Below are 288,358 nucleotides of genomic sequence, written 5' to 3'. Positions count from 1 at the left end.
CATCTCCTGGTCCAGCCACGGCTTGGTAGAAGCTCCCCGTTCGGCCCTGAAGCGGCGCCTTACAGGCCACCGGGGGGGGGATGTCTTGCCTCTGCCTCCGACCCCCCCCCCCCCCCCCCCCTCTCATCGCCTGGTCCGGCCATCATGAATATTAGCGCCGAGAAAAACGGCATGGGGTGCACTGGGAGGGAGAGGCGGCGCGAACGAGCCTCTCCCACCTCCGCAGGTGGAGGCCCCCAGCGGCACCCCCAACGCTCCACTCACCCGACGAGGGTTCGTCCACTCGTAAAATGGCGGTCGACCCTGCAGGAGCGGGCCCGGCGTGAAGAGATGGCCCGGTTGCTTGTTGATGAAGAAATGAGTCCCACAATCAAAAGTGTTCTCCTCGACTTTGAAGATTCTATAGGAGCCACGGGGGCCCCCGACCCCCGCAGACACCCCCGATGGGGAATGACTGCCATGATTACCCGCGGAACGATGAAAATGTAGCCGCAAGACGTCGGCGCTCCCATGCTTGCGCCAGCCTCCGTTTGAATGACTAAAATCCTGCAGACTACAGTTCGGATCAGTTCCGGTGAAAACCCAGTATGACCCGGTAGAAAAAATTGTTGCCTCCCTCCCCCTTTTTGACTGATGGTTCATACCGCCGATCCTTTCTGTTGCCCTTTAACGGAACTTTTGGACTGCCGAAAGAGCCTCTAGGCCAACCACGAGTTGGTGGAGATTTTGACTATGCCTAGATCTGCCTGGCTGCTCCCAAAATGGCGCTGGTACAAATGAAACTTTCAACTCCTTGTTGTACCCCGATTGCTCAGCCTTGGTGTCATGAAATATGTATGCAGTTTTTAAACACAATGAATTGATATGGGATGGGTACTGATTATGTGTTCGGACAATGAATTGAAGTGAGATGGGTACTGATTGAACATTCGGACAATGAATTGTTGTTAAGTTTTGGCGCATCATGATTATTGAAAGTTCGAATTTCAACACTTATGATACTCACTCACACTGAAGTTTCGATATGATTTTATTGCACCTGTCGCACTTTTTATTATGAAATCAACGACCACCGACTCCATTAGGTTTTCCACTAATAAGTATCCCCACATGTACAGTTCTGGCCGGCCCACGGGGTTGTAGGCCCGTATTTATGCACCGACATTTTTATTAAAGATTTTTGGAAAAAGCAAACGTAGTTGTCACGCGTAAATTGGTAAGTTTCGAATAAATGACCACTATTTCCGATATAACTAGATTACAGGTGAAATGGCTCAGCTCGACTAGTTAAGGGTTAAAAAGTATAGTACGCAGAAATATTGCAAATATGAATGGTCCAGGTTTTTGTTGTATGTGTTTTTCATTTTTGTACAGCCTAAAGCAACCGCTAAAGATCCTGGTATTTAGCCTATATTTTATATGCTACCTGTATCAGGAAAGTTGTTTTAAAATGCCCCTAAGTCGCCCCTAAGTCGCCCCGAAGGAGTGCCACCTGACCCCCCTGCACACGATCCGTAATACCACACTTGGGCGACCTATGCTATCCACAGGCTTCCGATAATCATCTCTCCCACACTAAATGGTCCACCTGGGCTTAAACGCCAAGTTGGCAGGGACTGCGTCCCGTGGAGATAGACCGAGTATGCAGTAAGTAAAAGCCTTTTCGGGTTTATGCGCGCTAATGTGTATTTAAAATGCTGCCCCCGCCCCCCTTCTTTTTCCCTCTTTCTGCAGGTCACATCGGAAGAAAATGGTGATCTAGCGGACGAAGAGATGGGAAAAAGGGGTGCGATTATGGTGCTTACACACGACGAGCGAACAATGGCTATTTCTCTCCCTGAACTTAGCGCTTGGGAGGACAGCCTGAAGCGGAAACTACAAAATATGACTTCGCTTGGCACCCCGAATAATTGAACCAAGAATGACGTGCACTAATGAATAAAATTCCTACATTTAACTAAATAGGGAAAGTTTAAGGAATATTCCGAGGTGAGGTTTATCCAAGTACCCTCCGCTTGGAGGACTAGGAATGTTGCCAGTGTTTAAAATCTACTACCTCCTTTTCGCACCCTCATAGACATGAAACTCAAAGCTGCCCCATTGTTCTCACAACTGACACCCACTGTTGCCTCAGCCTGGAAACACATTAGCCCGACCAGGTTAGTTCTTGACCAATTGCCAAAGGCGTAAGTGTGTGCAACCAAAGCCACCAGTGGAGGCAGCCGACGATAAAAGAGAAGAAAAAGGTAAAAAGAGCTTAGGATGCTAAGGATGCGCACCGTACAGGAAGAGATCATTTTGGCCAATAACTGTTCTATGTTTTGTCTTGGATTTTTGTATATAATACCAGTCACGGTTCTATGTTTTGTCTTGGATTTTTGTATATAATACATGTACTGTCTCCCCCGCCTGAGTTTGTGTGCACGTAATGTATGGGTCTACGTCGTCCCTCTGCCTGTGTTTCCGTATTACTTGACCCCTGCTGTTCTGTGTTGTGTGCGCACTAAATGGCCTATTATTGTACCTCTCTCTCTCTCTCTCTCTCTCTCTCTCTCTCTCTCTCTCTCTCTCTCTCTCTCTCTCTCTCTCTCTCTCTCTCTCTCTCTCTCTCTCTCTCTCTTCCCTTCCCTTCCCTTCCCTTCCCTTCCCTTCCCTTCCCTTCCCTTCCCTTCCCAACCCTTCCCTTCCCTTTCCCCCCCCCCCCCCCTCTGTTCCCTCCTCCCTTGTGTGGTAACGTTGTGCCCCACCGGCACACACCTAATTGGGTCTCTTCGAACACAAAGGTGTTCGGCAAAATTGACAGAAACTAAAACGATTGTAACATGCCATATTACTACCTCTCCTTTCTGCATAACGATAGAACCCGAGTTGGTAATGAAAGAAAGGACGGGTAAGACGACTGATGTCCCCTAATCTGGCCTTTTATAGGGGGACTATAACGTCAATGGTTGTCTGTTTTTCAGTTCGTTAGAAATGCAATCCCCAATGCCCAGATTGCCTCACCCCTCTGCACTTAAGTGCGGATGTCCAAAGCGTCCTCGCTTCCCCCGATTGACCCCAGCTCTCTGTCCAAAGCGTCCTCGCTTCTCCCGATTGACCCCAGCTCCCTGTCCAAAGCGTCCTCGCTTCTCCCGATTGACCCCAGCTCCATATCAGCTATCCCCGAAGCGTAATTGATGACCTTGATTAACCGTCGCTCCCCAAGAAAAGCATGTTTAACCTCTGCCCCCCTCTCATGATGATAACCCCCCTGCTTGCAAGAGTTTGCCGACCCCGAAGGGAAATGTAAGATTGTAAGTACTTGGGTTAAAAAGAAAAAGGGCGAGTCTCTACCTAAGGACTCGATTTCGAGTTTGATAGAATACACTGTCAATGGGAGTCCGATTTCTCTCCACGTACGTCACGAATGAACACCAAATAGGCTTACGAATTCAGTGGAAATGCCCTCCTACATACTCCATAAGTGATGACTTCTGACTGTGACTGATGAACATATCCCCCACCTACTTAGGATTGGGGACGGAATTGAGATGTATAAATGTCTTCTCCTGCCAGTTTTTCTAAAACTTGTTTTGTACCTATTCAAAGATACAATCACCGGAGGAGAGGAGCTGGACGTGACGCACAGCCTGGCCACAGATCATGAAGCACGTGTGACCGCAACCAAAGGTGGAGTCGCAGAGCAACGAGACGCGGGACGAGGCACCACTCTCAAACTCGGCAGGTGAAGGAATGAAGGGCTGCCTTGAAGCCCTCGATTTGCTGACCCACTCGTGCCTGAAGTCCCCGTCCCTTTTGAGCCCGACTGATGGGCCTGCCTGCTCGTCGTCCTTTGCTCCTTTGGTCCCTTGGTGTGTTCAAAGATCTGATCCCACTCCGCCCTCTCTTCCCTTGATTATTCAACAACATCACCCTTTTCGCATAACTTTTGACTCAGAAAAGAAGAGCAGCATTTAGATAGAATACGGAAGAAGAAAGACACGCAGGTGCCCAGCATGAGGCACCCCTAAGAAGATCAGTTAGGAGACAGGACTGTGATCTAACAGCAGAGGACTGATCGCACCCTGCAACGCGTAAGGATAATTCCGAGCTGGACCTATAGCTCCACCGCCGGTGCTCAACAGCGCCAACGAAAGAAGACTGACTACCAGAGCCTACCAGTGATGGCTCGCAGTTAAAAAGACACTGTGACGAAGACCCCCCCCCCTTCCTGAACTTTCTGCCCACCCCTTGACTAATTGCTTGTATCGAACCGAATTCCTCCCTCAGCCATTTTTTGTATTGCCTTCAAAAATGTTTCATCGGTCACTCATGTATTTAGTTTTCCAAAAGTCTCTTATAGCACTGACAAGACCCGAAGGTATCAGAGCACTTTTTACTGTATTTTGATGTCACCGGAGAGAAAGTCAGAACCTGATTCTATAATGTGTCTGAACCTTTTTCTTGATTGACCCCGACTAAGTATTATGCCGATCTCTAGACTTGTATGAATAACCCAACAAATGTAAAATCATATGTACCGCATTCCGCCAATCGTATCGACTGTATAGAAATGAACTAGCTTATGTAAAAAAGCGGCGACTGTTGAAAATGGCAATGTATATGCACATAAGCGGCGTTCATTTGTGTTCACTGTACCCCTTGTTGTAAGGAGAACGGATATCGCTAAACACTGACTGTGTTATCCCGCCAGCATAGACCCATGCACACACGTACACGACAGCCATTTTAGGCACCATAGCACCCCTCCCCGCGCGCTCTGCTCATGCATCGGCCATAAGACCCTCTCCCTCTGCGTGACCCTGCCCTAGAAGTAACCCTCCTGCTTGACCCACACCCCCCATTTCCTCCCAAGAACACCCTTCCCCTCAGCTGACGAGCCCCCCCCCCCCCCCCAACTGCACTTGGCCTTTCGACCCGGTCCCAAGTCCTAAGACCAAGCCTCGTGGATGTACACCCCCCCCTTTTCTGCCCAGCATAACAAAACCGTGATACACCAGCCGAAGTCCCCGATCTTATCGCCTGCCCAACCTTTGATCTGATCATCCCCTCCTGCCCTCGTGTCCTGTAGGAATGTCCGGCTGAGAGATCACAATCTCTTGTTACATTCAGGAGGGGAGAATGACATCTGAGCGACTGGTATGGGAATAGGCCTGAAGCTGGGATTCCAAGCATGCTTCTTCCTACTTCAAAGCGTCTTTATTGCAATAAGGAATGTTTTGTGCATCATAAACATGTGTATAAAAGACGAAGCCTCAGAGAAACTTGTTAGAGCACCTCCTGAAGACACTATGCGAGTGTCCGAAATGACAGGCTCTCCTCATGAGAAATAAAACTCTGTTCTTGTTTTCCTGCTTCCAGCGCCCGTCTCTTTATTTGGTAATTGTTCAAGATGGGAACTAAGAGGCGTCCTGCGCCAGCAGCCTGGGCATCAGGTGCGAGATGGGCTGACTTTTCCACAGGGGTTGTGGGACACAGTATTATAGTGTGATAGGCATAGCTACCAGGTATGCTCAGCCACCTTCTACTAGCTAGGAGGCTAGACGCGCTCTGACGCCCCCACATGGGAGTACCCCATCTGTGCTTGTTTGTTTTCTTTGGTTGCGTGGGTTGGGTAGGGTAGGGCAGGGCTGGAATGGCTTTGGCGAGTTGGGGACGCTGAAGTGGGTTGGGGGTAGCAACAGGGTTGACTGGCACTTGTTTTCTATGATGTCGATGTATTCACCATTTTCTTCATGTATGTGGACACATATTCCTGATTTCTCCATTTAGGGAATCTGTCATTACCGTGAGACTTAATGAGTGGTAATGTGAAGGTTCTCACATGGAATGTCCGTGGCCTTAACACTCCCAAAAAAATTTGATCTGTATTAGCCTACCTGGATAGGATGAACGTGCAGATATAATTTTCTGCAAGAGACGCATCTCATAAAACATTCTTGAGTGGCATTGGTGCATGGCCAGCTGAGTGGTGAGTGTGTGCTTCTGGTAAATGTGTATGGCCCAAATATTGATGACTCAGCCTTCTTTGTGGCTGTATGGCGCCGCATTTCGGGGTGTCCTACAGTGGAGATACTTTGGGGAGGCGACTTCAATTTGTGTTTGGATCTGGCAGTGGATCGTATGGGACAGGGACTCGCATGACAGAAGAATGCTTCAGAGGTCCTGCTGGGACTGTTGAAAACTGGAGGGATGCATGATGTATGGTGCTTGCTGCACCCTGGAGCGCGTGAGAGTACGTTTGTCTCCTATGTGCATGGGACGTGTATACACCTGGAACTGTGGCTTGCCACAGGGGTTGCTTGTACGTGGGTAGTCGGGAGTGACCATATGGCTCGCTCATTGTCTGATCACTCCCCGGTGCTGATGGAACTCCAGATACCTACATGTGAGAGACCTCCATTTGCATGGCGGTTACAACCCACTTCCTTGGCTGACTCTGATTTTAAGCACACTGTTGGGGATGCCATCCGGAATTATTTTCGTGAGAATGCAGGCCCGAAGGACAGCTCTCGCATCTTGTGGGAGGCGTTCAAAGTGACTATGAGGGGGGTATGCATGGGGCACAGGCTGGAGTGCTGCGTGATCTCCGACGCCGAATTCATAAGTTGGCAGCAGAGATCTCCACTCTTGAGCGGCATACAAGACACACCCATCTCTTGCTACGTTATCTGAGATACGAAAGCTACTGAAGGAACACAATGATACAGTGGATCTGATTGAGACGTTTAGCTGCAGATTCCTTAACTTAGAATAGTCCCCAGGCGTAAGACTGGTCCGGAAACTTTTGCGCAGCAGCACCTATGCGCGCCGGGGGACGGCACCGTACGACTCCGCCTTGACGTCGTCCATGGTCGTGACGTTAGCGGAGCCATATATGCCCCGCCCCAGCGAGCCAACATCAGTTTTCTTCTTTTCAGCGTCACAACGCAGATCCTGGAGACCAGCAGTTCCTGGCCTACCTACGGGCTTCTCGACACCGTTGGTGTCGTACCGGAACAGTGTGCAATGTCCGCCAGGTTCAAAGCCTGTGAGGCCTGTACGCGTCAGATGTCTGGCACTGATCCGCACCTTATTTTCATGTGGTGCCTTGGTGTGCACCACGATTCCAAGCAATGCGGCGACTGTCAACAGATGAACCCTAAGTCCCTTCGAGAACGCCGTATGAAGCTGTTGATCGCGCGGCTGTCTGGCGCCTCTTCTTGTCGCCGCTCTCCCTCTCCAGAGGGGGCTCGCTCCCAAGGCCGCTCCCGCGGCCGGCGCCCTAAAAAAGGTAAGCGGAGCCACAAGCATCAACTGAGGTCCACCTCTTGTAGGCGTGCCGCTGGCACCCACTACTCTCGTACGGGGTCAGCTACAAGCACCCGGAGGTCACCTCCTCCATACCCTCCTTTTCCAGGCGTTTGAGCGATGCGCGCCCAAATGGAAGCCTACTCCCGGGCTCTTCAGGCCTACTTTGAGTCCCCCTCTCTCCCTGGCGCGCCTTCGAGCCCCAGAGACGGAGGGTACTCAGGCCGGTCCCTCAGCAGCGGATCCTTCCCCGACCAGGGTTGTGTGCACCGACTCTGACTCTGAAGCCGAGGCGACGACGACGGGCCGTAGGCCAAACTGTCCTAGTCGCTCTAGCACACTCCGCCAGTCAACGCATAGCCCTGTGCGGCTTCCTGCACGGTCGGCGGAAGCGGCGTCGGCGACGCCGGGTTCGACGCCAGGCTCTCACTGCCAGTCAACGCATCGCCCTGTGCGGCTTCCTCTGCGGACGGTGGGGGCGGCGTCGATGACGCCGAGCTTTGAGCTAGGCTCCACGTCTGACCCAAAGACGGGCTCATCGTCCCAGCCCACACCCAGCTCTAAGCCTCAGCCCTCGTCTGAGGCAACACTTCATCCGACGCCGGTCGAGGTTGCATCCCTCTTGAAGGCCATCAACCTCCAGTTGACTCCGACACGGCGCCCACCGACGCCACTGTCGACACTTCCATCGCCGCCCATGTTCATCCATTCATCGACACCGGTGTCCATGCCTGGGGTTGACCTCCCTCCGGATTCCTCGTTTCTGTCTCCTCAGTGGGGTCGGGTGACACCGGTATCCACCACAGCCTTTTCGGATGCTGCTGATTCCCCTGGTCGGGAGCCACTGGTGCAGGTCCTTAGTGTGGCATGGCCTTCGGGTCGTTCCCCCAGCCCCACTCTTTATGGCAACTGGGAGAATTAGTCTCCGACCATCTCCTACAGACGGCCTCTTGTCCCCTCCTAGGTTGACTACTGAGGTAGGGGCTGCCTATGCTATCCTCGGCTTTCAGCCTCCTGTGGTACCCCTCATTCCTGATCCCTTAATGGATTTGCTTCATCTAGAGCCCATTACCGTGGAGCCCTTGCTACCACTTGGGGGTGCTTTATTGGAGGTACTGCATGGCGCATGGGCACGGCCCTCTTCCGGGGTCCCGGTTGATCGGGCCATTGCTGATAGGCACCGTCCTGCCCCGGGGGATTCACTTTGTCTATCCCTCCACTCTACTGCTCAGGGTCTGGTGATTCAGGCTGCCTTTGGGTTACAGGACTCCTCCACTTTGCCCCTGTTTCCTCCCACCCGGGAATCCAGGTGGCTAGATGCATGAGGAAGACAGCTTTTTGCTTCTTCTAGCGCGGTCATCCGCGAATTAAACACATGCGTGTTTGCACGGGTGTCCTCCACACTCTGGGACTCCTTGGCTAACCTTATTCCTTCCTTTCTGGAGGAATTGCGCTTAGAGCTTCTCCGTCTTGTTCTTCACGGCAAGGAGATGGCACATTTTTCAATCTGCTCCTCCCTGGATACCACAGACTCTGTGGGCTGTGCTCTTGCACGGTCGGTGGCTTTGTGCCGCCACTCCTGGACGCGTGACAGTCGATTCCCTGATAATATATTCGGGAAAGCCTCCAAGACGTGCCCTTTAACGGAATCTATATTTTTGGGCCCCATGCGGACTCGGTGATTTCCAGGCTTCTGTTAGGGCTGCCGTAATTCTGCTAGTGTCACTGGCTGACTTCTTCTTGGTTGTGGGTCTTTATTTACGACCCGGTTTTTATCAGAGACGGGTTGGTGTCTCTGTATTGTCTGTACAGCTGTATGGCTGGTTGGTTTTGTTTTCAGTCCTCTGACTGTCTGTTTTGCCAAGAGGACCCCCCCCTTCTTGCCAGGGGTTAACCCTTGCCCTATGTGGGGTATTGGCTGGTGGCAGATGTCTGCATTCGCCTTTGTTCGCTCCTGTGGAGTTTTCATTGTGGGTGTCCATCTGGGATTCAATACCCTCTTACTGCGTCCCATAGGGACGCATCGCTCTGTAGTCTGTGGTGCTGCCACTCCTGGTCGGGGTCTCCGCTGTGTAGTATCTACCTCGCATGCCCTGCTATCATGCTTTTTGTCACGTTCATTGACGCCAGCCCCTTCTGGGTTGTTCTTGTTGATGAGGAGTTGTCGTGGGCCTCTGTTATACAATTGTTATGGCCCTTTGGCTTATTCCCCAGCAGTTTTATCCACATCCCAGATGCTTCCACGCAGGGATTTCTGCGTCCTGCTGGCATTCTTAATGTGGCGGGTTCGTGGAGCCCGTTTTCCTGAACTCCACTCTGCCTGGCATCTGGGACCCGTGAGTAGGTTCTGAGTACTCCTTTGTTAGGCTTGTTTTTTCTTCTAAATTGGCCTGCGAGGGTACTACTCTCTCTCTTCCGGACTGGAGGCAAGCGCTGCTTATAGCCTGGACTAGTCCTACCTTCTGTATAATGCTGGTACTTTTGAGCGTACCCTAGCCCCTGGGCTTGCCTGGGTTGCGCCATCCTCTTGAGGTTGTTTCTGCGCCGTGGTCTTCCTAATGGCATGTGCGGGCTTTCCTGCCTTGGTCTTGGCCCTCTCCTCTTACATCACCAACTCTTCTTTGGCTTTGTCTTCTTGCTATTGTGTGCATATCAGCTGTTCCTGCTGTCTTGCTTCCTGGTGCTCCTCTGTTTTGGTACTACAGGCACCCCCTGGCCGCGTATGAGCTTCCTTCTGGTTGTGTATGGGCATCTTTTTAATGCTCTCACACGTCTGGCTGTCGAGGGTCTCGGCAATGCTTTTCCTCTATGGTACATGCAGGGGTGTTACGCATTCTCTCCGCCATACCACTTACCAGTCTTCTGGGCCCGTAGGTTCAGTTTTACTTTTTGCAACATGCTGAACGCCCTCCTTTTCACGCCAGTCTCTTTACGGGATGTGTTTTTGTTCCATATCGGCCCTTGCTGGGCAGGGGTCAACATCCTGCTGCCTTCTTATCTTTCAGGAGCAGCTTCAACAGTGTTTTATCCTGGTTTTTTTTTGGGTTTTTTTTTTTTTAATTTTTCAAAAACCTTTTTTGAGTTCCATTGTAGATTACACAGCGCCTTGCCTACAACCCGGAGGCCGGCAGCAGGATAATGGAAAAGTACCACGTAGTAGCGCAATCTCGGATACACAGCCTCTGCACCAACAACCCGGGGGTCTGGAGGCGTTTTTGTCAATGAGGAACTCCAAGTCAGACTACATTTGTGGCGAGTTTGTTCATCTAGATCTTCCCCATGTGAATGCCGTAGAAGAGTGTACGCTCCCATGTCTTCCACTATTGTGCTCATGTAAGGCCATCCCTTCAGTTATGTGTTCCCATTGTATGCACTCAACTATGTACACCCCCCCTCGCCCCCCCCATCTCCCCCCCCGCACCCTCCCCCCGGAACTGTCCCATGCTCTCCCTCTGCTGTACGTGATTGGGAAAATGTGTCGCCTGTTGTGGTGCCTTATGCTACCGTTACTGAAGTGTCTTCTCCGCACTCAACTCATCTTTTAAGTCACACTAGTTGTCGTTACCCGGAGTCATCAGGCTCTCTGACGTAGCTTCCGGCGTGGCCACCTCAGAGTCTTGAGCATATAGGTAGGTCGTATATAGCCCCCAGAAGTTCTTGGGGCGATTCTTGGGGGGGAGAAGTTCGCTATACACCTCAGATTGTGTGCTGCAGTACAGCATATCTCGGGACCATTGTTTTACCGTTGGCAGGGGGCCCCTCATCCAGCGCTTCGCTACCACTCTCCTGGCCGTCAATAAGCCCATGTCCACCAGTTTACGAGTTGCTGCTGGGTGGTCCTTAGAATAGCCAAGTAGCGCCAGAGCAGGGTCCGCTTCGAGCTCTACTCCCACTATATTGGTCATCTCCGCAAACACCTTGCGCCAGAACTTTTGTATGCCCGGGCAGTACCACGCTAGGTGCATAAAGTCTGCTAATGCCGCATGGCATCGTTCGCATTCCGGACTCTGTCTAAGGCCATATCTGTGCAGCCTCTCGGGTGTATAATATACTCGCTGCAGGTATTTGAAGTGCACCAACCGGTGCCTACCATTCAGTGATATCTTCCTTGTGCTCGCGCAGCAATAGGCCCACATACTGTCGTCTATGTGGATCTGCAGATCTCTCTGCCATGCCAGCCGAGCCTTCGTGTATTGTTGTTCGCTATGCTGCATACCCAGCCTATATAGCGTTGTGATTAGCTTTTGCGGAGCGACCGTTTTGATGACGTGTGTTAATTCCAGGATTTCAGGTGGCTTTGCCAGGTCCGGACCCAACAGTTCCAGAAACGCGCTGCGCACTCTGTGAAATTGGAAGCTATGAAGTAATGTTGGACCAGTATGTCCTCTCGCTACACTCTCCCAGGTCTTCACTCGTCCCTCGGCAAAAAGGTCCCCCATAACTCTTAGACCTAACTGGTTCAGGGCTCTCACCACAGCTACTTCAGCCAGTGGGGGTAACCAGACCGCCCACTCGAGCAGCATACTAGGGGAATATAATAGTACGCAGTTCTGTGAGCGTAGCAGCGATTGCCATGCATGGTTGGTGGTCATTAGCGAGTCAAGTTTCCCTACTTTGCGATCCATTGGATTGCATACCATGGCCGGTAATGGAGCAGGAGAAGCAAAGAGTCGCTCCAGGATGACATGCGGTATATCCGGGCTGCCATGTACCCAGGTGTGAAGATGTGTGGCCGGTGCCACCCTATAGTACCGTTCTAGATCCGGAGCACCTAATCCTCCCTGCTCGTAAGGTAATTTTAGAGTTTCCCATTTTACCCTGGGCTGCTTGCCCCCCCAGGCCAGCTTAATAAGGAGCTTCGTCAGCGTGCCAAAGAATGCCTTCGACAGCACAATGGGGAGATTCGCGAATAGGAACAAGAATCGGGGCAGAACCACCATCTTCATTATGGCAATGCGTCCCATTAGTGACAGCGGGAGTCTGCACCAGTTCTCTACATCGTCTACCAGCTTGCTATAAACCACCCCATAGTTTTCTCTAACCATCACGTCTGGGTCAGTGTGCAATTTAATTCCTAAATAGCGTACCGGTTCCGAGGTCCACTGAAGTGGGAACTCCATCTCGAAGCGTTCTGTGATCGGGGTCAGCGGAAAAACCACTGATTTTGCCCAGTTCACCCTAAGGCCAGACAGGGCACCGAAATGTACCACCTCCCTCAGGACCGAGGCCAGGTTGCTCTCTGGGTCTCTAACGTAGAGCAATGTGTCATCCGCGTACATAGAAATCCCTATCTTGTAGGTCGGGTAGCTAATAGCCCTATGCCTGTGATACTCCCGGATAGCGCACGCCAACGGCTCTGCCACTAACGCATACAGAAGTGGCGAGAGAGGGCAACCCTGCCTCGTACCCCTGCTTATAGCAATCGTCTTCGAAACCTTGTCACCCATACGTATGCGGGCATAAGGCTGATGATATAGCGCTGCCAGCATTGACAGGAATGGTTCACCCAGACTCAGTTTCCTTAACACTCGCAGCAAGAATGGGCATTCGACCGAATCAAAGGCTTTTTCCATATCTAGGAAAATCGCCACTGCCTTTGTGTCCTGCCGTTTGTGCTGCATTGCTCCCAGCACCGTGCGAAGGTTATAAGTCAGATTCCTCGCTGGTATAAATCCACCAGTTCTGGGGCCACCAGCGCTAGGCGTGTAGCCAGCACTTTCACATACAGTTTGGCGTCAACATTCAGCAAAGACAGTGGCCTGTAGGACCCACACTTATTAGGGGGCTTTCCAGGCTTTAGAATGGTGACCAGCAGTGCCTCTCGCATGGAGTGGGGCATAGCGCCTTCCTCGCAGATCTCATCAAAGAGCGAGGACAGGTGAGGTATGATCTTATCTTTAAACGCTTTGTAGAAGCCCACAGTTAGGCCATCTACGCCAGGGGCACTCTCCGATCTCATACTGTCTAATGCTTCTGATATCGCTTCCCTCTCTATGGGGGCTGCAAGGAAATCCCTCTGCCAGTTGGCCAGGAATGGCATTTTTATGTAACTTAAATATTCATCTATTTGGTCACCTACATTCGAGGATTTGGAGGCATAGAGATTCGCATAGAACTCTCTGAATTCTGCCACTATTTCATCTTCCTCAGTGAGGATTTCTCCCGAGTCTAACTCCAAGTCCGTAATTCTCTGCGTCTGTCTGCTGCCCTTCAGAATCCTGGCCAGTAGGGATCCAGGGCGTTCGCCTTCTCCATATGTGCGTGCAGTAGCGTATTTGCCCATATGACAGACTTCTCTATCCGCCTCCTCGTTGAATTCTGATATTAGAGTTTGAAGCTCGTCCGTGTGGGCATCCAACATATTACCTTGTTGTCCATTTTCAATGACTGAGATCAATTGTTCTAGGTATTTCAGTCTTTGTCTGATTGCCTTTAGGACGCTAGAGTGTTTGGCCATGACTATTCCTCGGATATATACTTTGAATGTTTCCCAGAGCGTCTGAAAGCTGTCGACCGATCCTATATTGATGGCAAAGAAAGTGTCTATCTCTTCCGCCAGTTCACCTCTGAATGCTTCGTCAAGAATTGAGTACGGAGGAAATCGCCACGTGAAGGGAGGGATTCCTTTAGTTGGAGTGTTAAGTGTCATCAATATCGGAGAGTGATTGGATAATGTGCGTGGCAAAGCACTGCATGACCTGACGTGTTGCAGTACCGAACGAGAAACCAACCAGTAGTCTATCCTTGTGTGTATGTCGTGGAAGGCCGAGTAGTGTGTGTATCCCCCTCTGTCTGCATGCAAGGTCCTCCAAACATCCACCATATCCAGCGCTGTCATCCCTGCAAGCACTCGCAAGGCCGCCGCTGCCGGCCGTCTGGGAGGCCCTGCCGATCTATCCAGGTCTGGGTTAAGCACCAGGTTAAAGTCGCCTCCCCAAATCATTTGGCCTCCATCAAACGCCCCGCCATTTCTAACCAGAGTATCATAGAAATCAGGAGAATCATAATTGGGGCCGTACACATTCACCACAATCAAGTCATGACCTTTCCCAACGCACCTAGAAATCACATACCTCCCCTCCGGATCGGTGCAGAGAAGTGAGTTGCAGCTTGGATCGGGGATTAACCCATGTCAGAACTCCCCTAGAGTGTGTTGTAAAGCCAGCCTGTGTAATGTTACCCATTAATCCCTTTACTTGGAGCATTTTACTCGTGGAGGGAAGGTGTGTTTCCTGAATAGGAGCCAAGTCCACCCTGTGACGTTGGAGGTAATTCAGAACCTTACGCAGTTTCCGATGGTCATTTAGGCCTCTGACGTTCCAAGTTAGTACTTTAAGTGACTCAGTCTCTCCCTGTGTTTCAATGCCCTGTACATCAGCCATCATCACGGGTCCACAATATATTGCAGTAGTTAAGCATCTCGTTCGACATTAGATAAATGTACAGTATCAGCCCAGAGAGGTGCCCCATCCTGCAGCTCCCTCCCGCCACCCCCCCAACACAGTATATTAACAAGGCGGCATGCGGCTCACTGAGAATATTTGCCGCAGCCGCCAGCAACCAAGGTGCAGTTGAGAGACAGTTCCCGTACCCTCCCAAAGAACATGCAATAAGTAAGCAAAATACCCCCCTCAACCTCCCAGACCCCACCCACAGCAGACCAACCCCAATTCGGCCTAGCATGCAAACCCCCCTCCCCCCCTTGCTCCCTCCCAAAACAGACTCTCAAATTTCCCCTCAGACTGCCGGAGCAGTCTAACTTGCTGAAAGCGCTAGGGCAGAGGTTGCCAAGGTAGCAAAGACGATTCCAAGAAAATGAAGCTTAAACTCCCCACCAGCCCTTCGCCTCAGCCTCTTAACATAATATCCATATGTGCCCAACAGACTATTATGCTGGCACATAAGTGTTTCAATATTAGCCAACCGTGTGAAGTCCAACATTATCAAGTACAAAAATTGTATTTTACAGCATGCAGTGCACATATTCTCCGTAATATAAATAAAAGGGCTACATGAGAAAAATATGATAAGATACATCTTTATCAAATGTGCAGCTCACAATGTAATGTCCCAGTCCTGCCATGTACACGTGCGCACACATACCCACTTACATCCTAGTCCGGTCATATACACGTGCACATGCATACCCACTTACATCGCAGTCCGGCCATATATGCATACATAAATATAGACACACTGATGCATGTGCACACCCATATAGGCCTGAACACGCACATGCAGACACCCTGGCACAAATGCACGAACAGGCACTGTACTCGTACAAAGCATATATCCCTACACTCAGATACATAGAGACACAAATACGTGCACGCACTCAAACACACATGCAACATATGCACACATATACACACAAACAACCACATATCACACCGGTATGATCACACATACAGTATATACACATGCACACACATGTATACACAGGGCATTAAAGCCTCCTTCAGAATGTATTTTGCCCATTACTTACATGTGGCTTCATGTTTTGCAAATCACAGTTGCTTGCTTTCTGTTTGCTGCCTTTATTTATTATAGGCTGTCCAGCATCTAGCATCTCTTTGTCCCACCCATGGCGCATAGCCTTTTTATAATGTGAAGCATAACTAACCAATTATAAGGTCCCAAAGGCGAGACCTATTGGCTATGCCAATGCTTTTTTTTTTTTTTTTTACTTTGGGTGGCTAAACGTTAAGTTAGTCTTGGGCTATACTGGTGTATTCTGGGAGTTGTAGTCTTTCTTCACTTCCACTGAACCAAATACTCCTCCTTTACAATGGGTTGTTTAAATAAATGTCAGGATTGTGAAATGGTGTCCCCAGTGACACAGATGCTATGTTGTAAAGTTATAGCGAGCAAAGATATTTACTATTGTCTGTGTGTGTGTGTGGCTTTGTGTGTGTGGCTTTGTGTGTGTGGCTCTCTGTGTGTGGCTGTGTGTGGCTGTGGCTGTGTGTGTGGCTGTGTGTGTGTGTGATGAGCTGGAAACCCACATCCCACAACCCACACCTGCAGTGTGAGAGACAGCAGTGTGTATGAGAGACAGCAGTGTGAGACAGCATTGTGTGTAAGAAAGACAGCAGTGTGAGAGAAACAGCAGAGAGAGACAGCAGTGTGAGAGAAACAGCAGTGTGAGACCTTTTATTTATGTTTTGGTTTTTGAAACATAAATAAAACGCATTGTTATTTGCAATGTCAATAGCTCAAACTCTCGTAAATACGCGACCTATTGCATTGCGAATGCAATAGGTCTTGCATTTGTGAGAGATTAAGCTATTGGCAATGCAAATGACAATGCCATTTATTTATCTGTTTTCAAAACCAACACATAAATGTGCACTTAAATTCTGCTTACTGTTCCCATATTTCAGAGTTTTTGGTGGTGGCATTGCGTTCTGACGCGGAAAAGTCTTATGATGAAAACTGATGTCGGCGAGCCGGGGCATATATGGCTCCGCTGACGTCACGTCCAGGGACGACGTCAGGGCGGAGTCGTATAACGCCACCCCCCGTGGTGCAAAGGTGCTGATGCACAAAATTTTCCGGACCAGTCTGACGCCTGGGGAGTATTCTAAGTTAAGGAATCTGCTGCTAGACTATGTCTCTACCAGATACATCGTTACCGAAGGTAAGTAACTTGTTCATCAAGAATTGGTACACAGGTCCAGGCAATGCACAGCACAGTATTATGGGGAGGGGGGTAGGCCTAGCCGCTCGCTGGCACCCAAATTGCCAGCTCCGCGGAGTCAAGAATACATTATAGAGACGTTAGATGACGACGGGGCGGCCCACTACACTACATCCAAGATTAGCGAGGCTATCCTTGAGTTCTATTCCTGACTGTACATGTGCAAATTTCGAGTCCCTGAGGCGGACTTACACATGATGACGTTACCCTCGGCTGGCTATCTTCGGGACATTGAGAATATCTTACACAGCCATTTGACATAGAGAATGTAAAACTTGCTATTATGTCCCTCCCTATATGCGAGGCCGCAGGGCTAGATGGGCTAACCAGCGATTTTTATAAAACTTACATTGATGACCTGGCCCGAGGCTTCTAGACGTTTATGCGGAGGCGTACATTGCTGGCCATCTCCCCCCATCATTGAAGGAGGTCCTTCTAGTTATGCTTTTAAAACCTGATAAGGTTGCAAAAAGCTGCGATTCTTACCGGCCTCTGTCAATTATTAATATCGATGCCAAGATCCTAGCGAAGATGATTGCTATCTGGCCTCAGCCGCTAGTTCCCCTATTGGTTCTTCCTGACCAGTCGGGGTTTGTGCCTGCTAGGTCTACCACTCACAATTTATGCACAGTTTTCACTACCTTGCTTTACTATCACCCTGACTTCCAAGTGGTGGCAGTGCTGCTGGATGCAGCAAAAGCATTTGATTTCCTTCAGTGGGACTAAATGTTCACTGTTTTAACCAGAATGGACCTTACACCGTTCTTTCTCCAAAGGATCAGGGTGCTGTATACTGAGCCCATTGCAGGAGTGCGCGTCAATGGCTGGGTGTCTTCGGCCTTCCCAATCGGCAGAGGTACACGGCAGGGCTGCCCCCTATCGCTGATGCTTTTTGCGCTGGCATTGGAACCCCTGGCTTGCAAATTGCGCCAGTTGCATGCGTCCGTTGCGTTTCAGGCAGCGACCTCTTGTTGTCTCGCTGTACGCAGACGACATGCTACTTTATGTGCATGAGCCAGAGACCTACTTGCCTGAATGACTCCATGAGTACGTAAAATTTGAGGGCTATTCTGGGTTAGGGATCAACTGGGCTAAGTCAACGGTGTTTCCGATGACCGCTGTCACGCGAGGTTGAGCTAGACTTTCCTCTGACTTGGACCCGGGATCCGGTGAAGCACCTAGAGATTTGGCTGCATCGGGACCCTGATCAGGTGATCTCCATGAACTATGGACGGGTCGTAACACAGATCACAGACAGGGCGGCACTTGCTGATCGTATTGTCGTTACGAAAATGTCTATATTACCCAAATTGTTATATTTGTTTGGGAATATCCCTATTCGTCTAAATATTGCTATGTTCAAGGCACTGCAATCGGCCCTCCTGTCCTTTGTTTTCTGGGGGGGGGGGGTAAGAAGCCCCGATGTAGTTGGAACATCCTGGTGCAGCCATTCGACCAGGGCTGGTTTGAGGTACCCAATATGCGCTTATATTATCTATGCGCGCAGGCACAGTTTTCCCACTATTGGTTTTTTTCCGCAACGGTTCTTCCCGCACGCGGCGATTGAGTCCGACACAGTGCTTCCGATGCCGCTAGTGTTCAGCACTCTCTGGAGGGAGTGGAGGCCGGAGCACTGTAATAAACCCGTTGCAGTGCACTGCCTGGGCCTGACTGACTCTTGCCATGAGAGCACAGCTCAATTACCTGTATGCCCCGAAGCTCCCTATTGCTGCACATCCAGACATTTCGGCAGCTCAGGAGCGCCCCGCTCTATGAGTGCTGGCGAATGTGAATGTTATGCGAATGGGGGACCTGTTTGAAAGTGGTCAGTTCTGCTCACTACAGAATGTACAGGCGGGTCGTGACTCCGGGTTGATGCTGGGATTTACTTACGTGAGAGTGCGGCAGGCGGTCAGGTCTGTTTATCCTAATTATCCCACTGAACCACAAACATTGAGAGCACTGCAGGCGGTGCTGGCTGGGACAGAACGCAAGGGCCTGATCAACAGGCTATATGATGCTTCACAGCGGGAGCAGGAACCGGGGGACCACCCTCCATATCTCAAATGGAACACTACGTTGGGGTTTGAGTTACCGCTAGCTAACTGGAAATTTTGCTGCAAGCTGACTGGGCGCCTTACGGCGAACTATAATTTGCGTTTCATGCATTTAAAATATTTGCACCAGTTATATTACACGCCAGTGTAGTTACGCAGATTCGGCCTGCGTTACACAGCTAATTGTGTATGGTGCGGGCAGGCTGACAATGATTTTTTACGCGTGGCAGTGTGATGGGATAGCTGTGTTCTGGGTCAAGGTTGCGAGTGTGCTCTCAGATGTAGTGCTGGAGAGTGTGCGGTGTGAGCCGGAGGTGTGCCTGCTGGGTGGTGTGAAATATCTCAAGCCCTACAATAGGCGATTGGTCGTTATCTTCCCTCCTGTGTCTGGCCAGGACTTATTGGACTTGGAACTACCTCTTATGGACTACCACTCATATGTGCTCACATGGCTTTTTATTGGCTCTGACAATTGTATGATACAAAACTGTTCAAGTGTGGGGGGGTTCAGTAGTTTTGTATTCTCTGTTATACACAAAACTGGGCTGGTATCGAGACATGCGAGGATTGTATCAATGCACACTTTTGCATACTTGTTGCAAGCTTGTCAGTAAACACATTTTAAAAAAAAAAGAAGCAACACTGTTAACTGGATTGTGCCAGGATTAATATTGTCTGCTGTCTGACGGTCATCTACTGGAATGCATCAAATCTGTACATATTCTATAATCTCTCGTCCAACACATTCAGCATAGCACTGCTCTCTATTCATCACCTAAACATCTCCAACATCAAGGGTACCAAGGCTTCTCAATACAAGCCCTAATACTTTGTTCTCTTAACTTGGTAATGCATTTTTTCCATTAAAGGAATACATAGAGGTGGGGGTTCCCCAAGGGTCTATTCTGAGCCCCACCCTTTTTAATATCTATATGGCCCCTCTGACGGAGGTAGCGGAGGCTTTTGGTGCCCAGATCATATCTTACACTGATGATACCCAGCTCCTGTTTACTTGCAGGAAGGGCGAGGCTTTTGATGGCGCCAGGATCAAAGGCTGCCTGAGCGCGGTCTTTGCGTGGTTTCAACGGCACAGCCTGAAATGCAACTCAGATAAGTCTGAGCTGCTTTTCTTTGGCTGTGCTCCTGATCCTTGCTGGAAATCGTGGTGGCCCCAGGACATGTTTCCTCCTGAGAAGGCGTCGTCCCAAGCTAAGAACCTTGGGGTGTTGTGCGACGACGGCCTTTCCTTCAGACCCCACATCATTGGGTTATCAGGAAAATGCTTCTGCATCTTGAAGATGCTTAGAAAATTTCGTCCGCTGCTTTCCCTGCGGTACAAAAAAGTTATTGTTCAGGCGTTAATCGGGTCGCGACTCGACTACGCCAATGCTCTATTTGCAGGACTGCCTAAATATCTGTTGGCCAGGCTGCAAATAGTGCAGAATTCAGCGGCAAGAGCTATTTTTGGCCTTCCACGGAGAGCAAGAGCCTCGGATCTGCTTAAAAGGTTGCATTGGCTGCCCATCTCCAAAAGAATCGTATTTAAGATTCTTACTTTGGCGTTTAAGGCCCTTCATGCAGTTGGCCCGAACTACGTCAGGAAACGCTTGGCTTTCTATGCGCCGCGGAGGATGTTGCGGTCCGCTGGGTTGGCTAAAGCCGATGTACCATCTATTAGATGTGCTCGGATGGGAGGACGGTCCTTCCGGTACTTGGCGGCATGCCGCTGGAATGAGCTCCCTATTACCCTTCGTAAAGCCAACAATCTCCTTTCTTTTAGAAGGGAGCTGAAGACTTGGCTTTTCTCTTCATAATTCTTGTGACTACTGTGAGCGGCCGTGTTGTGTTTTTCGGTTTCAGGTCTCTTTGCCAAAGCGCCGGGACACCCTTCGGGGTAGCCGTGCGCTATAGAAGAGATAGTACATAACATAACATAACATAACATAAAGAAACACTTTTTTAACTATACTAGCAATGGGCCATCCCAAACCTAAATGAATAAATACTTTACCCCCCCTCATTTCCATGCAGAATTTTATCTTCGTTTAGAGCCAATTTGAACACTGTTACCTGGGTGTTGTAAGAAGGAGAAATGTGTTGTTGGTTACAAACATTTGTGATTAACAGCGAGATCTTTCCAGGTCCACTAAGAATTAATCTGTTTGTTATATATACATTACTTTAGTTTTGAAGAATATGTTAAATCTTTATGAACAAGTTAGCACTTAGAGATACAAGGGAATATTGGGAAACAGCGTTTTGCTATTTAATGTTTCAAAACAAAGGAAAATAAGGAGAAATTTGTGCGGCATACTGTATGGAGCACTTTAAAGCACTTTGGTATGCAGCGTAATAAGATGTGTATTTTGTTAAATTAAAAAGACATTTGAACTGTTAACATATAGTTTAAACATAAGCAAAATGACAACATGTGTATCCTATGTCCTTAATATATATCCCCGGTGCAATGAGCCAGAAACAGGAAGGGGGAGAGTTTGTGACAAAACAAATAGGAAGCCTGATTAGTGCTGTAATGATGTGGATCTGTATTCACAATGAACAAACACTCATCTGTTTAATTGTTTAAAATTAAGGTAATACAATATTAAGTGCTGTGCTCTTTGTCCTTGATGTATACATAACTGTGTACATGCTCTTTATTTAGCTAATGTTTCCACAGACCTCATGACCTTCATCCCAGACAATACCATGAACTTGACTTTGTCTACGGCATAGGGAGCTTTTAGTCAGGCAATATGAACATATTTGTCCTTTTAATCCTCAAACAAATGTCTGCTGCCACATAAGGTGTTGGTTAAATCTCAACATTCAGGAAGGGATAGTTCCCTACACATTCCTTAAAGGCATATTTTTCTGTCTTAGTGTGCTGCAGTGTATAACACACAAGAGGAAGTAACGAGGAGAAATAAAAATATTTCTCCTTATTAGGCTCACCATTGTGGTGCAAAACAAGGTTTAGAAGACTTTGTAAATCTGTGTTTGCATCAAAGTATATACATGAATGAATGGGAACGCCCATGCTCCACCCATGTAAAGTCTACTGGACGCAACTTAATGCTATATACTGCAGTGTTGCTTTGTATTTACTAAATGGCACAAAGCCACGCAAGGTGATGTTGTGTGGTTTAGAAAATGACAACGTTTTTTGTGTTAGGGCTGCCCCACAAAAGTGACGTAACCCTAATGCTAAATCATTGTAAATCTGGGCCCATGTATGTAGAAATACATGTAGGCAGACCCGGACATACAACGAGAGACCAACAGACAGCCACAAGTATATAGACAGCCACAAACTGACTAAGAGACAGGGTAGGCAGCTAGAGGGGCAGAAGTCTGAATAACTATCATAAACTGATAGACAAAGAGACATGGTAGGCAGCTAGAGGTGCAGAACTCGGAATAACAATCATAAACTGATACACTGTCAGATGAGTTAAAAAAATGACAGACAGAGCAGTAGAATCAAAACCAGACATTCAGAAAGACAGACCGAGAGAATGACAGAAAGGTAAAAAGGCTGCTAAACAGAGAGATGGGCAGACAGACAAATAGAGACATGTCCAGTCAGAGAAACACCTTGAGAAAGAGACATACATATACAAATAAATACTTAAGATAATATATCTTAAAATACATTACGTTTAACAGTACTCAGTATGATACGCTTAGTATGCTTAGTAAGTTAGTTCCAGAAATCCTGTTCTGCGTCTAACTCTTGCCTATGCAAGGCTGTGAACTAATAATCATATGTGCACAATTCACTTCTACTGATAGGAATCCATGGCAGCAAGCACTGTGATAATCTATTCACACAGAGCATTTACCTCAAACATAGACAGACAATGAAGAAATAACAAATGCATGAAGAGTTATCAGAGAGGTTATCAAACAGTTCATGAAATCAAGACCTTGAAACATTCAAATATACATATTTGGATACTAGAACTAGTTTCTCTATTTGCAACCTTGCATCTTCACATATTCAAGCACAGTAGCCATGCCAACAATTAAAGCAGGCCGGTTCAGTTCCAGTCTAAACAACCAGAGGACCAGAGCCAGGCATGTAGCCCCCCTTGCATTTAATCTCAGCGCTTACCACATACTTAACATTACCCAAGATTGTTCTTGTAATAATGTAAACCACAAAAGTGGCTTCCCATATCAAGTTTGTTAGTTCACTACTAACTCCAGTAAGACAAGTTTATGAAATATTTATTGGGTTCCAAAAAGAGGGAACGAACTGACAGAACACATTTTGAAATAGTAACAGAGAAGGACAACATATATAACAAGCATTTACAATGCAATAGGCCCCACAATTGAGAGTTTTTGAGCTATTGTCATTGAAAATGGCAATGCCTTTTATAAAAAATGAAAAGGCATTGTCATTTACAATACCAAAACCTAAACCTATTGTATTGCAGAGAATAATTAAACCAAGAGGGGTGTCCCAGAGGCGGGCGCCGCGCTCAGTATAAAAGTAAAAAAGAAAAAGAAATTGAAACAGAGTGTGGTGTCCCTGAAGCGGGTGCTGTGCTCAGCAGTAAATAAAAAAAATAGGGCACAGTGTCCCTGAAGCGGGCACCGCGCTCAACATGCAAATTCAAAAAATGAAAAGCTGCCGCCATTGTCCCCATCAGTATCATAAAACAAAATAGTGTTCACCCACTAGATAAAGTTGACCGTGCAACAAGCCGAGTAAAAGGCCCAATCGCTATGGGCATTAACAAATGCAGACAAGGTGGTACTAACCAGTTCTTTTTATGAATCAGAAGCCACCATTTAAGAAGGACAATGACACAAAACCAATGACAAATATGGACGGAGAGTGGGTGGTGCTCCTACTGCATACCCTAATATAGCATGCTTTGCTGCCGCTAGGCTCGACCTAAAAACTGGTTTTGCTTTTAGTAACCATGTTACGGGACAATGGCCATTTGAAATATATGTCTCACTACATAATAAATTTCCTGTATGACTGTTTCAAATTAAACCTTTTTAATCCTCCAGTAAATTTCTTTGGCTTAAATTTTCATGCCCAATTTCAACTTGTTTCAGCAGTATTCTATTAGTTTGCTGATCTCATTCAAGTTTATGCTTCTATGAATTTTACGGTTATTCGCCTGGTTAATGCATTGCTCTATACTGTGACATCCTAATCATCAGAACTCGAACCATTGGATGTCGCCCACCTTCCCTCCAGTCAGGATAGGACTACAGGCTTGGCCATGATATCAGAGGACATGTGATCGACGGAGAACTCAGAAAGCATATCTAACTTCCCTGGTACTGAAATAAATTTACAGACATGCACTATACATTAAACTAAAAATTACAATATTTCCATGCTGTCAATAATGGCCACTAGACTTTAAGAAAGAGCAGATTTCTGAAGGATTGTGGCTATCCAGAAATTCTCTTCCAGGGGATCCTCATCAATAGTCATAAGCACTGAATATTCCCGCCCATGTGCGGAACCCCAGAAACAATATAAAAATATTTATGGAAAAACATATATATCTCGCTCGACATATATGTATGTACATATATTATTTTTTCTCATACCAATGTAGCCCTAAAACTGAGGCTAAACAATGTAATCACTCATACATGCACTGAAATTAGCAAGGCAATAAAAAACACATTAGGTCCAATAGCCCTTGAACTTTGTGTTTTAATGAGTAAAAACACTCATAAATCCTTGAAAATTGCTAATAAATAGACATTGTTAGCCACAGGCTGCATTGAAAAGCAATAACATAGAAAATGAAAGCATTTTCAACAAAAACTGGCACCGTGCCTTTAAGGCAGCCATGACTCCAGGCTTCCCATCATGCCTCAGGGGTGACAGTTAGGTCAGTTGTTCTTTCCGGCTCCTTCTGTCAGGACCCTGGTTTAACAGCTCCCACCTTTTTTTGACTCTCTGGCAAAAATTCTTGGTGATTTTCTTAAATTTTTGCTTTCATTTGACGGTTTTTGACCTTAGAGAGATAGGTACCTCCGCTGCCATCAACCGGGCGACGTGCAGCGTCGAGAGAGAGGTTTCCGTTTGAGCATAGCAGCTCGACGTCGAGACAGCTGCCGTCGAAACCTCATATCCAGTCTTTGACGTCGCAGCTTCCTCGGTCGATGCCCAGTCATCGGCGTTCGACGTCGAGGCAACCTCCGTCGGCGTCCGGTCATCGACGCTCGACGTCGAGACACCCTCCGTCGTCGCCCAGCCAGCGGCGTTCGACGTCGAGGCATCCTCCGTCGGCGTCCAGTCATCGACGCTCGATGTCGAGGCAACCTCCGTCGGCGTCCAATCATCGACGCTCAACGTCAAGGCATCCTCAGTCGGCGTCCATTCATCGACGCTCGACGTCGAAGCATCCATCGGAGTCCAGTCAAGGGCGCTCAGCTTCGAGACTCCCTCAGTCGTGGCCTCCGTTGTCCTCACCTCACCGGCGTTCGACGTCGAAGCATATGTCGTCGAGACAAGTCTCTCCAGCACGATCCCAGAGGACAGGGTCTTCGCAGAGAGTTTGTCAACTCTCGGCACAGTCTCAACCAGCAGTGTCGCAGCAGACCAAGATGTCGAGTTTGCCAACTCCGTCTCCAGGTCATGGGCCTCGGTCGCAGAGGTCTCCAAGATCGGCTTCAGCTGCGGAAGAAGAATCTGTCTTAGGGAGACTATCTAGATCAATGGAGCGCTCTCCAGTGAGCATGAGCCATCCTGCTAAACGGAAGAGAGCTTCAGAGGATCATGGTTCTCGGAGTCACACAAGGTCCCCTACGCCTCCTGTGAGCCTTTCTTCATCCTCGTCAGGCTCTTCTTCTCGCCGTCCTAGGTCTCCGGATGTGGTCATTTATTCATCCAGCAGTGAGAGATGAAGGCGTTCCCCTGCACGTTCGCTGCATGGGCAAAAGGATGTAACACCTCCTGCACGTTCACCAGCGAGGGACAACGCACAGAAGTCGCCTTCCATCAGGCTGTCTCCAAGATGGTATAGGCCTCTTCATCACTGGGCTCCAGACAAAGAAACAGCGGCCAGGATGCAAGAATACTGGCCGGTTTCTAGGCCCAGAGAACGATCACGCTCCCAAGTGCGGCCCAGAGAACGATCACGCTCCCGGGTGCGTTCCAGCAGACAAAGAACCAGATCTAGGAGCAGGAGAAGGGAACGAAGATCTCCAACTACATCTTCTTCTCCTTCCCGCTCTCATAGAGGTTACTCGCCTACTTTGACAGACACTCCTCCATCAAGAATATCCCCAATCTGACATCTTCACTTTTCAGGACATTCTGGGCAGAGGGGCTCTGAAGCTGGGAGTGCCCTTGACAGCTCCCCAGATCAAGACCTCAGTGATTTTTGAAACCCTGCATCACAAGTCTGCACCCAAGCTTCTGTTGCCTTTGGTACCTGGGATTATAGAGCCAGTGATGGAGGTATTCCTCACTCCAGCAACGATAAAGGCTGCGCCGGCGAGGATTCTCAAAAAGTACCGCTCGCCAGAGGAGGATCCTCTGTTCCTCACAGCTGATCCACCTCCAGACTCAGTCATCATCGCAGTGGTGAAAAAGTCCAGTGCGATAGCCTCCTCCTCCACAGTACCTCCGGATAAGGAGAGCAAATCGCAGGATTCGTGGGGAAGACGAGTCTGTAATACTTCAGCCTATTTCTAAAGGTGTCCAATGCGGAATCCCTTTTGGGGCGTTATGATAGATCCCTGTGGGATTCCCTGCAGTGTTTTGTGGAGAAACTCCCACAGGAAGACCGTAAAGACTTTGAGGAGATTCTCTTGGAAGGCAGCCAAGTCTCCAATCAAGTCATTAGCGCTGCAGCTACCCTCGCAGCGCATGGCTATGCTCATGGAATATGTGCAAGGAGATCCTCCTGGTTGCGTCTCACAGCTTTGAAACCAGAGACTCAAGCTCGGATCTTGAACTTGCCTTTTTCAGGAACATCATTGTTTGAGGCAAGTACTGATGAGGAAATGCAGCGCATGAGGCAGAGTTGGACACTATCAAAGCCGTAGGGCTTGAGAAAAAGGAGTTCAAAAAGAAATATCGCTCCTACAACAAGGGCTCTTCTAAACAGCGGGTTCAAACCCCTCACTGGCAGAAGGGTCAACACCAGCAGGGACAGCAGAAGTCTCAGTTCAGAGGCATGCGTAATTCCAGAGGAGGAGGGAATCAACGCCAGGGCAACAATTCCAACAAAGCCCAGTCCAAGCAATGAGTCCTTCCTTCCTCCAGCGCCGTGGACCACTCCAGTGGGGGGAAGCATTGCGCATCACATGGCAGAGTGGCAAGCCATTACGAAAGACCGTTGGGTGTTGACTACACTTCAGAATGGATACTGTCTTCGTTTCCATCGTTTGCCTCCATCAGTTCCTCCAATGCCAACATCAAATCATCAACTACACCTTTAAAAAAAAAGAAGTAGCTACACTCCTCGAAAAGTCAGCCATCAAGAGGGTGACAATGTCTCAAAGGGGGAAAGGAGTGTACTCACGATATTTTCTGGTCAGAAAAAAGGGCCAAAAGGCAGAATTCAGACCCATTCTTGACTTGAGAACACTCAACCTGCATGTCAAAAAAGAAAAGTTTCGCATGTTGGCGCTTCATCAAATATGTCCACATCTCAGGAGAGGAGATTGGATGTGTTCGCTGGACCTACAAGATGCCTATTTTCATATCCCGATACACCTCAATCACAGGAGATTCCTTCGGTTCCGGGTGGGAACCTCCCACTACCAGTTCAAAGTCCTTCCGTTTGGGTTGAAGTTGGCTCCCTGGGTGTTCACGAAGTGTGTTGCAGTAGTAGTAGCTGCACTACGTCGCAGGGGGTTCTTCGTGTACCCATACCTGGACGATTGGCTGTTGAAAGGTACTTCCCCAGACAGTGTAAGAAGTCAATTCCAGACCTTCATCGAGCTCTGTCAGCGGCTGGGACTACATGTCAACTTCAACAAGTCAGTCTCTCAGCCCACCCAGAAGATTAACTTCCTAGGAGCTCTGCTAGACTCCGAGGTAGGAAAAGTGTTTCCTTCGGAGGAGAGACAGTGTTCAGAAGTGTCAGCTGGTACTTCGCAACAAGGCTCAGAAAGTGCGGAAAATTGCCTCCCTGCTAGGGTCGATGGCATCATGCATTTTCCTGGTCCCGAATGCCAGAATATGCAGGTGGGAGTTCTGTTCCATCAACCTCCTCCTGCACAGACATTGATCACAGATGCTTCTCTGCAAGGCTGGGGAGCGCACATGGGTCAGCTCGTAGTGCAGGGTCTGTGGGCTTCCAAAGAAAGTACCTACCACATCAACATGTTGGAGTTGAGAGCAGTCCACCTAGCCCCCAAAGCGTTCCTTCCCTCGCTTCAAGAAGCTTCAGTATTAGTACAGACGGACAACACCACCACAATGTACTACTTGAACAAGCAGAAGGGAACACGCTCAAGGACTCTTTCATTGGAAAACACCAAATGCCGTGACTTCACCTCGGGTTTTTACCGGCCATGGAACGAAAGGGAATGCCCTTTTGATAGACTGGTCAGGGGAATTTGTGTACGCCTTTCCACCCCTTCCGCTGATCCCGAAGGTGGTGAGCAAGCTGACACACTCATGCACAACGATGATCCTCATTGCCCCCGACTGGCCGAGGCAATGCTTCACCTGTCAGTGACTTCTCACAAGAGGCTACCATGCAGGCCGGACCTGTTATCCAAGATGAACAGTAGGATTCATCATCCCAACCTTCCATCACTGAGCTTGGCAGCATGGCTCCTGAGGTCATACAATACGGCCATCTAGGACTGCTGCAGGACTGCATGTCCATCCTAAAAGAGGTGAGACGTCCTTCCACAAGACAGTCCTATGCATGCAAATGGAAGCGCTTCTATATGTGGTGTATGCAAAATGGTCATAATCCTATTAAGAGTCAGGAAGAAGCAGTTCTTCCCTATTTATTATATCTGGCTAAGGCTGGTTTAAAGTTTAATTCTATTAAGGTGCATTTAGCTGCTATAACAGCTTATAGGCGGTCACCTTCACAACCTTCTTTTTTCCAGTTACCAGCTGTAAAGGACTTCCTGCAAGGGTTGAAAAAAGTGTACCCTCCAGTGCGTCCTCCTTCTCCTCCCTGGGAGCTGATCCTGGTACTATCAAAGCTTATGGGTCCTCCTTTTGAACCCTTTCATGAAGCTAGTTTGCAGCACCTTTCCTGGAAAGCTGCCTTTTTGGTGGAAATTACGTCAGCTCGTAGGGTGAGCGAGATCCAAGCTCTCTGTTCCAAAGAACCCTATACTGTGTTTCATTTGAATAGAGTGGTACTAAGGACACATCCGTCTTTTCTTCCTTAAGTGGTGTCAGATTTCCATGTCAATCAGACCATTTCTCTGCCCACTTTCTTTCCCAATCCCTCTACTCCAGCTGAGAGGGCTTTGCATTCTTTGGACCTGAAAAGGGTTTTAAAATTCTATCTGGATAGGTCCAAGTCTATACGCCAGTCTGATCAACTATTTGTTAACTATGGATCGATCGGAACAGGTCATGCAGCCTCGAAACGTTCTATTTCGAGATGGATCGTTTCATGTATCAAGCTTGCTTACAGTTGGCGCAGAAGACTCTTGGGTTTTCTCCCAAGGCGCATTACACCAGGGGTAGAGCTGCGACTGCGGCTTTTCTCCATAATGTGCCCATGTCTGAGATCTGTAAGGCGGCGACCTGGAGGTCCGTCCATACATTTACCAGACATTACTGTCTTGATTCTGACACTAGAGCAGATACCCAGGTAGGCCAAGCCTCCTTGCGGAATCTGTTTAACAGCTGAGTTCTTGGCTGTTATGATTGGTTTTTGGTTGGGTCATGTACTTCTCATTTACCTGCAGGTGGTTGATGGCCTTTCTATTCTATTCAGTGCTTATGACTATTGATGAGGATCCCCTGAAAGAGAAGGATAAGTTACTTACCTGTAATCCTAGTTCTCTTCCAGGGGTATCCTCATCAAAGTCATAAGCAACCCACCCGCCTCCCCAGGTAAATGAGATTTGTGCATCTCTGACTTATGGTTGAGCCCTGACTTCAGGGTTATGCAAAGAACAACTGACCTAACTGTCACCCCTGAGGCATGATGGGAAGCCTGGGGTCATGGCTGCCTTAAAGGCACGGTGCCAGTTTTTGTTGAAAATGCTTTCATTTTCTATGTTATTACTTTTCAATACAGCCTGTGGCTAACAATGTCTATTTATTAGCAATTTTCAAGGATTTGAGTGTTTTTACTCATTAAAACACAAAGTTCAAGGGCTATTGGACCTAATGTGTTTTTTATTTCCTTGCTAATTTCAGTGCATGTATGAGTGATTACATTGTTTAGCCTCAGTTTTGGGGCTGCATTGGTATGAGAAAAAATAATATATGTACATACATATATGTCGAACGAGATATATATCTTTTTCCATATATATTTTTATATTGTTTCCGGGATCCCGCACATGGGCGGGAATATTCAGTGCTTATGACTTTGATGAGGATACCCCTGGAAGAGAACTAGGATTACAGGTAAGTAACTTATCCTTACTATCCCAGGCCATAAAATTCAACCTCTTCGTGATAACAATTATAAATATAGTCTCCGGTTGCTTCCTTCATCTCTGGTTCGTCAGCATGGCCTATATTATCATCAAGATTAGAGGTATCTAAAGTTAGGTTTGTTGCAGCTTTTGTCTTATTTGATTGAAAATATGTTTGATCTACATTTAACACTGACAGTGGTTCTGCATGAAATGCTTAACAAACAAAAGCTAGTGTTTTTCTCCTGTGTAATACAATTGAGCTTGTAAAAGCTCTGCACAAGGTACTATTGCACATAAACATTCAGCAGATATTTGCCAGCTCATTGTGTGGAAAACCTGGTCTCGAAGTGCCCAGAAAAACTTAACATTGGTAAAGAGAAAGCAGACTCTTTCTGGCGAAAAAACAACTATGCTCATCCCTAATCATTATACAGTAGAAAGCGATTGTTCCCATCTCATATTGTGTTTTCACTTAGCACCACACATTAAACCCGAATACTCACATAAACCCCATCTGGATGAAACCTGAATGCTTTGTACAAGGTAGACCTATGAAAAGCTAGAGGTGAAACATTGAAAAGTATTGTTGCAATCTTTATTTTTAAGGTAGGCTTAAAATTACACATTTAAGCAACATCTGCTAGGTAGCATTTAAAACAATCAGGAAGTCCACACAATTTTTTACCCTAAAAAAATCTAAAAAGAAAAATATTATTGAAATAAAACCAGCAGCGCTCCATCCTGCTTCCCCATAGTTGATGCAAAGGAACATGGGATTGAAATTGTCTTTTTATAATATAGTACAAATGTGAATGTTACTCAAACATGACACAGCTTTCGCTCCTGATTTTTAAAGGCCAGGACAATTTTGAATTACCCAAAGCTTTCAGTGTCATTCACCAGGGGACTGAATATCATATTGGATGAGTGTATTGGCTCTGCCTTTTCTCTGTCAACGCTATTGGATGTGCATAAATGCAATCCCTTCAGCCACCAGTCTATTGGACCTCATTTCCAAGTCTGATTTACATCACCTCCTATTTAACCTAGAGTATGCCATAAGATCATCATGTTTGTTGTTGCTTGAAGAACATATATTGCATCTTGCCGTATGTTTTTAATTAACTTATTATGTGATTAATACACTGCTGTTTAAGTGTCTGATTTGTAAGGCGGCTGAGCTCAACAAAAGCATCATATAAAGTGTTTTTCTCTTCCTTACAGGTCATGTCCAGACTCATTTATGGCATCCTCACAGCTGGGTGTGGCTAACAGCAACTCAGATTTTTGGTTTGTTGTTTGCATGTCAGAAACCAGAAGAGCTTGTTAGTAAATGGCAAGCCCAAAGTACTTCCAAAATCAAGATAAACCAGTCCGATTCTTCTGCAACTTCATTCTTAGCAGACAACCTAGACAAAAAGGTATGCATTGCATTGTTTGTGCATATTGTGTTTGTCCGTTCCTGGAATTCAGTCCTTATCCATTGCATATGTGCCTATTAGTATTGTGTCTTAAAATGTAGTCTGTTCCTTTAAATGCAGTCTCCTAGTTTATCACTTGAACATAGTGGGAAGTTAGGACCGATTATAACACGTGTTCTGTGTTCAACTGCTCCTTTGTTTCCTTAGGGACAGTTCAGTGATATGTAGATGCGCATTCAATGGCATACAACGGATTTGCTGATTGCAACCATCTAGTTTTTCCTGTCAAGTGTCCCACACATGCTACATTATTTGTGCTAGTGAAAGACATAAGTACTTTTGTATATTAGCTGTTTAGACTGTTCCCAAAATGAACTGGGAATACCATTGGCGTTGAGTGTGCTCAGCACTGCAATCAGTTGCACCGAATTCTATGCAACAGTGGATTTCAGCTCATTAGTAGAAACTTATTAAAAACTACTAAGTCTAATAATCATTTCGGATAAACAGCCGTAAGTGACTGTACCTCTCGTGTTTGTTTTTTTTTGGTTTTTTAAAAACACCTTGGACTTCAAGCTGCTGCCGCCAGGATAGCTTATAATGCCCTAGGGTGTGCTACTGCCCATGTCTTGACCACTGGCAAAGGTAGCAATCAGAATAGAAAGGATATTTGGTGTTTAAGTGTTTCCTTGTCTGTTGTGTAAAACGTTGTTAATAATCAGAGATGCATTTTTCTGTCATAAAGCCTGTACTGTGGATGTTTTCTTAACAACTGGAGCTACAGTTTTTAGCCCCCTCCTCCTTTTCCGAGCAGATTTCTACTTCTAAAGCAGATTCAGTGCATTGTTTGTCTCAAAGTAGTATCGTATCATGGAATGCTATTTCTGTTTAGGGTAATGTCCTTGTGTATGGTGCTTCCTCTGTATGTGTATATGCAACTCCAGTGGTCCTGTCTCTCATCAGAGAAAAAAAGCTGACTAAATCTTCAAATGAACTTAGATTTTCTCTCTGTTTACCTGATTTACAATGATGGTTGCCGCCATTAGGGTCAAGATCAACGATTATCCATTTTAGCGTAAAATCGTTGCATCCCATTGTTGTTGCATTCACTAGATGGTGCAGCTTTTCACTAGTATTCACATCTGACAAAGTGGCTGGAGCATGTTGTTTAACAGTCTGTAGTCTAGAGCACGTGCAATCAAAGTGATGTTCTAAGGCTTGCTGGAGAGAGGCTTACCATCTTCCCCAGCCTTACTAGTTCCGCTGTGATTTTTACGTAACTTTGACGCTGTTGAGAGAGAGAATATTCAATTTGCATGATAAACGCATGTGTTAGTAAAGTGTGGCTTAAATTGCTAAATAACGTGTACTTATTAATCATGTCATTTGTAGTAGGTGACTGCATTTATCTATTAAGACCAGTACCTGAGTTAACATATTGTATAACTTAAGTTAGCCTAATATTAATACTGTTCGAATGTCGACTTTTACACCTGAAAGGCTAAAAAGCCTGCACATTTCATAGTAGTTTGTTTTGCACGTTGTGTGTTTTTCCATTGCAGATGCTTTGTATTTTCAGATGGCTTTTTTTTTAATTAGTGAATAGTTGTTTGTTATGTATTAGGTGACTGCCAGTGAGTTTCCCATTAAAGAAGATGATGGTATGGGAGAGTGACTGAGAGTGGGAACAAGTTCAAATGTTGCAATATGTGTTTTGTTGGAAATATATTAGTGTGTGTTCCTTAGACTTGGGTTCTCACACGCTATGGAGAGTCTCTTGTGACTTTGAGCTGAGAAGACACTTTGCAGTCCACAGCTTGAGTGCAAAGGCTTTATGTCTAAGCATTCTTATTTTCTTGTTTAGAGACCTTTAGTTTGGTTTGCTGAAGCAGACACCTTTACTTACCTCACCTAAATGCCCTTTTTTCAAACCATACAAATTAATTTAGAAAAGGGATTTCCTTCATAGAACATTCTTTCTGGATAGGCTGTATTCTTTATGTAAATCATGTTAACGTTTTATTTTTCCTTATCCTAAAATGTGGAGTCTTGGACCATTTTAATATGCAACTTATGATGCATGAATGTCATTGCTTCAATCAAAATGTTGTTAATCCATTTTGACTGTATTTAACTTCTTGTCATTTCCAGTGTAGTCTACTGGTTTCACTATTTATGGAAATGTTTTTAAATGCTAGCTCCTCAGTTCCTCTTCACGTTGACTAACTAAGGTCCATACGACCAGTTGTGGGCTTTGTAAGACCATAGATTAAGATTTAGTAACCCCTGCTCAATCACTGTCATGTCACTCTGGACAAAAAAGAATGGCTTTTAAAAATATTGCTGCTTTACATGATTGATTGCAGCAGCAATGGTGTTTGACTTGGTTCATGTGTGATTTATATTATCTTTCAACCCCAAATTTTAGGTCGAAGCCTGCGTTGAAGCGCATGCGCTGCTGCAGGCGAGAGTTCTTGTAAACAAGAAGGGGCATGAAACCACGCCCCTTCTGCCATTGGCCGGCCTCGCGAAATGGAGGCCTGCCATTGGACAATGCCCCTGTTTTGATGATTTGTCTGCCTGTACTCCCTCCTTTTCAGGACTCCGTGACCTGACTTCTGGTGTCGCAAGCCGATTTCAAGAAACGTTGCTATGGCAACCACGAGCAGGTCACGGAGTCCTGGAGGGGAGGGATTCAGTAGCTGTTCCCGCCCTTTTTTTTTTTTTTGGTCTGTGCGGTTTTTCTCTCATTGTTGCCTCCTTCTCCTTTCTGGAAGGAGGCATTTGATGGACCCTCCTTGTTGAGTCCGTATTGTGGATGCCAATTTAGACTGGGTCGGTAGAGTTTTAGAGCAGTGATTATTTAAATGATTCTTCTGTTATATGCATGACCCGGTGGATCACATAACAGACCCAAAGCATGAGTAAGTGGCAGACAGATCATTGTATGATGATAAAATCTAAGCTTTTGTGTCATTTTATCCGTAATATGTATGACTAGATCTAACCTCGGCACTGTAAATCAAGCGTGTAAAGAGGACACATTTGGATTCTTTTTCCTGTATATCCACCCGCAGCGCGAATCCCTTCAATAATGCCTGCTCCACAGCAGTTCGGATGCATAATGCTAATGAAGGTTTGCCAGCCTCTCGTTTCCCCCAGAAGCAGCTTGTTCTACCAGTCGCCTTATCTCTGTACGAACACATTTCTGAAGCTGCATACGGGAAGCTTGTCCAATCACAAGAAGAGCTCAAAGATTGTCCAATGAGGAGTGCGGATAGGGTGAGGTCTGGTTGTGTAATTGTTGACTGTTTTTAGTCTGCGTGCTTGAATCGTGAAGTCGAACTGGCGCCTGTCATCAGCGAAGAAGGGAGGAAAGGACGGCGGCACAGCCTCCTTCAGCATCACACCAAGACCTGCCATGATCCCCCTGGGTCGGTTGGCGCTGGAACGGTTGCGGCCTCTCTGGTGAGTGACAGCTATGGAAGTTTGTACAAATAGAGCATATTTGACTCTCCGGGAACTCAACTGCCCTGTGTAGCCATGGATGCCGTTATGGGACAAGCATATACGTCCATTTTCGGTGAACTCTTCAGCCGGAGGTTTGTAGGACAAAAAGGGACACTATTATTCGTCCCCTTACCTGCATTGGTTGAGTATTATGTCAGGAGGACAGTTGAGAAGGGTAAAATATGCATATTGTTGGCTTAATCATTGACAGTCTCCTTCACAACTGCGGCATTTTGGGCGTGGTAGTTGATCTCGAAGTGATAGCTTTGTTACTGGATAACACTTTTTGTATTAGACCTGTATAATTGGTTTTGTGCCAGGAATTACAGTTTCCTTCATCTGATTTCGAATCATGATTGTACTTATTGCAGGTAGCAGCGATTTGCATGCTGGGACATGTGGTTTCACATTTCCTGGTATTAATAGGGCTTAATGGCACCCTTATGCTTAGCCCCATTAGCTGAAAAAAAACATGCAAGTCTTCTCCAGCGCTCCAACTGGAGCGGGTCTTCCCAGTGCTTGGCACTGGCTGTCATGAAAAACTGACATTGAAACGAGTCCTTCCAGAGTCTTCTGTTGGTGTCCTTGTCATAAAAACAAGCATTGGCATAGCCAATTGGTCTCTCTTTTTGGAGCCTGTAAGTATTTAGTTATGCAGCAGAAAAACCTTGGTGCAACAACACCAACTGTTGCATGGCTAAACACTTATAAGGTCCCAAATGCGAGACCTATTGGCTATGCCAATGCGTGTTACTTTTCAAATTACAACCACTGCACAAACTTCTGAAATAGGTTATTCTCCCTATGGTTCGCTTTCACGATCGTTAACCCTCTTGTCTCACATAAGACAAACCTCACGCTAGCCTCTCTATATCTTTATCATGATGCTGACGGTTGCGATGTGGGAGAATATGTGAGAATTATTTGTTTTCTGATGTTTTGACATTAAGGTTGTACATAGGATATGTGTCTATTATTACTATATTACGGTATTGGATGTTCTAACATGAAATCCTTATAGTGCATCTTATACAAACTTTTGTGTCTTCGATTATATGCTTACCATGTGACTGCGTAAAAATTTCAAAAACGAAAACCGTCCATGATTAACCTAATCACAATTTCAGCTACCACTTAATTTATAGCCTCATTGCAACTCCTTCGTCTGTTGGATTTCTTTCTTTTTATTTATTTGTTATTTTATTTACATTCACATTCGTAACTGTATTTCAACTTATGCCAATTTGTGATTTTCTTTATTTGCATCTATGTTCTTGTTTTTTCTTAAAAATTTAAATAAAAATGATTTGAAATAAAAAACTTACAATATAGTTAGTTCCGTCAAAGTGGTATTTTAGGGCCATTTTTATTACCTTATTAGAAAGTGTACTTTATCTTACTTAGATGTGAAGAAGAAAAAATACTTCTGTCAGTAAAAAGTAAGGAGAAATCATAAACTAAAGATTGCACCCTTTATTCTCCTCCGTAACTGCACATGTAGGGTGTTGTTACTAACATGTCTTCTTGGAAATCAAATAGATCTTTAAAAAATGGCAATCAGCAACGTGGAGCCTTCCCTGCTACATTCGGGTTGGTTCTAACACTTTGTTTTATTTTTACAGATGAAAGAACTTGCAATGGTGTTCTGCCATCAACTGCAGTCTAAATATCTCGATCAGACACTTGGAGAGCAGGTGAGAGTGCTGTCTACTCGATGTGTACTGGATAACACCACTTCTAAATAGAATATGATTTAATGTTAAGCTCCGAAAAAACAAACATTGTATGAGGCATAAATCTCATCAAGCCAGTCAAACTTTCTTTAAAAAACAAAAATGCAATATGCAATATACTTATTTTTCCTTTATTGAAAGTGCACATGGGCGTGATACCTTAACAGTACCCTTTATCTCAGACTATAATAACTAATTTATAGAAACATATTTTATTATTAGAAAAAACAGGCTTATATTGTATGCAATGGCGTGCTTGTACTTTAGGCATATTTCAGTCTAAACTAAATCATAATGTCGGAGAATCCTCTCTGTAATCAGTATTAAAAAAAAAGTGACCAGTGATCACAATCCTGTTCTCCCTGGTAATGTGGTTATTTATATTTTATTATAAACAGCCGCATGCCATCTGGGCAGTTTCAGGAGGCAAGTCCTGTTTAAAAAAATCATAATCAAGAAAAAATAATTGCAGATTTTAGTCGAAATATTTTAAACATTTTTCAAATAATAGTTTGTACTTAAAGATATTATAACTACTGCAGACAAGACAATTGCTATTGTCATTCTATTTATTAGTTTTCTCACTTATAAAATTCTACAATCATTCGATAAGGGAAATGCAGAGCAGTTTGTGGTTTACCTACACCAGCACCCGCTGGTCCTGCACATCATTTACAATGTATTTCTAAATATACTGTCATGTCCTTCACCTATGTATGACGATTTGTGTGACCATAGAGATTCCCTGGCAAAATTCTGCCACTGCTTTTAGTTTTGTTATGCGTTTTTTTTCTTTGTTACATATGAATTTATTACACTTCTTTTCCTTCAAAAGCATTTGTTCCACAAGCAATTAGATAAGCCTGCAACATTAATAACATAATTTGATATGTTAATTAATTTTACAATTTTAACATTTTCAAACTTTTTCCATAATCGCCAGTTCCTATAATCAAGGTGTTATTAAAAATAAAGGTTTGCACAAAAACTGCATGAATTTAGGTAACCCAGGATGCATGTGTCCCCTTTATTTCCTAATCTAGTTGTTGTGAATGAGCACATGCACTCACCTGTGTGTTCCCCCAATGGGTCAATGAATGGAATCCATCAGTTTAATGATTTTGTGAATTCATAACAAATGAGACCACAAAGGAATATAAATATTTAATAAGTAAAGTATTTAAACAAACTGTAAATACGTGACTCTTGGGTCATGTTTTTATGATTAAAAATGGTTGCACATATTGATATATTTTTTGGTCCCAAGTGGCAAGAACATCAAAATTATGGGAGAAGACCAGCATAAGCTGTCCAGAAGGACATATACATTAATTCAGTTGTAATAAACAATTTGCTTCAGTAGTTATTATGACACAGTCTTAATGTACAAACATGACATTTACATTATTGAACCTTGGCACACACAAAGGTGTTGATAGAGATAGTGTGAAGAGGTCCATTAATTCAATGTTGCTCCCTTCATCCAGCAATACCTCAGTTGCCAGTAATGTACATTCAATAGAAAGGAGTCATGCTTGTCTTAATTTGTCATCAGAATTGAAAAGGTAAGACAGGCCCCATTTCAGTGAATTATAACTCATGTACTAATTAGGAGTGATATGAGTCAGTCCAGAGTGGTCAGGGAGTTAAAGATGTAAACCGTGATGTCAGGCCTTATTTAGTGAGGATGCATAAAATGCTTGATCGTGTGTTTCCACTATCAATTATTACATTGCTTTTTGTCCCATTCTTTCAGGTTATAAAGAATTTACTGTTTGTGTCCAAAGTAGTGTATCTTTTGATGCCAGATATGGAAGTCAAACTAGATGACAACAAAGACATCAACTGTCAAACAGATCATAAAGAAATCTCAGGAGATGAGAGTGAAATGGGGGAAGATCAGAAGGAGGCTGAGAATGGCGAGCAAGCAGAGGAGGACAAAAAACAGGCCACTTTGTTGTGGTTAATCAAAAAACTGTCATTTATGGCCAAAAGGGATGCCGCTTACTCACCGAAAATCACATTAAAGGTTAGCCGGATGTCATATTGGTCTTCATCTAAAAACAATGAAGACCTACCACTCTTACGTACCTTTAAATGTCTCTCTTGCTCATTTCCTGAACTCTGTTGGGCTTTTGAGTTTTTGTTTTGCCAAGTATGTGTTATTACTATTCTTGAACACACAGCCTTCTTTGCACGTTGTTAGGTTATATATTGTTGGAGGGAGTGTAAATTGAGTCCAAAGATGGGAATGAAGAAAAACAAGCTGGACCTGGGTTTCCGGATATACTGTGTTCCACTTACATGTAGAATCTTACATTTCCTCAGTAACCATTGTGCAGTTACTCAATTTTTTTTTAGTCTTAATGGGTAAACCATTTCACTATCAACATATGAGATAATATGATGCAATATATTTTGTACAATGTATGAAAGTGCTGATTTCTGTTATGGTCACCCCCACTTTGTGCCACTGATACAGATGTTTTTCGATAATATGTACTTTATCCCTGCTAACCAAGACCCCAGTGCTCTTTCCCTAAAACAATAACATTCTCAATTGTTCACAAATTGGCAAGGACTTTAGTACCCCTTTAAGTCCCTAGTAAATTGTACCTCTGGCACCCAGGGCATGGGTACTAAATTGCAGCATGTATAATGGCACCCTAAAGAGACCCACACACAAATTGCATGCAGCCTGCCATTGCGGGATGCGTGAAAGGGTGAGGGGGTGTCGAGAGCCCAGACGGAGACATATGCGGGGGCTTTGCAGGCCTCGCTGGCTTCTCCTCCTCCTTCCCCTCCTGGGATGTCAGCGGATCCCTTGCAGTGTGCGGGGCCCTCCGTGGCATCGCCGGCAGCTCCGACCCTGGCGCCGACTGGTTTGGATTCAGGCTCGGAGGATGTGGTGCAGTTGGGGTGCAGCCCTTCGGGGGTCCCTTCTTTGGACCTCGGCGCCCCAGCTTCACAGCAAACGCCTGTGGGAGTCCCTGTGGTGTCGCGGGAGGTCGCTGGGGCTCTGGTCACATCCCCGAGCCTCTCTCGGCCCTTTGGACAAGCAATCTTGTCTGAGCCCGAGGTGACGCCACTTCGGTGCCGGCAGCTGCTGGCCCTGGTGGTGCCACAGGGGTCGGCAGACCCCCCTCGTCCCATCATGGGTCGAGGCTGGCGGGGGACCCCTCGTCCCTCACCGGGCCCCTCTCTTCCCTCCAGGCAGGCGGCTGCCTCGTCGGAGGTCGAGACGGCCTTGACGCCGCCATGGGGGTCGGCAGGCCCCTCTCGTCCCCTCAAGGATCCAGGCTGACGGGGGACTCCTTGTAACTCCCCGGGTACCTTTTGTCCGTCCATGCAGGCGGCTGCCTCGTCGGAGGTCGAGTCGGTGACTTTCCGGCGCTGGCCCTTCCCCACTCCGATTGGCTTAGGGGATGGCTGCCTAAGCTTGCAGCCGTCGCCGACAGAGTACTGCTTTCCCCACCGCGGGCCCTACGGAGGCGGGTGCGGCCTTCACTCGCGCTGTTTCCACGGCTGTGGAAATTTGGCGCATGGGTGATCTGGCTGGCCATTTCCCTGCGGATCATCTCCTGGAGGTTCTTCACCAGGGCTCTGGTGGGAGGGAGCTGCTGCTTCCCTTTGAGGGTCCCCTCCATTCTTCTCTGATGGGGGCGCCCCGCCACAAGGGATCCTGTGCCCCAACACCTTCTGCACCGGCACCTTCCAGCACTGCATGACCCGGTGTGTCTTTCCCTCCACCCCTCTGCCAGTGGCCCCCTTTTGCGGACTGTCTTTCCCTCCCTGCCGTCAATGTTGTCTCCACCATCACGGGAGGCCCGCTGGCTGAATTCTTGGGGGCGCAATATGTTTGCTTCGACCAGTGCGGCTCTGCAGGCCCTTAACACTTTGAGTGTTGGCTAGGGCCACCTCTTGCTTGTGGGACTCGGCGGAGTCCCTTGGATATGCAGCTTCTGAGGAGGGTGCTGGTGTTGTTGCAGCTCCATGCGTTAGATGGCCGGGAGCGGGCGGCGTTTATTTTTCGCTCCGCTCTGGACATCTTAGTGGTGCTTGGTCGTGCCATGGCTTCTTCAGTTGCCCTTCGCCGCCATGCTTGGCTTCGGGACAGTGTGTTCCCAGAAAATGTTCAGGAACGGCTGGTGGATCTTCCTTTCGATGGCACTCTTTTGTTCCACACCCCGGCAGACTCGGCCATCCAGAGGTTCTTGGTGGGGCTTCAGCCGCCTCCTTCTCTTTCTTCTCCCCCTCAGTAACCTCTGAGTTGATCTGGTTTTTCAGAGCTGTTCTTTCGTTGGGGCGGGTCACCCCAGTTGTGTGATCTGTGTGATTCATGTGCCTGCGAATCCTCTTTTGTTGGGACTGTGGCTCTGTTGGCTGCTGGCCGGCCCTTCTTGACTGTGTGTTTTTGCTTTGGGTTATCTACACCAGGTTGGCCCCGAGATTAAGCCTTCTGTCTTTTTCTCATTGTCTGCATGACAAGCCTTCTGCAGGTTTTTTTTTCCTGTGGTTCTTTCTGTTGTCCTCTGCTGCGGAGGTTTCTTCCGAAGAGGGTTCCCATGTCTTGGGACTTAACATACCCTATGTGGGGAAGTGGTAGCTGTTATATAGCTTGTTCTGTGCTGGGGATTTGTGGTCGCCTTCGGGCCTCTGCTCTCCATGGCGTTTATGTACGTTGCAGGTGCAATCCCCGGGGTGTCCTTCTCCAGGGTCGCTGCGCTGTTCGCCAGGTCTCACCTGCTGTCTGCGGTCGGGCGTTATGAGTCTGGTTCTACTTCTTTTTAGGTTGTGTGTCGGACCCCTCTCTGAGGTGTGTTCGGGCTCTTCACTCTTATTTTCTCTGTCCTGTGGGCTGAGATGGTTTTGTGTTCCTCCCTCTTTCAGGCGCAGCCTGCCCGGTCTTTCTGGGTGCCTCGGGCTATTCTTCTTCCTTGCCTTGGATTAAGGTTCTGTTGCCTTGTAGGGGCGTGGGGTGCTTGGGCCTTCCCTTCCCTGGCCCTTGTTTCCTCTGTTGAATGGGAACGGGCTTCCTCTTTCTTCTTTTCTTTTTCCCACAGGTCGGTGTTTTGCGTGTAGGGGTTCCCCTTGCCTGGGCGGACTAGTCCCCTGTGGGACCCTCAGTTATGTCCAGGCTGTTGGGGTCCTTTCGCAGACCCTCCTTGCCCGTGGGTATGGCTAGGGTATCTATTCTACGTTGAGGAATCTGCGGCTAGTTTCAGATGTACGAGTTACTTACCTTCGGTAAGAATGTATCTGGTAGAGACGATTCTAGCCGCAGATTCCTTAACGGCCCGCCCTTCCTCCCCGTTCTGCGAGGACCTTTGGCTTGGTCTTCTGCACTCGCCTCCCAGTGGGTGGCTGTGTCTTCTGTGAGTGCATTCTTTCTCTCTTTTTGACGGGATGATTCGTCTTGTTTCTTGTTCCTTCCTCCTCTTTGGCGTATTGGAGGATGGGTTTATAGGTACTCCTGTGCCCCTCTGCTCTGGTTGCTCCAGGATTGGGGCTTGCCTTCACTCTCTTCCCTCCCCATCCCCCTCCTCCACCCCCCCCCTTCCCCCTTTTTGTTACTAGGGGTCATAGCCCCTCTGCTAACCTCTGGATTGGGGTCATCTGGCTGTGCCTTTGCCCCTTGTTCCTTTGGGGGGTTGTCGCACTCTGTGCTGGGGTTGCCTTGGAGGTTTGTCGTTCCTGTTTGTCTTAGAACTGTTTCCCCTTCGTTGTTCTTGGTTGGGGTTGTAGTCCTGTAACATGTTGTCATGACATTTTGCATTTGTTCCCTGTCTCCAGGGGCGGGGGCTGTCAACATACTGGCAGGGTGGCTGCTCAGGGCTGTGATCTGTTCTTTCTTCTTTCCCTGGTTTTGGGTACTGCAGTGTTGACCCCTCTCCTGATGGTGTTGTTCGTCACCATTCCTTTTTCCAATTTTTCTGCTCTTTCGCACACTGTTCCCATACTCCCACAGTATTGTCTGATGGCTCCACGTTGTGGCGCGGAAAAGTTATTCGAAGAAAAGTGACGTAGGCGTGCCGGGGTGGGACTTATGTGACCTTGTGATCCCGGCGCGTAGGGATGCTGTGGCAAAAAGTTTTTCGGATCCTGTCTCATGCCTGGGGATAATTCTACGTTAATGAATCTGCGGCTAGAATCGTCTCTACCAGATACATTGTTACCGAAGGTAAGTAACTCGTACTTTAGGTGGCCCCCTGACACCTGGAACACATATTCGTCTACTGAGAGCTGATAAAGGGCCAAGAAGTGCCTAAAACGCAAGAACTGTGGACCACCACTGGAATTGACACAACCCCCCCCGTCTGCTGCTGTCCCGACTATAGCAAAGACCCGACTCGTCCTGCAGCTGTGCATCCTCCTAAAGACTTGGAAGGCTGCCAGCACCTAGCCCATGGTACGGAAACCGCTCTCATCAAAGCAGCTGATGATATAAGATTCATCCGTGATCAAGGAGGAACAGCTTTGCTTGTCCTTCTTGATCTATCAGCAGCCTTCGACACGGTCGACCATAAGATCCTGGTCGATCGTGTCGAAAGGATGGGTATTCAGCTCACTGCAAGGGACCTACTCGCCTCCTTTCTAGCTAACAGAACCCAGGCGGTTACACTGGGCCCTTTTCAATCGGCAAATTTGTCGTTACCGTGTGGGGTTCCTCAAGGCTCATCCCTAAGTCCGAAATAGTAAAGTAGGAGGCGCACAGCTTATTTTTTGCTATATTTTTTTGCTTGATTTTCCGTGAAAAGTTTTTCGCTTGGGTGCTCCTTAGCAGGTAACGTGTCCGTCCAACACGTCTCTTAATAATATACCATGTGTCACCATGAACTCATGACGACATCCCTGAAAGTAGGGCACTCCTTAGGGTTCCCAACAAATGAGATTCCAAGTATTCAAAACAGAATTTTATTCATTCATGGTTTGTTTTTGATCGCGCATGTACGTTTTATAATCATGAGATGTTCCTTGATACTGCCAAGCAAGTCATACTTACGTTTTTAGTCAATGCACGTCAATGATTTCTCACTCGTGGTTAGTGGAGCATTTGATACACATATAATTTTCACCATTTCTTTTTAGTTTTAAACTGTCACTTTCACCTAAGATTTATTGACACGGATAATAATGATTTTTGCATAGTGTATTACATGATACCGATTGCTATGTCTGATTTAATTGCAGAGGCTCCCCGATGAAGGGCTCACCTTAGCCCGAAATGCATTGGAGCATGGAAATAAGTTGTTTTTGAACGGATTCATTGTGAAACTTTTAAGTGATGAACTTTACAAATAATCAAAAAACAAACCATGAATGAATAAAATTCTGTTTTGAATACTTGGAATCTCATTTGTTGGGAACCCTAAGGAGTGCCCTACTTTCAGGGATGTCGTCATGAGTTCATGGTGACACATGGTATATCATCCCTAAGTCCGACACTATTTAACATATATGTGTCGGACCTTGCAAGTGTCATCAAAGCATATGGGATGAGCCTAACCTCATACGCCGACGACACCCAATTGATGTTGGCCATAAAGGGTGATGGACAGGAGGTGGCAGCGAGGTTTCAAAGTGGGATGATTGCTATCGGTGAGTGGATGGCAAAAAACTGCTTGAAGCTCAATTCCGATAAAACGAAGGTGGTTATCTTTGGCAACTTGCTGCCAGTCTGGTCTGTAGTTTGGTGGCCATCGGCTCTAGGCACTCCTCCCTGCCCCACCGCTAAGGTTAGAAACCTAGGAGTAACATTCGACGACCAGCTTAATTTCCTGGCTCATGCAAATAAGGTGGCAACAAACGCCCATTTCAAGCTCAAAATGATAAGGAAAATGTTACCTTATCTACCAGACTCGGCTGCCAAGACGTTAGTCACCTCCCTGGTCTTGACATCCCTAGACTACTGTAATGGTCTTTTGCTCAATGCACAAAACAGAGTAACCAAAAAACTACAGACCGTGCAGAACGCGGCGGCACGGGTGCTGTCCAAAAAACATAAATTTGCACCCATCTCAGATACTCTGAAAAGCTACCATTGGTTAACCATCCAAAACAGGATAAAGTTCAAATCACTGTGCATAGTTTACAAAACACTGCAGGACCAAGGACCGCGTTTCCTTAAAGAGCAACTAATTCCCTATAATCCGCCCAGAACACTCAGATCCACCTCACTTAACCAACTGGTGGTTCAACGAAACAGAACAGTCTCTTGGGGTGACCGCCGCTTCTCAGTTGCGGCCCCTAAAATCTGGAACACCCTACCATACCACTTAAAAACAAGCCCCTCACTCCTTCAGTTTAGGAAAAAACTGAAGACGTGGTTATTTAACCAGTAAATCAAGCTTCTGCATCACCTGTTCAAGGAGAGACATTTTTGCAGACAGCGCCGAGACGCCCACGGGTAATTGTATGTGCTTTATAAATGTCATTAAATAAATAAATAAATAGCCAACCAGCCAGCATCTCCCACTTTCTGCAGCCACCGACCTTAAAGTCTGGTTCACTGATCTGCTGACCATTGGGTCCACCGACACAGCAGAAGCCCAGGCGAAGGTTTCTAAAGCTCCCAGAGGTAAGCCTCGTCTCTCCAGCGTGTTTCAAGACACTAGACTCGCTAGCACCAATACTAGGGGACCAGAGCCCTTGCAGCAGCCAAGGCTTGTTAAGTGTCCAGCCGGGACACCAACACCTCTAAGACAGACCTACCGATGTGGGACTTTAGCATCACTGAGGCCATCGTCGAGAGTGGCCCTGTTTTGGCCCCATCTCCAGGTAGACCTAAAAAGTGAGAGCCTTCAACGCAAGCTACCCGCCAGTCAAAACACCTCTGCACCCAAGCCTACCTACGGCGTAACCTTGCTCCAGAGACCCTCAAGAACCAATCCTCCCCTTGGGTTCCAAAGGACTTCCGCAAGTCCCCACTTGTAGCATTTTTCGTGTTGCAGGTTTCCCATAGACTTCAACAGTAGCGTTCAAGGCTACCCTTGTGACCAGCACCTCTGCACCTGGACACTCCAGGGCAGGTAAACCGAAACTGTTGGTGGTTCTAAGGACCTTGGCCCCTACTTATCTTAAGTCCAGCAGAACAACCCTGTAACTCGATTGCAAGTATATCTATGCAATGTATGTTTCTCCCATAGGAAAACATTACAGCGTTCAAGGCTCATTCCTCAAATCTGACAGCTGTATTTGCTGTACTTTCTGAAATTGCTAACTTGAAACGTACTTACCTGATGCCGAAGATCTTGGTGTCTAAATGATTATAAAAATTCATATTATTTTTCTACATAGGTCTTGAACTTCTTCATTGAGTGTGTGTCTTATTTATTGAATCTGTGGGTACAACAAATGGTCAACACTCCCCTCTGATAAGTCTAAAGCTGCTCGACCACGCTACCTCATAATAGAGCCTTTGATATTGTTAAAGCAAGCCCCTGTAAAGCATTAAGGGTCGCCCGAACTCTGTACAGTGTACCTCATTTTAGTGTACTATTTAGAGAGCCAGGTTCATACTTACAAAGCAGTAAAAAAAAATTGCTCACATGCAAGTTACTGAACTCAAATGTATGAAATGATTTTGACTTTTATGAATCCATAAGCATAGGTCCTGTGACCAAAAGTAGTTGGTTCTAAAGGACTTAAGTATACTGAAATGAAAAATGAACATAAATGTTATCACGGCAGTGTAAATATGATCATCTGTTTCTGGCATTTCAAAAAAATGCTTACACCAACCTCTGTCTCACTGTTCCTAGCAATTTCAGATTCTGCATACTTTACCTGCCCCCACCTTCACAGTGTTTCCTCTGCAGGCTCTCCAGCCACTCTTGATCACAACTGTATCTTAGCAGTTTAAAATGTCTTAACATCAGATTCCTCAACTTGTTGATACCCCCAGCCTTCAGACTGGATCTGGAGATGATTTTTCTCAGCATTTCTCGAACATCCCTACCAGCTGGTTGTTTGCAGCTCCGCTTCTGCTTCATCACAAGCCCCACCTGCCTCTTCAAAGTAACATTGGAACCATATATAAACACCACCTCTGTGTACCTTTTTTTCACACCTTCAGAGCCAGAGCTCATTCCCAAACTTTCACCTCGTCTCTGATTAACTTTTTGTTTCAAAAAATGTTTCCACTTTGCTAGAGACGTGTCTCCCCAAGATGTACTAGGTTTAAACAGGTTTAAACAGGGTTTAAGCCTTGTTGGGCTTGTTACAAACATGTCTATGTCCGATCCTGCATCAGGCATGTCTCTGGTGTCTAGAGTCTGTGAAAGCATCCAGAACTTGTGACGACTGCACCAGGATGAACCCCCATGTGATCCTGGCTTGCACAGCCAAACTCTACATCACCAAACATCGCAGAAAGTCTTGGTCGGGGATCAGACCCACTCCCAAAGCCATTTCCGCAAAAGTTCTATCTCACATTTAAAGTCATCAGGTAATTTGAAGTCCAAGAAGAAACACAAGAAAATGAAGTGAGGTTCTTCTCAGTCCTGCCATTCTCACTCCAAGAAGTCACTTGGACATGAAGGTGCTTTTTGATCTTAATCTCAAACTCCTACAGAAGAACCAAATCCACAACTGGGCCCGATGCAAATCGAGTTACCAAGTCTTTTGGCAAAGCCACAGCCAATAGAAGCTTTCAAAGAAGCCGTGTTGCTGATCATTGGCCCCCTATTGGCTTCCTTTATGTGTGCCTTTAGGCCCCACAAATCTGAGGAGACCTCCAGTTGGGTTACCATCAGCATATTTGCCCTCTATGCCGCCTGTGCCTTTTGACCCCTCTGTGTAGGCAATCCAGAATATTGGACCAACGCCCATTCTGACTTAAAAACTAGGACCACGGTCCACTTCAGTTCTTGCGCCTTTGATGCCAGATCAGATGCTGCTCACTGGAGGATGATCCAGTTGTCTTGTCCGACTCTGAGATGACATGAGATGAGACGCTATGACGTTGAACAAAGTTTTATTGTATACCTATTCTGACACAACACCTCCAGCCTCTTTCTGATTTAGACACAACATTACCACTGTCTAGGTGCCACAGTGCCTGGCACTTCCCCGAATGGGGCTGTTCCCGTCCATTTGCTTATTTCCGTTCTGTATATCTGCTATTTCGCACACTGTTCCCATATTCTCATAGTTTTTGTTTGTGATGGCTCTGCGTTGTGGCGCTGAAAAGTTCTCCGATGAAAACTGATGTTGGCGCGCCTGGGTTGGTCTTATGTGACCTCGCTGACGGCACGCCCGCGGACAACTACAGGACAGAATCATGTAGTACCGCCCCCCGGCGCGCAGAGATGCTGTGGCAAAGACATTTTCCGGATCCAGTCTCACGCCTGGGGATAGTTCTCCGTTAAGGAATCTGCGGCTAGAAAGATACATCGTTTCCTAAGGTAAGTTACTCGTACGTCAGCACTATACAAGGTTATTTGTTGGTCCCTTTGGCCTTTTTGCATTTTTCAGACCAACAGTCCTTATTGAAATCACCTGTTATGATGCATTTTCTTAAAGGTCTCGTTCATATGTTTCCACCCAAACCTTTTGTGATGCTGCAGTGGGACCCTAATTTGGTTCCCAAAATCCTTATGAGTACTCCCTTTGACCCTATGCACAGCTCGTATTTACATCTCCTGACTCACAAAACAGTCTTTCTCATAGTAACACCTTCAGTCTGTCGTGTGACTGAACTTTAAGCTCTGTCTGTGCCGCCTCCAAGCACCACCTTTTTCCCCAGTCAAATTGGTGTTGTGGGCCAGAACAGCATTTCTGCCAGAAGGTGTGACTTTTTTTCATGTCATAAAATTCAGCACACTTCTTTGCTCCACCTCACCCCTTGAAAAAGAGGAGACTCCATTGTTTGGATCCCAAAAGAGCTTTTAGCATTGATATCAGTCTTGCCAATGACCATCGGGAGGACAATCCGCTTTGTGGAGTTTTCTAGGGCACAGAGGGTAAGGAAGTGCAGAAAAGGACCACATTGAGGTGAATATTCCTTTGAATTAAAATCTGCTACTCATTTGCCAGGAAGCAGCATTAAAGAATCTAGGGGCTCATTCAAGCAGCGCCAAGGCTGCTACCACTGCATTGGCACGTTGTGTGCCTACTCTGGACATCTGTCTGGCCACGGCGTGGGTGTTACTCTTCACGTTCATGAAGCGCTTCAGACTTGATAGTATGGCCTGGCGGGAGGGGCTCTTTGTCCATTTGGTCCTGCGAGACATTTTAGTATGAGCCATTACACAGACCCACCTCCTTGGTAGGTACTGCTTTGTTATCTATTCACAAGGTGAAGAATCTGTGGTTAGAAGTATTCGCCAGCGTGGAACTGGACAGCATCACATTAGTGCCCTCCATTAGATTGGCCCTGCTCCATGACATGTCAGATAGTGGGGTTCCTTCTAAACATACGAAATAGTGGGTGATGACAAGATTTGCAAGGGAAAAGTTATGTATCTTGAGGTTCTGGAGGAAGCCTGTGGTCCCGGATAGTGTACACTGGTTGTCAAAGATGTTCAAAATAGTGGAATGCGGGGCGAATCATTTATAAGATACAGTTTTATGATTAGATCTGGGAACCGCTTGCCTCATCCAGGGTTTAGTTGAAGCTAGAGATCTGCGGCTGGACTTGAGGGACATCCCTGGGGGTTACAAGTAGGTCTCCAGAATCTTACCAAAATTACCTTAGCAGAGTCCACAACAACTTTCAGTGAAGGGGTCTATATTGTTCAGAACAAAATTAGTTTGGATGGTGAGGAGTGTTATTCTACTTATGACATATGAACGAAACAGAAGTGGGAGAGACGGACTTACGATTGTTGTCCAATTTGTTTTGTTTATTATGTTGTTCATTGCTTGTTGTCTTTTGTGTACAGGGCCGATGCTTAGCCGTCTGGGACTATCCATTGCTGTATATACATCTTTGGGGTATAAGCAGTGTTACACTTCAGATTCAGTATATATTGACTGTATATGATTGAAAATGCTTTCAGGTTGTTTTAGGCAAAAAAAAGGTCAAAAAGATTGCAAAAAAAGAAAAGTATCCATCGGGAAAATACGTTACTTTCCTGCCACATTTCTGTAGGCTTTTTTTGCACATGTTAATGTTTTATTCTACTTATGTTTGTCTGCTCATGACCTTATTTATTCATTCGATACGATCCGGACATTGTAAAGATTTTAATTAATCTCACAATAAACTTCAGCTCCTACTTGCGTTCGGAAACGCTCTTTTGATGAATACGCAATATAACCGCACATCCGTCCCACCTTCCCATTCTTTGGAATGATCTCTTTTTTCTATCTATAAAAAGGTCTCTTTTTTCTATCTATAAAAAGGTCTCTAGTTAGAGATGTACACATTGTCACATCTGTTCAGTTATTAGGCTCTGCCTCCGATGGTGCTGAATGAGTGAATAAAGAAACTGATGTCAGTGTGCAGAGGCAGTGCTTCGATGTAGCACAACACCACCTGCTGAGATTGATCACTGTATCTAGTCTGGCGCCTGGAAGTATTGGCAAGGTGAGGAATCTGCATTTAGACTATCTGCCAGAAAGAACGTTACCAAAGGTAAGCAAGTCCGTTTTTAAACTATGTTAAGTGTTTTCCAAACATTTCTTTTAAATCACATAGGGAATCCCAGCACAGCCCAAGTCTGTTGTATTTCTCAAAAATGGAAAAGGGAGCAGAGGAGGAACTTCAAACAGTAACAGCAGAAATGGAAATCCAGTGTATTTTCAACAGGAACTGTAGTTCTGTTTGTATGTTCAGCAAGAAAATGGAAAAATAATATTTATATTCCTTCCCTACTAAATTAGAAAAAGCAATTAAGTGATGAGGAGACACCGTTAAACATTGAACCTGTGCTTGGGTGCAACCAGGTTCAAACATTGAGCTATCTTTTGTGGTTTTGAAAAATCTGGATTCATATAATAGTACTGGACTCGAGAATAAAAACTTCGTCGAAATAGGACGAATTTGGTATTAAAAGACCGAGAATGACGAGTACATCAAGTACATGTATTTTCGGCGTATTCGAGTGACGATTTCACCTTGAAATCGTCATTTACATTCTAAACCCTTAGCTACATGTTGCCCTTTACATAGGCCTTAATCCAGTTGAATTTGATTCCACAAGGACACATACTCCTTAATCGACTTCTCCCTGACCCCAGTACAAGTTAGAACCATTGCCCCAGGCCGAACTCGTTAGGTCAGTTCCCTCCCAGTGGCCGAGCAAGATAGCATCTAGGCTCAACCAGCCATAAAACCATTTCAGCGCGCACACCTGCCATATCTCGCTCACATCTTTTCTCCACTCCTTTTCTTCACTTGCTTTATGATGGGGAGGTGACCGTTTTTATTAGGGGTCCAGCGATATCTGATGAAATGTTGGGCCTTGCCGGATGATTTGTTATGGGCAGCACGACGTGAAATATGTACATGTCATCATGACTCTGCTTTTCTTTTGTAATCAGTAACTATAAATGAAATACCATGAATCCAAGGAATGTTTTGCCCAAGGCTGAAAATTATGTATAAGAAGAGAAGCCTGACTTCGTGAAAGTGTGCAGTCTCCTGAGAATATACCCGTGTTATACTTCTAGGACCCTGTTACCTTGGTTGCAGCCAATAAACTAATCTTTGACTTCACCTAGAAGACTCTGAGTTTCTGTAGGTCTGACTCAGGAGAACCCGAGGTCTCTGGGTGTTGATCCCCTGGCACCGCTGGGTTACCGGTTCTGTGCCGGTTCTTAAAAACCCAGTACCTCAATTGGCGCCCAGCGTTTGGGGCGATTCCAGTGGTACCAGTCAGCCTGAAGATCGTGAGGAGCTTCGTGTGGAAATTCCGGAGGAGGGCCCACCACCTCATCGACCCCTGCATGTCGACGTGGTCCGAAGGTCTTTGCTGCGAGGTTCCCCGCTTCCCGACGGCTACAAGGACTGCTGCCCTGGCTATCGCCCTGATGTTGGACCCTTGAAGTTTTCGGTAGAGCGAAACGCTGAGACGAGTCTTCTGGTGACGCCATCGATATTTTCAGTTAAGTATAAGTGGAGCGTCTCCCAGTCCTTAGTTGGACTTACTTTGTGGTATCTTGGAGATACAAAAGGTTTTTATTGGTTCTTGCAAGCACCATAACCGAAGGACTCGTGTATTCACGAGAAATATCGTAATCGATAAATCCTTTGAAGTTTTGGAACTAGACTAGAGAGCGAGGATGCCTAGTCTTAGACTTGGGAATTGGTCTTGTCTTGGTAGTAATAATAGGGACTCCCGATTGGAGGACTCATGTCCGGTTCCTCCAGTTGGAACTCCGACTTACGAGCTATACGTTAGACATGGGGTAGGCCCCATCGTTTACAACGAGGTATGGATTAAATACACTAGGAAAGATGGTGTTTTAAAATGGCCCCAATATGGTAGCTTTGATTCTGAAATCTTAGACAACCTTGAAGTTAAACTCTTCAAAAAGAAAGCCCGGCCGGCGATGTTTGACTCTTTCCGCTTATGGCGCAAAGAAGCCAAACAAAAAGAAATTAAATTAGCTAAGAAAAATAAGAAAGAAGGGGGACTTTCAGTAATGCAAGCTGCCGTGCAGTTTAAAGATAATGAGGAAGAGCAGATAAATGAGCAGTTGCACAGGCAACGTAAAATGGCAATAGATAAGTGTTATCCAGTTTTGCCGTCTCTTCAGCAAGGGACAGCAAAAGAGCGTGAAAAAGACCCATTAATGTCGCAATTATTAACTTCACCACCCCCCTATGCGCAGAATGCCACAGCACCCCCGCAACCTTTAGTTGCACAAGCTGCGCCTCCGGCTCTTCCACAGCACCCACCAGCTGTTCTTCAGCTGGCTCCTACTTCTTCGGTGCAGCCTCCTCCAGGCCCACCGACCACTTCTGTTTCACCTGTGTTTTCTACGATTTTGCCTACTGTACTTTCTACATCTCCGAATGCCCCCTCTATGATTTTGCCTAGTACCACATCTATTATTCCTGATACCTCTTCTGCCATCCCTACCCCCGCCTTATCTCACCCTGTTTTTTCATCTGTTTGTCCTTCAGTCTCACCTTCCATTCGGCAGAAAATGGCCAGCACTGTTACTAATCTTCTTTTACCTCTTTTCGGGTCGCCTGCTACGACCCCTAACATAGGAAGAAGACAGTTGCGAAGTCAACTGCCTGATTATCAAGAGAGAGATTCCCTGAATAGTTTAGCTCGGAAATGGGTCATGGACACTGCAAAATATGATGTACAGTCTGTCATGGAAGTCTTCCATCAATGGGAAGCAGCGACACAGAGATATGTGTTCGAACAGATGTGTGTTTTTCTTGGCAAGGATTTAGAAGACAACGATCAAGAATGCATCCCGCGAGAGATGTGTCGTGTACGATTTAAGTTTGGAGAGGGTATGATTGTAGGTCCCGATGTGGAAAAGGCAGTTGAAATGCTATTATCATATCGAAGTAAGGGAAGCAGGTCTGGGTCACCATCGGAATCTAGTGCATCTAGCAGGAAAAAGGCACGACAATACCCTATGAGAGAAGTTCCCCCACAGTGGAGAGAGGGTGACGCGACAGCTGTCCCACCTGTCCTGCCCCACTTTCACCGCGTATGGGTACATGTCCCATGGAAGCGAGCTGAAGTTTTAGCACTCAAACAAACACTAACAGATCCGCGTAAAAATCCTGCAGGGTACTATAAAGAATTGTCGCAAACTGCTGGGTCATGTATAATGAATTTGGCCGATATCGATATGTTATTCGGGAACGTTGTTCCACAGCCTTTATGGGGAAAAATTCGTCATGTAGATCATGACCAGGAATTAGGTGACACGTGGGCTAATGTTACTGCTGCAGATGCACGACAAGTTGGTGGTGCCAAGCCTGAGCCTCTGATAGCGGAACTACCTGGTAGAATAGTAGATTACATGAAAACGATAATGCCTGCAATACGCGTAAATTGGGATAAGTTATCTGCATGCAAGCAAAAGAAAGAAGAAACTGTTTCAGATTTCTTCACCAGATTTGAAGAAACATTCATTGACCACAGCGGTCAAGATATGACCACAGAAGGAGGTCAGAGATTGTTTGTCGATAAATTTGTGCACAATCTGCTTCCAGATTTGTGTAGGAAATTAAAAGATTCGGAAAGTTCTTGGGCAGTCTCATCTTCAGCCCAGATATTAGCTACCGCACAGTACTACGAGAATAGAGACAAAGATGAGAAAGATAAAGTAGAAAAGAAAACTAGAGAACTCAAAACGAAGGTTTTGCTACAGCAAGCCTATCCGCCACGTGGTGGTGGTAATCAAAATAATAATGGTCAGAATCACTACCAGAACACTTTTCAGCAGCCTCAACAATATCAGAGAAACTTGCAAAGATTCGATTACACTCAACACCGCGTAGGTCCCAACCAGTGTTTATATTGCAAACAAGAGGGTCATTACAAATATAACTGTCCTGCCCTACCACAACGTGCAAATGGAATTTCTGGCGTAAGAGGTCGTGGCAGTCAGCAAGCGCCTAGAGGTAGAGGGCATGGAAACGCCCCTCAGGACGCACGTCCCCTTCCACCACAAAACTCTATGAACAGGTTTGACCAGCAAAATAACGTATCTGACAGGACAGCTCAATACTACGTTGATGAGTATTACACAGAAAATGAGCAGTGGGAGAATAATGATTGCTAGGACAGCCTTAGACAAGGAGAGGGAGTTGTTTCAGTTCCAGTAGATCAGAGTGGACCTTACGTTGAGGTGATTACATCGGGTGTGTCAGAACCTTTTCTGTTGGATACTGGTGCTACAAAGAGTTCTATTATGCACTCCAAACTCCCTGGCGCACCTTTGTCTGGCGAAATGAACGTTTCCGTAGGTTTTTCTGGCGCCACGGTTAGAAATCCGATTTCTGACCCTTTATCTCTTTCTGTTGGTCCTTGTGAATTCGAAGCACCCCTTATTTTGACAACAGGTTGTGGTGAAAATTTGCTAGGATTAGATTTGCTAAAAAGATTGTATGCGACTTTGTACTGTTCTCCCTCAGGAGTACAACTTACTTTAGGTAAGAAAGTGGTTTCTCCCATGTATTTGTCGAGAAATGCACTTCCAGCAGAATTGGCACTTCTCCCAGATATTCTTTGGGCTACTGGTCCGAATGATGTCGGTCTTTTAGAAATTCCACCATATGTTGTAACATTGAAGTCGAATGTCAAAATGCCACGAATTCCCCAATACAGAATATCTAATGAGGGCGAAAAAGCTTTGCTAGCGATTGTTTACGAGTTGATTGAAAAAGACGTAATTGAAGAAACACGAGGCAATGTTTGCAATAGTCCTGTTCTGCCTGTTTTAAAACGAACTGACCCTTCTCAGCCACCTGTGTATAGATTCGTGATAGATCTTAGAGAAGTAAATAAGATAGTGGTGCCACAATTCCCAGTTGTCCCCGACATTACAACATTATTGACTATGATTCCAGCCTCTGCCTCCTGGTTTTCGGTGATTGACCTGAAGAATGCTTTCTTCAGTATCCCGATTGCTGAGGAAAGCAGGTATATTTTTTCCTTTAGTTTAGGAGGTCGCAGCTTCCGCTTTAAACGCGCTCCTCAAGGCTACTGTGAAAGCCCCTCAATATACAGTCAAGCTCTGAAAAGTCAGCTTGACACAATGGTTTTGCCCAAAGGTGCCACTCTCGTACAGTACGTGGACGATTTGCTCATCGCTGCGGATACTGAGAAAATCTGTAAAATGGCCACGTTGACATAACTGCGTCATCTATGTGATCTGCATCACAAGGTGTCACTTTCCAAGCTTCAATATTGCCGACAAGAAGTGACCTACTTAGGTCATCTCTTATCGAAGGAGGGAAGGAAACTGACCCCAGAAAGAATTCAGGCAATAGCAAAATTGAATGTGCCAAGAACGCAGAGAGACGTACGCGCTTTCTTGGGCATTACATCGTACTGTAGACAGTGGATTCCAAATTTTTCGTTATTAGCCAAACCCTTATTGGCACTAACGTGTAAAAATACACCCAATCCCATTCCTTGGTCTGATGAGTGTCAGAAAAGTTTTCTCGAATTACACACAGCATTATGTTCGGCCCCTGTGTTAGGTAACCCCAACTACATTAAGCCTTTCACATTATATGTCCACGAGAAGGAGGGCTGTGCATTGTCTGTGCTGACTCAGCTATACGGAGATAGACAGCGGCCATGTGCCTATTTTTCGTCAACTTTGGATCCGGTAGCACGAGCACTGCCAAGTTGTTTAAGGGCCACAGCAGCAGCAGCTGTTTCTATTCGACAGTCTGCAGGTCTAGTAATGAATAATACACTAATTGTGATGGTCCCGCATGCAGTAGACACATTGTTAAATAGGACCAAGACATAGCACTTAACTAGTGCTCGACTGTCCAGTTATGAATTGACGCTACTAGCGAGCCATGTGCACATAAAAAGGTGCAGTACCTTGAACATAGCCACATTGTTACCAATTGCAGAGGAATCGGATGCTTCAGAACAGCACGATTGTCTCCTTAGAACAGAGGAAGAGACGAAAGGGAGAGTTGATTTGTTCGACACTCCTCTTGCTGAATGTGATGGTACATTATGGGTGGATGGTTCATGCTTTAAACTCCCAAATGGTAACGTGACTACAGCATATGCTGTCACAACTTTGCACACAGTCATTGAAACTGCGCGAATACCACATGGTTCAGCTCAAGCCGCTGAACTCGTGGCACTAACGAGAGCATGTGTGTTATCTAAAGGAATGAAAGTGACTGTCTATACCGACAGCCAGTATGCTTTTGGAGTGGCTCACAGTTTTGGACGATTGTGGAGAGAACGTGGGTTCCTGACTTCGCATGGAGCTAAGATTCAGCATGGTCAGTTGGTGAATGAGCTTCTTGAATCACTGACGTTGCCCCTGAAAGTAGCGATCGTGAAATGTAGTGCTCACAAGAAAGTGACTGATGATGTTGGTCGTGGAAATGTATTTGCTGATGAAACTGCTAAGGAAACTGCTAAGAATATGATGAGCCGAATGTATGTTGCGAGCCCAGAAAGATGGACTGGTGATGTTGGAATATGTGAAGACACAATAGAAAGTGTGAAGTCCATCCAAGCTGAGGCCACGGAGAAAGAGTTAAGCATGTGGAGAGAAAGTACAGGGAGAATGGATGCAAATGGTTGTTGGATTGAATCGACAAAGCAACAGAGATGGTTGTTACCCGATGAATATGTGCCTGCAGTGGTTACAATGGCTCATGGGATGGCCCATATCAGCGCGAAAGGGATTTGCGAGTTGTTGGCCCCAGTGTGGAAGAATTCAGGGATTCCCAAGTGTGCAGAGAATGTTGTCAAGAATTGCATGGTATGTCTGAAGCACAATCCTGGTAGGGGAACCCCAACTCCAGCTGGTCATTTTGCACCTCCTACGTATCCGTTCGAGGTTTTGCAGCTAGATTTCATACACATGGAGAGGTGCAACAATTTAAAATACGTGCTCGTGGTTGTTTGTGCCTTCTCAAGATGGGTAGAAGCCTATCCCCTAAGGGACAATACTGCCTTGTCCACAGCGAAAGCCCTTGTGAAAGAGTTCTTCCCCAGGTTCGGAATGCCTAGAATGGTCTGGTCTGACAACGGAAGTGAATTTGTGGGTTGTGTGATGAAAAGAGTGTGTGAAGGGCTAGGCATTAGGCAGAAGTTCCACGCTGCAAATCACCCCCAATCAGCTGGATTAGTGGAATGTTACAATGGCACGCTTAAACTTAAATTGGCCAAAATCCAAGCAAGCACAGGCCTTAAATGGCCTGACGCTCTACCCTTAGCACTCCTATCCACCAGAATGACTGTGCATTCGCGAGTGAAACTCAGCCCCTATGAAATAATCTTTGGTCGGCCAGCCAACATATGGGGAGTGCCTAGGCCCACAAAGTTTAGCGAGCTGCAACACCCCATTTTGCTTGACTATTTGTATGAATTGACGGCTAAATTGCGTGTTTTATATCAACAGGTCCACAACACCTTGCCTCCGGTCTCTGAGACACCGGGTCACTCCATTGACCCCGGTTCCTGGATACTTGTCCGCAACTTTCAAAGAACAAGAAACGACCAGCCCAGATGGACCGGGCCTCACCTCGTCCTCCTGTCTACAAGGTCGGCTGTTAGGGTGGAGGGGAAGGCCAATTGGGTCCACGGGATCCATTGTAAGAAGATACCCTTCCCTCTGCCACATGCCCAATGGGTCCGGAAAGGAGGCACTGACCCAGAGCGCACAACTTATGAACGTGTAAAAGAAGCTAATCCTGATTGTGAAAGTGAGAACATTTTTCAAGAAACTGTGCCACCACCAGAACAATTGAACTCTGTGGAACCTGAACTACTATTTCTGGACCAGACAGTACCCGGGAAAAGACGCTACAATTTACGTCCAAGAAAAACAGACTAAAGTAAAAGTGATTTTTTTATGATCCGAGAGAAAAACCTGTGGACTAATAAAAAAATGTGTGCTTCCCCAAATCCTATTTTTGAAAGTGCAGATTCTCCCATCTAGGTAACTTGCTTATTTTTGGTTTTTTTCGAACCGCCATCCGGGTTCCGCTGCTAGGGTCGCGGTTGATTAAAGACTTTTGGGTGCAGCTGACGACGTTAGGTCGCTGGTTCCGGTTGGTCCAAGGGAGCTGCCCTAGACTGACGGAAGCATCCTTTAGCAGAGACAACCTACCACCGCGGGCAGCACCTTAGAGAGGATGGAGTTTCCTGATGTGGAGAGGCCTGCCAAACAAATGAACTTTAAGCAGAGACTTTTTAAAACAATGCAGAAGAAAAATTTTATAATAATGTGTATTTTTATGCTATTCAGCGTAATGGTCTTTTTGATCTATTTTTTTATCTCTTTTCATGTGACATTTGCGCCCACTACATCACCCATACCTCCTCCTACTGTTTCCTCTCATTCTTTCCACCCTCTGCCTGACCACGAATCAAATAGGAGATTAGAGTTCATTAATAATTCCTTCGTTCAGTTATTACACCAACTTGTAATGAACACAACTAACTGTTGGGTGTGTGGTCATGCCCCACACCACGGATAGAGGTATCCCCTATTTGGTCCTGCCATTTAGTCACAATGGGTCAGCATGGGCATATAGGACAATGTTCATATATGCACGAGAAATCCAACCCCTACGTTCTGTAAAAGACAACCTCAAGACTAGCGCCCTAGTCAAAGGTATAGTTGACATGATCAAGGAAGTAACTTCTTACGAAGATACCCCGGATGATGAGATACTTGCATATGTAGGTTGGAATGTGACCGGATATGGCACTACATTAAGTGAGAAACAGCAAGCCAAAAGATCGTCCCCTATCTGGATCGTACCCCATCAAGGTCACCTGTGTCTGCAAGGTATTGGCAGGAATCCCTGAGCTCAGCTAGGGAAGAGTGTCTGTACAGAAACGTATGTTTTTGGATCTCAGACTTCCCCTGCCTTTTTAGCCGCTAAGGGTACTTATTTCATCTGCCATGATAGAGCCTATACATGGTTGCCCCCTGACTTCTCGGGCTCATGTTTTGTTTCATTCCTGTTACCCCCCACCTACACAGCAGCGGCGGATTACCATCGGACAAGGGTAGTTAGAGGTGTTTTGAGTAAAGAAGACCCTGCAGGTCAAGAATTTGGTGACTTTGCAATGGGTTTTCTGCCGTTCTGGGGAGCCATGGCTAACAGCAGAAACATAAGGCAATTGACAAGGGTAGTTGAATCCACCGTGATTGAAACTGCTGGTGCCCTTAGTAACCTGACTGCTGAGCTCCAGTCGGATCGACTTATGACCCTTCAGAACCGGGTCGCTTTGGATGTAATACTTGCGGACCGAGGTGGAGTATGCAAATTGATCCAGTCCAGTTGTTGCATTTTTATTCCAGATAATGCTCCGACAGTGTACAGGGCCATCTCCAAACTACATAAGATTTCCGAATCTATTCATGTGGATAAAGGAGATTGGTCGTTAATGGGATGGTTCTGGGAACTGATATCTGCCTGGGGATGGAAAATTCTGATGGTCATTGGGATGGTCTTAGCCATTCTTTTCCTGTTCTGTCTATGCATACAGTGTGCTCCTGCAATATGTGGCCTCTGTGCTACATCATGTGTAAGGAAGCCTGTGTCAAGACATGAGCTCAGCACTAGAATGATGTTGCAGCAACATCTCAATGACTTTAGGAATATAGATCTGGACTCAGATTAACATGAGGATAGATTAATTGCCTATGTAAGGGCATAAGGAGGGTCTGTGGTTCTGAAAAATCTGGATTCATATAATAGTACTGGACTCGAGAATAAAAACTTCGTCGAAATAGGACGAATTTGGTATTAAAAGACCGAGAATGACGAGTACATCAAGTACATGTATTTTCGGCGTATTCGAGTGACGATTTCACCTTGAAATCGTCATTTACATTCTAAACCCTTAGCTACATGTTGCCCTTTACATAGGCCTTAATCCAGTTGAATTTGATTCCACAAGGACACATACTCCTTAATCGACTTCTCCCTGACCCCAGTACAAGTTAGAACCAATGCCCCAGGCCGAACTCGTTAGGTCAGTTCCCTCCCAGTGGCCGAGCAAGATAGCATCTAGGCTCAACCAGCCATAAAACCATTTCAGCGCGCACACCTGCCATATCTCGCTCACATCTTTTCTCCACTCCTTTTCTTCACTTGCTTTATGATGGGGAGGTGACCGTTTTTATTAGGGGTCCAGCGATATCTGATGAAATGTTGGGCCTTGCCGGATGATTTGTTATGGGCAGCACGACGTGAAATATGTACATGTCATCATGACTCTGCTTTTCTTTTGTAATCAGTAACTATAAATGAAATACCACGAATCCAAGGAATGTTTTGCCCAAGGCTGAAAATTATGTATAAGAAGAGAAGCCTGACTTCGTGAAAGTGTGCAATCTCCTGAGAATATACCCGTGTTATACTTCTAGGACCCTGTTACCTTGGTTGCAGCCAATAAACTAATCTTTGACTTCACCTAGAAGACTCTGAGTTTCTGTAGGTCTGACTCAGGAGAACCCGAGGTCTCTGGGTGTTGATCCCCTGGCACCGCTGGGTTACCGGTTCTGTGCCGGTTCTTAAAAACCCAGTACCTCACTTTCCTTGGGTTTGGAAAAAGAACAAAATAATTATTTCATAGGGGAGAAAATGTTCAGAGGCAAAATAATTCAGCAGTGTAGTGCGTTAGTATACCTAATCAGGCTCTACTTTTGGTATTCAAATAATATGAACCTTCTCGATTTAATTCATATATACTTATAAGAGTGACTCGCCATATGATAAATTGTTTTTCTTGTTTATGTATAGCTTCATATTTATTACTTAATGCCATTTGGTTATTTTTTCAGAGAAAATGCATTTTCAAGTTTCTTGGTGCCATTGCTGTAGATCTAGGAAAAGACAGAGTGAAGTCCTATCTTCCGCTAATCATTGCACCCCTCTTTAGGGAACTCAACAGCACGTATGCAGAACAAGGCAAGTATCATGTAATATATTTATTGCATATGGTTATTTATAAACCTTTACAAATGTGCAAGCAGGACATCCATATTAAAAAGTACATTTCATTTTGTAATAAGAAACTGGTTTTTAAAATAAATACATAAAATACCGGATAACTTCTCTCTCTCACACCTGTCTGTCTCTATCTCTCCAACATATATCTCTGCATCTCTATTGTATCTTTCTCATCTGGCACATCTCCTTCCCTCTGTCAACTGTCTTTTTCATGTGTCTGTCTTAAACTTCTCTTTTGTCTCTGTCTCACACCTGTCTATCTCTCTCAACATATATCTCTTTATCTTTCCATCTTTCTCAGTTGCTTCTTTATTTTTCATCCTTTCTCTCTCACACTTGCTTCTGTATCTCAACTGTCTTTTGTGTCTTTTTCCTCTCTTCAGGTCCCTCTGCTTCTCCCTCGTTCCTCTCTTAACACTTATTTTCTCTCTACTCTCTGCTGTATTTCCCATGTCCCCCGGCATGTCGAGACAGCAAGAGACATGGAGGTGGCTTGTGCTGGGCTTCCTCAATCAGCAACAATAAATCTTGTTGCAAAGTTTTGTTTGTCTAGTTTCCCACTGTGCTAGGTTTTGTGTCAGTGCAGTGCAGCTTCACTGCTGAAGATTTTTTTTTAATTGCAAGCAACATGTTAATGCTGGTTGTGAGTTAAAAGAAAAACGCTCAGGAAAGCCCATTTTAGCATTTCTGACCTATTTTAGAGATCTCCTAGGAACGGGGTCTCAAGGGTAGTTAGTGTCAGAGGTTGCAAGGGGCAAGCTAGGGTTCACAAATGCCACCCCTAAATGTCGTACATGGGTTCAATCTGCAATTAGGGCATGCCCTTTGATGGCCTTACTCTTTTTGGTAAGCATATTGCTGAAGCCCTGTAAGGTCTTAAGACACAGTGATACTGCAGAAGTATTGGGTCTTCTGCAATACCGTAGGTTTGGACCATCTGAATTTTGTGGCTCTTGAAGATCTCAATATTTCAGTGGCGAATTTAGCCAGAATGGAGAGCAGGGATGCACATACTGATGTCAAAGATAATCTGCATACGATCAAATATACATCTCCTATTGAAATCAAAGACAACCTTATGGGGGATCTCTAGGGAGAGAGAGCAATTCCGCACAATTGCGTACCAAAGAGAATCAGAAAAGTGCTTGACGTGCTGACTTTACCTCTTTTTCCACCCAGAACTCAGATGTTGGGAAGTATAATTTGCTTTTTTGCTTCGGCGTTGGATAAAATAACATCGGACAGGTGGGTGAGACAAATTGTTTGTACAGGTCATATTTTTGAATTTTTACAGACACCACCAGTATATCCTCCCAAAAAGGAACATCATCTTCATGTAAAGTAGCTTCAAGCGGAACTCGTACTTCTACAGAAGGGAACCATAGAAATTGTCCCCAAATTAGAAAGAAGTCATGGGTTTCATTCCAGATTTTTCCTAATCAAACAGTAGACAGGTCAATGGAGACCAATTCTGGACAACTAAACACATTTCTGAAGAAACAGTCATTCTGAACGATTACCCTTTAACAAGTCAACCTAATGATGTGGGAAAGAGGTTTGAGGACATCTTTGGGATGCATATTTCCATATTCCAATTCACCGAAGCCATAGAAAGAACCTTTGATTCTTGATAACAGAAGAACATTATCAGTTCAAGGCTTTAACATTTGGCCCCAAATTAGCGTCTCCAATATTTACCAAATGTCTTGCTCCAGTAGCTGTCTTCCTCAGGCGAGAAGGTCATCAGGTTTTCACATACCTGGACAATTGGCTCATCAAGGCGCCATCAGAGGAAGAGGCAAGGGGTTCTGCAGTGGCTTGCATCAATCTCTTCCAGAAACTGAGGTTCACGTTAAACAAGAAAAAATCATCCCTAGAACCCGGACAAAAATCTAGTTCCTCTATGCATTACATGATACGCAGTTAAAGCCTTTCCTATAACCAGAAGGGCAAACAAGTTGCAGATTATGGCAAGGAATACTTCGACAAGACTCTGTCACAGTGAGACAGTACAAATCCCTGTTGGGCCTAATGGAATCTTGTATAGGCCGTGCCCCATTTTTCAAACTTCGTATGAGGCCTGTCCAACAGGAGCTGGACTCGCAATGGAAGCAGGTTTGAGGATCTTGGAAAGATATAGTCCAGATCACAAGGCGGCTCAAACAGGCATTGCTGTGATAGATGCTTCCAGTAAATCTGAATGCAGGACTTTCCTTCCTTCCTGTATCCGACAGGATGATCATTACGACGGATGTGTCCATGGAGAGATAGGGAGCTCATCTGAAGGAACTCTCAACCAGAGGCCTATGGTTGTCTACTGAGAAGATACTTCTCAGCAGAAACTTCATGCCATCTGACTAGGCATATAAGCGTTTCTTCCCAGACTAATAGGTCAACCAGCCCTAGTCAGAACAGACAACACAATGTCTATGTCCTTCATACCCAAACAACGAGGAACACGGTCCTGATCCCTCTCGAAAGAGGCTACTTCTGTGGAATATGGCCATTTCTCACGAAATCAACATATCCGTATAACATCTACCAGGCTGTCAGAACAATCAGGCGGATGCACTCTGTTAACAACTTTCAGATTGTCACGAGTGGGAACTAAACCAGGACAAGGTGGATTACATATTCAATCAATGGGGTCATCATCCCACAATCGATCTGTTCACCCTATCGAACAGCAGCAAATGCCAGTGCTTTGGCAGCAGGTTTTGGCATCCAGTAACAATGGGCAATGTCCTTTCGATCAGTTGGTTCAAGATCTTTGCTTCTGCTTTTCCTCCTTTTACCCTAAACCTAAGGGTGTTGAAGAAAGTGAACATAGATCATTGTACTCTGATCCTCATAGTACGGCATGGTAATGCCAATGTTGATACAGCGAGCTACTGCAGTTATCAACACATCCAGTACATCTCAGGATTCTTTGCAGGAATCACAGAGCAATTCTCCTTCACAATCCCAAATCACTGAACTTGACCGCATGGTACCTGACCACCTAGAGTTAGGCCATTTGGATCTACCATAAGAATGTAGAAATATTTTTGGTGCAGGCCCAAGCTCGAGTGACCACAAACACTTACAACGCCAAGTGGAAGGGTTTCTGTATATAGTGTAAGGATAAAAGATATCATCCACTAAGAATAAAACATCATTGTATCCTTCTGTATTTGTTGATTCTTGCAAACACTGGTCTTAGATATTCTTCAATCAGAATCCATTTGGCTGTTGTTTCCAGATTTAGGAGAACTGACCAATCAGAGTTTATAAAAAGGATCTGAATAGCATTTTTACCACTTCGTCGTCCACCTGCTCCATGGGAGGTTAATACTGTCCTCCGTTAATTGATTTTGCCTCCTTTCGAACCAGTATATAAGGTACATTTGAAATTTGTCTCAAGGAAGAACGCTTCTTCTAGCTTTGATATCTGCTAGAAGCGTGGGAGAGATTTAAGCAACCTTTCCTTAGATTCGTAAAAGACAAAGTAATCTTTAGAACGAATCCCAATTTTATGCCTAAGGTTCCTCTGACTTTCATTTGAATGAACCTGTCATTCTTCGATCTTGATAACTTTACTGGATCTGCTTAGCTGCATCAAGTATTACATAGACAAAATGAAGATCATATGTACTTCAGATTATTGTGTCTTTGGGACAGACAAGATCAAGTCAGCCCCATCCAAGCAAGGGATAGCTTGTTGGCTCTTAGGCCTTTATTTGCTTCTGTCATGCCAGGGCCAAGCGCCCACTTCAGGAAAGTGTGAGGGAGCATACCATCTAGAATATGGCATCAACATCTGCCGTGCAGCTAACTGGAAGAGCCAGCACATGCTCACAAAGCACTACTGCCTACACATGGATGCAGAAGTTGGCGCAGCAGAGGGACAGGTTTGTCTGAGAAACCAGTTTCGGGGAATGTGAGCCTGCTTCCCACTTTTGTTATGTATTATAATGTGTACTTCTTGTTATTCTGATTCGAGCATGTGAATATATATGAAAGATCCAGTTTTTTTAGAGGAAATTAGCTAATTACCTGTATCTCCAGTACTCCAACATTGATATCTTTTATTTAGTTATTGTTATTGAAAAAAATCTCCTCCGGGAAGCCCCAGTACTCCAGGTATCAACCTTTCAGGGTCTGCCAGCAAACTAGTGCTGCCTCAGACCCCAGACACGGTTATGCCCTCCTTCTGCTGAGCTGAGCTCGAGCAGGGGAAGGTAGAACAATGTTTCCTGTCACAGGAAGGTGTGGCCACTTCCCAGACAGGATTTAGTGTATTGGGCTGGGGTGGGGGCGCTTGACAGCGCCACCAGACTGCTTTGAAGGACACATTTGGTGCCCTCCTTGTATACTCTAGTTAGAACCAGTTCTGGAAGCCCTTGGTTCCCTCTCTGGCGTAAAAATGGAAAAAGGACATGTGCGTATCCTCCCGTCTGTCTAGCCCCTCCTCTAGGAGGGACCCCTGAGTTGTCCTAACCCCTTTCTTAGGGTATAAAAGGGCTTACCTCTGGGTGGATCCTCCAGTTCATCGTGGGACAAGACTCAAGCCTAAAACCACGTCACTCTTCAACCGTCTGGACACTTGGACTAAGCCTGTAACCGAGACTGCATCAAGGAAGACTCCTGCTGCTCTTGGTCTCACTGTTCTACAAATCTTCTTCGTCATCTGTGTCTGTGCTTCTTCCAGGATCTTCAACAGACCTGTGGGCATCAAGGACACCCAAAGTATTCTCCTTTGGATTGAAGGAGTCACTCCCCTGCATCTGCAGGCACCGCAACAAAGCTGACCGGTTGCTGCTCCTGATGTCCCAGAGACTTCAAAAGACTCAGCAACAAAGGTGGTGGTTCTGAAACTCCCTGGAGGTCTGACCTGTCCTCTCTGCAATTAATTGTCAGGCCAGTATGCCTCATCGGAACCGCTGGGACCGAATCCCTGTGCACCGCATCAACTTGCAGTTGCCAAGGCTTGTTGACTCTGTACTCCAGAGCTCCTCGGGCTATAAGATGCTCCAGCCTCTCTTCCTGCCAAGTTCTTTATTCTTGCTGCATCCTCTGCACCGTGGCCCTTTATCTTTGGTGAACTGCTCGAGGTCCTCTTGCGACTCCTGTGCCTGTGGGTCCTCTCATGGGTCTTCTTTTGCTCCAGTGGGCTCCCTTGCTTGCTTGGGGCCTTCTCTGCCCTTGGTGAGTCCCTTGGAACTTGCTGGTCTCAACGTTGCTCCTTCATCGTTTTCCACACCTGTTGCTGCTGCCAAGGCTTGTTGGTGCTCCTGCCGGACGACGACCCCCCTATTTCTCGACTTCCGACTTGGAACAGCTTGTGTACGGCTCCTGTTCTTCCTCAGTGTTGCTTGGTCCTCACAGCTGCAGCAACAAGATCACCGTCATCACTCCTGCATCTTCTGTCATCAGTGGGCATTGCTCTACTGTGGCGCGTGGTCACCTCTGAGTGGCATAGATTCTGTTACCTCTGCTTGCAGGTTCTTCTCTTCAAGAATTCACCTTGGATTCCACTAGACTCTTGCACAGTCTTTACCAGCCGCATCTATACTGAATTCCTCCATTGTGGTCTACGGCGGTTTCCGAAGTCCGTTCGCACCTATGCACCGGCTCCCCTGGTGTACGTATTGTGGTTCCTTGGGGTATTCACAGGTGGGATGACTCTCCAACCTTCTGTCTTCCACGGGGTTTCTTCAGGTTCCTCTGGGAACAACTGCGACTTTCCCGTTGACTTCTATTGAGTACACAGCTCTGATTCCACTTTGCACACAGCCTCCGTGGGGTTCCTGGTTACTTACCCTGGTGAGTGGTTCCTTGTGTCCCCAGCTCTTCTGAGTCTCCTGTTCCAAGTCTCGACTTCGGTCGCAGTTCGCACTCCACTTTCATAGTATATGGTTTGGTCTCCCCTGGAGACCACTGTGTATTGTGCTTACTTACCTGTGTATAATTGAAGTATTGTGTGTATTTGTGTCGATATCTCCGGGTAGGAGATATACCAATGTGTTAGTGAGTGTTGTGTAATAAACAGACATATTTTTATATTTACAGTATGTTTCTTTTACTTTTAACCTACACTACATGATTAGATCTTGTAAAACAAGCTGATTTACACTCCTTCTGGACTAAGCCTGAATGCTGCTCTCCACAGCTACCATTTGGAGAGCTTATAAGGCTGTCTTAGACCGCTAAAACCACCATACAGTTTGTCTGGAATAGTGCATGGGGTTCCACTATATGTGCACCATATTCTAAGCCAGCCTCCTACAGCTGACATAGGACAATATCAAAGAGCTCAACTCTTTTTTTTTTTTAAATATCTACAAATATCAACCATTTTTTAAACATATATCAATATGGTATACATTACAGAGTAACTAACATAGTCACGAAGATTATCATTGATATCTTTTATACATTCACAAGCGACCCTCACTCCTCCCCGGTCAGAGATTCATCTATTATTATTCCCACTTCAGCTTTTCAAATCTGAACTGTGGAGGCCCCGGGGGAGTAGGAGAGCTCAAGATTCCACCTCATTGGATGAAGTTGAGGTGCTTCCAAATAAAGTAGATGTAATACTAAATGTTCATTATTGTTTCAGGCCTATGGTCTTTTTACACTATATCCTGTATATTCACACTGTATTCGGCTATTTTAGTGTACTGGGTATTCCCAGCCTGACTTCAAATAATGATTCTAGCATGTGAATATTTAAAAGATATCAATGTTCGATAACTGGAGTTACAGGTAACTAATTTCTTCTCCGGAGACACATGCCTCCTTTTTACCATAGATAGTGACACCTTTTCACACTGAGCAAACTATCACCATCCCGGCATTCTGTGCTTCACCTCATCACTTTAAGGAGGAGGAAAGATTAAATTGCCTGGATCCTAAAAAAGCTCTCTGCTTTTACATTGATCGTACCAGACAACAGTAAGTGGACGATCAGCTGTTTATTGGATTCACTGGAGCAAAGAAAGGCAGGCAGTGCAGAAGAAGACCATCTCCTGCTCGATCGTGCTTCTATGCACTGGCATAGAAGCAGCCTTCAGCAGGCTTGCAGGCTCATTCCATCAAGGATGGAAAGCTTCTGGAAAGCATTATTTTGAATACTGAAACTTTACTACTTTTTGGAAAAAGAGACAAGAAACCTTGTTGTTTCATGTAATTAGTGCACACACCCTAGGGAAGGGTGCGCCCAACTCTTTCTGTCCTCCCATTTATATTAAGGATGCTAAAAGAATCTTTCTAAGACTAAAAGGAATGGAAAAGTAATCCGTATGAGAGAAACCTATTCATGTATAATATGAAGTATGACTATGAAAGAATGTCCATTATAAACAAATGTTCCCAACAGGTAAGTTATTTGCCTATTATAGATAATTCTTGAGTAGGTATCTGACCTATAACTTGTTTTTAAAACTTTGGGTAGCGTCACAGGATTTTTCTTTTCTAAGACTGGCTTAGTAGAGGATTTCTGAAGACTTTGGGTTCAGAACCCAGTGGGGTCAGCAAGAGTTTGTGATGATATGAATGAATCGCCTGTTGGACGATATGAATGAATACATTACAACAAATGTACCCATTTTGAAAATAAAGGTATTAGAGGCTTAACACTAACAAAAATAGATTTGCATTACATTGAATAAATCTCAGAAAAACCATGGTTTGCGAATGTGATGTTTACTTTGTTTTCCAGGATCCCACTTCTGGGAAATTAAGCATATCAGTTCAGTTCAGTTCACAAACTTTATTCGGATAGACAATGTATCCATAAAAGTGTGAAAGTAATTAAAAATAACAATAAGAATTAATATGTAGTAGAGGAAATTACAGTTGTATGGAGAGAGTAGCACGAAAATTTTAGGTGGCAAGTTAAAACAATACAGTCATCATAAATAAATCACTAATGTATAAAAACAATCCATTCGATAATTGGGAATTGTCTAAGCATTAAAAACTCAGTCCATGAAAATTGACTTACGCACCCTAATGGCAATTCTCAAGAATGTGCTTAAGCAAAAAAACAACTCTTCATCTTCTAGGGCAAGCATGCTTGAATAGGCACTAGCCAAACAAATAGGCCTTATATTAGTGAAGTAACGGGAAAAGAAGCCACTTGCTATATTTCATGTAAAATTTGCAGAAAAACAAAAAGTGCTGGGTTGATTGACCACTCACCCCGTCACACGGGCAGGGTAGCGAGTCAAGTTTAGAATGATAACCCAATTGAAAACACAATGCAAATGTCACTATCCCAGCCCTCAGGCGAAATAAAAGGCTCCTTTCCCATCGACTCATAGGCAGGGTGAGATAATTCGGCAGGGGGTTGCAATGGCGTTCATAAGCCATATAACTGGAAACCAAGGGTTTCTTTGATTCCAGCGCAGTTCTTGCAGTGCTATGTGACAAATAAAGCGCACTTGTAAGTTCTTTTTTATTTACATTCCCGGCTTCACTGGGGTTTAAGAAAATGGAACCCTTATTGACGCTACATAAGCTCTGGTACACTCCAGATAGCCATGGAATGGCCATCCCCTTCTCACACTTCAAACAGTCTGTTATAATACCTTGTGTTAGGGTAGCTGCCTGGTTCTTTCACGCAGAAAGCCAAAACAGAGCTGGACGTGTATAAAGTCAGTTATGTAATTTAAGTTCATTTCTATGTGGCAAATGTATTGTGAGGTTGATATTTGGACACTCAACAACTTCCTGCTGAACCGGTTTTCTTCCAGCTGAATGCAGGAACTGTCTGCGGTGCCCCAAATCTCAGCTCCATAAGTAGCCACGGGGGGACACTGTAATTTAAAAAATTGTAAAATAGCTAGAATAGCGCCTGTGTTCTTTGGGCGGGGGGGAAACAAAAAATGGAGTTAATAGTCTTTGAGAACTTGCTCCTGGAGTGAGTCAAATGTTCGGTCCAGGAGCCGTTTGCAGCAAAGACAACTCCTAAGTAGGGGAATTTACAGGTGCTTACCAATTTTTGGTTGCCAACAACAATAGAACCGAGCTGACGCTTTCTGTGGCCACAGGACATTAGAAATTATTTTTTTAAATATACGCACAGAACCAACCCATCCATATATTTCACAAAAGACTGTACTAGGATACGCAGAGAATTTGGGGTGCGGCCTATAAGGACGCATCAGCTGCGTAAAGTAGTGCAGGGAGGGGTTTCCCGTGGATCATTGGAACATCTTGGGTCATGGGTACCAGTGACTTATTCAAACCATTAATGTAAATAATAAAGAGAAGGGGGGCCAGGACACATCCCTGTCTGACCCCCCTTCCAACCGTAATGGCTCCCGATACCTCGCCACCTCTACCTATCCTCACCTGTGCCTGGAGGTCTTTGTGAAGATGTGCCGGAAAATGAACCAATGGCTCATCCAGCCCATAAGCCAGTAGGATAGCCCACAGCTTTGATCTATTCACAAGGTCAAAAGCTGATGATAGGTCCATAAAGGCCATGTAAATAGGGGAGTTCCGGGCAATGGTGTACTTTCCGATTACGAGGGTTAGATTAAGGCGTTGTTCAGTAGTACCGACCTTGCTACGGAATCCTAGCTGGCAGGGCTCTAAAATGTTACATTCCTCAGACCACTCCAGGATCTTATTGTATAAGACCCTGCCCAAAATTTTGAGGGTATTGTCGATCAGTGAGATCGGCCTGTAAATACTCGGCTGTGACCGATACCCCTTTTTAAATATTGGGACAATAATGCTCTTAGCCCAAGTGCTAGGTAGCGGAGTGTGCTTTAAATTAAGGAAGACATTCAAAAGGAGCGGGGCCCAGAAATCCGGGTTCCATTTTATCAGATCTATTGGTAGCCCATCTGGGCCCGGGGCCTTACTCCCAGTACTTTGATGAATGGCTTCTTCAACTTCAAGCAAAGTTACCTGAATACCAGTGAATGGGCCGTATTCGGGCTGGTCTGTCGCCATTGAAGGAGTGGCGTAAATATTGGAAAAATGATTTTCCCAGGATTCACTTGATATATTGCAGATAATGGGGGTTAGTAGCTGTTCAGTAGATTGAAGGTCCCTTACAGCAGACCAAAACATTTTGCCCTTTTTATTGGTAGCTGCCAGGGACAATGTTTCCAAGCGATCGTTTAGAAGAACTCCCTTCCTGTTGTTAACCGCTGCATTATATTCCTGCCTCGCCAATTTCACATCTGAAGCACATCTAGGTGTGGCGGATAGGACCCTACGTAGCTTCCTATTCGCCAGTGAACATTTATCATCGAACCATCTAGGGCCCTGCTTCCTTAAAGAAGCGGACTTCGACAGTAAGGTTTTGATGACTATACAAAGTGCAGGGAAATCATTCACTACCTCTAGGTGCGGAGTTTTAAATGACAGACATGAGTTAATGAGGGGTAGGTTATACTTCACCAATAACCTGAACAAGTCGTTGCGATCCACGCCCCTCCATACTAGTCTTAAGTTGTTAGTGGATGGCGTTAAATCTTTAGCCCCACATTCAATTGGAAACAAGCCTCGAGAAGCCAATTTAAGTGCTAATTTGATGGGGTTGTGGTCCCCGTGGATCATGGCAATAAGGTTTTGATGACTATACAAAGTGCAGAGAAATCATTCACTACCTCTAGGTGCGGAGTTTTAAATGACAGACATGAGTTAATGAGGGGTAGGTTATACTTCACCAATAACCTGAACAAGTCGTTGCGATCCACGCCCCTCCATACTAGTCTTAAGTTGTTAGTGGATGGCGTTAAATCTTTAGCCCCACATTCAATTGGAAACAAGCCTCGAGAAGCCAATTTAAGTGCTAATTTGATGGGGTTGTGGTCCCCGTGGATCATGGCAATAACCTCTGCGACCATAAAGTGATCCATAAGTCCAGAAGAGATAAAAACGTAATCTATTGTAGAGGAATAACCCCTACCTCTAAATGTCAGGAGTTGATAATTAATGGCGTGTGCTGGGCTCAAGTGGTCCATTACATTAACCAACTCATATATACTTAGGAACACGGCCATCTGCAGCGCCCCTACGAGAAGAGGAACCTCGGTTAAGTATCTCTACTCCATGACATATGTCATTAAGCTTTGCGTTAAAATCCCCCCTATGATAATCCTGGTAGAGTCACCCGAGTATTGGTGACAATCTAAATTAGAAATAAAATCAAAAAGTGCAATAAAATTCCCATTAGGAATAGATTGGAAATCATTATTATAAAAGTTTATCAAATAAAAATAAACTCTTCTCTTTAGAACTATTGGTTGGGAGAACCTTGAAACTTCCTCCAGCTGCTACATTAATTCCAATAAAAAGTCTCCCTGAGGGGCAGCCCGGTTTGTGATGGGATGCTGCAACGCTAATGCAATGAAACCCCTCAATGTGCAAATCATTAGTGGCCCAAGTCTCCTGGAACATGAGTATGTCCTGATCCCTAACTAAACGCTGCCTATTCAGATCCCCAAGCTTAGACTGCAGCCCTGCTACTCCAACTTAGTATGTTCAAATCTGCTTGGGTGCCGCTGGTGGTTCGGGCTGGAATGTCATTCGCATTGTGGGGTAATACCATAATGCCAGGAGGAACTGACATGATTCCCGAAGCCATGTCAACAGCATTATAAGTTATTGGTATGGTAGCAGGAGGGACCGCCCGGTGAGGCCGACAGGGCGATTGGTCTGCCATTGGCGGTGATTGTCAATCCTGTGCATCTAGGCTGGAAAGTGCGTTGAACCTATTGGTCAACAGAGAGGGGCCATTAATGTCCATAAGAGGTTTTACGGGTGGCTTGTAAAAATAGCCTAGGGAGAGCGCGCTAATGCTAGTGTTTTGTGTGGAGTGATCCTCAAAGATATTCAATAAGCTGTGGGCCATGTGGGGTCTGCGGAAATTCAATACAATGCAGTCACCGTTTATATACTTTGCAGATTGACCAACCCACGCCAGGATGCCCGTTGGGTGACAGTAAGCGCTATACAAAAATATCTATACATACATACTCTCCTGGCCATAAGAATATCTTTCATATTAAAGGGATTGAAGCCCTGATGTTTACAAAGCCAGCCTACAGATTTGTTGCGCAAGTCGGCCCAAGACTCCCTTTGACCCTCCACTAAATTAGGAACCCCAGCCAACACTAGCAAATAGGGACAGGAGGCAGGAGGTAAATTTAATACATCTGTATTTGGCCTCACATGAGCTTCCCTAAGGTTGCTAGTAGTATCCTTCCTAGTTCTTTGATCGCTGGTCCCTAACTGAATGCAGCTGCGTCTACCTGGGGCCAGATTTGAATTGACTACACTGGGTTGTGGGGTAACCTTACTTCCCCCCGGCTCATTAATGAATTGTAGTGCTGGAAGTACATTTAAATGACTACAATTTGTGACATCTTTGTTCCGAGCAGAGCCCGATTGGAGCACATGCCCGTGTATGCTGTCCGCAGATGAAGAAACCCCCCCCATCACAAACTAAGTCCACCTCCCCCCCTCAAATTGACCAGTTCAAAGTTCAAATTCTCCAGTTTCCCCCAAAGAACATCAAAGTTCAATTTAATGAGGTCCTTAAGGTTTGCCAGAGCGTTTTCAATGGATTCCACTGCAGAATTAATGTCGGCGGCGGCTCCAGTGGTGTGTATGTTAGGACCGGTGCGTACAGTATTAGGGACAGCATCGGTCTGTGTGCCCACAGAGTCAGTAGAAATGGCCGCCTGATCTGACACATTATTAGCAGATTAGCAACTTTTTGTATGTTTCCTCTTAGTTTGCGCCGCCCCAGTGATCCTTTTTCTTGTGACGGATTTAACAGTTTGTAATTTCGCTTTAGGATTCCTTTGTGGATATGCCACCCAAGCTCTAGTCTTAAGACTGGGCGCATCCGGGGTAGCCTTACTAAGGGCTCCCAAGTTTGGTGGAGATGGTCTTGTAAGGGCAGGGCATACTTCCATTGGTGGTGCATTTTTTGGAGTTGCACAGATTGCACTGTCCGTGACCAGACCACCTAGTGATATGCGTGATTGTAGGGATACAGGGTCAAGTGACAAGCGACGCTCTGTGAGTTCAATTTCATGATTTAACAGTGACTCAGCCCTCACAAGGAATGCGTCTAGTGTCCCCGCTGCTCCCCGGCGCTTACTCATTTCTTCGCAGACACAAATAGTCCAAATTATAGCCACAAAATGACACGCTCACAAGTAAAAGAGAAAATTATATAGCTGTTCCATATTTAAGATTTGCTTCGGGGATGCTTTCCTTGAAGGCAGATGTCAGAGGGGTGACCCGGCCCAGCCTCCTCCGGGCACAGATGGGCTCGCCCTTGACCCAGACCTGTGGGAGCCCTGGCCCCCTTTTCAAGTGCCTCCTCCTGGCACTCAGGCAGTGGTACACGGCGTGCACGCCGCACGGGCTGATGGAAACTGTGTTTTTCCCGATGATGAAGGCAATGGCGTGGCTCGGGTCCCAGCAGCGGCGTCTCAGGCGTCCCAGACGAGGGTACAAGCGAGGTTACAGCACTCGCAACACTAATTAGTCTGTGTCTCACTCCGGAATCCGCGCGCAATCTTCCTACCTGTCCGAGGAGACCAGCGTTGGCCACGTGTGGTGTTCCACGATATCACAAGTCCACCGTCAGAGCAACTGAGCTCGCCACCGTTGACTCGCCACCAGCGTCGGATTGGTAACGGGGGCATTCGGGCCATGCCCGAGGGGCCGGGATCCGAGTTCCAGCTGAGGGCTGCTTTTGAGCAGCCTGGGGACCGATTTGGGCGGTGTCTCTGTTGGTCGACTATACCGCCAGAGGCCCAGTGGGTGTCTGAGTGGCCTTTCTGGATGGAGATGGGCGCTCATTATCTCCCGTATAGCAGAAACAGGTACGGGTGACACCCCTTTTCTCTCGCTGGGCCTCCCATTAATGTAGGCATACTGAGCGGGGCAGGGGGCCTGACTGAGCAGAAGTGGACTCAGCAGAAGTGGCCTCACTTGTTTTCAGGTGTGCTTCACTAGTGTAAACCGATGCGTGCATTCCCCCCCCCTTTTTTTTATGTACAATTACGCTGAAAGCAGTGATTTGAGGGAAGGCATCATGCAAATGTGGGCCGAATTTTTTATGCGTGCCCGGGCCGATTTTTAATCCCTATCCAACCCTGCTCGCCACCCTCCGCCCACCACTGTGCTCTGCTGCTCTCTGGTGCCTCAGGTGCTCAGTGTGGAGCTGGGGGCAAGGCAAGGCTACTGTGTTCCACGGGGACTCAGTGAGACTCGGTGGTGGCCCCTGTGAACCCCTTTAATAAAACAGTAGGGGCTCCGGTACAGGTACTAGTGGGCGCGTGGCGGTCGGCGTCGTACTTGAGGCTGCCTTGGCTTGCTTGCCTCACACCCACCTCAAGCTCCAGCAGCGCTCGCTGATAGTCGCGGGAGAGACTCACTCTCGGCGGCACCCTCTCTGCCCCCTGCTCCTTTAGTCCCTGCAGCTTCTTGTGGCTCCTTACGGCTCCTTGGCAGCCGCAAACCATGTACTCTCGATGTGCTGGCTCGCTGGAGCCACTCCGCTCCCGGTCCACTTTGCACAGTGACTGCAGCTTTGCTCCAGGCTCGTTAGGCATATTTAGACAATAAGATTAATCCAAGCTTGGTGATCTGTACATCTTTTACAGCTGTATAAACTGTGGTTAACCAGCATTATTTAGTGATCACCTAGTGAAAAAAATATTATTTTGAAGTGTTTTGCTGAAATTTCATCCTTTTGCATTATGACCAGTTATTTATTCGTTACACTATTGTGAAGTAATGCATGTATTATGTTTTTGCTTTGTTAGATCCAACCTTGAAGAACCTGTCTCAGGAAGTTATTGAGCTGCTAAAGAGCTTAGTTGGGCTGGAGACATTCTCCATGGCTTTTGCTGCGGTTCAGAAACAGGCTAATCAAAAAAGAGTTACTAGAAAAAAAGAAAAGGCCCTGCAGGTAAGCCTTGGTCTGATGAAGTTCTATTTTGTGGGGTAGTTACCTACTCTACATATCCTGAGCCTCTTTTATTTGTTCTTGTTTTCATCTGTTTCACAAGCCCAACTCCTCACCAATAGTCTTTCCTACTTACAGCACCAATAGTTCCTTTTTAACCCCCACTGTAGTGAACTAGAACATAGCATGACATGTTTTTTTCTGATTTATTGAGTAGATTATTTCACAATGAGTTCATCCATCTGTGGTCCATTTGGTGTCAGGCACAGGGGCTTATATTAATTGTGGTTTGTCTATCTCAATGATCTCAACCCCAGCTTTGTAATATCATACCCCATGTATGTACTGCCACTCCAGCCGTGTGCTTTTACCACATAACACAGTGGTGCAAAAGGGGGTGGTGATGGACGGAGCATCTGAACCAATCAAACACTCACACCCAGTCAAAAGATCTGGGTTTGATCCATCACTGTTCTTTAGCCCACTCTGCCACCCCAGTTCAGACATGGCCATATGCAAATCAGTCTGACCCTGTGCCTCATGGGAACAGTCCAGCCCGAACTGCCAAGCCATGCCTTCCCTGGACCGGAAACAAGCTTCCGAGGACCGGTTTCTGGCATTTCAGCCGTCTTCAGCCCGGCTTGCTGAATCCAGTGGCAAAGTGAGCAAGGGACTCACGTCTGAGCATACCCTGCCAATTTATGGCGAACAAAGTGGTACAAAAGAGGGTGGTGATGGACGGAGCATCTGAACCAATCAAACACTCACACCCAGTCAACAGATCTGGGTTTAATCCATCACCGTTCTTTAGCCCACTCTGCCACCCCAGTTCAGACAGGGCCATATGCAAATCGGTCTGACCCTGTGCCTCATGGGAACAGTCCAGCCCGAACTGCTAAGCCATGCCTTCCCTGAACCGGAAACAAGCTTCCGAGGACCGGTTTCTGGCATTTCAGCCGTCTTCAGCCCAGCTTGCTTGAATCCAGTGGCAAAGTGAGCAAGGGACTCACGTCTGAGCATACCCTGCCAACTTATGGCGAACAAAGTGGTACAAAAGGGGGTGGTGATGGACGGAGCATCTGAACTAATCAAACACTCACACCTGGGGTGAGTGTTTGATTGGTTCAGATGCTCCATCCATCACCACCCCCTTTTGAACCACTTTACCACATAACACAGCATCACTACCACCTCCATATAACTTTACTGCTACAATTTAGCACTTCTCGGACAACAAGAAATGCAGCAGACTACGGCTAACAAAACACACTGTAGTGTTTTCATAATTATGGTAGGTGGTGCCGGCTTCATCATGATGCAGGAATTAAGGTTGTAGCCATTACTGCCAACCTTTTTTTTTACTGCGCTCTTTGATGCGGAAACAGAGCTCTTGTCAGGTTTCTCCTCACAGTTTTCTGTTAAGAATTTTGCTATGATTCTTTAATTCAGTGTGTTACGGATGTCTCCCCACCGTTGTACCAGCTCCAAACAAATGTCCATCACAGACCTGCATGAGCACTGTCTGTGGTGCCTGACCTCCAGGTATGATGCTCCTTAAGGAGTGTGAGGCATGCATTTCGTGGTCTACGCCTGAGAAAGCCACAGTTAGACTTGTTGTTCTTGGACCAGATCTAGGTCACACTTTCACTCTTCTCCATCATTCAAGTCTTCAAGGGAGTAAAAAAGAAAGTAAAAGAAAGAGAAGAAACAAACAGAGTTACCAAGATATCAGTTGAAATTAAAAGGTAAGTCATCTCAGCATAATCTGTTTCTGGCAGTCTTCTTCTTAGGAGCTGGAGTTGGTGGATATCACCCCACCTCAGGCACTTCTTCCAGGACCGCCAATCTTGGCCCCAGAGTCTTCCCCAGGCTCGACCGCCACATATTCCGCTAGCAACACCGGAGCAGAACTACTTGTGAGTTTCCTGCGATAGGAGCAAATCTCCCACTATTCATCCATGCTATGTGGAACATGTGCTGCGTGTTTGGTCCCCTCTTCTGTGCCTCTTTGTCCTAAAGAACCTTGTGGAGCTCTGTTCAGGTTCTGGCAGACAGGTTCTTCCACAACATTGAGTGTCCACATTGTTGCATGAGGAACTGTTCTGACGCAGGTCGGAGTGGTACTGCCAGTGCCTCTATCACCTTCACCTCCACATTCACCCCTGCCTCAGCAAGAGGAGGAATACAGGACTGGTAGAAATGCCTCCGATCAAGCCTATTGGCAGAGAATGCATGAACTCTGTGGGTCTAACGCAATTCCTCTACAAATACTAGAGGGCTAAATCCAAGACTGAGATGACAATAGTGGCAAATTGTTCTCAACTCCTTCTACACAGACTACTAACTACCCATCACCAAAAAATGCCACTGATATAGACGCCTCCCAGGATTTTAACACTGATGCACCAGCAAGCCTAGCACCTGCAGAGATGGCGTTTTTCATTTAGAGTTTAAAAAGGCTGCAGAGCACCTAGAGCTGTCCCTGCTGTTGATGGACCTAAACTCCAGTAATCTGACAGAAACTCTGTGGCCTGCCTCTTCATCAGCTGAGGCACTTATGCCATTTAACGACATTCTGATGGAACCTCTTAGTTATGCATAGAAACAACCAATTTCTACCCCAGCTGGGAGCAGATCTTTGGCACATAAATACAGGCTGGCACCAGGAGATCCACTATTGTTTCTGGCCTACCCATCACCGGAGAGCCTTGTGCTTCAGGCTTCATTGTGTGTCAAACAAAACCTGGGGTCATTTCTAATGCACACACATGATAGAGAGTCCAAGACGCTAAAGGCCCTTGGAAAGAAATCATTTTCAGCAGAAACGTTAACTCTTTATTCCCTAAATGCTGCATGCCTTTTGCGAAGATGCTCACATACCTTATGGGGCACAGCAGTAATGATGGTACCCAACCTGCTGGTCGACCTCCAAGACCATTTTAGTGAAGTGGATTGCTATGGTTAAGATGCATCTGGACACATAAAAGAAGGATGGGACGCAGCTGATTCAGTGGCCAGGGCCATGCGCTCCTCTTTGTCTCTTCACAAGCCTGCCTGAGATCAACAAGGTTGTGGTGGTCATACTAGTCACGCTTAGGAATATGCCATTTGACCCAGTGCTTCTCTTCGGGGACTAAGTGGACGCAGCCCTCGAGCTTGTAAGAACCACAGCCTGATCCCTTGATCTAGAGCCAAATTGCCACCGCCTGTTCCCTGGGTCTCCTGTCTCTGCAGAAGGATTACCAGCAGTTAAGACATTTTTGCGGCTTCTCCAAGGGATTCCAGCTTTGCCAGTATGAAACTGCTCAGGTGCTTCAGCAGTAACAACTGAATCCCTTGGTCAGACGGGGCAGGAGCAAAAGAAGAGGCCAGCAGTCTCAACAACTCTCTTCCTCACCCCCCTTCTCTTCCTCACCACCTTGAAAGCCTATTTAGCTTGTCACTGAAGGAGCTACGTCCTGTTGGAGGACTGATTTCCTCATATCTGTAAGCTTGGACAGGCTTAACATCTGACCAGTGGGTCCTTCAAATTGTAGAAAGTGGTTATGACCAACCTCTCCAGCAAGCTCCTCCTCACATCATGCCCCAACAGCCCTTTTATTCAGAGGAACATCTGTGCATACTGCAAAAGGAAGTGGCAGCACTGCTTCAAAAAGGGGTGGTGGAGTTTGTGCCACAGCAGGAAATTGGGCAGCAGTAGAACTCTCTGTATTTCCTGGAAACCAAGAAGGACCACCGTCTCTGTCTTATCATAGACCTCAGGCTCTTAACTTTACCTGACACATGTGGATTCTATACAGAGTGGGTTAAACAAATTAGATTCCAGTCATGCTCAATTAGCCTGTCTCACATCAGAATGAGGGTAGGTCTGCAACTATGGGCCCGCCTCCATTAATTCTTAGTATCAGTAAATCAGCCTCTCTCCTGCTCACATTCAGGCATAACACCATTAGTTATTGTGATGTTAATATCCCTAGAGTCCAGAATATGTATATGTCAAAACATACATGATTTATCTTTATCTCTGTGACCAACAATATGCCTCACATGCAATGACCTTTTTGTGTAGACCCCTTTATTAATGGGCACTGCATGATGAGATCAGACACTATATATAGAGTGTGAAAATATGCATGTAAAAACACACGATTAATTGCGATGTCTGCGGACAATTTACAGCCTTATCTGAAATGAGCTTTCTATGATTGTCGTAATAAATGTGCCGTATCCTAACATGACTCCTTTCTTTATGTATACTGCATGAGGGGACTTGACGGTTTACACAGAGTGCTGAAATATACATGTATATATACTCATGATTACTCTCTGAGTAAATGCCGTTATTGATATCTTCCTTTTTAAGAAAGTCGTAATCATGCGCTAAATCATAATTTGTCCCCTTGTTTTTATGTATATTGTAAGATGTAACCAGCCATTTATTGTGCACCTTAAACATTCAAGTAACCCTCCTGTGCGAGTGGCTCTCGGTGTTGTAATAATATACTGTGTATAGATTCATTGATGTTGCGTTTCAACTAACCGTCGATGACTTTTGTAATACATCTTATTCATTGGCCATTTCGATTCTACCACTGTCCCGAGTAGCGTCGCACAATGAACTCTGGTGAGTCTATTGTCCCTTTTCATTGGAGTAAATGGAATGCATTGATGCGTCATGATTAGAATCCAGCGTCTGCGGGCGTTACGTCACGCTCGTGCTCTAGAGAACGAGCGTCTCTATTTAAAGACTGCTGGGATTCTGCCGCGGTTCCCTCAATCCTGATTCAAGCATCGCCCGGCGGGTAGCGGTAAGCTGTATCTACTGGGGGGACAAGCCAGGAGCCAGGAGACCCTTACCTGCTCGCCAGCATACGCCTGCACACAGCGCCAGTCCCTGGGTGGGGAACGCTGTAAGTCTCGCCGCCATCACTCCATCAGCGCGGCTGGAGACTACAGCTCCCAGTGGGCTTAGCGCGCACTTCCGGTTTCCCGCTGTCTTCGCGCCCGGAGGCGCTACAAAGGCCAGGCTCTCCCTCGGTGGAGTGGGGGACAAGCCAGGAGCCAGGAGACCCTTACCTGCTCGCCAGCATACGCCTGCACACAGCGCCAGTCCCTGGGTGGGGAACGCTGTAAGTCTCGCCGCCATCACTCCATCAGCGCGGCTGGAGACTACAGCTCCCAGTGGGCTTAGCGCGCTCTTCCGGTTTCCCGCTGTCTTCGCGCCCGGAGGCGCTACAAAGGCCAGGCTCTCCCTCGGTGGAGCGGGGGACAAGCCAGGAGCCAGGAGACCCTTACCTGCTCGCCAGCATACGCCTGCACACAGCGCCAGTCCCTGGGTGGGGAACGCTGTAAGTCTCGCCGCCATCACTCCATCAGCGCGGCTGGAGACTACAGCTCCCAGTGGGCTTAGCGCGCTCCTCCGGTTTCCCGCTGTCTTCGCGCCCGGAGGCGCTACAAAGGCCAGGCTCTCCCTCGGTGGAGCGGGGGACAAGCCAGGAGCCAGGAGACCCTTACCTGCTCGCCAGCATACGCCTGCACACAGCGCCAGTCCCTGGGTGGGGAACGCTGTAAGTCTCGCCGCCATCACTCCATCAGCGCGGCTGGAGACTACAGCTCCCAGTGGGCTTAGCGCGCACTTCCGGTTTCCCGCTGTCTTCGCGCCCGGAGGCGCTACAAAGGCCAGGCTCTCCCTCCGCGTCGCGGGACGCGCGCGGGCAGCGCCGGGCGGAGCCCGGGCAGAGGGCGGGCCGTCTGTGGCCGTCAGGGGCTGACAGAGGCTGGGCTGGGCCACGTCCCTTACTCTCCACTATCTGTAAGTACACCTGCCTAGTGGAGCCCACATCTTGTGCCCCGCAGTATGCCTACCCGCTCAGGAAAGCCCATCAGGAGTGAAGGTGATAGGGGGTTAAAAGTTGCTAGCCCTGTGATAGGAACTATGGACCGCTTTATCACCAGGGTGGCGGCGGTGATTGACAAGGAGATTGCTATGTCAGAGCGGCGGCTATCAGAGGTATACCTCCCCTCAAGACGTTTATCCTTGGGGGTTGCTGCCCAGTCGCCTACACTGATAAATGCCCGGTCACAACCTGTATCTCCACCTAGTGGGCCTAGCATCTCCACCGACCCCCCCTTGCTGGCTGGTATAGAACTACATATAGAGAGGCTGGAAAACCTCCTGGTTGAACATACACCTATGGTTACCGAGGAAGACGGCGGTCTTAGCAGGCTGCCTTCCCCTTCACCCCTACCCCTAAGCTGTCCGCACGAAGCCACCGAGGATACTTTCTCATTAAAATCACTCACCTCCTTATTAGATACCCCAGTAGGGGAGCCAGACAGGGTACCCACCAACTCCCAATCTCCTGACATTAGTCAGGGACTCAGGCCCCCAAGTAAAAAACAACGAAAGCGCAAAAAGGGTAGGTTAGTAAGTCAGGCTGCTCTTTATCAAAGAGCAAGAAAGTTAGCTGGATCAGGGATGAGAAACTTAAGGGATGGGACCGTAGAAATTGAAGCTGACAAAGAAAGGGATCCTATGACCTCTCCCAAGGGGCTACATACTGGTGATAGTACGGCTAAAGCTCCTAATCCCACCGACCCAGTAGTAGCCGGTCATATCCTTGAGAAGATATATAGCCTCTTGAATCCTTTAGTAGCACAGGTTAAGGGGCTAGGGAATCGGATAGACAAACTAGAACAATCAACCCTTGATGGGTTTCATTCACTCAAAACTACAATTAAACAACTAGCTAGGATGAGTGAAAACAAGGACAAGGTCATAAAGGGGAATGAGTTGTCATCCCAGAGAGATCCCATAACCCCTTTAGGTACACTTAAAGCTGGTTCTAGCAATCCATTAATCCCACCTCCTAAATCTCCCCCTCGTCCCAAAGCGGGACAAAAAGACAAGGGTTTGCCCAAACATCAGGAGCCTGTTAAAAATAAACCAATCCCTCCACCACTAAAACAGCCACAGGCAGGTAGTGGCCAAATGGAAGGTCCCCTAAAAATGGGCACACGGAAGAAACTCAATGGGGCGCTGGTAGGGGAAACCCATAGATCTGCATCTCAATCTATGGCCCCATCCACTACGTTACTGGTCCCTAGAAAACTAGTACGGAGGATTCCCCCAGTAAACCTCCCACCTGACTGTCAACCTTTTGTTGTTGTCCTGGTTAATGTGCCCCCTCTAAAAGAGGGCCAGTTGGAAAACCATCAGTCACTTAAGAATAAGTGTATCCACTGGCTAAAGGCAAATAGGCCAATTCCGCCAGGTGTGGATGGTATTATTTTAGGTGTTCGCAGAGTGGGGTGGGTAGGCCAGGGGAAGAAGACTCAGGAGGGGGATTGTATAATTATAAACTTCCAAGATCCAAGAGTAGTGCCCTCGATTTGTACCCCTAATACATGCATGGGAGCTCCAGGGGTTAAAGTAGTGGATCTCTCTTATTTTTACCCTAGTCAAAGTATTGTCCTAACTGGAGGAAGCTTAACTTCCCCTGTTTCTGTACAGAATTGGGCTGGGGCCACAGGAGGCTTAAGGGAGAATCATTTGCGGCGACTAGAGCCTAACTGACTGGAAGCTGAGAGTAGTGTGGAGCTACCGGGAGTGTCACCCACCCATGTAAGCAGCGCAGGGGGGATGGTAGACCCGCTGATAATTCCCCAAGAACCCGGTATACCTCAGTCACACATGAGTAGGACCACCGCTAGGGACTCTCTTGCACCCAGTGACGCTCCAGCTGCGACGGACCTAGCCTTTAAGGTTTGCAGTTGGAATGTCGCAGGGATTGCAAGAAAACTGGATATACCGGAATTCATTACATGTGTTGACGATCACACCCTGTGTCTCTTCCAAGAGACATGGAGCTTGGTCCCGGTTCATAGGGTGGGTTTTTCCTCCTTTTCTTCCCCTGCTCAGGCTTCGGTATCAGGGAGAGGGCGACCTTCGGGCGGCCTACTCATATGGGTTGCAGCCTCTTTAGATTGCAGAGTAGTGGAGTTCCCCACAGGTTGCCCGGACATTCAGAACATTACCCTAATAGATCCAAGGGGAAGAACTGTTTTGAATATCTATAACATTTACGCCCGGGGAACCAAGGGTGGGAGGAAGTCTTCTGTAATATCTCTCCTCGAGTCCCTGTTAAAAAACACCCCTCATAAGACACGTACAATGGTGGCGGGTGACATGAACTGTACGTTCGAGCCCCTGGGCTCGGACGTCGCCACCGATCAGGACGAGGATGATGCTAGGTTGGGGATTCCGGTTTTGGATATCCCTCCGATCAGAAGGTGGACTGAAGTGGCGCTCCAGATATACTCCCTGAGCCTGGAATTTAATTTAAGGGCAGCCAATGGGAGGACAACCTCAGATAGGGGGGGTGCACACACGTATAATAGGCCTGGACACACCTCTAGGTTGGATTATATCCTAATAGATGTGTGTCTATGGTCCTTTGTAAAAGACATGCAGGTGGTACATACGACGGAGAGTGATCACAATTCCCTCTCCCTGAGTATGGATCAGTGGTGGCGCCCCCTAATGAAGGACAACATTTACCCGGTCGCCGTACCCCCGGATCTGTCCGAAGTCTCCCATTGTGGCAGACGAATAAAATGGGCAAAATTGATTCTCTCTGAGGGAAAGGTAGGGGAAATCTTAACCCTCTTAAATCAAGTGGTAACAGATCTTAGAAACCCATTAGAGGGGGCAGGTAGAGCGAGTGGACTTTTTCCCTCCCTGGTTGAAGCCTTATCTAGTGTGTTTTCATCCCATCCTATCAACTTGGGAAAAAAAACATTTAGAAAACCTGCTGAGGGTTGGTATACCAAAAAATGTAGTTCTTATAAGGCCAAACTAGTTGAGGCAGTTAAACGCAAATCCCGTAGTGAGATACAGGAAACAAGGAAGGCCTATAATAAATCCCTTAAGATTGCTAGGCAGGAGTGGGAAGACAAATTTTGGGAGGACCTACTTCAGGCTAGTAAGGGTAGGGATTCTAGGGCCTTTTGGAATCTCATAGGCACACGGAATAAACCAGATGCATCTGTGAGACCCTGCAATATCCCCCCGCAACATTGGGTAAACCACTTCGGGTCCCTTTACCTCCCCCCAGAAGGGGAATTAAATGCTGGGAGGGAATTTAGATTAGCAGTTGTCCCCCATGCATACGATTTCTTCACTCCCTTAGAGATTGAGGGGGTCATAGGATGGGTGGCCCCGCGCAAAGCACCGGGTCCAGATGGTCTCCCTGGGGATCTTATGAAGGCTTACCCAGTAAAATGGGGTAGGATCATTGCCGCCCTCCTAAATGACATCATGATGGGAGGGGCAGTGCCTGAATCCTGGAAGGGGGCGGTGGTAGTCCCGATCTACAAAAAAGGGTGTAGGGAAACCCCGGGAAACTACCGCCCCATAAGCCTGATAGACTCCACCCAAAAGATAGCTGGTAAAGCTGTCCTTGGAAGGATCTTACATTGGGTGGAGGAAAACAAAATCCTATCAGAATTCCAGGCAGGTTTCCGGGCTGGTATGGGGACCATTGAGCAGGTGTTTAGGTTAGCTCTCCTGGGGTGGAAGGTTGTTGATCTGGGCAAAGGCAGTCTTTATTTGGCTTTTATAGACTTGAAGACTGCCTTTGACCTAGTCCCCCGGGAAGAGCTCTGGAGGGTACTCAATGAGTTGGGAATACCTCCTTACATCTTGTCCCTTCTCATTAGTCTCCATGACCATACCTTTGCGCAGGTCCGCTGGGGCAAAGACGGAGAACTCACTGAGAGGATCCCAGTGTCAAGGGGTGTTAGACAGGGATGCGTCTTGGCGCCCACCCTATTTTCACTTTATGTGAATGGGGTGGTAAAACATCTGCAAAAAGAACCAGCCGACGCCCCCTGTCTCGGAGGAGTCCGTATCCCCACATTGCTTTTTGCGGACGACACGCTTCTGATCTCCAAGACCCCCCAAGGCCTGCAGAAATTGCTAACGCGTTTCCAGGAGTTTTGCGCTGCTAAAGGGTTAATTATAAACGTGGCCAAAACAAAATACCTAGTCCTAAATCCTCCCAGGAAACTTGGCCGTTCACCTACACTCAACTCAGTGGCCTTAGAGAAAGTAGCCGAATTCGATTACCTCGGTATTCGGATTACGGATAGGATGTCCTGGGCAAACCACATTGAGAAAATGGTCCTAAATCACAGAAGAGTAGGAGGAGCACTTGTGAGGGAGTTTTTGGCCTCACCTAGGAGATCGCTTTCCCCAGTAATTGACATCTACAAGGCTAAAGTAGTGACATCAGCCTTGTATGGGGCTGAGCTGTGGGGCCACTGCCGATTGGATGCCCTAGCGATAGCGGAGACCAAACTCCTAAAATCTATTATTTCCATTCCTCTGAGCACGCCATCTGTACCAGTGCTGTTGGACACGGGCTGTAAGAGCATCCAAGATCAGGCTCAGCTTCGCCCTCTCCTATTGTGGACACGAATCTGGAGGGGTGAGGACTTAAAATCCTACGCCGATGGTTTGGGGGAAATAATGAGTTTGGGGGGTTGGGCCAAGATCAGATGGCTGAGCGAAACCAAGAAGCTCCTGGAGAAGATTGGTCTTGGGGATTGTTGGACTTCACGCACAGCCCCTCCTAAAGAAGCTGTTAAAGCGCTCTTTTGGAAGTGGACGGCGGAGCGCTTAATCACAAACTCGAAGCACTGCAAGTCCACGGTCTCATTTTTACAAACTAAAGACATTGTGGCCTTTGAACCCTATTTGGACCTGATCACACTCCCATTTGACCGTGCCCTGTATTTTAAATTTAGAGTTGGATCCCTCCCGCTAGGAGCTGTGGTATCAAACTGGACATCAGTGGCCCGTGCCTCCCCGTATTGTGCTTGTTGCCCGAACAGGGTTGAGTCTATTGTGCATGTTCTATTTGAATGTCCGGATTATGCCAGGCCCCGGAGGTATTGGTTGAAACCCCTCTTCCAAATCTTGGGTACTCGTAGCCACCTAGTCGCCTTGCGCATTTTAATTACTGACACTTCCCCCCCCATTGTGTGCGGAATTGCAAAATTTTTAAAACAGTTTTGGCTTATTCGATGTAAGAGACTGTCAGTAGCGATTTAATTCTTTTCTTAGCTAAGTTATTTATCGGGCGCTTTATGTCCTTTTATTCGTTTTAAATGGGTTCTTATACTGACTTCTTAAAGCTATGTCTTTTTGTATTTTGTATTGATGTTTTGTATATGTGCTTATAAGATATCTTGCATATCGAATAAAAGCTTATGACTGACTGTATCTACTGAGCTCACTGTACCCCTCTGGGAACTCATAGAGCTATGCGCCTAAACTTTTTTCCTTTTCCGACACCTAAATTGTATGGACCTGTCTCTTTTTGACCTTGGACTCTGCACCGCTGGGTCAACCCTTTTTCCTTCTGAGGCAACATTGAACCACCGAGGTGAGTTTTTTACACTACAGGGGCCTTTTGGTTTACTCACCATGAACTCCTCATAACGCTGTAGGGTCATTAATTAATCATCCCTTCCTCCATTTTCTCTAGATTTTGTGCCCTTTGGTGTAACGAAATTTGAAGGAATTAGCAGGTAACTTTGTTTCAGTTCACGCGATAGGTGGTGGTAACTTTAAAAATAATATACTTTTCCGAAGTCCTTGATAGTTAAGGTTTTGTTTTCCCTTCTACTTACAGATTTTATAACTGTGGGCTCCAAGCCGATTAATACGGCTGGACCACTTTGCTAATGTGGATGGGACATGTCGGATATCATCCGATGAGCCTAAGTGTCACCTTTCACTGTCGTCCCTTGATTAGTGTATATTTCTCCCCCGGCCCCCGAGTTGGGGGTGCATTAGTTAAACTACACCTTAATATTGCAGGTGCAGTTATCCCGTTCTGGTTCACCTGGAGCCTACGCGTCCAAGCTGTCGCAAGATCGGCACTCACTGTAGGGCTACTTATGGTAATTCTGGGGACCAATGGCCCCTTTACTGTGTTTATATTGCCCCCTTCCCCCATGGATATTGTTAATCTCTACACTTACCCCCCAGTTGCCCACCCCCGTATCACAGTCCTGAGGAAGACCCCTACGTATGGTGTTAATAAACCTACATTTGTTCGGGTCGAAACGTCAACACTTCTCTTTGAACCAGCAGAAAAGCAACAAAGATTGTTCTACTGTGTTTTTCTCGGTCAGCATGGTTATAATAATTTATGCGAAATCTTGTGGCGAAATAACGAGCCACTTCTTGATGTTAAGCATGAATAAGTGTTTTGCACAATAAACTTACTCTTCCGTACCACTTCATCCTCACTCAAATCACTAAACTCTTCCTACAACCCCCTTTCTTTTTTTAAATTTATTTTTATTAACAATCATCAACAGTAAGCATGCATTACCATGACACAATCAATCTGATCAAGAGTCCTCATATGACAATCATTATGCTCATTTTACACTTTTAGGACAAATCAAGGAGAAAGCAAGTCATCAGGGGCTATCGAATGCGGTGGGGTACAAATGTTTCCTGTATAGGAATTCCATGGCCACCATATACGGGACCATTTCTTAGGGCAGCCACGAGCCAGATAAGACCGATTTTTCTCGGAACATGCACCAGTCCATGCTAGTTTTCCATTCGTTCAGAGTGGGAAAGGTGGCTGCCCCGCAAGCCTGGGCAATGTTCCTTTTAGCCACCATGAATCCAAGTGTACTCCACTGCGTTTGATGTGCGTTTTGTGTTTGTTGGCTCCCATATGTTAAGCAAACACCTATGCGCCGCCGGGGAAATGTGGATTTCCAGGACCTCCCCCACCACACCATGAATTTCCCTCCAGTAGGACCGGATGAAAGAGCACTCCCAAATGATGTGTAGGAACGTACCCAGCTGGCCACACAGTCTATGACAGTCCTCAGTGGATGCCCTCCCCATCAACACTAGTCTGGGCCCGTCATATATATGCTATGCAAGATTTTAAGTAGGAACAGTCGCAGTCTTGCCGGGATGGCCACCACCCTGGGGGAGGACACAGCCTCCTGCCAATCTTCGCAATCCAGTTCAATACCGTCTGCTACCCATTTCTGTCAAAGTTGTGTGAAGGGGTTGTCCATAATATAGATTAGTTTATTTTATATCAGCGAAATAGTCTTCACTGGGAGGTGGCCATCCAGTATCCTACTTTCCAGTGGAGAGGACTCCGGGGAGGTTGGGGGGAGCGCGCCCATGGCAATGGCGGAGCGTAGGAAATGCCTTATTTGTCTGTAATGGAAATGTTCTGCGTCGGCCAGCTCATGTTGTGCCTGAAGGGAGGTGAACGTTTTAATGTCCCCCTTTTCCCACATATCATGAATGCGGGAGATCCCAATCATATCCCACTTGTCAAATCCCTTCGTCCGCCACATGTTTCCCAGTTTCTCGGAATCCCACAAGGGGGTGGCCAGTGTCAGTTTACCCTTCCATCCCAGATATCGGTGGGCAGCGCGCTAGACAGTCACCGAGTGTCCTGTGGGGCCCGTCAGTGGAGGTCTTGCTGGTTTGGAGTACAGTGCTCTATTGTACCCGGGAGAATCCCCCTGTCCATCCGATAGCCTGGGTCATCAGGGGCCCCGTTGGTGCCATGATTAATGGCAGCCAGGTGGGCAGCCCCCAGGAAGGGCAATATGTCCAGCATACCATTTCAAGGTTAGTTTGCTGAGGGCTATACGCGGTGGTCCGTTCCATAGCAGTTCCCTCTGGAGTTGTTCAGTTTCTTTGAAGTAAGAAAGGGGGACAGCGTCAAGCGAATTTTGCAGGGCATAGAGGAAGCGGGAGAGGGACATCATTTTAAAAAGTGCAGCCCTCCCTAGGAGAGACAACAGAGGGGTTCTCCAGCTGGCTATGTCACGTCGCAGGCGTTGGAGAGCGGGGAGGAGGTTATTGTCGTAACGGCGCGTGGGAGCTAGGGAGACAAATGTACCTAAATATTTGAACCCTGATTTGCTGAGTTGAATCAGGCAGTTAGAAGGCAAAGTGGGCATGCCCCCATGATGGGGATACAGATGTGACTTAGCCCAGGGTACTTTGAATCCGGAATATCGCCCAAACACTGCCAAGATATCTAGTAAGGCAATTGGAGATTTTCGGGGATCGGTGAGATAGAGTAATATGCCATCCGCGTAAAGTGATATCCAGTCTGCAGACCAGCAGAATCCACGGATCACTAGATCCTGTCGGATCCAGGCTGCCAACGACTCTAGCGCCAAGGCGAATAAGAGAGGGGAGAGCGGGCAACCCTGGCGGGTGCCCCGGCTCAAAGTGAATGTGTCAGATTGTTTGTTATTTACTACCACTTTCGCCAACAGTGCTGCATAGAAGAGACTGACCCAATTGATAAAATCTGAGCCAAACCCCAGCTTCTAGGAGCACTGCAAAGAGATACAACCCCCTTTCTTTCCCATTCTTCTGGGCACTTGTTTTCGTACAAATGTTACGGTATTACTAATATATATTATAATGTGACAGTGTGATTAAATAACACTGTTCCATCCTTCATTCAACGTGGTCCTTTTGCATTATTCTGCTAATGTATGTTTATGGTGTGTGTTGTTGGTGTGTGTTGTTAAAATATTGCCTACTCGGACCACCTTATATTGTACTACTTTACCTGCACAAGGATTAGTTAAAAATTCTGTCCTTGGTTCTTCTGGTGCATGAAGCATAAAACGAGATGGTATCCATCAATTTCCAGAATCCGTATTTCCGCATTCCAATCCTGTGATATTCAGTAGGTGCCTGCATATCATGGTAGGGTCCACTCATTACTATGTTTCGTGGCACATTTCAGGAGGTTGAATATTTCAGTATCCTCATATCTGATAGAGACTACTAGCCGCAGATTCCTTCACGTAGAATTATCCCAAGGCGTGAGACTGGACCCAGAAACTTTTTTCCCAGCATCCCTGCGCGCCGGGGGACGGCATCACGCTGCTCCGACCATGTGTCGCCCCCGTACGTGAAGTAAGCGAGGTCACATAAGTCCCACCCCTGCGCGCCTATGTCAGTTTTTACCTTTTCCGCGTGCAACACGGATCCGGTCTTTGTTTGGGCCCCTTTTTCTACCTCATTGTGATATATTTTAGTGGAACAGTGTGCAAATGCTTTCGGGCTTCAAGACTTGCACGTCGTGTGGGCGTCTTATGTTGGTGAACGACCCTCACTTCATTTGCATGTGGTGTTTAGGGGAAGATCACGGCACTAGTGATTGTGAAGCGTGCCAACAGCTGAAGCTGAAGTCGCCGCGGGAGCGCCGAATGAAACTGCTCTCGGCGCGTATTTCAAGGTCGGCTTTATCCCCTTGATCAGCCTCGGCAGACGGTTTCAGAAGCGGCCGTTGCCGGAGTCCTCATCCCTCTCCAATGTCGCAAGAGCGTCGCTCCCCAGTGGGTAAGTATTGCAGCTTGTCCCCGGTGGCTGGTGTTGGGCCTGCCGGGGGCGTGGGCTCCCCATGGGTGATGCGGCCCGCGTGTCGTCCTCCTATCCACCGTTTCCCGGTGAATAGGCGTCGAGAGTCCAGATGGAGACAAATGCGGCGGCTTTGCAGGTCTCGCTGGCGTCTCCTCCTCCTCCTTCCCCTCCTGGGGTGTCAGCGGATCCCTTGCATTGCGCGGGGCACTCCGCGACATCTCCGGCGGCGACTGGCTCGGATCCAAGCTTGGAGGATGTGGTACTGTTGGGGTGCGGCCCTTCGGAGGTCCCTCCTTCGGACCACGGCGCGTCTGCCTCAACGCAAACTCCCACGGGAGTCCCTGTGGTGTCACGGGAGGTCGCCGGGACTCGGGTCGCAATCCCGAGCCCCCCTCGGCCCTCTGGACAGGCGACGGCCTTGTCCACAGCTAAACTGACACCGCCACAGCCCCGGGAAATGCTGGACTGGGCGGCGCCACAAGGGTCGGTGGACCCCCCTCGTCCGGCTCTGGGTCGAGGCTGGACGGAAACCCCTCGTCCTCCTCCTGGCCCCTCTCGTCCCTCTGCGCAGGCAGCTGCCTCATAGGAGGGCGAGTCGGAGGTTGAATCGGCCCTGGCGGCGCCCCATGGGTCGGCTGGCCACCTCCGTCATATTCAGGGCCGAGGCTGGCGGAGGACTTCCTGTCACTCCCCTGGTCCCTCTCGTTCCTCCACGCAGGCGGCTGCCTCGTCGGAGGTCGAGTCTGCGTCGTTCTGGCGCCGCCCCTTGGCCACTCAGGCTCCTCTCTGGTCCTCAGCGCGGTGTGACTTGGAGGAGCCCTATCCGGCATCTCCTTCAGCGCTGGATGGTGATGTCGTCCTGCCTCGAACGGCGGACTCTACGGCCCCAGACAGGCACGAGTCGCGATTCGTCTTCGGGCGCTCCCTCTTGTCCGGAGGTTGGGTGCCTACTGGTGTCATCCTCGCCGGAGACAGGCCGCCGCAGGTTGGCTTGTTCACCGGCGTCATCAAAGGGCGGCTCACCGCCATTCCCGAGGCCAAGGTGTTCGCCAGAGGAGCAACAGGTCCCCCACTCTTCAGTTCCTTCTAACTTCCTGGTCTGGCCTTTGCCCGCCACGCTCGGCTTCGGGGATGGCCGCCTTAGTTTACAGCCATCGCCCACGGAGGAGCTGCTTTCTCCACCGCGGGGCCCTAGGGTGGCGGGTGTGGCATTCACTCACGCAGTGCCCACGCCTGTGGGTATTCTGCTCATGGGTGACTCGGTTGTTCATTTCCCGGCGGACCATCTTTTGGAGGTTCTCCACCAGGGCTCTGGTTAGAGGGAGCTCTTGCTTCCTTTTCAGGGCTCGCTCCTTTCTTCCCTGATGGGGACTTGGAGGCCCTCCCGCCTCAGGGGATCCGGTGCCTCAACACCTTCTGCACCGGCACCTTCCGGCGCCGCGTGAATCGGCATGTCTTTCCCTCCACCCTTCTGCCTTCAGTCCACTTTTGCGGGCTGCTTTTCCCTCCCTGGGGCCAATGTTGTCCCCACCGTCCCGAGAGGCCCGCTATCTGGACTCTTGGGGGCGCAACATGTTCGCCTCGACCAGCGCTGCCCTGCGGACCCTTAACAGCTTATGTGTGTTGGCTAGGGCCACTTCTTGTTTGTGGGACTCGGCTGAGTCCTTGGGATGCATCGCTTCACAAGAAACTGTTCAGTTGGACTTACGGCATCATGCGCTGGATGGCCGGGAGCTATCAGCGTTTATTCTCATCTCTGCTTTGGACATCTCGGAGGTGCTGGGCTGGGCCATGGCTTCCTCAGTCGCCCTCCGCCGCCATGCTTGGCTTCGGGACGGCGTGTTCCCTGAAAATGTTCGAGAGCGGCTGATCGATCTTCCATTCAATGGCACCCTGTTATTCCATGCCCCGGCAGACTCCGCCATCCAGAGGTTCTTGACAGGGCTCCGTCCTCCGCCTCCTCCTCCTCCCCCTCATCCTCCCCCTCATCCTCCCCCTCATCCTCCCCCTCATCCTCCCCCTCATCCTCCCCCTCATCCTCCCCCTCATCCTCCCCCTCATCCTCCCCCTCATCCTCCCCCTCATCCTTCCCCTCCTCTTTCCCCTCCTCAGTGACTGCTGAGTTGATCTGGTTCTGGACCTTCTTCTGGGCCGGTTGTCCTTGCTGTGGGGTGTGTTTTGTGGCCACTTGAGTCCTCCTTGCTGGGACTGTGGCGTTGTTGGCTGCTGGACGGCCCTTTTGTTGACTGTGTGTTTTTGCTAGAGTTTTGCTCAGAGGCTGAGATTAGGCCTTCTGTTTTTCTCTTGGGCTGCTTGATAAGCCTTCCGCAGGGGGGTTTTCCTGTGGTTCTTTCGTTTTTTTCCTCAGCTGCGGAAGTTTCTTCCAAAGAGGGTTCCCATGTCTTGGGACTTAACATACCCTATGTGGGTAGGGGTAGCTGTTATATAGCTTGTTCTGTGCTGAGAGTTGTGGTTGCCTTCAGGCTTCTGCTCTCCGTGGCATTTATGTACGTTGCGGGTACAATTCCCTTATTGCTGGATTGGGATGCCTTGGTGGCGCTCTGGGGTACCCTTCTCTGGGGCCGCTACGCTGTTCGCCAGGTCTGAAATGCGGTCTGTGGCCTGGCGTTGTGGCTCTGGTTCTGCTTCGTTTTCGGCCATGTGTGCGGGCCCCTCTCTGAGGTGTGTCCGGGCCCTTCTTCGCCCTTCTGTTCTCTATCCTGGGGGCTGAGATGGTTTTTGTGTTCCTCCCTCTTTCAGGTGCAGCCTGCCTGGTCTTCCTGGGTGCTTTGGGCTACTCTTTTACTTCCGACTGCTCCCGCTGTCAGCACTATTCTGTCTGATCTATTGACTTCCGGCTGTAGTGGGCTCCATTTTCCTCTTCTAGGGGTGTGTTCCCGGTGGGGGGGGGGCTTGCCCTCTTTTTCCCTCGTCTCCTTGGAGCCTCTAGGTTGATCATCTTCCTCTTCCTTGCCCTGGCCTTGGATGGAGGTTCTGTTGCCGTGTGGGGTGCTTCGGCCTTGCCTTGCCCTTGTTTCCTATGTTGAGTGTGAATGGGCTTTCTTCTTCCCACACCACTCTTGAGGTCAGTGGTGTTCTGCTTGTAGGGTTTCCCCTTGCCTGGGAGGAAAAGGTTACTAGCCCTGTCTGTTGGACTGGTCCCCTGTGGGGCCCTCTGTTATGTCCAGGCTGGTGGGGTCCTTTTGCAGTCCCTCCTTCCCCATGGGTATAGCTATGGTATCTATTCTACGTGAAGGAATCTGCGGCTAGTAGTCTCTATCAGATGTATGAGTTACTTACCTTCGGTAACGTTGTATCTGGTAGAGACGATTCTAGCCAAAGATTCCTTCACGGCCCGCCCTTCCTCCCCGTTCTGCGAGGAGCTTTAGCTTGGTCTTCTGCACTCTCCTCCCGGAGGGTGGCTATACTTCCTGTGGGTGCATTCCTTGTTCCTTTGACAGGCTGTTTGTCTTGTTTCTTGTTCCTTCCTCCTCTGTTGGAGCCTTGGAGGATGGATCTAGGGGGCATTCCTGTGCCCCTCTGTTCTGGTTGTTCCAGGGGGGAGAGGGGGGGCCTGTCTACATGCTGGCAGGGTCGCCGTTCCGGGCTGTGCTCTGCTCTTTCTTCTTTCCCTGCCCTTGGGTTACTGCAGTGTTGACACTGCTCCTTATGGTGTTGTTTGTCTCCATTCCTCTTTTCTGCTTTTCCCATACTCCCACAGTTTTTGTCTTATGGCTCCGTGTTGTGGCGCGGAAAAGTTCTCCGAAGAAAACTTATGTAGGCGCGCCGGGGTGGGACTTATGTGACCTCGCTGATGCGGGCGACGCCATCGGCGGAGCTGCATGATGCAAGGATGCTGGGCAAAAAAGTTTCCGGATTCAGTATCATGCCTGGGGATAATTCTACGTGAAGGAATCTGCGGCTTGAATCGTCTCTACCAGATACAACGTTACCCAAGGTAAGTACCTCGTACATCTTGACAACTGGCTGCTTAAAGCCAGCTTGCCACAGAGGGTGTCACACCACTTGCAGGCAACCGCAACCCTGCAGTTCAATTTGGGTTTTTCCATCCATCAGCATACCCAACTCATACCTAGAGCCCTCTCAGCGCCTCCTGTCCATAGAGGCACTGATGAGAACGATACTGGAGTTTTCGCCTCTCTACAGGCAATCCTGGGCCTTCAGATATGAGCGATCTCATATTCCATATGTGAGGGTTCTCCACCCACTGTCTGTTAGCTTCCAGCAACTCATCCATGAATGTCCTGTGGAAAACAAATTGCTCACGAGTGATGCCTTTACAGGAATCAATAAAACATGAGGGAGATCTTGCAGAAACCATTGTGAATTTCTGTAACATTGCGACTGACCTACCCTGGTGGTCGGTGTAGCTAGCTGGCTCTCAAATACTATACCAAAGTAAGGTAGAGTGTGCACAGAGACCGTTGGGCCCAATGTTAGTCAATGGAGACTGGGTGGACCCACAAAAGGTACTGATTTCAGGTAAGTACCCGCGGTTTCAGGGCACAGGCCCCAGGGCTTTAGGCAAGCACGGGGGTGGCACAAGGCAGCACCAAAGCTACAGCAGCACAGGGGTGGCCAGGTGCATGTTGCCAGCACAGCGTTGGGCGTCCAATGAAATCCTATGGAGATTCTTCTTTGTGGACAGAGGCTGCAGGCATCGAACCGGAGGGTGCAGGCAGAAAACCAGCAGCAAGGCAAATTGGGATGTTGGAGGTCACATGGGCGGAGGCTGCAGGCATCGAACCGGAGGGTGTAGGCAGAAAACCAGCAGCAAGGCAAATTGGGATGTTGGAGGTCACATGGGCACTGCTGGTCAAGCTCCCCAAAGCCCGGGAGCTGCGGGTGCAGAGGCCTTTTTAGATGTCGGATTTCTTCTCACCGGGCCGGTCACTGTTGGGGAGGCCTTTCAGATTCATACAGCATGCGCTGTCATGGGGGAGGTCATGATCGCTGGAGAGACTTCACTGGACTGGTGAGCCACTCAGACTCGGGCCGTGGACGTTGGGTGCAGAGTGGGCAGGAGTTGCGGTTCCAGGTAGCACAGGAGTCCTTGGAGTTTATTTCTTTGGGACAGGTCCACTGTCCACAGGACATTGGATTCTTTTTCAGAGACAGCAGTCCACCCAGGGTTTTCCGAGGTCGCGTTCTGCAAGACAGCTCGCCGTTTTGTTGCAGATTCTTCTAAGCTGGAGACAGGCCACGAGGGCTGGGGCCAAGGTGGTTTTTGTCTTCAGGCTTATCGTCCGTGTCAGCTACAGGGATGTCTTCTTTCTTCTTTGGTCATCGCAGATCTGAAGACCAAGGTTCAGGGGTGCCCCTAAATGCTGAATTTAGGGGCATTACAGGTGCTGGCAAGTTGTAGCCAATGGGCTACTTTCCTTTAGGGTGGCTAAACCCTTTGTATGTCCCCTCCATTTGGGGAGGTGGCATCCACTATCCTGATTGGCTAAAATCCTTCCATACAACAAAAAGGATTTTCAAAGGAGGGGGTCACTTCATCTCTGGACACCTTAGCGGTGGTCCTGGCTGAGAGAGGAAACACCTCTCCTGACCTTGCCTCCAAAACTGTGGCTTGGTCAGGGGGGCGAGCATCTTCACTGGCTGGAAAGGCCCTGGCTAGCATAACAAAGGTATGCCGCCATGAATGCTGTTCCTGTTTGGGGATAGGTGAGAAGCACCTCCACCCCAAGCAGGCTTTGTATCTTACCCAGGAGAGCACAAGAGCTAAGACCTCAGGGGGTCAGAAACATGTCTGTGTGTGGCAGGCTGGTGCAGACCAGTCAGCTGTACACTAGGGAGTTGGTCATTTTTCAGACAGTATCTCTAAGTTGGATTCCACATTAGACATAACTCCTTCGCCTCGCACAGATTTCATTATTTTACTAAAGGGAAGCTGATATTTTTTATGTCCCTTTCCAGTGAACATAAGCCAATTGAAAAGGTTACTTGTGTATAAACTTTGGACAGATATGTCCTTCTCGAATCAGACTTTGATGCCTTGCTTTCTTCATGACCATAATCTGATAAGAGTGAGGATGATGAGTATATTTGATAATCTTCTGCCACCAGGGTCCCCTTGAAATTGGTTTTCACTTTGATTTGCTGAATGCCAGCAAGATGAACTATTCCTACTAGGTCTATGGTTTGAATAGCACCAAAGGTGTTGGAGACACCCTTTCCATTTACAGAGATCATGTACAATTTGTAAACCAAAATTCTTGGAAAACTCAAAACTCTAAGCTTTTCTTGCCATTTAATGAAGCTTTGACTGGCACATTTACAGGAGCCTTGGAAAGTTTACAGTCAGCAATTGCTGTCCTTATGTCAAAGCTTTGGAATGAGAGCCAAATAAACCAAAATGTATTTCAATGCTTACTACTACAAATGCTTCCAAGGGTAATTTCTAGGTTGATCAGAACCTTGACTTAAGAAGATTAGGTCTCACTCTATAAGAGAGAGCACAGAAATTGGTCATGCTGAAACTTGGATGTCTACCACATCTGTTCAGCAAACACTGTTGTCTTGATTCAAAGCTATGTTCAGTGCAGAAGAGCAATTTTGCTGTCTATTTTAGTCCACATAAGGAACAAACATGGTTTTCTCAGACCCTCCTGTATTTAGGTCTCGCCTGCACAGCGCGCATGCGCTACATAGGAGAACCTTTAGCCATCGCTCTGGTCATTTTCAAGCACACACTCGTGCTTGTGGCGGCATCTACCTTGCGGAAGCAAGCAGGGGCGCGCCACAAGCACGAGTTCAGTGCTTGAAAATGAGCAGACTTCTCTCCCAAGTGCGCGTGCACCACCTGCGGTCTCACCTACTGCTCTTGCTTAACTTTTACGGCTGCGGGGCCGCGCTTGTGTTTCAGTGCTTGTTCTTCAAGGTTCCTTCCCTTAGCCATGCCCCCGGGAGAGATCTCTCATCACGCCCGCTCTCCACCACTCTTCCCTCCACTGCTGTGTGCAAAAAGCACGCTTGCTCCTGTCTCTCACTGTTTGAAGGGCTGCACTTGTGTTTCAGCGCTTGTTCTTCAAGGTTCCTTACCGTAGCCATGGCCAATTCCTTCCCATAGCCATGCCCCCAGGAGAGAGCTCTCATCACACCCGCTATCCACCACTCTTCCCTCCACTGCAGTGTGCGAAAAGCATGCTCGCTCCTGTCTCTCACTGTTTGAAGTACCGCTCTTGTGTTTCAGTGCTTGTTCTTCAAGGTTCCTTCCCGTAGCCATGCCCCCGTTCCTTCATGTAGCCATGCCCCCGTTCCTTCATGTAGCCATGCCCCCAGGAGAGATCTGTCATCATGCCCGCTCTCCACCACTCTTCCCTCCACTGCAGTGTGCGAAAAGCATGCTCGCTCCTGTCTCTCACTGTTTGAAGTGTGCAGGCTCTCTCAGTACTTAGTACCAGCACTTTTTACTTTGAAATGGAGACTGCTGGCATTTCTCAGCACATTTAACTTTCGGGCCGCGCTTGTGTTTCAGCACTTGTGTTTCAGCGCTTGTGTTTTAGCTGGTTTTTTTCTTTTATGCCGCCGGCGGTCTAACACATGTCCGGTTTCCATAACTACGTGCGAAGGGACTTCTTGTCCCATTCACCTTTAAACCAGACCACACTTTCCACTCGCTGGTATCGTGCGGCTCCTTTTGTTTCTTTTCTATGCTGCGGCTGTTGAAACTTTCTCCCCTCGCACACCTTGGGATTTAACTACATTTCCCAGCGGCCTGACTCTTTTTCATGCTGTGGGCGTTGGTACTACTTCTCCCAGCACTCTTTGGTATGATACCACATCTCCCAGCATCCTCTGCGACCTTCCGGTCATTCAAACAATTTAAACACCGGCACCCGGTAGCTTCTTTGCATCTACCGGTCCGGACACCTGCCTCGGGAGACAACGGTCTCCTACTCAAGTGAGTACCCACGCTCCGGCTATCAGCTCTGGGCTCTCCTCTGCTTTATGCCACCCCCCAGTCCTAGTGTGTCCGTATCACGTTACTGAGACTTCCAGGGTCCGGCTACCTGCTCAGGGCTCTCCTCCACCTCATGCCATCATTAACAGGCAAAGCTGCTCCATCTCACTTACTAAAGACTCCTTTTGACCGCCAACATTCGAGCTCCGGGTCCCCTGGCCCACGCAACACTCAGGCTGGGTCTTTTTATTCACCTTCATTTTCTTTCAATTTCACGTCAGCACCGTGGCCCCGGGTCTCTTAGGCCTTGCCGCCTATATTGGCGGTCAGACGTGGCACTTCAGCACCAGTAATCTCTCCTGCTAGGTGCATATTTTTTAACTGCTTTTCAGGAAGATTCAACGCGGACTCCCATGTTCTGCATTGAGCAGGCTTGCGGTTATACCCGTTTCTGAGCCATCTCATTTCCTTTGCCTAAGATATTTACCAGTAATCACAGCCCATGTGGGTTGTTTCCCATTCCCCCTCCCATAGAAGCACGTTCTACCCTCAAAAAAATAAGTCTTGAAGGGCACCACTTCAGTACTGTTCTATCGGGCCCAGCCCTTCATTTTCTGGCAAGTTATTAAACATCCAGATATTAATCTTCACTAACCCTTCTTAGGTTCTGGCAGGTTACCCCTTTGTCCCCCCCCCCCTTCTCTCCTCTCCCCCTCCCTCCCCCGGTTTGTACCTTGGGGTCAAACGCTTGTCCATCAGCCCACCTTCCAACTGGCTGAGATTACTGTTGTAATTACTGGTTGCTCACTGAAAGATTTACATATTTATTTTAAACAAACAACTGTTTTGGTTTTGTTTGCAGAAAGGAATAGCTCTTTAATTACTCAAAATGCTACCTTGCCAATGTTCACTTTTGTGAACTTTAACTTGACTTATTTGAAAGGAACAGTCACAAAAAGAAACAGAAGACTTGCCTTTTATTGCTACTGAGACCGACTGTCATTCTTGAGAGCCAGGGTCTTGGATCTATTGGCGGTTTAACATCATGTGAGTCATGGTCTGGCTTTGTGCCTTAAAACAAGACAAATGCAGCATGTGACCATGATAAAAATCGTGACTGGCATGCTAATGTAGTGTCGCATATATTTCAAGTACGCCCCAAAATAATAGCAGCCAGTACTCTGTTTTCCCACACCACATGTGAACACATCCTGGTGCCCCTTTGATAAACAAGCATTGGAATAGTCAATAGGTCTCGCCTTTGGGACCTTATAGGTGTTTAGCCATGCAACACTTGATGTTGTTGCACCAAGGATATTGTGCTGGATAACTAAACACTTATAAGGTCCCAAAGGTGAGACCTATTGGCTATGCCAATGCGTGTTATGATTGTTGTGTCAATGGCAATCTCTCAAGATGAGATTGATGTGGGAAGGAGTATTCATTAGAAGAGCAAGGTACTTTTCTTCAGAACCATTTGTTATGATAGGTGCCCTATTGTCCCTCACAATCGTCCTCACCTTCTGCCTCCTCTCACTGATAGGTGTGTTATTCTCCTGTAGTGTGTCTTCTGTTCATCAAGTTGTTGTCTCTTGTCTTTTTTGTCTTAGCCTCTCTGAGGTATGGAAAATTAGGGAGAACTGACTTTAATGGCACGGCATCAGCTGCTCTACATCACCCAGCACCTGTGTGTCATCACTATGGCACCCACCACAAATCTATTTAAACTTTTCAGGTCCAATGTGCTTCCTGGAGAAAAAGACAATTAGGAATTTGCCAGTAAATCACTTAACCATGAGGGGAAAAAATTACCAATTGAAATTAACTTCTCCTTTCTTCCAACAGGCTGTGGCAAACCCTGATATTGCTGCCAAGAGGAAGTTAAAGAAACACAAGAATAAGCTGGAAGCAAAAAAGAGGAAAATTGAGTTTTTGCGGCCAGGCTACAAGGCAAAGAAATCACGGAGTAATACACTTAAGGATCTAGCAATGGTTGAATGAAAGGTTTCAGTTGAAACATCTGTGTTTAATTTAATTGTGATGGCTAAAGCAACCAGCTTCTGTAAATACTGGACTTCAGAAATATGGATTCTTTGTGTTCAGCCTTCGACCTGAAACCTCTTTGGATTAAATTGAGAAGTGGCCACTGCTTTGTACTGTGCGGAAGAATAGCTTGAACGTATTAATTATTGTACAGTTTATAGTAACAATATGTATTTTTTAACTTAAATGTGCATAAAGAACCTCTTTACACATCCATCAGTGTTATTTTTGTTTGCCTTTTGTTTTAATTAGTTGTAGAAGATACTGTACTGAAACAGGTTATTACTATTAGCCCTGGACAGCAGTTTAGAAATTATACTTCAGATGGGCATTTGCAAGCAGAATATTGTCCATTGGTGGATATATCAATTGTGTTTATTTGCTTTACATATCCACCTTTTAACTGTTTCTATTTTTTGAAGACAGGTCGTTGAGAATGTCGATTGTTACTGTCCTAAGCATTTGTTTTATTTATTAATTTATTTGGGCTTTTATCGTGCTAAACATGCTGTTGATTGTCAGCTCTCAGCCATTTCTGTGCTTTATATAGGAACTAATAGGGGACTACATCTTCCATAATTTTCCCATTTAACAGAGATTTCATGGATTACAGAATGTGGCTTCATGCAGATGGACAGTGACCCATTGAGCATTATGTGGGAGGTTTAATTGGAGGTGCTGTTAGAATAATTAAGGTTAGATTTAATGAAAAGCTGTATTTGTTTGCTATTTTAATGTTGACGAGCAACAATGGAAGATCTTTTGAGCACACTGAACAGTTGTGGTGTTTCATCCAAATCGAGATTTGCAGTATCTTGGCAGCATATTGGGTGTTTCTTTGGCGGATGCAAGTATCAATGATGATTGGTTGTTAGGTTTTCTGGGCAGGTATGAGGGGGGACTGTGCTCACGAGGGTTGTCCAGACCAGTCAGATTCATTTGGATTATCCTTGTAGCGCAGATTGACAGCTAATTCTTCAATGTTATTACCCTATGTATAAGTGCTGCAAATCACTGTAGTTCTCAATTTCACATGAATACCATAATGTTGAAGAGTAATTGTTTCTTGAAACACTCCCTTCTCCCCTGATGTCTGAAAGCCTCCCCTACACAACATGCAGTCATCAAGGTTTTCATCCTTTGAACATGAGACACTCTAGAGTTCACTGTCTGCTATAGGGAAATATAATACATTTTACATGTTTTCATAATCACTAGCAGTACCATTCAATCCACATATGTAGTATTACACTTCACAGCTTCTCTACTGCCTCTGATTGTAGTGATTGGTGGTTCCAACTCTTTTTTTCTAGCTCAAAACAGTTTTGTATCTGATAGAGACTACTAGCCGCAGATTCCTTCACGTAGAATTATCCCCAGGCGTGAGACTGGATCCGGAAATCTTTTTGCCACAGCATCCCTGCGCGCCGGGGAGACTGCATAATGCTACTACGCCCAGGCGTTGTCCGTGTACGTGACGTCAGCGAGGTCACATAAGTCCCTCCCCGGCGCGCCTTTGTCAGTTTTTTTCCTTTTCTGCGTGCAACACGGATCCGGTTCGTGCTCTGGCCTGTTTAGGCCTTTCCCCTTACGCTATTGCGTGTGTGTGGGGACAGTGTGCGAATGCCTTCGGGCTTTAAGACGTGCTCGTCTTGTGGACGCCTGATGTCGGGTCGGCAACAGATCCTCACCCCATCTGCTTGTGGTGTTTGGGGGAACACCACGACTCCACTGATTGTGAGGCGTGCCAGCAGATGAAACCGAAGTCTCGGCAGGTGCGCCGGATGAAAATTCTCTAGCTTGCATGTCCAGGTCGGCGTCATCACCTCGCCCGGTCCCTGCGGAGAGTTCTCGAACCCGCTACTTCCCTCGTCGACATCGTTCTCTCTCCCAGGTCGCAAGAGCGTCGCTCACTTGTTGGTAAGTGTCGCAGTTTGTCCCCGAGGGTCAGTTCCCGCCCTGTTGGGGGCACGGGCTCTCTGCGGGTGGTGCGACCCAGCATGTTGTCCCCTTATCCGCCGTTTCCCGGTGTGGGGGCGAGTAGAGCCCAGATGGAGACATATGCGGCGGCTTTGCAGGCCTCGCTGGCTTCTCCTCCTCCTGGGATGTCAGCGGATCCCTTGCAATGTGCGGGGCCCTCCGTGTTGTCGCCAGCGGCTCCGGCCCAGGCACCCACTGGCTCGGATCCAGGTTCGGAGGATGTGGTGCCGTTGGGGTGCGGCCCTTCAGGGGTCCCTCCTTCGGACCACGGCGCCTCTGCTTCGCTGAAAACTCCAGCGGGACTCCCTGTGGTGTCGTGGGAGGTCACCAGGGCTCGGGACACACCCTGAGCCCCCCTCGGTTCTCTGGAGAGGCAGCGATATTGTCTAAGGACGAGGTGATGCCGTTTTGGTGCCGGCAGCTGCTGGCCCTGGCGGCTCCACATGGGTTGGCGGAGGGGCCCTCTCGTCCCGTCACGGGTCGAGGCTGGCGGGGGGACTCCTTGTTTTCCCCGGGTCCCTCTCGTCCCTCCATGCAGGAGGTCAGGTCTCCTGCGGCGTGCGCTGTGATGGAGATCGCCCCAGCATCTCCCCATGTGCCGGACGACGATGTCCTGCCTCAGATTGCGAACTCTACGGCGCCAGGCCAACGTCGGGTCATTGACTCGTCTTCGGACGCCTCCTCTTCTCCAGAGGTTCGGCGCTTGCTGGTTTCATCCTCGCCGGTGACAGGTCGCTGCATCGTGGCTTTTTCCCAGAGGTCGTCTAAGGGAGGCTCCATGCCATCGCCGCGGTCTTCGCCGGAGGATCCGCAAGTCCCCCACTCCTCAGTCCCTCTTCCTTCTTTCCGGTCCTGTCCCTTCCTTCCTCCGGTTGGCTTGGGGGATGGCTGCCTTAGCTTGCAGCCATCGCCTACCGAGGGGTTGCTTTCCCCTCCGCGGGGCCCCAAGGAGGTGGATGCGGCCTTCGCTCGCGCTGTTTCCACGGCTGTGGGAATTTTGCACATGGGTGATCCAGCTACCCATTTCCCCGCGGATCATCTTCTACAAATGTAATTAAAGACCCAAATAAATGTTGGTCTATAAATGAATTAAACAGTTCTGGTTATTGATTAAATTTAAAACAGTCACACAATGTGATCAAAACATGAAAAACAAAGAGAACGGGTGTATGTAGAAAATGTATTTTATACGTGATATAAATCAGAAAAGGGTACTGAAAAAGTATATCAACAACAATGTTACAAGAAGTACATATTACAGAAATAAAACCACTTCATTGTAGCAATTGTGTGCGCTCTTCTTTTTTGTTGCAATTGATCCAATAAACTGAAAAAGCGTCATTCGACGTTTCGGTCTCTATAAATTGATTGCCGAGACCTTCTTCAGGACAAGAACGAAGATATACGGGAAGACCCCTTTAAGGTATGTCGCAGTTTGTCAATCGTGTATCCAACTGTAGAGAAAGTTATCCATTTGGTCCTTAGGATCAAAGAAGTATTGGTAATCTGTATTGATGCTGACTGTCTTCGAATCTAATCTCATAGATCAAGATTCTTAATTCCAATGGAGCAGCTCGTCACATAAATCTTTGTTGTTCACAATAATAGTCACCTTAATTTCAATGAAGCAGCTCGTCACATAAATCTTTGCTTTTCACAATAGTAGGCACCTAAATTCGTGAACGCGTTGTCGTCACGTGTGCTTTCTGATAAGTCAACGATCTTTGAGCCTCCCTGTGTGAAGTATCGTAATCGTGACCTCTCCCAGCTCGAAAAGACTGATTTGAGGCACCATGTGTTGGATGGCCGGGAGCTGGCGGCGTTTATTCTTCGCTCCGCTCTGGACATCTCAGAGGTGCTGGGTCATGCCATGGCTTCTTCGGTTGCCCTTCGTCGCCATACCTGAGTTCAAGACAGTGTGTTGCCGGAGAACATTCGGGAACGGCTGGTGGACCTTCATTTCGATGGTGCTCTCTTGCTCCAGACCCCTGCGGACTCAGCCATTCAGAGGTCCTTGGCGGGGCTTCGTCTTCGTCCTCCTCCTCCTCCTCCTCCACCTCCACCTCCTCCTCCTCAATGACCTGTGAGTTGATCTGGTTCTTGGAGGTGTTCTTCCGTTGGGGCGGGTCGCCCCAGTTGTGTGTTCTGTGTGCTTTGTGACCACTCGAGTCCACCTTGTTGGGACTGTGGTTCTGTTGGCTGCTGGCCGGCCCTTCTTCTTCGCGATTTGTTTTTGCTTTGGGTATCTACACCATGCTGGCCCTGAGACTAGGCCTTCTGTTTTTCTCTTTGGCTTATTGACAAGCCTTCTGTAGGTTTTCCGCAGGTACTTTCTGTTGTCCTCTGCTGCGACGTTTTTCCTAAAAAGTTCCCATGTCTTGGGACGTAACATGCCCTATGTGGGGCAGTGGTACCTGTTATATAGCTCTGTTATGCGCTGGGGAGTTGTGATCGCCTTCGGGCCTCTGTTCTCCGTGGTGTTAAGGTATGTTGCCGTTGCAGTCCTCTTGCTGAAGGCTTGGGTTGGCTTGAGTTGTGCTCCGGGGTGTCCTTCTCCGGGGTCACTGCGCTGTTCGCCTGGTCTGGCCTGCTGTCTGCAGCCGGGCGTCCTGGCTCTGCCTGGTTCCACTTCTTTTTGGGCTGTAGGTGTGGACTCCTCCCTGTTGCGTGTCTGGACCCTTCTCGCCTTCTTGCTCTCGGTCTTCGGCTGGCATCTGGCTTGCCCTGAGCGCATCCTTCCGCGGTGCTCTTGGCGTCTGACTGCACTTGCTGGTGCTGACCTACTGTTCCTTTGCACCATTGTGCCTTCCTGGCGATTTGGTGGGACAGTCATCCTTGCCTTGTCCGCTCCTTCCAGTGGCCCTTGCTCTCAGTTCTACCTCTCATCCCAGTGGGATGAGATGGTCCTTGAGTCTTGTTCCCTTTCGGGTGCAGTCTGTCCCTGTGTGGCGCTGGGCGGTTCTTCCTGGGTGACCTTGAGCTGCCCTTTTTGGCTTCCGCCTGCTTATTGCGGACGGTGCTGTTCTGTCTGGTCTTTGCCTTCTGGCTGGGTTAGGCTCGGCTGCCCTCTTCACGGGGTGTGTTTCCGGTGGGGGCAGGCTTGCCTTTGCTCTGCCTCTTCTACTTGGAGTCTCTAGGTTGCTCTTCTCTTTCAGTGCTCCTCTTCCTTGTCTTGGCCTGGGAGTGGGGTCGCCTCGTATGGGAGTGTAATGCTTTGGCCCCCTTTTGCCTTGCCATGTTTCCTCTGCTGTGTGAGGACAGGCTACCTCTTCTCTTCTTTTCCCCGCATCCCCTTCTGGGTTGGTGGTCTTCTGCTTGCAGGGGTTCCCCTTGCCTGCTGGACGGGGCTCCTCGTCCTGTCTTTGGGACTCGGCCCCTGTGGGATCCCCTGTTATGACCAGGCTGTTGAGGTCCTCTCGTAGACCCTCATTCCCCCTGGTTATGGCTAGGGTATCTATTCTACGTGAAGGAATCTGCGGCTAGTAGTCTCTATCAGATGTACGAGTTACTTACCTTCGGTAACGGTGTATCTGATAGAGACTATTCTAGCCGCAGATTCCTTCACGACCCGCCCTTCCTCCCCATTCTGCGAGGACTTTTGGCTTGGTCTTCTGCACTTAACTCCTCGTGGGGGGGCTGTGCCTTCTATGAGTACATTCTTTCCCTTCCTTTTCCTCCCCATTTGGCATATTGGAGGATAGGTTTATAGGTACTTCGGTGCCTTTATGCTCTGGTTGCTCCAAGTTGGGGCCTACCTTTCACCCCCCTCCCCCCTTTATTACTAGGGTTCTGGGCCCTCTGCTATCCTCTAGGTTGGGGTATTTTGGCCGTGCCTCTGCCCTTTGTTCCTTATGAGGGTTGTCACACTCTGTGATGGGGCTGTCTTGGGGTTTTGCCGTTCCTGGTTTGTCCCGGGCTGATTCCCCTTCATTGTAATTGGTTGAGGTTGTGGTCCTGTTACATGTTTTCATGACACTTTTCATGTGTTCTGACCTCCGGAGGGGGCTATCTTTGTGCTGGCAGGGTTGCTGTTCAGGGCTATGCTCTGTTCCTTATTCTTTTCCCTGCCTGGGGTACTGCATTGTTTGGCACTGCTCTTTATGGAATTGTTCCCCACCATTCCGTTTTTCTTTCGCACACTGTTCCTATACTCTCACAGTTTAGTCTGATGGCTCCGCGTTGTGGTGCGGAAAAGTTCTCCGAAGAAAACTGACGTAGGCGCGCCGGGGTGGGACTTATGTGACCTCGCTGACGTCACGTACGCAGGCGCCTGGGCGGAGTTGCATTATGCCGTCCCCCCGGTGCGCAGGGATGATGTGGCATATAGTTTTCCGGATCCAGTCTCACGCCTGGGGATAATTCTACGTTTAGGAATCTGCAGCTAGAATTGTCTCTACCAGATACACCATTACCAAAGGTAAGTAACTCGTACTTTTGCGCGTTTCACTTTTTGTCTTGGTTTGCATAGAGCGTGAGTATTTCAAAGGTGAGCTATGTTCCTGTCAGTCCCCAGTTATCCAGAAGTGACTAGCTTTTATAAATACACCACCACTTACCACCTCTGGAAGACTGCTTTCTCTTGCGTCTTTGTTTACCAAAATGTTTTCGATTTATCATTGAAGGACTCCTAGTGAAACATATGTCTTCTATAGCAGTCATAACTGTTACAGATTAACTTAAAAGAGCTACTTTGGGGCTTTTTGTGTTGCTGTGATATCTTAAACAATCATTTCACTCATTGAGCCTCTACAACCCACTGCTAAACGTTTTACATTTGTCCCATGTGTACTAGGACTCATTTGATGAAGAGAATTATCAAACCAAAGTTCATATCTGGATCAGCAAACGTAATGTTAATAATAAACAGTTTGAAACGAATATGTAACGTTATTCCGCACACAAATACCCCGCATACCATCACTCCGCAAAAAAAATACCGCAAGTACTATTACTCCGCAAATTAAGACAACGAAAACTTTTACAACAAATATGCCTTTACCACGCATGCTTTTACTACGCAAAGGCATGCATGTTAAAGGTATACTCGCTGTAAAAGTAGTAAAGGTAAGTAAGAGTACCCTACCCTACCCTACCCTCTAATGTAGTACCCCAGCACCACCCAACCTTGACACACAGTCCTTTTCCTACATTTACACTACCCAGCACGACCCCCCAACACTACCATGAAGCACTTTACTTCCCTACACAAACACTACAACACTACCTTAATACACTACCCCCAGCATGACCCTACACAAACACTACAACACTACCCTAAAACACTTCACCCAGCATGACCCTACACTACACACACTACAACACTACCCTAAACCATAAAACACTACACCCCAGCATGACCCTACACTACACAAACACTACTACACTACCCTAAACCCTAAACCCCACCATGACCCTACACTACACAAACACTACAACACTACCCTAAACCCTAAAACACTACACCCCACCATGACCCTACACTACACAAACACTACAACACTACCCTAAACCACTACCCATGCATGACCCTACACTACAGCACTACCCTAAACCCTATAATGTAGTGTAGTTCCTATCATCCCAATAGGCTCTGCGCATTGGAATAATACCTACAGCAGTAAAGGCCTAGACCAGACGTTAACTAGGTCTACTACTGTCGATACTAGACTTAAAGTTTTGGGTTTGCCAGCTTAGCTCAGTTCACTAGAAACTTTCTCGAATGTTCAGGAAGGAATTAACTTCCCTGATTAGACAAGAAGGGATTTAGTTTCTGACAACCATAGAACATGACAACTTTGCTCTCCCCTAATCAAGAGTAAATCTCGAGAGTCGTGTGAACAAAAGGCAAATTATTTTACTCAGTCAGTACGTGCATTCTTAGTCTCATCAGATTGTAGAGAAAAGGAAGAGACGGGCGTGTTCAATAAAAAGGTGTTATTTATTAATCAGTCTCTTTTCTCATACAAGAGAAATGGATCGATATTATTGCAATACTTATAGCTAAGTAAAGTGCATACATTAAAAGCAATAGTATAAAATAATACTGTAAAAACATTGATATGGTTTCTAAGCCATAAGATGTTTTAAAATGAATAAAATATATTACATACACATATACATTTGACTAAACGTACTCAACTGGTGTTTCTAAATACGCCTACCCCGTGTACCTGACCTAAGTCTAATACGTGGGCGGGAATAGAAAGTTACAGTTTACGTTAAGTTTGTTTTTGCCAAGTGAATAACTAAAGAATTCTCTGTGAGGGGTTATTCAGTTCTGTACCTGGAAGTTTAGGATGAATGAGGAATGGTATCTCTTTCTCTGGTCTCGATATTCCAGGCTGCCTGCGAGGGCTACCCAGAAACGCTGGGGCTGGATTTCTCGGCAGGAGAAAGCAGCGCGTCTCTCAGCGCGTCAGGAAGGCGGGGCTGCTGCCAGCGGGGTCTGCTCTGCTCTTGGCTTCGGCAAGTATGGCTGCTCCGTCTCGTCACCACGCGTGTGTTTGCATAGGGCAAGATCGGTAATATTTATACCTTTAAGGTGCCGAGATTGACGTAAGGATGGACATAGATACGTCAATAAGGATGTCATACGACTTGCTCGTTAGCACATTCTTTAACTGAAGTTCTCGGTGAAATCAAAACAATGGCCGCAGGGTTTTGCCCAGGTTGTCATAGGTTTGATTTGTTATGAGAACTCCGTATGCCTTATCAGGGGCTGGAGGAATATCGCTTGTCTAATTAGATCGCAAGCGTTATGACCTAATCAGATAACACGTTCCTGTGCCGTAGTGTGACTGCGTCAGATAACGGTATCTGCATCATGGGGATTTTCTGCCTCATGGGCTGACTGCTAGTTAACTTGTTGGTTTGTTTAACTAGAATAGGGTCAGGAATAGTGGGACCGATTCAGAACCTATAGGAATACATCACAATAACACTTCCCCCAGCATGACCCTACACTACAACACTACCCTAAATCCTAAAACACTACCCCCAGCATGACCCTACACTACACAAACACTACACCACTACCCTTAATCCTAATACACTACCCCCAGCATGACCCGACACTACACAAACACTACTACACTACCCTAATACACTACCCCCAGCATGACCCTACACTACACAAACATTACAACACTACCCAAAACAACTACCCCCAGCATGACCCTACACTACACAAACACTACAACACTACCCAAAACCCTAATACACTACCCCCAGCATGACCCTACACTACACAAACACTACAACACTACCCAAAACCCTAATACACTACCCCCAGCATGACCCTACACTACACAAACACTACAACACTACCCTAAACCCTAAAACACTACCCACAGCATGACCCTACACTACACAAACACTACAACTCCACCCTAAAACACTTCCCCCAGCACGACCCTACACTACACAACCACCACAACTCTACACTACACTAACACTACACTACACTACACTACACAATCACTACCCCAGCACGACCCCCACCCCTAAAAAATTAACCCAAACCCCCTTACTTCTCTCGTCGTCGTGATTCCACACACCTCCTGGTTCCATCTTCTGGTTTTGTTTTCAGAACGCAAGTGCACTTACCATACATGCCTTTACAACGTAATTCGTTTTAAAGGCATGCGTGGTAAATGCACATGCGTTGTGAAAAAATGCGGAGTGATGGTATGCGAGGTCAATGACCTTGCGGAGTGATGGTATGCGGACTGAAAGTCCCCGGAAAAAAAGATGCGGAGTAAAGGTTGATTACCTGTTTTGGAAAGAACAACGGTGGAGGATTCCCATCAAAAAAGCACCTGTTCAAATATTCTCCCAAAATTAGTTTAGACCCACATTATAGTGCATGGGACAATATGTGTGCACACTTCAGTAACACCCACCGTTACAATGTTGGTTCAAAAACATGAACTATGAATTACTTTAAACAAGGTCACGGTGCACCACTTTAGAGTTTGCATGAACTGACAACTTTGATGAGGTTAGCAGCAATGATCACATTAGTTGTTACTTGTGTTCTTTAAGAGTTCTTTTATTGAGTTCAGTTGTAAGTAACAAATCACATACAGGAGCTACAGCCGACGCGTTTCGTCCTCTTGGGACTTCTTCAGGGCGAAGTGAAAAAATAGACTAGTGTCCTTGTGTCTTCTCCCGTGACTATCAGGGTGCGTGGAGATATCTGTAACGATTTGTTATGCTTGATAGAGCATCCTGTTGAACAAAAAGTTCTCTGTGGAGGAATCTCGTCTGTCCGAGTCGTTCTTATTACTGGACGGTATATATCTATTTGTGGTCTGTACTGCCAAAATTCTCTTGAAAGGGTATTTCAATATTGTACATATAAATATCATCAAGAATATGGATGATGATCCAAAAAGAGCTGGAACCAGGGTAGTAGAAAGTGTAGGTTTTAATCTGGCTATCTATTATAGTTGGCTTGTTGTAAGGAAAGGGGTATTAAACCTTCTGCTTACGCAGTAGCTGCTGCTACTTGACGGAGGAGGACGTTGTACTGCAGGTGGATATAGGAACCAGGGGATGCCTTAGCTCACTTTATTAAGAGTGCAGACAGACGAGATTCCTCCACAGAGAACTTTTTGTTCAACAGGATGCTCTATCAAGCATAACAAATCGTTACAGATATCTCCACGCACCCTGATAGTCACGGGAGAAGACACAAGGACACTAGTCTATTTTTTCACTTCGCCCTGAAGAAGTCCCAAGAGGACGAAACGCGTCGGCTGTAGCTCCTGTGTGTGATTTGTTACTTACAACTGAACTCAATAAAAGAACTCTTAAAGAACACAAGTAACAACTAATGTGATCATTGCTGCTAACCTCATCAAAGTTGTCAGTTCATGCAAACTCTAAAGTGGTGCACCTTGACCTTGTTTAAAGTAAAGGTTGATTACCGTTTGAAACACTGTGCGGCATGCTAATGCCAGCATATTAATTAGACAAGATCAGTTTGTCCCCATGGAATTGTATTCTCCAGAATTAGTGAATCAGTTTCTTTTTGTCGGAAATCAACATATACTCAGGGTTGTCAAATAGTCACTCACAAGAAGAAAAATAAGGTTGGGTTTACACGTATTCTAAAGACACTCACCAATCAACCATAGCAAGACAATTTCCTTGGGCTAGACATTCCCAGGCATGGAATCCATGGAAGACTGGGACGTGGAGAGTAGAACAGCTCTTTGCTTTACACAAGCAACCCTCTATCTGAACATTGCTTGCATTTCTCTCTCTTCCCTCTTTTTACCCTTAGTAGGGTAATCTTTGTTCTGACATCTAGGCAGGCTTGGAGGTCGCTTCATTGGAGTGTGGGTACCACGTACAAACCTGAGAAACCAGAAGCCTGACAATGACTGCCTTGTGAATTGCATATTTTCCTGCAGCCTTATTTCTGATGATTATTTCTACCTGCAGATTCCTTACCTGCTGAATATCCCCAGGTTCCAGACCGTATGTGGAAATGTTTATAGCTCTGCTACACTGGTGGTGGGGAAAGGGGGGGCTGGTTCCATCTCTGCACTAGAAAAGACACAAAAGTTACATAATTTGCCCCAAATGGCGCCCACTCCAATAAATTGCACTTTTCGATGTGGATCTGGAGCTGCTGTACTTACTGCTGTTTTTTTACAGGGTGCTTTCTATAATTCTTTTAAATATCTCTCCAGTACAGTGCTAGGGATTTCCCTATGAGTTCTGCTAGAGATGTCTGGTGTCGAAACACAACTCTATTATCCAACAAATGAGGAGTCCTGCCCCCTAAAACCATCAAAGAGAGCAAGAGCAAACTTTTAGACCCCACCCTGCAACAGCTCAATTCCAAACACGCTCAAGGTCTGGTCTTCTTTGAAACCACACCTTCCCATGTAAATGCCATTCAAGGAAAAGAAGAGAATGCACAAAAAGAAGATGAAATATGACAAAAACTTCCCTCAACACAGGTCCAAGTCAAAACGTAGGCCACCCTGACGTACTTCCCTATCCCCCTGCAGAGTCCTCCTGTAGGTGGAACTTACAGACATCACTCCACCCCAGAGCCTCCTCTGGCAATGCTTTCCTCGCTGGCATATGCCCCGGGACCTGTTCCAGACCCGTTACCATTCTCAGTGTTGATCCAGAGTTCCTTGCACCAGGATCTGATCCAGCTCAGTTTCTCAGCACTGTGATGGCTCTTTGTATGCTGCCTCCATTCCTATCTGTTGTGCTTTAGGCCCCATGGGTCTATTTGGAGGTTCATTGGATTTTCATCAGTGGGTCCACCTTTTACGCCATACGATACCAGGGATTCTCATAGAAGGCCCCTCTAGTGATGTATCCACAGGCTCCGGTGCCAGTGTGTGCCCCAGTGCTGATACCAGCACCGCTATTGACACAACTTTAGTGCCTCCTGTAATGGCTCCATTATAAGACTCCTTTCAAACCAGGGGCATCATTCATAGATCGAGGAAGGAAGCCCAGAGGCTAGTAGAGGAGGTCAGCCTGAGCCTTAGCCTTGGTTGTTGTTCGGGTCAGGCTCTGTCTCCATACTGAGCCGGACCTTATAGAATTATGACAAGGATGGCAGCAAACTTGGTACACTTACCATCTTTGGGCATTGATGATCATCTGGCCCATCAAGATAACAGCAGGTAGGATATGCCACCAGAGATTGAAATAGAGTGCCACAGAGGGCCTTCTCCTCCAGAGGTCACGTCATTTCATGTAGTGTTGAGAAAGGCAGCGGAGGTTTTAGAGCTTCAATTGAACACAGTGGAAGCCAAGGCAAATATCTTAACAAAGGTCTTCAGACAGCTTCCACAACATCAGAGCTGTTGCTGCCCATTCAGGGACACCTTACTTGAGACCATCAAGGCTACATGAGACAAGCCCTCGTTGACCCTGCCAGTAAATAGGCTGATTGTAAGAAGGTATCGGCCCGCACCTGCTCATTTTCCTTTAATTCCACCCCTTACCAGATAATCTGGTGGTGTAGGCCTCATCCTGCATAAAGCAGAATCAAGAGGTGTTATCTATGGCTCTTCCAGATAGCGAATCCAAACACCTGTAGGCAGTCAGTAAAAATTATTTTTGCCCAGCAGCTTGGCCCTTAGATCCATCAATGCAACGTGTGTGCTCACCAGGTAAACTCGCACATTGTGGAAAATGGCGATTTTGGTGGTCCAGAGCCTCCTGGACCTCTTTAGGGACCGCTTTGCAGTCGTGGTGAGTAATGGCCAAGGCACTCTTCCAGATTATCCAGACAGGCCTGGACACAGTGAACTCCTTTAGGGCCCTAGGTAGTCCTGAGGAGACACGCGTTGCTCCAATACACAGGTTTCTTCAGGGATGTGCAAGGGACTTTGTGGACATGCCATTCAATGAGGCTTGCCAGTTCGGGTACAAAAGTGATTTGGCGGGATGCAAGGTGGGGAGGGCTACTGACCGTTCCCTTCATCTCTATTCTCTGGTGCAGGACTACAATGAGTTCTGGAAGCTTCAAGTATTCTCAAAGCGCTTGTCTTTTCAGCAGCACCAGCCCCTTCAGCCAGTCCAGCAGCCCAACCAACTACTGTGCCAATACAAGGACGTAGGGTCAAAGGAAAAGGTTGCCTGCACCTAAAAGCCTTCCTCCACTCATCCTTCTCAACACTGGCTAGAAAGCATCTTTTGCTTCCTGTTGAAGGAGCATGTGCGGCCAGTTGGAAGCTATGTATCCGCCTTTCCTCAGTCCTGGAAGACCAGCACATTGGCCCAATAGGGAAATGGTAGAAAGGGGGTATACCGTACTCTTTCAAGAGGATCCTCCCAGGATCCATTACCCAGTCCCTTCAATTAGAAGAGCTCCTGCAGCAGGAAGTGGAGCACTGCTGCAGAAAGGAGCAGCTTAGTCAGTACCTGAGCAGGAAATTGGACACGGTTGCTACCCTCGTACTTCCTAGTTTCCAAGTGGTATGGCAGACCTCAGGCTCTTGGACTTTTACCTTTGAAAGGAAAGATTGAAGATTCTGTTCCTGGCTTAGATTCTTCTAGGAGTGGTAGACTGGAAGGTGCCCTTTCAATTGTAGGATGGATAGTTTCACATACAAATCCTTTAGTAGCACAGAAGGTACCTTCATTTCATGATAGGATCAACTCATTATCAGTTTGCTGTCTTCTCGTTCAGGTTAATATCGGCACCTCAATTCTTCACCAAGGTGATGGTTGCTGCTCATCTGAAAAGGTATAGGATCTTCATCCTCCTGTTCCCAGATGACTGGCTGCTCAAGGCCCGTTCACCATGGAAGAAGTCTCATCACCTGCAGGCTGCAGCTTCCCTGCGCTTCAATTGGGGCTTTTCCATCAAGGTACTTAAGAGTGGCCTAGAAAATAATCATTGACTCATGTTCATTGAGGCAATACTAGACACATCTTTGCAAGCCTTTCGTCCTCCTCGGAGGATCTGGGACATTCCAGATATAATTCCGATTTTTTGGGATGGAGCTCCCGTTCCAATCCTAATGGTTCTTTGCATGCTAGTTTGCAGTCTTCCTTCATCCTCCTGGTCAAGTTTGCTTGCACATGAGGGCTCTCCAGTGGTTTCATTGTTGGCTGTGGTTCCAGCATAAAAGAGATCTGGCGGACACCATCACGATCTCTCAGAACACGAGCTGGTTCTCGGTTGGTGGTCGGTATGGGAACACCTTTCTCAAGGGATGTCCTTTCACCCTCCTCCAGCAGTGACCACAGTGGGTATGCATACCTCCACCGTCGAGTACATTAGCATCTGGAGGAACTGAAGATCAGAGGCCTATGTTCTCTAGAGGAGCATGTTTTTCTCATCATTCTGCATGAACTGTGAAGAATTTGCCTAACTCTTAAATGCTTCCTTGCTTCCCTTCATGGTCAATCCATCCAGATCTTAATGGACAGTACGATCACAATGTGGTATATCAACAAACAGTAATGAGTTTGGTTTCCATTTTCTCTTTGAAGCTTTGGGTGTGGGCACACCAACGTAAAATCTGGCAAGTTACCAACCATCTGGCCGACTCATGGACATCGGCGTCCCTAGTCGCAGTTGGTGTCATCAAACCCTCCACAAATGGTGTCTTCACCGGGAGGTGCTACGTAACATCTTCGCCCTGTGGGTACTCCTCAGGTGAGTCTGTTCATTACTAATGAGGATACTTACTCCCCAAAGTTCTGTGCCCTCCAGTATTCATTGCAAGGAGCCTTGGGGCAGAAAAACGAGAGCAGAGCTGCTGTAGGATGCTTCATACTCCAAAGGGAAATATTGAATCTTTTCAGATCATTTTCAAGGGGCATGAAATAAAGAAGGTGCAGGAACTTCGATATGTTAGATCCTAATTGAGGCATCCTTGTCACTCCCCTTCAGAGGAATCAGTATCCTAGGTGTCACTTATGTGGGGATCTCCGAGGAGTTCAGACTTTCTATGTAAACCGAGGTTGAACAAAGAGGTTTCCTGTTTTTGAAGCAGGTGACAGCATTGCCTCCTCGGACATTAGGTAAGCATCTTTGAAAGAAGGGCAAGGTCCTACTGCTTAAGTCTCTGTCTTTGATAGCAGAGCCGAACACAGTGATACCTTTCACCCCATAAGCCATTGCGGAACTTGGTCTCGGAGTTCCCTCCTGTAGAACAAGGAGGGCAGGACACAAGGTTCTACTGTATGTGCCATGGTCCGGTGATGAGGCGACCAATGTAGCAGATTATACTTGGATGTCCAGGCCAAAGGGCTCAACATGCTCTTCATTCATGGAAGCCTTTTTGGCAAGGATATTTACTTTGCACTCTACAGCTGTAAAACCTGATACTGAAAACTGTTATGGATGCCCTTTCACAAGGATCACCAGAGCTTCTTATTGCACCTTTCAGATGAAAGCAGGCAACAGAAACGAGCATATCTTCTCCCCAACCAGCATATAGCCATTGCTCTCTGGCAAAAGTAGCATCTTCCATTGCATGAGAAAATGTTCTAGCAATTATGAAGAAATATTTAATTTCTATTAAGGACATTGAGGCGAATATTAGGCCTTACTTCATTATTTTTCCAGCAGCCATGTAATAAACGACATCGACATTTTAAAAAATGTGACTTTTCTAGAACTCCATAGAAAACAACATCTCTTTGTCCTATCAGAATCCAGTCTCGTCTTCAACTGAGTGTGCCACTTCCAGGAGCCCCTCTTACTTTGGGCGACAATCCAAATCAATATGTGTAGAGTACTCCTGTTAGGAATTTTCATTAAATATAATACAAAAAAACCTGTGTAAACCTCGACAGTGTTGGCATCCCCTGAGTATACCGTAAATTAACAACATTTTTCATAAAAAATGACCATTTACATCTGATCTGTAAACCATACATAAATATACCCACAGAAAAACGGCATACTCGCTTAGGAAGAAAGAAACCATATATCATGAAGATTACAACATTACATCTCAATGCATTAAACCGTTTTACTTACACTTTCCTAGTCTTCTGGTGTGAAAAGTCTGAGGACCAATCCGCTGCATTCAGAATGTGTTCCAATAGAGCACCCAAAGAAAAAGCTTTGAAGGTCCTAGCCCCTCTTGCAAAATGTGCTCCAAAGTGGTTGCAATCTATTCCTGTTTCTTTCATTACCCGTCTGACCCACCTGCTGATGGTGGATGGAGAGACTGCCTTATAAGGTTTCCTGAGCAATATCAATAACTGTCTGTTCTTAGGAGGACGAACTTTCAGTCATGTCCTGATAAGCATCTGACCTCACAAAGTTTTGGTGAATCGTCAAATGGTGGGTATAAAATGTTCTTTGAATTTAACATTAGTACTTTTTAGAAATGTTGAAGGTATTCCCATCTGAGGTGAATACCCTGCCTGTAATACCCAGTAACCTGACTTAGGACACCCTCCTGCAAGAGATCAGGCAAAGAAGCCTAGCTAAATTTCCCTGACAGTTCTTTCCTGGATAAGTAGCTATTATTCTGACATGAAAAGAAAAAAAAGGTTCAATACTACCCTGGCCTCCCAAAGTGAGGAGCATCAAGGTTCAGGGGGAAGGGAAAGTAGCATCCCTCTCCCTGACCAAAGGATGTTCACCCATCAGAGTCCCATCAGTAGAAATGTATCCTGCAGAAATTGCAGTTTCAGCCAATGATGCTTAAAAAATGTAGGCTATGGACAACTTTAGACCCCTCAGGATGCACATCCCTTTGCAAGAACCAACCCAACCACCTTGACTGTGTCAGTCTGTAGCGATTGATAGTGCCATTATCTCCATGCCTTGATGATGAATCTTTTGGCATGCTCCCAAAGGCCAGAGACTTTCCAGCATTTCCTATAACCCTCACTGCTATAAGATATAGTGTGCCTTCTTTCACTAGGGGGTGAGGCTTCACCATTGGACAAAGCAGAATCTCTCAAGATTGGGGAAGACGGATTAGAAAATCCCAAGAAAGTTCCATTAGAACTGAATACCGCACTTGAGATCTACATTTTTTGGTTAGTAGGACAATGTCTTCCCATTGCCATCTCACCTGCTCTGAGACCCTTATGATCTTGATAATTGAGGGAAAGCATATCCGGAAACCTTGCTCCTGTCCTGTTGAAATGCATCAGTCACAGTTGCCTCCCCTTCCCCCCCCTCAGGGTCCTGCCAATAGCTAAAATATGTTCAGATCTGGCGAACTAGATGAGAGGCAAAGGGGTTCACAGAGAAAGGGATCGATCTGAGTGCTTTGAGTGTCATACTTCCAGTTTTTACATCCTCGGTTGTCTGGAGTGCCAATCTGCTATTTCATTTGATTTGCCAGGATGATGTTATCACCAATATTTTTTTGTCCATGCAAAAATGCCAGAAACGCTGTGCCAGACTTGCCAGGACCTTCAGTCGCATTCCCCCCAGGTGGGTGACATGCTGAAACGTTGTCCATCTTGAGGCACACAGCACTGTGCTCGGTCCCAGGTCCAACAATGAACTGCTAAGGTTCCAGCTAGGAGTTCTATGCAGTTGATCTGTAGCTGTAACTCCTGAACTGACTTTTTTATGCTGGCAGATGACTCCCCACATCTGACTCTCCAACTGCTTCCGCTAGCATCCGAGTCAATGATTCTAATGGCTTGATTTGATGACTTACAATCGAAGCCTCCATGTGTTGTAGCCACCAGCATATCTCCTACTTGGTTTCCTGAGACAAGGGGACGGCTCAGAGTATGTTTAGCTCTTCTGGAGATGATGAGCTTTCAGTCTTTGCAAAGCTCTGTAATGCAGTAGGCTGGGTAATATCACTTGTATGGATGAATACAGTAGCCCTACATGGCAGGCGATCTGGCAGATAGATGTTGATTGTTTTGATAAGATTTGGCGCAGTTCGTGTCTGATTTTGGCTACTTTTTATCGTAGACTGATCCACATCCCCATCCGAAACTCCTGGGGAGCTGCCCCTTCAAAGGGTCTAAGGATGGAGGGGGGTTTTCCATGATAGATGACTGGCACTCCCATGGCCAGGACTCTAGTTTTAGACTCGGTTGTAAGCCTGTTCCGGGTAAGTGGGGATGATGTCAGGTACTGGGAAAAACACTTTTTTAAGCTTTTGCATCTTTATCCAACCCCTGCTGTGTTTCTCTTTTGCGGGACTACCACGGGATGGCCCTTGAGGTTCCAGGACTGCTGAGGGTCTCAAAGGATCTTCACTCTCAAAGAGGGGTTCATGGCAGACTTTAGTGAGCTGTGCCAAGGCACGGCTGGATGCACTTGCTGCGTTACTCAAGTAAGGACGGGATGTAGAGAGTCCGACCACAAGATCCGTAGGAAAATTACTGTGATGCCCACGCCCTCTAGCAGCTGGCAGACCGTGCCCAGGGCATACTGTTCAGTTTACAAGAGAAATCGCTTAAAGGAGCGTTTCCGCGATGTCCGCTATATCGGGGGGAGTTCACTTTTTAGTGTGGCACAAATTATACAAAACAAAAGTATCATAGTTTTGTTTAAGAGACTGAAAACAGTAATGTACTGTGCTACTAGGACAGCGAAGAAAGAGAGAGGAGGTCCAGGACGTGCTATACTCAGTTGAAGAGTACACTGGACTCTGATAGGACAATGAGATGTTGCGGTTATGTTATGTATGAAAGGTATTCCTGACTTGAGGTGTACTCAAGATGAGGATGCCAACGTGGTGAAGGTTAACAAAGATTTTTCTTGTTTTTTACACCTAATGAAAATTCCAACAGTAGTAATCTACACTTCTCGATTTAGAGTGTTGCACGAAGAAAGAGGGTCTCCAAGAAGTGACCTACTCAGTTGAAGAGGAGGCTGGACTCTGATAAGACAATAAGATGATGATGTTTTGACCTTGAGTTCTGGTAATCTTCGTTTTTTAATGCTGATGTAGGATTTAAAGGGCTGCTGGAAAAATAAAGTGAAAAAATAGTCCTGATCCTTGCGTCCGGTTCTGACGTAGAATCTCACTTAACAAATTGGAGCCAGGATCCTTTCTGCTGGTCTTGCAAAGGTGTTCACGATACATCAGCCACCACTAACCCCAGTCATTTATAAAGTAATAAAAGATGAGCCAAGTATTTCTTAATAACTTTAAAAGAAAGCACTGTACTTCTAAATGGTAACTTTCACAGACATTTTACCCTATCGTCAAAATGGGAACTGTGCCTGCTCTTTACATCTGAGGGATTTTTATTTGTGTATCTCAATTGACAAGAATAAGTGAACATTTGTAAGGGTCAAAGTGGGACAGTTTGGGTTCCAGTCAGTGTGATTATTCTATGAAAAACTATGAGCTTGTTTGCACAGATATGAAGATGCTGATTACCAACAGAGTATACCGAACTTAAGTGGTTGGGCCAGATTTCGAATGTGTTTTGAAGATTGAAAGCACTCATGTCCAAGAAATTCATGCCCTTATTAGTTGGCTTGTCATCTTGTAACACCATGGTCTCATTCTTATGGTTGAGGTTACTAATTAGGCTTTGGGAACTACACCTTCAGTGGCCACAGAAGAAGAGTTGATTACCTCAACAATCATCACAAACAATCCACATAAACAAAATGATATCAGTCCAAACATTGTGGCTCCTGTGTTCTAACCAAACAACGGGTTATGTCTGTTTGTCTTCCCAGCCACAGCTCTAATCCTTGAACGAGGATCCGGAACTCCTCTCCCTTTTTCATCAGTTTGATGAGTTTTCAATGTGCAAGGTAATGATGTCCACCTAAAACAAAAGTTTTCAAACCATGCAGTGACAATCATAAACAAATGTCAGTGACGGAAACACGTGATGTATGCCTCTGGTGAACGGATTCAGGGCTTGACTCCAAGTTGAGTGAAGATGTCCCTCATGAACCTGATGGCAATTTGGGAACGTGAAATGAAGCTATAAATTACTGAACATCCAAAGAAGCACACAAGTCTCACTCTCAATCTAAGTCAAGGACATTGACCTAGTCCTGCTCTCAATGCCGATTCAATGATAGGTTGAATCAAGGTCATCCGGTAAGTCGAAGTCCAAATCAAGGTGGAAACACAAGCAGGCAAAGGGTGGGCTCTACCTCATCCCGCTTCTCTGTATCTAAAGAAAAATTCAGAGGGCAACAAAGAGCCACCTGATCTCTCTCCTGATCTATGATTGCAGAACCAATCCCATAGTTGATATCGATGCACCCCAGGTTCCCTGGGCCATTGGTATTGGTGCAGTAAGTCAAGGCATTTAGGGAGGCCATACTGTGTATTTCTGGCAGCTCCCTCTGACATACCTACAGGGGCTGATTTTCTTACACACCATCCTACTCCTGAGAGTTTGGAGGTCCAAGCTTCCATCAGCAAGATGAATCCTAATTCATTCTTCACGACCCCTCCCCCCCTCAACAGTAAGAAAAGATTGAGGTGTTTTGGAAATGAATGAAGTTTTGGCCAGCCTAGCCCTGAGGTTCGTCAATGTAGTTTCCCTACTAAATTGACCAACCTCTGTGGCATGGCAATTAAGATCTTGTGTGTGGTCCCGGAAGAGGTAAGGGCCTCCTTGGCTCAAACCATTCAGGATGGTAAAAATGCAGCCAAATACGTGATTCAGGCTGGTCTAGATACTAAAGATTGTTTGGGTCGTGCAGTCGGCACTAGAATAGTGCTCTGAATCCACACTTGGATGAGATCAAGAGGCTTTTCTGGAGATTTGCAAGCGTCCCTTGTGGAAATGGATCTTTCCTTTTTGGTGAAAAAGCTTGTTCCACCTCAGGGTGCGTTAAGGACGCTAGAAACGATGTGTTCATAGGGCCTTTCAAAGCCAGACAGAACGTTTTCTCATCAGCTTTGGTCCTTCTGAGGTTACTGTAGAACATTGGCATATAGGCATTTCCATGTTCCCTCCCCACTTCTATGTTTGCATCTATCCACACATCTCCATGTACCATCATCCACTCTCAAACAAGCACACATGCATTCACCTATCAATTCACCCATACTTCCATCCATCAAGCCCTGCAACCCTACCAATTTACCTAACCACCCATCCTATGTGCTCATGCTATTCAAACATCCTTTACTGTATACGATGACAGAGCCATAAATCCATTAATGCAGTCAACCAAACTCCAATTGTGTCTGTATGTGCTTGTGTGTGTTATCTGACTGTGGATGTGAATCTGGTTTTCTGTGTACCGGTGCGTGTGATCTCTTACTCACTCTACTACTCCTTATTTCTGCACACTTCTACACTAACAGCTTCCTACATACTTGTACTCTGAACTCTCCTACTTACTCTATTTCTCTTCTACTCTTACTCCCACTGACACCTATTCTTACTCTTCTACTTCTTACTCTCACTATTACTCCTACAAGCATTAACTTACTACATACTCTTAGTTACTACATACCATCAAAACTACCCCCTCAATTAGACCAGGGAGTTTTTTTAGACTACTGGTGACTTAGCTCCACACCACAACATGTAATAATAATAATGGTACTTTATTTGATTAAAAAAGATAATCATAAAAGCAAGACACACATACCATACGTATTCAAAACTGAGAGATTAAAATGACCAAAGTGTAATAGGACTACATGTTTTAAAACCAGATAGCAGCATAATGTCATGAAAAACAATTAAATATGTAAAAAGAGAATGAATGGTGCTGCTAAAAACTACAAATAAGACACTGAATTGCAGAGATACCCAAGAGATAAGAACAGTTCAGTGAAGCAGCTATCTGAAAGAAACAGGTTAGTATTAGATTCCTTACCTTAGAATATCCCCAGGCGTCAGACTGGATCCGGAAACTTTTGCGTAGCAGTACCCTTGCGCGTCGGTAGGCGTCGTCTGCGGCTCCGCGTCTGTCTTTGGCGCCGGAGTGGCGTCGCCGGAGTACTTAGACGCTGCCCTCGCGCGCTGACGTCAGTTCCTATTTTTTTCACGCCAGCAAGCGCCGATCCGGAAAAAGTGGTACCCTTAGTCAATTTTTGACTAAACTTTTTCGATCATTTTTGATCTTTCTTCGAAGTCGAACGACTCCGACGGTGCCGGTAGGGATGCCCGGGTTCAAGCCCTGCGTCGACTGCAACCGACTGATGTCGGTTACCGCCCCCCATCGCCGGTGTCTTCATTGCCTGGCGCCCGACCACGATGCCAAGTCGTGCCCCGACTGCCGGGCCTTGACGTCGAAGTCTAGCAGGGAGCGGTCCTGCAAGCGCCTCGAGCTCCGGCAGTCGGCACTGCGCCGTTCGAGGTCCCGGTCCCGAAGGAGGTCGAGGGACCGGTTGCGGGGCCGTAGTCATCACGGCTCGGAGGATCGTCACCACTCCTCGAGCTCCAAGTCCTCAGGTAAGAGGCACAAGAAGTCGAAGAAGCGACATCGCGCTTCCGACTCCCCCGATGCGGCCGGGGGTTCAGGCGACACTGCCCACGCGGCTCTGCCGGAGCCGCGGGCATCGCGGCCTGCTCCATACCCGCCGGTCCCTGGGCAGAATGCGACGCCGGAGGAGATCGTTGCCTTCCTCACGGCCATGAGGTCACTCACTCCTCCGCCGGGTTCCACGGCGCCTTCGGGCCAAGCGGCCCCGACTGGGAGCCCAAACGGGCCGGGTGCTTCGGCCCCGGCGCCGTCGGGTGCTTCGACCCCTGGCGCCGTCGGCGACTTCGGTCCCGGCGCCGCAGGGCCCCGCTGGATTCGGTTACGGATCCAGGTCGCCACCGGTCGACCTTACGACCGCACCGGCACCGGCCCCTAGGGTGTTGCCTCTGGCGCCGTCCACGGACGACGTTGTCCCCGGTCCCCCCTCAACCCGGTTCCGACGCCACATTCAACGTCGATGGGAGATTTCTTCTTCTATGAACCGGCCCCATCATTTGACCCTGAGTACCAGGTGATGGGTGGTGAGGTGGATTGGTAGGGGTCTGGGGACCCTCTGGCACATGAGTGCCAGTCTTATCAGGACTGGGCAGGTGAGCTAGGGGATGCCAGTGGTTTGGACACTTCGCCAGACATTGGTTTTGTCTCCCCTCCTACTGTGGCTACGGAGGAGGGGGCTGCCTATAGTGTGGTATTGACGCGGGCGGCCAAGGCCTTATCCTTTGAACTCCCCGTCGCGGCCGTGAGGACTAACCTCCTCACTGAGGTCCTTAAACTGCAAGCAAGCTCTTCGGAGCCTCTGTTGCAGTTTAATAAGGCCTTGTCTGACGTTCTTCTGGGCACCTGGTCCAGGCCCGCTACAGATCCCCCTGTAGATAGGAACGTGGCCAGACGCCACCGCCCGGCTCCGGGTGACCTTTGCTTCCTGTCCACCTACCCCACTCCCGAGAGCCTGGTCATACAGGCCTCTAACTTCCAGACCGCATTCCTGACGGCTCCCCCCAATCGGGAATCCAAGAGGTACGAACAGTATGTCAAAATGATGTTCTCCCTGAGTTAGGGTTGCGGTCCGTTAACACCGCGTGCCTCTTGGGCCGTTATACCCACTCTCTGTGGGACACGGTCGCGGACGTGCTGCCACAATGTCCGGAGGAGGCCCGGACTAAACTCGCCCAAGCCCTTGCGGAGGGTCGAGATGCGGCACGGTACTCCATCTGATGTGGGCTGGATACAACGGACTCGCTGGGTAGAGCGATGGCAACGACGGTGGCGATTCGTCGCCACGCCTGGCTGAGGTCCGGCAACTTTTCGGCTGATGTCCAAAACACCCTTATTGACATGCCGTTTGATGGCCGTCCCCTCTTTGGCGACAAGGCAGACAGTGCGCTTGAGCGCTTAAAGGACTCCAGGGCTACGTCCAAGTCCTTGGGCCTGTCGGCCCGCGCCAGCAATCAGCTGCCTGTCGCCCCTTTCGTGGCCAAGGAAGGGGCGCCCCCACACGTCCTGCCAGCCACGGGCCGCAGACAAACATCCAGCGTGGTGGCGAACGTGGTAACCGCCGTGGCGGTGCCCGGAGACAACGGTGAGGCCAGTCCACATCTACCCCTGCAGCATCCGCCTCAAAGCCCTCCTAGTCCGATCTTTCAGGCCCACGTGACGCCAGTGGGGGGGCAGGGTTCGCCATCACCTCCTCCACTGGCGCAACATCACATTGTACGGGTGGGTGCTGCAAATCATCCGAAGGGGCTACTCCCTCCCCTCAGAGGCGACCCCTCCAGCCATGCCACCGCAGTACCACCGCGTGTCGGGGGATCACTTGAATCTTCTGCGAGAGGAAGTTGCGGCCCTCTTGGCCAAGGGGCCATCGAGCGCGTTCCTGGGCCAGAAGTAGGGAGTGGTTGTTATTCCCACTACTTTCTGGTTCCCAAGAAGGGCAAAGGGGGCCTAGGCCCTATCTTGGACCTGCGGAACGTCAACAGCTTCCTCCGAAAGGAGAGGTTCAAGATGCTGACACTGGCTCAGGTCTTAGCTGCCCTGGACCCGGGAGACTGGATGGTAGCGTTGGACTTGCAGGACGCTTATTTCCACATCCCCGTCCTGCCGGCCCACCGGCGCTACCTGCGGTTCACGGTAGGCCACGAGCACTTTCAGTTTACCGTGCTCTCCTTCGGCCTTACCAGCGCCCTACGGGTGTTCACGTAAGTGATGGCGGTGGTCGCAGCTCATCTGCACAGGTTAGGGGTTTCAGCCTTCCCCTACCTCGACGACTAGTTGTTGAAGGCGGGCTCGCCCCAGACAGTCGTCAGCCACCTCCAGACTACGGCCGACCTCCTGCACGTGCTGGGGTTCTCCATCAATGTGCCGAAGTCGCACCTGTGTCCCTCTCAGAAGCTCCTCTTTATCGGAGCGGTTTTAGACTCGGCGCAGTTTCGGGTTTCTCCTCCCGAACAGCGGGTTTGGGATATTCAGGCTCTGATTCCGATCTTTCAGCCTTTATCCCCAGTCTCGGTCAGGTTGACGCTGCGGCTTCTGGGGCTGATGGTCTCCTTCATCCTTCTGGTGCATCACGCCAGGTGGCGGATGCGGGCTCTGCAGTGGCATCTGAAGTTTCAGTGGGCCCAGCATCAGGGCAACTTGTCCGACCATGTCTTGATCTCGGAGGGCACTGCAAGACAGTTGCAGTGGTGGCTCACGGACCGCGATTTGGTCAGCGGCAGATCCCTCTCCCTACCCCAACCGGAGCACAAAGTTGTGACGGACGCGTCCCTCCAGGGCTGGGGAGGCCACATGGGAGAGGTGGAGATCAGAGGCCTCTGGTCTCCGGCGGAGTCCCAGCTCCCTATCAACCTTCTGGAGCTGCGGGCGATCTGGCTTGCACTGAAGGCATTCCTCCCCTCTGTACCGCCATGTGGTACAGCAACAAACAGGGCGGGGTGGGGCCGTGGACCCTATGCCAGGAGCCTCTGCGCCTCTGGCAGTGGCTGGAACATCAGGGCATGACCCTGGTGGTTCAACACCTGGCAGGTTCCCTGAATGCCAGAGCGGACGTACTCAGCCGTCGGTGCATGATGGATCACGAATGGCGTCTGAACTCGGACGTGGCGCAAGGCCTCTTTCAGCAGTGGGGAGAGCCTTGGTTAGATCTATTCGCCACAGAAGAGAACTCGCAATGTCATCAGTTCTGCGTGTTGGAATTTCCGAAACGGCACTCGCTCGGAGACGCTTTTCGTCGCGAGTGGAGTTGCGGTCTGTTGTACGCCTTTCCGCCTATACCACTTCTGCCCAGAGTGCTGAAGAAGATCAGGGGCGACCAAGTCATTCTTGTGGCTCCGGACTGGGCATGGAGGTTCTGGTATCCCGAGCTACTCAGCATGTCTGTTGATCCCCCGATTCGTCTGCCCCTTCGGGAGGACCTTCTGTCGCAGCAGCAGGGGACGGTCCTCCACCCGAACCTGTCCAGTCTCCACTTACATGCATGGAGATTGAGCGGCGGCAGTTGAGGCCATTTGACTTGCCTCCTGAAGTCTGTAATGTCAGTCTGGCAGCCAGGCGTCCCTCCACAAAATCGGTATACGCCTGCAGGTGGAACAAATTTGTGATGAATACCAAAGGTACAACGACGGACCCTTCCTAATGTCAGCACCTGACTATTTTTCACCCCAAATAATAATTCACCCCAAGATGACTAGCGGGAAGTGTGTGCACACTGACTAGCACCCATCGTTACTGTGCTGATTCCTTATGGAATTATATACAAGTTAAACAACTGCAAAGGTGCACCACAAAAGACAATGAAAAAATTCCAATGCTATTAATAAGCAAGAAAAAGGACGTTTTGCATTGACAGGATGTTGTTAATCTTCAAATGATCTTTATTTTCAATGTATTCAAAAAACAATGAACAAATTTGTGACATGGTGCACAGCAAAGGCTGTGGATCCCCTTTCTGCCCCTCTTTCAGAGGTTCTTCTCTTTATTCTTTCTCTTGCCCAGCAGGGCTCTGCTCTGGGCACTCTGAAGGGCTACCTCTCAGCCATTTCCGCCTTCTTAAGGTTACCTGATCAGCCCTCTTTGTTCCAAGTCCCCGGTTGTAAATAGGTTTTTGAAGGGCATCACCCATATTTCCTCCAGTTCCTTTCGTGATGCCTCAGTGGGACTTGAACCTTGTTCTAACTTTTCTGATGTGCGCTCCCTTTGAGCCACTTCATAACTGTCCTCTTCCCCTCCTTACTCTGAAGACCGCTTTCCTGGTTGCCATCACCTCTGCCAGGAGAGTGAGTGAGTTCCAGGCCCTTTCTTCTAAGCCTCCTTTCCTTTCAGTCCATCCGGAAAAAGTTGTGTTGAGGACGCGACCCTCTTTCCTGCCCAAGGTAGTCACAGCCTTCCACATCGGGCAGTCCATCACTTTGCCCACCTTCTTTCCGCCTCCGCATCCCTCGAAAGAGGAAGAGAGGCTCCACCGTCTGGACCCAAAACGTGCGCTCTCATTCTATTTGGATCGCACACGCCAGTTCCGGGTGGATGACCAACTCTTTGTTGGTTACGTGGGCGCTAAGAAGGGACGGGCGGTGCACAAACGAACCATTTCACGATGGGTCGTCTTGTGCATCAATGCTTGTTACTCTTTGGCTCGAAAGGAGCATCCTGTGGTGCTTGGTGCCCATTACACACGGGCCACGGCGACTACTACTGCCCTGGGCCGGGGAGTCCCCTTGCAGAACATCTGTCAGGCGGCTACGTGGGAATCGCTGCACACGTTTGCAAGACACTACTGCTTGGACAGCCAAGTCCGGAGAGACGGCTTCTTCGGCTGTTCCGTTCTCCAGGACTTTCTGGTGTGATCATTGGTTCGCAGACCCACCACCGGGGTTGGTATTGCTGGGGTATCTATTCTAAGGTAAGGAATCTAATACTAACCTGTTTCTTTCAGATGCACAAGTTACTTACCTTCGGTAACGATATATCTGTAAGAAACAGTAGTTAGTATTAGATTCCTTACCGCCCCACCCATCCTCCCCGTTCTGCGAACCGATATCTAGAGTTAAGGTCATCCCCTTTCAGGGCCCTAGTTTCATGGCACCAGTGTTGGTTTTTATCATGGCTCTGCATTTCTGGCGCGGAAAAGCTTTGTATAAGAACTGACGGCAGCGCGCGAGGGTGGCGTCTAAGTACTCCGGCGATGTCATCCCAGCGACGACGACGGACGGGAGCCGCAGATGACGCCTACCGCGCGCAAGGGTACTACTACGCAAAAGTTTCCGGATCCAGTCTGGGGATACTCTAAGGTAAGGAATCTAATACTAACTACTGTTTCTTACAGATATATCGGTACCGAAGGTAAGTAACTTGTGCGTAAGTTGTCGATAGTCAGTAATAAGTCGTCTGGATCGCGTTCCATAGTATTGCAGGGGCAGAGAACACAGGTTGTACTGAAATAGAACTTCATAGGTTTGCTATTGTTTTAGTCACCTGTGCACTTCCTCAAGATTGTTGCTGGGCCTGCAGTTTGCTGGTTGAGTTTGCGATATGCATGGTGAATAAAGATTGTAAGGCTTATGTTTAAAGCTGTGTTCTCTGGGTTCAATGCCACGATAATTGCCTGCCTGCAGGACCGGACTCCCAATCTGTTCCACTCTGGCCTCAGTTTTAGTCTGCGCTGGGTCAGCAATGCAGGTCAGAGGCACAGAACATGCTCCAGGGACTCCACCAAGTCCCCGCAGCCCCTGCAGTGTAGCTCATCCGATGTGCGACGTCAAAGAGGTAAATGTTTCAGAAAGTGCCCTTCCTCCAATCTAAGTGCCATAAACTGCAATTTTAAGTACAGGGGTATGTACAGGGCAGGTATGATGGAAGAGAAGCCAGCTGGTAAGAATTGATTACTGCCCCTGCATGCTTGCATTTGGCGAAAAGACCTTTGTCCGTATTATGAGACACCATAAAGATGCGCTTCTTGATGCTTGTTTTGAAGACTATGTTACTAGGGTTAAGGTTCCAGAGATCGCTTGCTGATAGTTGGTGTACGCATTCACGGAAGAACTGACTAAAGGACCGGCCTGGGTTACTAAGTCTGATATCTGACCACCACATTGGCTCAAGGGACCTAGCTCCGGCCTGCCTTAACTTATGGCACAGATTTAAGTAAGCACCTGTGCTTGACATTTCGAAGTTTAAAAGGCCCAATTCTAATCGTATCTGTGCCGCTGAAGCGGATTTTGGTAGATGAAATTCTCTTTTATAGATCTTGGTCACATGTTGATTTAATGTTGCACTCAGTTTGCCCCGAGAAATTTCAATGCCACATGACAACGTGGGGCCAATTTTGGCTTTCATGACTTCCAACATAGGAGTTAGGCTCGGACCTGTCAGTTTTGAAAAATTCACTTGAAGAGCCATGGCTTTCATTGAGATGTCGCTGGGATGTTTGGCAAGGGTGCCCTTGGAGTCAAAATTAACCCCCAGGTATTTGTAGCATTTTCCTACTACAAGTCCAGAGTTGTTATACGTCCAGCCACCACCTCCATAGTATTTTCTGCCAAATATGACTACTTGGGTTTTCTTTAAGTTAACCTCAAGGTGGTTCGTAACAGTATAACTATGTAGTTTATTTAATAGTCATTGCAGTTCTACTCGACTTAGATTGGACAGGACAAGGTCGTCGGTGTATAGAAGGTTGCTTAACTGGACACCACCAATCTTAGGGGGATTACTGTTTATCGCATCTAGTTCCACTGAAAGGTCAGCAATGAACAAGTTAAAGAGCAATGGGGCTAGCACACATCCCTGTTTGACTCCTCTTGTCGTTTTGATTTTTCGAGACAGATGTGAGCCGGTGCCAAGCTTAACTTGTAGTTAGAAAATGGCCTCCAAAAGTTTGACTAGGATTCCCCATTTCATTAGCTTCGCCCAGAGTGGTGCCCTAGTGTCCGGATCAAAAGCAGCTTTAAAATCAACAAAAAAAACCTTGGATGAGATAAGTGCTTTGTCGATAAGTATTGATAATGCCATTAACTTAGACATGGTGCCCGAGTTTGCAGTGAAGCCAGTTCGAATTTTTGGGATAAGACCTTTCTGTTCAGCCCAGGAGCTTAGTTCTTCAAGTAAAATACTCGCAAAATACTTTCCTAATTGTCCAGTAGGGCTATAAACCTGTAGTTGTTTGGGGATGAGTGGGAGCCAGACTTATAAATTGGGTGGGTTATTGCACCTTGCCAGGAATCGGGTATAATTGAAATGCTCAGTGTGAAATTGAAGAGGGTTGTTAGTTGTTGTGACCAGAGAGGGATATTTGTTTTAACCACTTCCATGCTAATGACAAGGTCAGCTCGTCATGCAGTACACTGGAGCTGTGCTTATGACGAGCTGACCTTTTCATGAACAATGGGGATTCATGAAGCTCAGCACCCAGCGGGAATTGCCTTAGCAGGCTAGGTATTAAAACAAGACCTGCAGCAGGCCGTTTGGACCTGGCACTTCATCTGGTCTCGCTTTTGATAATGTTTTAGCCAGCCTTGCTTGAGTAACATAGATTTCCTCGCGTTGAGGTTGCGTCAACTCGTGAGAATAGTCCTGGCACTCCGTAAGACCATCTTTGATCAGTGTGGGGTTGTTCGTTGCTGGAGAATCTGCTCCTCCATTGGCCCTAGCATGGTTAGTCAGAAATGTGACCCATTCTGCCTCTGCGATGTTTGCACTCCCCAGACTAGTTGTTCCATTGATTTGTCAATTCATTAACGCCCAACATTTTCTGGAGTTGCGGTTTTTACTTTCCCAGAGAAGTTTACACCAGAATTGATCAAGGTAAGATTGTTTATCCTTTTGGTGTGCCTGTCTGAAGTTTTTGTGTGCAATTTTATAATCATTCAGACGATCATTAGAATCTGGATGCTTCCTAGTTGCCCGTAGGGCGGTATTTCTGATCTTCTTTAGTACCATAGTTTTGCTTGAAATGGGAAAAACTGGGTGCTGCGAGAAACCGTATGAGAGGGCGAATGAGATGGAAAAAGACTTAATAAGTGAGAACAGAATGTGACCCATCAACAATGGGGGAGGCTGTTGATGGCGGGCCACCTAGTGTAAGGGACAAACATTCCTTCATGATGTTAATGCTGATGTCATTCCATCTTAAACATTTTAGGTTTTCAGAGTGAACTCCCTTATAGGTTGTTGGAGCAGAATTGTAATAAGCTACGTTGACAGTGACGACTTGTGGACAGTTGTCGCTCTCTGATCGAGCTATGATACTATAGTTCCACAGGTATAAGTACACGGCTGAATAGCAGATGGTATAGTCTAAGTAGGAGTACTTTCGACCATTTGTCCATGACCAATTTAGGGGAATATCCTGTGTGAACCTACCGTTCATTACGATGAATCCGGCACTGTAGAGTTGCAACACACAGAGCTCCTCTAAGTCGCAATGTGATTGATTTGGGGGTTTAAACTGAGCATTCAATGCCGCCGATGGCAGTGGTATGAGACCTCCAAAATCCCACAGATTTCCCTGAAAAAGATTGGTGTTGAAGTCCCTGGAGAGCAGGTAGTCGGTATGAGGAAAGTCCACAGCCAAGTCACCCAGAATTTTTAGCAGACTATTTAAGTGAGCCCTTTTTGTTTGTGCACACAATTAATATAAACATTAAGAAGCAGAAGGGATCGCTGTTGTCTCCACAAGCTGATTTTAACTCCAAGCAACCAGTCCTCTTCAAAGTTTAGTAACTCTGTTGGACCCTCTAGACTGCATGAGATTTAAATGTACAAGCCCCGCTTGGGGCGTCCATAATTACAATCTTTAACGGCTGGTTTCCAATATTCAATAAATCCTACAATGGGGCAATTGTCAGTGGTCCATGTTTCCTGGAGGGCGATTAAGCCATGGCTAAAAATGAAATTTCAGGTCTCCAATGAGGTCGTTTTATGATGAAGACCACTAATGTTCCATGAACACAGAGATAGGCGTCCTGCAGCTGGAGATTTATAGGGATGATAGGTTGGAGCTGAGGAACAATAGGTTTAACAGCCTCCAGTGGATTCAATTTTGGTGAGTGTTGGCCAAGTGGTCAGGCTGAGTTTTTACGGGACAAAGCGGCTGGCAGCCACCCCGTCTTGTTTATGGAGATTCAAGATTATAGTCCTTGAGCTTTCTGTTGAAGATGCGTCTCCTACAGCATTTTTTAAGATTGAGAATGGATTGTTTCTATCTCCGTTCAAAGTCCGACGAGCACTTGTCTGAGTAGCCGTTTGCTTGGCTAGCGCTGCAGGGTAGCCTGGATTAAGGTGTGGGTAGATTTTGATTCCCCATGACCGAAAAGTGTCTTTACACGCTAAGAAGGCTCGAACCCAGGTGGTTGATTTGAATGTCACCAAAGTTACTTCAGAGGGTTGCGACCCTCTTGGAGGGAGAAATTCTATGAATTTGATGTCTTCAGATGCCAGTGTATCGAGTCCTGGTACTCCTTACAGTAGTTTGATGATATTTGCTCTTTTGAGGACATCATGATGGCCTTTTCATTTATATTCAGGAGCAAGAAGAATTTTGGATAGAATTGATGTTTCCTTAGTAAGGGTCTAAAGTTCTTAAATTGAAATGATCTGTAATACTCAAATAAGTCAGGACTAGCTATTCCACCTTGCTCTTTCCTCCTCCTTAGTTTATTCCAGGCTATTCTCGTGCTTTTAGATGCCCAGATAAAGCTGGCTATTTCTCCCTGGATCTTCTTCAGGGCATCTTTTTTCAATTCCAATGGGATAGTGTTAAAAAGGTAAGTGAATTTGGGAACAATGGTCATTTTTATTGCATTGGATCTTCCCAGAAAGCTTAGTGGTAATCCCGTCCAGACTCTAAGAAGTCTTCCCATTTCTTTGGCAACTCTGCTCAGGTTAAATTGTGGGATTTTTCAATTTCTTTAACCAACATAATTCCTAGATATTTTATTTTGTCTCTATTAAATGAAATATTAGGACTCGTGTTCCAACTCATCGCCTCTGTTTTCTCCTGTTTGTTAGGTAGCCTGAAACTCTACCAAAGTTGTTTATCGTGTCTTCTATTACTTGATTGGAATCTTCAAAGTTGTCTGTAAATACCATCAGATCGTCTGCATATAGAGCAACTTTTTTTGACCAGTTTTGGTGTTTGAAAGGTGTTATTAAGGGGTGGTTTCTGATCGAGCAGGCCAGTGGTTCAATGTAAAGATTAAAAAGTAGCGGGGACAGCCTTGCCTTGTGCCCCTCTGTATTTCGATGTTACTGGTCAGGCTCCTATTAACTATTATTTTTGCTCTTGGATTGTTATATACTTCCCTTACCATGTGACCAAAGCTTTCCCCTAGTTTGTTTTTCTTGATGGTTTCATTTAAAAAGGTCCAATTGACTCTGTCGAAAGCTTTGGCAGCGTCATAGGTGATTATAGTTAAGGGTAATTTTCCACGGATGTATGACGGTACCACGCGTACTTTTACAACGCGTACCGTTACAACGCTACTTTACCACGCAAGTCGTTACCACGACTTGCGTGGAGGGGCGCTGGATAGTAAATTCTTTAATTTACTATTCCAACTCCAGTCCCCGTGGACTCTAGGGAAGGAGTTGGATAGTAAATTAAACTATTTACTATCCTGGAGCGCCCCCCAGCGCAAGTCGTGGTAACGACTTGCGTGGTAAAAGTAGCGTGGTAACAGTACCGCGTTGTAAAAAATGCGTGCTAACCGCTGTATACCATTTTCCACATGTGGCTACGTCTATTGCTGCGAATAACTCATGAGTAATCTCATGAATTTGCCGTCCTTTTATAAAGCCCTTCTGGTCTAAGTTGATCAATCTTGGCATTACCTTCGCTAGTCTTTTTGATATGATTTGCATAAATATTTTATAGTCACAGTTGAGTAACGATATGGGTCTATATGACTAACATAGCTTGGGGTTTTTCCCAGGTTTTAAGATGATGCTGATCGTTGCATCGTTCCATGAGTCCGGAATTCTTTCGTGGTCCAGGTATATAGTGTTCATTAATTCTGTTAATTAGTCAACTAAGGTTTCCTTTAGGGCCATGTAAAACTCATTTGGAAGCGCGTCAGGGCCGGCAGCTTTTCCTCTTTTCAAGCCATTTATGGCTGCTCTGACTTCCTCAGGTTTGATTTAGCTGTTTAGCTCTATCATTTCCTCTTCTGTTAATGTTGGAAGTGATACAGTGTCCAGGTAATTCCTAATCTGTTCTTCGGTTGGATGTATATCTTCTTTGTAAAGATTAGAGAAGAACTTTGAGAACTCCTGTCTAATTACAGCGTCGTCAGAGCTTTGTAGCGTTTGATCTTGAATCTGAATGCATGGTATGTTGTTTCTTGAATGGTCTGTTTTAATTCTCCATGCTAACATTTTCCCACATCCTTCCCCGTATTCGTGGTTTGACAATTTACTATTTTCCCACTTTTCTCTCACTTTGTCCTCCAGCTAGTCGGCCAGGATCTCTTTAAGCTTTCGACTCTTTTCTTCTAAGGCTTCCTTCGGTTCTAAATAGGTTCCACTCTCTAGTTATGTTATGTTATGTTATCCGGATTTATAGAGCGCACAGATGCCCCAGCAAAGGGGCGTCCTGGCGCTAATACAGAACATAAAAACCGGACAGGAGATGGAAGACACAACACAACAGCAGAACTAAGGAGCTAAGGGGAAGAGAAAGGTTTTGACAGCCTTCCTAAAAGCAAGGAGCTCATCAATAGCACGAATGTGGACAGGCAAGGAATTCCATAACTTGGCGGCGAGGACTCGGAAGGAGCGACCGCCAGTCCTGGATCTCCTGAAACGAGGAACTATGGCAAGGTGGAGGGCAGAGGACCTCAGAGAGCGAGCTGGAATATAAGGGGAAATCAGTTGCTGCAAAATCTGAGGGGAAGAAAGTGTAAGAATTTTGAATGTCAAAATCAGGGATTTAAACTTTATTCTCTGTGCCACCGGAAGCCAATGGAGATTAAAGATGGTTTTTCTGGCTGAGCAGAATCTGGGCAAACCAACCAGAGCCCTGGCGGCAGCGTTTTGAACGCGTTGGAGCCGGGAGAGCTCAGCCTGATTGACTCCAAGAAAAAGAGAGCTAGCATAGTCTAGTTTAGACAAGATCATGGCTTGCACGATCAATTGTCGAGTGGGAGCGTCAAAATATTTAAAAGTGGACCGAAGCTGACGCAAAATCCCAAAACAAGATGCAGCAGTCTTTTTAGTATGGGTACAAAAACTCAATTGGGAGTCAAACCAAACCCCAAGGTTTTTAACTTGAGTGACAGGGGTAGGAGTAGGACCGAGCTCATGTGGCCACCAGCTATCGCCCCACAGATGAGTTTGTTTTCCCACAATGAGCACCTCGGTTTTCTTAGCGTTCAATTGCAGGAAATTATCATTCATCCAGTGGGCCACAGATATGAGTCCCTCACGGAACTTTGCTGCCTCGAGATCGGAAGCCCCACTAATCGCAACCGCCAGCTGCGTGTCGTCTGCGTAGGACACGATGGAAAGGTTCCCACGCACGGCGACAGCAGCTAGCGGCTGAACATAGAGATTAAATAGGGTGGGGCTTAAAGCCGATCCCTGCGGAACTCCCTGGGCAATCGCATGTGGTTTGGATTCGAAGGGGGGAGTGATGACCCTGAAGGAACGATCAGATAGAAAAGATCTGAACCATTTAAGGGCCAGCTTATCCACCCCCGCCTCAACCAGACGTTGTAGTAGAATGTCATGGGAGACAGTGTCGAAAGCGACACTTAGGTCAAGGAGCACTAGTGCCGCCGTGTGACCTGAATCCTCCAACATGCGAAGATGTTCCGCCATATACAGGAGCGCAGTCTCGGTACTGTGACCGGGCCTAAAACCATTCTGCGAGGTGTCTAAAATATTCGCGGAATGGAGATGTTTTGCTAGAATGGTATTAACATGAGCCTCAGTCAGTTTGGCGGCCCACGGGAGGAGAGAAATGGGGCGATAATTTTCCGCTTTTTTGGGGTCTAGAGCAGGTTTTTTCAGGACAGGAATTACCTGCGCCTGTTTCCAGGCACAGGGAACAGAGCCCGAGGACAGGGACAAATTGATGAGCTTACGAAGCGGGGGAAGGCAAATAGAGGAGGATTCCCTGAATTGTGGGGGCCGCAGAGGATCTTTCGGGGAACCTGATTTCACCCTAATCACGAGTTTGTCAAACTCCTCCACAGAAAGCTCCGGAAGATGGAATAGCGGGATGGTAGTTTTAGGAGTGACTGTGGTGCACTGCCGAGAACCTGTAGGGCTAGAAAAGGCTTGATAAATACCTTCCACTTTATTAATAAAAAAGGCGGCCAAATCCTCACAGTGGGAGGCAGAGCAAGTCTCAGCGGTAGAGGTTCTACAGGCAGAAAGGTCGTTCAGTGCTTTAAAAATAAGTTTACTAGGGTTGGAACTAGCATTGAACTCACGAGAAAAGTAAGAGGCCCGGGCCCTGCAAATGGCTCTGTGGTATATCTTGATGGTAGTACGGTACGAAGCTTTCCTGACCGGATCATATGACTTGCGCCAGGCTCGTTCGGCTTGTTGTATCTCCACTGGTTTAATATCCATTTCCATTTTTTTAATCTCCAGTTTCTTGATCTTAGTTTTAGGGCTCCTAAGTTCAGTGATTTCCCCCTGGTCACCGCTTTGTAAGCGTCCCAAGTGACTCGTTTCGACGTGCCGACTGAATTATCTTCAAAGTAGTATGTAGAAACAATTTCTTGCTGATTCACATTTTGCGGGTCATTAAATATAGTCCGCTCAAATGTCCATCTGGGAGGAGTTATGTTTTTTGGTATTGAGAGAGTTAGTTGTACTGCAGAGTGGTCGGACAGGTGTGCAGGGAGGTGTTCAATACCTCTGATGCTACCTAGGAGACTCCTATTTAGAAGAAAGAAATCTATTCTTGACCTATGGCCCAATTTTTTATTGTGGAATGTAAAAGGATGTATCTGAAAGAGACACGTTAGTATTAGATTCCTTACCTTAGAATATCCCCAGGCGTCAGACTGGATCCGGAAATTTTTGCGTAGCAGTACCCTTGCGCGTCGGTAGGCGTCGTCTGCGGCTCCGCGTTCGTCGTCGGCGTCGTGGGCGCCGTGATGACGTCGTCGGAGTACTTAGACGCCGCCTCCGCGTGCTGACGTCAGTTCTTTTTTCCGCGCCAGCAAGCGCAGATCTGGAAAAAGCAGTAACCCTAGTCATTTTTGACTAAACTTTTTGATCCTTTTTGATTACTATTTCGAAGTCTCTCGACTCCGAAACGGTGCCGATAGGGATGCCCGGCTTCAAGCATTGCGACGATTGCGACCGGCTGATGTCGGTCACGGATCCTCACCGTGTGTGTTTGTCGTGTTTGGGCGTCGACCACGACGACAAGGCCTGCTCCGACTGCCGGGCCCTCTCTTCGAAAGCCAGGCCGGAGCGGTCCCGTAGGCGCCTCGAACTCCGGCAGTCGGCCCCGCGCCGTGAAAGGTCCCGATCCCATGGGAGGTCGAGGGACAGGTCACGGGCCCGGAGCCACCACAGCTCCGAGAGTAGGCCGCACTCCTCCGGGTCGAAGTCGTCGTCAGGTAAGCGGCACAAGAAGTCCAAGCGGCGTCATCGCTCCTCGGACTCCCCCCGACGCTCGCGCGATGCGGCCGGGGGTTCGGGTGACACCGCCCACGCGGCTCCGTCGGAGTCGCAGGCGCCGCGTCCAGCCCCATACCCTACGGTCCCTGGGCTCAACGCGACGCCGGAGGAGGTCGAGCGCTTCCTCATGGCCATGAGGAAACTCTCTCCTCCGACGGGCTCCGCGGCGCCTCCGGGCCCAGCGGACCCGTCTGGGAGCCCTAGCGGGTCGGCGGCTCCGGCCCAGACGCCGTCGGGTGCTTCGGCCCCGACGCCGCCGATGCCTTCGGGCCCGGCGCCGCAGGTCCCTGTTATCCCGACGCCGCCGGCGCCTTCGGGCCCGGCGCCGAGGGGTCCAGTTGTTCCGACGCCGCCGGCGCCTTCGGGCCCGGCGTCGCAGGACGCCGCTGGTCCTCCTTCGGGATCTGGTTCGTCGCCGGTGGATCTGACGGCCTCCCCGGCGTCGGACCCTCAGGTGTCGCCTCCGGCGCCGTCCTCGGGCGGCGCCGACCCCGGTTCTACTTCCGTTCCTGTTCGGCCGTCGGGACGGCCCCGTTGGGCGCCGCTCCAGACGCCGTTGGGTGAATTTCACTTTTATGAACAGGCCCCATTGGTTGAGGACCCTGAATTTCAGGAGATGGGTGAAGGAGAGGACTGGGAGGGGTCTGAGGACCCTCTGACCAGGGAGTGTCAGTCTCATGAGGACTGGACAGGAGACCTTGGGGAGGCCAGTGGCCTGGACACCTCTCCAGACCCTGGGTTTGTCTCCCCTCCTACCGTGGCTTTGGAGGAGGGGGCAACATATAGTGTGGTGCTGATGAGGGCTGCCAAGGCCTTAAACCTTGAGCTCCCTGTCGCGGCCGTGAGGACTAACCTCCTCACTGAGGTCCTTAAACCGCAGTCAAGCTCGGTAGAGCCTCTGCTGCCCTTTAATGAGGCCTTGACTGACGTTCTTCTGGGCACTTGGTCCAAGCCCGCTACGGGTTCGCCCGTAGATAGGAACGTGGCCAGACGCCACCGCCCAGCCCCGGGCGACCCATGTTTTCTGTCCTCCCACCCTACCCCCGAGAGCCTGGTCATCCAGGCCTCCAATTCCCAAACCGCATTCCCGTCGGCCCCGCCGGATCGGGAATCCAAGAGGTATGACCAGTATGGGAAGAAGATCTTCTCATCCATTAGTTTGGGCCTGCGGTCTTCCAACACCGCCTGCCTCTTGGGACGTTACACCCACTCTGTGTGGGATAAGGTCGCGGAAGTGCTGCCAGAGTGTCCGTTGGAGGTACGGGCCAAACTCGGCCAAGCCCTTGTGGAGGGCCGGGATGCAGCCAAGTATTCCATCCGGTGTGGGCTGGATACCACTGACTCGCTGGGTAGAGCGATGGCAACGACGGTGGCGGTCAGACGCCACGCCTGGCTGACATCCGCCAACTTCTCGGCAGATGTCCAGAGCACGCTCATGGACATGCCGTTCGATGGCCGTCGCCTCTTTGGCGACAAGGCAGACCATGCGCTTGAGCGTTTTAAGGACTCCAGGGCTACAGCCAAGTCCTTAGGCCTCTCGGGCCAACGCCAGCAACCGGCTGCCTATCACTCCTTTCGTGGCCACGGAAGGGGTGCGCCCGCACGTGCCGCCAGCCACGCGCCGCAGGGCAATACCCAACGCGGTGGCGGCCGTGGGAACCGCCGTCCAGGCGGTCGTGGGCAGCGGCGAGGTCAGTCCACACCTTCCCCCGCAGCATCCGCCTCAAAACCCTCCTAGTCCGTGCTTTCAGGCCCATGTGACGCCAGTGGGGGGCAGGGTTCGCCATCACCACCTCCACTGGCGCACTGTCACGTCGGACAGGTGGGTGCTGCAGATCGTCCGAAGGGGCTACTCCCTCCCCCCTTCGAGGCGACTCCTCCAGCCATGCCACCGCAGAACCACCGTGTATCGGGGGATCACTTGCGACTTCTGCAGGAGGAAGTTACGGCCCTCTTGGCCAAAGGGGCCATCGAGCGCGTTCCTGGGCCAGGAGTAGGGTGTGGTTGCTACTCCCACCACTTCCTGGTACCCAAGAAGGGCAAAGGGGGCCTGCGCCCTATCTTGGACCTACGGAACGTCAACGGCTTCCTCCGGAAGGAGAAGTTCAAAATGCTGACACTGGCTCAGGTCTTAGCTGCCCTGGACCCAGGAGACTGGATGGTAGCGTTGGACTTGCAGGACGCTTATTTCCACATCCCCGTCCTGCCGGCCCACCGGCGCTACCTGCGGTTCACGGTTGGCCACGAGCACTTTCAGTTTACCGTGCTCCCCTTCGGCCTTACCAGCGCCCCACGGGTGTTCACAAAGGTGATGGCGGTGGTCGCAGCTCATCTGCGCAGGTTGGGGGTTTCAGTCTTCCCCTACCTCGACGACTGGCTGTTGAAGGCGGGCACGCCCCAGACAGTCGTCAGCCACCTCCAGACTACGGCAGACCTCCTGCATCGGCTGGGGTTCTCGATCAATGTGCCAAAGTCACACCTGTGCCCCTCTCAGAAGCTCCTCTTCATCGGAGCGGTTCTAGACTCGGCGCAGTTTCGGGTTTATCCACCCGAGCAGCGGGTCCGGGATATTCAGGCTCTGATTCCCATCTTTCAGCCGTTATCCCGGGTTTCGGTCAGGTTGACGCTGCGGCTTCTGGGGCTGATGGCCTCCTGCATCCTGCTGGTGCATCACGCCAGATGGCGGATGCGGGCTCTGCAGTGGGACCTGAAGTTTCAGTGGGCCCACCATCAAGGCAACCTATCCGACCATGTCCTGATCTCGGAGGGCACTGCGAGACAGTTGCAGTGGTGGCTCACGGACCGCGATTGGGTCTGCGGCAGATCCCTCTCCCTTCCCCGACCGGAGCACGTAGTTGTGACGGACGCGTCCCTCCAGGGCTGGGGAGGCCACATGGGAGAGGCGGAGATCAGAGGCCTCTGGTCTCCGGCGGAGACTCGACTCCACATCAACATGTTGGAGCTTCGGGCGATTAGTCTAGCACTGAAGGCATTCCTCCCCTCTGTCCAGGGGAGTGTAGTGCAGGTGTTCACGGACAACACCACCGCCATGTGGTACTGCAACAAACAGGGCGGGGTGGGGTCGTGGACCCTTTGCCAGGAGGCTCTGCGCCTTTGGCAATGGCTGGAACATCAGGGCGTGACCCTGGTGGTTCAACACCTGGCAGGTTCTCTGAACGCCAGGGCGGACGAACTCAGCCGCAGGTGCATGATGGATCACGAATGGCGTCTGAACTCGGACGTGGCGCAAGGCCTCTTTCAGCAATGGGGAGAGCCTTGGTTAGATCTATTCGCCACCGAAGAGAACGCGCAATGTCATCAGTTCTGCGCGTTGGAATTTCCAAGGCGGCACTCGCTCGGAGACGCTTTTCGTCGCGAGTGGAGTTGCGGTCTGTTGTACGCCTTTCCGCCTATACCACTTCTGCCCAGAGTGCTGAAGAAGATCAGGCGCGACCGGGCCCAAGTCATCCTTGTGGCTCCGGACTGGGCTCGAAGGTACTGGTATCCCGAGCTACTCAGTATGTCAGTCGATCCCCCGGTTCATCTGCCTCTTCAGGAGGACCTTCTGTCGGAGCAGCAGGGGACGGTCCTCCACCCGAACCTGTCCAGTCTCCACCTCCATGCTTGGAGATTGAGCGGCGACAGTTGAGGCCATTTGACTTGCCTCCTGAAGTCTGTAACGTCATTCTGGCAGCCAGGCGTCCCTCCACAAAGTCGGTATACGCCTGCAGGTGGAACAGATTTGTGGCATGGTGCACAGCAAAGGCTGTGGATCCTCATGCTGCCCCTCTTTCAGAGGTTCTTCTCTTCCTTCTTTCTCTTGCCCAGCAGGGCTCTGCTCTGGGCACTATCAAGGGCTACCTTTCTGCCCTTTCAGCCTTTCTCAGGCTACCTGATCAGCCTTCTTTGTTCAAGTCCCCTATTGTGAACAGATTTCTTAAAGGCATCACTCACACTTTTCCTCCTGTTCCGTTTGTGATGCCTCAGTGGGACTTGAACCTGGTTCTGACTTTTCTGATGTGCGCTCCATTTGAGCCACTTCACAATTGCCCTCTTCGCCTTCTGACTCTGAAGACTGCTTTCCTGGTTGCCATCACCTCTGCCAGGAGAGTGAGTGAGCTCCAGGCTCTTTCTTGTACTCCACCTTTCCTTTCTGTCCATCCGGACAAAGTGGTGCTTCGTACCAAACCATCTTTCCTGCCCAAGGTCGTCACGGCCTTCCACATTGGGCAGTCTATCACCTTGCCTACCTTCTTTCCGCCACCGCATCACTCTAAAGAGGAAGAGCGGCTCCATCGTCTGGACCCAAAACGTGCGCTCTCGTTTTATCTGGATCGCACACGCCAGTTCCGGGTGGATGACCAACTCTTTGTTGGTTACGTGGGCGCTAAGACGGGGAAAGCGGTGCACAAGCGGACCATCTCCCGGTGGATCATCTTGTGTATCCAGGCATGCTACTCCTTGGCTAGGAAGGAGCCCCCTGCTGGATTGCGGGCTCATTCTACCCGAGCCACGGCGACTACCACTGCCTTGGGCAGGGGTGTGCCCTTACAAGACATCTGTCAGGCAGCTACGTGGGCATCGCTGCACACGTTTGCAAGACACTACTGCCTGGACAGCCAAGTCCGGAGGGATGGCTTCTTTGGCCGTTCCGTCCTCCAGGACTTTCTGGTGTGAGTATTGGTTCGCAGACCCACCTCCGGGGTTGGTATTGCTGGGGTATCTATTCTAAGGTAAGGAATCTAATACTAACGTGTCTCTTTCAGATGCACAAGTTACTACTTGTGTAACGATATATCTGTAAGAGACATTAGTTAGTATTAGATTCCTTACCGACCCACCCATCCTCCCCGTTCTGCGAACCGATATCTAGGGTTAGGGTTGTCCCCTTCAGGGCCCTAGTTTCAATGGCACCAGTGTTGGTTTTTAACATGGCTCTGCGTTTTCTGGCGCGGAAAAGCTGTGTCTAAGAACTGACGTCAGCACGCGGAGGCGGCTTCTAAGTACTCCGACGACATCATCACGGCGCCCACGACGCCCGCGGAGCCGCAGACGACGCCTACCGACGCGCAAGGGTACTGCTACGCAAAAATTTCCGGATCCAGTCTGACGCCTGGGGATATTCTAAGGTAAGGAATCTAATACTAACTAATGTCTCTTACAGATATATCGTTACACAAGTAGTAACTTGTGCGTTTTTTCTCCTCTTTGTTTCCACATAGCTTCAAGGCCAGGTCTTGCTTATAATTCCCTAACCATTCCCTCATTTTTGGTAAATTCATCTGTTTACTCGGAGGCGATCTATCCAATTTGGGATCGAGTATAATGTTATAGTCACCTCCTATAATTATGGGGGCGGAGGTTGATAGGAGTTCCATTTAAAGTTCCTGGAGAGGAGACGGATCGTCCAAGTTTGGGCCATAGTAACCGGCTATGATAAAGATATTATCGTTTATTCTGACTTTAATGACTACCCATCTTCCCTTGCTGTCTACCACTTTACTTTCGATCTTGGCTTTTAGAGATTTTTTTAGAATAATTGCTACCCTTTTATATTGCAATCCTGTGTAGTGTGTACACAAGCATCCACCCAGTTTAGTTTTTTTACTATTTGGTCCCACTCAGTGCTTACCTACAGAATATGACGGACAGAACAGACCATTTCCTGTTTAAGTTTGGTCTACCAAAATTTAAAAATAAAATAAAACTAAAGATCCTACATAATGCGGCAAAGCTTTGGAACCAGATCAGAAACACCGTAAATATATCGTATTACAGTACCATGGCCCCGATATGGGATTCCCCAGGGACACCAGAATGTCTGAAAGATTCCCTAGCAGTACCACTTAAAACAGCAGGAATTGAACGATGGGGACAATTGTTGGTAGAAAACTCTATAATCACGTGGGACCAACTAAACGTAATCACTAAAGCCGTTATCAAAATTCAAATATTATCAACTAACCAGTTGGGCTAATTCTCTACCAGAGGGAAAAGGGGGCAACGAGAATCTTGAAAACGAAATGATAAAAATAACACCAGTAAAGAAAGAAATATCAAAATGGTACTGGGCTCTCATCGGGGCCGGAGAAGAAGATTTTTTAGTCCTGGAAACAATATGGAGGAAAGATATGCCTGACCAAGACTTAGACTTACAGACTATCTGGCAAAGATCTCTAGAAAAAATGTTGGTCGTGTATAAAACCAGCTGCATTGAAAAGGAACCATATGTTCACAATACACAGGGCATACTGGACCCCAAAAAGACTATCAAAATTTAAAGGAACAAACATAAAGTCTTGCCCCAAGTGTGGAGAGGAGAAAGCGGATGACACCCACATGTTCCAAAACTGCCCTGCACTCTGCTCCTACTGGCTCGAGATTGGTAAGACGTTAACCACGGTATTAGGAATCCAGATAACTGTAAGTACCCCTCTTATTATCTTTGGTATATAGAACACTAATGAGGTGGACCCTTTTCCACGGCGCTCCTGCTGATGGACTGGCCGGCATCCGCGCTCATTCATTGGCTCCGACTTCTCCTTCGCAGATGGCGGCAGCGGGGGAGCGATGGAAACACTGATGACAGTCCGTAAGCTGGCCTCCCTCTGTATCATGGTGAGTGCAGGCACTGGGGGAGGAAGCAAGAGGGGCTGAGAGTGGGGAGGCACGCGTGGAGATCAGCCCCAAGCTCCTCGCTGCCGCCGGGAGAGCGATCCAGCCAGCACTGCCAGCATCTGCCCTGGGTGGTGGAAGAGGGTGTGGTATATTTATTAGGACAACTCCCTTCAGAAAGACACTGCGAATCCGTTCTCCCCTTGGAAGTGAGTTCTCTTTCTTGCCATACAGAAAGAGCGGCTGAGGTATACCTTTTTACCAGCCGAGGCAGAGAACCTCTTGCTCATTAATGATGCATTGATTAATCTACCCACTGAAAACACTGTGATGGCTCCCTTCAACTGACAGGGCGTCCAAAGTGAGGTTATCTCTGGAGTGCAGTCCAGAAAGAGGATTTTGTGTGAGATTTCTCCCAACATTAATGGACTGTGCTGGAGCGCGTCCTCTCCCAGGAAATCTAAAAGTCAATTTATGATTCCTACAGCGGCTTAAGAGGTACATTTTGTTATTATGATGTTTAGGAGTTAGTATGATCTTCCTCTATAAAATATTTAGATGTCTCCTCCGCTCAGGTGAAAGACCATGGATTCTGCACCAGGCCTCCCCCCCCCCCATGGATGAATAAATTAGCTTCTTTACCGGAGTGGACATCGACATTTCCCACTCCAGTAGGAATAAATACTTTCACGCCAACAAGTCATCGGCGATTATACAATCTCTCTGCCCCCTGACATATGGAGCTTCTGACTCATCTCAAAATTATACGCCGCCACCTCAGCACACTGCTCCTCACCTTTGGCCGCCGGAGGGCTCAGCGCGGCCCTACCCTGTTCTGCACTCTCTCCGAAGGCCCCCAGTGCAGAGCAGCGGCTCCCGCGGCCCGCTCCAGGAGGGCTCGTGTCCGACCCGCCTCTCCCACAGCAGGCCGCAGAGACAGTGGCTCAATTTGAATTTTGCACCGCCGCTCAGTGCGCGATCCGGGTGGGGGTGGGAGCCTCTTGCAAGTCCTCCCGCCGCCACCCCCAGCACACTGCTCCTCACCTTCGGCCGCCGGAGGGCTCAGCGCGGCTCTACCCTGCTCTGCACTCTCTCCGAAGGCCCCCAGGCCAGGGACTTCCATCAGGCAGCTCCCGACGGGAGAGCTATTGGTGGTTGGTTCTCGCCGCAGCCTGCACACTTCACCTCAGCACCCGGTGAGTTCACTCCAGTGCCGATCAGGAAAGGGTCTCAGGGGCAGCAGCCTGTTTTTAATCGTTTTTAGTGCCTCTGTTCCCTGCTTGTGATCGTTTTTAGTGCCTCTGTTCCCTGCTTGTGATCGTTTTTGCTTGCCTCTGTTCCCTGGTCGTGCTCGTTTTTTCTTGCCTCTGCTCGGCTTTTCTTGCCTCTGCCCCCTGCTTGTGCTTGCTTGTCTTGCCTCTGCCCCCTGCTTGTGCTTGCTTGTCTTGCCTCTGCCCCCTGCTTGTGCTTGCTTGTCTTGCCTCTGCCCCCTGCTTGTGCTTGCTTGTCTTGCCTCTGCCCCCTGCTTGTGCTTGCTTGTCTTGCCTCTGCCCCCTGCTTGTGCTTGCTTGTCTTGCCTCTGTTCCCTGGTTGTGCTCGATTTTATTGCCTCTGTTCCCTGCTTGTGATTGTTTTTATTGCCTCTGTTCCCTGCTTGTGATTGTTTTTATTGCCTCCGTTTCCTGCTTGTGATCGTTTTTTCTTGCCTCTGTTCCCTGCTGGTGATCGCTTTTCTTGCCTCTGTTCCCTGGTTGTGTTCCCTTTTCTTGCCTCTGTTCCCTGGTTGTGTTCCCTTTTCTTGCCTCTGTTCCCTGGGGTGTTACTGGGCAGAGATGGGCGTGTGGCTGACCTGGACTGAGGAAAGCAACGTGTGAGCTCTGGGAGTTGGTGGGGGCCTCGAATAACCCATTTGTAAATGAGGAGAGTCCCCCGGGTGAGGGTCTGTGTGTGTGTGTCTCTGTGGCTTTGTGTGTGTCTCTGTGGTTTTGTGTGTGTCTGTGGCTTTGTGTGTGTGCGTGGCTGTGTGTGTGTGCGTGGCTGTGTGTGGCTGTGTGTGGGGCTCTGTGTGTGGGTGCAAATGCAATAGGTCTCGCATTTGCGAGAGGTTAAACTATTGGCATTGTAAATGACAATGCCATTTATTTATAGGTTTTAAAAACAAAAATACTGCTGTATGTGTTAATAAAAAGAATTAAAAAAATAATAATAATAATGTCATGAGCAATGCCAATAGCTCTAACTTTAACAAAGACGAGACCATTGCATTGTAAATGCTTGTTGTTTATCGCTCCTTTCTATGAGAAAACGTGTTTCATGCTATGCTATGGACATTTATAATGCGCGCAGCTGCTCCAGCAAAGGAGCGTCCCGGCGCAGAACAAGGTAGAGCACAGCAACGCTAAAAGCAAAGACAGAAAGGGGGACAACTGGAGGAAGAGAATTTAAAACAAAAGAGTTTTAATGGCCTTACGAAACAGCATAAGGTCCTCCAACAGGCGGACCTCAACCGGTAAAGAGTTCCAGATGGCCGCAGCCCTCACTCGAAAAGAACGGCCCCCGGCCCTACAAAGTTTGAACCGGGGAACCACGGCGAGAGCCTGGCAGGCGGATCTGAGAGAACGTGTCGGAGCATAGGAAGACAAAAGGTTGGTGAGAATCTGGGGGGCAGAGCCTTTCAAGATTTTAAAGGCCAGACATAGCACCTTAAAGTGAATTCTCATCTTGACCGGCAGCCAATGCAAGGAGCGTAGAGTGTTAGAAACGGGGCAAAACCTGGGCAAGCCAACTATCGCTCTGGCTGCGGCATTTTGGACGCGCTGCAGGCGGGTGATATCTGCCTGGTTGGCCCCCACCAGGAGAGAACTGGCATAGTCGGGACAACACCGTCGCCTGAATCACCAGCTGCCTGGTCGGGGCATCAAAAAATTTGAGGACAGGTCTTAGTCCCCCAAAGGACACCAAAACAGCAGGCCGCAGTTCTCTTAGTGTGGCCAGCAAAATTAAGGGAGGGGTCCAGCCAAACTCCCAGGTTTCTCACTTCCGCCACCGGAGTTGGAAGTGGCCCCAATTCAGGAGGCCACCACCTGTCCCCCCAAAGCTCCGCTCTCTTACCGACAATCATGATTTCAGTTTTCGTAGCGTTAAGTTGGAGACAGTTGGCCGTCATTTATTTATTTTTTTATTTATTTTTTACATTTGTATGGCGCACAGCTACCCAAGAAGGGTTTCCCGGCGCATCCAACTGGCCACTGCCCTCAGTCCACTCTGAAACCTAGGGGCATCCCGTTCCGCATCCCCGCTGATAGTAACCGCTAGCTGAGTATCGTCGGCATATGAGACCATAGTCATGCCCCACTGCTTGACGACCTCAGCCAGCGGTCTCACGTATAGATTGAATAACGTGGGACTCAGCGAGGATCCCTGCGGAACCCCCATGGCCAGAGGATGGAATTTGGACTGATAAGGAGGGATGGCCACGCAAAAGGAGCGATTGTCGAGAAAGGAGCTGAACCACTGCAGAGCAAGCCCACCAATGCCAATCTCCTCTAAGCGGTGTAGCAAAATGCGGTGCGAGACGGTGTCAAAGGCGGCGCTGAGATCTAAAAGTACAAGCGCCACCGTCATCCAACACCGTACGCAAGTGCTACACCATGGCGAGGAGGGCTGTCTCCGTGCTGTGACCAGCACGGAACCCATTCTGCGTGGGGTCCAGGACCTTGGCCCGAGTAAGATGTTCTGAGAGGGCCAAATTAACGTGAGCCTCCGCAACCTTCGCCGGCCAAGGAAGCAGTGAAATAGGGCGGTAGTTCTCTGGTTTTAATGGGTCCAACGAAGGCTTCTTCAGGATCGGAGAAACCACCGCCTGCTTCCATTTGGTTGGGACCAGGCCCGAGGCCAGCGAAAGGTTGATCAGGGAACACACCGTAGAGCGTCCCAGGAAAGACTGGTCTCTAAAAAGGGCAGGCCTTAAGGGATCCGAAGGAGAACCTGATTGAACTTTCTGGGCCAGTTTGTTAAACCCCTCAGATGATAGTGGGGGAAGAGAACGCATGATGGTAAGGCCTTGAATGCAATCAAGAGCTCCCGGTGCTGGCCCAATGCTAGGGAAGGCCTGGTAAATAACCTGGACCTTCTCTAGAAAAAAAGATGCCAGGGCCTCGCAATGGGAAGTGGTACAAACTGCCGAAGAAGAGGTCCTTTTCGCCAGAAGGTCTTTAAGTACTTTAAAGATGGTTTTGGACGGGTTCGGGCTGTTGCGGAATTCCAAAGAATAGAACGCCGCGCGAGCTCGACAGATAGCTCGATGGTAGAGCTTAACGGAGGCCAGGTATGCAGCCTTCTTATCGCCCTCATAGGCCTTCCGCCATGCTCTTTCCGCCCGTCTGCAAGTACCCTTCAAAGCGCGTAAGGCACCATCATACCAGGGACTCAACTCTCTGGAGCTCAGCTTGCTCAAGGTAATGGGAATCAGAGAGTCAAGCGCCCTGGTAATCCACCGGCAGAACTGGTCATAGCCCATTTCCACATTATCTAGAGGGCCTAACGGCTCCTCCACCAGAATACGGTGCAGATCCTCCAGCCTGAGTTTGTTCCAGTGCCGCCTGGGCACCAGTCTGGCAGGTAGGACAGACGGGGTTTCAGGCAGAGGGTACCGGATGGATACAAGAAAATGATCCGTCCACCCTAATGGGGAGATGGTCAAGATGTTAGCCTCAGCTAGATTCGTGAAAAATGTGATCCAAGATGTGACCCCCTACGTGAGTGGGCTGTGATACCTGTTGAATTAGCTGAAGGGCCTCTAGGTCAGCTAAGATGCTGCTGACGGCCGGGATGTTATGATTATCGAAGTGAAGATTCAGATCTCCCAGGATGGAAAAGTTGGCGCAACCCATAGCCAACGCGCTGACAGCGTCTGGGAAAGCTTCTCTGAACTTCACTCCGCTACCCGGAGGTCGGTAGACAACCATCCCAGAGAGCGAAAACTGGGGGCTGATTGAGATCTTAAAAGAGGCACTTTCACAGCCAGCGATGGTAAGACCATTCCAATTACAGGTGAAACTGGACCCAAGTATGAGGGCGATGCCGCCGCCTCTCGTAGGCCGGTTTAGAGTATAGATGGAATACTCAGGGGGACAGGCCAGATTGATAATGGCCGTATCCGCCTCCTGAAGCCACGTTTCCGTGATGGCAAATATATCGGGAGACTCATCCTTGATGAGGTCATAGATGGCTTGATGGAGTTTCACCAAGGACCTGGCATTTAGGCTCCACACCCGTAGCGTACACGTGGAGCATTGACTCCGAGGGGCAGATGTATCATCCCTCTGGCAAACGGGCACGGGGGAATCCAGCACCCATCTCTTGCAGGCGCAATGGTAGGGACCGCATAGAGGATGAATTGGTGCCAGATCACACTTCGGAATGGTCTGGCCAATAGCCCAGAGGGTCTCTCTAGAATAGGTAGGCATCACTATGCCAATGGAAGGGCCTGGCCGAAGAAAGAGAGGCCCGCTGCGCCCCGTGCGTCCTTAGCACGGACGGGCGCAGACGGGCACGACTCCGGCAACGCGACGGCGCCCTTACTGCGCGTCCCCGCTGCGCGGTGGGAGCGACATTAAGTAGGCGTCCCGCGATGCTGCCAGAGCGCTAGAACGCTCAGAATGGCGCTCGCCGAAGGGTTGAGTCCCCACCCAAGATGGCGCCCCCAGAACACCAGCCCCGGGACCCGGATCCGCCCAAATAGCGGTGAGTTGACAAGATTATATGCAGTAAGGGGGCTCCCCTTAAAAACAGGGTAGAAGCGCAAAGAAAGTTCAAACCCAAATACAAAACGAGGGAGTTTTAAAATGAGACGAAAACGCAGCAGCAGTCAGCGCAGCCGCGTTGGTACCTTGTCCATGGTATCATGCCCGATGTGCGCGGCTAAGCAATGCGTTCAAAGATCTGAGCGTAAACAGGCACGAGGCTCCTTTCAGCCCAAAGAAGACACAAGTTGATTCACTGCTGCTGACCAGCCAGTGTAAAACAACCACCTCGAACAGCACACAACACAGAGCGCGGAATGCTTTAATACCGCCGAGTCTTCAATCATGGCCACTGCGTTTCATCACTCATTTCTTTAAGAGCTATACTCGAGTTTGTAGTGGATGAAATCCTGCCTTTCCACTACTTCCACTATACCCTGTAACTCTTCCTGCAACCAAAAAAACATTGCAATGTGTCTGAACCAAGCATAAACAGCCAATATGCACCTTCTGAATGTCTCTGCACCTTAAAATTGCTGCAGTGAAGAAAGCAGGAAACGTCGGGCCAAATTTCCAAAGACTATACGGCAGTGCAGTTTGAGGAACGCTGTACATACAGGACAAGGCACAAGAGAAGCACATTATAACTACTAGCATGATTAGTATTACTCTAGTCGGCTTTATTAACTAACATTTAGGTTGCTATTAAATTATTCTTTTGAGTGGTGTGTACATGCGTTGTATTATTATGAGCACTATTTTTGGCAACCAATTATCAGCAGAGCGCGCGGTTCTGAACCTGGACCCGTTTCCAAACTGCACAAAGCCTTAATTAAGCAAACCCAGTCTATGGCTGGAATCTGCCTCTGGTGCCCTCTATGCAGGCTACAAGATTTTCAGAGCGAAAAACCGGGAGAGGCACAGAGAAATAGGACTAAACTTCCTAATAGGTCTCATGGTATTTTATATAAAATATATATGTGTGTATATATATATGTGTATATATATATATATATATATATATGTACCAAAAAATGCCCAGCATTTGAGGCCGCACAACACTGCGATGAAGGAAACATCCTTATTTAAAAGAAACAGGCAGCTTCCGATTCCGTGATACATCCTGTGGCCTGACGTGTTTCGATGGACTTTCACCATCTCTTCAGAGGCCTTGTGAGCAGGAAACAATATGACGTGCATGACTCGCCGCCCATTATATTAATTGGCTTCCTGTATGCCGAGTTTGTTGCATTTTGGGCAGCGTAGTCCATTTGAGCACTATTTATCCCCTCCAGTGGGTAACATGCCCACGATTGATTGCAGGATAAATGTTTTTCAAGCCCTCCATTAGGCTTCCCGAATCGGACTTTGCCTGTTAAATTACGGATCACAGTACCATTTACAGGGGGGGGGGGGTGGGGGGTGGGGGGGTTCCCCCTGTCCGCATCCATGAAGTTCATACCCACTGGAGGGGATAAATAGTGCTCAAATGGACTACGCTGCCCAAAATGCAACAAACTCGGCATACAGGAAGCCAATTAATATAATGGGCGGCGAGTCATGCACGTCATATTGTTTCCTGCTCACGAGGCCTCTGAAGAGATGGTGAAAGTACATCGAAACGCGTCAGCCCACAGGATGTATCACGGAATCGGAAGCTGCCTGTTTCTTTTAAATAAGGATGTTTCCTTCATCGCAGTGTTGTGCGGCCTCAAATGCTGGGCATTTTTTGGTACATGTTTATACGGCTGCGCCAGGCCGTAGAGGGATCGCACCATCCGAAGAACTTCATGGATGCGGACAGGGGGAACCCCCCCCCCCTGTAAATGGTACTGTGATCCGTAATTTAACAGGCAAAGTCCGATTCGGGAAGCCTAATGGAGGGCTTGAAAAACAATTATCCTGCAATCAATCGTGGGCATGTTACCCACTGGAGGGGATAAATAGTGCTCAAATGGACTACTCTGCCCAAAATGCAACAAACTCGGCATACAGGAAGCCAATTAATATAATGGGCGGCGAGTCATGCACGTCATATTGTTTCCTGCTCACGAGGCCTCTGAAGAGATGGTGAAAGTCCATCGAAACGCGTCAGGCCACAGGATGTATCACGGAATCGGAAGCTGCCTGTTTCTTTTAAATAAGGATGTTTCCTTCATCGCAGTGTTGTGCGGCCTCAAATGCTGGGCATTTTTTGGTACATGTTTATACGGCTGCGCCAGGCCGTAGAGGGATCGCACCATCCGAAGAACTTCATGGATGGGGACAGGGGGAACCCCCCCCCTGTAAATGGTACTGTGATCCGTAATTTAACAGGCAAAGTCCGATTTGGGAAGCCTAATGGAGGGCTTGAAAAACATTTATCCTGCAATCAATCGTGGGCATGTTACCCACTGGAGGGGATAAATAGTGCTCAAATGGACTACGCTGCCCAAAATGCAACAAACTCGGCATACAGGAAGCCAATTAATATAATGGGCGGCGAGTCATGCACGTCATATTGTTTCCTGCTCACGAGGCCTCTGAAGAGATGGTGAAAGTCCATCGAAACGCGTCAGGCCACAGGATGTATCACGGAATCGGAAGCTGCCTGTTTCTTTTAAATAAGGATGTTTCCTTCATCGCAGTGTTGTGCGGCCTCAAATGCTGGGCATTTTTTGGTACATGTTTATACGGCTGCGCCAGGCCGTAGAGGGATCGCACCATCCGAAGAACTTCATGGATGCGGACAGGGGGAACCCCCCCCCCTGTAAATGGTAGTGTGATCCGTAATTTAACAGGCAAAGTCCGATTCGGGAAGCCTAATGGAGGGCTTGAAAAACATTTATCCTGCAATCAATCGTGGGCATGTTACCCACTGGAGGGGATAAATAGTGCTCAAATGGACTACGCTGCCCAAAATGCAACAAACTCGGCATACAGGAAGCCAATTAATATAATGGGCGGCGAGTCATGCACGTCATATTGTTTCCTGCTCACGAGGCCTCTGAAGAGATGGTGAAAGTCCATCGAAACGCGTCAGGCCACAGGATGTATCACGGAATCGGAAGCTGCCTGTTTCTTTTAAATAAGGATGTTTCCTTCATCGCAGTGTTGTGCGGCCTCAAATGCTGGGCATTTTTTGGTACATGTTTATACGGCTGCGCCAGGCCGTAGAGGGATCGCACCATCCGAAGAACTTCATGGATGCGGACAGGGGGAACCCCCCCCCTGTAAATGGTACTGTGATCCGTAATTTAACAGGCAAAGTCCGATTCGGGAAGCCTAATGGAGGGCTTGAAAAACATTTATCCTGCAATCAATCGTGGGCATGTTACCCACTGGAGGGGATAAATAGTGCTCAAATGGACTACGCTGCCCAAAATGCAACAAACTCGGCATACAGGAAGCCAATTAATATAATGGGCGGCGAGTCATGCACGTCATATTGTTTCCTGCTCACGAGGCCTCTGAAGAGATGGTGAAAGTCCATCGAAACGCGTCAGGCCACAGGATGTATCACGGAATTGGAAGCTGCCTGTTTCTTTTAAATAAGGAGGTTTTCTTCATCGCAGTGTTGTGCTGCCTCAAATGCTGGGCATTTTTTGGTACATGTTTACACGGCTGCGCCAGGCCGTAGAGGGATCGCACCATCCGAAGAACTTCATGGATGCGGACAGGGGGAACCCCCCCTGTAAATGGTACTGTGATCCGTAATTTAACAGGCAAAGTCCGATTCGGGAAGCCTAATGGAGGGCTTGAAAAACATTTATCCTGCAATCAATCGTGGGCATGTTACCCACTGGAGGGGATAAATAGTGCTCAAATGGACTACACTGCCCAAAATGCAACAAACTCGGCATACAGGAAGCCAATTAATATAATGGGCGGCGAGTCATGCACGTCATATTGTTTCCTGCTCATGAGGCCTCTGAAGAGATGGTGAAAGTCCATCGAAACGCGTCAGGCCACAGGATGTATCACGGAATCGGAAGCTGCCAGTTTCTTTTAAATAAGGATGTTTCCTTCATCGCAGTGTTATGCGGCCTCAAATGCTGGGCATTTTTTGGTACATATATATATATATATATATATACATACACACACACATTATATATATATATATTCTCCACAGTCTTGACCTATGGGCTCTGCAGCCTAGGATCACACCTCATTTAATCCTGCTGTGGTACTTGAATGAGGCGAAGCAGCTCAGCAGGAGAGACTAAACGAGTACACTTCTGTCACTGTTTCTAAGAGGGCAAGTTGAAAGGTGAGCCTGCACAGCATCGTGATTAATGTGCATGTTCAGCCTCCCTTCCCTTGAAAACTGGGACGTCTGGTCACCCTACCTCTATGTACAGTTACCCGTGCTCTCCGGAAGAGGAGGCCTCCTGCCAGCCAAGAGGATATTCCAGAGCACCTGGAAACGATGACTGCTTCTTCAACTATCTTACTGCTAGATACGCTTCGGCAATAAGCAGTGCCTGGAACTCACCTGCTTTCTGTCGGTGTGATGGTGATGAAGCCCCTGAAGAAAAGCTTAGTGTTCCTGCTGCAGTGTGCTGCATTTTCCTTTGTTCCAAAGTGAACAGGTGTTGGTGGCTGGACTATGGCAACACTCTCTATGCTGGAATCCCCAAACAACTCCTACACAGAGTCCAGGCGTCTCCAAACTGTAGCTCCTGAGCTACCAGTAGCTCTCTAGCTTCTTGCAAGTACCTCTTTTGCGTGCAGCCCAGCCTACTTTAAAAGAAACTTTTGCTCAGTTGAATTATTTGTATGCCAGAATTATAAAGCATATACTGGAGTTGAAAATGTGTGTATTTTCAGAACTCATAAGCGGTTGTTTGGAGAAAAATGTTTGAATTTTTAAAACGTACCAAACATTATTTGACTTGGAGAGATTTAATACTCCCATTATTGCCCTGGTGCCAGGAAAGAATAGCTGTAGCTGTTCTGTATTACCCAGCTAGAGGGGAATACTGCTAGTAAGCCTACCTAATGCACTGATGTGATCACTGCAGACAATCTTGTTTGGGGTGGCCACTACTACATCACTAGTATTAGTAGCTCAAGGTGTTTTCCATTGAACATAAGTAGCTCTTGCTACAGAAAAAGTTGGAGACCCCCTACGCCAGACCATCCAGAACACCACTACAAGACTCATACCCTATCTTCACACTGCGCCTCAAGAAGCCCCCTGGCTGGCTCCCATTCACAAGTACAGCCAATTCAAACTTATCACACACACAATGGCCTGCACAACCCAGGACCAGAATACCTGAACAGCTGGATACGCTCTCACCAACCTACCAGGCACTTGCTCTCTGCCTAACTCATTCTCTGCAACCGCAAAAGCAAAACCAGAGGTCGGTCATTCTCTTACATTGCACCCAAGACATGGAAGGACCTCTCAGCATATCGGAGCTTCCGCCGCACTTCAGTTCTGCAAGAAGTTGAAGACCTGGCTCTTCATATAAGCACCTTGGGAGACTATAACTCTACACAGGTGCCTGGATACCCTCTTCGGTGAATAGTGCGCTTTACAAATCAATTTACTATGACATATTTGCAGGAGGCAGTCTGCTGTGTCAGACTGGCCTTGCAGTACCTGTCGTCCCATTTCATCAGCAGACGCGACTGCCACATGACTGCATCACCTCCTGGCGCTTATGTGAATTCCTCGCATATACCCAGAGTGTACGGATCCGACATGCGAGGAAATGGCTTCAAAGTTTTTGGATACAGTTAGACACCTGGGGAAATGGACAAGGTGATGAATCTGTGGTTAGAAGTCTAGCAGAAGAATGTGATTTTGCACGAAGTGGTATTTGTGCACCCTCATGTGAATGTCATTCTATTTGCATAGGCTGTTATGTTAATAGCAGAAGTGACCAAAAAAACTCTGCAGCACCACGCAAAGTTCAACTAGCATCAGAGTGCATTTGGTCTTGCCATTCACGTCGATTGCCAGCGCTGGGTGTTTGTCCCACACTGCAAAATCAGCACAAACAGCACCATGTGCAGCGTAAGAGAGTGCTGCTTCTTTTCTTGCCGCTAGAGTAGTTTTCTATCCAACCAGCAGCTTTTTCAATGCGAGCCGTCGTGACCATCGGCCACCGTCCGTGTTGAGAAATCTCGCCAGGAGGCGATTTTCCTTGCTCACCAACTTGACATTGGCAAGCACGAGAGAGGACAAAACTCTGCTCTGCGAAGCAGAATTTTTCGGTGCTTCACGGTGCACAGACTACGAAAACCTCCAAAAACAGAGCAGAGTTCACCGCCCAGGCCTAGGTAATTATAACTCTACTGCACGGAATGTATGCTCAGGCTGAGCAGTACTGTGCATTGTCATATATAAGACAGTGCATGAATTTACCTTATAACAGTGTGTCCATGGATGTTCAACACACAAGGATTATTTATTTTATTATTAATAAAATGCGCATTTAGTTCATTGTACAAACGATATGCATTCAGTCATGGACAGTACTGTGCAGAGAACAATAGCATGCCATAAAGTACTTTGTGATCTCTGATGTACATTCAACATATATATTTTTTCTCATGAAGCACTATTACTGTGTAGCATCTGATGCACCCTTTTGGTTTCATGATCTATATACTCTCTGTGCTGTGCTGTAGAGCACGTTGTGGGCACTCGGATCTATGGCTCCTGCTTCTCTTAATACAAGGGTGTTGTGAACTAAACAATGAATGATGCTCTGCATGACCGAGCCATAAGGTGCCGGCCTGCACTCTCCACTGCAGAGTGCTCTGCCCTGCACAATTCACCACGCCAGTCGGTTATAATACATCAGGGCTGTAATCTGCTACATTTCTTAAATCATTCACCCCATATCTGACCTGTTTTTGCTTGTCACTTATCAATCAATAAATGCACATATTGATCAGAAAGCAATGTGAATCCAGCCACACTCTTTATGTAACTTCTACACCACCACATACGTTAAGCCTGTAAAACAGGCGTCTCCAATGTGTAGCTCGTGAGCTACCGGTAGCTCGTCTGTGTGCAGCAGAGGCTACTATAATAGAAACCTTTGCTGGGTTGAATTATTTGTATGCCCGAATTACAGAGCATATACTTGAGTTGAAAATGTGTGTATTTTCAGAACTCATAAGGTGTTGTTTGGAGAGAAAATTTTTTGAATTTTCAAGATGTATTTAAAATTATTTGAGTTGGAGAGAGATGTATTACTCCCATTATTGCCCTGGTACCAGGGAAGTGCAGCCATAGCTATTATATATTACCCATGTAGAGGGGAATACTGCTGGCAACCCTGCCTAAAGCACTGATGTGATCACTGCTGACAATCTGGTTTGGGGTGGCCACTACTACATCACTGGTATTAGTAGCTCAGGGTGCTTTCCATTGACCATAAATAGCTCTGATTACTGAAAATGTTGGAGACCCCTACTGTAAAATGAAACAGCAATGTACTCAAAGCAGGGGCGGCCTTAGGCATGTGAAAGCTGTGCACCTGCACAGGGCCGCCAAAACCCAGGGGCCACCACGCCAATATATATACATAATATAATAATCCTCTGAGGATGGATACATATTTGCGTGGCGGCCCCTGACAGGGATTTGGCGGCCTCCGGCTCTGTTCCACGTCCAAACACCCTGACCCCCCCCTCTTCACTGACCTCCGTGCCTGCGTTCCTTCGAGGGAGCCCTACCTACGCTCCGGGGGCCCCCTACCTAGGCTCCCTGCCCAGGGCCACCATGAGCCTAGAGCCGCCCCTGCTCAAAGGGCTGTACAATGGACTAGCCATACACAAACGCATCCGTGATTTGAATACGTGCTACCTCTATGCCCCGACGTCAGTTTGAATCTTTCTGCCTTCTGACGCCAACAGTGCTGTCTTCTGGCAGACTTTTTCCCTCCGAAAATGTTTCCTTTCGCTCTTATCCACTTCAGTGTGCTGAATATGGGCCCTGAAATGACAGGTTTTGAGCACCCAACAGATGCACCCAACAGATGTCAGGGACGGATGCCCACAATGTCTTCCTCCGGTCCTCATACAACCTGGAATCGAGTCTTTGCTGCATGAAGATGAATCACAAAGCAAAGATAGCCACCGCGGAACTCCTTAACCACATTGGTGCTAAGGCAATTCCCGCTGGGTGCTGAAAAGCTTTGAAACCCATTGTTCATGACAAGGTCAGCTCGTCATTAGCACAGCTCCAGTGTGCCTCATGACGAGCTGACCTTGTCATGAGCATGGAAGGGTTAAGGAGCAGCAGTCCCGGTTGGGCTCTCTTGAGGCGGCTCACAGGGCGCCCAGACCGATATAGGGGAGCTTAGGTAAGTCAAAGCATAGGATTCAGTAGTTTAGTCACTTGCATCACTCAAAGTTGTGCAATGACCCGGGTACCTCCAGGCAGTGGAAAGGACTCAAGGAGGGGCCCTGCTACCACTTCCCCTTGAGCAGACGTACTGGCCAGCTCATACAGCCTGAGGATAAAATCTCAGGTACCCCGCTGGAGAACCTTCGGGCCCCAAGGATGCTGCCTGTCTGGACCGCGCCGGCAGATTCGGCATAGACTGCCTCTATCCTCGACGCAACATTAGACAGCACTGTGACCCGAAGCTCTGCCCCAACCACTGGACCACAACAATATGAAAATTCAAATTCAGACATATCTCACCAGTATAATCACGATGATAGTGGCTATGGAAACGACCTGTATGACGAGGGAAATATTTGAGGATCTTCAAGAGGCTAGCGGTTTGGACACCAGACATTAGGTTATCCTTCCAAAACCAGCCATGGCTACAGAGGATTCTGCCTCCTTAGCCACGGTGATCAGGAGAGCGGCGGAAGCTCTGGCCTCAATCTACCCTTGCAAGAAGTTAAAGCAATAATCTTTCATTGTTATAAATTAATAAACACCATCACAATAGTGTAACGTACAATCATTTCATGAAACGTATAACTTAAAGCAAATATTCTTGCTGAGGTTCTGAACCCAGCTCAGACTCACCAAGAACATCTATTGCTTTATAATGAGGCTCGCATTGCTGTCCTAGTGGGCAGTGGGCAAAACCAGGAGTCGTCTGCCCCCTCCATCCCCCGTGAATAGGCAAATAGCAAGGCACCACAGGCCTGCTCCTGGGAACCTGCTTATTACCCTAAATCGCCCCATTTTGGAGAGGATACTGGTACAGGGGTTTGCGTGCCACCAGAACCCCAGTGTCTTCCCTGCGACCCCACCTGAACAAGAATCCAAAAGAATGGAAACATTTGAGAAACGTATGTTTTCCAGTGCCAGCCTTGCCATTAAGTCTGTCAGTCTCATGCCTGGTGGGGAGGTTCTCACATACGTTGTGGGACAGGATGGCAGACATCTTTCCAGCTGTGCCAGAAAACAACAGACAGACTTTACACCATTTTATTTCTGATGGACAAGATGCAACGAGGTACACAATTCGATCAGGCCTAGAAACTACAGACGGCCTGGGTAGGGTAGTCGGTTGCATGGATTCATGCCACACTGTTTCCCTTTGATGTCTAGCAGGCCATAATGTACTTGTCTTTTGGAATGAAAACTGACTTTGCAGACATTTAACGAGAGCAAGGCCACTACCTTCTCCCTAGACCTAGCTGAAACAGCGTCCCTTTTGAGGCTTTGGTAGGGCTTTTCTGCAAAGGCAATATAAGCCTCAGCAGTCACACCCCACCCCCCCCCAGTCATTTTGAGGACAACCGGGGAGCAGGTTGACAGCGTCCAAACACCCCTTCCCCCTCCCCCCACCCCCAGTTGAACTTACTAGTTTTGTATATAGGTAGGTCAATTATTTAGAAATGCTGAGATTTCTTTTCAGTTACTGTATAATTACTTTTTGGATTTCTTTTCTTACTCCGTGTGAACCAACTAGATATCACGCTGGGACATTTCCTAGATAAAATGTAAGTAAAACTGTTGTTCTCAAAACACAGATTCTTAGGTCCCATACAAAACACCCTCCACACTTTTTCAGAGGAAAACAGTCAATTCAATCCCAAGGAGGAAAATAGGGTTATCGTTTTACAGGTAAGTACTCTGTCTTGAGGGGTGAGTGTCTGAGGTTAGAACAAGGGTTCCCTCAGGGTCAACGATGCTCTCTTAAAGCACCCCCAGCTGCACTAGGGCGGCCAGGTGCAGAGTGCTAAGGCCCAATTTTATCCATTGGGGGATAGGGGGCCTCCGGCTGATGGCTGCTCATGAGCAGGCCACAAGTTTGAGGGAGCAAAGCAAAGCTCAGGGTTCAAGTTAGCACCCAAGGTACACCCACAGCGGCACTAGGGCGGCTGGGTGCTGTTTTGGTGTCGGGTGTCCTGTTACTTTCAAAGGAGATTCTCCAGTTTGAACGAACGTTGCAGGCTCGGGCACGAAAGTCTTCTGGAGGTGACCATTGGTTGGAGAGGTAAGTTAGATGTGTGGGATGCCGGGGACACCGTTGGTTGGGCCACCCAAGACCGTGGGGCCAGAAAGGGGCCGCAGGCGTCGTCGGGAGACTTGAGGCCGGTTAGGGATCACCAGATCCCAGGTCAGGATCACCAGGGAGACCCTTGTGGTGTTGGGCTGCTCGAACTCGGGCATCTGGTGTAGGCTGTTGGTAAGCAAATCCAGTGCTCACGGGAGACAAAGTCTGGTTGGGGAAGGCAGAGCAGATCAGGTCTTCCAGGTTCTGTGGGGCTGCAGGACACTGGTGTTGTCACTGGAGCAGGTAGAGGTCAGGACAGGCCGGTAGGGCTGGAGGCCAAGTCAGTTGGTGTCCTCCTCTTCTTCCTTCAGCGCAGCTCTTCGGTCCTTTTTCTTGTCGGAGGAAGAAAAGGGTCAGACTTGCCACTAAATTTAGGGACATTTCAGGTAGTTAAAGGTTGGGATCAATGGGCCCCTTCCTTGGGGTGGGTACACCCCCTATTATCCATACGCTCCTATCCGTACCCTTAGGTCCAGTGAACAGCTTCTGCTAAATATTCCTAAAATTACCAAAGCAAGACAAGGAGGTAGGGCCCTGTCTGTGGTGGGTCCAAGTTTTTGGAACTCCCTCCCGCTTCCTCTAAAACTATGCAGGAACCATCTTGAATTCAGGAAAAGGCTGAAAACCTTTCTGTTCAGCTTATGCTGAACATCTATTCTCGGTTTTCAGATTAGTTCCCTGGTCATAAAGCATATTTTCTGTGGATTTCTGTTTTAGCTCCTCTATTCTTGGTGTCAAAGCGCGGAGATACCCCTTCGGGGGTCTATTCATAGCGCTATACAAACCTATAAATAAATAAATAAATGCCACCCTCCAGTGGAAGGGGGCATAAGCCTCACTCTGGGTGGCTAGGTCCCGCCATCGGAGAGTTGTGCCTCGCTTCTCCCACCTGAGGGGAGGGGTTGGCAAAGGTGGGCACACCTCTCCTCCTATCTTGGTTTTGCCGCCAATTCTCCCACCCACAGTGGGGGTCAGAACCGGTAAGGGCCAGTTGCTGGGAGCAGCAAATGGCTGGGGCAGCTCACAAAGGCGGCAAGCCTTTGAAGCTTCCCCTTCGTGGACCCTGCTCATCCTTGGGGAGGCTTGGCACCTCTGCCCAGGATGTGTTTTATTTAAGGACCCCTTAGAGCGGGAGGCTCTCAACCCAGGGGTCCAGAAACTTGTCTGGGGTGGGAGCTGTAGTGCAGCCAGTCAGTGAATACACTATAGTAGGGGCATTTTTCAGGGGGCATCTCTAAGATGCCCTCCGAGTGTATTTTTCATTAAATCCCACGCTGGCATCAATGTGGGTTTAATGTGCCGAGAAGCTTATTATCAAACTTCCCAGTTTTCAGTAAAGCCATTATGGAGCTGTTGAGTTTGTAATGACAAACTCCTTACCTTGACCATACTCTTTATGGCTGTACTGCACTTACAATGCCCAAGAATAGACTTAGGCACTGTATGGGGTACAGGGCTCATGCCACTGTACCCTCACCAATGGTATAGTGCACCCTCCTAGAGGGGTGGCTTACCTATACCAGAGGCAGTGGCTATAGTCATTGCACACAGGGATGTTTGCCATGTCGACTTTTCTCTGAACCAAAACACAGCCTGCAATGGCAGTGTGTGAGTTTAAGAGTACAGGGCCTCTAAAGAAGGCACAGTATGTGCTGCAGCCCTCAGAGGCCTTCCCTGGCCACAGGGTCATTGGTACCTATGGTACATTTAACAAGGACTTGAATGTGGCCGTGCCAATTTGGTGGTACAAAGTACAGTTTTAGGGAAAGAACATAGGCCCTGGGTACCTGGTTGACAGGAAGCCAGGGCACACTCGGTCAAACTGCATCAACATTCGGCAAAAAGTGGGGGGCAACCATGCAAAAAGGGGCACTATCCTATACCATTGTGCTGGCATACAGTGTGCCAGTTCTGGACATTTGCCATGCTGCGACATGGGTGTTGCTCCACATGTTCACAAAGCATTACTGTCTGGATAACCAGCATGGTGGGATGGGCGCCTCACCTGAATGGTCCTTCAGAATTTCCTGGCCTGAGCCATTCCACAAACCCAGCACCAGAGAAGGTGGACTGCTTTGGTATTTATTCACAAGATGAGGAATCTGCGCTTAGAAGTCTATCTGAAGAACAAGTTATTTGCCAGCGGAAATGTCTTTTCTGGTAAAGATTCTCTCCAACCGCTGATTCCTCACCATCCCTCCTGCCTCCCCATTCCTGTGGAATGGAATCATAAATTAATAAGATGCCAAATCTAAAGAATTCTACTATCTGATTTCCATAAATCTGCGTCAGACGGCACAGTAATATCAAGAAAGAAACCAATGCCAACGTGCAGAGGTGGCGCATATATGCCCCCCCCACGACATATCCTCAGTAGACAGATCCGATACAATGCAACTTGTTGACATACAGGGGAGTTGCTGAAAAGTTTCTCGATCCAGTCAGGTGCTTTGGGTAAATTAAAAAGATGAGATATCTGGGGTTAGATAAAATCTCCATCAGAAAAGGCATTACCGAAGGTAAGAAACTTATTTATTTTGTACATGCGAGGACATAATACTCTATATGACACAAGTAGAGGTGCATTGCACAGCACTAAGAGATAAGTTGAACAGCACTGACCATATTAGCAGCACTTTCTATAGAACTGCTATGTGCTGCAGATCAAAGTATGCAGAGATCCTTATACAGCCCCGAGTGTGTGCCTGTAAAGTTTGTTATAGATATTGCAAATAATACTAGTGTGGAAACAACACAGGGCTTTAACCGTCACACGTGCAAAACTAGGCATACATACGGAGACAATTGTGTTTTCCAGTTCTACTGCGGATAGTGTGTGCAAACATTTTGTTTTCCGGAGTCAAATGTACATTTGACTTCACTAATATGGCTGTGGTAGGCTTACTAACAGGAGCGTGTGTAGGCTAGGGAAGGGACGTCACCCCGGACAAAGCTAGCACAGATCCACCAGTGGATTTGGCAGATGCAGAATTTGCAACAACAAAAAATGACTGCGGCAGGTGGGCTTTTCCGTATGAATCAGTTTTGGTTTATTAAAGAAAATATGAAGTGCTGACGAATATGGCCGGTGTTTTCAAGAATTAGCGATTTTCAGCAGCACTAAGAGAAAAGTTTAACAAGCACTGACAAAACCAGCAGGTCTGGCTTGAACATGCTGACACATGCAAACCCAAATATGCACAAATGGAAACATGTTAGCTAATTAACGCCAGACTTATTACCAATGTTAGTTTATTCAGTTTTTCCCTCCTGGTGTTAGACGAAAATATTTAACGTTCTTCCTACACATTAAATGAGTACAATAAGTTGCACTCCTGAGAAATATGGCATACTGACCAATGAAAACGAAAGATGTTTCTCTGGGAAAATGTTCTTGAGGGGTGTGGGTTTGGAATATTCGTAATGCTGCTACCTCCACACACTGTTTAAGATGGAAGATCGCCATTCTGCTATTACAAGTGTGTATCAAATGCTTCCAGTTTTGTTCATGGACAGTGACGAATAAAACCAGCATTGGCATAGCCAATAGGTCTCGCCTTTGGGACCTCATAAGTGTTTAGCCATGCAGCACATTTTCCTGGGTGTTGTGCAACCAGAAATTGAAGAGCTATACAACTGCTACACACTAGTTCAAGTAGTCGGATTTCAAAATATATGCTTGCAACCAGAAAGGATGAAACAGGAGGCGGGACAAACTAGTTTCTAAAAACAGAAGAGGGTGGTAGCTGATGTTGGAGAGCATCACAAAAAGTAAGCTCTCAAATCTGGAAGGGCCTGCTGGCATAGCAGCTCGGTGCAGTGGGGTCCGCAAAAGGGATCTGGGGCAGGGATAACAGAAGGGGTAACAAAGAGCAGCAGCTGCAATCCCTAGTTTGCCTTTTGCTACTCCTTGCTACCAGGGTCTCTCCGCCATTAAGGAGCTCCAGCAATAGAAGAAAACAGGACACATACTCTGGATTAGGAGTGCCGTGGTTAATTGTGACAAATTAAAAAGTTTACCATCGGTACGAATTGTTTGCACACTGAGTTTTTACTAAATATATTAGCAGGACAATCCTGCTGATGTTTACCAGGTTAAAAGGTCAGTTAACTAGCAGATGTAGATTTTTGGCGTGGAAAGCAGCAAAAGGCTCATTACTTCCCAATGCAATGAGGAAATCTGGTATTAGGTGCCTGCTATTGTACCCATTAAATTCCCACCCCGGGGAATCAGTATTTAATGAGTGTGATAAATAGCGCCCGTTACCTAGTTAGTACAGGGTGAGGATTGTCTACAAGGGATTTTATTTTTCACTAGTTCCGTTTATTTGTTAGCATAAGTCCTAGAGTTTGTTATCAGCAATCTAACTCAAATGTATCCATAGGATAACAGTGATATGTATTGATATTGATCACAAAGAAAAGAGAAGAAACACACGGGAGATCCTATTTGTATGAAAATATATTATATTTTATATATCAGAAATCAATTAAAGGGGATACATCAAGTCGTTAATTGTAAGCAAAATGTCATGAACAGATGTATAAAACAAATCAGCAAATCAGTCCATAACAAAACATCAGCTCCTATAAATGAAAAAGAGTAAACGAGACCAATAATGAACAAAAGTTACTCTTAAGAACATAAATTGCTTGGGAGATGATGAAGAGGTCGACGTTTCGGTCTTTGTTGCAGTTGTCTATAAGACCATCATCAGGACAATTGTGTATTGCAGAGGAAGCCCCCTGTGTAGATACAATATAGTAATATTAACAATTTTGTTTCTTTTAACAACTACACATGATGACATCTAAAACATAATATTGGAAATATTTCAACAAGGATAACCGTGTGCGTAACACCAAAGTGGTGTTACTTGACAATCTTCAATATAAGACATCAATCTTTTTAGATGTATAAGACTATTTGTACATCAAACAACAAACAGGTGTGTTACTAAACATTCTTCAAAGAATGTTTAGTAACACACTGGTTTGTTGTTGTTAAAAGAAACAAAATTGTTAATATTACTTTATTGTATCTACACAGGGGGCTTCTTCTGCAATACACAATTGTCCTGATGATGGTCTTATAGACAACTGCAACAAAGACCGAAACGTCGACCTCTTCATCCTCTCCCAAGCAATTTATGTTCTTAAGAGTAACTTTTGTTCATTATTGGTCTGTTACTCTTTTTCATTTATAGGAGCTGATGTTTTGTTATGAACTGATTTGTTTTATACATCTGTTCATGACATTTTGCTTACAATTAACTACTTGATGCATCCCCTTTAGTTAATTTCTGACATAAAATATAATAAATTTTCATACAAATAGGATCTCCTGTGTGCTTCTTCTCTTTTCTTTGTGCTCAATATCAATACATATCACTGTTATCCTATGGATACATTTGAGTTAGATTGCTGATAACAAACTCTATGACTTACGCTAACAAATAAACTGAACTAGTGTACAAATAAAACCCTTTGTAGACAATCCTCACCCTGTACTGTATACTGCCCAAGCCTACAAAGGTTTATTGGGTTACCCAAATTATTTAACGTTACCTAGTTAGCCAGCTCATGACTAAGGCCTCAGACCCCAGTTTACTTTCTATAGTCTGCACTTTTTGCCCTTTCCCTAAACCTTCGGCAGAAAACTGTTGAGGGGCTAGCAGTGGGGCAGATCGTGATATCATCAGGAGGTCAAGGGTGCGAATGGTGGGACTAGCTGGTTGCCGGTTTAGCCCTGCGCCCTCTCAACTAGTCCACTCACATCAAGTCGGAGCAGAGAGAAGGAAGAACCAGATATTCATCCTTATCCAGCCTTCTGACCCATTCATATACCAGCACCATCTTACAGCTGAGATAGGGGAAAGAAAATAGCATAGCATAGAAGGAGACGACAAAGGATGAGGAAGAAAAGAGGGGAATAGGAAAACATAAGGAAGAAGAGGGAACACGAGAACAGATGTATAAGACCAAGTGAGAGAAGAAAAAAGAAATGGAGAGAAAGGTGAATTTAAAGCAGGTGTCAAGAAGGGGGGGGGGTTAAGGGAGGGAGAACAATGGAAGGCAAGGAGGGAAAAAGAAAGAGGAGACAGTGAAAATGACAGCATGGAAAAGAGTGGAGTAGACAGGAAGAGGAGCTAAAAGAAGATGCAAAGAAAAAACAAAATGAAGAAAAGAGAAAAGTAATGACAGTGGCAAGCGTGAGTCACTGGGTGAGCAGAGCAGAGGAAGAGATGTGGAGAAACAGAATAGTGGATATGGGTGGAGATCAATAATGTCTGTTTAAATGAGATGGGTAACCAGGCAGGAAAGCTATAAGACTGAGGTTGGGATGGAGACAATAAGTTAAAGGAAGGGCGAACGGGCATAAAGGACATAAGGAAAATGAGAAAGGTGTTGACGATGGATTGAAAAGAAGAGAGGTGAGGGCGACAGAGATAGAGTGAAGCGATTTGGATATACAAAGAAAGAAGCTGGAGGAGAGAGGGGGCAGGAGGAGGAGAGAGGGGGTAGGTGGCGGAGGGAAGTGAGTAGGTGGGTGCGAGCTGTGAGAAGACTAAGGTAGGCGAAGAGAGGATGGGCAGATCATGGGATTATTAGACCAGGAGGCAAAGCAGAGAATGAAGGGGAGAGCAGGCGACAAAGAAAGAGAGGAAGGACGAGAAAGAGAGCTTTAATGTGTAGTGATCGCATAATGGCCTTTAGGAATAGGGTTACTGGGAAGAAATAAACCAGAGTAAATGGACTAGGAAGGGAGAGGACGGGAGCCAGGTGGAGAGACATTGGTATAGCTTCCATTAGTGCAGCAGGTGCAGTGGCACCGGAGCCCAGAAGCAATAACAGTCCACTAGACCATTATTATTGCTGCACTTCACAGTTCAAACGGTGACCAGGGGCCTGTTTTATTTCTTGCACTAGGGCCCATGACACACTTGATAGCCACTGTGGAGGAAGGGACTGGGAAACTGGTAGAATGGCAGGAGAAGGCATGGTGTAGATTGGTAACTCGAGCGGATGTATGACTGGTGCGAGGCGGAGGCGCGCGCACAGTATGAATGAGAGGGCAGGTTATGCTTGGGGGAGGCTTTGGCAAAGTAGTGTGGGAGCTCAAAGCGGGGGTGGGGTGCGTGCGCGGGAAGATGGAGAGTGTGTGAAGGAGAGTGTGTGTGAATGAGAGTGTGTGTGAATGAGAGAGTGTGAGAGAGTGTGTGTGAGAGAGAGTGTGTGTGAATGAGAGAGTGTGAGAGAGTGTGTGTGAGAGAGTGTGTGTGTGAGAGAGAGAGTGTGAGAGAGAGAGTGTGTGAGAGAGAGTGTGTGTGTGTGAGAGAGTGTGTGTGAGAGAGAGTGTGTGTGAGAGAGAGTGTGTGTGAGAGAGAGAGAGAGAGTGTGTGTGAGAGAGAGAGAGTATGTGTGAGAGAGAGAGTGTGTGAGAGAGAGAGTGTGTGTGAGAGAGTGTGTGTGTGTGAGAGAGAGAGTGTGTGAGAGAGTGTGTGTGTGTGTGTGTGTGTGTGAGAGAGAGAGTGTGAGAGTGTGAGAGAGAGAGTGAGAGAGTGTGTGAGAGAGTGTGTGAGAGAGTGTGTGAGAGAGTGAGAGAGTGTGTGAGTGAGTGAGAGAGAGAGAGTGTGTGTGTCTGTCTGTGTGTCGAACAAACAGGCAGCAACGAAAGTGAAAGCTGCCCGAATATCAATGTTTCCAAAACATAAAGCACTGCGTCTCAGAAGTTGTGCTGATAGACTAGCGGAGGGAAGCTCGGTTAACGGGAGGGGGGGGGGGGGGGGGAGGGGAGGAAGTGGAGTGTGGCCGAGAGCAGGGACTTACGGGAACGAACGCGATAATTGCTAACAGGTGTCGCCAAAGCTCCCTCCCACAAGGGAATCGCCAAACGTGCATGCGTTGTCATTGAAAGCAATGCAATGCGTGCACGTTTTTGGGGGGAAAAAGTGGATCGATTCCAAGAGACCTAAAAATTTATCTGAACTCTCCAGTTGGATAATTGCAATAAGTACCATGCGCAGAATACGTTTTATAAGCAGTATCAGTGAAGCAAACAGTAAAGTACAAAACAACATTTCAAGATATTTATTAGTGTATAATTACAAAAAATATAATCGCAACCAATTATGAGGATTCCACAAACAAACAGTAAAGGCATTTTGAAACCAGAGTGCATCCAAAAACATCTATTTTCAGTTTTAGGGCGACATAAATACAAATGAACAGCTTTACATAACCTAGGAAACAGAAAAGGGGTGAGAACCCATGGAGTATTTATATTGACTGAATAAAGAGCAAATGGACATGAACATGTGGCAGCCACTTTCAGCTTAACAATCCCTCCCTAAAAACGTCCGTCGGCCGATGTTTGCTGATTAGGACAAAGCATGTTTTTCTGGTCGTATCCAACAGTTTACATCAGCTGCATAGGTTGTGTCGTGGAGTACAGCTTTCCTTACAGAAGGATGGTGAAAGATCGTATAAAATCTTGACCCAAACAGAACATTGTTTTAATATTCACCAGCTACTGCCTGCACTTCAAAGTTTCCACCAACCTGAAAAACAATTAAGATATTAATTTGGCAACTTATAAAGAAATCAACTGATGCAGAATAACAAAATCACATGTTCCTTCATGTTTTATTCAATTTCTTTTAGTAGTCCAAGCTCCTAGAGCCAGTGTCAAATTTCCTGAACTCACTTATGTAACAGAAATTAAAGGAGAATCTTTTACTTCTTCCTCTCTAATCTCATCTATCTAGGAGTCGATTCAAAGGTTGGCTCTTTGACTAAACCACAGTGCCTTCGATGGATCAACAGTCGCCCCCCCCCCAGTGCTATGAGACCCTTACGGGTGAGTAGTCACGCTCTACAAGACACTTAATTGATTACTTAATTTCTCAATGTTTAAAACATGCAGTTGATGCAGTATAAAATATCTAAATTCTACCTGCAAAAAAAACCCGATTTATTTTGTTTCTGAACCCTCTGCAGTGGAGAGACACTTAATAGATCCTTGCCTGCTCCACTGCTAAGTCTAAAATAGTTTTAAGCTGCAACCTTCAGTGCCCATCTTCCAAAATCGGGGTAGCCTTTACGAACAGCTGGGGCAAGGGGATATGAGCACAACACACGTGCTCATATCCCCTTGCCTGTGCACAAGTGATGGCTGAGTGAGGAAGAATTATATCTGACTCAGACTAGCATCTGCTCACAGGTAACTCTTTGGCCGATAGGGACCCACTGGAAATGGTTTTAACTAAACTGAATTCCTGAAAGCAACTCTACTAATGTGAGTTTTCCCTTTGGGGACTTTATATTTGAACTGTGTTAAAATTGTAACTTTGGTACTATACACAGTGCACGGAACAGTGCTGCTGCCTTTAACCCATTTTCCTAAACCCTTAGATTTACATCAAAGGTCAGATTTACTTGGGGGCGTGGCCACGGCGGCGATCGGAATGGCTGCCTTTCCGTGAAGCTCCTCCATGCGGGCTCCTATCGGCAGCGACTAAGATGTAACCCGTCAATCCTGCTCTCCACATCCTTGCGGATCTGCACACTGATGTCGCCCCGATCATCTGGGTGACTTTGGAGATTGCGGGAACGGCCTGCGGAGAGTGCCCGGCGGAGGGGAAGCGGGGCCTTCGGACCTCGGCGCCATCTTCTCTCACTGCGCCGGATCGCTGGTGAGTGCCGCGCGGCGCCTGGTCGCTGAGCCTTCGCCCCCTCAGGCATCTCCTGCGGGGTTTCTCGCGCGCTGCCCGTCCGCTTCGGGCTCCCGAGTGGGGGCTGCTGATTCCCAGTGCGGTCTCGGCCGTGCGGCCTGGGCGGTGCCGGGACCGGGGCCTCGATTTGCGGGGCCGGGTGCTGGGCGGCGGGCAGGGACTCTCGCGGGGGGGGGCTTCGGGGGTGTGTGGACTCGGCGGCTGGGCGGCCGGGGGGGCTCCGCTACGCGATTTCCGGCGGCCCCGCCTTAGTAGCACTAGTGGGGCTCCTATCCCCCCCCCATTCCTCCTGCTCACAGCGACGGGAGAGGGCCGTTACCCGCTCCACTTCATGCTGAGGGTGCATTCGGCACTTTGAACCAGTCCTTGGACCTAGAACCCTGCTGCGGCTGACCTGGTCATCATTCATCTGGGCCGAGCACGATTCGGTCCCTGAGACCCTACTGTTGGTGGAAATTTCTGGAGCTCTCTGGAGTTCGGTGTTAATTTGCCGCTCTCTCCCATTGCCGTGCTTCCCACGCCGCCTCTTCCAGCTCACCTACGCCCTCTGGGTCACTGTGAACATGGGGAAAAGAGATCCTAACCAGAGGAAACTTGGCTTCGACAAGACCCCCCTTCTTGCAACGGACCCCCCCGCCTGGTTCGGCGACCGGGGCCTCCAACTCTACTGACCTGGGTGACGCGGCGGCTATGGTCGCCACCATGATGGGCTAAATGCGCGCAGGCTTCAAGGCGTTGAACACCCGCTTCGACAGCCTGGAGCAAAAGCTATCGGACATGGGTTCCAAAGTGCAGGCCCATGACAGAAGGCTCGATGTGGCGGAATCACGGATATCAGACATAGAAGATGGCGCCTCGAAATCGCTTAAGAGATTGGAGCGGGTGGAGAAAATACTTAAAGATGTGGCCATCAAAAATGAGGACTTGGAAGCGCGCAGCAGGCGCAATAATATTCGTATTCTTGGCGTGGCGGAGACGACAGCCACGGGCCGGTTCGACACCTTTGTCGAGACTCTTCTGATAGAGCTCTTTGGCAGAGACACCTTCACGGCGGGCTTTGTTGTTGAGCATGCACATAGGTCTCTTGGGCCTAAGCCTCGCACAGGCCAACTACCGTGGCCCATTATCGCCAGAATCATGAACTTCCGCGACCGTGACGCAGTGCTGCGTGCAGCACGCGAGGCTGGGGAAATACAAAGGCAGGGCAGTAAACTGTCCTTTTTTCCGGATTTTACACTGATGGTCCAGGAGGCATGTCGCAAATATAACGGTGTTAAATCCACCCTCCGGAACTTAGGCCTAAAATATGGTATGCTGTACCCAGCCAGATTGAATGTGGATGTGAATGGCAGATTCCGTATTTTTGACTCTCCCGCGGACGCGCAAGACTTCTGCCATGATTACAAGAAACGGGGCTCTTCTGCAGCGACAGGTTCACCACCGAACACTCCACCTCGTAACGAAACACAATCCAGTGCCGACCTTTTTGCGGAAAATGGCCAGGGCTGACCGCTCAACGTTGTTTACAGTTGCACCCTTCTCTAAATGCTGTTAACTGGATGTGGTTCTTACAACGTATATTGTCTGTTCTCTGGTTCTGAAACCGCTTGTTGGGAAACCCTCCTGGAGTGGCGTTGCTACCCCCGATGGCGCGGGCCATGTTGTTTATATTTTCTGGGGCATTAACATATTTTTGTTTGCAGTTATACTATTTCTTTGAATGGTTATTAACTTTTGTAATTTGCACTATTGTTCAGCAATGGTCCGGGGATTGCCTCTTGTGGGATTCTGGGAGGCTGGGAGGCGGGTGGGGGATGGGATTTGTTTTGTTACTGTGGTCATGTATGTTAGAGATTAGTTGCGGGTATCGTGGGAGCAGACTGTCGGCTGCACACTTGTTGCAGATCATTTTGACTGTGGAGTTATGGCCAGAATAGGTTTGCAGTCTGGTCCTTCCAGACTGACTTTGATGTCTTGGAACGTGCGTGGTTTAAACACCACAAGGAAACGCAAACAGGTGCTGGCTTACGCGGCGCGACACGGGGTGGATGTCCTCTTTCTGCAAGAGACTCATTTGGTGCAGCAGGACGTGGCCAGAGGATGGGGGTCGCATAAAGTGTTTTCCTGCTATAGTAGATATGCTAGGGGTGCAGCAATTCTTGTGCACAAACGTGTCCAGTTTGTAATGACCGGCAGCAAAACTGATGAGGAGGACAGATATGCGCTTATTGTGGGAGTGCTGTTTGGCTACAAGGTCGCACTGGTGGGAGTCTACGGCCCCAATGTAGATTCCCCTGCTTTTTTCCAGGACCTGCAGATGACGCTGCTTCACTGATTTGTTGGTTCTGGGGGGAGACTTTAACATGTTGATGAATCCAGATAGGGACAGCACTTCTCCCTCCCCCGCCTGCAAACCTAAGTCCCGCGCAGTGCTGGCGGAAATCTGCTCCCACTTTTCACTAGTGGATATAGAGGCTAGACTGCACCACCACACGCCTGATTACACGCATCACTCTAGCTTCCACAACACAAGCACTAGAATGGATTATTGGCTCCTCTCCCCAGGTGTGGCGGGATGGGTGGATGGCCTTTCCACGTTACCTCGCACCCTGTCAGAGCACTCTCCCATTGTTTTGACTCTAGCGGTCCCCAGGCTGGGAGGGTACGAAAGGCAGTGGCGATTTCCTGGTAGGGCTCTGCTAGACCCGACTTTTAAGGAAGACATACGCACCACCATCGATGACTACTTTGATATGAACACAGGCTCTGTTACCTCCTGGTCCACGCTGTGGGAAGGCTTCAAGGCTACATTGCGTGGGGTTTGCATCACCAAGCGAACTGGGTCCCTGCGCGAGATTCGCTCCACCTTGACCCGAATCGAAACAGATATCACTTCGATAGAGAAAGAGATCCTTGCGGATCCATCGGTGGATCGTGAGGCCAAACGCCTTGAGCTACTTTTAGAATTTCGAGATACAGCAGATAGAGAGGTGAGATTCATGGGTAAGCACTACACAGCGCGGCAGTACGGCGAGGGTGACAGGCCAGGTAAACTACTAGCGCAACTGCTTCGACCGCCACACCAAGCTGCTTACATTACCGAGGTAATTGACGCCCAGGGTACACGACGACATTCCACTCCCGATATATCCAACACCTTTCTATCATATTACAAAACCCTTTACACTTCCACACTCACAGGGGAGCACCGCCACCCGGGACCGTATTTGAATGAGGTAGCCATGGTGTACCTAGAAAAAAACATGGAGGAGTTTTTGGCCATGCCCATTACTCCGGATTTTATAATCGAGGCAATCGACTCCTTGCGGAGCTCTGCTGCTCCTTGACGGTTACACAGCCGACTTCTACAAGGAGTACAAAGAGGAACTTGTCCCCAAACTGGTTGAGGTATACGCGGAGGCACTGGAGGCGGGCGTTCTTTAACCCACGCTCCGGGAGGCGGTCATTGTTTTATTACCCAAACAAGGCCGTGACCCCACTTTGTGCAGCTCCTACAGACCCCTGTCCCTCCTAAACTTGGACTACAAAATTCTGGCCAAAGTCCTTGCAATTCGATTAGCGCTTCTCGTGGAAACTTTAATTTCGCCGGCTCAGTCCGGATTTGTCCCACATAGATCCACTTCCCTAAACCTTCGGACGCTGTTTTCTGTTTTACACAGAATAGAGCCCTCCACACCGGCTGCAGCAGTGTTCTTGGACGCGGAGAAAGCATTCGACACCCTGGAATGGCCCTTTTTTTTGTCAATTATGAGGAGAATGGGGATGCCTGCTATGTTTGTGGCAACGGTAGAGTTGCTGTACTCAGCTCCCACCGCCCGGATACGGCTAAACGGCACCATTACTGACAGCTTCGCACTTTCGCGAGGCACCCGCCAGGGGTGTCCACTATCCACGCTCCTGTTCATCATTGCAATGGACCCCCTGGTGCGACATTTTCAGGAGAAACATCTCCACCGTGGGCTCTAGTTTCGTACCGGACCGCTACTGGTCTCGTTATATGCCGATGACACTGTTTTGTATGTACGGGCTCCCCAGTCCAACCTGGAGCCTCTGTTGATAGAGATTTCCCGCTTTGGAAACTACTCGGGCCTTAAAATAAATTGGCATAAGTCAGTAATTTTCCCGCTCACCCCCTCCACCGTGCAGTGGACCTGCTCGTTCCCTCTAGAATGGAGCACGGACTCTGTGAAATATTTTGGTATACATATTCATCTTGACACGGTATCCATGGTCCGTTTGAATTACGGCCGTGCCCTTGATTTTTTGGAAGACAACACGGAGCGTTGGATTCGCCTCCCGCTGTCTATGGCTGATCGGATTGCCATCATTAAAATGATTGTCCTCCCCCGGTTCTTGTATTTATTTAACAATATTCCGATCCCCCTAACCAAGATTTTTTTCCCCCAACTTCGCTCCTCACTTCTGCATCTGATATGGGGAGGTAAAAACCCACGGGTGTCCTGGCGAACTTTAACGCTCCCTTATGAACGGGGCGGCTTCGGAGTACCAGACCTTTTTCTTTATTACTTGGTCGCACAGAGCTCGTACGCATACCCTTGGTTTCACCCGGATGCCAGGATTCCTCATTTGAGACCAGAGGCTGACTTGGCGCTCCCTGTGGCCCTCTCTTCCGCCCTTCCTAGGGTACTCCCCCGTGACCCGCAGGATATACAGCCTTTGTCCACTACTTGTTGGGCTTGGGACAAACTTCGACGCCTCTTACTCCTCGGGAAACTATACTCTCCTGCACTGCCGTTGCCCAACCCTCACTGGCTCCCCATCACAGGCGAATCGGTGGTGCAGTGCACGCTATCCAAATATCATATACACACTGTTGGGGACCTTTTCGCCGGACGGCCACGCCTTTTCCCTCACAGAGGATCGCCGCTTCACGGACAGGACTTTTATGGACTCATTCACGCTGACTAGACTGCGCTCAATGCTCAGGGCTGAATTCCCCACATTCCCGCTCCCTCCCGAAGACTCCCCTGCGCTCACATTCATAATACAGAACCAATCAGGGGCGCATGTCGTATCTAAGCTATATAAGCTGTGCCTGGCCTCAGTTCCCTCACTCGACGCTAAGGTGCGCGCTGATTGGGAGGGCGACCTGGGTACCCAAATCACGGATGATCAATGGGCCGCATGTTGTGCCACCACAAGGGATGTATCCATTAACACCAGACATAAACTTATACATTTTAAGTTCCTTAGGAGGGCATACCACACTACCGCACTTGCCCACAGAATTGACCCCAGCAGACCGCACAAATGCCCTAAATGCAATGGCCCACAGGCTGATTTTGCCCACCTTTCCTGGACTTGCCCGAAATTGCACACCTACTGGCTGCAAGTACACCAGGTTTTGGGGCAGATACTCGGCATTGACCTGCAACCCACCCCTGAAATTGCGCTGCTTGGTTATGTCACTAACTTCCCGCGTCGGCTTCGAAAACTGACGTCCCTTGGCCTCCTTTTAGCTAAACGTGAAGTGGCGCTGCTCTGGTGGGCTAGGCGCGCTCCAACAGTCCGCGCTTGGCTCCGAAGTATGGCTTACTGTAACGTTAACAGCGCTGAATACTCCGAGATGGTTCCTGTCGCCTCCAGACCGCTGGATATATGGGGGGCCATACTGGACATATATTGCGAAGCTGACACAGGGGGCACAATCCCAATCGATTAACTCCTTCGTCCCTGCTGGGGTGGGTTAGGAAGAGCCACTTTACCACATGGGGCCTACCTCCAGCGCTGCTACCGCATTGAGTGTTGCCTTTCTCACTGTGGGGTTCCGAAATCTCCTTTGTGGAGTCTGACGGAAGACTGGTCTGTACCTGTAAGGTTTGATGTTCCGTTCTCAAAGTGCCATGCTGTGGATGAATCAGGATTTGGTGCTGACTGACATGCTCGATTGTGCTCGCAGCATTATTGTATTGTATCATTTTTTGTATGTTTATGACCACTTTTTCTTCAGTTACGTTATGATTTTCCTTTTTATTTCTCGTTTGGTAAAAGAACAAAAATGTACCATCGTACTGAGTCATTCCGATAGTTTGCAATCCCACTGTGATACATTCAATTATCGTTTGTTTAACCGATCAGTGCCACTCTATGTTCACAATGCTACATTTGCATGTAATGATTGGATTGCTAACCTGTGCAATTAACAGATTTCCAAAAAAAAAAAAACGGTCAAATTTACTTTAGATTAATACTTTAATTCACATGTGCAAATGCATAAATTCTCTGAGCCAGCACTAAATGAGATTCGCCATTTGAGCTGCATTGTGGAGTGAGGCAATCGCATTGCTATACTACAACCTGCCCGATTAAAAGCCCCCATGCACAACATGCACCTTTGAGGGCAGATTAACACCTTCAGCGCGGCGCGAATTTTCGCGCTGTGCTGAAGGTTCTAAAAAACAGGTGTGGTCATGACGGAACGGTTCAGTCATCAGCACGGCTCAACCGACGCTGATGACGGAACCTTTCAGTCATAAGCATCGAAGGGGTTAAGTTTCCCCTCTAACAAAAAGGGGACAGGGAGAGGAATTCCCATAGCTATAACCAGCAACTGTCTGTTAATTAAGGTAGAGGAAGGGGCAGACTTCCGTCTCTGCTGGTTTTTTGAGTGTCAGGTTGGAGGGATTATGCAACACGACTAGACTAGGTGGGTGCCTCACCAATCAGATTTCTTCATCTCTCTTCTTAAGCCCCTATGCCTACAGGTACAGTTAAGAAGGAGGTTAGACTACTGATGCTGTGAACCCTGTCTGGAGCCTTGAGGGTGTACTCACTCCCGAATTGTACCCCTGGTTTCTCCCCAGAGCTGGTGGCATCAGCTCCATGACCCACTCTTAAGTCTAGTGAAAGTGGACATGCTCTGGTCTTAAGCTGTACCATCCGAAAATTTCAACAGGAGTAAGCAACAGAATAATCACAATGATGGTTTTAAACAAGGGCTAGATGCCCTCAGTGATAAATCTTTAGCACTGGTGATTTGCATCCAGGTTATTCTGTGAGGGCAATTAAGGAGCTGTTATCAAATTGTTAGTCCACTGAACTCTTGTATAGATTTGTAATTTTGTGGGTAGTATTTAGCTATGTGTGCATTAAAGTACTTTACCTTTTTTAAATTAAAAGCAGTGGCTGGAACCCTGATTTACTGAGTGTATTGTTGAGTTCTGAGACTTTAGGCCCATGGTTTTTGATGACACCAAGATACCTTAATGCCAATTTAGGACTATATTACATGGTTTCCCATTATGCAACATCTATATGTACATTTATGTTTATGTAACTGAAGCAGTCACTTCTCGGAGGGTAACTTTACAACCTTCCTCCGTTGGAAATACCCTTTTTAATCTCTTAGTAACTATTTTGATCCTTGATCAAACTGTCCCTAACTTTGTGGAAGCCACCCTCAAAACTATGCACTGAGGATGCCAAATTTGGTACCGACTGACCATGCAGTTGAAAATTAATATTAAGTAGTAGAAAACACTAACTTTCTTAAGTTTTGTAAATTAACACTGGAACACTTTTAGTGCATAGGCCCAAAACAGCTGAATGAAAATGCCCCAAATTTGAATATCATTGCAGAAGAAAATAGTTACTTCCCTGCAACTCTCATTCTTGAGTGTTGGCATCTTTCATGGATTCTCATCCTTGAATCATTCCGTGCCCAAGCTGGAAATCCCCGGTATTTTTAGGTCTCGCGACCTATCGATGCGCGCAAGCGCATCGAGCGGAGCGAGAATTCAAGTAGTCAAAATCCTCATGAAACCACCAGCTTTTTGCTGGCGTTTTCATGAAGTTCACGTGAACCACGTGACCAAACACGAACGCGCATCAGCCGCACAGCACATCAAAGGGCTTCGCCCAGCGTGCGCTCTGCGGCTTCTCGGCTTCTCCTCCCCTAATTATTCTTGGATGGCCGGCCGGCACACAGCCTTCCTTGCATTTCTCCTCCCCCTCCCCAGCCAGCTTCCCCCAGGCCGTGTTCCCTCATCCCTCGCACCCCCTCCTCCTTCAGGCCCCCACCACTTGCTTCCATTTGTGCGGAGACTTGATTAAGTCAGTGTGACTGCATGAGTTTGTTTTTCAACCTTTTTTAGAGTCTTTATTATTTCCCCCCAAACGCCATTTTGTTCTCCGTGACTTTCTTTAGATGACACAGACTATCCAAGCTGTTGCAATGTCATCCATCCTAAGCACTTTACAGCAGCATCCAGCTGACACTAATTTGGGATCAGCATTTTTTTCACGTCGCCATTTTTCATTTTTTTCACATTTCACAATGTTCTACGTTACTTTCTTCAGTGGCACGGATTATTAATGCAGTCCGTGTGACTGCATGTGAATCTGAACACATCTATTAAACTCCCTGTTCCCCTGACAGAAATAATTATTCAAATGTGCTGATCATATGCAATACCTTTATCTCTTTCCACAAACTTCAGTCCAAAACGTCTGGATAAAAATGCTCCTGTGCAGCCAAAAATCACTCGCGCTTCCTCCTAAAGTGCTTTCAGATGTACTCTGCTTCTGTCTTAATGTAATCCATGTAAAGCCTTTAAAACTGCGTCCAGATGACAGCAATACTACAGCCTACGCACTATTCTTTCTTCAATAACTAGATTCCAGTTAAGTGGCTACTATGTGCACCGTGCACTTTAATGAAACAAATCCCAATTGCACGGCACACTTTATTAAGACAATAAACAAGCATTGGCATTGCCAATAGTTCTCGCTTGTGGGACCTTATAAGTATTTACTTTTGCAGCACAATATCCTTGGTGCAACAAGGATATTGTGCTGCAAAAGTAAATACTTATAAGGTCCCACAAGCGAGACCTATTGGCAATGCCAATGCTTGTTTAAAACAGCAATAAACAGAGTTGAAATGACCAGAGGACCAATTTTCTTTAGAAGCTCATCCGCCTAATTTGATAATCTTCACTGGCAGATGTTTGGTTTGTAAGTGCTGAGCTCGCTAACCAACCAATCACACCCACCCTGAGGGGCACTGCTTGGTCCATTGATGAGTGAACTGCTGAATTTAAGTAGTGTATAACGTGTGCCTGCTGTTCCACATGTTGCTTGGCAGATGTTCAAGATCAGCACTCCTTCACAAAAAGGAGCTGTCACTGGTATGCTTCTAATGGCATGTACCTTTATCTTACCCCCAAAGAGATGTTTTGGTTTCTTGTGGCAGAAAGTAATGCAGGCTGGGAGCCTGAAGGCTATGCCCTCAATGGCAATAAAGCATTGGTCAACTGAACATAAAGCTTTGTTTTCACCTTTGTAAGACGCACCTGCAGCTATACACCAAGCGCACTGCCCCCTCAACCAGTGTCAATGGATTTGGGACAAAAATATCTAAGAACAACAGGTTTTTTTTTTAATGGAAGTCGAAGGAACTTTGGATTGTGAGCAAGGTGATCTGATCTTTCATGAAGTTTCAATATGGTTCCATTATCATTAAGACTTGTGAGTTCCCCCACTATCCTTGGTGACATTAGAACCAGAAGTGCTGCCTACTATAAGACATATGAGAGACATTTGGGTTAGCTCAAAGGGCGGGAACATCAGGTGACTGTGTACTCTGTTCTGTTTCCATGGCATGACTGGGTGCTGAATGGTGGAGTAACCTCTGAAAAGGCCTTTTATGAACTGTGTGATGATTCTTTGAGCAAAGAAGGATGAAGCACCCTCAAACCACCTGAACTGCAATATCGCTGCAGAAGTACTTAATATAAGAATACTTAATATTTTTCTCCACTAAATGGAGAAGGTAAGGCATCCTTGGTGCAGCTGTGTAGAAATGGGATTTAGTACACCATTCTTATAGAAACTTTCCACTTGGCACTATAGATCTTGGCCATCATTTAGGCTTGCGCCAGTATTGATCTGCAGTCTGCCAAGAAGTATGAATATCCGAATTATTGGTGGCCCAGTTCAGTGATTTTGAAGTCATGATGTAGGACTTGGCCATCATTCCGGGAAAGATGTTTTAGGTGAATCGAGCTTGTGTATCAAAACTAGTGTGGCCATGCTGGACCCATCAGTTTTTTTTAATGAACTTCATTAGGTTTTGCAGTGTGCATTAAAGAAATAACAACGAAAGACGATGAATCGCAAAGTACACCCCAAAACATCCACTTCACACTGGGTGGGTAACCGCATGCTCATAGGTACATCTATCTGGCAATGCCGTCAGAGTCGAAAGTACAGCAATGTGCTTCATCTCATAAGTGAGCTCCTTGATAGAATAAAATAAGTTGTAGAACTTTAACATTGAAAGAAAAAAGGAAGGAGGTGTGTGGGAAAAGCAGGAGAACAAAGGGAGGAAGAGAGAGGGTGGGGGAGACAAGCGATGGGCGAGAGTAGTTCCAAGAAAAAAAAAAAAAAAAAGAGCAGTCTGCCCACTATGTGTCTCAAAAACGTAAAACAAAAGTCTGAACGGACATATCATCTAGTCCCTGGCCTGGGTCCACCAGTTCAAACGTGCCATTAGTTTTAACGAACATTACTTTGTCTTGGCCTTCTGTAGAGCCCTGGGAATGAGATGAAATTGGAATAACATTGGTTTGGAAGGATTTCTCATCCCCCACATCACTCCCTTGGTTCGCTCCAAATGTAGGCACCCCCCACCCACCCTCCTTATATTGAGGAATATGTTGCCTTGTGGATCCTGCCATGTGTAGATAGAAGGGAGGCCTGCGTTGAGGTTTTCTGAAAATCTGCATCACAGTATAGCTTGTCTGAGGCGATGAGTGACTCAACTCACTGCCTCAAGTCAGTAGCTTGTTGCAACAGGAGATCCAACTCCTGTTTGATCGGTTGGTCTCATGCACAAGTGGCACAATAGAATAAGTCCTATGCATGATGACATAAGGCCCAATATTGACATGTATGTTCTGACTGATTGTGTGGCACCTGCAAAGGTATGCTGCAATCACCTGTATTTTTGTGAAGTGCTTTGCTGATGGAAATGCATTGCCAAGCAGCGTTTTTGTGCCCAGGACTGCTCCCAAAAACTGGAGCATTGTAGTGGGGCATGCAGAATATGTTTCTACGTGGAGTGCCAGGTCTGGGTGATAGAATAGATTTATGAAAGACTTTCAGGTGCCACAAGATAACGATCATCAAGGGCACTTTCACCAGACATTTATCTAGGTATAGAAATACCTGGTGGCTCTGTCTCTGAAGAAAGACTGGTACATTTTGGAAATAGTTGAGGAGGAAGGGGAAAAGGAATACTTATTTCAATCTGAATTGATAGAGCTGCCCTGCTGTCGAGCATCTTTTTTTTTTATAATTCTTTTTATTAACCACATATAAAATAATACGCTTACATAAATGCACTGAAACGCTGTTCTGCACAATAAATCTGTTCACATCCTCCTTGGTCATAAAGATCAACAATAATAAATGTATTCGGGTTCAAGGATCATCCAACACCTCCGGATCCTCCAATATCACCGGTGGAGCACATATGTCACCTCAGTGCGCATTCCAGGGCCCCCAGATCTTCCCCCATTTCTTGGGTCTACCCCTTGCCACATGCACTGCCCGCTCTCTGAACATGCACCAATCCAGATCATCCATCTATTTCCCAACCGTTGGTGGCTCAGCCGCCCCCCACAGCTGAGCTATATTACGCTTCGCAATACTACATGCCAATGTAGCCCACACCTTTCCATGGGACGCGAGATTAGTCTGGTCCCAAACATTCAGGATACAACGCCGAGCCTCCAACTCAAACCCCACTCCCCACACCTCCCTCACCTTGGCATGAATAGCTGACCAGTACCCCATAACATACGCACATTCCCACAATACATGAAAAAAACGTTCCCGGCTTGCCACACCCTCTCCTGCAATCTCCACTCACCGCCCAGCCCATGCGCACCAACCGGGGGCCAGTCACGTAACAGCGATGGAGAATCTTTAGTTGAACCAGCCGAAGCCTCATCTGAATGGCAACGACCCGCGGAGAGGCCACTGCCTCCCTCCAGTCCTCATCATCAAGAAGCAAACCATCCGCTATCCACTGATCTCTCAGGGCCACCAAGGGATCCTCCACATGATTAACCAGCTTCTTATAAATCAAAGAAATTGTTTTGGTCGGGAGGTGACCATCCAGCACCCGATCCTCCAACGGGGAGGCCTCCGGGGGCGTCACGCCAAGGGGAATGTTAGCTAACAGCGCATGCCTAACCTGAAGATATCGAAACCTCTCGCTCCCGTGCATTTGGTAACTTTCCTGCAGGGTTTCAAATGGGAGGATACCATCCTTCGCCCATAGATCTCCGACACGGGAGATCCCAATGAGGTCCCACCTGTCGAATCCCTTTGATTTCCATAGGCTGCCCAACCGTTCCGAGTTCCAGAGGGAAGTCGCCAATGTGATCTTCCCCTCCCACCCTAGGGAGCGGTTCGCTTCATGCCAGACCCCAACAGTCACTGCCGCTGGTCCCACCATCGGAAAGTGCCCCCACCTAGCATACAGTGCCCTAGTAAGGTCCCCTCCAGGTGCCTGACCACGGTCCATAATATAGCCGGGGTCCAGTGGAGCACCATATATAGCCTGGTTAACCGCAGCCAGCTGCGTCGCCCAGTAATACTTCCTAATATTGGGTAGACCGATCCCGCCATCATACCAAGGTAATGTCAGTTTTGCAAAAGCAATACGGGCCTCCCTTCCCAGAGGAGTTGCCTCTGGAGAGACTCGACCTCTTTAAAATACGACGGCGGAACCGGGTCCATAGAGTTCTGGAGTGCATTGAGAAAATGAGGGAGAGCCATTATCTTAAACAAAACGGCTCGGCCAAGAAGGGAAAGGGGAAGTGCCCTCCAACGATCAACATCTCGCCGTAGCCGAACCAACGGAGGCAGCAAATTGTTGGAATACCTACTCCGGGGGTCCAAGGATATAAAAATGCCTAAGTTTTTAAAGCCCACCACTTCCAATTTAACCGGGCAGCGCAGGGGGACCACCGGAGGGTCACCGCTCAACACGAACAAGACTGACTATGCCCAATTAATAGCAAAACCTGAATATCGACTGAACACCTCCATTACATCCAAAAAAGCCATGAGCGATGCTCGGGGAGAGGTCAGGTACAAAAGAATATCATCTGCATGAAGAGATATCTTATCCTCCCAATCTGGCGTCCAACGGAGTCCCCTGATTGACCTATCCCACCGAACCCAGGCCGCAAGCGGCTCGAGCGCCAATGCAAAGAGCAGCGGGGAAAGAGGGCAGCCCTGTCTGGGGCCTCTCCCCAGCGCGAAGTCTGCCGACCTATGGTTATTAACGACTACTCGAGCCAGGGGGCCTGAATATAGGAGACGGACCCAAGAGACAAACTCCGGGCCCACCCCCAACTTACCAAGAGCAGCAAAAAGATATGGCCACTCCACCCTGTCGAAGGCCATGGTGGCATCCAGAGAGAGCAATACTGTTGGCTCGTGTATCTTCGAAGCTCCACCAATGACCCCATGCAATCTACGCAGATTGAGAGCCGTGCTCCGGCGGGGCATAAAGCCCCATTGGTCTGGATGCACCAGTGTATTGTTATGTTATGTTATGTTATGTTATATCTGTCTTGTATAGCGCACGGCTACTCAAAGAGTGTCCCGGCGCTTTATTGCAAACCTGTACCACAACATAACGGAAAATAAAAAGCAGAAAAATGAGAAGTCCCTAAACTACCAATCAAGGCGATATCTAAAGAGTAAAAAGCTAAGTTTTTAGGCCCTTCCTAAGCGCCAACAGATTGGAAGTACTGCGCAGTGTCACTGGTAAAGTGTTCCAAAGCTGCGGAGCCAGCAGTCTGAAAGATCGACCTCCTATACGTGCCCTTTTTATGCGAGGGACCACGGCGAGGAACAAAGACTCCGATCTCAAGGACCTTGCAGGATGGTAAAATCACCTTGACCCGGTGGTTCGCTAACAGTTTCGCCAATATTTTAGGTTTGGCATTCAACAAAGAGATCGGCCTATACGATGAACACTCGGTCCTCGACTTACCTTCCTTGTGAAGGACTATAATATTAGCCACGAGCTGATCATATGGAAGCCGACCTCTCTCTCTACTTTCCACAAACATACCTTTCAGAAAGGGAGCTAGCTCGTTCGCATTGACTTTATAAAGTTCAATCGGAAGCCCATTCGGGCCCGACGCCTTACCGGAACGAACCCCCCTAATTGCCTGAGCCACCTCATCATTAGTGAGGGGAGAATCGAGAAAACCCCTATCTTCATCCGATAGAGTAGGCATAAGGATGTCCTAATCATATCTGTGTTCTCAGCCTCCGAATAATGACACTCAGCTGCGTAAACCTTCTCATAATAATCGGCAAAGGCATCCACAATTTCTTGCGGGTCCGTGCCCCTTTCAGACCCAGGGGACTGCAGCACCGGGACTAACCGCGACGCCCAGTCCCCCTTCTCCAACCAAGCTATCAACTTCCCCACCTTATCTCAGTGCTCATATATTCTACTCTGGGTATCGCACAGCTGTTATCTGGCACTATCACGGGCCAAACTCCTGTATTCATCTTGAAGGAGTTTCAATCGGTGCAGCCCCTCCGGCGTGGAAGCATGCGACACCTTCCGCTCAAGCACAAGCAAATCCGATTCTACCCTGTCAACCTCGGCTCGCCCCTCCTTTTTTTCTCCCCGATATAAAGGAAAGCAACTCCCCCCTAAGGACAGTTTTATACGCCTCCAATAGGGAGCTTGCAGAGGCCACCGAGTCAACGTTCTCCTGAAAATACCTGTGCGCTACCGCACTATCTCCTTCTTAGCCCCCGGGTCTCGGAACCTCCAAGCGCTTATCGGCGCAACCCGAGCCACATCACGCCCGCCAAATTCAAGCCTGAGCCAAACAGGTGAGTGATCCGAGACTCCTCTGGCCAAATGCCGCACCTCCCGGACCCACGCGGCCTGAGCTGCAGGAACCAGAACGTAATCTATTCTAGAAAAGGATTTATGCGCCACCGATATATGCGTATATTGCATCTCATCGGGATGTTTGAGCCTCCAGCCATCCACCAGGCCCGTGGTGCCCACAAAATCAGCCAGCCACTTTTGGGAAGACAACAACTCGCGAGCCGGGCAACGATCAACCATTCCATCCATCACAGCATTGAAATCCCCACCGACTACCAACAATCCGACCGGTAGGGACAGAAACATTTTCCCACGATCGAGAAATGTGTCCGACTGAAGGGCCGGGGGGACATAGACAGACAAAAAAGTTACGCTCCTCCCCTCCCACAATCCAGAGACACCGACATACCTCCCCCTATTGTCGATCCATGTAGCCTGTATGGCGAGGGGGAAGGCCTTTTTAATCAAAATCCCAACCCCTCGAGACCCAGTCGTGAAACCAGTGTGTGCCACCAACTTATAGCCCCCCTCTGTGGAGTGCCATGCATCGTTTACCCATAAGATGAGTTTCCTGCAGCATCACCACATCTGGGGAATGCCTTCGGATTAATTGGCCCACCATGCCCCTCTTGATCTTATCCCCTAAACCATTCATATTCCAGCTGCTGTTGAGCATCTTAAATGCTGTCTGTGGTTTGGATGTATGCGGATTTGGAAGTAGACATCTAGTAGATCCATGGAGGTGAGGGATTCTTTTTGCAGCCAAAGAACGATATCTTAAAGGATTAACATCTCATAAGACTGCTTTTTGGGGGACTTGTTGAGTTTCTGAAGATCCAAAACCGGTCACCATCCCCATGTCTTCTTTTTCACTGGAAATAATCTAGAGTAGAAGGTCAAGTTTCTCACGGGTTGGGACTTTGCCAATGACATTTCTGAAGAAGGTAAAGCTGTGATGTTCCTTTGCTGGTGGAGACCAAAGTGTGTTTTTGGACAAATTCCAGCATGTGCGCCTATTCCACAACTTGCATCACCCAGCTGTGATCTTCCTCTATTCAGATGCAAAGTGAGATACCGCCTTCTCCTTAGCCTGAGTGAGGGCAGCATTAGGAATCCAGGCACACTTGGTGTTCTCTTTTTGTCAGAAGGCCACTGGCATGATTGACGTTATTGGCATTTGACAGAGGTGCAACAATGATTGTACCTTTACTGCCTGTCGGGGTAATATTGTCTTCGTTGACCACTATACTGTGCAGAACTGCTTTTAAATCCTGGTAATCTTCAGGGGCCACAAAGGGCAGTTCACTTGAACAGGAAAAGAAGGGTGGGTGTGTGTGTTTGTTTGTATCAATTGCACAGCTAGGTCAATATATTTCCCAAACAGTGTCTCCCTGTCACAAGGAATCTGAAGAAGATGGACTTGTACCTCAAGGTGGAAGTGGGTGGGTTTAGATCATCACTGCCTTCTACATACTGCAGCCCTCCCCTGCAGTACTACTAACTGGTGAAGCATACACTTGAGTAATCCATGGCCGCATCTTTTATAGCTGTGGCAGTGTTCATCTCCTCTTTAACAATTGCATTGGCTTTGTTCTTTCCATCCTTGGGGATGAACTTGCCTTGAGGAGAAATGTCATGCCACATCTAGTGATCATATTGTTTTAGAATGGCTAGTGCATTGGCTGCTTTATGGAGGTTGCAACGATGAGCTGCATCCGAGGTTTTCTGAACAACTCTTATCCCGGTCGGTATTGCAAATGTGACTGGGTTTTTGTATATACTTTCCTACTACGATTTAGTTTAGAATGGCATGCAAGATAAATTAGTGCAATGTCTGGTGTCCTATAGTATTCTCTGGATTTGGGGGGGGCGATATAGAGGCTGCAAGTGGTGTAGGCTACCCTGGAAACCAAGGTGACCGAGGAGGCACGACCACTGGTGGCTGAAATGGTGATAGGGTGCTGTTGAGGCATCAGAGGTATTGCTGCCGGTAGAGAACCAAGTAATGAGGTTGCAGTTGCGGAACAAACTTTTGGAAAGTCTCCCTTCATTTGTTCAAGAGTGTTAATTTGCACCTGCGTTATAGGTGGTCCCAGTGCTGTTTGGCCTTGAAGAGTCACTGAAACCTTCTGTGGCGGTCAACATACTCCTGTTGTCCCACATATGATTCTCTGGAATCTCCATTGCCAGTTGATCGCCCATATTCCATTGCAGTGCACTCACAGCTCAGGATCCATTAAATACCCAGTTGCTAATCTATACCATGAGCTACAAATTGCCAGTGGCCTTGATTCTTCCCCTGAATTTGCTTTAGATTCTACTCTGGGACCCCTGACTGAGGGAAGTGCCTTTTTGTCTGTTGTGGTACAGAGGAAAGAAGAGTTGTTGGACTTGCCTCTCTGGAGTGAGGAGACCAAATCAAATATGTTGACAGATACTTCAGCCAGGATATTCCACTCTGAACCCTCCGTTGCCATTCAATGAGGCTATGGTTGACCTGATAACCGGTGAGTACACCCTACGTTAGACACCTTAGTCCCTTTACGGGTGCTGGGCAAAATTCTGGATTCAGCCCCCTATACCTTTGAGCCTTGTGGCGTAAGCTTCTACCTGTAAAGTCAATCAAGCCTCTTATGATAAATGCGCGAGAGACTTAATGTACTTATTCAATAGGCAAGTCTGGCACTAAGTGGTTTACCCTTGCTTCTGAAGATCTAGGTAACTCCTCTACTCCTCTACTCAGAAAGTTCAGGATGTGGCAGGCAGGTCTTACTTTCAGGCTTCAACTGCTGATGAAGCCGCCTCTGTCATGGGAGCAAACACAATGACCAGACAACATATCTGGGTTTGCGGAATCCAGTTTTCTGGAGACGTCCAGTCATACTTGATGGACATGCCCTGTGAGGGAGCTAGGTTTTTTTGGTAACAACTCGGAGTCACCCTAAAATAAAATTTAGAATAGCAGGGAAACAGAGTTCTCACAGGCCTTCATCTTCAAGTCGCTTTCATCAGCAGTACATCAGGCTTAGGGGTTACCATGGAAGTTTGGCCTTCCATTAGCATCAGCCTTCACAGAAGATCTAGGAACCCAAGGAGATATTTTTGTGGTGCTTGGGGCGAAGAAGGATGCAAAGGATGAGGACAACAGAAGCAGTGCCAGTGCTTCTCCTCTTCAAGGCAACATATCAAAACCACTTAAGCTCACACTGGACTGGGGAAATGCCAAGGCAGATTCTAGACCACAGGTTGTGGAACTTGTTTCCCAATAAAGATAAGTTTCAAGTCATGACACTCACTGCTGGCCTTGATTCGCTAATACTGGATGGTGTCCCTGAACCTAAAGAACACATGCTTTCCTGCACAAGTCCTGCAGTCCCACAAGACATATCTTCACTTTGTAGTGACAGCAGCCACTTTTACTTCATCGTCCTGCTTTTCGGCCTTAAGTCGGCCCATTAGAGCTTAACTAAGTTCATGTTGGTGGTTGTGGCCCATTTTCGCAGGCCAAGGTAGCATTGTATTCCTGTACCTTTATAACTGGATATTGAAGGTGATCTCGTCTCAGCTAGAGTCAGATCACCTGCAGAGCAAAATGTCACTGCTAGGGTTTTCGATCAGCTAGTCCAAATCTCTTCTTCTGCTTAACCTAGAGACAGGACTGCATTGGGGCGATCTTGAACATGGTCACCTTAAAGGCAAAAACCTTTGCAGTGAGTCGGAGACATTCAAGCTATGAGCCTGATGTTTCAGGCGAGAGCTACTCGTCCAGTCCTGCATATTCTGAGGCTTCTTCTTTACTACCATCATGCACCTTGCTGGTTCCTCAGGCTCTGTGGCTCATGCGGGCCCTTCAATTGACGCTCTGCCTACAGTGCGCCCACCACTGGGAAAACCTCTTGAACAAGATTATGCATCTCCGACGTGGCAACTGAGGGCATGGTGGAACTGGATGCACCTTCTCTTAAATGTGTAATTTCTTGATTGTGTTATCTCCCATTTGCCTGGATGATAAGAAGATCTGAGGTTTTCTGTTCTCAGGTGGAGCAGCGTCATCACATAAATCTACTGGAGTTGTTAGCCATCTGACTGGCTCTCAAGGTCTTTCTGCCTTCCATCAAGGGATGGTCAATTCAGGTGCCAATGGCTAACACGACCACCTTGTGATACTGCAACAAGCAAGACAATGTGGGGCATGTGTTCTATCGTCATGTATTGTGATTGTGGTGATGGCGGTCACTTCTCATCTAACTGGATCCTTCACCATGACAGCAAAAAAAAAAACAGATGATATCATCTTGCTCACCAAGAGTAGAGTCTGCACCTTGAGGTGGCATATTGCATCTTTGCCCTGTGGGGGATGTCCTTAACAGACCTTTGGCTGCATTTGCAAATACCCAGGGGCAGATTTACAAGCCCCTTGCGCCTCTTTTGCGCCACTTTTGTGGCGCAGCGGCAGCGCAAAAGATGCGCCATGGTGCGGGCTATTTACAACGTGACGCATCTGGGAGATGCGTCATGTTGTAAAGCCCTGCGCCTTAAGGAGGCGTTTTGGTGCAGTGGAGGGCGTTCCGGCGCAGGAACGCCTCCTAAAAGTGGCTGAGTGAAATCTACAAGATTTCACTCAGTCACTTTTAGGCCAATGCTACGTCAAAACCCTGCGCCTGCTTGAAGCAGGCGTAAGGCTTGACGCAGCATTAGTAGAGTGGGCCCCCCATAGCAGTGCTAGAGCTGCGTCGCGCATGCGACGCAACTCCAGCAATGCGATACCTTTACGGCACAGATGTGTGACGCATCTGTGCCGTTTTTGCCCCATGGTGCGCCGTATTGTAAATGCGGCGCATCATGGGTGGCGGAGGCATGGCGCACAATTACTGGCGCATCCCTGCTAATTTGCAGGGATGCGCCTGTAATTGTAAATATGCCCCCCAGTGTTTTGCACTTTTCCCACCTCGAGTTTGTAGGGGGATCTGTTTTGCCTACTGTGGGACTCCAGCCTTACCATCGTTGCCTCTGATCACATGGCACCTAAAGAATGCCAGATGGGACTGAGCACAGCCGATTAGTGGCACTGGATTAGGCTCAGAGGGATTGGTACTCAAAACTCCTGATGCTATGCATTTGTCCTCCAAGTTTTCTTCTGTGCAAGGATCTGCTGTCCCACGAGCTGGGCAGATTGCTGCACCCGAACCTCCACAATGTACACCTTTATCTATGGAAACTGAGGGGAATGAGCTATGGGTGTTCAACCTTCTGTCATAAGTCATGTATTTCATTCTGGCTGCCCGTCAACTATCTATCAAGCCCATATATTTAGGGTGTTAAACTAGATTTATTAACTTGTGTGAGAAAAAGCAGAATGACCACCTGAGACAAAGTTGACTAACGTTCTATAATTTGTATTGTCTTTGGCCCAGCAAGGCTTTGCTACCTTCAAACCTTTTTGCAGCTGTACCCTGACTATTGATGGTCTGCCTATTGAGACAGTGAGCTCCAGGTTTTATTAATCAATCACTGCATTTATACAGCGCGCTACATACCGGTGAGGGTTTCAAGGCGCGGGGGGGGGGTGGCGCTACTGCATATTACCCTCACTCTTGACAGGCTTCTAAAAGTGGTGTCACCTTTCCACGTGAGAAAGTCCATTACAATCCCAGTGTTCTTTTCCCCACCTCACCCATCTAAAGAGAAGTTGGGTTTACCTCAGCTGGATCAACAGCATGCCCTTAGTTTTTATATCAATAAGCCCAAGGAGTACCATGTTGATGATCAGGTGTTTGTAGATTTCGATGGTGCAAAAAAAACAGGAATGGTATCCCCAGAGGTAGGCATGATCTCAATGTATTATCATTGCATCAAACTATTATGCCTTTTGGCTAAAAAGGATCCTCCCTGGCAAAATCAGCTAATACAACTTTGACTCGGGGTGTTCCTGTTCTGAACATTTGCCAATGCAGCCATGTTCATGTTGGCATCCGTCCATACCTTCACCAGGTTCTACTGATTTGATCTGCAAGTCAACAGAGGGCCATTTTGCCCGTTCGGCCAAGACTTCCTTGGGTAAGCTTACTCCCCATAACCACCTCCTTAAAAGGGAGGAATTACATTGGTACACATTCACAAGGTGTAGAACCTTCACAAGTGTAACTTTATTACAAAGGACATCAAAAATGTTCACCAGTGCGAGCACATGCAGCCATTTAACTAAAATCATGAAAGATAGACACCTATGTGTGAGCATGCCAAAAGGTCTGCTTTTGTTCAGTGCATGCACAGAAATGCACAATAGGGTGGCGCCACGAGAATCTTGTGCATGGAGAAACCATATACTTTACCTTGCAAAGTGAAATAGGAGATTACAATAAAAAAATTATTGCAATTGACAACTAGTCGGTGTCAAATTGGGGATGGACTAGGATTTAGAAAATTCTCTGAAATATTGCTCTACCTAACATCCCCAGATAATGGTGTTTACTTTATCAGGGACGATACTTTGAGGCAAGTGTACCTTGGAGAACAATTTACGTGTGTTGAGGGAAGCACTCTTGAGCACTGGTTCCCTGGTCCTATGGCATCACAGTGTTGCACGAGGGGGGGTAACAGGAGAAACACAAAGCTGCAGCATCTACCGACTCTTGGATGATATTACAAAATGAACACTCGGCAAATAGATATCCAGGGCGTTGATGTTAGGAGGAGCTATTAAGTAGGCACTGTGAAGACGTAACTTGAAGAATAAGAGCAGAAAAGATTGTTCATGGAAGAAATCACATGGAAGAGAAAACTGCTAAGCATAGCATGGGCATAAAGCCCCTGCTTCCTGATCCATTCTTGCACAATCTAGAAACAGTGCTCACCCAGCATCCACATTTAGTAGTGCTTAGAAAATAAATACTGGTTTGGAAAGCATGGCCATAAATAACTTGCTTGTAGAAGCATTGTACAACCCGAAAGTGCCCCAAAACAGTAGCAGATGGAGACTGTGCAGCAATGCTTATACACAGGCTAGCCAAGTAAATGTTGTATAATATGAAAGTGACCACAGACCATGAGCAGACTGACCAATGTATGAACCGTGGGAGCCTATGGTTTCAGTTATGAGCAAAAGTCACTTTACACAGTGTAGCATGCAAAGTAGGAGCCTTCGAGCATGTGCAGGGCGGTTTGGGCCCACACCTCCACCCCCACAAGCAACCAACACCACAAAAGGCCTTCGGCCGTGCGCAGCGGAGGTTTGGTGTGAGAGTGAAGTTTTATCTCCCCCCCCTTGGGTTTCAGAACCATTGCAAATTTTCTGTGGGGTTACGCTGAGCGTCATGGATTCGCGATTCGGCCCCCCTAATAAAACATGCAGGCAATTATTTGGCCATGAGGGTTCCCTTACAGACCCCTCCATGTGTCCTATGTGGTCAGGATATCTCTATCCTGACCCCTTATGTTATTTTTCACTCTATTTCCCCCCCACTTACTGGCAGACCGAGAAACAAAATGGAGACCACAGCTTTCCTTTCAGTTGCGGCCAGCCAATCAGGACCTTGTTTTGCCTCAGGACCCGCAAAGTCTCGTCCGTAGATGTACACATTTTTCTTTTTTTAATTAACTCCCAAGCTACTACCTTTCTGCAACATTTGGTGTTATTCCGTTCAGTATTTCAGGCTGTGGTAGTGTTAAAAAAAATGCTAAATCCCCATAGACATTGCATTTTTTACTAAAAATTAAAAGGTCTAGACCAACATCAGACCTAGGAATAGGAGACAAACTGACATTTGCGCGCAGGCATGACATCTATATGCAGCTGTGTGCTGTGATGTCTGGTAGTAAGAAGTAGGGATGTAGGCTAACAGCACTGCTCATGCACAGTAGCTATCGCAAGAGTTTATGAATCCAGTCTGATGCCTGGAGAAATTCACAAGGTGACGAATCGGAAGTCACTTATTCTTTAGTTTTGCAGCGTAAATCTTTCTAGATTCACTATGCTGTGCATTATTCTGCCATCTAGTGGTTGGGTCTGGAATTGTAGCCTTTTTTCTCATTTTTTCGTGGCCGAGGAGGGGTCGACCTACCACCATTTGGTGTCCTTCGTGACGTCGACGCGCTTCCTGCGGAAGCTCCCACCTTTGGTCGCCATCTTCAGATTCTTTTTTCGCCGTTGGGTCTGGATCGTTACCAAAATCACAGATTTCAACACACCAGACTACAGGTCAGGTAACCGGGACGACGAAGGAAAAGAATAACACCCGAAATCTAGATGTTTAACGGAAAATGCGCACACAGGGGGCTCCCAGAGCGCGGGGATGGACAAAACACCATTCAAATTCTACGACAATTACCACAACAAATACGCCCAGAAGGACCAGCATCTAGTCTGCAACCTCTGCCTGCCACTCGGCCATAACAGCGAGGAATGCAACGCATGCTTGGCATTCACACGAAGACCCTCTGAGTAAGAGCAAGGCGAACTACACCATGCAAGGGCAGTGGCCTACACGATGCAGGGGCAGGGGCCACCACCGTTGCTCCAAGACTTGGGCCTCTCCAGTGGAGAAGAGGACAACATCGCCGAAGGACCAGAGGACTGCACAGTTGTCGAAATGCAAAAGAAAACGTTGAAGGAGGCAAGAGAGTCGCCGTCGACCGTTGACGGACACTCGTAAGAGTGAAGCCAAGTCCTCAAAGGGAGCATTGCCGTCGAAACACTCGGCAAAAGCAACAGCACCCAAGGACAAGCAGCTCAGCGGATCCTTCAAAAAGAACTTCCAGGCGGCGAAAACCCAAAAAAAATCAAGGTCGTCAAACGCTGCCCTCGAAAAGGACACCTTGACGCAGAGAAAAGAAGGGTCAACACGACTACGACGACCTCTAAGCGAAGCGCTCAAACTCTCGACGCCAAACAAGCTGCCGAGATGGAGAGGAAGAGAAGGAGGCTCGAGGCCGAAATGGCGAGCATCCTGCAACGAAAAAAGGACTTCGATGAAAGGATGAGCCAGTACACCATCCGGCCGATGCCGAAGGCGGCAATGAGGACCCCGAGTCGCCGAAAGCACCTGAACCAGTCGAGGAACAAGAAACCTACCAGGACTCGACATCCTTGGAGTGGCATGACCTCGATGCTGAAATACTGGAAGAAGGAGTAGACACGTACCCTAGGAGGCCTTCGCCGCCGGACGATATAGGGGTCTATAATATGGTAGTAAAAAAGGCTGCAGAGACATATGGAGTGAAGTTGGAGGAGGAAAAGCCCACGGCTTCTTTTCTCCTGGAAACTCTGCTACCCACAGAAATAAGACGTCGGTTCCTGCCCATGCTCCCCAGTGTGCTGGACCAGGACAGGGAGACCTTGAGGGAGCCAGCTGTATGTAAATTAGTGACCCCGAGGACCGTAAAGAAGTACAAACACTCCTCAAAGGACCCTGCATACATCCATGGATCAGTGCCAGCTGATTCAATAATAACAGCAACAGCTAGGAAAAGGGCTAATGTACTCACAAATGCCGGACCACCTCCAGACAAGGAGAGTAGAAGAATGGACTTCATGGGGAGGAAAGTGGAGCAGAGTGTGGCGATCCAATGACACATCGCAAACTCTACCACCCTAATCAACAGGCACGCATACCAGCACTGGGAGGAGGTGGGACAACTCCTGAAGCATGTACCAGAACAGTACCAGCAAAGGGCAACCCACTTGGTAGAGGAAGGACAAAACATGGCTAACACATGTTTGAAGTCAGCCTTGGATGCTGCAGAGACATCCAGCAGGCAAAAGATGATTGGGGTGACAGAGAGAAGGCACGCATGGCTTAGGATTTCAGGCTTCAAGCCTGAGGTACAGAACAACAGCCTGAACACACCCTTCAACGGAGAGCAACCTTTTGGAACGCCGGTTGACGACAAGTTAACTCAGCTCAAAAAGGACAACGAGACAGGGAGCACTGCAGTTCAGAGGGATGAGAAGGGGTACACCCTCAAGAAGACCAGCAGATAGGGGAGGCAAGAACCTGCTACATCACACCAAGCCTTCCAACAAGGTTATCAAGGAAACATCCAAGCCCAGAAGCAGGGACAGCAGCAGCAAAACTGGCAGTACCAGCCACAAGGCCAGTCCTTTCGAGGGCGCTCAAACAGACTAGGACAGGCACGGAGAGGAGGGCAACAATCCACCTCCAAGTGACTTCGCCGTAAGACAAACACCCACCCTAACACCTCTAGAGGGGCATCAAAACAAGACAAAACCAAAACTTGATTTTACAAAACAATAGTTCCGAGAACATATGACACCAGTAGGAGGCAGGATAAGGGACTTCCTCCAGGAATGGAAGGTCACAACGGATTAATGGATACTAAACATCATACAATACGGCTGGGCTACTGTGTAGAGCTAGAAAAACAACCTCCAAACAAGAGGCCAAACAACAAGGTGCACTTCGCAAAATAACTTCCGCTCTTGCTACTAGGGGCGCAGGAACTGCTCAGCAAGGAGGTAATAGAGATAGTGCCGTACAAGGAAAGAAACAAGGGGGTTTACTCCAAATACTTCCTCGTACCAAAAGTGGACGAAACGCTAAGACTTATTCTAGATCTAAGGTTTTTAAACAAGTTCATAAGGACACAAAGATTCAAGATCAAAAGGGGGATTACATGGCTACTATATACTTAAAAGACGCATACTTACACATTCCCATCAACAAAAAACACAAATGCCTACTAAGGTTTGTTATCAACCAAACTCACTACCAGTTCACAGTACTAGCATTTGGACTCAAATCCGCACCACGGGTGTTTACAAAATGCCTAGCAGCGCACCTAAGGAGGCAAGGGATACATGTATACCCCTACCTCGACGACTGGCTCATAAAAGCAAGTTCTTACAGCCAATGCAAACAATACATCCAGCAGGTCGTACAAACCCTAATCTGACTGGGGTTCTCAACCCATTGGGGAAAGTCTTCAATAGAACCGGAACAGGTTAAGGTATTCTTAGGGGCAGAGATCAACACCATACATGGAAAGGTGTTCCCCAGCACAAAGAGAACTTTGGCAATACTGAAGGAGACATGTATTTACCACAAGGAGCAAGCTCTGACAGTGAGCAAACTAATGGGAATGATGGCGTCATGCATACACCTGGTGACAAATATTCGCCTCCACATGAGACCATTCCAAGAATGGATACAGCAGTAATTGTCACAGGCAACAGGAAGTTGGGAAGATCTAGTGGTTGTCACACACGCAGTGCATCAGGAAATAGCGTGGTGGAACAAGTAAAACATTTCACAGGGGAAACCATTCACACAGCTAACTCCAACAGTGACCATCACGACAGACACCTCCCAGCTGGTGTAGGGCACACACATGAACAGGCTCAAGGTGAGGGGGGTTATGGTCGCAGCAGGATGCGGTCAAACACATCAACTACCTAGAGCTAGAAACCGTGTTTCTAGCCTTAAAAGCCTTTCAGAAGGAGTTATACGGAAACAGGGTGTTGATCCAAACAGATAACACAACCACCATGTTCTACATCAACAAACAAGGAGGAATGCTATCAGTAGCACTATCAGGGCTAGCACAGGAAATATGGAGATGGGCCATTCCACTAAGAATAGACCTACTTGCAATACATCTCCCAGGGAAGGACAATATGGAAACAGAAAGACTCAGCAGGCAAACGTCAGCATCCCAAGAATGGGCGCTCAACCAACAGGAAATAGAGAAACTATTCCGGGGGTACAGCGCAAATAGACCCATTTGTAACACACCGAAATGCAAAATGCCAACACTTCATATCCAGACCACCAGACCATCGATCCCAAGGGAATGCGCTATGGATACATTAGTCAAAGACATTTGCCTACGTTCCCTCTCCCCCACCTCCCGCCGATACCACTGATACACAGGGTGCTCAACAAATGCAGGATCAGCAACATGACGCTAATACTAGACCACCCAGGATATAGCGGCATGGATTAGCAAATTTAGCGGCACAAAAATGGAAATTTAGCGGCAATTTTGCGGCATTTTATTTGGCTGTTTTTCCTACTACAAACACAGATATCTGTATTGGGGTAGAGGGAATAAGGACCCTCGGGCCTAAGGGTATACTCTATGTGTCTGCCTCGGACACTCTTCCCACAGGATTGTGGCTGAAATATGGTCGGATGCAAGTAGCCTTGGTAGGCCCGAATTGGTTTCCACTTTTTTTTAGCAGATGGAGATCATACAGCTGATGAGGCTCATAAAGTCTACTCCTCCAATGGAAAATTGAAAAGCTGTCTCTCTGTGATGGTGGGACAAAATGGAGTTTGGAATTTGAGCGTAAAAGATTGATCTGGTGGAGGATTCGCAACGAGCTAGCTTTTCAGACCCAGGAGTCACAGAGCCCATCCACCCCGAGCAGCTACATGCATCACAGTGCAACAGTGATGTGCAATGAGGGGCCTCATCCAGTCTCGTGGGATTTCTTACACTATATAGTTCTTCCAGGATTGCTTTTCCTTAGGACTTGCATAGTTCACTTTGAGAAATGATTGGACATCTAATAGGACCCTCAGAGCCCTTGACCTTCTGCAAATAATGGGTTGGTGGCAGCGTATGTGAAAATCTTTCAATTGTTGAACCTCCCTTGAGGGCAAAATGTAGCCCCAAATTCACCAGTGTAACCTCCCAGCAGTTGCTACATTTGTGCATTTTATGCACAATGCTTAGGAAGCATTTGGCCCAGTATATGTTTCTATTTGCAACCAAGGTTTGGCAAAGGAAAGTTCTCTGGTGCAAGGGGATAGCCTGATGTACATAAAGTTATACATCTTTGACGAGGGGGGGGGGGGGGAGCTTTGAATTGAATTAATGTAACTTGGCTCAACAGCAAAGAATGTGGATACCAGCTCCTCGAGTGAGTGAGTGAGTGAGTGAGTGAGTGAGTGAGCGAGCGCGTGCGTGTGTGTGTGTGTGTGTGTGTGTGTGTGTACACCTCTTAAGAGTCCTTCAAAAAATATTACCAATGCTTCCGGCTTCATCCAGGATTACTAACGTAAAGGTGATCATACAAAGGAGTGTGGAATACTGAAATTTACTACTGGTGGGCCTCCAAAAATATTACATTCAGAAATCCAAAGTTATACAAAGTGCAGCAGTAATATTTATACTGTGACTAAATCGAAAAACCTAAATTTCCAACCATCTTTGCAAACTTCACTGGCTGCCAATCGGAAACCAAAGTCTTCTTAAGTCTCTTTGCTTATGTCACAAAACACTACACTACCTCGAGAGTAAGACTACATGATATCACCGTTCATCAAGCATACCCCCAACAATTCTCAGATCCTAATTTAAACATTTGTTGGTCACTCCATGGGTTCACAAAAATCCAGAATTGGGTGTTATATGCTGTCGGTGATCCTCCCGAAGGTATGGAACAACATGCCAAATCATCTGAGATTGCACAATGGCCATTTGCAATTTAAAAATACATTAAAACTTATATGTTCAATCTCAAAATTTAATCCGGCAAACTGTTTAGGTACCAGCCACTTCTCTCTGCTAATTTCTTCAAGATGGACGTGTCATTGAAAGCACTAGGGCACCTCCTATTTAAGTCTATATATCACTCTACAAGCTCAATATTCATTCACTAGTAGTGACTTGACATGGAGGTGTGGTGGTCACTAATCAAAAGTTATTACCATGCCCTGGAAGTTTCACCATTACCTATTTTACAGATATGGACATTTTCTAAGTTACTGCTAATGACAAGTGACCTATATAGATGTTTCCTGTATCTGCACCTCATCCTCTTCTATGAATCAACGAAATGATCTACCAACAGGAATACCAGTTCAGGACAAAGCACTGTCAACAACATTAATGATTGAAGATGCCATTATTAAAACAATTACACTGGATGAGACGATTAAAGGTACACCTCAAGACAAGAGCCTAAAATAGAGAAGGTGACACATAGCAAAACAATTTATTTTTATCATTTTTAAACTGTGTACAAATGCGAGCGACTGCTATGTTAACACTGAACATGCAAGAAAATAATTATTTTTCTGCCGACAAAGATCTCCTCTCACAATCGTGCCCTGCTGCACAGTTGTCAACCTGTTTATGGTTTATTAACGTAAAATCGCGGGATTTTTACAAAAGTGACGATTTCGCGGGCACTTTTGTAAAAATCGAGGCAAATTTTAAAAAATGCAGATTTCGTGGCGAACCGCGAAATCCTGGAGGGTCTGACTAATAGCACCTCAGTGGACCAGACAGTCCCGATTCTCACAAACAGTAGAACTGGTGCAAGCATCAGCACACAGATTCCCCAAAAGAAGGGACCTGTTAACAATGCAGAACGGAAGGGTGCTACACCCAGAGCCAGAGCCTCAGCCTAGCAGCATGGCACCTGAAGACCTAGAATTTGCACACCTCAAACCACCAGCAAGTACAATGGCAGTGCTCAGGGAGGCAAGGAGGTCTACCACAAGAAAGTGGTACATAGCAAACTGGAAAAGATTCTCCGAATGGTGCATTAGGGAGAAACTACAAAGGAAAATTACAACAGAATCAACAGTACTAAAATACTTAACGCATCTTCTACAAAACAAACTAAGCTACACATCCTTAGGGGTGCAATTCGCGACAATAGTGGCTTACACAAGAGGAGAAACAGGAAAGAGTTTCTTCACCTCCCAAGTAGTAAAAAGATTTCTAGAAGGGGCGAAGAGAATCGTAACTCCACACAGAATGCCAGCACCAGCACGGAACCTTAACGTAGTGTTAACTCAATTGATGAAGGCACCATTTGAGCCTATTCACAAAGCTACACTCCACATGCTCCCGCTAAAGACAGCTTTCTTAGTAGCTATCAAATCGCTACGAAGAGTGTGCGAATTGCAAGCGCTAACACTTCAAGAGCCCTACCTACAAATACACAATGATAGGATTAAAATGAGAACAGACCCACATTTCATACCAAAGGTGGTGTCACGGTTCTACATCAATCAGACAATTCAAAAATACCAAGTTTTTTCCAAAAACCAACCAGAAGCACAGAAAGGGCGCTACACACACTGGACGTCAGGAGGGCAGTAATGCACTACATAGAAAGGACAAAGGGGTGCAGAAAGACAAAGCAGTTCTTTGTATCCTTTGCCAGAAGTTTTTTGGGACGACCAGTTACCAAAAATACCATTGCAAGGTGGATTGCACAAACCATACAACTCTGCCACAAACAAGCAGGGCAACAGTTACAAGGAGCAGCTCATGCTCACTCAACAAGGAAGAAAGGAGCAACAATTGCGTTTCTAGCAAACACACCTATTCAAGACATTTGCCAAGCCGCAACATGGTCTTCAGTGCACACGTTCACTAAGCACTACTGTGTAGATATCCAATGAACAAGGAACTGCAAGTGGAACAGAAGGTCTTACAACGCATATTCAGTAACCAGAGCTCATCTTCCAACCAGCCACCACAACAATGACAAACCACTACAAAATCTGTGCACAGCATAGTGAATCCAGAAAGATTCACGCTGCAAAGCGTATAGTTTTCTACCTGTCAGTGTAGTTTTGCAGCTTGAAGACTTTCTGGGTTCACTTGCGATCCCACCCTCCTCCGCCAGAAAGATGAGACAGGAGGAAGAGGATTAAAACAGGAGAAAGACTTATAAGTTAAAAGAAGAGAAAAAATAACACAAAACAAGAAAAAAGAATCCGAAGATGGTGACCAAAGGTGGGAGCTTCTGGGGGACGTCATGAAGGACACCAAATGGTGGTATGTCGACACCCACCTGGACCACGAAAAAAAAAAGAGAAGAAAGACTACAATTCCAGACCCAACCACTAGATGGCAGAATAATGCACAGCATAGTGAATCCAGAAAGTCTTCAAGCTGCAAAACTACACCGACAGGTAAGAAACTATATGTTTTAAACCGTCCCTACACTTCTGATCAAGAGGCTCATTCCTGCATGATTCACATGTTTTCAGGTCTGGCTCCCACCGCGCTTTCAGAACTCTTGGGAGTATTACACAGCACTAGTGTGTGGGATACTGCTTAAACATTGAACAATGATGCAATCATCCACCCTTCCCTGTACGCCTGCATTAATTTTTTGTACAGTGAACCATCTATCCTTACACTCAATCAATAACAATCCCAATTAGGCATGCCTCCATTCTTTTGTACACATGGCTACTTGTATGTGTAATATACGCACACACACACACACACACACGCACACACACGCACACACACGCACACGCACGCACGCGCATGCCCACCCCTTAAAGAATGACAGCACAAAATATACACTTTAAAGAAGCCACGCACATTAAATTCATCAGTGATCGTTGAAAAAGGAAGCAGGCAAAGTTTTTTCAAAAGCTGAACAAAGTACTGCTAGTCATTATTTCAAATAGGTTGCAAAACATTTTGGTGACTGTAAAAAGAGAACATAAGCTCGCTGGGCACCAAGAATGTGAAACTATCAACCAGGAGACATCCACTTTGTACTATGCATCATGCCCTTCTGGAAAAACTTTAAACCTTCTTCTTCACTCTCCATCAGAAGAATGGAAAGCATTGTTGTATATTACAGTTTTTGCTACGGACATTAATCAACTCAATGCTCTCTTGGATGTGATATATTTAATTACATTGACGAAGTAAATTTAAATCTCGACACATAAGGCTAACTAAGAAATGTTGTTGGACTTAAGATGATTTCAATAAAGTATTAATAGTTACTCAAGCTCAGCTCCAACGTACTGAAACACAAAGAAAACCTGTGTGGCAAAAAAACTAATCGGAAAACAAAAGAAGGTTTTGTTTTTAACTTTTGTGCCATTCTGTTTTGCCCCAAATATTAGGTTTGAACACAGCACTGCTGGGTGAGATGGACTCAAGTAATTAACCAGTCTCAAAAGTCTGAAACGTAAACTGTTTTGTAAAAACGTATTGCTTTGTGGCCAAGTGTATTCATACTGTTTTTTTAGGGTCATGGATTACCAGATGTGGGTACAGTTAACTGGTTGAACAAATCCAAGAGCTCTTTACTGACTCAAAAATGTCTAATAAGCATATTTTTTTTTAAGCAAGCTTAAACAATTATAACAGGTTGAGAGAGAGGTGAATTTAAGATAATTCATATAGTCTTACAAATTGTTTGATTGCTCCCATCAGAATTGGATATATGCTTTCAATAAATACACTTTAAATCAATACTTGCCATTCCATTGCTTCATCAAGTCCAGTGCCTTTGGTTGCAGAGGTCTTAAAAATCTGCCACTTCTTGTCCTTCAAAGCCGGAAGGCCCAATGAATTTGCCACCTCCGTGGGTGTCATTGCCTGCTCCATATCCTGTTTGTTTGCAAACACCACTAAAATAGCTTTCTTAAGTTCTTCTTCCTGCATAAAATCAACAACGAATTTTACAGTATTATCAGAATGCTGCAGGAAGCTGAAATCATTTCAAAACAAGTATTCAAGAGTGACAGTCATAGAAGATCGAGAGTAAATGATAACTGCTGGAATTTGCTCAGTCCTTAGAAGCAATAGCATTTTCAACATGTGGAAACTTGCAGCACCATGTGATAGGATGAGGAAAGACTTGTTGCTGCTTGCATAATCTTTGGGTGATTACTACTTCACTTATGTGCTGCAAGAACTCCATTTAGTTTCCAGATGTTGAGGCCAGAAGATTTATGTGCTAGAAGATGAAGCTAAAATAAGAAGGTAGGTTGGGTAATGATAAAGCGAAAGTGTGCAAGAAAAAAAAGATACCAGGGTTACTCCGCATGCAACTTTTCTTTACTTTTAGCTTTGTCTCTCTGCAAATTCCACAGATGAAGACAGCATGACCTCAAGTCTTTGTCAAACTAACAAGTAAACTTTCATAATTCCTGGCTGAGGCAACAAGGAGTACTATTTACAGAATACATGTAAATCGTGTTTCTTGCCACTTTGCTAATGTCCAGATCTGGTTGCATATGCTTCTCGTCACATAATTGAATGAGCACAGCAGAAGAAACGCTGCATATCAATGCAGGTGGGAGCAAGAAACAATACAGCATGCTACACAAACCTCAAATATTCCTTGACTTGTGTGCTTTCAACAAACTAATGGAAGGTATTATGTTATTTTTGCTATGGAGCTAAAGCCTAAAAGATTGTTTCATATGGTAAATATGGTGTCACTTAAGCTTTACTGGGGTGAAGGCTTGGAAAGAAGACCGAAAGAGTAATTGTTTTGTTTGATGGAAATCACCAACAAATATTTGCAACTTATTATGTGTACGGAGCACCACCTTGCATGGCTCGTAAGCGGAGAGATAGAATTCAAGGATTATATTGGTCCAACAAAATTGCCACAAGGTGGCAATATTCCAGGGGTTTTCATTTCACAGGTAGGAATGTGCTAAACAAGCTGTTTTACAACTGTAAATGAAATATTATTGAACTGTCACCACAGAAGCAGTCTCTGAGAAGTATGGATATGTAAAAAAAAAAAAAATTATATAGTGTCACTTGCGAAACAACCAACATTGACTACAGGAAGGAAAAAGAGGGACAAACAATGGTACGGTGTGGAAGGGTTGAAAAAAAGGGTATATTGTCTAACTATGGGACCTACATAGAAAGGCTGGAAAGAGTTTGGAATTTAAACTACTTCTTGAATAAGGCCGCTTAGAGGATCATTTTGGAAAGCAGGAAATCCGGGACGAATGGAGAGAAGAGAGGGGAACTCTGATCCTCGTTCCTCCCATACTTTCATTTTAGTCGTGCATGGCAGTAAACCATAGGAAAGTACTATGTGCAGGAATCTGGTCACAAGGTACAATGCAGTCTTTACGCAGAGAATTGTCAATGCGGCCAGAAATATGAAGACAATGTAGCTCTTTCAACATGTGAGTTGAATGGGGAATTTTATTGCCCAGAAGAAGACTCTCACTGTTAGTGTTTGGACTGTGTTTTTAAGTGAGCTTCTTGTGTATTGTAGATTAAGATGAATTACAGATGCCAGGTTTCAGTGCAGAGATGGCTCTGGTGCTTTTTTGTATACAAGTGGAAGAGAAGCAACAGCTTTTCACTGTACAAGTAAAATTCTGGCTTACATTAAGACTATATCCACCTAAGCAACATGTTTAAGGTAAAATGACACTAGGTTTTGGATAATATTAACTGTGGTGGGAGATAGTCCTAGTATTACAGACAAAGATGGGGGGAAAGAGTTTACCTGATTTGGAATTCCTAAAAGCATGTTCAGTATTTGGGCCTAGGCTACTAACCCTATTTCAGGCATGCCAATAGGTCTATAATGTAGGTGGAGACTTGCTTCTTTACTTTTCTGAAGGCTGCGTGCCACAACATGCATGCGGCATGCTACTATTTGGGAATGAAATATTTCAGTAAGTTGTAATAGATATGTACTGAAAATTAAAAAGGATAAGATGCTCCTTTTGAACCATTAGCCAATCAAGTGAAATGAACACGGTTTTATGAATTTAGAGGTGTTTAAAAGGAGAATTCATCCTTGTGATGATAGTATCTGTAGACCATTTTAATGACATGCACATCTTTATCCCATTCCCCCTCCCCTGACAGACAGCTTCAAAGCCTCGAGAGCAACTGTATATGCTAAAGAATGATGTAAGTTCAACAGGTGGCATATGTTCTGTAAAGACAAAACAGAGATCTTTATATCCACGTTTTCCTTTTCAGCCTATCCTACCCTCTACAGTTTTGCACTCAGTTTCAACTGAAACCTCATCTGCATTATCTCTGCTGATTACTCTGTGCCCACTATCTCTAGACTATGCCGTCATATAGCTCACAACCTCACAAAGAACCGTCTCTCCCAGTTCTCGATCTCTTTAAAAAGTTCTCAATTTCACAACTGAACATCACCCCAAGATTTAATAAAAGACAAAAAATTATTTGCTGCTTCGAAGTGGGGTAAAAACAGCACCAGAGCACGTCCATGTATCTGGTATTGCTACAAAAAAAAAACATTATAATCACAATAATTCATCATATTTTTCTCTTACCTCTAACATTGCAACTAACTCAGACTTTGAAATTCCAATCCTGTCTCGATCACAGCTGTCCACCACATAAATTACTGCATCTGTATTTGAATAATAGCAACGCCAATACGGCCTGAAAAACGTTAAAATAGTCAAACTTAGGGAAATGTTTCTCTACATAGTTAATGACTACAACACACTAATATCTGGTATATTATTAATTATTAAAGGCAATTTCTATGGCGCAACTAAGCCCAATGGGCGTCAAGGCGCATGGTACAGAAAATAAAAGTGCATCATCAATACAGTACACCAGGATATGGTCTATTTGAGGTAAATATATTAGAGACCAGGCTAAATAACTTCAAGAACTAGATAGTTGTTCTAAGGGAAGCAGTAGGTGTGGTTCAGTGCAATGAACAACTACAATGTCATTTACAAATAAGGAAAAACAGTAACTAATTCTATCATAGATAATCATTGTACTTTTATGTTTTTTTTTAAATTTGTAGGACAGTGAATATCAGAGCTAAATAAGAGAACGGTCACCGCAGAGCACAGGGACCTTAGCAAAGGGAAATTTAGTATGAACCTTCCTAAAATGACACACTAGGGAGGAAGTAAATAATGAGTGAGGAAGAGATCACTCCAACGCTTACGTGCAATTACACACACATATACATACAAGCCACTATAAACCCTGGCCACACATATTGAAGGATATATTTGAGATACTAAAAATCTTGAGAGAGCAAAGCCTACAGCATAAGGAACACTGTATACAAGGAAGAAAGTGTCAATTTCTACATAAAAAGGCTTTGATCAGAGAAATGGTTTTTTCAACATCAATGAGAAGAAATGGCCAAAAGCCATGTAGATCGTAATGCAAGATAAAGACATTCATTTCAGAAGCCAATGGAGCCTCCTAACTACAACAGCATTGGCAAAATCAATAGGTCTGCAAGCATTGTGTGTTTTAAGTGTATTTAAAAGAATTGGTAACACCAGGTATACTAGACAGGTGTGTAGTCAAGTCCGACCTAACAAGCAGTGGAGTAGCCAATAGTTCTTGCTGTTTTGAACAATTGGCTTTGAAAACACTTTTTGGCAGTGCTGGGTTATATCAACAAATATTGTTGACATCCACACTCAGTTTCTGCAATTCTTCCACTGCTCTTCTTATGTATTATCTAAATAATGAGGCATCTTCTCCCACTGCTAAGATTTTTGCAGTAAGAGATTCTTTTAGAGGAATGAACTGCCTGTAGAAGGACACTGGTTGACTAAGAAAGTCCCTGCGAATATATCAGACTCAGCGCCAGTCACACAGGGAGTGGGGAGTTTATGCTTCCCTTTTACCAGGACTGATTGTGCTTATCTATGGAATGTGAAAATAGGAATACAAGGTGTTTTAAATCTCTTTTTTGAACGGTTGGAGTGGGGCACAGTTGTGCTATACATGGGGCATTCAGAGCTGGAATTTCCCCCAGGGCCTCTCAAGTCCACAGAGCTTACGCCGCCCAAAACTGGATTCTTATTTGTATGGTGTAGGGGACTCCTTTGATCTAACTTCTTTGTGTATTTGGTGGTTTCGGCAAGGCATACATTTTTCACCCTTGCTCAAGGATTTTGATTTTTTTTGGGGTATCTCTGCTGGTATGGTACGGTTTGGTATGGGATAGACCCACCAGTTAATTATGCTCAGTCTGTATGAGACAGCACAAGGAGTCTGTTCCAGGACTACCAGTAAAGGTCTACAACCCCAGAAGAGGGTCATTCACACTGGGCACTTGGTGGGATATGATGGGCAAGAGGATCTTATTTAGAACTTGAAGATATTAGCAGTGAAAAGGAAGGTGACTACCCCCAGTATGTGTGTTCTGTATTCCTCCGAAGGATTTCTTCTCTCCTGTTTGAAAATAATAGCCTATTTCTGCAGTAATCCAATTAGGTGGCATTCCTGCCTGCGTGTCTTCTCTTTTATTTGAATATAATTGCCTAAATTCTGTCGTAACCTGTACTGGAGGGCGTGCCTGCTTCCACCATATCCTGGTTAGGTGGCCTTCACCATAAGCCAGTCTCAGAGTCATTATGGTGCTCATTTCTAGCCATTTGGTCTTCTATGCATTGGCAGGGGAGATTCGGCAGAGAGAGAGAAGGAGTTACCTCCCTCGGCTACCACCTCCTATCCTGGAGTCAGCTACTACACAAGTCAAAGGCCCCCCCAGAGTAGGCTGGGTCGACCGGGCCACCCACCTCGTCCCTCTGTGATAGATTGAGAGGGAATGCAGATGGCTATGCGAAGACCCCAGGGATCCTCAAGAATGGCATCACTGGGTCACCTAGTGTCCAGTACGGTGGTGGCCAGTTGACTAGAGCCCAAATGACCACTGAACTGGGGATAGTCGCTGGCTGTGGATCAGTACTCACTAGGTGTCCCTTCGGTGTTGTGTGTTGTTGGGTACCACTATCTCAGTAACCACCAGCCGCAATCAAGAATTTCCACATGCAAGGCCACTCATAACAGACACTGGAGAGACTGGCTACTGGGGACCTGAAAGCAATTTCAAAAGTAGCTTCACCAGTGATGTCTCCAGACTCCTAGCAGATAGAAAGAGCATATCAACAGTTCCAGAATCAAGGGAACTAGTCTAGCCAATAGGATGGGACCCACACTGGAGTTTGAAAATCATCTGCCTCTGGGTCCCATTTGATGTGCACTCCTCCAGGTCACTGGACAGGTCCAGTACCTCACATAGTCAGTGACAGGCCTCTATGCACATACTTAGTGATTTTAGGGCTAAAATAAAAGTCAGGGTGCCAGATACAAATGCAGTTGGGCACTCGGGAAAGGGGACATGCCTGTCTACCATTCAGGAGACATTCTCATCCCAACAGAGACACTAGCGTGATAGAGGCATTCATAAAGTACATCTCAGACCAGCATAAAGTGACCACCATGTTGTACAGCTCACAGAGTGCAATGGACTCCAGTGCTCACGAGTCTGGATCGAGACGCACACATATAATAACTTACCATAACGAGTACTGCAAACAGCACTTGTTATAGGTACCATAAATACCAGATGATAGTAATACTCAATGTATTGTTCTCAACGTACCCAACAGTACAATGAACGGGTAAGCTGGCTTTGCTTAGCTTCAACCTCAAGACCTGCAGATCGCTGCATGTGTCAATGTCAACTTACTGAGACACACACACACACACAAATATGTTATAGGCAACATTCCCAGTTGTCCCAAACACGAAGGCTAAGGAACTCTGTTAAGGAAGACTGAAGGAACTTATGCGGGGGAATGAAGTCCCTTGACAGGCATACAAGATAACACACTGCTGTTGTTGTCAGTCTCACGTAGCAATGGCTTGACGTCAGCAGCCACTCTCACAATAGGGGTACCCTCTAGGTAACCTCAAACATAAAAAGTCTCTGATGTTAACAAAAAAGTTTAAGGGAGAACCCCCAATAGGCTTGCACGATTGTCGAGGGAATTGCGCGGAACTCTACAGAAACCCACAAGGCAGGGCAGCACGAAGTCACATAGTGGAGAGAACCATATGCAGTTCTACAAAACACACAAAGAGAAAATGAAAAGGACCCTGGTGTTAAGCATCAGCAGGCAGGAATGGGGAATGAGAGAGTGGATGTAAGTGCATCTGTGTCAGGGTTGCTTGTTTTCCATCCAAAGGGGACCAGGCTTAGTAGTTGGGGCGGGACTGTTCCTACTCAGACCAAGGCTTATTTACATATAGCTGGTCTCATCCTGAAGTGGCATGGGGGGGGGGGGGGGGTTGTGGCTCTACATGCTGTCAGTGGCTGAGAGTTTCTGCTAGTATTCCACTCAAAATCTTTGTGTTTGCCACCGTATCTCTGTGTAAGCCTAGACTGACAGTCATACTATAACAGTTTCCTAGGTAAGAGATTTTCCAGTGATAAACACACAACAAAGGTAATCCCTAGAGTCTAGATGAATAGTCAGCAGATTAATCAATACAACAACCCATAAATTAAGGATGAAAGGGAAGATTTAACTGTGGCATAAGTTTAAAAATAAAATGTTTCGTACATTTTGCATCTACAGATTTACCAACGAAAACGGTTTTCTTTTTATTTACAATTTATTGTAAGCCTTTTTCTTAACTATGGCTATCATCTGTTTTAAAAATAAGACGCAGCTTCATGTTTCATCACCTGCTGGGTTCGGAATTAATGTGTGACCGTAAAATGTAGAATTAGTATGCGAAGGCAGTCTTTCACACACCTCTTTTGTTGTAATCAGATGACGTACTGCACGGCCAATGTGCCCAAACTAGAAATTCAAGAAAAGCAAGATAGAAAGTGGATCCAAAGGCTTAGATTTCACGTAAAACACTGACAAACTAGTCTCTGCCAAGTGTTTGCTAACCTAGGCCAGCTACAAAACACCGTTCAGTCATTGAGAAAACAATCACAAGCACTGTTCCAAGCACTTTACAAGACAATGCTATCTGATATGACTTACAAGGCCCACAGTGGGTGAAAGGCCGCATGACAACAGTTTTGCAATACTAAAGCCGAACCGTGAATTTCAAATAAACCAACCTATTAACAGAAGTTGGCCATTGTTAGAAACAGTCCGAAACATACATGAAAATCTGCAAAAATTTAATCACATTTCTGTGAAAACGAAATTTGCAGGGAACACCAAAGAAATCAGAAATGTAGATTAACGTTTTTCAACTTAATGTTGCTAAAATAATCAAACTAAACTCTCTGCAGTCACTTTCACCATCCTTGGAAAGTTTAGAAAACAAATATGTGAGGGCCCTCTTTCCCCTTGCAGTATTCTCTCTTCCATCCCAATCTTCTTTGTGTATACTGACTTCTCTTTACCACTCGTACTTCTTTCGTAAGCTTGTATTTATCATATTGATAGGGTATTTGCACCGCTCTCCAAACGAATGCCACAACTGAACTTAAACAGCGTGTGCCATTAAGAATGTAAATATTTCCCACGCGGTTATTGGGAACAGGATAGTCCTTGCACTGTTGGCTAACTGGCTGGGAGGCACACTACTGAATCATTCTAACAGCTTCGGAGTTCTAGCTGCCACTCTCCCTAGTACATTCAAACTCTGAAGGATCTAGAACAAGGTTACTAACTAAAGCCAAACCCTTGGGCTTCATCATGACTTAAGGTGGGATGAAGAAACTGGGAGGTCTCTCAAAGGGGCGTGGCCGATGTAGTTAAGGGTGTGGCTTAAAACTCAAGATAAAAAATATGTACTTACCATAGTGTGCTGCCCTACTGGTATTTTGCTGCTTCTGTCCATTCATTCAGATATATAACACAAGTAACATTAAAACCTAGAAAAAGCCAGGACTATTGGCTTTGCCAATGGTTGTAAATTGCATAAGATAAATAAGCAATAACTAGGACTTCATTGTATAGAATACTGAAAATGCTTCCGTTCTAGTGGGCGAGGTTGTGACATAAGGCTAGAGCTGCCGACATTTGGGCTGAGAAAGCAGGTTCGCGCCGGACGTTGGCTCAACATCCTGCGATTCAAAGCATGAATATGTCCTTGTGTAACGTAACTGATGCTCATTTTTGCTCCAAGTTTGTGCTATACAAAACTGAAAACCAAGTCTCTTTGACGTTGCATCAAAAGCAGTGCCAGGGGGTACTATTGCAGAGATAAGATTTTTTATTTTTCCACACCCTGTAGGTAAAAATGGAGAGCCTGTTAGGCACCAGTCTTAGCATTTGCTTTTACGACAGGACCTGGCCCAATTAAAGCCCTGGGCTTCATACTAGACGGTCATTAAAAGATCACGTCCACATCTCAATGCCAACCGTGCACCATTTGAAACGACATTCTTGCTCTTTGATCAAGATTTACAAACAGTAGTCTTATTTTTGGTTATATCCAGGTTGGCATACTGAACCATACCTGTCAACATACAAACTAACACCACAGTGTGAGGAGGCTTCAGGCAGAGAGCTACCCAAGAGGCACTGTGCCCCTCACCAAGCCCCCATTTCTCTAAAACAAGCCTTGGAAATGCATTGGTTTCGCCTATGCAATTACTGGATCGTTAACAGCATTCCACAACCTTCGAAGTGTTAAATCCAATATTCTGCAGTACAGGAGCTAAAAGGCTCATTTGTGCAAAACAACGTCAAGCTCCTAATGAAGCAATTTTTGTCTAAACGAAGGCAAAATATTTGCTAAATTCAGCAGAGTCAGCGGGAAGTACATTATGTCGCAAACTTCCAATCTGGGCTTTTAGCCATGGTGGTGTATATTTCAAGGAGTCAGGCACCCGTAAACTGTTGCCATCTGCTGCAGGAAGAATTAATACACAAGCACACACACCCAAACTCCATTTTAATTTGAGTTGGTGTTACATTAATATTAAAAAAACGGTACCAGCCTTCACATCTAGTCTTAACAAGCGTTACTCGTACTGGAATGTTACTTGTGTGAAAATATTTACCCTTTACAAAAAGGCACAACTGGTACGTTGTAGCAGAGAAGGACACACATACGAATATAGGGCTGGACTGGCTGTAGTGGGCAGAGGGCTTTTCCCCGGTGGGCCGCCAGGGTGGGGGCTGGTTTGGGCCATTTTTGTTACCAGGGGTCAGCAATATCCGCCCCCTGTAACAAAATCGGCAAAAAGGGGGGCCGGCCGAGCAGTATTCCAGGGCCGGTTTGGGTTCCCTGTCCGGCCCTGGATGCCGATGGGACTTCTCAGACAATATTTACTTAAGCTTTTGAACTAAACATCCCCTCCCTCCACTGACCGGGTTGGCCAATGCATAGGGGCAGGAAACAATAGAGTGCAATTAACCAGAGTAAACATTCCTAACATAAGCATTGGTAATGCATCTGGTTCGCCTATGTAATGAATAAAGCTGTTTTCATCAATCATCATCTGGCAAAAGGAAAGAGCGTCCGAATAGACAACACAGGAGTCGAGAGGATGTTGCGCAGTGGCCAGAACTGCTGACTCAAGTGCTGGGGATCCCGGTTCGGGTCTCGGAGGAGCCGCGAAACATCCTGTGATTCTATGCAAATCACTTAATCTCTCCGGGTGATAAATTGTTTTATAAATATGCTGCAGTAGTACAAGGAAAAACTTTATGAAAATATAGTTCCACCAAAGCAGATGTTAACAGTATTTCGGCTGCGGGAAACTGATAAGAGAAGCAGAATAGGAACACGCATTGGTAAATGCCGGAAAATATGCTACAGCCAATAGAAATGGAGGAAAAGTAAGTGTCACGCACAGGAACCAATGAGAAGCCAGGAAAGAGAGGAGACGGGATGGGATGCAAGTCCCTTTTAAGTTCATATTAAAAGCAATAGATTTCTCAAGCACAGCGCAAGCGCTATCTAGGTGAAACTTGAAAAAAATAAGTTATTGACCTGTCTCCGATGTCCTGTGGTGTTTTCACTTAGACATCGGCAGCTTAAAGCCTCGGAAAATGAGCTGAAATCCACTGTTCACAATGGTTTTCAGCTCATTTTTCCTGCTACAGTGGGATTTCGGCTCCTCATCAGGTGACCCTGTGAAGGGAGCTGAAATTGCGGGACACACAGTGGCTACAGTGTGAGTTAGTCAAAGGGGAAAGGTTTGGGTCCTGTGTCTGTACTGGCTTGGACCACTCAAATCTACAAAACAAACAAAGATGCCAGACAGATTTTATTTTTTCATTTAATGTTCCCATGCAGTCAAAATGTACTGGAGGGTAATCTATTTTATTTTAGTTTTTTTGAAAAAGCATTCATCACATTAAAAATATATGTCATCAGAAATAGTCATCAAACAATGAAAAAATTACATAAAAACAACAGATGTGCAATGATAAACTGTACAAGTGCTCAAAAGAAATATGTGTAAATTGATACAGACAACACAAAACAATACGCAATCATGTAACTAATGATACATTCTCATTAGGAACCAGTCCTTTCTGTTGGATATGAAAGACAAGCGAGCCTCAAATTACAGGTGAAACCAACTGCCTGCCTTACTAGAGCCTAGGATTAAGAAAACTAATTGGAGGGTTGCGACACTGGGGAACACACAATGTGGGTTTTAACAGCCCTAGTGGCACCCTTATTATTTTTCCAGGCTCTGTGTCAACGCGTTTCGAACCACCACGTTAGTATGGGTTCTCCTCAGGACATGGACTGGACAGATGCCAAAACTGAAAATAATAATGAAACAAGGTGGTATAAGTGTTGTGACCAATAATGACACTCGGTTACATATAACAGACTCGAGACTCAGAACTCAAAGAGTATTGGAGGGGTACCTGAAAGTGACCAGATAAGTCACTGGTAAATAGTTGGAATGTCGCTCGGGTAGATGTAGCTCAATTGGAGGTTGCAGTATAAATTGGGGGTCTCTCGTGTGGCGTGTTTCTATAACCAGACATAAGTAAGTGTCAGAGAGTTCTCATAACCCACGATGAACTTAGTGTGGAAAATGTAGACAGGGGCCTACCTCAAGTGGATAACGTGTAAACCGCGGAAGAAGATCATGCGCGGTCTCCTGACAAACAGCGGGACCAGACTGGGCTGGAGCCAACCTAGAGGAGAGATTGTTATGTTCGTTATAACTATAAGTCAGGAATCACACGGAGGGCATACGGTGCTGTATGCTAAAGGAGACTGAAACACTCACCAGCACGGTGGCGGCCAGCGCCCAAACCCAGGCGTCTCTTATTTGTTGTTTGCTTGCAATTGTTTCGCCAATCTTAGTGAACCTGCACGAATAAAAGGCCAAGGTTTTAAAACATGTACCTTCGTGATTCTCGCAGGGGCGTTACACATATAGAGAGGCAGATGGCACTTACCAAGGAATGACGAGCAGTCAAACGATCTGTTCGTTGCACTCAGTAGCGGCGTTCAGCTTGGAAAAGTCGCGCGCAATGAGTGGAGAGTTAAAGGGACCGCGCTGGGTCACATGGGTGTCTGGGGCTTCTGGGACAGGTAGTCCACATTATCGTGCGATTCAAACACAGGCTTGGACATGGCGCAGAGGGCCGGGTGGGGGGCTGGAGAGAACCTCGTACTGCAACGCTCCCATTGGTCATGGACATTACCCTGTTGCAATTCAGTGAGACACGCCAAAACCGAACGTGTGGAGGACAACAAAACCAGTAGGATTTGAGTGAGTAGGCACAGAGAATCTACAAATTATTTATTTCAGACAGATCGTTCAAACCCGATTGGGCTGTGTCAAATTTCAGAATAAGATAAGCTTCCCTTCGAGACAACCGCAAGTCGGGATCACCTCCTCCACCTGATTTGATCACTGAGAGCACAGTCCATCTCAGATCGTCCACTTTATGGTTTTGCTGCTGGAAATGAGCCACCAGGGGAGCTGTGAGGATATTGTTGTTAATTCTGGACCGGTGCTGAATGATCCGTTGTCTGACTTCTTGGGTCGTTTTGCCAATGTACACCTTTTGGCATGGACATTGGATAGCATACACCACGTACTTGGCATTTGTGGAAGGTCTCTTTTCAGAGATTCTGATTCGTGCCAGTTAAAGATCAAGATTGACAGGGCTCATCGCGTAGGAAGCCAGCATATGGGTGAACGAAGGCGCACCAGAGATGTTGTCAAACGGCACTCCTTCAAAACAAAAGAAGCGATTCTGCAAGCTGCTTGGAAGAAAGAGATGACCTCTTTTCAAGGGTACAAGTGCCTGCTGTTCCAGGACTTGGCTCCCTTCATGCTGGCACGCAGGTAGTAACTCAGGCCGATAACGTCAAAACGCCGAGGCAACAACATACGCTACAGATGGACCTTCCACTTCGGCCTCGCTTTTGAACTTATTAACAAACCACAGCACGTCTCAGACTTGGAAGAAGGCCTTCGCATTCTGGGTCCTAAGAAGGGTGCGAATGCAACAACAAGACCCAAACAGCAAGGGCACACGATATCAAAAGGCAAGCCCAGTGTGAAATGAAGACCGAGTAGACCGAGTAGATGAGCTGGATTCAGGAGAGAGACAATTGTTCTGTCTCTGGGGCAGGGTTACTAAGCGACATAATCAGGAATGGGTGAACTGCCAGCAAGAAAAGTCCTGTCCCTACAACAAGAGCAGCTTGGCGTAATAGACCAGAGCCCAAGATTTCTCTTCCAGGAAGTGACCGACAACCGGGGTTTCGGGCACTGTCAGTCTCCCACAACATATTTTTCTTCGTCAAGACTGAACTGGCTGGGAGCCCGTTGGCTGCCCAGCGCATGGGTTTTGGGGAGTTTAGTTTTTTTTCCACTTGGGGGCTGGTCATGATGGTGGAACCAAGAGACAGTTGGGTATCTCAAATAGATGGGAGGTACCGAGCACCTAGTCACTGTCAACCGGGGTGATTATGGAACAAGAGCAGGAAAGACTAGAAGAGGAGCACGAGTCAGGATGGGAAGGTGGGAGGGGTAGAGGGTACAGAAGTCGATAATATGGTCTCAATAGCCTCGTAGAATGTAAAAGGCTTAAACTTCCCTCTCAAAAGGCAAGAAATCTGAAAATACCTAATAGACCACCAGTTTGAGGTAGTTGCGCTGCAAGAAACGCACCTTAAAAAATCCGAAGAGTTGTGACTTCGCCATAAATACTATCCCTTAATCAACAGATTATCCGATAACTTGAAACAGAAAGGTGTGGTTCTACTGTTGCGCTGCTCAGCAAAATTTCAAACTGAGGCTATAAAGGCCGATCGGGAGGGCACGGCCATTATGGTAAAGGGGAAATGGAGAGGTAGACTTTGCATGTTCATCTCCGCTTACATTCCCAATACCGGGAAAACAGTGTTTTTGACCTCCCTATTAGATATGATAGGCGACTTCGCAGAGGGCCCTAAGATACTCATGGGCGACTTTAACCTGACAGGGGCGCTGAGAAGGACAGCACACATCTTCACCGATTGGCTACAAGTAAATTGCCCAAAGGAATCAAACAGAGGGTCCAGGCTCTAGGCCTACTGGACGCTTGGTGTTTGCTCTACCCGACCACCAAAGACTAAACCTTTTTCTCACATGTGCATCGGACCTACTCTAGGCTGGACCACATTTTTATAAGCCAATCCCTACTAGGCTCACTACAAATGGCAAAGATACTCCCAATTACTATATCTGACCACAGCCTAGTGGCCATTAGTATGTCTTGGGGAAACCACAGGGCAGGCACTCGAAGATAGTACTTGGGACAGACTTCTTTGCGATGAACTGAGGGGGTCCATCTCGGAGTACTTCGAGCTAAATCAACCCCATGCCACTCCCCCCCCCCCCCCCCCAAGAATAATTGGGATGCGTTCAAAGCAGTCCTCAGAGGTAAATGTATTGAACTAAACTCTATACTGAACAAATGGAGGGCTAAGTTAAGACTAGAGCTAGAGGAGGCACTCGAGACAGTGGAGAGGGACCATAAAAAGGCACCATCCCGGGTACTGCAGCGACAGCTTAGTGCAGTGCAGGGGAAACTCAAAGCGATTTATACAAACAGGGCTGAGTATACGCTGTTACTGCTCCAGCAGATATCCTATGCCTAAGGAGGTAAGGTAGGGCACACCTAGCGAGACAGTTACGTGAAAAGAGGGAGCGGGAATACATAGGGGGCATCCAGGATGTAGATGGTTCTCTAGCCCACAAAGACAAGGTAAAAGCGTACATTGGAGGGTTCTACAGGGATCTGTATACTGGCACCCCCCCGATACTGGCTTGCAGCGAAAATACTTCGACTCGCTGGAACTCCCCTAAGTTCCGCTATCGGAGAACGATCAGCTCAATGGCCCAATCTCTGATGAAAATGTGGGGAAACCAATAGCTAGCTTCAAGTCACACAAGTCACCGGGACCAGACAGTTTGACTGCGCATTTTTATAAAATGTTCACGTCGGAGCTTACACCTCATCTCACCTCTCTTTCATCTCAGTAGCTGAGGACTCTATGGTCTCGAATTCTATGGCTGAGGCCTGATCAAGCAGCCTTTATAAAAGGAAGGCAGACACATGATAGGACTATACACCTGATTGAAAAAGTCTCTAAATTCCAAATTCTGGCTATGCTGGTGGGCCTAGACAACGAGAAGGACTTTAACCGGGTGGATTGGTCCTTCCTCTTTCTTACCATGCAAAAGTTTGGCTTTGGGGACAGATTCATCAACATGGTCTGATTGAACTATAAACACCCACACTCAAAAGTACAGGTTAACAGGTCTCAGTCACTGCCGTTCGCACTGAGCAGAGGCACAAGACATGGAAGCCCGCTCTCACCTCTCTTATTTGCCTTAAGCATCAAACCATTAGCAGCCCGGTTCAGAGCGAATCCAGAAGTCAAAGGCATAAGATTTGGAGGTACAGAACACAAGGCCTATCTCTTTGTGGACGACATCTTGATGTCACTCACAGACCCAGGCCCCTCCTTACAGGCTCTGCAGACAGAACTGAGTAAATTTGAAGCAGTAGCGGGCTTTAAAGTTAACATATTCACATATTTTATCCTAAATCTCACTATCCCTGAAGGAGAGGCCCACCAGCTCCGGAGTCTGACCACCTTCCAATGGGCCAAAGGCTCCATTCAATACCTAGGCATTCAGCTAACCCAGAGGGTGGAGGATCTGTAAAAGGCCAACAACCCCCCCTCTGGTGTCCCAGCTCCACTTAGACCTCAAAAGATGGAAACCACTATATATCTCGTGGCTCGGTCGGGTAAATGCTGTTAAAATGACATTGCTCCCAAAGTGACTCTACCTGTTTCAGGCACTCCCAGTCGATTTGGATCATGAGCTACAGCCCAAACTTCGGGGGCTCATTACTAAATTCATATGGGAGGGCACGTCTACTGTTCCACGTTTTACAGTGCTCGAAGAGGGCGGGGGAGTGGCACTGCCGGATCTTACACTCTATTTCAAGGCAGCCCAACTAAGGCTTATTTATATTTATTTATTTATTTATTTATTCAAAGTTTTATATAGCGCGAACAAGATCCTTACAGATATCAGAGCGCTTCACAGAGACAGTGTAGGGGCAGTAGGAAAGAACAGAGAAAATGGGAGCAGTATAATAGTCACTACCATGGTAAGATAATAATAATAACATACATAGAACATATCAATATACAATCAGGTAAACAAGTAATATAAGAAGGCACAAGTCATTGATCCCACTACAGAGGTGTTCAGGTACACCCTGGGTGTGTGGATGGTTCACACCAATGTCGTAGTATAGAGAGAACACTGAGTGGGGGCATCGGGAGAGCGAGTCAGTAAACCACAGTGAATCATATATTGGTCTGTAGTAAGAGAGTAGCGTAGGGGTGTCCCCATCCAGTAGAAGTATAGAGCCAGTGGACAGGTGAACAGTGATACAAAACAATGCAGAGTCTCTGATCCAGTACCTATAATGTTCAGGAGATCTTGGCCAGAAGGAAGGTTTTCACCTCTTTTTTGAAGAGTGCAGTGGAGGAGATAAGCCTAGTTTCAGGAGGGAGCGCATTCCAGATCCTGGGTGCCATTCCTGAGAAGGAGCGCTTGTATGTTTTCTCTTTCCGAAATCTACAAGGTTTCAGGAGTAGATTTTTTGTACTTCTATTGGCTCTAGAACCTCCTGATATAGACAACTTTTGCGCGAGGTAGTTGGGTGCATTGTGGTGCACGGCCGCGTGTGTCATAACTGCAATTTTTAGTTGTATTCTGGCTTCAAATGGCAGCCATTTTAGAGACTTTAGGTCTGGGGAAATATGCGAATGTTTTCTTGAGCCAGTAATGAGTCTCGCGGCAGCGTTCAGGGAGGCTCTTAAGGGTGCTGTTGTGGATAGCGGGAGTCCGCTGAGGGCCACAATCCCGTAGTCGATTCTGGGGATGACTAAGGCTTGTACGGCAGTTCGGAAGTCTTCGGCAGGGAGGAAGGGTTTAATTTTCCTCAGTGTGTTGATTTGGAAATTAGCTCCTTGTGATGCCTAGGGATTTCGTCGAATCCACGATGGTAGGTTGGACGTTGAATGCTGTTAGGTTATTGAGCCAGGTTTGGGTGGTGGAAATTTTCGCCGGGGGTGAGATGAGTAGGAACTCAGTTTTCAGAGCATTTAGTTTGAGGTGGTTATCGGCCAACCAAGATTGAGTGTTAATAAGCGTGGAATTCAGGTGTTTGATATCTTCCGGGGATTGTAGTTTTAGGTAAAGTTGTGTGTCGTCAGCGTACATATGGAATTGGACATTGGAAGCTTGGAGCAAGGTGGCGAGCGGTTCCATGACGAGGTTGAACAGTGTGGGGGAGAGGGAGGATCCTTGTGGAACACCTAGATCTGCAGGCACAGGTGTAGATAGCACATTGTCGATCTTGAACTTCTGAGACCGGTTGTGAAGGAAGGACGAGAACCATTTGAGAACAGTTCCCGATAGATCCATTCTAGTGCTTAGCAGCTCCAGCAAGTTCTCATGTTTGACCGTGTCAAATGCTGATGAGAGGTCAAGAAGGATGAGGAGGCAGGACTCATTGCGATCAAGAATTTGGAGGGCGTCATCAATTATGTGTGTCATAGCTGTTTCCGTGCTATGTTTCGCTCGGAAGCCTGATTGATGAGGATTGAGGAGGTCAAATTGGTCAATGTGTTTTGTTAGCTGGAGTTGGACACATTTCTCCAGCAGTTTGGCCAGGGTGGGGATATTGGTGATGGGCCGGTAATTGTTGAGGTCAGATGGATCTGCTGTAGGTTTGAGTATAGGTGTGACTTGCCCCACCTTGAGGGAGTCTGGAATGAGGCCTTGTTGTAGGGAACTGTTGATGATTTTGGTCCAGAGAGGGAGGAGCAAGGGGATGAAGTCTTTTACAGCATTAGCAGGTAGAGGGTCTGTGAGGTGATTAGAGGGCTTCACGGTGCAGAGTAGTTTGTGTATTGCTTCTTCCGAGTAGGTATCGAAGTACAGCCAGGATGCCTTGTTTTTAGGTTGAGTGTTTGATATTCTGGTGTGGTTGGGGAGTCGGCTCACATCCATGATGAGGTCATTTCTTATATTGTCAGTCTTTTGCTTAAAGAAAGCAGAGAAGGCTTCACAGTGTGGGGTGTCGCTTGTTGTGCTGTTTGATTGTGAGGGTTGTGTCTTTGTTTGGGTCTTGATTAGCTCGAACAGCTTTCTTGGCCTGTTTTTTGCTTGGTCCAACTGACGGCTAAAGAAGTCAGACTTTGTGCGCTTTATTTTCCTGAAGTAGGCATTTCTCTTGCTCTTAAGCCTTTTGAGGTGCAGTGTTGAAGGGTCCGATCTCCATGTGCGCTCTGCCATTCGCATAGAACGCCTGTCGTCATTGAGTCTATCGTCATACCAAGGGTTAGAAATTTTGGTGGAGACTCTCTTCAGTTGCAGTGGGGCGACTTCATTGACTATTGTATTCATAGAGTCAAGGTAGTGATCGGTCAGTGATTGAACATCCGAGGCACCTGAGGGGGGAACGAGGAGACTGCCTATGTGGGGAGGTAGGGTTGAGGTTAAGATTCTTCATGTCCCTTTTCCATGTTTTGCATTTGATTGGTTGAGCCGGGTTAAGTTTAACTTTTTCATTGATAAAAAAGGTGATAATGTGGTGGTCTGACCAGTCGCAGAGTTGGATCGCCTCCAGTTGTGTCGTGTTCTCTTTGGCAATGATGAGATTGAGTATCGAGCCTTTGTCGTGTGTTGGTCTATCGCATATTTGGGTGAGGTCAAGCGCATTGAGGAAGCTTTTGAGACTATTCACTACTGTGTCTTTCTTATCGTTCCAGTGGAGATTGAAGTCACCTAGGTAGACTTGGGTGGTCTGTCGACCGGCATTGGAAGAGATCATGTCCATGAGTTGTTGGGTGAATAAGAGATTGTCACCAGGCGGGTGATAGATGAGATGTAGAGCACAAACTTGTTTGCCCTCGCTGGTGATGTCGAGGCAGAGGAGTTCACAGGAGGAAAGGGAGGGGGAGGTGATTCTTGTAACGGAGAGGTTGCTCCTAAAAATGCATGCAATTCCCCCGCCCGTATTGTCAGGCGACCTGTCCAACCTAATGATGTGATAGTTGGGGGGGACTAGTATGTCCATAATCGGGGTAGAGGCTTCAGAAAGCCACGTTTCCGTTAGAATGGCTAGGTCCAGAGCCATAGCTGAGACGAGATCAGCGATGTCGGAGGAGTGTCTCTGGGCCGATCTGCAATTGAGTAGGATGCATTTGAGTTTGGGAGAGAGAAGGGTGGTCGAGCTTTCTAGTGTGAGGGGAACATTTCTGAGGTTGTTAGGGACGGAGCCTCTGTTGTTGAGTGTTGGGAGCCTCACAGGGTTTGTGAGAATTGTAGGTATGGGGATGTGTGTGTTGGATATGTGTTTTTCCGGACCTGGGCCATAAGAGCGTAGGAGAGAGCATAAGTCGCGGTCCGATAGTGGGTTGAGGACACGACGTGGGCGGTGGTAGTTATTACGAACGGGGATAGTCGGCCAGCGCGGGTGTCGTTGGAGGCGAGGGTATGTAGGGAGGGTGCGTCGTTTGTGGGGTGGAGGGACGGTGGGAGATATAATGGGCTGTGAGGAGAGAAGGTCTTTGATTGCGTGGACATCCTTTTTGATTTGTAGAATATCCTCTTTGACTTGTTGGAGGGTGGATAAGGTCAGGTCAGGAGGTGCATTGGGGATGGGGTTGGTGGTGAGAGCCATTGGTGAATGGTTGGGTAGTGAGCTGGAAAGCGGGCAGGGTATCGAGGGGGGGGGGGATATACTTGCGTTGTTGGAAGGTTCTGCGGCGCTAATGGGTGGGATGGCATTGAAAGTGTGGGCGTGTTTGTGGGCGAGGGGTGTGGGTGAGGTAGGTGAAGTAGACGGTGGGTGGGAGGCGAAGGTAGTGAGGTCAGTGGGAGACGGTGCCGGTGAATAGAAGAGTGAGTGAAGGCTGAAGACAGTGGGGGAGACAGGAGGGTAGTGAGGGCTGAGAATAGGAGGTGGGAGAGAGGGGGATGCTAAGGTAGGGGAGGCGGTATGTTCTGTATGTTTTGTTGGGAGGGTGAGAGTGTCGTGGGTGTGAGAGGGGAGGGAGCTGGGGAGGGCGAGGCGTCTGCCGTGGGAGGGGTGGGCGGATAAACTCCGAGCGGTGGTGTATTCAGATGTTGGCGTGTTGTGGGTGAGAGTTGTTGTGTCAGAGGGGAAAGGGATTGGGGGGGTATGAGTGGGGGTAAACAGGGTCATGTTAGAGGGGCGGCTAGTATGTGAGGTGGAGAGATTTGTGACTGTATTTGGGGAGTATGGGGCGTTAACAGCAGGTGGGCCATTTACTGGGGAGCTGGGGGTAGAGGTGTTGTAGGTGGGGGCTGCGACGACCGGGGAGATAGTGCTGGTGGAATTCTGGATGGAGGTCCGCAGCTTGGAAAGGTGCTCTTTGAACTTGGGGAACAGGCTATCTAATAGTTCCAGGTTCTTGTCCGTGGCTTGAATTAGGACAATCCCGTTATTGTAGATAGTAATAGTGGTTCTGCCATGGAAGAGTTGGGAGGGTGTGATAGAGAGAGTTAGGCCATGAGCTGTTTTCCTGGTGGTGGAGACGGTGAGTAGGGTTAGAAACGTCTTTCTCCATTGGGCTGTGCGTGAGGTGTGGAAGATGAAGTCAGTGTTCAGGGCTCCATTGCCCGGTGAGAAGTAGGTGTCGGCAAAGGGTGTTTCGGGGTGCGATCTCAAGAAGTTATGTTTAAAGCGTTTGGCGGCTTTTTTGGTGAGAGTGGAAGGGTAGTTGATTCTATATGTGGGTTTACCTATGAGATCCATGATAGGATGGCTGTGACGTTGGGTGTGGGAGAAAAGATGACAATAAGACTGTCAATCGTTGGTTCCAGGGCACAGGCGTGACACTAGTGAGTAGCCAAAAGTATAAGAGGTGGCAGTCGATGCAATCCAGGAAAACAATGCGTAGGTGCAGCTTACACAGTGTTTGGTATAGGAGAGGTAGCAATCAGCTTACACCCTGCACAGTATATGAGAGGTAGCAACCAGTTAGGTGGAGTCAACTTACGGAAATGGTCAGAGCAGAGTAATGGGTAAATGAGCAGGGTAGTGCAGAATACAAGTGCAGGTCTAATACTGATAGAGTATATAGATAGGATCCAGATACAGAAGTTTGCGTGGGTCAACAATTTGCGCGAGTCAAGACTCACGAGTCGCAAATGACATAGGTTGTCATGTGAGGTATCAATCTGTGCATGTACAATGTTCAAGATACAGGAAAAGTGGCACTAGTGGGGAACCAGAATATATGAGGTAGTAAATTGTGCATTACAAATGTTCAAAATAACCGTTATAGGTATAATACTGCAATGATATGCAAACACTCTTTCATATATAAAGTAGCCATCTGTACATAACAAATGTTCAAAATAACGCTAGGAGTGTAATACTGCTATGATGGCAAAACACTCTTTCACCAAAGAGGTAGCAATCTCTGTCTTACAAAAGTTCAAACTTAAGCTAGGAGTGTAATACTGCAATGATAGGCAGACATTCTTTCCAATAGAGACTAGTCTAAAATGGCCGCCAAATAGTTCAGGTCGAGATAGTAGTCCTCTGTTTGTTGCAGTGCCGGCAGGGGAGATAGAGATGTAGTCCTCTGTCTACTGCTGTTACTTTAGCACAGGGGAAGAGATAACATTTTCAGTTTAAGCAAGCAGAGCTCAAGGCTAGCTGGGAGGAATTCTTATCTTTGTGTGGGGGAGTTAAGCAGAGGGGCCACGTGGACAACAGAGGTACGGGGGGATTTATTGCTACAGTTTTATGGTCCCAGCCATTTTGAACAAAGGAGTTCGATTTTTCTTAAGAGAGAGCAGGCGGGTGGGAGAAGTAAATACCTTAAGTTTCTGTGCGCCTGTAACTATTTCCAGTAGAGTTTTACAGATACACTGCTTTAGTCCATGATTGGCTCAGTCCCTTCCGCTTCGTAGAAGTATGTGGCTGTATGTACTGTATGTCCTTGTTCTCACATCGGGGCTCCCAGCCTGTATTATCCTGAAAAGCGGCTCAGCCGTTTGCCAGGTATCACCGGTGTCGATGGGGGCAGGCTTCGGTCTTCTGTCGCCCCTACAGCTCCTGCAAGACTCCCGGATCACTTCACTCGCTTGCACCTATTAAAAAGCTCTTTTTTGAAGTTGAGCTGTGCTTAGCTCACACTGGTTTGCCTCGAGAGATGGTAACACCACTGTGTGTCTATGAGGGAATCTGAGAAACACTCGCTCCACATGAACAGGGCAGAACGATTGGGACGTGCTGTGGAAGCCGAAAAAAGACTGGCCAACCAATGCATACACAGCACTCTGACACGGAATACCCTTAAGGTATGGGACGAGATCACAAGTTGACATCCTTCCCTTCACAGTAAACCCCCATCCACTTTAACCCTGCCTTCCCCTCAGCCCTTTGCGAGGGTTCTTTCGATGCCTGGGGGGAGGGGGGTTGCTTGATGGTTTCAGACCTATTTCACAACTGGCTTACATTCGGGAGTTGAGAAAGAGAGTTTCAGGTTTCTAGTAGGGAGCATTTTCATTATCTCCAACTCAAACATTGGATATCTCAGCCTCAGATAAGGGAAGCCCACACCAGAGAATGTACCCCGATAGAGCGATGGGCACCGAGGGCAGGCACCATGAAAGGGGCAATCTTCTTTCTTTATGTTCTGTTACTATCGACAGTAGACACCCCGCGAGCATGTTTCCGGACCTTTTGGGATAGACATTTCGGAAGAGGAGTGGAAACGCTTGTGGTCGGACATAACCAAGAATAACTGCTCAGTGTCATTAAGGGAGGCCCACTACAAGACCCTCTTTGATTGGTACCTATACCCCGCTAAACTCTAAAAGATACTCCCGGAGTCCCCTGACCTCTGCTGGCGAGGTTGCGGCATTGCTCTGAGATTTTTTTTCGTCACATATGGTGGGACTGGCCTACTATCTAGCCCTTTTGGGAAGAGATCTTAGCTCACATTGAAGACATGTTGGGTTAACCCATTCCGACTTCTATAGATAAAGTCCTTTTGGGCATCAGGGATCCGGAGCTAGAGCACTAGACAAGGGGGTTATTCACTTTATTATTTGTGTTGTAATTCCTAACATTTGTTTTACTAAAACAGGCATGACTCGAAATCGGGATCGCGGGTATGGGGGCTCGCATAAAGAGAAACTGAACTGTTTGTAAGCGCAAATGTTGTCACAAGGCCTTGTGTGTCCTCCAAAGCGTAATCGGTTACCCTGAATTTGTGTTGAATGAAAAGACCTTTGATTAAAATAAATACATTTATGACAGAATGTTTAACCTGTAACTGAAGCACTTTAGTCAAATATATTCAAAAAAACAGGATCAAAGACAATACAATACCAGTATCACAATCTATGAAATAAACATAGCAGCTTAACAACTACGGTTGTGTGTAAATCAAAGAAACTTAGTAACAGTAGCAAATAAATAAAACTTAGTTAATAACATAGGTATAAGGAACACATACATTTCAAAGAATAGGACAGCACATTTCCTTTCTGTAAAAAGTACAGTGATGATAAACATTTATTTTGGGTTTTCGAAGTCACTAAACAGCAATTGCCAATGAACTGCAAAATTCTTCTAGTTCAGGAAAGAAGGTGATTGAGCAGATGATGGTATCTGGCCAGGATCACACCATGGAGAAAAGAAGGGACACAAAGAGAGGCTGCCTGGTCCCACCGCTGACATTTTGATCAGTAAATTAGATTAGCTTCCTCTCACAAAGGCCTGAAAATTTTTTGTTTATTTTATTAGCATACAAGTGTGACAGCCTGCTACAATGATCACATTCATCTGCCTGGGTTTTTAGGTTAGGTCAGTCAAGGGCAGTTACTAGATGAAATAAAATCTTTTCTTATATTTTATTACTTTGGTACAATTCTACAAATGAAGATGACAACCTTCTATAAAGCCTTAATAACTAAGAGGCAAACTTTCTCTGTATGAAACACTATATAAAAACTAACAGAAGATGGACTCATAGAACTATGTTTTGATATTACCTTATACTTGTCTGGCCCCCAAGATCCCACACTTGAAATTTAAGGTTTTTGTAGGTTACGGTCTCCACGTTGAAGCCAATGGCTAAAATAAAAACAAGATACAAATCAGATAATCTGCATTAGGACACCTGATGAACTAAATCTTCAGAAGACTTTGTCTCTTTTCACCAAATCAGCACAAGTTTATCAAAAACAGCAATTAACAGTTTCAAACTGTAGGCACATCCATTGCAACAATACGTAAGAGAAAGCAAATGACACATTTGGAATCAAAATGAATAACATATCAAAGTCATTGTAGGAAGGCTTCAAAATGGATATTAGATTTCTTGACCCTATTTGGGGGGAGGGAGTGAGTAATAAAATATTTGTAGTTTATCAGATAAAGTACTCTGATATAATTACCAGAAAAGCATAAAAACTGGAAGCCTAGTATGGTTTACATGTCAGAGCACAAGATTTTGTACCAGTTAACTTACAGTGGTCCAAAAAAAGAAAGATAAATGAAAAGTCCCAGATGAAAAGGTAATAACAAGCGCATTTGCAATGCAATAGGTCTCGTATTAGGAAAGTTTGAGCTATTGGTCTTGTAAATGACAAATTTTTTATTTAGGTTTTGTTTTTGAAAATAGCTAAATTAATAGCTTTGTCATTTACCATGCCAATAGTTATAACTTTCGCAAATGTGACACCTATAGCATTTGTAATGCAATATGTGTTGTATTTACGTGACTTACATTTATTGATATTACAAATAACAATGGTTTTTAATTTTTTTAAATAATTAATACTTAAATAAAAGTTATTGTAATGTATAATGGCAATAGCTTAAACTTTTGTAAATAACATTTGTGAAGATTATGTTCAGTGTATTTTATTGTGACGAAAATCCAAGAACATATGTCAAATATTAACATCTTTTTGTTACATTTGTAATAAGCTTGAAACATTGAGATAACATATTTGAACCAGTTGTTGTTGAATGGTTGCAGATTGATGCTGTGGTGGAGCTCAGTGATGTTGTGGTGCCACTGAGTGATGCTGTGGTGGTGCTGAGTGATGCTGTATGCTATGCTATGTTTTTGTTTTGATATCCTATGTTTTGTTTTGTTATGCTATGCTGTTTTGTTCTGCTATGCTATGTTTTGTTATGCTATGCTATGCTATGCTATGTTTTGTTCTGCTATGCTTTGTTTTGTTATGTTATGCTATGCTGTTTTGTTATGCTATGCTATGTTTTGATATGCTATGCTATGTTTTGTTATGCTATGCTATGCTTTGTTATGCTATGCTATGTTTTGCTCTGCTATGCTATGTTTTGCTCTGCTATGCTATGTTTTGTTGTGTTTTATTATGCTATGTTTTGTTTTGCTATGCTATGCTTTGTTGTGTTGGTATGCTATGCTGTGTTTTGCTTTGCTATTATGTTTTGTTCAGCCATGCTATGTTTTGTTAAGCTATGCTGTTTTGTTGTGTTTTGTTATGCTATGTTTTGTTATGTTATGCTATGTTTTGTTATGCTATGCTATGTTTAGTTTTGCTATCCTATGCTTTGTTTTGTTATGCTATGCTATGTTTAGTTTTGCTATCCTATGCTATGCTATGTTTTGTTGTGTTTTGTTATGCTATGCTATGCTTTGGTGTGTTTTGCTAGGCTATGCTTTGTTATGCTATGCTATGTTTTGTAAAGGTAGAGCGCGTGCATATGTGTAAGTAGAAGGAAAGAGCGTGGGACAGAGGGACAAGCAGGGCGAGTTAAGTATATGAGAATAAGTGGCAGGACAGAGTGGGGGAGCAGACGGAAAAGCACGGTTATTTAAGAAAATGAAGATAAGTATTAGGACAGAGTGCATGGCAGATGCATGATGAAGTAGAATTTTGAGGAAAATTGTTAGGAAGGAGTGCGTGGGCAGAATGAGAGGAACGGTGAGTTAAAATAATGAGAAAAATTGTTAGGAGAGAGTGCGTGGGCAGAGGGAGGGGCACGGTGAGTTAAAATTATGAGGACAATTGTTAGGAGAGAGTGTGAGGAAGAGGCAACAGAATACGTGAGTGTTGTGAGGTAGGGCAACAAAAGCAAAGTTAATACTATGTTGCAGATAATAAAACACGAGGGATTTTATAAAGATAAAGAGGAAAGGAGAAACTTGGCGCAAAGAAAGTTAAAGCGTGTGCATATGATTAAGTGGCAGGAGAGAGTGCCGGAGAGAGTGAAAGGCAAGGCTAGGGGATAATATAAGGATAGGTGGCAGGACAGAGTGTGGGATACGGGAAGAGGCATCGGGATGCAAAAATATAAGGATAAGTGGCAGAACAGAGTGCAGGACAAAGGGGACAAAATACGGATTGTTGTGTGTTATGGCAAAAGCAAAAAAAGGAAAGTTAATACCATGCTGTACATAATAAAGCACGAGGAATTTATGAAACATAAAAAGGGAGTAAGCAAACAGTGGAAGCAAAGGTAGAGCATGTGCATATGTTTAGGTGGCAGGAGACTTACTACATGTGTATTGTTTCAAGCTCCTACATACAACCGTTTTTTACTTTAATAAAGATAATGCAAATTAATGGCTCCCTGGCTGCTGATACAATGAAAGCTTTTAAATGGAGATAGTGGAGCCAGAATGTTGTTGCTAAGTATTTGATACTTTTGTGTGGTTAAGTAGTGTGGCAGTTTGGAGCGTGTGAGCAAGTTGAGAAAGAGAAAGAGGTAGCTTGCCCTACTTGGGTAATACACTTGTACTGCAGCTGTGTAAGCCGTGTCTGTTCTGTGTATCTGTAGAGCTTGTGGTAGTCACAAGCACCAAACATACCGTATCAGTTCCACATCTTCACGGTGCCAGCGCCTAGAGGCGCATGTCGGGAGCACTGGGCGCTATATAGGTATCAAATACATTCATTCAGTGCCAAGAGGCGGCTGGGGGTGGCACGGGCGCTATACAAGCACCAAACATACCTTAGCAGTTCCATATCTTCATGGCGCCAGCGCTTAGAGGCGCATGTCGGGAGCACCGGGCACTACATAGGTACCAAATACACTGATTCAGTGCCACGAGGCGGCTGTCGTTGACTCTGTGCGCTAAATGGGCGCCAGATGCACCAACTTGTACCATATCTGTGTATGGCTCCAACTGTACCACAACACAACTGCAGTGTCCAACCCAGCACCAAGAGACGGCTGCAGGTGGCTCTAGGCGCTATAGCATTCTGTTATACAGCGCGTACTACTGTGCTTCGAGAGATACCGAGGGCTATATGCACATTCGTTTTTTGCCCGCTCGCCTGCGGGTGCGGGGCAGTAGCATCACGTAACCGTAGGCGCTCCTGTGCAAGAGACGATGCACTGCTTGCGCAGGACTAATCTCATCCCCACCTCAGATGCACGTTAGTGTGCGTAAATGCACACGTCTGTTCGCACACCACAAAACTGAAAACACACTATTTGCACAGCACTTTCATCACAACAAAACGAATAGTAGTGGAGAAAAGGTGCTGTATGCGGACCGTGGCACCTAATGCTATTCTGCACAATGGCCAACCTGTTAGAAGATTTCTGTTAGATTGAAAGCAGTTAAATGTAAAAGGGTGGCGGGAATGAGCCTTGTGTCTTGTCTAATGACATTTTCTGTAGGTGCGCCGAGGCATTCCTTTAAATGCAGTTGAGTTTGAAGACGAGCACTCTGGTGTTTATAACTGTGGTTGTAGCTAAATTGAAAAAACTTTATTACCCTATAGCCGGAGTACACACTGCAGTCACTGCTTGTACAGTCCACTGCTGCGTTACATATACTGTGCCTTTGCTCAAAGTGAAAGCGACTGCGTGTATCCCAACAAGAATTTTGACAACACCGTCCCTCCTTGCAGGCGATAACATTACAGCCCTGTTTGTACTCTTATTCCAAAAGTTCCCTGCAGGCGATAATTATGGCTTTGGTGGAGGCTTTTGTTGTATTAAAAGCAGCTGTAACATGAGGGGGTGGCGGGAATAAGAACAAAGGAACTAGAATGGAGAACTGGAGAGCGTTTCGTTTTTTTTTAATTGAGAGTTTAAGAGGAAATAGGGGGTTGAAGGAAGAGAAAGGTACAGGAGACAGAAGGATGTTATAGAAAGTGCTTTAAGTTGTGTGGAAACAAATGAGATATTGGAAGGAAGCGTATGAGGAACAAATCACGGCCTGGAGGAAAAGAGTAGTGGGGGAGAAGTGTTGTGGCTGCCTGCTGTTCATATGGCGTCGGTGGTCTGGTTCCTGTGAAGCCTTGTGACAACAACTTGTTAATTTATGTTGGTAGGAGCGCCGGAGGCCGAGATCACATTTGTGATTAAGTAAGGCGTTAGGTGAACTGAAGTTTATTTCAAAGGGGGGGGGGGGGGGGGAGGTGCTGCGTATGCCTGCAGGAACTGTAAACAAGTGGGCTCTCAGAAGGCTATTTCAAAGGCAGGATGCTTAGTATATTTATATTCCCAATTGTTTATTTATAACGTTTAAAATAGAAAAGGAAGCAAAACAAACGAGCGCGCGCCCTCAGTTCTGTTCCTATTGTGAAGCGCTCTGACACCTTCGGGTAAAGTCCGCGTTATATAAAAAAGCATGAATAAACAGAAGACCCTTCCACTCAAAAGAGCTCCCATCCATCCATACCCTTCGGGGCTACTTCGGTGCCACATGCTGCGATGCTGGATTTTGCTAACAGCCATAGCATAAGCACAAAAGATGAAACCCAGGCAGTGGCAGATAATCTCATTACTCAAACATGCCCGTGGGCATGTTAAAGAGGACTTGTCACACCCATAACATTCAACAACAAGCATGACAGACTCCCAAGGCTGCCGGGTGCTCGAGGGTGGCACGGCTCCAGCGGATATCACGTCCAGGAGGCGGGGTGGGGTGGGGTGGGGCGGAGGGAAGGGAAGGGAAAGCTTCCCAGCCACATTTTAGTTGGAGTAACTGGTAAACATCACATTACTACAAACAAAAGTGGGCAGTGTAAGGGCACAGGGTCAGGGACAAGAGAAGAGATCGGGCAGAGCAAACGAGTAAATTCTGAACTAGGAACAGAGCATAAGAAAAATAAAGCAGCAAAAAAAACAAGCAGGGAAGTGCAAAGAGCAGCTCGAGCCCTCTGATCAAAAGTAAACATGCTGTGTGCTGTGAAGCGTGAAAGGGAGCTCGAACCTGCTATTCAAATGTGGCAACAGAGAGAGAATGGGGCGCGAGCTGGAGAGGGAGGGGGTGGCCTGCCTGGCATTTGAAAGTAAAGAGGAAAACATGAATTTACGAGCATGAGCTGTCGAGGGCAAAGGTGCGCAAAAGAACAATGGAATAAACCCAGATCTGTGACAGGTGGGTGAGTGGTTTAAAAGTTTCTGCGCTCCATACATCGTTTTGTTGTGTTTGCTTTTGTCTTAATTGCCATTAGGTTTTTGGTTCACCTGGAATGAAGGATTTCATGTGCCATGCAGTTGATATAACTTCGGAAGCAGTGATCACTTTTAGGTGAGGGGAAAAGAAGATGCGAAAATGCAAGTCACGGCCTGGCGGCCGTGAAGTGTGAAGCAGTGGGCGGGGAATCTGATGCCTTTGAAGCTCTCGCTGCCTTTGATGATGGAATGCGAGTCACGGAAGGCAGGCGCTGGAGAGGGAGGGGGTGGGCTGCCTGCAACTCGAGCGACCATATGGAGAGGAAGGGGGGTGGACGGCCTGCTGGGAGAAGCTTGTGTGAGGGAGACTGGGCTGCCTTTGATGATCGAATGCGAGCTTGTGCACGAGGAGCTTGTGGTCACGTGATTCACGTGAACTGTTGGAAATCCTCATCGTGAAGTCAGCTTTGTGGTTTGACTGTAATAGGTCTCTCTACGAGACCTAAAAACCAGGGGCCTTGCAAAAAGCATTGCTACTACCAATGACATTGAATGTCACAACATTGAAAGAAAGCATTTGTAGCAGTAGGGAAACACGTCTTTTAGAACGTATATTCATGTGTTGGGACAAGGAAATGAAGATGTCAAATGCCAGATGTAATGCTGTGATAATTAGTTAGGAGGAACAGTGAAGTACCTATACACGCCTGAGAAGGTGAGCTTTGATGGTGGACTTGAGTTCAGCAATGCAGGACCCAGCTCCGAGTGTGCAGGAGAGTCATGGAATGCTGTTTTCTCAAGGGAGTAAAGGACCTAAACCGGAATGGCATGAATAATGTTTCCATGGATGGAAAACCTATTGTGGCCACTTAAAACTACAAGGAGACATTCTGTCACAAGAGGGGAAGCAATGTGCAATGTGAGTCCTCTACTTGCCTTCAGGCCAGGGAGAGGGCTCACAGCCAGTCAGCCACCTTGGTGGTGGTAAGTAGAAGTGGACGTGCGCATATAGAAATTTTAAAGTGTGTGTATGACATGGATTATTTCATTCAAGGTGAGACTGAAGACTGAAGACTAAGAGGCCCACTAAGGGACTGCAGCAGTAATCCAACTTGATCAGGGAAGAGGAACTTGGAAGTCTGGAAAAAGGAGTTGCGTGTGGATTGCTTTTGTTTATATTTAGTAGTAGGGACCTGTTTGCTGAGTATCTGTAGATAATAAAGGAGAACAGTGACATGTTGCAAATTGCATGCAATGGGGCAAGAGACAGTTTCAGTGTTGTGGAGATGACAGGGTAAACAGGTTAATGACGATGGTAAATTATGGGAAGTAAATAATTTCAGTTTTTGATGAGTTTAGGACTTGGGAACAGAGGACCATCCAATGCCTAGACTAAAATATACACTTTTTAGAGGTGAAGTTAGAGATATGAAGAATGTATGTTCTGTCAGTACAGTACTGAGAAGAAACATTATGGGATGATGCCATTAAGAGTGGTAAAGTGGAGGCAACAAGAGAGTGCCGATAATCAAGTCTCCACGTGTAGGGGATCAAGTAACAATTGTGAGAAGCACAGGGAAGCAGACCGTTAGGGCTTAGCAAGACAGGAGGTAAACCAGCTCAACACTAGTTATATCGTGGGAGAGGAGAATACCTAGCATGTAAATATAGGTGAAGGAGGATAAAGTAAAGTTGGTTATGATAAGCAGTGGTGAGAAAGTTGAACAAACCTGAGAACAGTGAACAGCGGTTAGATTAAAAAAATATTTCATGCAGCACGGTTGAGGATAGTGGAAATGCTGCTTTTGTAGGTTTAGCATAAGGTGTGGAACGGTGGGTGTTTTTGGGCACTGCACTCTATAAATGTGGATGAGCATGTACAAACTCATTAGTCTGTGGTTATTCATAGCCTTTTGCAAAAGGTCTCATTTTGGAAAGCATATGCACATTTGATTCTGTCAAAGAGAGGAGCAAGTCTGCTTCCGGGGAAAGAACAATTCTATATTTATGGGAAAGGATTTCTTAATGTGCCAGACCATTTAGCCTGTGGAATGAAGAAAAGTTGCATGTGCAAAGTTATATTTGAATCAAATTCACGCATGCGGAGGTTTTTCCTGGTGGAAAATTTGCATGACTACTCCTAGAGCCCTTTGCAAATCCCCAAAAGTTCATAAATCTGCTCCAACCCGAAAATTAACACCAGACCCATATTTAAGATGATTAAACTGGTGGTTTGTGAATTGAGCCCTAGCTGTAGTGGTGCTTTAGTGAATCAAGGGAATTAAGAGACAGGACAGTGGTTGAAGCCTCAATACAACTACCACTACTACTGAAATAAAATGGAGATCAAGTGAAGGATCTCAGGAGAGAGAATTTTTCATTAAAATGATTTCAGAGGTACAGGGTATGTCAGTTCCTAATGGAAATCAGTCATCTTCCCATTAGGTGACATGTTAGTGACCGATAAGCAAGCTGAACATTTCCAGTTATTGTCAAGATAATCACAAGAGTCATGCAGAGTATGAAGTGGAATGTCCATATTTGTAATTACCATGAAATGCTCCAGGATCTGGTTACTGTGATTGATGTGACCGATGACTAAAATATACGGTTTCCTACCCAAAGCCTAACATATTTATGACAATCTGATAGACAACCTCTAGAGCAAATCCTACTATGGCAACACAAAGTTTTGGATATCATTGTGTCACATGAGAGGCTCTATTGTTTAATCAGACCAGATGAACACTCAAATCTGACTGGCAAAATGTGGTATGGATGGAAATCCTGTTTTTTTAATGGAGTCAAAGCTCTGTCTGACAGGACACATTTTCAGGTTCTCACAAAAGTATTTGTCGCCCGGTCTTTAATAAAACAAAGAGCTGACAACACATTTTGTCGGCTTCAGGTGCAAGCCCGCAGGCAATGATTCTCATGACATCCAGCATCATCAAAGGAACCAGAGCAGTTATGCAGTGTCCAACGTTCCCTTTGCATCCCCATCGCCCATCATGTGAAGCAGCAACCACGCATCTAAATGAAAGCTAGACCCCTTTTGATTGGTGTATTGGAATAAGTATTAGCCACACCCTGCCCCTGCCCATAATTTTAGCTGGGCTAGAGCAAATACTAGAGACAGGATGGACATAAAGTCTTGTTAGAGGCAGTGGTTATTATTCCTGAATTGAAATATACTAGAGGCAGCACTAAACTTTGGCAACACGACCAGTCAGTTACACAGGTCCCGTATGCTAGGTCTGTTGTCACTACTTCTGGAAATCATGGAGATCAGGTGAGTGGTCTGATCTCCCTTCTAAATATAGAGACTGAAAGCTTTCTCTTTGTCTTTAGGTCCGAGTGAGTGGTACACGAAGAAACAGGGTTCCCGTTCATCTGCAACATTCTGGCAATGCGCCCATTGCTGTCCTGGCTCAATTGTTGGTTAAATAAAGACCTAGCCCTTAACCACCAGATACTGAGAGAAGTTCTGAGCCTGGACCACATGATTCACATCCCGTGGCTAATATATATAAAGGACTGTTTTGTTGAGCTGGGGCGCCCAGACCATTTTTTAAAGCCTGATCTTATTACCGCAGCGGACGTGGAGTTTGTAAACAAGACTTTTATTACACTCAAAAAAAACTCAATAGAGATGGGGTAGATCTGTGTAAACCTAGCGTCCGAAAATTTGTGATGCTCATAACTACTCCTTCCACGAAGCCATATCTTTTTTGGCCTTTGTCGGCCCCCAAGCGGTTTTTATTGACCAGGTTTCGTATGGATTATTTCCATCTTTTACTTGCTGTTCCGAAGGGAAGCCATAGAGGCCAGGTGTTAGCACCCTGTGGCTGCGACGGAGTGTCTCTACAGGGTTTGCTACACTTTATGTTTTTCTGTAACCTCTATGATGCTCCCCGGAGGTTCTTTTTAAAACCACTTTTAAAAAAGCTGAATTTTATCCAGGTCCGCCCAGCCCTTTGCTTTTTGCAAATGTTGAAGCAAGAATGTATCCCATTTGTAGTTGGTTTCCTGAAATCTTCACCGAGGTCCAGGAACTGTATTGAGAACTAGTATATCCCCATATTACAGCTGGCATCCTATTAGCTACTCCCCATGAGTGTACATGTTCTCTACAGGTGGCTGATTTTTCCCCCATATTTTTTATTACTGATCCTGATGTATATACACACTCCTTTATATTTATAGGAATGGATACCTGTGTATTGTGATCAAGAAATGTATAGATGTGCTTTTTAAAAAAACATTTATTGGAGATTTGCAACTTTTATGTCTTTGGGATATCCCTTCAATAATGCTCTAATATAAAATGTCCTCACTGGAAGATCCAAGTCTAGAAGAGACAATCTATGTTCATCCCTGCCCTGAACAGGCACACTGGAAAGATAAACACCTGATCCCTTTCATCGTCTTTGGCATTCAGGAGCCTTAGACAGTACACAGCTGGAAATGAGAGGTTCTGGGGGTTTAAAAACTCCATAGCAGTGCCTTGAGCTACAAGAAGTGCCTTACAATAAATAAACACATACATAAATAAATAAAAATACTGATTCACTACTCTATGGGCCTTATTACGATGCTTGGAGGAAGGCCATCCGCCCAACATCCGAGGCATCAGTCAGACTATCGTATTATGATACAGGCGGTCCGATCAAAGCCTGCGGGAAGGGGTAATACGCTCCGCCTCCGACAGGTCTAAGGAGGCGGAGGGTGGATCGTAATCCCCAAAATGGAGGCTGTACTTGCTGCTCAGACACCACCATGGGGATTATGATGCATGTTTCCGACTACCTTTTCATGTCGATTCTTCTGCCATCAGAAGGATAGCAGAAAGGGTCTTTTGGGGCCCCTAGTAAGGCAGCTGTCCATCGTAGCCCTCAGCTAACGTCCATGCATCAGGAGTTTAAAAAGTGTATTTTTCCTATTGCACTTTGAGCTGTGATCCGCAGCACAAGCCACAAAAAGAAAAATACGCTTTCCAACTGCTGTGAAGGTGGTTGCATCGTAATTTGAGAAGCAGGATAATCAACTCCTTGTCGGGAGATCCCGTTTCCAGCACAATTCCGGTTGGGCACTCGTCTGACCCGCATTGTAATGAGGCCGTAAATGTAAATTTCAACCCTACTACTCATATGCTGGTTTGTATGGTTCCGTTTTCTATATTTCATCTCTGTGCAATTTGACTTTTCCAAAAATTATAGTGATGAAGAGAAACATTTATTGTTATGTAAGTATCTGTGGCTCAGCATCCTTCATTTTTTGTAATACACTACATAGTGTGGTTTTATTTATTTAGCAAATTTGTAGAACATAGTATACAACTACCGGGGAATCTTGTGCACAGTTCGGGACTGAGAGAGGTAGGTTGGAATCTAGGTCATGGTGGTTTTTCTTACAGTAAAATGGTTGTTCATGCTGCAAATGTCTAGAGGAGGTTTGTTTCAGAACTTGGTGATGAGGAGAGAGAAGGCATGGCACACAAGTGTCTGGCTGGACCTAGTACAGCGTTGAAGGACGATTACAGATTTCTGGTAGTAGGGTTACGGATATGTTTGAGGAAGAGGTGGCGGAACTGTGGAATGCATGAGTCGTTATGCTAATGCGTTTGGAGACTAGAGAAAGCCTGGAAAGATGAGATGAGTCTCATAACCATAGCTTCATAAGCAGGTGGGCTGCAACATTTTGATTTTGCTATCTCCATTAAAGGTTTTAGTGACAATCTACACCAAGACTATGTGCATGGAAGAGTCGCCACCATAAATACTTTCACCTACAGAAATGCCAAGTAAGGAAAGACTTATTTCAAGATAGTCAGGTTACACAAATCGCAGCTGACCTGAAAAGTCAAGGAAAACCCCCACAGCTTACGTGTTGTTTTTAAGTGTCATGAAAGAAACCTCCCCCCACCTCGAGGAGCTCAAAGAAGAGTTGTCAATGGTTAATGGGATTGTTTAGGAGGTTCACCTCGTTCTTGCCACAAATAAATGTTAGCTGGCTTTGGCAGCACACAGACGAAAAGAGAGATTGAGACCAGACATATCATAAACGCCAAAACTGTCGAGCAGCTGAGCACACCCATGCCTGCACCCCCGCCCTGCTGTCTGTGCAGAGTAGAAGGGTATCATTTCTCAATAAGAATAACTTGACAGATGGAACAGCTGAGTTTTGGTCCAGCCTTGATATTATCTTTTGCAATGTTGATTTCTTTCGAAAGAATGGACATGATATATGTCCGATAAATGATTCTCCAAAGGTCATTGTAGGGAGTCGTGAAAATACAGACCTACTTAATACAGAATGTTCTTGTCCATTGTCCAGCCAATCCCCAGACCTATTGTTCAATTTACACAATCTAGCCTGAACAGTAAAAGCAGAAGTGAGCACAGCTCGAAGATTTGTAAAAACACAGGAACCGCAGCATCTTAGCCAGCAGTCAAACAAAGATCTATCATGGGCTTGTCTTCATGGGGTGCTGAGAATAAATACATCTTCTGTCCTTAACTCTCAATCTGTTTAGCAAGAATATATGAATGCTTTCTTGGAATTCAGCTGGGCTTTACAAAGGAAAAAGAAACTATTTGAGATCTCAAAAATCTATAATCTGCCTGCAGGAAGCATGGATATCACATGTTTTTAGTAGAGTCTTATGTCTTCAATTGGCCTGCCATTCCTAATAACAGGTAATTCTAACGGAAGCATTGCCATATTATTATCAACAGATTCTGACTAGAAAATAGAACACATCCCATAAGAAAATAATCTACTTCAAGGTCTTAAGATAGAGTTTTCAGCCACAAACAAATTGCAAGGGTATTTTCTTCTACTATTTAATGTCTATGTTCCCCAAGGTTCCCAAAACACATACCTTCAATGACGTTTTTGGTTTCATAAACAAAATAAGAGATAAAGAAATAGCTTTCTGGATATTAATCTTAGGTGAATTCAATGCCAAGATTTCTTATGCACTAATGCAAGTCTATCTGTATACTGAGCTGGAATATTCCACAAGCTCTATTTCACAAAAAAAAAACTACAACGGGGTATAAATGTAATATACTCCTTCTGGATGAAATTACGATGTTGGGTGCGGTAACTGAATATGGCTGAAAAGAACGAGATATTCCAGCAAAGCAGACAAGACATGAGCCTTTCTTCTCTACTGTTACGCATTACAAGATTGCATTTCATGCAGCATTTGATATCACAACTGACTAATTGATACATCATATGGCGATCATGCCCTTCAATTCTTTTTGGAAATATCTTTGGAAAAACAATACACGGACTGGCACATGATACAGGTATTGGTATTGTTGATATACAATAAAAAAAACTTGCAGAATTTATTGGAATCCCGGTAGCATTACCTTTTCAAATGAGCTTGTTGCCTCATTTCATATGATTTTCCAAGATATATCCACTAATGATCCAATCTGTAAATATGAATTACTAATGAATGATTTAGTTAAACATCTAAAAATAAAAGACAAAAGAGCTTTCGCAATGGAGGATCGGCAAAGGATAAAATGGAAATTCAGCTATCCATAGAAACAATCAATTATATTGTAAACATTATCTATTTTTTGTTCTTTGGCTTGTAAAAAGTCAATAGAATTCCTTAAAGAAAAATTGAAAAGATATCGGAAGGCACACAGATCATGACAGCAGGATCTAACCAGGTTCTCTCTATATCAAGCTAAATGAGAAGAAAAATTGAATTTCTTGGTAAATTGTACCTCTAAAGTCTAGTTTAAAAAGAAAATCCTACCGCTAATGAGTTACCAGTAGGAATCTGGACTGGCTAAAATCATGAATATCTATCAGATTAACAAGGATGCTCAAAAATGTAAGTGTACTGTTGCCTCAAAGTAAATTCTTCTTCCAAATTACGACCAACTAATAGAGTTTATTCGAAGAACCAGAGCTTCTGCCAAAACGGAGCCAGACAAAATTCCAATCTCCATAATTAAAAACAATATGGGAACGTGGGGCAAAATGTTGGGCCCCCTATTTGAATTCAGTTTCTTTAATGGCCTCCTCCCAAAATCCAATAAATGGAGTGTTATAGCGCCTCTCTACAAGAAAGGACCAAAAGAAGTTCAGGGAACTATTGTCAAATCGCAAGAGTTTTTCTATAAATGTTTTGGAATATTTAGAGCTGTGGACCAATGAAGTCAATATTATCCGAATAGACCAATATGGTTTTAGATTTAATCGCTCTGTCACACACATCGCAGTACTGCAGTCCATTTTTAATATGCAACAAAAAATTATGTATTTCTTTGTGCAGTTTTTAATGGACTTCTCTTCTGCATTTCACAAGGTGGCAAGGCGTACTCAGGGGCTAAAATTGGCATCAATTAAGTATTACGAGCAGTCTATTCCGATTAATAGTTTCTCTTTCTTCCAACTAGTGCAAATTATTATTATTAGGGGGCACTAAAGGTCTATTTTCTCCAATATCCACTCAAAATGGATTAAAACAGGGTAGCATGTTGGAGTCATTGCTATTTTCCCTTTACTTATCAGATTTTCCCCAGCATTTTCAGTTTGAAAGTAGTTTTCCAACAAAACTAAGATTGAAGCATCTGCACACCCACATATATGTAGATGATGTAATTCTGCCTGACCTCACTCTACTGGCCCTTCAATGAAACCTGAGAGTGTTGCACAAATCTGCTGGAAAGCGTTTCTTTAAATTAATATAATATACATGGTATATGAGCAGTGAAAAGTTGGAAATGGTAAATTAGTAGGCCTACTTCGATAGAATCTTCTCCAGCAACTTAAATGATACATTCGAATTACAAATTAGGGCATTAAAGCTCTTGCCCATGTTAGCTCTCTCCAGCACTTTTATAATTCCACTAGGATATGGCATTATAAACAGAGAATAACAATTTGTAAAATTTAAATCCTTCCTACATTAAGCTAAGTTTTTGAATACACACTAATTGCATATTGGTCACTTCCTAATACTTATGAAGGAAAGACTTTAAAATGTTAGAGTATAAGCTATTTGCTCTCAGAAATAATTGGATTTGAACTTGGCCTTTCTGATACATTTTTCAAGCTCTCGCAAACAATTTGATGGAGGTATAAACGTCTGCATACACCAAATTCATCTTTAAGACCCCTATATAGGAAGATCTTGTGAAATAATCAAGTGACGGTGTGATTTTTAGAAGAAATGTAAAAAATAGCCTTTGAATATTTTAACTGGAACATGGATGGTCTTAGTTTATGGTCCTCTGGGCATTTTGGATTTGTCCTTAGAACTCACACTGTACAGTTAAGTTATTCTCTAGATAGTGGGCACTGCTCTTTGATGAAAACGCATATCAGCATATGTTCCGATACTCAATTTGGCCAAGTACAACCTGAGCTTTCTTTTCGAATTTCCCATAATTTTAGGCATTTTATTATGATTTTTCTTATAAAGAATGTACCTCTTAATACCCCCACGATGAGTTGGAATATTACCTATTCTAATTCTACTCTTTGTGAACTCTGTCAAATAGAAATACAAAATTTGTTCCAAATGCTCAATCTGTGCTCAGCATTTAAGGGGCTTAGAATAATATACTTAATTGCAACAATAAACAATTATAATACGGACACAGCTCAAGCTTTGATGTAATTACAGAAATATATTGCAATAATAAACACACGAAACACAAGGATAGGGGACGATATGAAGATTGCCACGACAGAGAGGTTTAGGTATGAACATGGCGGGGGTGGGGCAGCAATTTCATTTAAGTCTGCTAGGGATCAGACAATCTAAGTGTTAGACCTGGCATCTTTGGCGTGTTTTTCCCCATATCTTTTTTCTGTGCACTACAAATACTTTCCTTTGAAGTGTACCTACTTCAAAAGGCAGAAACTGGTATAAATAAATACTGGCGCTGTGACCCCATATTTTTAGAATACTTCTGGACTAAGAGGAGATTCTGCCAAGAAGAGCTGGAGAAGCTGTAGGAGGGGAACTGCCACTCTGATTGTTGCTGTGTTGTGCTGGCCTACAGCCTGCTGCTTCTGTGTTGGGCAGTGAAAGGACTGGACTGTGCTTGCTGTATCTGCCTGCAAAGGTTCTCCAAGGGCCTGTGTGTGCTGGACTCCTGTTAGGAAGTCTCAGGGCCATCAAATACTTTGTCTGCAGCCCCTGAACTCCTCTGCTGGGAGTTCTGACCTGCCACGTTGTGCCAATTCCTGTTCTGGGCTCTTGGGGGGTGGGTGGAGTGGTTGCTTTGCTGCAAGAACTTAAATAAATCCATGCATCCACCTTCAGAGCCTGTTTTTCCCACCGTGCAGTACCTATGCAGCGCCACAGGGCAGCCGAAGAATCGCCGCAGTGCCTGTTGGGAAGCCAGAAGGCTGTTTTAATGCAAGTCATCGGCACCCGTGGCACCCACTCCGACTACAATGGTGGCCCTGCTAGGCAGCTGAAGAAATCAAAGCATCACCTACCAAGCAGCTGGAAAATTGACACAGCGCCTGTTTCGCAGCATCGACCCAGAGCATCTGGCTTTTCAACGCATTGCATCTGTGCTCCAAGTTCTTCATCGACGTGGATCAGCAGTAAGGAGCCGGGGCCAAGTGTCTGGAAATATTCACATCACCTCCCCTCACAGTAAGGAACCGATGCATCACCGCCCCCAGGAGTAAGGAACTGACATGTCACCTCCCCTGGGAGTAAGGAATAGACACATCTCTTTGCTTTTCCAGCGCCTCACTTTCCTTTCACCGGTTTTCGGCTTTAATTTTGATGCATCCCAGGTACTTTGTGATAAAGGCGACACATCCATAGTTTCCTGAAGAGCAAACTATTTTTTACCTTTTAAAGGTGAATATTTGCTTGTTTATGTTGGATTTTTGTCGTTTTGGTCTTGTTTGATTCAGTTAAATACTAGTAATTTTTTTTAACTGGTTTGATGCTTTACACCTTGCCTCGGAGATAAGCCTGACTGTGCGCACCAAGCTAACAAGGCGGTGAGTAGGGGTTACCTTGGGTGTGCAAATCTCTTACCCAGACTAGAATAAGGGTCCATGCTTGGACAGGGTGCAAGCCACTGCCATCTAAAGACCCCATTTCTAACACTAAGCAACGGTCTTGTTGCAGATTTTAGCAGCATTCATGTGGTAGGGCAACATAATGGTTTACGCTCTTCAAAGCTGTGGACATTCTTAGGAGGATCTCCTTACCACTATTATCATCAGTAAGCACTCTCATGCCATCATGTATGGAGTGCATGATGATTGGTGTCCCACGCTGGGTGGCAGCTCTTCACCATTAGCCAGCAGACGGCTTGCATTAAACAAAGTTTCTTTCCAGGGAATTAATTTCCTCTATAGCACTGGTCATTTTGTCTGACCCTGCTACCACGTGTGACATTGGTGGGTGAGGCTAAATTGGCATCATTTTCAGTTTCCTGAAAATTTTGGTTTGGAATGCTGACCCAGACCATTGCTAGTAGCCGAGACTTGCAAACATTCCACCCATCACCTTTTGTTGTTTTAATATAACTTACTAAACACGGGCAGAAATGATTTCTGTGGTTCAGTCTTGAAGACAGAAGTGTGTTTACAACAGTCACTTTACGGCGGAAAGTCTATATACGGCGGAAAGCCTATATGCAAAGACTATCAGAATGTGCAAAAAAAAGAAGCAGGCCGCAACACTGGTCTGAGAAGCAAGGAGGAATCCATAACAGAAAGGTTTGACAAGCATCCTATATTATCATACCACATGGGCAAGTAGCGGATTTGTGCATCGTTTTCTATTTTCACAAGAAAAGGCAGGAAAAAATGCCTGGGGCATGCCACTTATACTACTCGCATTTCTATCAAACGGAAACCTCATCTGTGACAGAAATATGTTGATGGCAATATCCCAGGAAGGACAGAGCGATTGTTTTCATTCTAAAATACATTTCCAAAAACATCCCATAGCATACAGCAAAAGTGCAAAGTATTTTTAACCAGGGGCCTGAGATACTAATGACAGATGTGCTCGTCCCATCAAGTTGCAATTGTTTTTCATTTTCTTTTCAAGTAAATCATAACTACAAAGGTCTCTTAAAGTTGTCTGACATCTTATTAATATCCGTTACAATTGTATCCATGGTCTTTAAAAAATACACACTTGCATGATTTAAGGCAATGTTTCCAAAATTGTGGGTCGCAAAGAGATTTTTGGCTGGTCGCGAAAGTCCAGGCATTAAAAAAAGATGCCTTGAAATTCTCTATTTATCATCATGTCAAATTTATTGTACTTAATAGACCGAGGTCAAATGTCAGGCTATGTTTTCTGCTGCTTATTTTTTAACACGGAGGCTGCCGTTTATAAACGCCTCTCACTTTTCATTCAGACAAAGAAAAATAAAGTGAATTATGTAACAATTCTGCCGGAGTAAGGAAAGCTGGAGGGTGTCATTTTTTTTCTTAACACACCAAAATGTAAATACCTGTAAATTAACTGTAAACATTCAGAGTTTAGCAAAGCAAAATGAAGCACATCTTTTTGTAATTCTGAAGTATGATAGCAAAGATTTAAGTAGGATTAGAACAAATCAGGATATTTTACTTAGTGTTGCACAAATACTATTCACTAAAACCCAATTTCCAAATATCATTTGCGTGCAATATAGTTTTATCGATAAATAGTATGTTTGTGTAAATTTGGCAGCCATTTCAATAGAAAATGCGCTATCTGCAAATAACAGTGTGTCACCACATGATGCTGTAGTTGCATTAAAAAAACACCTGCTGCATGTCCGTTAAAGCTAGGTGGGTTACGAAAGATTGCCATACTAAAAAGTGGGTTGTGGTACTAAAATGTTTGGGGAGCACTGCAATACGTGGAATTATCACCTTTACTACAAATTTATAATTCAGCATTTAAAAACACAAAGAAAAAGCTGAGATAACACATAGTAATCACAAATGTAAAAATGGAAAGTGTTGATTGCTACAAAGATCCCTAAGGCTAAACAATTAGTAATACATGTGTAAGCGGGAAAAAAAATCAATAAATCGCAAATGGGCCAAAACAGATTTGAACTTATTTAACATATTCAGTTTAGACTTTAATATTAAACATGAACTCACTGGGAATTGTTGTGACCACCTCTCCAACCTGTAACCGATATAGAATTGTTGTCTTCCCAGCACCATCAAGGCCCAAAATCAAAATTCGCATCTCCCGGGTTCCAAATAAACTGGAAAAGATGCTTGAAAAAAAGCCACCTAGAAAAAAAGGAAAAGACAAAATGGAATATTACAAATTCACATAAAACACAAACACTCCAAATATGAAATTAAGTGAAACAATCACCGGCAAAGTCAAAAGGTCTTGCCTTCTAGCAACAATGCAGAAGTACCGGCATTGCTTTTTGTTGATGCTGTTAAACATCAGCAAGAAGTAAAACATAAAATGCTTCCTGCCAATGGAAACAACAAAAATAAAAAAGCGCAATGATGCCTGCATGTGCATGCAGCGTTAAGCATGCAAATACATGCTTTGTGATGCTGCGGCTGGCCAGCATGATGGCATACATTTGCGCATGCATCACCTGCAGATGATATCATTCTGTTTGAGCTCACTCAATTGGGCCTACAAAGAAACCGGAGGGTGTTGCATAAACATGCTGAAAAGCATTTCTTAACCCCTCGGCTGCGCCCCCGATTTTGCGGAAGTGCCGCACCTCCGCAAAACGGCTGGGGCCGCGTCGGCCATTGGCCGACGGCAGCACCAGCGAGGTAGTGCAGCCGTCGGCCAATGGCCGACGGCAGCATGGAACGGGTTAAAGATTAATCTATTAAAAACAAAACTCTTAGTTTCTGGTGGCAAGTAAGAGGGCTGAAATATAAATGGCATATGGAAAAGAGGGCTGAAATATAAATGGCATATGGGCAATGAAATGCTGGAAACGGTTAGGAAGTATGTCTACTTAGTTAGAACCTTCTCAGGTAACTGAAGTGATAAATTGCATTTAAAAACTTCGGCAATAAAGCTCTGGCCTACACTAGCTCTCTCCAGCACTTTTATAATTCTACTGGGAAAAGGCATTTTAAACATTTATACAGATTTATAAAATTAAACTCCTTCTTACATCAAGTTCTTTTTTTATAGAATATACACTAATTGCTCACTTCTTAATACTTATTACGGCAAGAATTTAAAATGTTGTAGTGTAAGCTCTGCAATGCACACATAGCATGATGTAGCTGTTTTTCAAATGTTATACTTACTGTTCCAAGACGGCAGATACCAATCTTGAAGTGGTAAATAAAAATGGATGTTAAAGATGTTCGAAAGCATATTTAAAAATTATAATAAAACAATGAGCAGCCTGGTAACCAACAGGAGCTGCTGGACCCCATTTTATGCAATTTTTTTTATTGAACAAGAATGTCGCAATTTGAGAAGCAGGGGGGTGAGCAGGTGAAGGGAAATGTGGAGTGAGCGGACATGAGAAAAATGGAGATCTTGAAGAGGTGGAAGACAACAAATTAGAAGAAAAAAAAGCCAGGAGGGGAGTAGAAGAAGCTACAGTTTATCTGGGGATGGGAAGGAGGGTGCAACATGAAACCCATGAGGGAGTGGGTATTTGAGGCGGGAACCAGCTGCAATGGAACAAGCATGAAAACACATGCACTTCCATGGGGTAAAAACAGTAGAAGAACAAGCACTGGCAAAGTCAGTATATCTGGACTTTCGCATAGATGCAGTCCCTCAAGACATTACTAGCTGTCCTTCTAAAGCCAGAAACAATTGCTTAAAAATCTTTTTAAAAGCTGCAGTAGTTCAAGTCGTTAGTAGATGTTCCTCTCCGATCAAAAGCAACTGCTTGAAAAGTAATTTACAAGGCTGCAATGCACCAAGACATTACTAAACGTATGTTCTCCTCAAGCCAAAGCCAACTGCTTGAAATCTTCATAAAGCTGTAATGTGCGACAGAGAAACAATGCCATACGTAGCGTCACAGTCATGTACTTTGCAATAGAAGGAATAATGCAATGCGTATCACTACCAGCATGCCCTGTACTAGGAAGAAACAAAGCAATGTGTCACTCTTCAATCATGTACTGTGCAGGGAAGAAATAATGCACTGCGTCACGTTATAATCAGATACTGTGCGATGAAGAAATAATGCAACGCGCCACATTACAATCATGTACTCTGCAAGGGAAAAATAACGAAGTGCGTAGCGCACCAAGCATGTAGTTCGTCAGGCATCATACAACAGTTTGATAGTTCGTTAGCAGCAATATTGCAAAGTGTCATACGACAATTTAGGTGCTCCGTTGTGCCCCCAATATGGATCAATGATGACACAAAAGTACTGCTTCTCACTCCAGCCCCAGTACTGCCCCTCCTTGGGTCAGCAAAGGCCGAGATCCGAGCCGAAACAACAGGCTCACGTAGCCAACAGAAGCGAAAGGCCGAGAGAGTGTCCCTCCGAGCCCGCACCCCACCCCAGGTGGTGATCCACGTTACCTGGGAGGCGAAACCCCTCTCTCCTCTCCTCCTTCAACGACTTGGGCCTTGATCCAGAACTCCGTCAAGGGGACGGCGAGCTCGGGCCTGCGGCTCAGCTCCTTCAGGGCTGTCGGTCAGGGCCGCTGCCGTCTTACTCTGAGGGCCCAATGACCTGGCCCTGCTTCCGGCGGTCTCAGTGAACACCGAGACCCCCCCCCTCAGCACTATGGAGACTTACTTCGAATTCAGTGCACACACTACCCAGGCACTTCTCACCAGCGCCTCAAGTTGCACCTGGACACGCACTCTGCATGTCCGAGACTCGCCTCTTCTCTGGTGCTCACGATGACCCGGCGCTCTTCACAGACGCCCTGGCTGCACCACGACACGCACTCTGCGCGTCTGAGGCTCACTTCTTCACTTGGTGTACACAATGACCAGGCGCTCCTCACCAACGCCCTGGCTGCACCACGACACTCACCCTGCGCATCCAAGTCTCACTTCTTCTTTCGGTGCACACAACGACCAGGCACTCCTCACCAACGCCTTGGCCTGCACCACGACACGCACCCTGCGCGTCCGAGACTCGGCTTACTCCTGCGTGCCCACGATCACAAGGCACAACTTCTGAGGGTCTCAAGCTGCAAAAGCACACTCACACAGCGTTGCTTGGGACTTCTGCTGAAACTTTTATGTTCCTGTGTTTCCAAACAGGGAACCAGCTCATCTCGGGCCCTTGGGGTTCAAGACACAGCATAGTCTTCTTCAAGCAGGGGGACCCAGCGCCTCCAAGCACAGTCCCAACAGCCTCTACCTTGTTTAGAACAGCAAACTGCAGGCCAGCCCCAGATCACAAAGCAGGGATTGGTCTTTCCACAGCAGTCTCTTCAGTTGTACCTTCTTTAGCAGAGGTTCCTATTGACCACAGAAAGGGTCCAAGCCTTTTCAGTCTCAATCCATTTGTGTTTCATTCCAACGTTCAGGGGTTTCAGCTCTTATAGTTGTACCCCTTAATGTCTTTGAAGTTCATTTGTGTTCAGGGGTCCCTGACCCCACCCTAAATCAGTTCTGGGTGTCTCCATCCCAGTGTCACCTTTCTCCCTTTGATACAGGGGGTTTGGATCCTTAATCACTCAGGAGATGGGTCAATTGATTTATAGCACCAGCCAAGGCATTTTCACCTCCCTTGCTTCTCCTCGCCTTACTCTCCAGATGCTCTAACCTTCCAGATCCGACAATCCACATTTCAGTAGAGACACACAGAAATGCCTAAAGCACACAACTCAGCCACTTTCTAAAAGAGTGGTTTCTGAACACACAGTGACAAAACACCTTCACAGAAAGATGTGTAATGATACTGGGAGTTCATACATACTAAACTTCACCTCTATATTATAAACTTAAAGGAAACTAGGCTAACAAACAACACCCCGCCTCCCCCATTCTGTCCTATGGGCAGGATGGCCTTTCAGCAGTGAAAAAGGAAATGGAGTGTTTTTCACAGGACGTAAACACACCTTAGTATATGTCCTGCCTTTTACCTACTCTGCACTCTGCCCAGGGATTACCGGGGACCCACCACTGGGGTGCCCAATGTGTATGTATAAGGAAAAGTCAGGCCTGACAAGTGGTTGCACTTGTCAGTACAACATGCTAACTTAGCAAACTGCGCGGAGGCCCTACCCTGCAGGCCTGAGTTCCCTCTCCGCGCACCCATACATTACTAGCCCTGGCACACACAGTGCACATCACTAGGGACTTTACTAGTAAGGCAAACATATCAATCATGGCCAACTAATCACCATTACACTTTACATAGGGAACACTTGTACATTTTGACACTGATCAGCAGTGGCAAAGTGCCCAAAGCATCTAAATTGGTAACTCTCTATGTCAGGAAAACGGTCTAGGGGGAAAGCAAAAAGTTAAGGGAACTTTAGCCAAAAAGGTCAAGTCCTACAATCATACATTTAAGTTGATGGAGCAACACATCTATAAAACATATATGCTCACCCAGACCAAGACAAACACCCAGAGAGATCCAAACAGGCAGATAACCTTGAGTGTAGGTGCCCATGCACCCACACAAACATCTAGTGACTCAACCATATAAATATAAAAATATATATACAGTCAAACGGTAGGAACATTCACAGACAGAGAACAATGAATGCTCCGTACCCCCGTAATCTTTAACCCTTCTGTTGAGAAAGTCTAAACTGAAATAGAGAAGATATGAATGTCAAATACGTAAACTTTATTTGAAGCAATCCCTTCTACCGGGGTTGGAATACTTTAGTCTCATCATCTTATCATTAACTTCTCTGGTATAATCGACACATGTACCAAAGCAAATCAGTACCCTAATCTAGCCAGCACTTTCATACAACAAACTTAAAAAAACTGTCTATGTAATGTTAGCTCTTGGCTTTAACCCCTTCCACGCTCATGACGAGCTGGGCTCGTCATGAGGTAGCCTCCTCGCACGCTCATGACGAGCCCAGCTCGTCATGTAACATGCGCTTTACAAATTCTCAGCGTGCGAGCGGAATTCCGCCCGCACGCATGCGGTTAAAATGAACAAAATGGTTGCTTCAATGGAAGCAAATGACTACAACTACCACAATGCAAGACTAGGTGCAATCCGTATCAAGCTATTTTTTTCTTGGCTACAACACTTAATTTTAGTTTTATTTCTTCCATAAAGAATTATTAATTTTGCATACATTTGACAAAAAAGGCAAAGAAACCACATTATTTTCAATTGATTCACTGTGTGTATGCTATAAAGCCTTTTCATAAGTACATTTTGACATTTTCCTGTAAACCATGCATTCCGAGCAATAAATCTTTATAAAGGATGATGAATGCAATTTGCTGAACCTTATTGAAATAATGTTGTGTTACTGCCAAGTAGTGTATATTGATATGCTTATGTGGAGGCAAGTATAGCGACAATTATCTTTGTAACAGTGATGTGAAACACAAAATACACGGTAAACATCACTTACAACGAAACTTTTACAACGCACTACCATTACAATGCGGTCATTACAACGCAAACCATTACAACGCATTGCGCTGGGGGGCGCTCTAGGATAGGGAATATATTTAATTTACTATCCAACACCTTCCCTACTATCCACGGGGACTGGAGTTGGAATAGTAAATTAAATAAATCACTATCCAGCGCCTAAAAGCACTATGCGTTGTAATGGTATGCGATGTAAAAACCGCGTTGTAAAGGAAGGCGTTGTAATAGCCTGCGTTGTAACGTCATACATCCAAAATACACCAATAAATAATGACGAGGTGAATGCTATTTGTCACATTTTTCTGTTTTATGTATGTATAAGGTTAGTAAGTTTTTCAAATGCATATGGGTAAATCAACAAATACATTACAACTAGTCTGCTTAAGAACCCCCTAAATAGATCTGTGCCACATTCCAGTAGTAAAAGTGAGCCAATGAAACATCAATAGGAAGATATACCATAACATTAAAACAAATAAATAACACAAAAGACAGAATTAACAAACTATTATGTGACCACTGTAGAGGGAAGCAAAGTAGAAATTGAATGCTCCCAGCCTGGCAGAAAGTAAAAGCTCCTCAGGCTTCAGGGCATTGCAGCCAATTCTCCTGCAATAGGTGCTATCTGCAAGACTCTCCAGCCCCCTCATCAATTGTCAGTGATGAGGCCGAGAGGACTCTGGCGTGCCTCGTCTTCTCTGTGCAGCATATCTTGGTGACTGGCTGGACTATGTTGTAAAGATTTTTAAAAAAGAAGTCTTATTTTGTTACAGTTTACTTTGCCCTTCGTGGCCATGTTTACTGATTTGTGAGCAGCACTCGAAATGCATTAATAAAAAAAGGTATGACAACTGAGATCCTGAGAAGAAATGGGGAGAGAGTCAGTGAGGGTGGTGACAGGGTAAGGCACATAGCTAAAAAACGCAAAATATTCTGTAACTACATTGTTGGCCTTTCACCCAAAGGTAACTGCATATAACATGTAATACACACATCTTAAATTAAAATAAATACAAATTAAAATTATATGTTGAAGAAACATAGCCCTGCTAGGAAGGTTCAGTTGGTTAATGCAATCACTTTCGAGGTATAAGTGTGTAGTCAAAAGGTCATGGATTTAAATCCTAGTTGGTGCACTGGGGAAAGGGAGATGAGATATGGAGGCCCAGCCAGTGACAAAAAGTATTGCGAATATGTACATCATTATTTCAAAAATGCATTACACACAGTATAAGATATACTGCACTAAGTATTAGATAGGCTGCCACACTGAAGAGGTCTGTGAACTGGTGGTTTGCAGCACTAAGTGAAAAGCTTCGATTTACATATTTGCAGGATTTATTGTCTCTTTATAATAAATGTGTGGTGTAAAGCAGTCTGGCCCTACAGTGAGATGAGGAGCATTATACAAGAAGTTAAATTATTGTCAGAGATGGCCTATGGATAGATTAGGAGCACAGTTGGAAGGTGGTGGAGAGGGAATCCATTAAGAAAGAAGTAATTGGGCGGGGGGCAAATAAAGATTGTCGCACAGAAATCCACCAATGCTAAAGCTGGCCCTTGGTGACGCTGCAGACTCAAAGCACTCTCAATCATGGGGAAGTAGTCCCCTCGGGGGAAAGCCCCTTTAATTGAAAGGGATGACATATCGTGATTCCGCCAATGAATTAAAACAAACTGTACACATGACAAAGTATTTGTTACACAAGGTTACATTTATCTAGAACTAGGATTTAATTATGAATAGCTCATGATCACATATTTCTTAAGATATAAACCAAATAATCTCAATAGGGTGTGCTTTCTTTTTCACATCACTGTGTATATAACATAACTTCATTTCTACCAGTCCCACTACGCAAAATGAAAACGACCGATACCACATTATTATGGTGAAAGAGTTACACTCTACTTACTACTCAGCAAAATATTTGCATACCTTTCTCGTTCAATCAGTTGAAAAACTACTAATTCCAATTGTCACATGACAGCAATTGTTATTATCGCTCAAAAATCCCTGCTTGGGTGAATGTAATATGCAGCAATAATTAAGCTTAAAACGTCCTAAAAGTACTCACAGTATAAAGATTTGAGGGCAAGCTTGAAATTAAAACATAAAATGACTCAGAATATTAAGTTTACCTCTTCATACAGATTTGGATCATTTTCATATTTTATCGTGGTATATAGTATTGACCAAAATTGAAGGCCATAAACTGTTTCATGAACAGGTTGTCAGAGGTTAACTGGAGAATGGAGTATGCTGTCTTACTGTTATTGCACACCCTCGGCTTCTGTCCCTTCCGTCCCACCTAGTGCTTCCGTGCGATACCAACACTGGGAGATAAATGTGTTCCAAAGATGATGGATCCTTGTTAGGTTATGAATGTAGGTTTATTTAACTTTGTTACAGGTAAAGCCCCAACAGGAGCAGCATCTTGCTGCTCAGCCCTTCTCCCTCAGACTGGCCACTCATCCAAGCACAAACACTATCAACATTCCAACCAACCATCGACCTCATTCACTGGCTGAGCAGCAGGGAACATCAAGACTATGGGAAGAATGCATATGATAGCAAGAGGCCACAACAAATCTCCCCTTTTATGAAAACAATAGGAATTCAGCAGGACGATGGACTGCAAAACACCCAACAAAACTATAAATACAATCATTCCAACCATCCAATGACCTCTTCACTGGCTGGGCAGCAAGATAAAGTTGTGGGGAGAATGAATAAGATAGCAAGAGGCCACAACAAAATGCTTTTATGACACACGAGTCCAATAACCACTTGGGAAATTCTTATGTTCTAAATCCTGAGGCATCATGTTAAGACATAGATTATCCAAAATGAGGTCAAGTAATAGGCCTGCGGATAAGGGACTGCCCTTTCAAAATCAAATATGTTAACATAAACACTTCTTTCAAGATAAGGCCAACTATGCAAACAGCAGACATTAGTACCAAACAGATGGCATCGTCTTTCTTACATACTAGGGTAGCCCCCTCGAAAGGCAGAAAATTTCATAAATCAGCAATACAAAAAGGATTTCTCCAAAGCATACAAAAACAAGTTAGCACGTTAACGTCTTCGATTGAGGGTCCGGAGTTACTCATTTAATACACAGGTCAAGGAGGCAAGTACGACAAATCCACCCCGTGATCATAGCCACTGATAGTCCAAAAAATAAGCCCCCGTCAGGAATCTGCACGAGTCCACCCTGCCTAAGTCACACAGGAGACAACACTGAACAGTACTACCAAACTAGATACAAAAGTTTAACAGGGTTAACAGCCACGACAACATCAAAGAAAGGATAGCCAACGGGACATCTCTTTCCATACAGAGTGCCAGCGTCAAATCTATAAAGATACCGAGGTGGCAAGAGGGGAACACCACAACCCTCACCAGTCCTCTAATATCATAGTATATAGATTGCGGCTTCCCAAATGTCAGGTTGGGTCCCTTTACGATTCTTACCCATGGTGCCGCTTCTGTTCCACACCGCCCCTACAGATGCTCCCGCACTGGTTACCCCCGTCACCTAATTCCCACACCTCACGGCCTCTTCGCCCCTTCTTCTCGCAACAATCCTGATGTCTCTGAAACCCGGAAGCGCTGCGCAGCTACTCCACGTCAGCCAAGACGCAATAAATCATAGACACTAAAAAAGGACTGCTGGTCAGCGACATGGGTTATATGGTACGCGGTGGCCATAATAAAGAAGGAATAGAAAACAGGCGGGAATGGTTAGAACACGTTTTGGCAGTCTACAAGGTGGTTAGCTAGTAAAAATGCAAATTAAATCTTTGAAAAGGATGACAAATTCAATGTTGTTTACATGTCCAGAAATATATCTTGTAATCAAAATATATTTTAAAGGCTAGAATTGTTAATGCGAATAGAAATTTATTTTTCATGTGTTAGTATTAGCTACTGCCTTCAAAAGATTTGGTTATATATTACAAATTAAACCATAACATCAACCAAACCTATCTTTTCTAAGATGGCGTCCACACGAACACCGGTCCAGTGGCAGTTTATGCAGTGGAAATCCAGTCTTTGCACAGAGATTCCCATTTTCCGAGCACCTAAATGTCACTGTTGACAAACTGATTGGCGAATCTGTTGTTATCGTGCAGTGGAGATTTAAAGCAGTTGATCCCGCCCTTGAACCCCAGAGCAATGGCTGCCTCCGTCGGCGTGTGGATTCGCTGTGCGCGTTCGTGGTGGCGGGGATCTGCAAGCTTGAAATTACACATTTCTGGTGGCAGCAGGGCGTTGTGCACGGATGGCGCACACTGTCCAGACGAGAAACGCCCTTCCTTCGACGATTCTGAAATTCAGAGTATACTCTTGAGAATGACGAGGTTGAATCTGGAAAAGATTTTTAGACCTATTCAGCAGGAGCTCAAGGAGCCACAGTATAAGCTCATGACAGACCAGCAACTGATAGAAGCTAAAGAGCGGGCTGTCGTGGTTGCCATGCAGCGTTTAAAGATGCCCCCTCTTCTGAGTGAGCGCCATCCCATCAGTGATGTCCTGGCAGAAGACAAAGTCCTCGAAGGGACAGAGACGGCCAAGTTCGTGTTTACTGACATCACCTACAGCACCCCGCACAGGGAACGCTTTATTGTCGTCCGAGAGCCAAATGGGCAGCTGCGAAAGGCGACCTGGGAAGAGCGAGATCGTATGATACAAGTATACTTCCCTCGAGAGGGGCGCAGGATCACCCCTCCGCCTATATTCCAAGAAGAGAACCTTCTGACTGTCTTCCGCCTGGATCAGCATGAACATGTGCTAAACCTCACCCTCGCGCAGTTTGAGCCGGATTCACCAGACTATATCCGAGTGCACCATCGGGCTTATGAGGATATTGAGACTTCTGGCAAGTATGACCTTCTTCGTTCAACAAGACATTTTGGAGGATTGGTGTGGTACCTGGTGACCAAGAAGCGGATTGATGGATTGCTGATCGATATGATCCACAGACACTTTATGGATGATGCTACAAGTTTAATCGTTCTTTATAACATGCTCCACCCAGATTCAATGTCTTCGAAAGAGGCAAAGGAGCAGGGGGCTAATGGACATGAACTTATTAGAATCTTTGTTAGGACGGACTCGCAAAAGGCTGGCTACATAGAGCTTGCACTTCAGTCACAGCAAGAAGTATTGAGCCACTCATCATTGTCCTGAAAACAAACGTTGTTAAAACTTGCATTTTCCATTTCGATTGTACATGAGGGCAGTTAAACACAGTCTCTTAAAGCGTGTCTTATTCACTTATCCATGTCTAGGCACATTGGTTACTAAGTGCAGAGGGAGGACAAAATAGAAAAGATATGCAAGTAGGCATAGGATGTATGATTCTTATCCTATTTACTGCCTACCATGTTAAAGTTTATTCATAGAAAAAGCTACTCATTTCGTGCTGAATCATGGAAAAGTCTAATTTGGTTAACGATAAGGTAGTCCGTCAACTCTGTGAATTGTTCTCCCAGTGTGAAAAATACCAAATAAACCTTTTTGGCTACAAAAGATTCTTATCTTTAAATTTATAATTATAGTCCTTTGTGTTTTTGTATTGTGCTGCTGCAAGCAATACAGATTTTCCTGATATCCGAACATAGTTTGAGGAAAAAACGATATGTACCTGACAACCTAAATGTACACCTTTCCCCACATACAAGAAAGCCATGGAACAGATTAACTTTCCAAGCACCCCTTAATTTGAAGTGTATTGTACTGTAATAGGTTTCAAAAGGTACTTTAAAAAAAAAATCATGATTAAACTGCTGTTGAAGAAAAGAGCAAGGTGTCTTGATTTAGACAGGCCAAATGGATCTGGTCAGCTTTGCTAATTCACACTTGGTAGGCGTATGGCATACCTGCAACAGTGTTCTCTTTGTTATTAAGCACATTTGTCTCTGGTAGCCAGCAGCTCCCTTCTGGATGATCTCGGAGTCTCCAATATTGGTCCATCCACTTACAAACACATTGGCTTTCTTACTCTGTCACAGTTATAATTCTAAAAAGCTTTGCTACAGCATATATGTATCCTATCCAGAGACAAATGACTTAACACAAATGGGCCATAGACCATCTTGACGTGGATCGTGAACTGAGTTGTCGGGGAAAACACAATAACCCAATCCTGACTGGTAAACTTGTGTATTTTAATTTAAACAATCCGCCTTTGTGACGTTGTTGTATTTAGAAATCTTACTTTGCCTGAAATCTTCATTCAGTATACTTACATTAATCACTAGGATGAGTATCCTATACTATTAGAGCATCTAGAGATAATCTTGTATGTGTTGTTTCCATTAGTTTTATGATAATGTTGTCTGATCTATGTTCTTCATTCCGAAGTCTACATATACACCTTGTTAGTGCATGATTTAGAGTACAGCTTCATTAAGGACATTTCTGTCACCTTCCTATATCACTTTTGTAATCCAAACGTGACTTCCTCTGTAAGCCAATCAGGCTGTTCAGTAACCCTGGCCTTATCTCAAATGTTCTGCTTTTCCCTCTCCTTTTTCTATGGCTAAATCTGTATTCTGGGCCATTATACAATGTACATGTTTGCAGAGTCGGATAAAGTAGATTAACCAAAAGCTCTGCATCAGGTGTCCTACAGCCATGGACTCGATTGACGCATCACCTACCACAGCTAACCTGAACCCACACAAAGTCTTGAGGCATTACATTTCCAAAATCTTTACTTGTCTCCTCCTCGCTCCCTTCACATTATCCTCTGTTCACTTTGTCTCCTTTACCCCGCCACCTTGCATCATACTCTTTTTTTTCCCCCATTCACTCTCCCTGCTCACATCTCTGCCATTCCTTCATATTCCCTATCCTAATTTCTTTATTCTGCTACCGCGCCACCTGTCTTTCCAGTGCTTTTTGATTTCTTTCCACTGCTCTCTATCTTTCATTCTTGTCTTCCTTTGAAATTGCCCACTACTTCTTTTCCCTCAAAATCATATCTATATCCAGTCTTCTTCATTTCTTTGCTTTCTCTCAAAAACCTTTGTTTCCTCACAGCCATCCCTGACTTCCCTATTCATTTTCTCCTTTTCTATATTTTCTCCTCAACTGCCACCTCCCTTGTTTGTCTTTTTTCCCTTTCATCTTTACTCCTCTCCTCCCCGACTTCCATTCTAATGCCACCTGTTTTCACACTTGCTTTTTTTTGTGTTCCTCACATTGTACGTTTTCCCTCTCACGTCAACTAATCTCTTTCTACTTCCTTACAGCTTTCATTTTTCTTCTTCACACCCTCCCATTCTCCCAATCCTACCTTTATCCTTTGACTCGCGCTCCTTCCATTTTCTCTTCCTTTATCATACTTCATTTAGCTATATTTTCACCCGTCAGCTGTTCTTTGACTATTTTTACTCTCCCTTCACATGGTTTTCTCTCCCTCAGCAACACCTTTCCCCGTTTTATTAAATCCTTTTCTGCCTTTTCTCTTTTAACACATATCTCTTCATGCAGCAATCCCCTCCTATTTTGCCTTCACTTCCTCTTTACCTTCACCTCTACTCCACCTTAGCTCGTAGCCTACCATCTGTTCATCATCTCTCTTAATGTTGTATCTCTTCCTTCACGGTCCGTTGCTTTTCCTGGCCTGACAACTCAGTCCCGCCTTCCCAGAAAGACCACCTCAACATGTGTTTTTGTTGAACATGCAAAGAAATACTTTAGGCAATATTCTAAAGGAGAAATGTTCCACCTCCCTTGTAGCCCTGTTACAGCATTTGTACAGCACACCTCCTGCTATTTGACCTCATAGCAGTGTACATTAGAATGGGCGTTGCTTGTAGATTGGACCCTCATTATGAGTGTGGTGTTTACCTCAGTTTAGCCTCAGCTGGTGATTATGCCAGTGTTTGTTTCCCTGCTGCTTATATTCGGAATGGGCAAATGTTTTCAGTTTCATAATATGCTTAGTTCTAGAAAGAACTATTGGTATTTCATGAATTGCACATGGATACTCTTCTGTATGCAGATTGTGAGAGGTTCCATAGTATTCAAAAAGTTACCTTAGATGATAAATGAATTAATTGCCCATACGTTTCTAAAGATCCTTGGTGAAAGTTACTAGCACATTTGACTGCTGCGCACATCCTGTTTCACAGTTCCCATGAGGCCTTTTCTGCTCGAACCAAGACTGTTGTGGTGAAAATTGCACAAACAGAGTAAGACAAACCAATCACATAAAACCCAGGAGTTGTGAGTTACACTTGCACAGCCCTAGTTTAGATGCAGGCTGTATCTGTATTTCTATTCCAGTGTCGGTTTTTCTCCTTAAGTGTCCTACCGTGCCATTATTTTACTGTCTGAACCTCCATCTTTATTTTCAGGTCTGGCCTAGCTTTTTTGTCTTATTATCCCTGTACTCCCCGTTTAATGTTTTTTCTGTCCAGGCGTCTGTGTCCACAAGAGCCTGTTTCCCTGTTCCATAATTCTAGTCTTCCTGTCATAACAGCCATGTCTTGATATGCTTTTATATCACTTGTTGCATACCTCCCTTTTTGTGAAAGCAAGTTGTTTAGCTTTCCCACCTCAGACATGGGTGTAGGCGTAACTGCAGAAAAACCGAAAATGGACATGTCTTCCACTCCCTTCCTGTTGGGATATACACACCAGGGAAAAGGTTGTTTGACTCTTGCAGGTAAAACTAGGCACCTACCCCTTTTCTGACCCACCAAATCAGTCCAAACTCAATAGAAAGTTATGAAAATTAGGATACGATGCATTCTTACCTACTATAGCATGTATGGATTGGAATAATAGTGCTAGCTATGTAAAAAGTATTAAAGGTGAATTATATTATGCTGAAAAGAATGAAAGTATCAAACTCTTATTGTACTTTAGTGAAAATACTATCTGCTTCCGCCTCCAGTCTGCAGACCTGTGTAAAACTGCCTTACATACCTTGCTCACATTTTATTTATTTATTTGAAAAGTTTTATATAGCGCTGGCTAGATCCGGAGGTATCCGAGCGCTTTACATGAGGTAAGACATTGCATCAGAACATTGTTACATAGTTACATCAGTTACAGTTATCAGTATATGCTAGGGAGAAAAACGTGAGCTTACACGCTAATATAAGATATTAGCGTGTAGCGTGTCCAAGACACACGTCATATGGGGAATGGAAGGTAGTGGGGGAAAGGTAAACAGGGGAGAGGAAAGCAGACAGAGTCAGATAGATCAGAAGCGGGAAGAGTACTCCAGGGGGAATAAAGCAGTCAAGGTAGTCGAAGAGAGAGACAAAACCATGAAAAACAATGTCTGATGTCAGGCTGATGGGGTGACCCAGAGCCAGACTCCGCTATAGCTGCCTATGGCAGCTCTACCGGGCATCGGCCATAATTGCTCGGTCACCGCGGTCAGTAAAATGATCGTGTTTACTCTGAAAAATTTAGAGCCAGAGAACCGAAGAAGAATGCAGGCAGTACGGAGTCAGGGCACTGTCACCATCTTAAAGTCCGGTGTTGTCCTGACCCATCCTTACAGTGGACACCCTGCTCTTGAAATGTCCCCAGAATAGAGCGCCTTCGTAAGGGGGGATCAGCTGGAAGGCCCCAACAGCTCAGTTTGGGAGTCCCCCCGCAGCGGTAGTCAAGACTGGCCCTACCTGCTATCTTGGGGTCAGGCAATGCAACTACTCCACCTCTTTCCGAGTTGCAAGCAATGTGGAAGGTAAAGGGGAGGGGGGCAAGAAGTCACAGTATCCTTTCCAGCAGGAGACGTAGACCAAGGTCAAGCAGGTCGTAGGACCAGGAATCCAAAAGTGGAGCGAGGCTGCGCCACAGTAATGACTGTGGGGCGCAAGGACAAGATACCTTGTTTTGAGTCCCATGAGGGCACGAAGCGCAATTGAGGGGAGTGGGGGTCGCCGTGGGTACTCACTGCAAAAGTTGAAGGTTCAACTAAGAGTCACATGACAAGTCTTCTGCTATTGGTAGTGTTGCAGCTTAAGTGTGGAAAAAATATTATTATTATATGCTTACCCTCTGTACTACTCTAACCATACTGGGCCCTTTACGATTAGACAAACTACATTACTTCCATTTACCTCAGAGGCAAAGCTCCTCTGATGAAACTTTCTATGCCGGGGGGGGGGAAGTTAGGGTAACGAAACACCAAGTTAGCTGTTCAATGAGGACCATTAAATGACAGCCAACTCACACATTTGAGATCAGATTTAGGTACACCACACTTAAAACTATGCTGTCCAAATAAAGGATAGTATTCTCCTGAAGAAGTTGAGTCGAGTTAGGATTATGCAGACCAAAAGCTCTGCAGCAGCAACGCAAAACAAACCAGCATTTTCAATGCAATAGGTCTCACATTTGTCAGGGTTAGAGCTATTGGTGTTGTAAATGATCGTGTTTTTTACCTATGTGTTTTGCTTTGGAGAGTAGTGGATTTATGTGGTATGTAGTGGAATTATGTGGATTATATTTGAATTGTTAGTTGTGGAATTGTGTAGTGTATTTGGGTAGTGGTATTATGTTGCATGGCGAATAACCAATGGGGAGAGCTGCAGAAAATAGGAAAGAAGAATCAGATGGATAGATAATTCGTGGGGGAAGTGGTTATTGAATTTGAGACAGAAGAGCAGAAATAGTGTTTGAGAAAGAGAAAAAAGAGATCAGGCCATAGACTCATAAAGAGGGAGGTTTTGTGTACACAGAAGACACCCTAAGAAGAGGTAGAGAGTTTGGGTTTGAGGGACGGAAGCTTTGAAAAGTGGCTCAATAGAAACTGCTTGAAGACCTGAAGTTAACCACATGAGGAAGGTAGGAATAGTGCATGAGAGAGCAAGAGAGATGGGTGAGAGACAGTACAAAAGACACAGTGAGACAAGTGGAAAGGGCACCAGGGTGAGGCGAGAGGTGGACTAGTGTACAGCGTGAGGAGGTACAGGAAGGGAGCTTGTGTGAGTAGGCAGTATAGAGAGGAGACAGGTTGAGTGAGGGAAGGATGAGATGCAGTTGTACTGCAAGATGAGAGTGGGAGTGTGAGAGAGATGAGAGGCAATGGGGGAGAGGTGACAGTGTTGTTAGAAGGGCAAGGGAGAGATGGGTTGTATTGGAATTGTGTAGATAGTAATTAAATCATATTAAGTAAAATGGAATTATGTACAGCTAGTGTGTGTTATGGAGTTAATTATGTTGAATGGTGTGTGGTGGCATGTTGTGCAGTTGATTTATTTTTTGTGTTACATTTTGTGGAGTTATGTGGAAGTATGTGGTGTGTTGTGGAATTATCTGGTGTGTATTTGAAATGTGTGGAGCTGAATTGTGTGGCGTTTAGTAAAATTATTCCTATTTGAATTATGTCATGGTGTGTAGTGCGTTTATGTGTATTGTTGATATGTGGAATACAGTGCATTTATGTGGGGTGTATCTATGTTGTATTGAGTAGACTGTAATTATGTGTTGTGTAATTATGTGGTGATTAATGGTATTTTGTGGAGTGTAATTATGATGTGTGGTGTTGAATTGTGTGGGATTCATTTGCGTGATGTTGTGTGGCTTTATGTGACATGGTTTGTAGTAGTATTATATAATGTGATTGTTAGATACTGGGAAACTATCTGTGGCTTTAGAAAGATCTATATAAATACAATTCAGACCTATTTCATAAATGCGTATTTGCTGACCGGTCCCTTTTTGTGGAGTGTATGTTAGAGACAAAACATTCAAAGAATTGGGCAATTTAAAATGAATTAAAGAAACAAAAGGATGGTCAACGCAATGGACACTGAAAGATTTGTCACCTGAGAGGCACATGAATGTCCTTTAGGAGGTTAAATACAAGCAGAGACCAGGGGTTAGGAAGAATGAAATATGATTGGTATTCCGAAGTGAAATGAGGATTGCTGAAATTTCAGAGGTTTGAAAGAGATGAAAACTGTTGTACGAAGGAGATAGTAATACCCTGATGATCAGCTGAAGACCAGGGCTGTAACTATGCTGCCAGTGTATCAATATAGTCCATGGTATTTATTGGAATTATACTGAACACTTAAAACACGAGCATTGGCAAAACCAATATGTCTCTTTTTTGCAAGAGTTAGACCCATCTGCGCTGTATATGACTGCCTTTTACCTATGTGTTATGGAGTGGAGTGAATGTATGTGGTGTCTTTGTGTTGTGGACATGGGGTGTAGTGGACTTATGTTGTTTTCAGTGTACGGGAATTATGTGGAGTGAGATTGTTATGGAGTGCAATTATGTTAAATTGTATTTTGTGTTGTGGAGTGGTATGTAGTGGAGTTTAAGTATGTGGTGCACTGTTGGATTTTGTAGCTTGGTGTGGAATTCTCTGGTGTGGATTTGATGTATGTGGTGTGTTATGTTGAATTATGTGGTTTTATGTTGTATGGTTTGGTATGGCAAAATCAGACATGTAAGTGATCTACAAAGGAGTGGCAGGAGAAGGACTATCTCCACAGGTTTGTTGTACTGAGGCATAACATTGGTCTGCTATAGCTGAGTCGGCGGATGGAAGCACACACTGTATAAAAGGGAAGAATGTCATGAACCCCTTACAAAAAACATCAGAAATTGGTTGGACAGACACATATCTTCACATGCAAGCTTCATGAGAGGTAGGAGAGCAAGACAGCCCAGGATGCATGCCATATGGGAACTTCCCTTTAAATTACAGGGGAACCCTACTTACAAAGAACCAGGGTAATTCTATTATATGAACAGACAGTGGTTCTAGTAGACACAATAAATTATAATGTAATGAAAGACTGCACAATGGCAATACATTTGTAAGAGAAAGGGATAATGCAAGAGGAAAACAAAGATCTCTAGACAGTAAAAACGTGTTAAATGTTTGTATTTACAACAAAGGACATTGATATGTAAGTATATATCATTTTTAAATTCAAACGACTGTATACTTTTTGCAGTGCATCCCCCAAGTGAATCATGGAACCAGTGATTAAATATGTACAGTGAATTTGTGAAAAAAGGTTTCCATATGTACAGGAAGAGACCAATTGGTAGAATACAATAACAGCAAGAGTGTTTGATAACATCAGCTATATTCGGTCTTTTCTGTACTCGTGTCGACGGCGTTTCAACCCCTCTGTTGGATGTGGGGTTTCTTCAGGACGATCGGTATTGGGGATATCTGCACAAGAACGCATAAGCGTTAGGTTGCAGGCAAGTATTGGAGAAACGAGAAGGTAATTATATTGTGGACTAGGTCCAAGGAGGTACGTAAATTACGAGGGAGCAGCCTTAGTGAAGGTGTGGTGTCCCGTGATAGTGAAACAATTAGAAAAGCACTCACGTGAGTACCCGGCTGGGTGCTGCGTGGCGCGTTTGAGGAAAGAAACAGATTAGTGGTAAATTACATGTATTTAAATTAAAACATTGCTCATTGCATGTTTAGAATCAAAAATCATTTCTTACCTCACAATGATGAGGTGTGGGCTGCCTCCTATGGATGACGGGTAGTAAATTCTGCCTTTACGGCTAGTCGGAAGGAGACACGCAATGGTGTCTTGTGATCTGAAATTACATGAGTGGTGAGTATGGGTTAGGAGAGGATTGCGGGGATGCTGCATTAAGGGTCAGCACTTAATTCAGGCTGAAGCGATGTGAGCACTTACTTAGGGGCAGTCTGTCAGAAATGCGGATATCAAGTCTCCTTCAATGAGGTATTGGCGTGGTGCTGGATCAGACTCTTCCCGGTACGATGACAGCTTGTACCTGTCTCGAGTCCTCCTTATCAATGTATACTGCCCACGAGAAGCAGTTTGTCAGCCCCGTTGACGAGTGTTGAGACATCGCTCAATCTGTTGCTCGGTGCTGCGTTACTATGACAACCTCTCTCAGGTCTGCCAACTTCCGCGTTCCTGTTCCAAGTCTCGCGGGTCTTAATGTTATGAAAGGAATGCTAAGACGTCAGGCGCTGTGCCGTGTCGCTATAGCAACCCGTGTCAGGTCTGTCGGCGCCTGCGTTATATTTGTGTGCCACGACTCCCGCAGTCATGGCGGCTCACCCGCAGCATGTATTGGGGTGCCAAGGATGGCTATCTACAAGAATGATGCGAAGGATGTAGTGCGTGATTACATTTGTCCAAATACATCATGCATGCATACGTGATTTTGAAAGGATTGAGTAATAAAGTAAATTGAACATTCGCTATACTGATGATAATAGTGAATCAGAAATGCACATTTATAAATGTAAATGTAACAATATAACAACTAAAATAAATGTTAAACTAGTAATAGAGAGAACATTTACAAAATCATGTTGTGAGCGTTTCCATTGCCAATTTTGTAGGCTACAGCTGTCATGGACCGTATCCACGCTCACATTCTTGTTCTTAATCATGTTCTATACAGAAGAGAGTTGTTCCAGTTCAGGTTTTTGGATTAGTGCAGATTCGTTACGAATCCCCTCCATTCATTGGCCGAGTTCAGGCCCACTTCAATAGAATTAGCTCCATCTATCCACATGCATTCTATGCGTTGGAGGATAGTGCTAATGTCTCCACCTCTTTCCGAGAGGGTAGCGATCGCTATTACTTGCCATCTTATTTGGTCGGCCGTGTGATGTTTTTCTGTGTAATGAGTGAACAGGGGTGCATTTGGGACTGACCTCCGTATGCGACTCCTAAGCTTGCTAATTATGGCTATTACAGGTTGTTGAATCTGGCCTATGTAATCTAGATTGCACGGGCACCAGATACAATACACCACGTTGCGTGTATTGAAGTTTGAAAAGCTTTCAAGGGTATGCTTAACGTTACCGTGCTCGAATGTAGTTGTGTTGAAGGTGAAATCACAGCACACACAGTTGCCGCATTTGTGATGTCTTTTAATGCTGGGTAGACCCCATTCACTTGTAAGGGTGTTTGGAGCCTTTACTTTAATGTCAGTGGCTGATCTAACTAAGTGGTCTTTTAAAATGTTCCCTTGTTTGTATGCAAAGAGGGGCAGTTCTATGGAGGCATAAAAAAATCACTCAAACGAGCAGCGCATTGTCCAAGGGAGGAACTCTTAAAAACTAAATGGAAAAAGACTGTTGACAAAATAGTTTGTGTAACCACCTTCTGCAGTCACACAAATGAAATACGTAAACTGATCACAAAACACTGGGACATCATTAAAAGTATAGATGCTTCCATAGAGCTGCCCCTCTTTGCGTACAAACGTGGGAAAAATGTAAAAGACCACTTGGTTAGATCAGCCACTGACATTTAAGTAAAGGCTCCAAACACCCTTACAAGTGCATGGGGTCTACCCGGCATTAAAGGACATCACAAACGCGGCAACTGCATGTGCTGTGATTTCACCTTCAACACAACTACATTCGAGCACGGTAACGTTAAGCATACCCTGAAAGCTTTTCTAACTGCAATACCGGCAACGTGGTGTATTGTATCTGGTGCCCGTGCAATCTAGCTTACATAGGCCAGACTCAACAACCTGTAAAAGCCAGAATTAGCCAGCATAGGAGTCGCATACGGAGGTCAGTCCTAAATGCACCCCTGGTCACTCATTACACAGAAAAACAGCACACAGCCGACCAAATAAGATGGCAAGTAATAGCGATCGCTACCCTCTCGGAAAGAGGTGGAGACATTAGCACTACCCTCCAACGCATAGAATGCATGTGGATAGATAGAGCTAATTCTATTGAAGTGGGCCTGAACTCGGCCGATGAATGGCGGGGATTCGTAACGAATCTGCACTAATCTAAAAACCTGAACTGGAACAACTCTCTTCTGTATAGAACATGATTAAGAATAAGAATGTGAGCATGGATACGGTCCATGACAGCTGTAGCCTAAAAAATTGGCAATGGAAACGCTCACAACATGATTTTGTAAATGTTCTCTCTATTACTAGTTTAACATTTATTTTAGTTGTTATATTGTTACATTTACATTTATAAATGTGCATGTCTGATTCACTATGATCATCAGTATAGCGAATGTTCAATTTACTTCATTACTCAATCCTTTCAAAATCACGTATGCATGCATGATGTATTTGGACAAATGTAATCACGCACTACATCCTTCGCATCATTCTTGTAGATAGCCATCCTTGGCACCCCGATACATGCTGCGGGTGAGCCGCCATGACTGCGGGAGGCGTGGCACACAAATATTACACAGGCGCCGACAGACCTGACACGGGTTGCTATAGCTACGCGGAACAGTGCCTGACGTCTTAGCATTCCTTTCATAATATTAAGACCCGCGAGACTTTGGACAGTTACGCGGAAGTTGGCAGACCTGAGAGAGGTTGTCATAGTAACGCAGCACCGAACAACAGATTGAGCGATGTCTCAACGCTCGTCAACGGGGCTGACAAACTGCTTCTCGTGGGCTGTATACATTTATAAGGAGTACTTGAGGCAGGTACAAGCTGTCATCGTACCGGGAAGAGTCTGATCCGGCACCACGCCAATACCTCATTGAAGGAGATTTGATTTCTGCCGGTATGACAGACTGCCCCTAAGTAAGTGCTCACAGCGCTTCGGCCTGAATTTAGTGCTGACCCTTAATGCAGCATCCCCGCAATCCTCTCCTAACCCATACTCACCACTCACATAATTTCAGATCACAAGACACCATTGCGTGTCTCCTACCGACTAGCCGTAAAGGCAGAATTTACTACCTGCCATCCATAGGAGGCAGCCCACACCTCATCATTGTGAGGTAAGAAATGATTTTTGATCCTAAACATGCAATGATCAATGTTTTAATTTAAATACATGTAATTTACCACTAATCTGTTTCTTTCCTTACACGCGCCACGCAGCACCGGCCGGGTACTCATGTGAGTGCTTTTCTAATTGTTTCGCTATCACGGGACACCACACCTTCACTAAGGCTGCTCCCTCGTAATTCAGGTACCTCCTTGGACCTAGTCCACAATATAATTACCTTCTCGTTCCTCCAATACTTGCCTGCGACCTAACGCTTATGCGTTCTTGTGCAGATATCCCCAATTCCGATGGTCCTGAAGAAACCCCACATCCAACAGAGGGTTTGAAACGCCGTCAACACGAGTACAGAAAAGACCGAATATAGCTGATGTTATCAAACACTCTTGCTGTTATTGTATTCTACCAATTGGTCTCTTCCTCACAAATTCACTGTATATATTTAATCACTGGTTCCATGATTCACTTGGGGATGCACTGCACAAAGTATACAGTTGTTTGAATTTAAAAATGATATATACTTACATATCAATGTCTTTTGTTGCGAATACAAACATTTAAAAAGTTTTTACTGTGTAGAGGTCTCTTTGTTTTCCTCTTGCATTATCCCTTTCCCTTACAAATGTATTGCCATTGTGCAGTCTTTCATTACATTATCATTTATTGTGTCTACTAGAACCACTGTCTCTTCATATAATATGGGAACTTCCCAGCAGCTGGTGCACGGGAGGGATAGATAGACAATTGTATGGCTCTATGGAGGGGTTGGTAGTAGAAGAATATCAGCAAGAGCCCTCCAGATTAGCTAGAGCGAAGACTTTCCCATGTGGGCACACACTAGCGCAGTTGGAGCACCAAGCCACTGCCACCAGTAAACTGCAGAGAAGAAGGAAGAAAGAGCGTCTACATCTAACAGAATGGCCTAAGGGCAGAAGCAGTAGGAGGCCTCAGACACCCCTGGCAGGCGAGCTATAAAGAGGTAGGATAGAAGAGGGCTGCCGCAGGAGTCATTGCTCTCAGACTCACCGCTGCATGGCCTGCAGATCGCACTGGGCTACCGCAGGAGTCATTACTCACTTGCTCAGCCAGAAGCTGCTGTCTCTGGCTCTCACTGTTCTTGAGCAGCAGGAAGGCCTCGGTGATTGCTAGACTGTGTGGCAGAGGTGGAATGTTGCAATGCTACTGCTGCTAGCAGTATGTACCTGTTCTATTTGTTAAGGAAGCTTGTACTGTTGCTGCCCATGTTGTAACAGTGTGATGTTTAATAATGTTTACAAATTAATTAAAAGTTTAGTGTAGTTCCAAAATATTGATACTGGAGTGATCAGTAACCTGATAAATTCCATTGAGATAATTTTTTTATTGTGATGTTTTTTCATTAAGAAAACAATATTTTGTTTACATCATTAAAGGTGGCACATATATTCTTTAGCTAATATGTGTTTGTACCTAATTATGTACAAGCACATAAGTCTTCTATTTTCAACTGCATTTATTCCCACTTTAATTATGGATGCACACAAATAGTATTGTTCATAAATACCCGATTCTTCTTGCAATCCATGTGTTTGCCAAGCTTCCCTTTCATAAAAATGTTACTGATGTCATCAGTATCATGTAGACTGAAATTTGACTCTTTTGAGACTGCGCAAACAACTGCATTTAGCTTTCTTACACTTTATCGATACTAACCAGTGCAAAGCTGTAGCATACATTTTAACTACAAACTGGACCAATAAAAGTATCTACATATTTATAGGTAGTTTGTCTACACTACATGCTAGCTGTGCTTTTGAGGACCATCTCTCTTTTTCATAAATGCATTTTTGATATAACGCTAGCAGGCAGGTGATCAATGAACATTCAACAGAATTCAGTTTGCAAGATAATAGCACTATCACAAAAGTAACGTTCAAATATAATCAATGCTTTTAGTATTACAGGCACGTTTAAACGTCAAACACGAATCAAAGTTTTTCTCTTTTCCCATAACTGTGGTGTTGCAATAGATCGAATATTCCAGGTTAACAATGTTCTAGATGTCTATCAGGCTGCTGTGTTCAGATTTAAAGAGAGGAGCGAAAGTTTCCGTTTTTTTTTATTGACTTACACATTGCGAGTCTCCACATACAGACAGAAGACCGAACAAAACCAAGACATAAGTGACAAAACTAGTACTGGGCATGGCTTACTTTTAAACACAGGCCTCTATCAGGAACCGAAAAGAGTCAAATTAAAGGTTTAGAACATCATGACAAAACATTCTGTCGATTTAGGACAACACCTGATTTTTAGGTAATTCTTGGATATTTTTTAAATGTTAGTCTGACTCTGACCTCGGGGCCTTGTAAACAATGTCAAGACCAAAGACGGCAAATTAATAAACTTTTGTTAGAGGTCAAAGAAAGCACCAATTTCGTCTCAGTCCCTGAGAGCAGTGGGTAAATAGCTGCTGTCTATGCCACATAACTCTTTCCAGGAGCCCAACACGACGTGGGTACTGGGAGTCACAAATACATGGGCTGGCATCCTAAAGAGCCAGATGGCAATGGGAGTTTGACACAATTGGCAACCAGGCAGAATCACTGGGGCAAGTGAATTGGACAATGTGTGCAAAGGCTCATGTTTACATGACTCAGCCGATCCCCTTTGTACAAGGCACCTGCAGCATTTGTCTAGGGGTCATAGTGGACAACTCCCTCTCTCTGAGTCCTCAGGTTAATAGAACAGTGTCCACCTGTTTTGGGATTATAAGGACTCTTAGGAAAATCTCCCATTTCCTTACTTTCGCCTCCCGAAAGCAGGCAGGTATTGCCTTAGTGCTGTCCAGTTTCGACTATTGTAATGCCCTCTATTTGGGCATTAACAAGGGCCTTGTTCGTCGTCTGCAGCTGCTGCAGAATGCAGCAGCCAGGCTGGTGATGAATCTCCCTAAATACCACTCAGTCTCTGCTTCTGTCAGCAAGCTGCATTGGCTCCCTCTGAACCGCAGAATTGTGTTCAAAGCTCTCTGTCTTACTCATAAGGCCTTCTGTAGGAGAGTAGGGTCTGCTATCCTATGGTCACCCCAAATTTTTGCTTTTTGCTTCACTGGTTTGCGACTACTGAGGCTGTGGGCCTGCTGATCAGACCCCCAGCCTGCTGTTCTCTCACTAAATTAATAGTACATGTGCTATAGGCACATACCACAATTGGAAATGGACTCCTTGTCAGCCCCTGTATAATGCACTATAGGTGCCCAGGGCATAGGGGCCACCAGGGCCTACCAGGGGCTGCAGCATATCTTTTGCCACCCCTGGCTGGTTCTTAAATTGACACAACTGGCTGATCACTCAGCTGGGGTAAGGTGGTGTAATCACCCCTTACTTAGACATAGTATACCTATGTCTAAACCTATATCTGGACACATATAAACCTGTGAGCCACTCCTATGGAAGGCCTCATCAATCCTGGAGGCAGAGTGCGTGGTTTAATGTGAGATGGAGCTCTAGCATGAGCTGAGCCTGTCTGCAGCTGTCGGGAACAACTCCCTAAGCTGTTTTAGGATAATGCCATACCATATACTCTTAAGTGCATTATAATCCTCGCGGTTATATAGCAACTTTGGTTTGGCTTTATCAAAACATGTCGTGTAAGGTGTCATACGATTTGGAATACTATCCCCTCGCCAGTTCTGGCGACGGGGATAGCATTCCACCCCTCTAGAGGGGTAAGACATGTTACTTTACTTAAATGCGGTTAATTTCTAAAAGGACCTTGGATCCACAAAATGGATGCCTCTGCCACAGACACGAGTCTGACCCCTGAAGCTGACCGAAACTCAGCCAAATGGGGCCTGGACAAAGGGTTTCCTGTCGCACGGAGGTGTTACACCCCCCCAGACAGGAGATAGTGGATTGTAGCAGGGAGGTTTGAAAGAAACCAGACACTGCATGGGGAGCACAAGGCTGCTCCTTGCATAATCCGGCCAAACCGGTTCTGGGGCACCCCAGCCCTCGTGCCAGGGCGGCCTGGATCAAAGGAAGGGGGTGTATCCACCCACTTCCTGGGTCCCACCCATAGGAGGGGACCTAACAGGTAATCCAGCCCCCAAAATTAGTATAAGACTGGGAGCAGTGCCAATGCACTTCAGATTATCCTGATGAAACATAAGAAACGAAACTCTGGACCCTTCGACATCCTACTCAACGTAGAAGACTGAAGAATCTCCCTTGTGGTCAAGGAGTGACCACCCTGTGCAAACAGGCACCATCCAGCCATCGACGTCTGCTTTGTCGCAGTTCCCGCCGGAACTCGAGCGACAGAGATCGACGAGATCAAGCTTGCCTGCCTTCTAACAGCCCGATCCACAGTCCCTGCAGAGCTGAGACCCGTGGAGGCGACCGGAAGCGTGGGGCCCGCCATCTTGAAAAGACCTCGAGACGCTGACCGTGCAGCCCACGAGTGACCCTCGAAGCTGTGCACCGGGGTTTGAGAAGCCCCAACCCTGAGCCACTCTTGCACCGAAGTTCAGCCCTCCACACTCGACGAGTGCTGCGTGGGGCCCTTCTGCTTCTTTTGGCTCAACGCGTTGGCCCGGTCACTTGCCAGCTGGCTTGTGGCCCCTGTGCCGACGAAACTTGAAATTCGACTTGCGATTCTGGTTGCTCCAGATTTGCACCAGCTCCCCTGAAAAGGAGCCCCCACTCTGACCCTCCTGGTTCGAGTGAGAAGCAATCTCCCGGTTCCGCGTGGATTGCTTTTGCCAAGTGTTGTTTGCTCCAATCTCGAAGCCGACAGCGCCGACGGCGAGAGCCTGCGTGGGACAGATCGTGACCCGCTCCTGGATGTCGTAGATGCCCCAGAGCCCACGTGACAGCGGAGAGAAGCTCCTCGACGACCCCCTGATTGCGCCTGACATTGCCTGGTTCCGTCCTGGTTCCACCCTAGTCACTGCTGAGTGACCCAGACTCTGTCCCCTCTGCTTTCAGGTACTTTTCGACATGAGTCCACCCTTGGACTCCACCGGACACTTCTCTTTCACCCTGCCTGCAGCCCTTTCAGCTCCAAGCATCAAGAGCCTGCGTGACGAAACCCGACTCAACTTCGTCCCTGTGCACCCGCTTCCTGTGGGTGAGGTAACATTGCAACGCCGGTGTTCCCACACTGGTACACACCTCTAGGGTCTGTATCTTAAGTTTTGTTCCTCTAGGTTCAGCGGAAGTGTCCTTTAACTCTAACTTTGTAACTTTTACGCACCATTGGTTAACATTGGTGCATGCGTGCACTTTCTGCACTGCACCCGAATCCCGCGGGCTTTTCCCGACTTCAGCATTGCTTGTCCCGACTGCTCCCAGCGATTCCCTAGGCCCTAGGCCTAACCACTGGTCGATTGGTATCTCTTATACCACTTGTTTAGTATATGGTCTGAGTGGCCCCTCGCCCTCATCCATATTTGTGCAACTTTGTATGTTTAAACTGTGCTTTTGATTTAACGCTTGTGCCCCTTTATTCATAAAGAATACTGGGGATTGTTTTTAGTAATAAATACATATATTTTTATAATATATACTTGTGTGGTGTCCTTTCATTTGATATTACAGGATTGTATGTGGTAAAACAGCTCGCTTAACACGACCTCTTAAGTTAAGCCTTTAGGCTGCTTAGTCCATGCTACCCCTAGGATAGCTTGTCTAAAAAGGTTGACTTACAACCAGACACCATAAGGGATTGTTTGGTCTGATACCCGGTGGTTCCAGAATTGGAAACATCACCTATCAGGCCAACTTCTCACACCTTCTATGACCTAGGTTCAGAGGGTATTAAAGGGCATTTCAGGCGCTATGTCCCCACTAAACAGCTTAGATCAGCCAGCAAAAATCTGTTGGCAGTCCCCAGGTTCAAGAGAGCCAGATGGGGAGGCAAAGCCTTCTCCATTGCCGCTGCTAGGCTCTGGAATTCCCTCCCTGCTGATATTTCTGGACAAGTCTCACACTCTCTTCCGTAGGGCTCTGAAGACCTGGCTCTTTACAGGTACACCAGTCTGAGCCTTGCTTCTATTCACCTCTATTTCTATTTGACAGTCCCTCCTGGTGCGCCTTGACGCCTCTGGACTAAGTTTGGGCTTTAGAAGACTAACATTTGTTCATTCATTCATCCATCCAGCGTCCAACTGGGAGCTGCCTGTACAGGGGTTCAGAACAGAGCGTGCGGACTGCGAGGATAGCCAGCGCGAACCTTCCAAGCCAACCAAAGAAAGCCCTGATAGGAGGCTGCAGAGAGCCCAGCATTCACCTTCACAGCTGAGTCAGTCTGCTGATGCGATGGTTATGTAAGCCTAAACTCTTATAGTCCTAAATCCACGCTGGTGAATGGTGCGATTGGTCATATCCTGAGTGGGGTGACCTGCTCCCTCATGGCCACCTTAACCTCAGCAGAGCCAGTCAAGGGCCTGACTGTGTTATTTGCACCGCTGCGCCCACGCTCCCCCTCTTGCGCTGCCTCCTTGCGTACTGCTTTCAAAGTGCACATACAAACAAACAACAGGGGGGGCAGAAAGAGGACAAGCCGATTGGATTTATATATCGAAGCAACCTTCACATGCCAATAGACATAGAGGAAACAAGCGTGCAGATTATTAGAAAGGGGTGCGGCCTCCTGAGCAGCAGTCATGCTGTGCATAAATAAAGAAAGGGGCACGCCCCATACAGAAATATGAAGTGGGCCTCCCTGAAATGGACACCCACTGTTCAAAAGAAGCACACGAACACTTAAGTGAAAAGAGACATGGGAGAAGCTGGGAGGGAGGAATGCTATATTAAAATACAAGCAGCTACAGGCATGGAAGCTGAACACGGGTTGCAGAAACAGGAGCAGGAAAGAAATAAAAAGAATAGTCCCCCAAACAACTGATGAGCAACCAAAGCGTAATGATACAGTACTTAGTCAGTGCTCTGTGGGGGTAAAGGAAAGAGCAAAAGGAAGGACAAAGGGGCAGGACTGACCACTAGCAAGCAAGGATTTCTAAAGGACATTGAAACCAGCAAATAACAAGCATTTACAATGCAACGGTCTCGCCTTTGCAAAAGTTAGAGCTATTGGCATTGTAAATTACAACATTTTTATTTATGTATTGGTTTTGAAAACAGATAACTAAATGGCATTGTCATTTACAATGCCAATAGCTTAATCTCTTGCAAATGCGAGACCTAGTAGTAGAGTGAGTAATAGTGAGTAAGTAGTAGAGAGTGCGTAGTAGAGAGTGTGTAGTAGAGTGAGTACTAGAGAGTAATAGAGTGATTAATAGTTAGTGAGTCGTAGTGAGTAGTAGAGAGTAGTAGAGAGGACTAGAGTGAGCAGTAGTGAGTATAGTGAGTATTAGAGAGTAGTAGTGAGTAGTAGAGAGTAGTAAAGTAAGTAGTAGAGTGAGTAGTAGAGAGAGTATTAGAGAGTGAGTAGTAAAGAGCGAGTAGTAAAGAGTGAAAGAGTGAGTAGTAAAGAGTGAGTAGTAAAGTGTGAGTAGTAAAGAGTGAGTTGTAAAGAGTGAGTAGTGGAGTAGTAGAGTGTGAGTAGTAGAGTGAGTAGTAGAGTAGATTGAGTAGTAGAGAGCGCGAGGGAGAGGAGAGTGGAAGAGAGAAAGGATTGGACAGGAGAATGGTGGGCGAGTGCACTACCAAAGTGTTTGACTGAAGCATGGTGTGCTAGGGCACTACCTTTTACAGAGAGCACAATTGGGCACTACATTTGTATCAATTATGCAACTTTACTGCTAACCCTGCATGACACAAATGATAAAACGTGGAAATCGATTTTCTGTGCATATCTCTCATGTGTGCATCACACATGTAAAGTGTCTTTTTGTTTTGATCCTATTAAAATCTTTGCAACAATCACACTTCAGAATCACAAAAAAACTATGAGCTTCATTTGAACTTTTCTTACTGCTGAAATATTTTGAAATATTTATCAAATGTATTTTGCAAGCATTTTCAGTTTGTAAAATATTACAAAACTCTTGACTCTGTGCAGCTTCTTCCATAGCATGTAAGCACTGCACTACCTCTCGCACCACTACTTCTGCACTTCTGCCATTAGACCACCCACCCCCTGCAATTTACCTGGCCCAGAGTTTTGGTCTATACTATGTCCCTTGTGTGGCCTTGCAGAGTAGAATCCTTCTCGAACAGGACGTGCAGCCAAGATTTAGGAAAGTGAACAGCACGTGCAGGTAAACTTTATGTATTGCCAGGGATGGTGGAGCAATAAGAATTAACCTTTCAACGTGGTAGGTTGCATTGTTTAAAGTGCAGTGTTACTGAAAAGTAGACTTGCAGCATTAGGGGTATGAGAAGTGCTGCTGGCAGGAGCTGGAGAAAAAGACACAAGTTCCACGGATGGCAGGGGTGAGGTTACCTACTGGGGCGGGTGTGGGGGGAGATAGGGTGGCGTGGAGGATACAATTCTCAGGGGTAGGAAGGGTACTAGGCCATAAGTAATGAGAAGGGGTGCAGGGCAAGGAAGGGTCGGTTAAAAAAAATAATCTTCCCCTGGTTGATATGATAGAGCGCGCGAGGCCACCCGACCAATATTTTCGCCGTTTCCGGCTTCAGGGCCCATATACTTTTCAAATCACCATATACATCGATCAGGTGACTTCACGAGCTCTACCAAGTTGATGTGTGTGTGTTCCCTGCTACCAATTTTCGGTGCACCCGACTTACCATCCACCGATGCGGGTACCTAATGACCACAATGAATCAGGGAGCTAGCTGTAAAAGAAAGGCAACAAAATACAAACCCAACCAATAACATTCAAAATACTGTTTAAATGACCACGGACAACTGGAAGTTTTAAAATGTTTATCTAAAGTTCATTATTTTCTTGCATGAGGTACAATAAAACAAGGCAATCAATAACCAAGATAACGTAAATTATATAGGCATAAAGAAATAATGACAGAGTAATCATCAAAGTACTAATAAAATGTAACGAGAAAAGATACTATGCAATTCAGTATTATCTAAACAGGGATAGCCTAAGTGTGGGTGACTATAGGAGAGCTTATAATGAATAACACGCTTCACTTAAGGTGAATGGGCCTTTGAACAATCTAGGCAATGAAGTTCTAGACCATATCAGGAAATGACACACTGCTATGCAAAATATAATTTCTAACAAATGAGAAGACATAGGAATAAACTTATGGAAAAATATAAATGACCTTCAATAGTTGCGGAAAGGCATGGAAAATATCACATATGCAATGTTGAACTTTATCAAAGCAAAAGTTAGAAATTCAGAAGGTGCAAGAATTTCAAGAGGTTCAGAGCAATATTTACCTAGAAAGGTGTGGAAACCAAACCCTGGCCACGGGTCAGTTAAGGACAGGAAACCCTCAAGGAAGGATACCCCTCAAAGGACAGCAGATGCAGAATGGACACCCAGGACAGAACAGGATACCCTCGGAATAGGAATCAGGATAGGACCCTCAGGACAGGACAGCAAACCCTCAGGACAGGACCTCTTCAGGACAGGACCGGAACCCACAGTTCGGAAGCAACGCCTGCGCTCCACCCGTTCTGCAGCTATCGATCAAGACCCCGATTGGGTCAGCAAACTCCCAGCTAAGTGCTTCGCCAGCACTTTAAGGTTCAGTAGAACCTCAGTCTATGGTCAAATTCGGACAGAGTGCTTCGCAGCGCTCTGTATCTTCAGTCACCTATTGAGTGCGTTGGGTCAGTGACAGGTCAGCTAAACCAGACAAGTCGGACGGTTCACTAGGTGAACCCAGGGTAGATATACAGTTTGGGGACAGTGTACCACCCCCCAATGTTGCAAAGTGTCAGAATCCCTCAATTTCGATTGGTCCTAAGGTAGGATTTGGGTAACACACCAATCACAATACAAGACTTTAAGCCTTCATTAGCATACTTGGGTACCGCCTAGCAGGTTTGGGGTTCTCATGAGAACTGTGCAGAAATACGAGTGAAAATTAACATTGTAACACATGAGGAGCAACATTCGCCGTTCTCGTAGCGCAGAGGTGGCTTTCCCAGGCGCATCTTGACTGTGGCTGCCAGCTGGCTGAGTTCCACTGTCCAAAGTGGCCACCTTTCAATGCTCCCTGGTCATGCGCAGAAGAGACCGTCAATATGGCTCCCAATCAGTTTGGACCCCCATTCCCCGCGGTACATGAAAAGTAAGCGAAAACAGATTAATACATAATAATGTCATTATGAAAATACATTATAGGGTTTGTACTTTTGACTCATCATCAAGAAATAAAACTATTGCATTAAATGTTAGCTACATTGACACAGTCACAAGAGCAGTGGCACGAGCAGTACCACATGATAAGCACAGCTATGAATTACGCATGCGCATAACTTTCCCTCCACTTCTGCAGACGCGTCAGGACACGTGAGTGTGGCTGACGCATGCGCAGTAACTAAAATACAAGCGGCGGCCATATTAAAGGACACGGATTAAATTCATTAGAAATACACATAGGCAAGCTTCGGGAACTTTGCCTAAACAAAAATAAATGTTAGTAAAACATACGTTTTGTTACCTTATTACACATAAACGAGGTTCTTGACTTCGGCAAGCCGCAAAATATGCGAAGCTTTGCTTCATCAATCCCCTCTTTGATGATATTTACTATCATCACAAATTATAATGGAACCAGATGCCAACTTTCTTTCACACTTTATAAAGTTCTATTTCTTCCAGCAACCGTTCTAACTTTTCTCTCTCAGTTTTAGCAGGGTGAGAAGTCTTCACCTTTTTGTATATCTGATCATTCCCTTCCTCTAATTCAATCTCATCCACACTTCGTTTCACTCCTCTTGCATTTACCTCGTGCTTTTTGGTGCGCTTGCGGCATTTACAGCATAAGAAAATGGAAAGTATAATAAGACCTATAATACCAATTGGCATCAGAATTTTGAATAATAAGCTTTTACCTACACTAGCAAGCCAATGACCTACATTTGAGAGACCATCTACCAGTCTCTTCCAGGCACTATCAACCTCGAGTGGTTTGAGTTCCTTTGTCAAATTAGTAATGTTTTTCACATATCTTTTGATCTGTACACTTTTATCCGGAATATAAGTGCAACAATGTTGCGCCTTCAACATCCGGCAGACTCCGCCCTCTTTCGCTAATAAGGTGTCAAGAGCAAGTCGATTCTGTAAAACCATTGATCTGATCGCAACCATTTCGGTATTGACCAGCAGAAATCCATGAGCTGTTTCAGTAGACAGCACATCTACTATAGTAGACAATTTGCAAATTCTGTGAGTGTTCAGAACCACTCCCACTCCAGGTATCAGTGCACTGAAAATACTACCCATAATTTCACCTATACTTTCTCTTTTACTACGCACTAAGCCATTAGTATCTTCATTGCTTCCAGCTTTCCCATTCACATGGTATATTTTCGGGAAGACAATGCCAAAGTAGCAGCTTCCATACCAGTGATCCGGCAATTTGAAATAAGCCTTGTCCCCACAAATATAATAAATTCCAGGAAACACAGGCTCTGACCCATTTTTGAAACCCCAACCTCCAATTACCTTGTAATTATGTTCGCATTCACTGGAACCAATGAAAACATTATTATAATAGCTAGTCTTCTCGCGGTGAAGACATAGCTTGCCTTTCTTTTCAAAATCCAGCAACAGAGCAGGACCCGCTCCACCAGATGAGGTGCCTTCCATGTTCTCTGCCCACTTTGGCTTTTTCTGACTTTCGTCATTAGCCTTTTTTTGAATTTTAATTCTTCTTTTCTCTGCCATGTTCAGGAACATCTTTTCCTGCTCACGCAAAGAACAAGTCAAGTTATCTCTGTGTGCGTCTGCTATGTCAATGTTACCTATAGTCAGAAAGTAGTCTCCCATATATCTTATAGTGTCAGTTTTGGTATGTACAGGATTCAAGTTCCCACGTATAGGAAGTTCAGAAAAGATCACGTCATTATTAGAATAATAATACTGTAACGGTCCCCTTTTGTAAAATAAACTAGCTAAAATGCTACAGGAGATTCCATATGTCAATGGCAGGTGATGGTATGTCACGCCTTCAGCCACAGAAGTAGGTAGCTTCATGCAGACATAGCAATCTTCAATTTCCATAGTCTCTACATAGTGTATTAATAAGTTTGCGAAAACATTTAAGTGTGTCTTGTTCTTAACTCCATGATAATGTAGTCCTCCCTCATCTGATGCTTCTAAGTTCTGTTTTGTTTGTCTCAAAGCTCTTTCATGTCTTTCTACACTCTGTGTTGTCAACTCCTCACTGTCAGTATTTACAGTTTCAGTAGGGACAATGTTAGTATCTTTACTTACAGCAAAGGGAATGAAAATTGTTAGTCCTATCCAGATGACTATCAATACTACTACACTACATATACACACCTTGCAACACGTCTTAAAACGGCTGCAACTAGGTCTACCATTCACTGTTGAATCAGACATTTTGACATAGAAGGAGTGTTCTCACCCCTCTTTTTGGCTTTTTACACAACTAGCTTACTTTGTGCAAATTCACGTTGGTTCGTCTTCCTCTTCAGCAGAGTACTCAGGGACGGGCTCTCCGTCGCTCACGTCAGTTATATCAAGATCTTCAAGCTCCTCCAAAACCAGTGTCCATTCAGGAGACTTGTACTTTTTGTTTTGTCTTTTTATTCGTTCACTCCTTCTATTGGAAGAGTTTTCTTCTTGATCTGCTATCCGTGCACTTCTCCTCGCTTCTGCACGTTTCTCTTCAACTGTCTTTATCCTCAGCCTCAATCTTTTTACAAACCTAGGCTCAAGGTTGTTTCTTTTCTTTAGTCTCTTAGTCGGTACTTGGACTTCACTTTCTTCTCTTATTCTTTTATTCTCTTTCGCTTGTGGCAATTCTTCTTCACTTTCTTCTTCTTCTTCCCTTACCTGGCTAGTTCCAGGGCTAGCATCAAGTTCTTCTGCCTGGTTACTAATCTGGCCTTGTTCAGGAATATTTTGTTTTTGGCTTTCGATTGTCTCTGTTTCTGTTTCTGTTTCCTGAACTCGTTCTTCTAACCCTATCTGTTCCTGTTCAAGCACTTCGATCTCTTGATTTTCTTCTGCTCGAACTATCACTCTATTTCTAGTCTCTCCCTTATCTGCATCAGGTGTTAGCGGTGGTGTATCGAACACCTGTTCTGTCCCTGTCTGACCTTCTCCTTCCTCAGTTTTGATGTGAATCTCAAGCGGCTGAGGTTCTTCGCCTGTGCCTTGCTTTTCCTGACTAGTCCACTCTCTACCTTCACTAAGTCGCTCTCTTGTTCTGATAGGATCTTCGGTCAGATCAATCATCGGTATCCATTCTTCTGGCCATATGCTTGGCAGCTCGTCTTCAGCTACTTCTGGCTCAGTTTCCTGGACCTCTTCAGCAGGCTGGATTCTTGGCAGTTCGTAGTCAACTACTCCTGGGCCAACGTCTGCTGTACCTGCAACCTGACTGGAGCTGGGCTGCTCGTTGTCAGTTGCTTCTGGTCTGGCTCCTTCAGGGTCCTCTGCTGGTTGCCCTTCTTCTTCAAATCCTCTGTCTGGCAATACCTTCTGGGTGTGTCCAGCGTGGATCCACTGTGGAACACCTGCGACCTTCACTGCAGTGGTTGTCACCAGGATTACTTGGCGTTTCTTTCCCCACCTTGGTGCCAGACAGCTTGATCGAGTGTGCTTCTTTATTTTGACCCAATCTCCTGGAACCAAGCTGTGGAGAGGAGTCGTTGGATTGAGGATGCCGTCGTCTCCAATCTGGCGAGAGATAGAACGCACTTGGTCACCCAATCTTCTGCAGTATTCAAGCACCAAATCATCAGTAATACTCAACAGTTTGCTTCCTGGCACCCATGCTTGCCTCATCACTCTTCCCATAATGATTTCATGGGGACTTAGGCCTGTCTTGCGGTCAGGAACACTTCTCAGTCCCATCAGGACCAGGGGCAGGGCCTTCACCCAGGTCATGCCAGTAGCATCTGTCAGCTTTGCTAGTCTGTTTTTGATAGTTCCATTTACTTGTTCCACTATTCCAGAAGCCTCTGGGTGGTATGCACAGTGCAGTTTCTGCCTTATTCCAAAGGCCTTACAGAGTTCAGCCAGTATGTCATTCTGGAAATGTCCACCCTTATCTGATTCAATAATGAATGGCACCCCGAATCTAGGTATCAGTTCTTTTAGTAAACACTTCGCTACTGTCAGTGCGTCACTTTGGGGAGTAGGGTAAGCTTCTACCCATTTTGAAAATACGCAAACAATGACAAGGACATATCGCTTCCCTTCACAACGGGGCATGGTGATGAAATCAATCTGTATCCTTACAAAGGGACCCCCTGATCTCCCAATTTTGCTCAGTTCAACCATTGTCCTCTTGCCTGGGTTCATCTGTTGACATGACAGGCACCTCTGGCAGAGGGACTCTGCTACCTTCCTGAACTTTTTACTGTACCAAGTCTGTTGAAATACCAGAATCATGGCATCCCTACCAATGTGTGATCCTTCGTGTATTAATCTTGCCATTGTGCCAAGCAAGTGTCGGGGTAACACAGGCATACCAGTTGGGCCCAGAATCACACCATCCACACGCCTCGGTCTACACCCATCCTCCTTCCATTTCTCTCTTTCTTGCCAAGGAGCCGATTCCTGCCACTCTCTCACTTCATCCCATGTAGGCACTTCTTCAAACACCTGAAGCTGGCAGCTGGTTCCTGGCCCCCCTCGTTTTGGATTTACAATATACCGATCTTTGGCACACCATTGGGCCACTCGATCAGCATAATCGTTTCCCAGTGATACTTTGTCCATGCTCCTTTGATGAGCAGCACATTTTACCACTGCCAGTTCTTTGGGCAACTGGATGGCCTCTAAAAGGTCATGAACAACCTTTGCATTCCGAATGGGAGTACCTGAGGAAGTCATGAATTCCCTCTGCAGCCACAATTGGCCAAAGTCATGCACAACTCCATAACAGTACTGACTGTCAGTATACACTGTTATGCGTAAGCCCTTCCCAATTTTGCAAGCCTTTATCATGGCTATCAATTCGGCTACTTGTGCAGACTTGATGTTATATAAGTAACCTGCTTCTTCAATTTTTGTAAAAGAGACTACTGCATAAGCAGCACTCAAGCCTCCTAGTTCATGTCTTAGACAGGAACCATCCACAAATAGTTCTTTATCATGTTCAGGCAATGGCGTTTCTTTTATGTCTGGGCGTGGTTTAGTACTGAACTCTGTCAGGTCAATACAATCATGTTCATCATCATCCCCACCTTCTATTTCCAAGGGGTCGGGGAGTAAGGTGGCAGGGTTCAGAATACCGCACCTAACAATGCTTACATTTGCTGCACCCACAAGAATCCTCTCGTATTTAGTCAGCCGACTAGGGGTGAGATACTGTGTTTTAGTTCTGGTCAATAGAATTACCACTCCATGTGAAACATACACGGTCACAGGATGTCCCATGACAATGGACTCACTCTGTTCCAAACTTGCACAGGTAGCAGCTACTGCTTTTAGACAGCCTGGTAACCCAGCAGCTACTGGGTCCAAAGTGGCAGAGAAATAGGCCACAGGCCTTCTGGTCGTGCCATGTTCTTGAGTCAGGACTGACAATGCGCAATTATCGCGAGTGTCACAGAATAGGGCAAACTCTTTGGAATAATCTGGCATTCCCAACGCAGGGGCCGTACACAGACAGTTTTTCAGTCTTGTGAAAGCCATTAGACTTTCATCGTCCCACTCTACAACATCTGGCATTCCTCTCGTGGTCATTTTTATCAAGGGCCTGGCTAAGGCTGCAAATCCCAGAATCCACTGCCTGCAGTACCCTAATACACCCAGGAACATTCTGACATCTTTTTGAGTACGGGGCAACTGCATCTTTTGAATTATTCTCACTCTTTCTGATGTGACTTTTCTGACACCCTTTTCTATCTGGTGTCCTAGATATTTCACTGATTTCGCACAGAACTGTAGTTTGTCAGGGGCCACTTTATGCCCTTTCTCACACAGATGATTTAGGAGGGCAATGGTGTCAATTACACAGTCCCTGTGACTTTTAGACGCCAGTAGAAGGTCGTCTATGTACTGCACTAACACAGAGTTCCCAGGTAAGGTCAAAGTCTCTAGACATTTTTTCAAGATCTGATTAAAGATAGAGGGGCTCTCTGTATACCCTTGAGGGACCCGGTTCCAACAATACACGTGACCTTCGAAGGCAAATGAGAAAAGAAATTTGCTGTCGGGGTGCAGGGGTATCGAAAAGAATGCATGACATAAATCAATCACAGTGAACCATTCAGCATCCCAAGGAATCTGGTACAATATCACTGCAGGGTTTGGGACAATAGGGCAGCAAGGAACTACAATTTTGTTAACCTTTCTCAGGTCCTGCACTACCCTATACTTGCCACTAGGCTTTTTGATGCCCATAATCGGTGAGTTGCATGGGCTGCTCATCACTTCCTGTATGATGTCTCCTTCTAATAATTTTTGTATTTCTAGAGTGACACCTGCTTTCACTTCAGCATTCATTCGGTAGGGCCTAGTGTTAGGATATACTGCATTGTCCTTGATGGCTATCTGTATGGGGTCCACATCTTTCATCAAACCCACATCTTTTCCAGTGAAATCCCACACCTCTGGCTTTACGGCTTCCTGGAGTTCTTGGGGCAAGTCCTGCAGGGTCAATCTTTTAATTTCTGAGTCAGGTCTAAGTAACAATAATTTATAAATGCCATCTTCATCTGGGGTCTGTATCTCAACACCTTTTGGTGTGCAAAAGATGGTACAGTTCATTTTGCACAGCAAATCACGACCCAGTAGATTCACTGGACTGGTGTCACAGACGACAAATCTATGCATCTGTTTAAAATTTCCAATTGAAATCTCCATTGGTTCGGTAACAGGAGTACTAATCAATTGATTAGATACACCCACTACTTGGATATTTTCTCCCGAGAGGGGTAGGTTTGGAACGTCCACTGTTCTTACAGTAGAACGGGTAGCGCCAGTGTCCAACAGAAAGGTGACATCATTTCCGTCAACCTTTCCTTCAATATATGGTCCAGACTGGTCTACCGGCAAGGAAGCGCCAAGTACGCACTCCTCGTCCTCCCCTCTCAGGCCCCGTCAGTCCTGATCATTACAAAGGAAGGTATCATTCAGCAGATACTGCGAAGTTGCTGTATTTCTGTTCTCCCCGCTTTCCCAAACCTCTATCTCTTCATCTTCTGCCTGTCTTCCCCTGTATACCTGCTTGGGTGCTCGAGGCACCTGAACTGTTTTTACCTGGGGTTGAGTCTTTCTTGGTCTTTCTTTCTGCGTCTGTGGAGTTAAATCAGGAGTTTTTTCATTAATATCTACTAATTGGGGACACTCGTTTCGCCAGTGTCCAATTTCGCCGCACTGATGGCAGGGAAATTTCTTCATAGCCTCTTCCCTGCTAAATTTTGGCCGGGGCTTTCCTCCACCCCCTCCCCCAGGACCCTTGTTCTCAGCATTTTTAACCATGTTACTCAATTGTTTTTCCTGCTGTTCTGCGAGCTTCACCTGAGCCCACATCACCTTTTCCTTAAGGGCCTTTTTCTTTTCTGCCATCTCGTCCTCGCAGTACTTAGCGTACCGCAGGACCTCATCCATTTTCTTAGTATGCCAACAGATTTTATTATCTTTTATCCACTGACAAATTTCAGGTCTTAAACCATTTACAAACCTGTAAATAAAGTGCGTCATATCCTTCAGGTCGATGTTATCAATACCACTGTATGTTTTAAATACCTGCAATAACCTCTCATAGAAGGAGTGCACTGTCTCGTCCCTTTCCTGTGTTGTTCTATCTATTTTTGTCCAATCAGTTTCCTTTGCGGGCACCTTTTCTTTCAAGTGCTGAATTACCTGCTCATATTTTCGCATGACATCCTTTGATGGCTCCCCTGTTTCTTTATTTCTTGGGTACTCCTCACTGGGCCAGTCTATGTTTATTTTACACTGGGTCCATAAATCTACTGGAACCACAATGTCGAAAAACCCATCCAGGTCTTTCCACAGACACTTTTGTACCTTCACGAACCTCTCCACCTGCCTGTACCAGTCAACTGGTTTCTCTCGTAATTTTGGAAAATCGTTCGTGAAGGACACAATATCCTGCCTAGACCAGGGGACATGCACATATTTCCCTCCTGGAACTTCGCGCATGGGGCATAACTGCTCAGGTTTTTCTACCTCCCTTAAAGCAAACTCAGGAGTCACTTGTCGGGAGCGAACCTCTTCCCTCTTTTTCGCCCACCTGCTTCTCCATCTTTCCACATCTCCCCATTTCTGCAGTACCCCCATTAATTCTTTAATCTGCAATTTCTTCCCTGCCACATTCAGGTGTTCTATATCCTTGTCTGAAAAGTCTGCTCTGTACGGTTTCTGTAAGGGCTTGGATTTTGAGATATCTACCCCCATACTAACTGCTGTTTCGGTCAGTTTTTCGTGGAGCACTCTGGTGTTCCTTGTAAAGCTTTTACATATGAACGACAATTCTTCTTCCGAGTAGGTATTCAATCGATCCAACCCCACATTTCCTGCCATTAATTCTTCTATTTCGACCCTCAGCTTGTAGAGGTCTAAAGGTTTTGTTTGCGGAGTCTGCTTCTCTAATTCACGACTCCAACTCTCAATTTCATCCGGAGTTACCAGAGAGACATTCCTAGTACCTGTTGCTGTCTCTAATTTAATTTCTTTTGTATTAAAAGGGTTATGCCTCTGCTGTATTCCCTTTCCAGTCTGTTTGTTTGGCAATTCGAAGAACGCAACTTCAGACTCGCACTCACTGGACTGATCATCTATGATGATCGGTTCCTGTCTCGGGGTTGCCATGCCTGGGGTCATAACTGGAGTAATCGGATTTCCCTGACCATTTCCGTATAACGGGACCACCGGTCCAATAGTTACTGGAATAGTCAATGCCTCAGGACTGGTATTTAACTGGGAAATTTTCTGAATTATTTCTGTCCTTTGTCTAGCTAGAGCCTCTTGCTCCTTTTCCACTAGTACCCTTCTTAAAGTTGTGTCATGTAATATCTGTGGGGTCAATGGAGGAGTAAAACTCGGGGCAGTAGGATGCGTTTCACTTGGTCCTCCCCCATAATTTGGTTTCGGGAATAAAGTTCCAGTATTAAAGGACCTGCGCTCTTCCCCATATGGAGGTTGAACAAAAGGCAGTCCTGAATTCGATGGTTTTTCTTCGCTTTCATACAAGGGTCTGGGAAAAAAGATTTTCGTACGTGAGTATTTTTCTTCCTGGCTCGCGGGCACTTTGGGATATATATCCCTTGTTTCCGTCGGTTCGGGTTTTTCAGGATAGGGCAATACTTGACCACCCCCTCCCAGTCCCAGGGACCTGTCTTCTTCCTTTAGGAAGTGGCGTCGGGGAACATCTCCTACACTGGAAGGTCGGGTT

General features: G+C 46.3%; 3 protein-coding genes and 1 long non-coding RNA gene across 5 annotated transcripts in view; 2 read left to right on the top strand and 2 right to left on the bottom strand.

The window, feature by feature from the left end:
• Positions 1-102,462, top strand: part of UTP20 (UTP20 small subunit processome component) — a 1,109,880-nt gene extending 1,007,418 nt beyond the window's left edge. For both annotated transcript variants that reach the window (XM_078675325.1, XM_078675316.1), the window contains exons 57-62: positions 31,843-32,039; positions 37,172-37,243; positions 39,039-39,311; positions 61,718-61,844; positions 76,682-76,827; positions 102,051-102,462. In XM_078675325.1, the coding sequence (XP_078531451.1) occupies positions 31,843-32,039; positions 37,172-37,243; positions 39,039-39,311; positions 61,718-61,844; positions 76,682-76,827; positions 102,051-102,206 (971 nt within the window). In that variant the 3' untranslated portion in view covers positions 102,207-102,462. The remainder of the gene's footprint in view (positions 1-31,842; positions 32,040-37,171; positions 37,244-39,038; positions 39,312-61,717; positions 61,845-76,681; positions 76,828-102,050) is intronic.
• A 68,164-nt stretch (positions 102,463-170,626) lies between these two features.
• Positions 170,627-255,790, bottom strand: ARL1 (ARF like GTPase 1). The gene is made up of 6 exons (XM_078675295.1): positions 255,643-255,790; positions 246,754-246,891; positions 228,267-228,348; positions 207,244-207,355; positions 204,426-204,604; positions 170,627-171,111 (listed from the first exon to the last, which is right to left on the bottom strand). Exons 1-6 carry the CDS (start codon positions 255,644-255,646, stop codon positions 171,081-171,083), a joined length of 546 nt encoding a protein of 181 aa, XP_078531421.1. The 5' UTR covers positions 255,647-255,790; the 3' UTR covers positions 170,627-171,080.
• LOC144818177 (uncharacterized) lies at positions 213,846-216,005 on the bottom strand. Its single transcript, XR_013607061.1, has 4 exons — positions 215,922-216,005; positions 215,742-215,826; positions 215,551-215,659; positions 213,846-215,442 (listed from the first exon to the last, which is right to left on the bottom strand). It is a non-coding gene; the product is annotated as an uncharacterized LOC144818177 (long non-coding RNA).
• A 485-nt stretch (positions 255,791-256,275) lies between the features above and the next one.
• On the top strand, positions 256,276-257,975 carry MRPS22 (mitochondrial ribosomal protein S22). Its single transcript, XM_078675284.1, has one exon. The coding sequence runs from the start codon at positions 256,348-256,350 to the stop codon at positions 257,359-257,361; it is 1,014 nt and encodes a 337-aa protein (XP_078531410.1). The 5' UTR covers positions 256,276-256,347; the 3' UTR covers positions 257,362-257,975.
• The last annotated feature ends 30,383 nt before the right edge of the window (positions 257,976-288,358 follow it).

This window comes from Lissotriton helveticus, chromosome 1_1, assembly GCF_964261635.1.
Source record: "Lissotriton helveticus chromosome 1_1, aLisHel1.1, whole genome shotgun sequence".
Lineage (NCBI taxonomy): Eukaryota > Metazoa > Chordata > Amphibia > Caudata > Salamandridae > Lissotriton > Lissotriton helveticus.
Note: the sequence above shows the minus strand (reverse complement) of the source record. Positions and strands in the feature narration are given on the sequence as shown.

What these genes read in the sequence shown, in the direction of transcription:
- ARL1 (XM_078675295.1), bottom strand. An exon ending in GGGGGCCAGACAAGTATAAG is followed by an intron (nt 207,356 to 228,266) that starts GTAATATCAAAA and finishes AACGTTTTTCAG; the next exon opens with GCCGTATTGGCGTTGCTATT. An exon ending in AGTTAGTTGCAATGTTAGAG is followed by an intron (nt 204,605 to 207,243) that starts GTAAGAGAAAAA and finishes GATTTTATGCAG; the next exon opens with GAAGAAGAACTTAAGAAAGC.
- MRPS22 (XM_078675284.1), top strand. Translation starts at nt 256,348, where the DNA reads ATGGCTGCCTCCGTCGGCGTGTGGATTCGCTGTGCGCGTTCGTGGTGG.